Genomic DNA, 288,358 nt, shown 5'->3' on the forward strand with positions numbered 1-288,358 from the left:
CAGGTACAGTCTACAAAGCCAAAAAAAAAAAAAATCCCCCCAAAACCAACATTGCTAAAGCCTTGCTCCTCATATGGTCCCCTAAGACTGCAGGAAGGCTGTGAACATGGCAGGGGGCCCAGGACTGTGCTGGGCAGACTTCCTCCCCAAGCCAACCTCCCCCCAGCTTTTGGTGTGCTCCCCCAAATTCAATTCATCTCAGCCAAGTTTCAGGCCTGCCCGGATTCCGCTTGTATAATGGACATTATCAAATTGGTGGATGGAAGTGGCTTCCAGGACTCGTCCGCCCAGGGGGCTGCAGGCGGAAAATGTGCTGAGTTGTAGCGGTTGCTTGTTGCCATGGGATACCGTTGCCCACCTGGCTGATCTGAAGACACTCCAGGGGCTCAGTGACTGCCAGGAGAGAGGAGTGACAGCTGTTGACGGCTGGCTCTGGAGGGTCACAGGTCCTTGTCCTGGACGCAGACGCCTCCCCAGATATGTCGGAACCATCTCGCACGCCAACAACCCCCCCATTTCACTTGATGTTGGCTGCCATATTGGATCAGCCACGCCCCAGTGTGGTCTGGGGCCCTTACCTGGACGGAAATGGATGTGTTGTGGATGTTTACGCGTTACCTGGGTCTTTATCCCACTCGCAGCTGCTTATTTGGCACCCGCTGGCCCTGGCCTGTGAAGCATCTGTTCGTAGAGCACCCCCTGTGCAAAGGCTGCTGTTCTTTCTGGCAATGATTCTGTTGGGTTGGTGCCCTGTTCATGCGTTCCTGAGATTAGAGTTTCTGCAACAGGCCTCCCCCGGCCCCCACTTGGTGTCCCTGGTTCTTCTTTGTGTTTCGCTCTCAAGGGAACCGTAGGTATGTGTGAGAAGGAATGCGGGGCCTCCTCTGTTCTGGCAGGCTGGACCCCACAAACATTTGCTCCTTACGTGTTAACTAGTGTCCCTGGGTGGGGATGAAAATACAGGCAAAAGCTCACAGGTGGTCGGAGCTTGTAATAGATTTTAATCATCTCGAGCATCTTCAAAGGTCGGATTTCTCTATGGACCAGAATCCGAAGCCCGGTGGGGCTGCCACAGGGCTTTGAACATCTCTGTGCCAATGGGGCAACTCGAGGATGCTTCTGGCCCAGTTTAACTGAGAGGGACCAGAGAGACAGTTCGGTGACTAGGCACACATAGGAGGCCTGGGATGGGTCCCCAGTACCACATGGGCCCCCCCAGTTTCACCAGGAGTCACTGCCAAGCACTACCAGTTTAGTCCCAACCCCCAAAAGTGAGCAGAGTAATTTTTAAAGCTATATAATTTACAATAGGTGCATTTTCAATTTTTACAAAGTTTCACTAATGACACTCAATGGACTATTTGTTTGCATTTCTATAATCTTACTGTTAATATCTGTCTCATAGGTCAATTTAGATTAAGAGCAAATAAGGTTTTCGTTATGAAAAGGAAGATGAGGTTTTGTTCACATAAGATGTCAGAGTGTGTACATAACTATCTTGGGGGGCAGGAGGTAGGGGTTGAGCCCAGCACACCACAGCTAGGAGGCAGGAGGTTTATCGGAGTCCTATATGTAAATCCTTCATACATTTCTCAAGACCCCACCAGTGCAGGAAAATCCACTTTGGCAGTAACAAAAGTCAGCGTGCATCTGTTGCCTCAGCTGCTGTGCCCTCATGGCCAAGCACATGTGGTGCTCGAGCACATGTGTTACCCACATATCTCCTCTTGGGATGTGTATTGGGGCTCTCTCCAAGTGGCTGGCGGGGCTCTGGCATTAGTGCAGGGGCCCATCGAAGACTTGATCAGTTCTGGACTTCACAGCTGGTTACAGGGGCGGCAGGTGAACGTGGAAAGTCTCTCTCCTCTCTGCCTCAGATTTCCCCTGTGGGAGGCCACTGACTTAAAAGTTTCTTTTAAGCCCCCAATTCACAGCCCAGTTCAAGCGTCTGATAATTTAAATAGTTCTACTATGTGCTGAAGTTAAAATGTAATTCTTTCCTTTTCCCTGTGAAGACTTACACTCTCTAAATCCAAGACTACCCTATGACCTATTCCAGGGTCATTGGACTCCTGGAGTTAGAGGCCTGTGAGCACTTTCTGAGCTGCTCAGCAGGGATGCTAAGGGTCAGAGGTAAATTAGCAGCTTCTCCTGCAGAAACTTTAGAGAGAACAGGGGCGTGGGAGCGTGGGGGAGAGTTGAGGCCAATCTATTAGTGCAGCAATCAGGATGCTAGAGAAACAGCATCTTCAGAGAAGGAACAGCCGTGTAGACTCCGCTCGGGGAAATAACCTCTGGGGAGGCTTCCATTCTGCTGAGGGAAGGGATTTATGTACCTTATAAATGGAAATATTTTGGGGTGGGAGAGCACAACCAGGGATGCTCAGGGATCACTCCTGGCAGTGCTCTGAGGTCCACATGTGGTGCTGGAGACTGGGACCTGGGTTGGCTGCACACAAGGCTGTTGGGGACGGGCCTGGGCACCCTCTGCCTCTGTCCCTATAAACAGGGATTGGGTGAGGAGGGGGCCTAGGCACCCCCAACCTTAGTTCCTGTAAACAGGAATGAGTATGGAGAAACGTGGCATGAGGGCGTCATCCCCTGACAGCCGACCTTGACAGGCGGCCGAAGGGCCACCATGCTCTGGCGGCCAGCCTGGAAAGGGGGTCAAAGGGCCACCATGCTCTGGCAACCTGCCTCTTGAGAAAAGTTGAAGGGCCACCATGCTCTGGCAGCTGGACTCAAGAGGGACAGAAGGGAGGATTGGCTCGCGTCTGCCATGGCCATGCTCAAGGCCACATCTGCTTTCCCATGTTTCCCAAGGCTGAGAGAAGGAACCGAAAAACAAGTAGTATTGGCAAAAATAAAGTTGCCTGCACTGCTTGAATAATGTTTATGCCACTTATGTAATATAACCTGCTGATCGTTGCTAAAATAAGACTATATAAATCCGCTTGGATTTCAATAAACTGCTGTATGACGAATATTGCATGCAGTCCTCCCTAGCCCACTCAACTCTCATTCCCTCTCCGGCCGAGGTTCAAGTTGGCCGCGCTGGCCGCGGCACAAGGCGAGTACCTCAACCCCTGTACTATTTAACCCCACAAAAATGAGTCATGAAATGATGTGATGGCTCTCCCATTCTTTCTCCGTGTCTGCCTGCCTACTGGGAGGTTCTGTGGCACCCTGAGCAGAGAGGAGGGGAAGGTGGGCACAGATGGCCAAAGAGCAAGAAACCGGGTGTTCTGGCACCAGAGGGTGATAGAGTTGGTGGTTGTTGCTCAGAGAGGAAGGACGGGACCCTGGGGTCCCGCCCTGCTCCAGTGCTCACACAACCCAGGACACTCCAACAGTGGCCAGCACAAGCTGACCCACATCTCTGCTCCTCCTCGGGATTACTCTCTGTAGGATAACATAGCCTCAGTAGTTTAGGTTTATTTGGTTACTCCCGTTACAGTGCTCCTATTCCTCTTTGTTTATTTGTAGCTTCTTTCTTAGTGTTCTGTTGACTTGTAAATAATGTTTTTCTCTTCTCCTTGAGTCCTTTGCATAGTTTATTCAGAGCAAGTCCTTTTTGTATGGACACAGGAAGACTTAGCAAATGCTATGCTTTTGTAACCTGGGAGTCATTTGACTCTACATGATATTTTCCTCCTGGGCATCTGTTCTCTTGACCTAAGCCTCAGCTGCCCTTACTTCCTAGCACCCCCAAAGCACGGTCCCGACGTGGGACAAGAAGGACCCAGGGCAAGCGGTGAGTTGTGTGCTACCCTGGCATCGAGATGGGCCTGGCCAAAGTGCCTAATGCTTAACTATAAGTTAAGAGCTTGATCATGGACAAATGCTGTCATGATCCAAACAGTGATACTAGATTTGGACCCTGCTAGGGTGAGGAATGATTAATCTGGCCTGAGTGCTGTGGTCTGAGCCTGTGGCAAGATGTTGCCAGGAGAGCTGCCTTGCAAGCCTCAATGTATCCCTTGCTATGTCCATACAAAAATAACTAGTATTAAGATGTTAATAAGTTCCTGGACTAAGGAAAAGAAAAAAACCTTAAGAGTGAGGAAGGGCTTTGGAGTGCCCTGCCCTCAGGAAGGGCTTTCTTATGTTGATTTGGCTACCTGGCTGGTGGTAGCCTAGAGGGCAAGGTGGGAGAGACAAGTAGGAGGAGAGAGAGAAGCCAGGAAGAAGAGTTGAGCAGTAGATCCAGAGAGTGGCTGGAGCTGGGAGTGCGGGAGATGAGAAAGATTGAAGATTGAATAAACGGTAACTAATCAGCAACCAGCTTGGTCCTCGTTCTTCCTTCGCCTGTCCTTGACCACCGGCCGTCCCGATCCAGTCCACACACTGCGGTTCCAGAGCACCGAACGCGGGTGGTGAGACAGAGCCGCCCGGAGAGCCCGCGAGTGCACTCGCCCCTCGGCGAGCCTTAGTTTTTTACACTCTCACCCATTTCCAGTGGCTCTGCTGGGTTTTGAGAGTTGACAGATAGCCCTGGGGAAGTGGGGTGGGGGTACCTCAAAGCCCAGCCTTGGTCCTCCTGGTGCTCAAGTTCAGGACATTTCTTTGCCTCTTTGAACACTGCCACCTGGTGTATGACTCGAGAATTACAGGGGTTGCCCTGGGGGGAGGCCAGAGTGCTCCCCTTATTTCCTGCCGCCTTTTCCGAACAAATCAGGCCATCCAGAGATGGTGAAAGAGTCTTGGGGATGCCTCGGGAAGTATGTGAAGGGCCAAACTGGCCCGTAGGCCTGGGGTGAGGTGACAGGACTGGTGAGGAGCGCCCCCTGAGGGCCGGGAGGTAGAATAGCAGCTAGGGAAGTCCCCTTCCCTCTCTGTGCTGGCCAGGTAACAACCCTGGGATGATGTTACCATCCTCAACTCACCCTACTGTCATTGTCCACACAGCTGCTGCCTCTGGGATTATTTCCTCACGTCAATATCCCAAGTACAGGCTAGGGGAAAAGAAAGTCAATGAAAAGCTGAGTAGCCCCCAAGAGATTTAAGGCAAGGCAGAGGTGGGGGGCAGACAAGAGGCAGGAGCACCAGGCACTGGCCCCAGTCCTGGGAACATGACCCCCAAATTCCCTGAGTGTGGGAACCCCCAGAAAGATCAAGAACCCCAACATCTCAAATCCCCCGATCATAAGGAGCAGGATGGGGTGAGGCAGGGCTGGGGGCTTAGTCTGCTCCTCAGGGCCTCTGAGGGCTGGTTGATCTTGGATGAGGAAGAGCAGGGAGGCAACTGAGTCAAGTGTCTCTTCGGTAGTTAAACCAGGACTCTTGAGGGGATCCAGCTCCCAGGGGCGCCGGCTCGCAGGTGTGAGGGTTGGCCTCGAGGCTGTGGGGGCAGAGTGCGCCTAATCTGCCTGCAGCCTCAAGGGCACCCAATGCCTTTGGATACCTTCTGGGCCCCTGGGTCCCTCTAGAGGTTAGTCTGCTTCCCTTACCCCATTTCTCCTTCACACCCAGTGGGGGTTTCACCTAAGAAGCCCACCCACTTCACTGACTGCCCCTCGTGTGCACTGACTAACCCAGAGGAAGCGGCATCCTCAGCAGGGTTTGGAGCAATGACTAGAGCTTGCCTGGCCTACCACTGGCCCTTCTCTGTCTCCCCACAAAGGCCACCCCCAGGGCCAGACTGATCAGGCCAGTGATGGGGAGTTAGGTACGTGGTTGGGTACTGACCCCCAGGGGCCCAGTGTGACCTCACCAGAGATCGGCAGACCCCTCTGGGAATGCTTCAGTCAGACAGGGAGAGGGGTCTGACTCCACCTGCTGCCCTTCGCTGTCAACTCTCAGTGCTTCTAAACCTGGGAATGGAGAGGACCTTCAGGAAGCCCAAGTACTAATAAAAGTCTCGTGATCTTCTGCCCAGGGGCCTTGAGATGCAAAATCTGGGGGTTGGGATCAAATTAAACCAGAAACAGGATATGGATATTTGTGTGTGTGTGTAGTGGTGATTATTGCTATATGTATATATTTTTAGAGCTTCTATTTTATTTAGATCATCTCTCACGCTGTTGAATTTTAGGCCCACAGTAATTCAACACCAATCCCTCCACCAGTGTCAACTTTCCTCCACCAGTGTTCCCAGATTCCCTTTCCATCTCAACTCCCATTCCACCCCCACCTGTTAACTTGACAGGCACATTACAAAATTCCAGTGACTGCCACTTCGATTTGATGGTTTCAGTTCTGTTGAGTCTGTCTTGGGGATATGACTCTACCCTTCACTCATATCACTGATATAATTGAAACCCTGATGCCTATTCACCCATTACTTCTCGTTTCCATCTTTCCCCTTGATTTCTTTCCTTCTTCTCTCTAAACACGGGGCCCCCGGGTGATCTAGGCATTCCTCTTTTACCACAATACATTTCCTCATCCAGTAGTCTCTATTCCACAGACAAGTGAGATCATCTTGTGTTTGCCTTTATTCTTTTGACTTCACTCAACATATCTTCGAGTGCCAATCATGTTTCAGCAAATTGTGTGATTTCATTGTTCCTTGCAGCTGTATAGTACTCCACTAAATATACAGATTTGGGAGGAAGGGCCTGGGCTAGTCCTTTTGCCAGTCCCTGCTCAAGCCAAATGGAGGTTCAGACACATGGGTCTGACTGTTTTTAAGAAACTGCTTGCTCAACGCGGCCGGAGAATGCTCCGGACCCGAGACCGGGCCAGCAACACCGGGGATCCAGACGGAGGAGGTAAAGCCAGTACACCTTCTCCAGATGGAGCCCCAGCGACAATGAGCAGCAACTAACATGGCTCTGGGATGCGGGACTGGGACAGCTCCAAACCGCGCGGCCGTGCGACCTTTTCTAAAAAATGAAAACATACAATCTTTTATTGCCATCCAACATGTCTGCCTGCTGGAGGAAAACCTCCAAATAATGATAGTGAGATCCCTGTTGAAAATTGAATGTAATCAAAGTAAGGAAAGAGTAAAGTGAAAAATGTCTGCCACACAGGCAGAGGGGGAGTGGGAGGGGGGTATGCGGGGGTTTGGTGGTGGATCAAATATGAAAACTGTAACTGTATCTCAGTGATTCAATAAAAAAAAAATAAAAAAAAAAACTGCTTGCTCAGCCCATGTTCTCTCATGAACACACCTCTCTCCTTGCTTGTTCTTGCAAACTCATGTTCTCTTTTCCTTTTCTCCTATTCCTTTCCTTCCTCCCCCTCACATCTAAGTCAGTTTCATTCCGTAAAGAGTATCTTGCTTTCCTTTCTCGCCTCTTCCTGGAATCCTTTTCTGTGAGGGACAGGCCTTGGACTCAGTAGGACTGACTTCCCTTCCCGCATAGAACTATTCCTTGCTTGGGCCTGAGTTTATGACATTCTGAGAAATTAGGTGTTGGGAATCATCTCTCGAGCCAGAACAAGTGGGTTCTGGGTGCAGCTTCACGGCTGCCCATGGCTGTGAGCGCCATGCTCACAGGGGCTCAGAACAGACTGTACCAGTCCTGACCCAAGGCAGGCGCTTCCCCCTGCCCTGCTGGCCGACGTGGGTTGAGCAGAAAGAAGGAAACAAATTTTTCTTGAGCTCCTCCCTCGCTCCCTAATTTACTGAGCCACCTGCATCATAAATCATAAATGATTCTAATTTATGATTTTATAATTCTACAAATTTGGGACTTCTGAAGAGGCAAAGCTAACAGACAAAAAAGACTGATTGCCTTGGGGTGGGGGACAGGATTGAGGGGAGGGGTTCGAGACGATGGCTTAATGGGCATAGGATTTCTTCTGGGGGTGATGATTCTAAAATTGTGATCAAAAAATTCCATGAAAATCCTAAAGTCACTAAACTGTATACTTTAAGTGGGTGAATTGATGACTTGCATATTAAATTTCAGTTAAATTTGACCCTTTCTGTTTAATGAAAAAAAGAAATACTTAAAATGTGTGAAGTTCATCAATAGGTTCTATTCGGCATCAACAAATATGCACTCTTTCCAAGAAAACAAACTTCTCTTCTTACACATCGAAACATGGCTAGCCTGTGGCCGCAGCATAGATATACAGGATTAAATGTACTCACCTTTGATATTTTGTTGGCATTCCGTTAACCACTGTTACCTTAAAATGAAGGGAAAAAGTTACCTTCATTTTCTTAAGACATGCAAATGTTGGGGCTGGAGCAACAGCACAGCGGGTAAGGCGTTTGCCTTGCACGCAGCCGACCTGGGTTCGATTCCCAGCATCCCATATGGTCCCCTGAGCACTGCCAGGGGTAATTCCTGAGTGCAGAGCCAGGAGTGACCCCTGTGCATCGCCAGGTGTGATTCAAAAAGCAAAAAAAAAAAAAAAAAGACATGCAAATGTTTAAGTAACATTGCATATTACCTATCTTGCCTTCAACTCAGTTTAAATCACTTCAGTTTATTTTCACCTTGTTAGCATTCTGTTGATAAAGATGACGCAACTGTATTAAAATATACATTAAAAAACCTGACATTTTAGCTAAAATTTGACTATATTTTAGCCTTATTTAAAATGATCAGTTTTTATTACCCACACAACCAGATGAAAAAAGATTTACTAATATAGATGGGGCCTGAACAATAGTACAGTGGGTAGGGCATTTGCCTTGCACTCAGCCAACCCGGGTTCGACTCCCAGCATCCCATATGGTCCCTTGAGCACGCCAGGGGTGATTCCTGAGTGCAGAGCCAGGAGTAACCCTGTGCATCGCCAGGTGTGACCCAAAAAACAAAAAAAAAATTTACTAATATCAACCTTTAAAGTGTTATTTAAATGTAGGAAATTAAGTCTTTCTTCAAATAAAAGTGAACAGCATTTATTATCAGAACACACAACACAGAGCTGAAGAGATAGTTTGGCAGGGCGGGTGCTCGCCTTGCATGTGAGTCACCTGGGTTCGATCCCCGGCATCCCATATGGTCCCTTGAGCACTGCTAGAAGTGACTCCCTAAGTGTAGAACCAGTGTAAGCTCTGAGCCTCACTGTGAACCCCGAATCAAAATAATAAAAGTCCAACTATTGGTGGCTCCAGTAGCCCCGTCATTCATTCAGCAGAGCACAGAACGTGCTCACCACGTCAGTCGCCACACTCGAGAGCTGAGTGCAGCTTGTTGGAGGCTGGAGCTTCTCAGAGACCTCGAGTATCTGCAAACACCTCGTGTTCACTGGTGCTTGGGGTGCTGCCGGCTCGGAGCTGGCCCTCTGCCAGGGAAGAGTTGATGGCATGGCTTTGGACAGAATGCCCCAAAGCATGCTTTCTCCCTGAGCCCTGTCCCTGCCACCCTTAAGTTGTCTCTGAGGCACCCATGTCTCCCCTAAACTTTAGGGTGCTGGGACACCATCGTCTTAGGCTAGAATTTGAAGCAGGAGATGAGAAGGGTGAATGGAGGTTTAGGGTTCGGGGCTTGACCTGCCCAGAGCTGAGGTGCTGCTGTGTGCTTTGCAGTAAAGCCATGCATGATGAAATAAAGCTCTGTAAGGTGACAAGGCCAGGAAGGTCTGAGTGGGGGGATGCTTGGACCCAGATGAAGGGAGGCTGGGGTGGAGGCTGCTGGCGATGCTCATGAGATCCCTAAGTGCTAATGAGCCTTCACTGATCTCAGTCAAGCTGCCCCAGTGAGAGTCCCCGCAGACAGACTCTGGGCCCTTGGAGGGCCACAGGCAGCAGGTTGAGGAGAGCTCTTGTGTCTGCCCAGGCCCACTTGGGTGGGCCAGAGAACACGGCTCCACTTGTTCCCAGAGGCGCCTTCTGCTCTTGCTTCAAAGCCTCCCGTCCACCGGAGACTGCCTGGATCACACCTGACAGATTAGGGGAGACAAAGTGTACCCTGCACCCCTTTGGTTTTCCTCCCCCTCCCCAAATTCCCTCCCAGTATCAGCCCTCATCTCTTCTTCCCGCCTGTCCAGACCCCCACCCCACTTCCTGTACCCCCTCCTATCTCAAGGCCCTTCGCCTGGAGTGTGGTGTCTGTCCTCTTGGGCTGAGACCACACCCTCCTAGTGCCACTCCACTGGGCTCGGGAGGATCCCGCCTCACCAACCCCCAGGGCGTGGTCTGGAAGGGCCCATAATCCGGATCTGCCCTGGCCTACAGGCCCTGCGGAGCCCAGAGGGAGAACCTGTTTTTTTTTTTTGGGGGGGGAGGGGAGGATTGCAGTGACCTGCCTTGGCACCGCCCTCTGTCTCCACTGCCCCCTCTCTGTGTTTCTGGGAGTGCAGGGTGTGGCCGGGTGAAGGGACTGTGTGCTGGTCCCCTAGGTGGCTAGGTACCATCACTCAGACAAACTCCTGCAATGAGCTCACTGAGAGCGGGACCATTTGGTTTTATCTTGGGGTTCATTTTCCCCAGACCCCAGGAGCTGTGTTCAGAGGAGGCATCCCGGGGCGGTTTAAGCTCAGCTCCTCAAGGCTCAGTGTTTGTTACTGATGGTCCTTTGTCGAAAGCCTGCAGAGAAAATAAAGACTTGGAATAAAAGACCTGCCTTATCAGTTGCTGCTACTCTTCAAGATAGTTTCCCAGAACTAACTTTGATCTCCTTTGGGGCCCCACCCAGAAGTGCTCAGAGAGCATGTGTGATGCCAAGAACTTGAACTAGGGTCAAAACTAGGCTAACCTGATCTCCTGCACTGTCTCTCTGACCCCTAAAAAAGGTCTGTGTGTGTGTGTGTGTGAGAGAGAGAGTGTGTGCTCATGTGACAAAAGCTACCTATGCAGCTCACCATTGGGAGTAGAGCTGAATACCTTATTGGCAGCTGAGGGTGGCTGTTCTGAAATATTCTTCCTTATCCAGGTCTTTCTTACATCAGGGATTCTTAGCACAGGTGATCCAAGAGTAAGACCTGGAAATGCATGCATAGACTCTAAGATAAGGTGCTGCAAAGTCTTTGCTCAAGAATGAATTCATCCTCCAGGTTGGAGGTGGAATGCTCTCTGCTCTGTCTTAATCCCTTTCCACATCAATGATGTTTGACATGGACTTGGAAAACTGGAAGGCCAGGGCTCAAACAGGAAAGCCATCAAAGAGGCTTTTCTTTTCTCCATAGTCAGAACTTAGTCCTAAAATGTATGTCTGTGTGGGTTTAAGCACTAAATTCATTTTTTTAAACTTTAATTTTTTAAAGTTTTTAATTGAATCACCATGAGATAGATCATTGTATGACTGAAAATCATGAAAGCTTGGTAACTAACACCCATCTCTCCATACGTGTGCATTGCCCACAACTCACGTTCCCGGTATTCCTTCCACCAGCCCCTCTCCTGCATCTATGACAGACACCTTCCTTCTTAGTCTCTCTCTACTTTTGGGCATCATGGTTTGCAATACAGACACTGAGAGGTCATCATGTTTAGTCCTTCGTCTACTTCCAGCACACATCTCCATCCCTAGCGATCCCTCCAACCATCATTGACTTTGTGGTCCCTTCTCCACCCCAACTTAGGTGCTAGGTTCTTAATAAAGGTAAAGTCCGTTATCATCGTGCACTTCCCAGCCCATAGTCAGTGGATCTTGGAGGAAATACCCATATTTACGGGTGTGACCGAGGGAGATGTGAATAAAGGAGCCTGGGAAGGGGGAGAGGGATCCTAACCAGCTCCAGCTCACTGACTTGAGCCCGTCAGCCCTTTCGGAGAGCAGCATGCAGCACTCAGCCATGATCAGTGACTGTTTTTGTACCACATCCAGTGGTAGTCCCAACTTAATCCTGTCTCTGTGCTCAGGGGTCACTCCTGGTGGGCCCAGTGGACCGTCTGGGGGACTTTGAAGGAAGATCAGCCATGCACAAGCCTCTTGAGTTTTATTTAGAAATATGTTTTTTTATAAAAGAGAGCCTTTGGGCCCTACACCACATAGGGTCCCCTGAGCCCCTCCAGGAGTGACCCCCCCCCCCCAATGCAGAGCCCAGAATACGCCCTGAGCGCCATTGGGTGTGACACAAAAACCAAACAAAGAACCTTTAGGTGCTGCAGGGAGGGGCTCCCTCCGCTCTGCTAGGTCCTTTGTGTTCTTAAGTGCAGCCAGGCCTTTTAGCTGCTTTGTTCCAGTCTTCACAGCTAGCTCTCACCCAGGCTGGCCGGGATGGAATCCTTGGGATTTGTTTGCACTGGGAAACACGAGTGTCTCAAGCTTTGCATTTCCCTTCTAAGATGAAATTGTAGGGGACGCTGAGATGCCCCTGCCCGCCACCCACCTCGGAGACCCCCACAGCAGCTGGGAAGGCAGCCGAGGCGCTCGGGACTACAGCCCTGCCTCCCCCCCACCCCGCCCCTTTGGGACACTGTTTGCAATATATGTACTGAGAGGTAATCATGTTTATTCCTTTACCTGTTTTCAGCACGCAGTTCTTATCCCAGAGCGATCATTTCCAAATATCTTTGCCATGGAGGTTCCTTCTCTGTCCCTGCTACCTTATCCCTTGGCCCTTGAGGCTGGCTTCCAGCCGTGGACCAATTCTGGCCCTTGTTTCTACTGTCCTTGGATATTGGTCTCATATTCTGTTTTTCAATACCCTACAAATGTTGGTTCCTTGCATTTTAGGCCTGCAGGAGCAATGTCATGGTAACACCTAATCCCCAACCTGGAGACAGTGCGTGCGCGCGCGCGTGTGTGTGTGTGGAGAGGGGTGACGAAGCACAGTGTTGGCAGCAGGTGTCCATGAGAAAGCCCAGAATGAGCTGCAGGAAGGGGTGTCCCGGCTGTGCTCCTCAAGCTACCCCCCCGAGAGTTGCAGACAACATGGGCAAGACCCCAGAGCTCCCGGGCCCCTTCAACAGTGCTCAGCAGCTGCCACTGCCTAGCAGCCACACCGGAAGCGAGAGGGCCAGGATGGTGCCCAAGGTCTTCACTGTCCTCCAGAGCTCACGTGAGGCTGCGGCCAAAAAGAGGTTTCATAAGGTGGTGAGTAACTCCTCGCTCAGTGGCCCAGCTGGCCCCAAAGAAGCCAGGTCAGGCGCCAGCTTCACAGCACCTTTCCGCACCTTAACTGCTTGCGTTTGGGCAGCGAAATGGGGTCCAAGAAGCCATGGAGGCACAGGGAGCTGGCTCACTAGCTCTGGGCCATAGAGAAAACGTGGCAAGTTGCTGTTGGCCAAAATAGCCCACGTGCCTGGGGCTGGTTCCTGATCTCCCCCGAGCTGGTGGAATCCTCAGTAATAATTCCAGCCTGTGGGGGACAGGTGATGGCACATCCTGGCAGAGGCAGTAAGGAGCCAGCCCCCTCCTCCCCGTTTGTCTATTTGTTCCTCTGGCTCGGAAATGTGGCTTCACGGGAACGGGAGTGGGAAGACAGGGTCCTTCTGCCAGGAACCTAAATCGTGGTTGAGTGTTGTGTCAGATTCCTCTGCTTGTGGCTCTCTGCCCATTCTTTGCATAATGGGGTCTTTTTATTTGGGGTCCTTGATCCCCTAAAAGATGAGCACATGTCCCCAATTGGACATGCCACACACCAACTCAAGTGGCTGGTGGACTGTATGGCCTCGTTCAAGGGAGGGGGTGTACTCACAATGGCTTGTGGGTTTGTGTCTCACAATGAAATGACATTGACAGCACTGAATGGATGTACTGGGGCTGGTATTTTTCTAGGGACAAGGAATTGTAGTGGAGGAATTGGACAGAAGCTTGTGGGAAAGTCGATTCTGTAGAAATAGCAGCACCTGTATAGCCCAAATTGTTTTCCTTATCAATATGGTATTTATGTTTATCCTCTGTCAAATCCAGAGTGTTTCCCCCAGGTGGCCTGGGGAAGTCCAGGAAGATGAACAGACAGAGCAGAAGAGAGAGGAGGTGGAGACGGTCACATGGGGAAGAGGATGAGAGACGGTTCCACCACGCCAAGAACCCCATGGCCTCGAGAGGCAGAGCCCAGAGGGTGAAGGACGAGCTCTAGGTGCAGGGGGGTTCCAGGTATCAGCAACAAGACTACACGCAGTCCCCGTTCCTGCGCCACAGCCAGCCTCCCCTCCAGGGGCAGCCCCGCCCCGCCACCATGGCTGTTGTGTCCATGTCCCTGGGCTTGCTGGTTTGGGAGCTGCGGCTTGGGACAAATGAGGGCAGGGGACAGGAGGCTGCCCAGGCTCCTCTGGGCATCCCTGGTGGTTTCATCCCTGGTGTTCCTTCTTCCCTGGGGAGGTGCTCCGGACTAAGGCGGGGCGGAGACGGATTTGGCACAGGCAGGCATTTTCGGGGGCTGAGGGCATTTTCATTTCAGCCCCAAAAATGCCTGCCTGTGCCAACTCCGTCTCCATTTCAGGGGCTGAGGGCTATGGCAGAACAGCTGCTCCCAGGGCAGGGAAGACAGCGGGGCCACCACTAAATTCTTAGAGAAATCAAATGGGCTCAAATGGGCAGTGGAGACTTTCCAATGTTCTGTCCACCCATCCTGTTGGATAACATTGGTTTGTCCTTGCTCCAACCCTCCCACCCGCCACAAGGAGCTTAGGCTTATTGTATTACTCCCACCACAGTGCTCCCAAGGCACACCCAATTCCACCCGTCACTCCTAATCTTATATTGATTTTCTCTTTTGTCCTTTGCATGGTTTAGCAATGTCCTTTTTGTATAGACACAGGAAGACAGTTCGTGCTATGCTCTGTAACATGGAGTTAATTGATTCTGAATAATATTTACTCCTGGGCATCCATTATGTTTATTTGACTTAAGTCTCAGATGCCCTTACTTCCTCACATCCCCAAAAGGAGGGTCCCAAAGGACTTGATAGACCCAGGGCAAGCTGTAAGCAACCCTGGCATTGAAAAGAGACAGGCTGTCATAAGATAGTTAATGGGGCTGGAGCGATAGTACAGTGGGTAGGGCGTTTGCCTTGCATGCGGCTGACCCAGGTTTGATTCCCAGCATCCCATATGGTCCAGGAGTAATTCCTGAGTGCAAAGCCAGGAGTAACTCCTGTGCATTGCTGGGTGTGACCCAAAAGCCAAAAAAAAAAAAAAAAAAGAGGGTGGTCATGGAACAAGCTCTCTCATGACTCAAAAAGAAGTGACTGAATAAGGACCCTGCTGAGGTTAGGAAAGACTAACCTTGCCTGAGCACTGTATACTTAGTGAGATGTCTACAGGAAGAGCCACACTTTAAGCTTAATATATCTTACTGTGTTTATACAAAATGACCAGAAATATTAGAAGTAAATTTAATGATTGCTTAGTTTATTAGCTAAGAAAGAAGCAATATGCCCTTAGATGGAATCCCGCCCCTGAGCGGATCTCCAACTGGAGTGCTGAACCCTCAGATGAGATTTTGCCTGAATTAATCTCCTAGAAGAGTTTCCCCTGAAGGAGGGGATTTACATCTGTTTATTGTTATAATGTTCAATCACATCTATGTGTACCCCACCCTTCACAACTTCTGTATAACAACTAATGCTATGAGACAGGAAATAAACCATCACTGATTACCAACCAGCCTGTGGCCCCATTTCTCCATTCCCCAATCCTTTCTTCCATAAAGTGTCCATCATAGACGCAGGCTGTGGAGTGTGGGGGGGTTGGCAGGAGGGAAACTTGGGACATTGGTAGCTGGAAATGTATACTGGTGAACGGACGGGTGTTAGAACACTGTGACTGAAACCAAATCATGGTTAAATAACTTAGTAACTGCATGTCACGGTGATTGAATTAAAAAAAAAAAGTTGTGGCCTATATACCCAATAGAATACTATGCTGCAGTAACAGAAGATGCACTTATGCCATTCACTGCAACCTGGCTGGAACGGAGAGTGTTACGTGAAGTCAGGGAGAACAAGTACCAGGAGATCTCACTTATCGGTGATACAGGGAGATGAGGGAATGAGAGCTCAAACAGCAGCAAAACCTTAGTCCTGGATCACAGAGCTAAGAGAGGGGACTGGGAGGAAGGAAATGGGACAGACAGGTTACAGAGGGGCACGGATGCAGGGTCTTGGCACTTTGGTGAGGTAGGGTAACTGTATACATCAGAACTGAGGTGCTGGGCAGAGCAATAGCATTGCAGGGAGGGTGTTTACCTTGCACTTGACCAACTTGGTTCACTCTCCAGCATCAGATAGGGCAAGTGAACACTGCCAAGAGTTATTTACTAAATGCAGAGCTACAATAACCCCCAAACATCGCTGGGTGTGGCCCCCAAACCAACAAAACTAATTTAAAATTAGCTTTCCAGGGGACCTTGAAACACTGATGGAGCACCACTGACCTGATGATGGGCTGGGTGTAGGACCCCTGCATGCCTGAGACTCTATTAAGTATTGTAAATCATGGCATCTAAATAAAAATTTTTTTAAAATGGCATCCACAAGGAAATAGTTACTCAAACTATTCTATGAGAGTGTTAGATTTTGATGACATGCATAATGGACAGTATCACTTGCACAAAGAAAATTTACTTAAGTAAAGACATTAGTTCTAAAGTAGAAATTAATGCAAATGTTACATAAATTTTAAAAACATGGTTGTGGAAATAAGCAGTTTATGGAGGGATCTGATCAACTTGGAGCTATTTGCTATCTATAAAAAGCTAGCCTGTAACTATGGTTAAATGAAATGTTTAGGAATCATTTGCCTCTTTCAATATATACTTTGTTTCTAACATTAAAAATATAAGGTTATGTATTTTTATTTTTTGATTTCTATTATGAGCTAAGACACTTAATTGTTTATAGGAAGTGTGATAGATCTTGTACTAGAGTGGTTTCTATTTATAATGAAATTAATTTCGGCATCAGAATAGGAATGCAATACTTACTGAAAGCATAGCATTTGCACTTGATAATTTTGCCTAGCTCCTCTATTTGCCAGTGATGACCTACAATTCTTTACAGTAAAGTTAATTATGCTACCCATAGTTCTGTTATTAATAATGTCTTTTCCCTAAAATAAGAAACATTATTGCTTGAGCACGTTTGCTTTTCAAACCAGTATTTCCAATCCAGTTGAGAGTAGATGGTAGTAACAGGCTCTCAGCTGATCCAGTGTTCCTTGATGCATCTATAAATTTAATGCTCTTCCACTCCAACTCTCCACAGGGATTGGCAAGTTGATTTGAAAATGCAAATGGCAGAAGCAAACTCCAAGAATAGCTCAATTATTCCTTGCTGCGCTAGGACAGGTTTCCACTAACAGAAGGGTGTGCAGAGTGTGGACACTCTCCCGGCAGGTACTCCAGAGCAATAGCTTTGAAGACAATGACAGTCAACTGCCTAAATGCAGCAGAAGGACCCAGCTGCAGTCTGGAAGCTGATTCTGGGGCACAGGCCTTAGGCAGAGGAGTGGGTCAGCACCCTGAAACCAACTTTTGTGAGCATGGAAAACTAATGTGATCCTGGTGTCGTTAATAGGAAAAGGCGTTTGTCCACATTCTTTTGCCAAAAGTTTACAAAGGAATATGGGCCTGGAAAGAACCGTCACTTTGTTATGGGAGCTTGCTGTTCTATGGGAAGTTTTCTGGTTATTAAGTTTTTTGACCCCAGGACTGGGAAGGATTCCTACAAAAAAAGCAGCACCAGATGTAACTGAAAATTTATTTTCTTTGGGAATTTTTAAAGTATAGAGGAAGTTATCAAACACTATTTCCCTCGTGTGTGTGGTCTGCTGGGAGTCGTCATCTATTGTATGACTCAAAGGACTCAGAGAAGCCCCGTGCTGGGTTAGTGCACACTTGTGATTCCTAGTGGGAGACGTTCTTTTGCAGCTTAGGTGTCGCAAAGTCTCTACAGTTCCGGTCTGCACCTGTCCCAGCCCCCCAGGAGACTGTTGGCCTTTCTCCATATCGGAAGGCAGGCTTCTTTCTACATGGGCAACTGCTATTCCTCCTCCAGCGCGCAGCCCAGAGCCCACTGTGAACCGTCACTAGTGGCCAGTGCCCCCTTCTCTTCTCCACACACAGCAGGGCAGCGGGGAACGACCACCCTGTGGCTCCCTGTGCATTGGCACTGCACTCTTCCCATGAAGCAGCTCACAGGGTTGGTTCGCAGGGGACAGCTACCAGACGCCCCAATCAGCACCATCAAAGTCCCTGGGGACAAGCAGTGTGAGAACTCAAACTTGTCCTGGCTGTCCAACATGGCTGCCATGCAGATGGATCTCAGTCACCAGCAGGGCATGAATATGGCCAGGGGTCAGAACCTGTATCTCTGAAGAGGGAGTCCTTGTATGTCCACAACGGAATACACGGCTACAAGAAAAAAATGGAAATTATGCAATCTGCTGCCATGCGGATGGAACTGGAAGGTATCATGCCGAGTAAAGTCAGCAAGAAGCAGAGATACGAGAATTTGGTGGGGGATTAAACAGAGAGGAAAGCGGGGTCAGAGACAGAGCAGCTGGTCTGCGGAATTAAGCTGATGAAGGATGGGAAGTGTTTGTGGAACTTGATGGACATGAGACTCTATTAGACTGATCAAATAAATGAACCCAAGGAGGGGCTGTGTAACAAAGACTCGGTGGGAAAGCAAGTGGAGAGAATTTTTTCAGTTACTTTATTTAACAAAGTTGATGCCAACTTCTCTAACTACATACAAACGTGTTTCACAACCAGAGCAGCAGACACATCAGCCACTAGCGCAGGGAGAAGCGGACGCGTCAGCATGTCCTGCAGTGCACCCCCTGCTTCTGCAGGCATGGACAGGCTCACACAGGAACTCCGAGGCCCGGGGGCAGGCCTCTTCGTGGTGGGTAGGCTTGTCCGGAGTGTTCTGGAGAGAGACGCTTTCAAGGGTTAATACGCTGTGTTCAGGACTGTTGACAGCTCTAGGGCCCTGGGGGGCCTCATAAATATTTTGCACTCGGGATAGAAATCTGAGCAAAATAGAATCGATTAGTGTATACTTTGAGTCTTTTAAAAAAAATGTCCACTCTCTGTCATATCATAAATATAACAAGATCATCGACTTTCTGACCCCCAAAGGAAAAAAAATCTACTTTAGAAAATAAGCATAAAATAATTTTATTAGTAGTTTCTGTCGTTAATAAAACTTACTGAAGTCCTTCAAAACCAAGGTAAGACAAAGCACACACATTCAACACTGTGCCGTTCCCGCCTCTCCAAGCGTCAGAGGTGGGCTTCACTCCTAACACTGACCTACCTGCTAACAAAAGCTACTCTCGGGGGTCTTTGAAAGCCGGCTGTCCTTTGCTTAAAAAATAGTCTAAGTTCTGAGTATTCTTCAAAAGGTTAGCTACTTGGTCTACTCACAAAAGTTTGCTGCAGTAAGTACACAGGCTGAGTTTATATTTAATACTTGAGTAATGGTTGATGCTGCCAAATGTCAACTGTCCATGTTGGCAGGTAACACTCTGACCTGATTCATGGTCAAGGTCATCAGGGGGCCTCAAATCTCAGGACAGATGGTGCTAAGCAGTGAGGTATTGTGGAAGTGAATGCCCTAGCCTTCTCTCCAGAGAGGCCTGCTTTATGCAGGAGGGCCACGACACATGCCCTGGTAAGCTTCGGGCCCTCCTTGACCCGGGAAGTGGCATCAGACCTGGGTCTCACCAAGTGCCAAGCAGAAATGCCTGGAGGCCCAATACTCTAACAAAAATGCTCAGCGGGGCTTACCCTCTGGGTGCTTCCCCTAAGCCAGACCCTCGGCCGAACTGTGCTTTCATCTGCTAAGAATGAGATCAGACCATTATAAAAAAATCTACGTTCAAAATAAATTACTTCTAGAATATAAAAAATTGTGGGTTATTTTTCTCAGCCCGTGTAATTTCTTTATAAAATAGGAAACCAGAAAAATTAGCTAGTTTTCATGTGGTAAAAAAAAGTATACGTGTACACACACAGACACACAGTTTTTACAAAGCCAAGTTTCAAATTTTGATAAAAATCATAACCAGTTAATCACCCTGATGGTGTGCTGAAACAGACTAAGCGATGCGGAGAGCCAACTGAAAGAATTACAATCACTCCCACTAAGACTTCCCGTTAGATCCTCCAAGAACTCTCGTGTGTGAAAAATCTAGAGGGAAAAAATCTAGAAGTCTCCGACAACGCAACAGCAGATAAGTCTGACTGGCCAAGTGTTGATCACGGCACAGTCAGTCTTGTCTCCTGGTGCCCAGAATTCACTAAGGAGGGAGCAGCCCTGCAAGACGCAAGTGAGAGCTGGCTGCTCCCAGGTCGTGCGTGCGGCCCGTGGCCCGTCCGAGCCGCACTCACCACGCCATCCATCCGCCGTCGATGTACATGAGCCCCTGGCCCTGGTACCCATGGGGCCACAGAGACCAGCACCCAGCATACATCTACTGGCAGAGAGGGGTGGGGAGGGAACAGCTGGGAACCTTTCTCTGGTGGGGGGTGGGGGTGAGGGGAGGGCACTAGGAAAGACCAGACTTTGGCTAACTGAATTCAGAAGCGGGTCATCACTTCTGAATTCTGCCCCCCAGAATCCAGAAGGCTGGGGAGCATTCCCACAAGCTCAGCCGAGAAGAGGGGACACCGTAAGGAGGCCTCGAAGGCACAAAAGGACAGGGAAGCTGTCTAGAGGAGTCCGCTTGAAAAAGCGGATCGGGGAAGCAGGCCCAGGGTCCCCCATGTGATGAGGAGAGCACGCAGCTGTACCAGTCTACAGTTGCGTCGACGCCAGCAGCACCGCTTGCTCTGCCTCTATCCCTTGGACCACCGCTGCTCAGGGATGCTGAGAGAGAGGCCCGTGTCCCCTCTGAATAGAGTGAGGGCAAACACAAGACTGGATTAATCATGGGTCTCCTCCTGTGAGAAGGGGCGTTTCCCCACACCGGTGATCATCAATCAAGATATCTGGGGTGGGGGAAAAAACAAAAACCAAAGCGTTTCAATGCCTTCTTCCTTTCCCTCATACCCGATACTGAAGTAGTGAATTCAGGAAATGCCCTGAAGTCATTCTTCACAAGTGGGCACTGCGAGCCCGGTTCTGCATGAGAGAAAGACATGCGGACAGCATGAGCCTAGCCGTGGGACTGCAAGGCAGGCCCGTGACTTCAGGGCCAAATTTCAGACTCAGGATACAGAACATATCATCTCCATTCCACCCCCAATGAGCTAAAGCCAAGAAACAAAGGCAAGGTGCACCCGAAACTTGGGCTTAGGGAGCACACTGGGAAGCCAGGAGCCTGTGTATGGCATGCTCGAGGCCTGCCCCTCCAAGGGGGTCCCCAAAAGCCTGCATAGACTCAGCTCAAGGGGTGCCCAGCAAAGGGGGCTGAGTCCACTCACTGCTGAGAAATGCATCCTGCAGGCTTGTGTAGACAATTCAGGGGCTTTGATACCACCCAGGCGAGGTCTGCTACTCCTGGCTCTGACATCACCCTGGGGATGGAGAATGAATGGGCCCCCATTCCAACAGTCAACATTTCTCCTACCGAGTCTGGGAGGGGACTGGGATTTGGGGACAAAAATAAAAAACCCGCTCCAGAGGAAGCTGAAAGAGACCACTGGTTGGTTCTGAAGAGGGTGCCTCGGCCTATTTGCCCTTGGAGGAGAGGACATCCCAGTCCCTGGTGGCTTCGATCAGATGCCGCTGGCCGTGGCTCATCCACTCCTCCTGGTCCTCGTAGAGCCGCCCGCAGAACCAGCACTTGAACAGACACTGGGTCGAGTCGTCGGGCAGGGCGTCCACCACTTGGTAGTTGTTCTTGTGGACCTTCTTCAGCTTCATCTTCAGCATCATCTGCCTCTTGATCTGATTGGCCTCCTCCGCGTTCTGGTAGGTGAGCCGCACGTGGTGGCGGCGGATGCCCAGCTGACACCGCGTCCGCTCGGAGAGGACCACCTTGAGGACATTGCCTTTGTACTTGTTGATGACCTTCATCACGTTGGTCACTTCGGGCGAATCCACGTCAGGGTGGTTCAGTACGATCACGGGCTGGTTCCGGCGGGGACACTTGATCAGCTGGTCGGGCTTGGCGGCAACGAGGCGGAGCTGGCGGGCGACCTGGAAAATTGATGGGTCCTTGAGATAGCGGCCCAGCTCCGCCTGCCCCTGGCCCTTCTTCTTGCCGGCGTTTCCTTGTCGGCTTTTGCTCTTGCTCAACGGCAGACTCCTGGAGAGCAGCTTCCGGTGCCTCCCCGAGTCCCCCAGTCCCTGTGGCCCTTGGTACAGGGCCCCGTTTCTTCTAGGGGCGACGCCACACATGGCGCTCTCTTTTCTGGGCTTTGGTCGAAGAGCTGTGTCGGGAGTGGGGCCCAGGCCTCCTGATCTGCCTTCGCTCACTGGACACTGCAAGTCTGTGTCGGTCTGTCTTGCTGGGCGGGACGTCTCTGGCTGGCTGAGTTGGGCCTCGCTGTGGGGAACGGTGCCTGGGGTGTCACATGCGGCCTCTACGATGGGGACGTCCTTGGAGGAATTCAGGGCTCTCAATGCTGCTCCTTTAGAGACCAATGCTGGCGTGGCTGCATGAGCCCTCCTGCCCCCTCTGCCTTCGGCTTTCCCACCGCTGCCCATGGCTGTCTGGGGGTACGCCTGTGTGTGCGGAGGCGGTCCTTCCACAGCATGCTCCTCGCGGGGGCCTGGTGGAGAGGCCGAGGCGTAGCTGGGGCCTGCCACTGCCGCACTGATTTCTTGGATCTCTTTGGGGACAGCCTTGGAAAGGGCCTTGGATGCGGGCCCTGCTGGGTGGCCACGTGGGCCACTGCTGGCTAGAGACGACGGTCTGCCACAGGACTCGATCAGTTTGGCGATCTTGCGGCGCAGAAGCTCCACGGACTTGACCTTGGATGTTGAGCTGTTCCACCTGATGCCCTCTGGGACGTCCTCGGATCCCGAGCTCAGAGAAAAGACCGACGAGATGACTGGGCCCTCGAAACTCTCAGGCGTCCTCTCCGCTGTGGTCAGCTCCAAGGGCCCATCCCCAGGCTGCTGGGGCGCAGCTGTCCCTTCTTCCGCCTGGCTGATCTGTAGACACTCACTCTGGGACTGAGCAGGAGCCGGGCCCACGCTGCTGGGCTCGGGGGGGCTGTCCTGGAGCTTCCGGCCCGAAGGCGTGCCCTTTCCGGGGGCACTGAGCTTTCTTCTGCACTCCGGGTCACCCTTACCTCGGGGCAACAAGCACTGCTCGCCAGAGAAGGGCAAGGCCAGGGGAGGTGCGCTCAGAGGCAACAGTCGCTTGGAGTCACGTGCCAGGGGCGGCCTCTCCTCAGCCAAGGCGGCAGCAGCAGCAGCTTTATACGGGAAAGGGCCGGGGCCTGCGCCTAGCCCACAGAAAACACTGTTTTTCACCATGGAGGCCGGGGGGAAGGGGCCTTTGAAGGCCAGCGAGGGAAGGGAGGCTTGGTAGGGGCACAGGGCACCTCTCTCCTGCAGATCCTCAGTGGCCGCGGGGGGCTCGCTTGGGCCGTGAGCGCCGGGGTGGGACATGAGGAGGTCGTAGGAGCGCAGCCACTTCATGCTCCGGAGCTTCTGCAGGGCTGCAGGGAGGTGCCTCATGCCAGCCGCCAGCCGTTCCACACGGCCGTCTCCTGCCGGGGCTCTGGTCGGCTCCACAGAGCCCCCCTGCCCGGGCTCCCCGGGGCCCCTGTCCTTGGCGCCCTGCTCGCTGGCCACGCCATCGCAGGGCCTGGCCTCCAGGCCACTGTTCTCCTCCAGAGGGAAGAGTTTCAGGAGCACCTGCTGGGTCCCGTTGACCACCTTCACGTCCATGAGCTGGGCCAGGCAGTTGGCAGGGACCACGAGCTCGGAGGGCGCCACCACGGTCAGGGGCATGCCGGGCTGCAGGGGCTCGCGGGTGGGCGACAGCACCTCCACCTCCACGCTCTTGTTCTCGAACAGGGGCATCTCGCTGGGCTCAGCCGGGCTCAGCCTCTTGGGGATACACACCACGTCCTTCTGGAAGTCCTTAGGGTCTGGCAACCACGGGACCCCATGTGCCTTGTCCTTCCTGGCATGGGCGGGGTACTTGGAGAGCGGGTCAGACAGCCGGCCAGACAGTGCCTCCCTCCTCAGGCCCGGGGTCTTGCCCAGCTCCGGGTAGGGCTTGGCCGCGCCTGCTCGCTTGGCCTCCAGCTTGGCGGGGGGCCCGGGCGGACGTCGGCCGCCCGCCCGCTCGTGGACGCGCTTCCGGTGTTTGACGATATAGTCGTTGCGGACGGCGCCGTAGTCGCAGTACTCACACTGGTAGGGGAAGATGCCCGTGTGCTTGACCAGGTGCCGCTGGAACTCGCCCTTCGTGTAGGAGACGTAGCTGCAGTGGGAGCAGATGAAGCGGATCTCGTCGTGCTGTGTGATGTGCTTCTTGTACTGCAGCGGGTCCTTGGTGGAGAACCGGCACTTGTCACAGTAGTACTTGCCCGGCTTGAAGTTCCGCACCTTGAACTTGTTGCTGCCCGCACCGGGGCCCAGCTCTGCCGCCTTCCCTCGGAGGCCGCTGGGGCTGCCGCTGCCGAAGGGGAAAGGTGGGGGCGCCATGCTCAGGGTGCACTGGAAGCAGATGTACTTGTCTGCCCTCTGGGTCTTCTTCAACTCCTGGATGGGGATTTCCTGCACGCCCTTGCACTTGGCGCAGGTGGCCAGGGTGGTGAGGGTGGCCTCGGCCTCCGAGCCTGGGTACACGAGCCCGGGGGGCTCAGGCCTCAGGGCGCGGGCTGTGCGGTGGGCGCCTAGGGACTTGGGCGACATGGTGGCAGGGCCTCGTCCATCGCTGGCGTGTGCCGGGTACAGCTGCTGCCCCAGGTCCTTCATCTTTTTGATCTGCATCGCCCGAGAGTCCATGGGGAGTCCAGGAGGCCTCACATGGCCTGCGCCTGGGGTGGCGGCTTTCCAGACCTCATGTCTGGGAACACGTGTGGTAGCCCCACGCGAGGGTGACAGCTCCAGCTCAAGGATGCTTGGGGGGGCACTGCAGGAGAGAGCAGGAAGCACGGTCAGAACAGGACTGAATGACACAGATCCCCAAGCCTCGGTGGGACCCCAGGGCAAAAGGTCGCCACCCCTACAGCCCATCCTGTGACACTGTCTTCCTGCAGGGAGCACCCAAGGCCCCAGGGGGGTTGGGAGCTTGGAGTAGCTGCAGGTTCTGTTGGCTACTTATGGTAGGTTTCCAGTGGGCGCTAAGTCTTTTTGCTTGCTCTCTTCCCCTGCCGCCCCCCAAAAGAGGGGGGTGGCCAGACAAATGTGGGACCCTCTGCTTTGGATCAACTCTTCTCTACACACAGGGCAGGGGGCTGAGTAAACACCCAGAAGGTGTTTACTCTGCAGGGCTGCTGAGAACGTCTCAGCCCCGTCACCGCAATGGTGTCATTCCCGTTTCTGAACCGCACGCTTCCCACAGCTCCCGCAGTGCCCCGTATGCTCTGATAGGCAGTGTGGTGGGGCCGGGGGCCACACAAGCTCTCCTTGTGGCCCTCGAGCCTCACCAGTGCCAACTACCGCTTTTGCTCTGAGGGTGCAGAAGAGCAGACGCAGGGGTCCAGGCAGGGGTGAGGAGTGAAGGCGTGATGGGGGTGAGAGGAAAGGCCTCTGGCGCTTCCCATCGGAGCAGGCCCAGGGCAGTGGAGGGATGAGTGTCCTTCTGGATGAAGGCGAAGGTCAGTGGGGTGTGGTCCTGGGGCAATGAAGGAAGAACAAGGGTGTGGGGGTGGGGAGAGTCACAACATAGCCTGGGGATGCAAGGGCTGGCTCTGGGCTTGACGACTGTCACCTGTTGGAGACTATGGGGCAGCAGCGGGGCACCCAGTAGGGTGCGGGGAGGAGGGTAGAGGCAGCCTGGCCAGGACGGACATGGCCGGAGGCTTTTCTAGAGTGAGTAGCACAGGCTGGAACACAGACACTAGTTTGGGGAAGAAACCACTCATTATCTTTAAAAACACCTTTTTTCAGAACACACAGAATTAGGAACCCAACAAAGATCCTTCTGGTTTGGAAGCTGCAGCCCAATATCTGCACTGGGTTGAAGCAATAGTACAGTGACTAAGGCGCTTCCCTTATACCAACCCAAGGTCAATCCCCCCATCCCATATGGTCTCCAGCCCCCCACCCAGGAGTGATCCCCTAGGACAGAGCCAGGAGTAAGCCCCGAGCACCACCAGTGTGGTCCCTAAAACAAGCAAGCCCGCTGTCTCCCTTCTCATCAGGCCGTAAGTGCAGGTCACACCATGCTCCTGGGCAGAGAATATGGCTGAGCTCCAAGTGCTTCTCTGGTTTCAGAAAGGCTGCTGGGAGGGGCATAGAAGCTGTGGCTTCAGGAAGGGACAATGGGACATGGCCCCCAAACCCATCTGGCAGTGCTGCCTTTTGGACAGCATCACCAGGACAGTTCATCTGAGAACCAACTTGTCCCGGAAACACTCTTTCCCGGCCCGGCTTTCAGTGGGACAGTTTTACCTCTCTTTGAAAGCTGGTTCCGGCGAGCGGGCCAGTGCCGAGGTGCCTAGTCAGGCCTGGCCGGCACTGGGGGTCTCCACCAGAGCAGCAGCTGTGCTTAGTGGCAGGGCAGGGGGCTGTGGGTTCTCGCTCCATGCTTGATGCTTAGAGACTTACCTAGGAAAGGCACCGTGGGCAGGACAGGGCCCACAAAGGTCCTACAAGGCACACCTGTGCGGGCACTGAGGACTGTCCGTGGTGGCACTCTGGCTGTGGGTGACAGGTGCACTCAGGTCACTTTCGGACACTGAGACGGGCTTTGTTTCCCAGATGTGCAGGCTGGCTCTGATGGGAGAGAGAAATGACATAGAACCAGGCCACTGATCAAGGGCCCTCAAACCTGTCCCCCCAGCCCCCATGCCTCTGGGTTCGAGGCTGGGATCAAGGAGACGGCCTCCACGCCCAGTGCAGCACGGCTGGCCACCTGCAGACACAGGGTCCCGTGGCCGGACAGTGCTTGGCTGTGGGAGCCACGCTTTGTTCTCTTCTGCTGCCATCCCTGAAAGCACAGAACCTTAGACCGAGAGGGTATAGCGGGACTCCGCTCCCACAGTTGGAGGGGTCTCATGGTCACAGCAGAGGTGGACATTCCTGGGCGTCACCCCAAAGGCATCCTTCTGATGGAAAGTCGGCATTAGCCACCTCCTGGTTCAAACTGCCAGAGACACTCCAATTCCTTTTCCAACAGCTTCCTGAGCAGATGGTGCAACCCAGAGAGGCACCAATGCTGTCATCCTCAGGAAATGCTTTTTTTTGGTTGGTTTTGAGGTCCCACACAGTGATGCTCAGAGCTTATTCCTGGCGGTGCTCAGAGGACCATATGGGATGCCGGGGATCGAACCTAGGTCGGTCACTCTAAGGCAAACACTCAACCTTCTGTCCACTGCTCAGGCCCTGAGGGGAATGCTTCAGGGCTCTTTCTCACAGTGCCTGTCCTGCCGTGTGTCCGTGCCCTCCGAGCAGGCCTGCTGGGACTCTGCACACCCAGTCCCCTGTGCTTGGTTCTGATCCAAATCCCCGCATTCCACTCGGCAGCTACATCTCTGCTCTGACTCCCAGTCTCAGTGCAAGATGAGAGGAGGGAGAGCGGGAGGAGGGAGAGCAGGGGAGGGAGGCAGGCATGGGGGCGGGGGCGGGGTGAGCAGGGAGCCCAAAGGCATCTTTCCCCACTCGGCTGGGAAACCTGTGTGGCCCCTGAGAGCCGGGTGGCCATCTGAGACCACGGCAGCACCTCCAGGCGATGTCCCTAAGCCAGTTCCTCCCAGGCTCTCAGCCCATGGCCCACACCCGGGGGCAGATTCTCATGACACTTGACTTCGGGGGACAGGGGGAAGACGAGAGCTGATGACCAAGACCTGGACAGAGCAGTGGCAGTTAAGGGGCCTCTGTGTTGAACCCTTGAGGAAAAAAAAAAATCCATTCTTTGCAACTGTTGACGTGGTCTTCAAAAGCAGACAATCCTGCTACTAACGGACACGGCAAATCAGGTGGCCATGTGACAAGAAGTTGCCCAGTTGTCACGGCAAGTGACATGTGAAACACAGAATGCCAAGCTCTGCTGTGAACAACTGCCCAGATAACTTTGTGGCGCGGATACCCCCATCCCCCCCAACCCCAACCAGCTGGCCCTGTGCTTAAAGGATATGCTCAGAGAAACTAGTGAGCTTGTGGAAACTGGTCTAGTGACGCCAAGAGCTAGAAACCGTGAGTGCATGCGGGTGCCTCTGTTCAAAGGGAAGCAGCTGACTCCCAACACTGGAAGCTTCCACGATGCCATCACATTCCGTTCTAAATATTCTAACTCTGTGAACCCAGTTCCCTCCTGGTTCCAAGAATCAGAGTAGCATCAACAGCTGCAGATGCTAAGATGCCAATTTGGGGTTCCAGCACCACTTTCTGGGCTGGTGACCAGAGGGAGGGGGGGGCGCATTGAGAGGTCTGATTCCCCCGGTGGCAGACACAGGGAGCATGCCTAGCTCACAGAGTGGTCATGAGGATTGAATGTGCTCAAGTGACAATACGCTGCTCAATCTCTCCTCACGCACCACAAACAGCATCTGTTTTTTTCCCAAAGAAAAGGAAAGCAATGACTCAATCACCAAGTCCAATGGGCTACAAGGCCCTAGCTGCCTAGCTCCCAAGCTCCCTCTTTCTGAAACCCATACTGGATCTCACGGTCTTAACTGCATGGCAACCCACTGCCACGGTAACTTGGTCACTAAGATGGGTGGGTGGCTTGGCCCCGGGGCTAAGTGCTCATGGCATAACGGAAAGGTACTTCCACTAGCAGAACACTCATTCCACGGCAGTTTATGCAGAAGTTTATGCTCTCACCCTGCCAAGCCCAGCTGAGCTGTGAGCCCTCAGAGCACATCTGCACGCCCCTGTCACCTGCAGAAGGCCACAGCGAGGCACATCACCCCCCCCTTACAGAACCACCCAGCTGGCACGCGATCACCTGCCACGGCCCACGTGGTCAGAGAGCAAGTTCCAGAAACGCTGCGGTCTCAAGTGCCCAGCACCATGGGGGCAAAAACCAACATCAGACCTGGCCACTGCCACCTGCCCAGAGGGGCTGGTGGTGGTTCCCTCACTCTGCAGACCTGAGGTGAACAGACCTAAACCCAAGAGAGGCCTCTCGGGATGCCTGTCTGCCAAGTCTTCAAGATGGATGGGTTTGTGCGGCAGATATTTCTGGCCCCAGCTCATCACTTGGGCCACAGCCAGGGCATGAAGGCTGGACAAGATGGTTCTGCGTCTGCGGGCAGACAGGGAAGAGAGATGACACTTGGGGCGCCAAGGACGAGGTACTTAGCCCTGCTCTGGGGCCCCTTGGTGCGTGGCTTCTCGCAGGCCAGAGAGGAATGGCTATGGCCCCTCTGAGAGCTGAGCGTGGCCTGGCAAACAGCGCCAACAGTGCACAGGTTTCTGCAGAGAAGAAGCCATGAAGGGCCAGGGGCAGGAAAATGGCGTTTGTCTCCTCCAGCTCCTCTGCTAAAGGCCCGAGTGAGAACAGGAGTTGCTGAGGGAGCGGAGCGAGCTTTCCATCTGTCCCCAAGTGAGTTCCCCTCAAATCCTCTAAGCACGTCAACCAAGATCTGCCTCAGAAAACAAGAGTGTGGGCTTTCCTTTGAACAATCGAAAAGTTGAAAAACATTCAAAAGAAAGAATATCAGTACCGGAGTTCTTAAAGTCTTATTCGAGCTGTCCCCGTTGTAATGCTAGCAAGATCCTCTTGGCTGTATGTTTCCAAGATAAAAACTAAAATATGAGGGGCTGGAGCAATAGCACAGCGGGTAGGGCGTTTGCCTTGCACACGGCTGACCCGGGTTCGATTCCCAGCATCCCAGATGGTCCCCTGAGCACCGCCAGGGGTAATTCCTGAGTGCAGAGACAGGAGTGACCCCTGTGCATCATCGGGTGTGACCCAAAAAGAAAAAAAAATTAAAATATGAGTCTGTAACACCATAAAATATGGTTTCAAAACACACTGAGTGACTCCAGGTCTCCACAGGAGTTTCACAAACAAAACGATGGGCTTATTTTTCTGGTTTCCTTTTTCCCCCTCAAAGGAAAAACAAAATGTTGAGGAAGAAATGAATGAAGAACTTAGCAACATGGGGCATCAAACCCAAGAACCATCTCCCATGACCAGAAGCTCTTCACCCCCACTGCGGCTGGGAGGTGAGTGTGTCAGAACACAAGCCAAGCCCGGGGCTGACCAGTGTCCCCACTCAGTGATACTGGAAATACTGAACACCTGCACATTCAGAGCACGCGCGCGCACACACTCAAGAACACACGCACAAAAACGTGTGTGCGTGAGCAGACACACGTACAAGGTACTCTAGGAAACATAGAAGCTTCCAGCTGGTTGTACAGTGCTGCTGAGATGAGGACCTGCTTCGCCAATGTGCAGAGGAGCCCGTGGGAGCGGCAAGAACCCCAAATTCCCCCCACAGCCCTTCCCACATCTGTGCCCAGTGGAGGGTACCTGGAAGTGGGGCAAGCCTGAACCCACAGGCCAGGATGAGAGGAAGTGCAAGTGGACCGGGGTGCCCACCTGGGTCAGCTGACACTCTGTGGGCACAGCATGCAGCGACAACACAGAGTGGATTATTCCAGCATGGAGCCTGCATGGTGAGTACAAGGGGCGAAGGAGGGGGCTCTTCGGTCCCCAACACTGCCGGGGCTGCTTTTAGATGTGATGAAAGATGGAGAAGGAAGTGATGAGGGTGCATTCCCTCACTGACCCCTCTCTAGCACCTCGGCCACTGTCAGGCGGAAGGGGTGCCGGCAGCCCCAGGCTCCTCCTAGCATACCTTCAACCACCTGCTTCTCCCCAGACGCCTGGCCTGGGGCGGCGAGGTCAGCGTCAGCAGCCTCTATGCTAAAGCCTTTGTCTGCTGTGCCCACGCAGTGCAGGGCACCTGTGGCCACCAGGGCCTGCTGGCTGCGGCACCATCAGGCAGTCGCCTGGGCTCAGCACAGCGGGCACTGGTGGGGTCCCACGCTACCTACCTGGGAGGGCGGGGAGGGCGGCGCACTTGGGGCCGCAGGCTGGAGTCTGGGTCTGCAGCTCCGCTTCACTTGGTGCTTTTCTTCTGGCCAACCAGAACAAGCCCCCAAAGTGCTTTCTCTAGCAGGAGTCAGTGAATAGTTTCTCAAAAGGCGGGGGTGGGGGTGGGGGCAAGGATTCCCGGAACTCAGGTGACCTCAGGACTCAGATGGCTCCTTTCTTCTCCCCGGGAACTGAGAATTCTTTCGGCACAGCACACTGCTGCCTCCCCGCCCCATGTGGAGACTCCGGCCACTTCACTCCAAGGACGGATCCTGGCCGCGGACGCTGGCCAGTTTGTTGGGGGGAACAAAGACACTCGCCTGGGCCGGGCGGCCTGGGAACCGGCAGGCTGGGGTGGCCCCAGTAAGGCATCAATACAGAGCTGGCCGAATGAATGACCCTTGTAGAGCGACACTCAAAAAACTGCTCTTTGTTCTTCCTTTCACAGGAAAACTGGCCCAGGGGCCTCCCGAAAAGGCCAGGGGAGAGACGTGTTGTTCTCTTGCTTTTGTTTTAAAATTACTGTTGGATTTTTTAGAATATACTTTAGTCTGACCAAGCACATGGGGGAGGAGGGCCCCTCCCCCCAATAATCACGCCTTTCTTTACTCCCCCCCCTCAAATGGACTTGCAACTAATGTTAGCAGCCTAGGGTGGAAGGCCGCAAATCGTGCTTTTCCAAGGCTACTGCACCAATTCAAGAGAAGAATAATTTTCAAAAATGCACCCTAGGTTAAAGAAAACACGGGTGTTCCTACAATGTTAAAAAGCCAAACATCCTATGTAAAAGAGATAACAACTGGCTTTAAACCCACCACTGGCTGTCTTCCAGTACGCCAGGGCAAGGGGAGTCCTGCTGTGTAGACCCCTCGGCTGAACTCTGCCTGTGTACTCGGCGGGAGAGGGAGACGGGATTCCTGCTCTACCCGGTTCTCCACTGCCAGGACTGCAGGCTCCCGAGGCCCTGCCCTGGGCTAGTTCACCCCAAACCCTCAAGGCTGGCACTGCAGGGTTCTAACACGTTAGTTTAGCTTTGTGGACGTCTACATTTAAATAGGCCAGCGCGCTCCTAGGGTCTCGGCTGTGATGTCTGATGTTAGATCAACTGTTCCTCCTTTTCCGTGTTTTTTTTTTAAAGAGTCGGTTTCTTCTAAGGGATGATGTCGGACCCCCAGCAACTACGCAGACGCAGACGCGCCGGCTCGGGCGCGCGGCGGCGTCAACCTGTATCCTCGGCGATCCCTCTCGGGTAAGAACTCTTGATGCTCGATTCGCACCCTCGGCGTGGCTGTCCAGACCCCTCCAACGACCGCACCGCGGAGCCCGGACACAAGGGGCCGGGGCCGGTCCCACAAAGCGTGTGTCCCGGGCACCGCGCCCAGCCCGGCACCGGCCACGCGGCCTCCACGGCAGGCGCGCGGACCGTGCGGCGCGCTCGGGGGTCGGCCCACGCCTGGCCACGCACGCCCCCCACCGCCACCCCGACTCCCCAAGGAAAGACAATGCCAGGCTGGTTTGCAAGTTTATTGTTGGCGCGCTCGGCACGGCTGGCACAGGACACGCTGTCCAGGCGGCTCAGGCGGCGCGCGTGCACCGGGGGTCGTGCACGCGTGGCGGTGGCGGCGGGGGCCCCTTCTTCTTCTCACCCCGACAGACACGCAAATTCCATCCACGCTGACCTCGGAGGCCAGCAGGCGGCTTTAAAAATGGCCTCCTGACGACACTTCCTGCTCCCCCCGGCCGGTAGAGCCTCCGGGGACGCGGCATCCCAACGCCCGCGGCCCGCCGCCCCCCGCTGCCCCCCAGCCTTCGGCGCGTTCCCCCCCTCCCAGCCCGCTGGGGCCCACCGGGGCTGGCGCCCGCCCCTCCCCCACCCAGCCGGCCTGCAGCCCCCCACGCTCCCAGCCCCGGGCTGCTCCCCGGAGCCGACCCGCACCCCCGCAGCGAGTGCAGAGCCCCCCAGGGCACACAGCCACCCCCTGGTGGCGCAGGCCCGGCCGCCCGCCCCGTCCTGCCCGCCCTCACCCCCCGCCCGGCCTCCTTCCTCCCCCTCCCGGCGTGCGTGGCCCCCCATTCGCCTCTCGGAGCCCTCTGGCGTGCACCGAGCCTGCGACGGCCCGAGCTCCTGCTCAGCCACTCACCCCTGCGGGTGGGGTCCTGGATCGGGGGCGTCTACGCTGCGGGCCAGAGCTGCTGCCTCCGCCGCCGCTGCCACCGCCGCTGGTCGCCGCCGGTCGCGGCTTGTAGGTCCCTACTCGGGGGGCGGAGCCGCACGGCGCCTGCGCAGAGCCAGCCCGCCGCGGCCAGCCCGGCCGAGCGGGCCTCCAGCTCAGTCTCGCAGAGTGACCCCCGGCCCCCGGTGCCCCCCCGCCCCGCGCTACCCCCCCGCCCCACCCCCGCCGCTCCCGGGGCCAGGAGCCTCCCAGGCTGCAGCAGATCCCACTGCGCCTCCAGGAGTGAATCTGGAGACTGCCGAGGGGGCGAATCCTGGGGACCCCGGGGATGCCCCCCACCTTCCCACCCCTGGCGAGTGGAAGCCCAGCTCGGGTGAGCAACGGTGAGAAAAGGCGCAGGCGCGCAGCCTCCGCCTTCTTGCCCTTCGGAGAAGATGCGGTGAAGGCGATAGTCTGCGAGGCCCGGGTTCGAATCTTGCTCCCAGGAGTCGCTGCGGAGTTTTGTTTCCGGGGCGGCGCGGGGTGGGGGGGGCGGAGGCCAGGCACTAAGCCCCAAAGCCTCTGGTGCCAAGGAGGTGGCCTCGGTGCTTGTGGCCCTAATGCAGACACACGCTGGAGTGAGCCCCCCCCCCATACACACACTGATTTTGGGGATCCTCCCTCCGGACTTTCTGGAAGGAAGAGGAACCTGGACTAGATTCTCCCTTTCCAGGAAAGAAGGGGCCACCCTGCAAGAGACAGAGACAGCATCCAGATGCCCCCCCCCCCAACCTGCTACAAATTAAAATGTGCCCTTAAAGGCAGATGGAGCCACCAGACCTGACTTCAAAGCGCCAGAAGGGGCCAGGCTGGTCCCCAACACCTTCCTGTGGGAGGTCAGGGGTCAGCCCATGGGTGAGTAGGGCGGGGAGAGCAGGGTCCCAGGGGGTCTTTAGCACTGAGAAGTGGAATTCAAGAAGCCGTGTCAGCCAGGACCAGCCTGTCCAAACAGCCCCCTGAGGAAGGAGCAGAGCTGAGGCCATGCCCACCCCTTCGCCAGCAGCAAGGCCCTTCCGCTCCCCACCCCCACCTCGCTGTCAGTGTGGGAGCAGCCAGCTTCTTGGCCATCTACCGCCAAGGTGCCAAACGCTACTGACCTTTCTGCAGAGCACCTCTCTGCACCCGTGCAGCGACTGGTGGCAGGCAGCAAGTCCAAAGGCTCTGGCAAAACATGACCGGACATTCAGATAAACTGGCCCATGTTTGGTGGCCTCTATGGAGCCAAATCAGAGAAAGATACTGATTCTAAATCTTGGAGAATCCACCAGAAGTCTAAGTACCTGACCCTTAGTCCTTCCTGTGCCCGGGATGGAACCCACGCTCTTCCTCTCCGTTCCTCCCCCTGCATGGCACTACTCTTCTGTGAGCTGCACAGAAGTGAGGAGTCAGCATGTCTGGTCTCTGAGAAGTTTCTCTGGAGTGGGGGAGAGGGGTTATGACCCCCTAACCCCCCTGCTGGCCCACAGGAAGCCGCAAGTTTGCTCTCTAGCCCGTGGGAACCTCAGTTTTCCTGGACACATTCAGGGAACAAGGAACATGATTTCATCATGAAATCCACCAGCGAGTGGTCAGAGCAATTAAAGGAGAAAAGCGCAGGGACTGGAGCAATAGCACAGGTAGGGCATTTGCCTTGCACGAGGCTGATCCCATTCCCAGCATCCCATATGGTCCCCTGAGCACTGCCAGGATTAATTCCTGAGTGCATGAGCCAGGAGTAAACCCTGTGCATTGCCGGATGTGACCCAAAAAGCAAAACAAAAATAAATAATTAAAAAATAAAGGAGAAAAGCCCAGACTCAGCAGGTCCACGGTGGATTTGACTGTTATTCTTGTCAGCCCCCGTCACCGTGTCTCTGGTCCAGAGGCTAGTGCTTGCCTTGCATTCAGTCAACTTTGGTTCTAATCTGGGCACTACATACGGTCCCCCAAGCATGACCAGAAGTGATCCCTGAGCACAGAGTGGAGAGTAAGCCCTGAGCAGCACTGAGTGTGGCCCCCAAACAACAAACCAAATAAATCTCTAGAGCCCATTCAGTGGGCTAAGTGCATTGCAGGGGCTTTGAAAACGGGGGTGTCTGCAGCCTGAAAAAGCTGCAGAGAGATGGGGCCCCTTTAGGTGCAAGTGCTCTTCTTGGAAGTCTCCACGTTGAACCCTGTCCCCTCCAAAGAGAACTAAATTCTCATCCTCCGTGACCGTGACTTGGAATTTGCAGTTGTGAATGGGAAGGACATCGGAAGCAGAGTAGGGTCTTGGCTGACTGGGTTAAGATGAAGATCTAGGTGGGCCCTCATCTGGCGTGATGAATACGCTTCAGAGAGGAGCTGGGGGTGGGAGGGGGTGCAGGCACACACAGGGAGTACCCTAAGCAGACAGGCAGAGGTGGAAGTTGGGCACCCATAGTCAGGGACACTCCCTGCCCACCTCGGCCCCAGAGTCTGGCCAAAGTGAGCAAAGACCCTTTGCCGCAGCCTTCCTGACACCTGGATTTCAGAATTCTCACCCCGTGCTGGCTGACAACTCACTCGTTTGCCATAGCAGCCCCAGGAAATGAATCTTTGTCCACTGAGGAGGAGGAGGCAGCCCAGGAGAGTGGGCCACGAGACCCATGGACCCTGAGCAGTCAGCACGCGGGCTGGTGGGTGGCCTTCTTTGGCAGATCAACACACTTTTCTGGAGCAGCCCCTGGCTGGGCTGGGTGCCGGGGACAGGGAGGGCTGGGGAGGGCTCTGCATTTGGTTGGGGGTTGCAGACACTCTTATTCTGACGGAATCGACCATGAGATCAGGGAATACTGGAGGCCCGGGAGAAAGTGTGGCGAGGCATGGGAGGAGGGCAAGCCTTGAGAAAGGATCATCTGAGAGGCTCAGAGATGTTCTTTTTGGCATCCTGACTTACAATCATACCTCGAATGTATCAGAAATAAAGGCGACACGGCCGCCCGCAACAGGGGGTCAGCACAGCTCCAGCCTCTTTCTCTAGGACCCCTCGAGCTTCCCCCCACCACCACCACCACCCTTGAGCAAACTCAGTTTGATAGGCACAATCTCTTCTGTTACCCTTGGCCACTGTTTTGGCTTTTGAGCCACACCCAGCGCTGCTCAGGGCTCGCTCCTGACTGCTTGGGAGTCACTCCTGGCAGGGCTTGGAGAACCTAATAGCCCATGAAAGGCAAAGACCTTAACCTCTGTACTATCTCTGTAGACTCAATGGCTGATTTTTGTTCTTTAGACTCTACGTATGAGTGAGATTTGGCCTCAGGCCTCTCTTTGCCTCAGTTTACTCAACATAACCCCCCTGGCTCCAGCTTGTGGCCGACTGTAGGGTTTCCTTTTTTCCATCCACTTGAGTAGTAGTTTTCTAGCATGTGTGTAAACATGTATATGCCAGCATTTCTTTATCCACTTTCTGTTCTCGGATACTTGGGTTATTTTCTGGATTCAAGCTCTTTTGACTCATACAGCAGAACTCTTTTTTGAATGAATTTTTGGGTACCCTTGATAGATGCGGAGAATGGAATCACTGCATCATTCAGGGCTCCGTTCTTCAGTACTCTGGAGAAACCTCCATACTGTTTTCCAGAGGAGACCCTGAAGAAGGATTCTGAGCCTCCTGTAAGAGTAGGGAGCTGCTCCCGGAAGAGGGAAGGAGGTTCCTCTGCAGGGAAAGGCATGTGCCAAGGCCCTGGGACCAGCAAGACTGGGCCGAGTGCAGGAGATCCCGAAGACAGAAATCCCAAGGTCTTTCGGTTGTCCTGGCCGACTGACAAAGTGGGGCAAGTTTGGACACCCTTAAGCGGGGTCTCCCAGTGCAGCCCCTGCAGCAGGACGACCGGGGGCCTGCTGGAGCCCTGGGAAAGAGACAGGTCTCTAATAACCACGCTGCAACTCCACCCACTCCCAAAGGCATGTAAATCCCAGAGCTTTCAGACTAAAGGAAGCAGCTTTTGTTGTCATTCTTTAGAACATCAAGGACCTTTTGATAACCTCTTTGACCTTAATTTGCACATCTGTGAAAGGGATAAAGGCCTCTTAGTCCGAGAACCGCACTCCAGCCCCAATCCAGTTCTCTTAACCAAGGGAGCACTGCAGCGGGGGAGGGGGCTGCAGGGCCGCGGAGCTTCGGAGACGCCCTTCCCAAGTGGACGTCGGGCTGGACGCGCGGAGGAACGCCGAGAGGCGTTGGCCTCAGATCCCCGCGGCGCGGAGCCTGGAAAAGGCGCTGCTGCCTGCTCCGGGGTTCGAGCTGCTCGGTCATCACCGGCCCGAGCCGCGGTGGACCGGCGGCCGGGCGCATGCGCGGAGCCGTGGGCCGCCGCCTGGACCCCTTCGCGCCCGCACTGCAGTACCGCCAGTGGCCTGTGGCGTCGCTGCGCGCAAGCCCCGCAGCTCTACGCGAGTAGAGCTCTACCCTGCCGGGCGCCGCACCCCTGCGCCCCCGCCCGCCGCCGCCTCCCGCCCGCTCCGTTCTTTCGAGAACCCGGAGAGCTGCGCTGCTTTTGTTTGGCTTGTGTGGGACTCAAAGAGCTTTCCGCGGTGGGCGAGATTTGCATGGGGCCAACTGCAGCGTTGGCTTAAAGGATCAAACGCACGTTGGCACGTTTCCGTAGGCCGTGGACGCAGCGAGCCCTCCCAGCCAACACGCAGTTTCCCGCAGCGCCAGCACCCGCGAGACCAAAGTGATCCCAGGCGCCAGGACAGGGATTCCCGAGGGAGGGGCTCCTGGGAAGGGCACCCGGAGCTGTCCGCGCGACTGCCAGAGGAAGCTGATGGGCGCTCAAACAGGGGGTCTATTGAGACCCCCGGCAGGGGGGAGGTGAGGCTGTCTTTAGTCTGATGTCTGCAGACAGAGTCAGAAAGGGGGGGCAGCAGACCTGGCCCTGCTCCCCCTGTCCTGCCTTCCCTGCTCCCTCCCTTCCCCCTGCACTGCCCTGACGCCCCCTCCCCTGACCCCCCTGTTCTCCTGTCCTGCCCCCTCCTTCTGATCCCCCTCCCTGCTCCTCTGCCCAGCCCACCCCCCCTGCCCTGCCCCCCTCCTGATCCCCCTCTCTGATCCCCTGCCCTGCCCACTCTCTCCCTCCTGCCCCCCCTCCCTCCAAGTCTCGCACCATCCCGCTGACCCTTCCATCCAGAAATAACAGATGAGTCACTGCTCTCTTGGGCGTCCCTCCATGGTCTTTGGCCGCCTGGAGCATTTGTTCTCTAGGCAGTCTCGCCCCCCATCCCCCCACCACCTGTTGCTGTGGGCAACATCCCTCGAAGAGCTTCCCAGCACCTTCTCTCAGTGGCCCTTCTCACCATCTCACAGGGGCGCGGTCTCAGCTTTTCCCATAATGAACTGATCTTTGTCTTCTTGGATCTTTTCCCTCCTACAAATCACTTGATGTCCAGCCACTTCCCCTTCTTATACCCCCATTACCCAAGGCGGAGGGCCTTGCTCTTCCTAGCCACGCCGGATCACCGAGTTCTCATTTATTGATTCTAGGAGAGATGAGAGTATAAACTTTAGGAGAGGAAGGGACTTGTAATTCTTCACTCCTTTCTTCATTGGGCTTCAAGGGACGAAGGGGCAATGGCTGGAGACTGAGCAGCTAGTATGAGCCATGGAGTGACTATAACTTGCTGGGCATGGTCAGGCAGTACCTAGGGGAAACCTGTATCCTGGTTCTTCTCTACACCCATTACTCCCTACATATGCACCTACTTAATGACTAAGGCAGGGGAAAAACTGTTATTTTCAGTTTCTTGTCACCAAGCCCTTCAAAAGTTCCCAGCTACAAAGTGAGGGCTACTGTGTCTCCTACATGCAACAGATGCGCCCGCGGTTCCTGCTGGAGACTTAGAAAGAGAAAGGGTGCCTGTTCCCTGTCTCATTTTAAAGCAGGTGCTGTGGGAGTCCCAGGTCTAGGACATGGTTGTTGAGGGGTGGATGGGCACATTCAGAATCAACAATCAACTGTTTGTCATTCACCCTCTTGCCCCCCACCCCCAGTGGAAATGCTCTTTAGCATGATAGTGATCAGTAAAATGTTTTCTATAACTTTTTTTGGGGGGGCACCCCCAGCTGTGCTCAGGGCTTACTCATGGTTCTGCTCTCAGGGCTCACTCCTGGTGGTGCTCAGGGGACCATATATGGTGCCTGGGATGGAATCTGAGTCAGCCACATACAAGGCAAAATTACTATCTGTGGCCAGTAATGTGTTTTAAAAGAGAATTTTCAATGGGAAAAAAAATCAAGAATTTGGGGGATGGAGTGATAGCACAGTGGGTAGGGCGTTTACCTCGCACATGGCTGTCCTGGGTTTGATTACCAGTATCCCATATGGTCCCCCGAGCATCACCAGGAGTAATTTCTGAGTGCAGAGCCAGGAGTAACCTCTGTGCATTGCTGGATGTGACCCAAAAAGCAAAACAACAAAAAAAACCCCAAGAATTTCGAAGGTCCAGTCTTGAATGCTATATTTTCAATATTGTAGAATATTCTTTGTATTTTAACTTTTGAAATTATGTATTTGATGCAGGCCCATAATGACTGAAGACAAATAGAAGGCAAAGAAAATATTGATGCTGAAATGCGAGAAAATTAGGGGGAAAATTTATATATTTTTTTACTTTTTCTCAGGCTTCAAAATGAACTCTCCTACTACCAGATTTTCAATCATATGATCCAAACATATGTGCTATATAAAAATTTCCCATGTAATTATAATACAACTGTAAAATGATATTCATTAATAAAAATTTTTCTATTTGACTTTACATTTGTTGGAAATAAATACTATTCACACTAGTTATATGTTATTTACAGATAATGCTTGCAAATTCAAGCCTGAAATTCTTATCATTTATAAATAAAAATTTAAAAATTCTAGATAAGAAACCTACTACTCTTCAGTGAAAAATGCAAGAATTTCAAAAATCCAGTCATCACTACTAGATTTTGACTGCTGTAGAATACTTTGCAATTTGATCTATATTTTATTCTGTTACATATTTATTTTGATTTAAATTTTACATGCAAGTCAGAACTGTATGTTTTTATTGTTTTATTATTTATTTATTTATTTTTGCTTTTTATTTCACACCCAGCGATGCTCAGGGGTTAGTCCTGGCTTTGCACTCAGGAATTACTCCTGGCGGTGCTTGGGGGACCATATGGGATGCCGGGGATCGAACCCGGGTCAGCCGCGTGCAAGGCAAAAGCCCTATCCACTATGCTATCACTCCGGCCCCAGAACTGTATGTTTTTAAAAATATCATGAAGTACTTTAGTTTTCTTTGAGGGGCCATGGCTGCAAGATAAAAATCTTAATCCCTGTAATATCTCTCTAGCTCTGAATCTTTTAGATCAAAGAAAAAGAGAAAGTTCATAACAGGATGCATTATTTCAATTTACTATAAAGATCTTTAATACTCATTTGTTTTATACATAGACTTCAATTTTAGCTATTTTAAGCATGATGTTTTTGGAGCTGGGGGCACAACCAGTGGTGCTCAGAGCTCTGTGCTCAGGGATCACTCCTGACAGGGCTCAGGAACCACATGGGATGCCGGGGATTCAATCCGGAGTGGTTCCATGCAAGGCGAAGTGCTCTACCTGCTGTACTATCACTCCAGCTCTAAGTGTGACTTTTAGATACAAAAAATTGGGGTTATATGTTTCATATTCAAATAGAAATTGTATTTTTAAAATAACCACGCATTATTTTATTCCCCTTTCCTTCTATCTCATTGCTGTTGTTACGGTGATTAGTTGTACATAATCACCATAAGGGTGGAGCTTGCACACAATTTTGGGAGCAAGCTCTTCGCAGACTGCTCAGTGTGGGCTGTGGAGATAGAGCAGCAGGAAGCAGGAAGGGCTCCTGCCCAGCCGCAGCTGACCTGGCTTTGGTCCCCAGCCCCGCACAAGGAGTGATCCCTCAGCACAGAGTCTGAAGTGACCCTGAGCACTGCAGAGTGTGTGGCCCAAGAACCAAACTTAACAGCAACAACAAAATAACCATGTGAAGTATGGGGCAAACATTAAAAAAAATTTTTTTTTATTGAATCACAGTGAGGTAGTTATAAGGTTGTTCATGCTTGGGCTTCAATTATATAATGTTCCAACACCCATCCCTTTACCAGTTTGCATTTCCCACCACCAATGTCCCCAATTTACCTCCTGTGCGCTCTCTCTCTCTCTCTCTCTCTCTCTCTCTCTCTCTCTCTCTCTCTCTCTCTCTCTCTCTCTCTCTCTCTCCTTCCTTCCCTCCCTCCCATCCTCCTTTCCCCTCTCTCTTCCCTTTTGGGCATTATGGATTTTGCAATACAGACACTGAAAGGTTAGTATGTATATCCCTTTACCTACTTTCAACATTCAGTTCATGTCCAGAGTGATCATTTCTAACTATTGTCACACTGGCCCTTTATCTTAACTGGGCAAACATTTTAAGTATTATATTTTTCTTAAGATTAAATGTGTATATGTTTGAAAAGGAACTCAAGAGGTAAGCAAAGGTTTTAAATCAGGAGAAATTTCAGAGAAGTGGTGATTTAGTAAGCTGAGGTTAGAAGGATCTGTAAATGATGAGACTTGGCACCAAAGAGGCACATTTGCCCCCGTGTATAATCAACAAATTTCCCTTTTCTCTACATAAACTTCTAATTTGTCCAAATACCTATACATATTACACATTATATGTTAACAGAATTATATATATAAATATTAATATATATTAAAATGCATTGACTGCATATTAACAGAATTATATATGTTATACATTGGCTGTGTGTTAATAGCTTTCCTTTTTCACCCATGCCATGCCACAGTACTTTTCAAGTTAACCTCTCATCACCTGTATCAGAGCCGTCTCTGCTTACTCAAGCATGTCCCCCATCTTGCTTCTAGCACACTGTCATGTTAGTAATAGACAACTGCACACTGACTAAAGCATGATTGGATACATGTGTGGGGCACAGTTGCCTTTATGAAAGAATATTCAATGTGTTTTCCTGCTTGCTCCTTTTACAGTTTATAGGGAATATGCTAAGAAAAATGCCGCAGTTTTTTTGTTTTGTTTTTGGACCATGCACAGCAGTGCTCAGGGCTTTCTCCTGGCTCTGTGCTCAGGGATCACTTCCAGCCAGCATATGGAGTGTCTGGGACAGAACCCCAGTCAGTGTGTGCAAGGCAAGCGCCCTCCCCACTGTACTGTCTCTCCAGCACCTGCTGCAGCTACTGGAACATTCTCTTAAACTGCTGTGCAGTGTCCCACCGCCTGGATATCCTCCAGTTCATCTGGGTATCCTTTTATTAGCGAGTCTTTAATATTTTTGCTTTTTATCCAGCAAATAATGCTTCAGTAACTCTTCTTTGTAGATTTCCAACTTCTGTTTGGAATTTAAATTCTATAGGATAAATTTCCAGATGCAGAATTGATGAGCAGGATATGGAATACATCTATCATTTCAGTTAATCAATTACTTAATTTTTTAGTTAAATGCAAGGCAAGTGTGCCTTAGCCCCCATACTGTTTCTCTGGACCCTGCAATATTAATTTTAGCAGAGTTTGCCAAACTAATTTCCAGAGTCACAGAACTCTTGCACCCACTCTGACGTATGTCTCCCTCTCCCCCCACCCAGCCCTGGTCAACATTCTCCTGAACTCTTTGCCACCTGTTGAGTGAAAAACACATTAACTTATTGTTACTTTAATTGGTATTTCTCAGATCATTGGGAAATTGAGCTCCTTTTTTATGTATAGAAGCATTAGAATTTCCCTTTATAAAATTTTATTTTATTTTTTTTACTTGAACTACTTTTCAATGGCTTCTTTGTCATTATCAACTTATAAGAGTTTTTGACAACGTGCTTATAGGAACTGTTTCTCTGACGTGTGCTTCAAAGATTTCTTGAAGCCTATTGCTTGCTTTCTGACATTGCTTATTGTCTTTTAGTGGTATTTTAAATATTTACATCGTCAAATGCTTCCTCGCTTCCCGTGGCCAGCTAAAGCTTCCCGTCCTGCTTCAGAAGCTCCCAAACACACACCCTGAACACAAAGATCTTCACAGACCTTCCGCCCATAGGTTACTATTTTACACTCTCATCTCCCAACTCTTTAAGAAAACGTCTTTTTATACAGAAGAAAGGAAGCATCTTCTTTCCTGTTCAGATTTCTTGGTTTTCCTGCATATATGTGACCACAGGTGGCCCCCCACGCCAGTGAGTTCTGATGTTGTCCACCTGGAGAGATCCTGGATTCCACAGACTACAGGCTCATTGGCCCAGCACTGCCCTCGGCTCACCCCGGATGCTGCTCACAAGCCCAGTGCTCCCATGCTTCTGACCCACCAGCGGGCCCCCCCACGCCCTCCAGCTCAGTTTCATGAATTTGCCTGAATGGCTCAAGGAGCTCCAGAAACCTGTGTCATTCCTGATCACCCAATGATCATGATGGATATTAAAGGAAGGGAGCCACAGTCAAGAGACGCTTTGATTGAGTCTCAAGGAAAGAAGCTTTTGTCCTTGTGGAATGGAGTCTGACAAGGCGTCACCTGGAAATGCCTGTAAGCTCTGAAGTTCCTCCTCTTGGTGCTCTTAGGAAACCGTTACTTTCACAGAGAGCATGGATGAGCTCATGGGCAACTGGACTCAGCCTCTAGCCCTACCCTGCGCCCAGAAATCAAGGCTTCTTCTGGCTCTGCATTCATGTTGGTTTCCCTGACAACCAGGCTCCATCCACTGGCATTTCCCAACGGTTGTCTTCATTAAGCTATTAAGAATAACAAGACAGTCCTTTAAACTTTTACAGCCCTGAGGCCGGCTCAGAGCGGAGGACAAGAGACCAAATATTATGACGTTCCGTTTATCGCTGAGGAAATTCCAGGGCCTCAAAAGAGCTGAGAGACAAAAGGTGGTCTCTGCTCGTCACGGCTCAGGAAATTCCACGGGGTTTGGGAGTGGAGAGATATCGACAGTGATGATGAGGACCAGAATTCCACGAGAAACACACCTGGGCCATTTGAAGGATCAAATGCAGGTTTCTTACCAGTTACTATCTCATGCCTCACTCTTTGTTTGACGGGTGATATTGTCTCAGCAGTCGCTATGGAAGACAAGAACTGACTTGGAATTTGTACTACCACCTGATTTGTAATAGCACCTTTGTCACATTTCAAATGTCCTTTGTAGGGCTAGGAGGATTGGTCCACAGTTGGAAGCCTACCTCAAATGCTGGAGGGTAAGGCAGTTGGGATAGAGAAGGGATCGCCATGACAAAGACAGTTGGAAATGATCACTCTGGACAAGAACTGTATGCTGAAAGGACGTAAAGGATAATGAGAGAGAGGGAAAGAGGGGGAGGGAGAGGGAGGGAGGGAGAGAGAGTTCATTGTTTTCCCTTCATTTTTATTATAATAAAGGTATGAAACAAAATTTCTCTTAAACATGTAGGTAAGAGCATAAGAGTATTAACCCTTTGCCTCTCTTTGGTTTAACAGACTTCCAGAACATTTATATCTCACAGAACTGAGACTTTGCTTCAGTTTTCTTTATTCCTTCCTTCCTTCCTTCCTTCCTTCCTTCCTTCCTTCCTTCCTTCCTTCCTTCCTTCCTTCCTTCCTTCCTTCCTTTTTTCCTTTTTTGTTTCCTTCATTCCTTACTTCTTTCCTTCTTTCTTTCTGGTTTATTTTTTGGTTTGGGGGCCACAAAATGTGGGAACCTCCAATTTTGTTCTTTTTAAAGACCATTTCACCTTGAGATTCTGGGATTTTATAAGAATTAAAATTTATACTAGCTTAAGTAATTTTATAAGAATTTTAAGAGTTTATAAAATTTCATAAAATAATTAGGGGAAAAAGGAAATAAAAGATTTTAGAAATTTTCTTCTGTTTATGCGAAAGTAAAATTAATGGAATTTTGATAAGGACTAAATTCAGTCAGTAAATTGCCCTGATAGTATCAGCATTTTCCTACAATTTTAAGTCTTTCAACTCACAAATAGATAATGTCTTTCCATTATATGTATTTTCATTTCTTTTACCAATACTTTGTGATTTACTATGTAAACCTACACAGCAGTCTCCTGGTTAAGTGTTTTTCCTAAATATTTCATTCTTTTTGGTACTATTATAAATGGGGGTTGAAGAGACTGTATAGCAGGTAAGGCTCTTGCCTTGCTTGCGGCCTACCCAGGTTCTAACTGTGGCATCCCATATGGTCCCCTGAGCACTGCCAAGAGTGATTCCTGAGTGCAGAGGCAGGAGAAACCCCTGAGCATTGCCGGGTGTGGCCCCAAAAAAACTAAAATTATTTGCAATTTTAGTTTTTATAATAATAAACACAACAGATTTTACTTTTTGACTTTGCAGCCTGTGACTTTGCTAAAATTATGTTTTAGTTTTAACAGTGTTTTTGGTGCTATCTTTAATATTTTCTCCATAATGCTGCCATTCATCTGAGAACAGAGATAACATGCTTCTTTTCAGTTTGAATGATGCTCCAACACTTCTTTTTTAGTACTATGTTGAATTGTAGTGAGAGGGTCCTGGTGTTTTAACCCTTCATTATGTACTGTGGTGTATTACATTTATAATTTCACATGTTGGACAACACTTAGTTAAATGTTTACATACCACTTGTTTATGTTGTACAATCCACTTGGACTGTTGAACTAAACTTTCTACTGTTTGTTGAGGACTTTCGTATCAACATCATATCTGTCAGGGATATTAGTCTAGCTTTCTTGCTTTGTCTTTGTCAGAGCAATGCACACCTCATAGATAAATTTGAAAGTGCACCTACTTCAATCCTTTGGGAGAGCTTGAGGAGGTTTTATGCTAATTTTTTCTCTATTTGGTAGTTATCCAGTTAAGACAGCTGGTTATGGACTACTCTTTGCTGAGAGATTTTGATTATTGCTTTCATTTCCTTGCCAATTATAGGTTTCTTCCATTTTTTCATGACCTAACTCTTGTCTGTCCTAAGAAATTTTTTACATTTTTCCTAATTCATCTAATTTGTTAGTATATAGTAGTATATGATATAGTTATTTTGGTCTCATTACCTTTTATTTCTAATTAATCTAAAACTTAAAAATAAAAGTGATGTTATTAGAAATAAAATTTTAATGATTTAAGACTTCTTTTTTCCCTAGTTTTGCTAAGAGATGGCAAATTATCAGTGAATTTTTCTTTTGTTTTCTCTTTTCCTAATCTTTATTTATTTTTATTGCTGACATTTTTGGATATTAAGAAGCATTTCTTGATATTTAAACATTTTGATTTGTTTTGTTATTAATGAAAGTCAATAAACTTGAGAGAAAGGTACAGATACTTCCCACTGATCCCTCTACACGTGGGTCATCTCTGTTAATACCACCATTCATTAGCCAAAGTTTATAGTGTAGCACTTTGTCTTTTTATAGCTTTATTTTTAGCACTCGGTAATATCTCTCTGATGGACTAGAGTTCATTTATGCATTTACTTATGATGGGCATGTAGGTTGCTTACAAGTCTGGGCAGTTACAGATGATTCTCTAAGCATCCACCTGTGCAGATTTTAGTAGGAATAGGCATTTTCAACTTTGGGTAAGGTGCAATTTGAGCAATTTCTCAGTTATGCATTTAGAGTATGTTTAGGGTTTTTGTTCATTTTTGATTGTTGTTTTAATTGGGTTCATACTTTCAGGATAAGGGATAAGGGCCACTCCTGACAAAGCTACAGTGTGGGTCCGATGGCTCAGTGCTTGGGTGGACCACTCTGGTGGCGCTTACAAGCCACCATAGCAATTTGGGGCCACGTGGGGTCCTTATGGTAATGGGTTTGAACTGAGGGAGCCATGTAATAGATCAGGTACTCTACCATTTGAAAAATTTCTCAGTTCCCAAGTATGTTTTTGTTTGTTTGACTGGTTTGGGGGCCATACCCAATAGTGCTAAGGCCTGACTTCTGGCTCTGCACTTGAGGATCACTCCTCGGAGGACCGAGGGAACCATACAGAGTGCCCAGGATTGAACCTAGGTCTGCTGCATGCAAGGCAAGTGCCCTACCCATTGTACTATTGATCCATCTCATCAAAGATGTTTAGTTTTTAAAGAAATTGTTAAACTGACTTCCACAAATTTTCAGTGCCACCAACGTAAAAGCTTTTGTTGTTCTATAATCTTGCTAGAGTGGAGTGTTGCCAATATTTGTGATTTTGGACCATTTCAGTAGATGTGCAGTGGTAGCTCACTGATTTTTAATTAAATTCTCACAACATATAGTATGGAACATCTTTCTTTATACTTGTTTGCCATCTGCATATCTATGGTGTCTGTTAAGTCTTTGACCTACTTCCAGCTGGGTTGCTTATTCTCTTATCGAGAGTTCAAGAGCTCTTGTCGAATTTTGGATAAAGTCTTTATTAGATTTAGTCTAGTTATATTTAGATTTAGCTCCTAGTCTGTGACTTATCTTCCAGTTTTCTTAATATCATCTTTTCCTGCTTGCTTTTGATTTGCTCTCTAATTTCTTGAGGGGCACTGTTAAACTGTTTTCAGATTTTTAAAAAATATATCATTTATTGCTATCATCTCTCCTCACAGTGTTTCTGTAGCATCCTATATCTCCATATGCTTTCTTTTTCATACATATGTTTTATGCATATATGTATATTTTTATGTACTTCCTTTCCATATATACATAGTTTATTTCGGGGCCACATCTGGTGGTGCTTGGGGGCTACTCCAAACTGTGCTTCAGAGTTTCTTCTGTGGATATTCAGGGGACTGTGTGGTACAGGAGATTGAAATGGGGTCAATGGCATGCAAGGTAAGCACCCTTGTTCCTGTGCTCTTTCTCCAGGTCCAGTCTTGTTTGACACAGAGAGGGGTGGGTGAGGCCCCACCCTGCCCCAAGGGACCCAGCCCTGGAAGCCGAAATCCTCCAGAATCCAACCGCCTCTATGCTCATGGCAGTTCCCCGCACGCTTGGGCAGAGCCTCACCACGAGTAAACCCATTCCCGGACACCTCATACCTCACACCACTCATACTCCAAGAGTACAGCACCACATTATATGGGGTTTAAAGTAGAAGTCAACCAATCTTAGAGGTGTGGAGAGCCTCCACGGGACCATGCTTTGTAGCGTTCTTCGTAATCAACACCTGTGTGCTTCGAAAACAACTCCAAATAAGGAAACAGGATGTCTTGCCACGCCCATAAGCTGTAACTAACCTATCAGATGCAGACACGTGGGCGTAAGCAGGCAGTGAGAGGTATATAAGGGGGGGAAGCCCCCTAGCTAGGGGGTTCTCCCTCATGCGTCCCCTTTTCCTCCTTCCTCCTCGTCCCCGTTCCCGTTTTCTTCTCTAATGCATGAGAAAGTTCCTGAATAAATTGCAGCCAAAAGGATCTCCGAGTTGCATGTTTCTTCGCTGGATGAAGCGGCGCGCGACAGCTGGTGGCCCGTATGGGGAACCCGACCTCCAGTACCCCCTCCGGTGGATTCAGAGCTTGCTGCGATTTATTCAGGACTAAGGTTCACGAGAAATCGTGACGATGAGTTTCCTGTGGTAAGTCAGGACTAAGGTTCACGAGAAGTCGTGACGATGAAGTTCCTGTGGTGAGTCAGGACTATGGTATCCATGGATATGTATGTTTTTGTGGGTTGGATTTTTATCTGTCTTTCCTTTTGTTTTTTTGCTTTTGCTTTCTATGCTTACTCTAAGGATCAGAAGTGCGATAAGGCCGTACAACCAGGACAAGTAGCGTTAGGAGAGACAAAGAAGGAACTGTTGAACAGAGGCAGCCGTCATGGCATTGTAGCCTCTGAGCCAGAGGAGGGTTCGGACATGGAAAGGGAGGCCTCTAGGGGAACTCCGCTGATGGAGGGACGCGCCCCAAAAGGAAGGCCCCGAGAACATCTGTGACCCGTTCGTCTCTTTATCCCTCGATACATCAATTTCAGCAGGGACGGGCTAATGGGGATTCTGACCCTCCTATTGAGGAGGAAGCTGCGATAATTCCACTCAAATAGTTTCTTTGTGTAACTTACATGATGATTGGGCGATTCTCCTATTTTCTTTTCCCAATATTATTGATAATCATTATCCCAAACATCCACTAATGACCTTCTTTAAAACCCATCCGGTAATTTTCCCGAAAGTCACCTCTTATGTACCCCTTTCTGGAGAACGGTCCACAAATGTTATCTCTCATTGCCTTGAAGCATGGGCAGCCTGGGGCATCCCAGCCCAACTGAAAACAGATAACGGTCCAGCATACACCTCTGCAAAATTCACCGCATTTTGTGCCCAGATGGGAGTCTCTTTATCTCATGGCCTCCCGTATAACCCACAAGGACAGGGCATCGTTGAGCGTGCCCATTCCACCCTTAAAGCATGCCTAATAAAACAAAAAGGGGGAGTTGGCCTGGGACGGCCCCCTCGAGAAAGAACCTCTATTGCACTTTTTACTTTAAATTTTTTGATCATTGATGATAAGGGCACCTCCTCTGCAGATAGGCATTCTTCAAAGATCCCTGTGTGCCAAGGATATGTTAAATGGAAGGATATCCTTTCTGGTGAATGGCACGGCCCGGACCCCGTGTTAACCTGGGCCAGGGGTTCTGTTTGTGTTTTTCCACAGGACAGGGCAGAACCAGTGTGGATTCCTGAACGTCTGACACGGAAGACCGCGCCTCCAGTAGATCAAGAGGTGGAAACTGGTGCTCCTGTTCAGCCTGGTTCCTGTGATGATACGAGCTGAAGAAGCAGTTTTTGGGCCATTGCTACAACATGGCCTGCTTTAATCCCTTCCTTACCCACCTTAATAATAAGACCAGAGTAGAAGTCCCCTCCATTTCTTCAAAGAGTGGGCGGGGTGGGAGTAGTACTATCCTTATTGCTTCTCGCTGCTTTGGTTTTTTGCCTGGTGTCTATACAAAATGCAGCAAGAACAGCTATTTACAAAAGCGTGATATTTACAGGCATTCGAGGCCCTGGAGGCATAGCAATCCCCGCAGTTTTGGCTTGCAACTTTGAAACAATAATCTCGCTTAGAACAATAAGGTCTAGCTGGATGTAGCAAAGGTATTATGCAGCTGAGAGCCCTTAACTGCAGGGGACCTCCTGTAGTTGAGGAGTTTGAAAGGGTGCACTATACCCCACCTGACCCTTGGATCAACCTAAGACAGGGACCTACAAGCGAGAGGGCTCCCAATGACGGGTAAGGCCAAGGGGGCCGAGGTCGCTATGCAGACTTGCTGTTCTAAAACAAAAAGGGGGAACTGTGGAGAGCCTCCACGGGACCATGCTTTGTAGCGTTCTTCGTAATCAACACCTGTGTGCTTCGAAAACAACTCCTAATAAGGAAACAGGATGTCTTGCCACGCCCATAAGCTATAACTAACCTATCAGATGCAGACACATGGGCGTAAGCAGGCAGTGAGAGGTATATAAGGGGGGAAGTCACCTAGCTAGGGGGTTCTCCCTCATGCGTCCCCCTTTCCTCCTTCCTCCTCGTCCCCGTTCCCGTTTCTTCTCTAATGCATGAGAAAGTTCCTGAATAAATCGCAGCCAAAAGGATCTCCGAGTTGCATGTTTCTTCACTGGACGAAGCGGTGCGCGACATAGAGGGAAACATTTCTACACATATATGTATAAGCACACAAGGCTCAACCTTTAGTAACATATTAATGATCTCTTATAGAAGGGCTTAATGACCCCTGGGTGAAATACAACAATCTTCACACATTCTCTCCCAAGGAAAGTTTTTTGGAGCATTTTTAGTGGCTTATTCATAACAAACAATACAAAACAAATTATTTAGGTTCTGCTTTGGGACAGGGGTTGGGGTTTGGGATATGGTGGTGGGAAGGTGTTATGGTGGTGGGAAGGTGTAATGGTGGTGGGATTGGTGTTCAAATATTAAATGTAATCAAATATTGTGAACTACTTTATAAAAAAAATAAAGGGAGTTGTTTGAGTTCCACCTATTTGCACATTTTCCGTTTCTCCTGCACTATTTTTTTTCTTTTTGGGTCACACTTGGCGATGCACAGGGGTTACTCCTGGCTCTGCACTCAGGAATTACTCCTGGTGGTCCTCAGAGGACCATATGGGATGCTGGGATTTGAACCCAGGTCGGCAGCATGCAAGGCAAATGCCTTACCCGCTGTGCTATCGCTCCAGCTCCCTGCACTATTTCTTCATATCATTCCATTGTGTTGAAGATTATATTTGCATCACTGCAATCTCTTACATTTGCTAACTTCGTTTTCTGACGAGTATATTGTCTATTTTGGAGAACAGTAGGCACCTACACAATAATATTCTAACTTGTAGGTGAAAGTTCTCATTTCTATATGCCCTCACCTGCTTTTGATGTTATCTGAAACTTGTTTTGACCAATCTAGTGGATGAAAATTACTATCAACGGTTACTTTAGCTAGTGTTTCTCTGCCTAATCTTGTAGAGGCAGTTGTTAGAAAAGCATGAAGCCAGTATGTTGCTGGGGCAGGCTCTTAGATAATGAACCCTTGCTTCAACGAATCTCTCACTAGCAGCAAGGAATGGACAGGGGCTCCTGGGAGGACTGAGGGAACCATGCAGGGTGCCGTGTCCACTGTATTTTCATCTAGTGGGAAGTTGGAACGCCCACTTGTAATTCTTATGAGGTTGCCCACTTTCCTGGCCTCTCTCATGATTCTGGCTCACATTCCTCTTCTTAGGTGTGGTGGACGCTTTGCCTAGTCCTAAGGAAAAGCTGTTCTTATGCCTCCTGCTCACTCTCATTAGGCTCTCTGCCATTTGTCCTTAAAGTAGCCCCGTTTTGACTGTAAGTACTGGCCTCACACTGGCTTACTGGTATCACTGTCCAGTGATTAATCAAAGAAGTAACAGGCTTGTCTGACATGGAGTCATTCATGCCAAGTCCCACTCAGCCTTAAAACCTAGGCTAATTATAGTTTCAGTCTCTCCCAAAAGAGGAATTTAAACTCTGGTGTTTCTGGGTCAGCAAGAACTAAACTATGAGAAAAGATGAGCTTTTCTGCCTTTTCCTTGCCCTGACCCCGTCATCTTTTCATATAGAAGCATAGTATTTAATATTTTACTTGTTGCTCCATCTTTCTGACTACTTCTATTTGATACATGTAATTTCTATCACTTCTTACAAGGCTCTTTTCTTGCTAGATAAGATGCTGCCTGATTCAATCATTTAATAAAGCCAATTTGATCTTTGAATTTATTCAGATTAATCGTATTTTTTCAGTGCCAGTTATAATGGCAAGACTGGATATTTTACAAGGCAAAGAACTGTGTGTGTGCGCACATGTGTGCCTTTTAACTTCATCTAACTTTTGTGAACATCTAAAATTTTGACATAATGAGTCTATCAACCTTTCCTTTCTAATTAAGTTTTCGTCTTTATTTAGAATCCTCCCCCTACACCCAGTCAGAACAATTATTGGAGAAAAATAGAATTCAATTTAAAGTTTGCTTTTCATTTTGAGATATTTGATCCAGGGAGAATTTATTATTGTTTGTGATATAAAACAGAGGCCAAATAATTGTATATTTGTCCCCCCATAAGGTGAGACAATTTTCTAGAATCACCCTCTTGTCCTTCTAGATGACACCTCTGTTGTGGTCAGTCTCCAGTCCAGCTGTGGGTCACTGCCAAATCCCTTGGTTAGCACCTGAAGGACTCAGAAGAACGCTGAGTAATAGACTGGTAATGATTTGCACTGCCAGAACTTGTATTCCAGTGGCATCCTTCAGCTCTGATGGGAAGTCCCGCCTCCAGCCCCAGAGGGAAGCTTTCCAAGATTTTCCCAAATGCAGTTTCCTTGCGCTTCCTTTTCTGCCGTGTTGGCACAAGGGAAAGAATGGTCAGGTCTATTCTCCTGCACTGCATGTTTTAATGTGCATCTTGTTGGCCGGGCCTCTAGACCCCCATCACAGGCATTAGCTTCTTTTAATTTCTACCTGTAAAATTGAGCAGGTACTAATGCTCAAATGTCAAAAATTGTTCTATGTAGTATATTTTAAGTTTACCCAAACTATGGCTTCCAAGTGACTTTAAGGCTATTAGGACACAAGACCAAGAAAATTAGACATTATTTTGAATACTTTCTTTAATACTTAGTCACTGAGATGTTAGAATATTTAATTACAAATTTGCTTTCATTTGAGTTAATACAGGTGTGAATCATGATTATTAAAAATGCAAATGTGCTTAAATAGGATTCTGGGTTTAAAAATAGATACAGATAACGTTAATATACAATATAAATCATTCATGTACATACATGAGACAGTGGCCTAAATTTGTTAATTGGGATAAATTTTATTTGTCCCTGCTGATTGCAACAGAAAATTGAATTGATTTGAGCTGTGATAGGATTCCATACACATATATGCACACTCAAGAAATGGCTCTTCCTGATACAAATTTGAAATCATTAAAAATTTTCTAGTCTCCAATTTTGAGAGCCATTGCAAATAAGCTACATCAAAATATTTCCTATTAGTCACTCATATGTTCTGGGCGATGAGCCTTAGAGTGGAAATACAACAAACAGTGGAAAACTGACACAGATGACCTTTATTGTGGTTGTGGTACTTCGTTTTTCCCCTCTCACTGCTATTATTCCAACAGCTATGAGTACTTGGTCACAGAGACACAACACAGACACACACACACACACAGACACACACACACACTGCACTAATATCTGGTGATAGCAAGATGTCAAAGACAAAACGTTAATGATGCAGAATGGGAATTACTTAAAAAGCATCTTAGATGTGTACTAGGTACTATAATCTCATCAAGCAAAAATTCAATTGCACTATTGAGTAGTGTTGTTTTCAACTGAATATTAAATGTGAGTTGAAGAGTAATGAAATCCTTGAAAATCCTTGGGACTCTGGGCATGCCAAATTCAAGAAACTGAACAGGAGAATTGTGTATGAAGACTTTGGTTCCAGCTACAACTGTCACTGGAGGATTCAGATCTCCACGACAGTTTCCACAATTATTATTACCAATCTGATAATTTCCCCATTCTTTACAGATCTATTTTAATAATCAAGTACAATTAAAATGGTACATTCTTCTAATATAGTATAAACAATGCATTTTCATTAGAGTTCACTGACAACAGTGTCACATGGCAGGCATGGGCTGCTTGGTACTTGCTGGTCAGACACTTAGATGGCTGCCTTCTGCAAGTAAAGATCATCTGTGTTAGTTTCCCATTGTTTCCCACCCATCCTGAGAGTGACCCATCGCATTCAGACTTTCCTTGGCAGTCCCTGGCTTTGACTTAGCACAGTAGGGAACCCTGGCCCCATTTCCACTCAATATAGCTTCTCCGTTAGGGGAAATCTTTGCTCTAGATCTTACAAGATTTTAGATCCTTCCAGAGCCAGATCTTCATCTGTTGTCTTCTCTACTTCCTTCCTTCTCCCCTCACAACTGTCAGATGTACATCAAAGCTCAGAGGCTTGCCCTGTTTTCTTCCCTTTCTCAGACATTACCCAATAGATGTTTGCACTTTCAGCAGCATCTCAAAAAGGCAGTTCCCAAAGACTAGCCAACAAGCTTCCTCAAACCCCAGCCATAGGTAACCAACTTGTCAAGATTGAAATTTCTACCATTTCTAGGGATTTTCATATACATAAATATTATGTGCTTTATTAAAAGATTTTGGGCTGGAGCGATAGCACAGCAGTAGGACGTTCGTTTTTCACGTGGCTGACCCGTGTTTGATTCCTCCGCCCCTTTCAGAGAGCCCGGCAAGCTACCGAGAGTATAGCGCCTGCACGGCAGAGCCTGGCAAGTTACCTGTGGCATATTGGATATGCCAAAAACAGTAACAATAAGTCTCACAATGAAAGACGTTACTGGTGCCCACTCAAATTAAAAGATTTTAAGATTTTAAAGATTATTTTCTATGTTTTCTGTTAGAATCATATTACATTTACTGAGAAGAGCCGATAAAGCCTTTTTAATCATCTAAGTCTCACACGACACTAACGAACACTTGATGGACTCTTGAACCACCACAAAGCTTGAGGGGACTCAGATATATTTTTTTTTCTTTTTGGGTCACACCTGGCGATGCACAGGGGTTACTCCTGGCTCTGCACTCAGGAATTACCCCTGGCGGTGCTCAGGGGACCATATGGGATGCTGGGATTCGAACCCGGGTTGGCCGCGTGCAAGGCATACGCCCTACCCGCTGTGCTATCACTCCAGCCCCGGACTCAGATATTTTCTGAGGACACAGCAAGTGTCCTTCTGCAAGTAAAGATCATCTGTGTTAGTTGGTGTGTGGTACAGGCCCAGCGAATACATGAACTGGAGTTCTCGGCTTTTCAGGTGAGGATGAGAGCTGGTGGCCTCTCTGTAGCTGACTCCATGCTGGCCTGGGCTTGCTGATGACCAGCACACTGAGCTCTGAGCAGTCGGTGCCTTAGCAGCCAAGTTCCAATCTGGACACTCTTACTTTTTGGTTTTCAGGGTCTCCTATGCGGCGGGCGGGGGACTCCAGGAATTCCAGCTGCTGGATCTGCTTTATCAAAAGCTCTGAATTAACTGTAAGACCTTCCTTCTTCCCAACCTTGTGGAAGGAGAGTGCCTGCACTCTTGGGTTGGTTGATAAGAGGCTATTTTGGTTGTGTTTCAGTGCTCAAGTCACATGACCTAAACATCCCGTGGATTTCCCCTGTGGATTGTGGTAACACTGGAAGTCAGCAGATCTCAACCCGAACCGGTTCTTCTCTTTACCGCCCCCCCCCCCCCCACCGCCCAACTGGAGTCAACTTATTTAGAGATTTAGATGGGTAAATTTGGATATTCAAATATCCAACTCTTCCCCTCTCCCTGTAATCTAGTATTTCAACTAGGTGTCCAGTTCCTTAGGGACTTTGTACAGAGCTGGGAAGATGCGTTCGGATGGAGGCAGGTAAAACGGGTGCAATCAGGGCTTTCTTCTTAGACATTCAAAGAGATCATTGGTGTTACCCACCTGTTTCCTCATCCATAGTGGCAAAGAGAATAACGTGAAATCCTTTGAAAGCGGAGAATCCCCGGGTCTGCGAAGCTGCTGCCTCAGCACACCAGTTTGAGGCCTGCTCTCTCCTGAAGGAGAGCCCTGACTGGGGTTCAAAAGGGAAGGGCCTCATTCGACTTAGACTCCCTCTCTTTGAATTTGCTCCAATTGGCTCAATGCATCTCTAAACAGTATTTAAGATCGTGCCCTTTCATATTTATTTTTTGGAGGCCTCATCTCACTGTGCACAGGGCTTTCCCCTGGCCCCCTCGGGGACCACTCCTGATGGTGCTTAGGGGACCAGATATAGAGCAGGGATCAAATCTGGGTCCAGGCGACTGCTTTGATGACATTTTACCCACTGTGCTATTTCTCACACTCTTCTATGCCATTGTAAATGCAATTTTGATTCCTACCTTTAAAGGCATATTTCTAAGTCCTCTCACTATGAAAAACACCTCCTTTGAAGAGCTGAACTTTTTTCTTTTCTTTGTTTTTGGGCTACACTTGGTGATGTTTAGGGGCTACTCTGCACTCAAAAATCACTCCTAGTGATACCCGGGCCACTGATAAGGGCAAACATTTCAGCAATAGCTTCAGATATCCCATATGGTTCCCCAGGGCCGGGTCCGCTGCATGTGCAAATGCCCTCCCCACTGCACTAATCGCTCTGGCCCCAGAGTTGAACTTTGATATCAAGGGGGGCTCACATTCACTAGCATCTTCAGCATGACAGATTATGAAAATACTGTAAATTTACAAACCCAGGTGGCTCTGAACTTAAGAAGGGAAGCCCCAGTTCCCCCACAGGGATAGACTTAGCGAGTTTGTGCAATCCGGGCCACTGGGCCACTGATAAGGGCAAACATTTCAGCAATAGCTTCGGTCATGACCGTGTTAGCAGGTTTCTCCTTAAAAGACATTTTTGGTATGCTTCATGTTTTAGAGAGACAGGCACGCCCAGCTGGATGCCTCCAGGGGGCTCCGCAGCAGTGCTCAGGGTGCAGGAGGGGATTCAGCGTCTTATGTGCTAGGCATGCGCTTTACCTCTAGCACACCCTCCCCACCCTAAAGGAGACTTCTATGCTAGCTTTATTTTCATACCATGCTAATGTTTCTGCAGTGGCTTGGCCCTTCAAAACCAGGATTGATTTTCCAAATGTCCATTATAGAATGTTTCTCTCTTTTCTATGATGCTGAAGGAGAAATTCCTTCTGAAATAAATGAAGAAATGATGGAGGTGTGAGGTCCACTGAACTGAAGGTGTAACAGAGACCAGTTTACCAAGGCAAGAAGTGTCTCCTGAGAGGGAGGGGCTGGGTGAGGTAGCACTGTTCCCGGTGAACCCCAGTTTTATCCTTCCCATCAATGAGTATGATGGGGGAATGCTTGTAGTGTTCAATGATGTCCTCCACCGAATTGAACTTCTGAAAGACAGCAAAACAAGTTAGTAGGGTTGTCAATAACTTCGGTGTCAGTAAAAACAGTCCAAGATGCTTTGTTTCACTTAGGGAAGGCGTGAATTCATAGAAACACATTTGTGGAGGGTAGGGGAACTACATCATATATTTGTTTCTTCTGTGGTTTGGCCCTTCAAAACTAGAATTTATTTCCCAGTAGAAGTGACTTTAACCAAAAAAGGACAGGGTGAGCAAGCTTGGTAAGGAGAAGAAATAGGAATGAGATAACCTGGGAGGACGTTGGTGCTTGGGGAGGTGGAGGGGAAGCCCGACTACTGCTCTCTCACCACCCCCCACCCCTGTATTCTGTGACAATTCTGGAAAAAAATGGTGAAGAATTCAATGAGTTAGTCATAGGGGGCAACCTTGGGAAAGTGCATCTGTTTCACCTTGAACAAAATGGTGACAACATAAAATGTAGAAGGGTCAAGCCGTGACCTCTACTTGGCAAAGGGGTGGAAACTGACCGTAGGGAACTAACTTGATGGCCTGCAAAGCCCTCTCATCCCCAGGGGTCCTAGCACAAAAGGGGGTGCCCAGAAAGGGCTGGTAGTTGTGAGCAAATGTCACAACTTCCTTTCCTGGACTTCTTGTGAAGTGCCAAGACGACGACAGTCCATGATTACAGGACTCGTTCCCCCCTGCACACAGGGCCTTGCTATGGAAAACGGAGTCCTCTCAAGGCTAGGGAGGCCAGGAAGAGCTGGGTTGCAGCTATAGATTTGGTATCGGCTGTCCGTGCTGGGTGTTCTCCGTGGGTGTAGAGGAACGGGGGCAGAGGAAGAAGGAAGCGGGCCCTGAGAACACCTGGGTGCGGACCGAGGCTCTGCGGAGGCGAGTTTGGGAGCCTCCTGGAGGGCAGCACCAGGAGGGCCCGGCACAGCACCCACTCTATGAAGGCCAGCTGGGCTCTATGCCGGGGCAATGACCTTTGCCACCAGCCCAGGATACTGCCACAGCTCAGCTCCGAGCAGTAGTAGGGGGACTCACTTCTGGTCCCAAGCTAGAGGGCCAGGACCAGGAACAGAGGCTGTTTCTCTGGATACCATTTTCTCTTGCTGGACAAGAGCATGTATAGATGCTGGGCGTGATCTTCCGACAGACCTCGCTCCACACGACACATCTGAAGGGAGATGCTTGCCATTTGGCCCAACCCTGTTGCATCACTGGAAACCAGAGTCACATGACCTCTTCAGCCCAAGGGCGCCAGTGCTGACATGCACCCAACGCTGCTGGGGTCCAGCATTTGGGCGAGGCCCCTGCTCTTCCTCTGAGAGAGGGAGGCCACGCACACGCTTCTGGGAAGACACAGCCGGCAGACAGGGAATCTGCCAATTCCATTTGGCTTAAAGCTTCTCTAAAGAGCATTTCGGGGCCATTAACCCAGGCACGCAGTGGAGCGAAACCTTTCTGATTTCCTTCTCATCAGTGGGGTTTGTCTTCCTACACAGTGCCCTGATGGGAGGGTCCACGCTGGTCCTGCCTGCTTCTGCGGTTCCGGGCCAGAGCTCAGGAGATGGACTACCCCAGTCCCTGGCAGGTGGACTCAAAGTTCCTAGTTGGTTGCTCTGCTCCATGTCCTGAGCCCAGGGCCTGCAGGGCCAAGGACCAGAGTTCCAGTCATGTCTCTCACCACTTGCTGTGTGGCCTCGGGGCACTAACTTGCCCTGTCTCTGATTCTCTCAGCACCTTGTGAAGAGAACAGCAAGACCTAACCCTGAGGGTTGCAAGTGCTCTTGAAGTTAATCCTTACTATTGCCTACTCACTTCGAGGATGATAACAGGTAAAGATGGGTTTAGGACCTTCCCATAAATATTTTTTTGCTTTTGTTTCTGTTTTGTTTTTGTTTTTATTGGTGGTGGAATAGGGGCACTGGTGAAGGGATGGGTGTTTGATCATTGTGTAACTGAGATATAAGCCTGAGAACTTTGTAACTTTCCACTTGGTAATTCAATAAAATAAATTTAAAAAAAAAAAGAAATTGTTAAAACAAAGATTTAAGAGACAGAGATTCAGTAGATCTGAGACCTTCATATTGTGTGTATATACAAAATAAATGGTTTGGATTAAGAAAAAATAAAATTTTCATAGTGCATTGTGGTTCTCTTTCTCTCCGTTGTTGACTAAAGGTGATGTATGAGAAGCCTTTCCAGGGAACTGGAGAGATAGTACAACAGAGTGGTCACTTGTCTTGCATGTGGCTGACCTTGGTTCAATCCCCGGCATCCCACATAATCCTTGGAGCACTGTCAGGAGTGATCATTGAGCATCACCAGAAGTGACCCAAAAACTTAAAAAATAAAACAAACCTTAGTTTTCAGGGGGCCAAAGAGATAGTATAGCAGGCAAGGCAGTTGCCTTGCATGTGACTGACCCGGGTTCATTCCCCAGCAACCCATCTGGTTCCCTGAGTACCTCCAGGAGTGATCCCTGAGTGCAGAGCCAGGAGTAAGCCCTGAGCACCGCCAGGTGGGGCATCCCTTCAAAAAAAGGAAAGAAGGGAAAATAAAAAAAGAAGCAAAGCGGAGGCCTTTCTGTGCAGACCTGCTCCCCCTCACTGGCTGTGCTCCTACCTGCTCGGCCCCTTACAGGGGCAAACGCCCTACCCGCTGTGCTATCGCTCTTCCTTCCTTCCTTCCTTCCTTCCTTCCTTCCTTCCTTCCTTCCTTCCTTCCTTCCTTCCTTCCTTCCTTCCTTCCTTCCTTCCTTCCTTCCTTCCTTCCTTCCTTCCTTCCTTCCTTCCTTCCTTCCTTCCTTCCTTCCTTCCTTCCTTCCTTCCTTCCTTCCTTCCTTCCTTCCTTCCTTCCTTCCTCTTTTCTTCCGAACCCGGGCTGGCCTCGTACAAATCAAATAAATGCCCTAACCTCTGTACTATCGCTCCAGCCCCTGTGCCTGCACTTTTACATCATCTCATCTTTCACTCGAGATAACGCCCTCAAGATCTGGGTGGCTGCGCCTGGGTTCTGTTCTAAACCTGGCAAAACGGTCCAAAAATCGACACAGAATCAAAATGATCCTGAAGAGCCTCAGTTTCTATTAGCTGCGTCCTGCAGGGAGGACTCAGATGCTGTTTCAAGTCCCCAACGAAGCAGGCAGTCCTAGTTCTCTCAGATTCTTTTCTCTTTGAAAGATCTTGCTCAGCAAGACAAAGGACTCCCACTGAGAAAAGCACGAAGGAAATGAGAACAATCCAGATGTCTGGCTTCACCGGGAACTGCTGCTCCCAGGAGAGGCAGGGAGAGACACCTGAAACTGCCCTTTTCTCTGTGCTCCCAACTCCTTGGAGCATCAACTCGCCTCAGCCACAGGGCGAGCTGCTTGCAGGGGGAGTCGGTGGTCACAGAGCACTCTCGGAGACCATTAGAAGTCAGTCATTGCGCAGCCTGCCTCGCTTGAATTCCAGTTTTGCCAACTGTATTAGCTGGAAGTGCTGCCTGTTCACGGAGCCTTTTTGCGTTTTGGCCCGTTTCCCCCTCAGTTAAATGAATACACTGGCAGTTCCTCTTCACGGGAGGCTGTGAGAATTAAGTCCATAAAGGCGTCTGGCAACTGCTGAATTCCCTGAATAGTGCCTGCACCTGGCCCAAGGGCGGGATTGCTCTCAAAAGCCTCTGAAAGAAAACGCCCTGGGATGCATAGGAGAATGCTCTGCAATAATACAAAAGGGACCTTTTGGTGGCAAGAGCAATAGTAGAGTGGGTATGGCACTAGCCTTGAGCACGGCTGACTTGGGTTCGATTCCTGGCACCCCATGTAGTCCCCCCTAACATCGCCAGGAGTGACCCCTGAGCACAGGACCAGGAGTCAGCTCTGAGCACCTCAAGGGGAGGCCCTCTCCCATCTCATCTAGAGCTTAATTATTATTGCTATTATTCCTGTCACATGCCGTTTCAGATTTTAAGTTCTCTTGAGGCATTTATTAAAGTACTCTGCCAAGATTGTGTATTAGTTTATTTATGGGGGGCCCCGTGGGGTTCCACTCAGTGGGGCTCAGGGGTAACGCCTAGCTCTGTGCTCAGGAGTGACAGCTGGCAGTGCTCAGGAAACCATACACGGTGCCGGGGGTCAAAATTTGGGGTAGGTCACACATCAGGCAGGGGCCTTGGCCCCCTTCATTAGCACTCCAGGCTCTTGATTTCAGAACAGCTTGAAAGTCCCATCCAGTCTCCCCATTTTTCTCCCGTTTCCCTGAAGCAGCCTTACGACAAGGAGTCACTCTCTCTTGCAAGCAGCGCCACCAGCCCTTTTTGTCCCCGGAGGGAACCACCAGATGTTAGACTGCTCAGTTCCAAGGCCAAAGCTCCAAGTCCAGCCCACTGGACGTGGGGAGGCCAGGGGGTGAAACCAGGTCACATGCGCTTGAAGAAGAGGCACCTTTGGCGGCTGAACAGAACCGGTGAGTCTCCTGAGAATAACCAAGGGCGTGTCTGTACCGCTACTGCAAAATCAGGAGGGGTAGGTGGGGTGGTGCCCTGCTGGCCACTTCTTGTCCTTGCCGGCGCCCGCATCACTGGCCCTCACCAAGTCTTTCCAGAGAAGCATCTAGAACACCCACGCTCCTCCCTTGCTCCTGCAGAGCAATTGGCTGTTCCTTGGAGAGCTCCCCATGGAGAGCTCTTTCCCAGAATCCCACAGGAAGTGTCCCCACTCAGCCTGGGAGGCGTGGTCTCTGCCACGCGGCGGGCAGAAACCTTCCTTGAGTTTGCTCAGAGTTGGGGTGACAAGTGGGGTCACTGCTGCCGGGTTCTGCACTTGTCCAGCGGCCGCAGCCTCAGAACCTTCTCCATCATAGTCCGCAACAAAGAACGTTTCCAACCCCTGAATGAATTCCAAACCATCCTGACGCTTCCTTTACTAATGTGCCCGCGGGGACTGGCCCGTCCGCACCCCTCCCTTCCTCTCACAGCCGGCTTGCAGCTTTTGGGAGTCCTGGGTGGATGTTCTAGCTGAGTGTGAGTTGGTTCCCAGCAGTGGGAGGGGGCCAGGAAACAGCACGTCTAGGAGCAGACAAGCCACCGGGCACAGCGCGGTTGCATCTGGGAGTCACCCTTAGAGATGCCTCCATCCAGACACGCAGGCCATGTCCATGGTCACAGTCACTGACGTTGGATGTACCCTCGTGACCCTCACAGAGACACCCAAGTTTCCATCTTCATCTTATTCAGAGACTTTATTTGTTGTTAATTTTGGTTACTCCTGATTCTGTGCTCAGGGATCACTCCTGGCAGTGCTCAGGGAACCCTGTGTGGTGTCGGGAATTGAACCTGGGTTGGCCACATGGAAGGCAGGTGCCTAACGCTGTCCCTTCTCTTCAACCCTAGGCTCTATTATATTGAAATGAGAAATTGTCTGAGGCGGGAGAAGAAAAGGATGAAGGGAGATGGAGATGGAAGGTCCACTCACCACAGGGCAGGGGAGGGGAGCTCACTGAGGGGCCTCATCCTTAGAATCACTTGGAAAGAGCAATGAAAGTCGCATACTGTCCCCTCAGGGCTGTCTGAGGCCAAGGGTCCTGATAGTGAATGGCATGACTTCACACAGGGAAAGCTCCGCTTCCTGCCTAACTCTGACTTGAAACTTTGGTAATGTGAAGGGAGAGTTTGGTCTCTTCCTTCTGACTGATTCACTCGTGCTCAGGTTCCTGCCCAGACCTCCCTCCCTCCCTCCCTCCCTCTCTCCCTCCCTCTCTTCCTCCCTCCCTCCCTTCCTCCCTTCCTTCTTCCCTCCCTTCCTCCCTCCCTTCCTTCCTTCCTCCTTCCTTCCTTCCTTCCTTCCTTCCTTCCTTCCTTCCTTCCTTCCTTCCTTCCTTCCTTCCTTCCTTCCTTCCTTCCTTCGTTCCTTCCTCCCTTCCGCCCTCCCTCCCTCCCTCTCTTCCTTCCTTTCTTCCTTCCTTCCTTCCTTCCTTCCTTCCTTCCTTCCTTCCTTCCTTCCTTCCTTCCTTCCTTCCTTCCTTCCTTCCTTCCTTCCCTTCCCTTCCTCCCGTCCTCCCTTCCTTCCTTCCTTCCCTTCCCTTCCCTTCCCTTCCCTTCCCTTCCCTTCCCTTCCCTTCCCTTCCCTTCCCTTCCCTTCCCTTCCCTTCCCTTCCCTTCCCTTCCCTCCTTTCCCTCCCTCCCTCCCTCTCTTCCTTCCTTCCTTCCTTCCTTCCTTCCTTCCTTCCTTCCTTCCTTCCTTCCTTCCTTCCTTCCTTCCTTCCTTCCTTCCTTCCTTCCTTCCTTCCTTCCTTCCTTCCTTCCTACTTCCCTCCCTTCCTCCCTTCCTTTCTACTTCCCTCCCTCTCTCCCTCCCTCCCTTCCTCTCTCCCTTCCTCCCTCCCTCCCTCCTTCCCTCCCTCCATCCATCCATCCATCCATCCATCCATCCATCCATCCATCCCTCTCTTCCTGGCCTCTTACTAATGCAATATTCTAGCCACTTAATTTTCTTGGCCTCAGTTTCCCTACATTAAAATAACAGCCATTACACCAGAAAGTTGTTGGAGATTAAAACCGGATCATATGGAGATGGGGGTCATATGGAGGACATATAGCATTGACATGTTGGTGAAGATTGGTAGAATGTTCTCGTGGCTCGTTCTTCCTGTCACTAACCAGCAGATCTGCACCGAGGATAAAATTGTTTATTGTAGCACAGAATGACTGAGCTTTTGTCTGCCTTGGAGTCACACACTTCCCAAGTCCTTCCTAACCAGATGTGTCAGAAGTACCTGCAATGGGAGTTCAGCATGGGGCTTGGGAGACTCCTGGGAGACAGAACTTTAGTCTTGGAGCAATTTTCTAGTCAAGCAGCTCGAGGGCCTGGGGGTCCTGCTTGGCTGCTTGGCTGCTTGTGGAAGGAGCTGGAAGCATTAGGTTGCCTTCTCCACCTGCAGGCCGATGCTCCTCACTCATGCATGGGGGCACGGAGAGACCTTGGCAGCACCTTGCAAGCCCTCTGCCTGGAAAAGGGACGCAGTGAAGCGACACTCACCTCCTCTCCCCAGAGTCCTGTCCCCAGCGCAAACTGCTGGCTCAGCTCCAGGAAGCGGATCTTGACGTTGTAGACTTTGTTCCCATAAAACACCGCCAGCACGTACGGCTCGGCCCGGGACTTCGCAGAACAGTCTCGTACCAAGAAAGTGCCATCCTGAAGCCAAAGAGAGATGGATCAGCTTAGGGGGTCCAGGCAGGGGAGTGCGCGGAAAGATGGAAGGGTCTGAGAGGCAGAAGGAACCCAGACAGTCTCCAGCTGCAGAAGTCGAGGCCCGAGCGCTTGGGCTGCCACGCATGGGTGCCACGCTCAGGTGAGCGGTGCGGGTGGTCTGCGGCGAGGACTGCGCCTGGGGCGGGCGGGCATTCGGAGGCCTGGCTGGCAAACTGGGCAAACTGGGCAGACCCGGCCTAGCAGGAGGAGGCTGAGGAATGAGCCGCCCTGGCTCCAGGCAGTCACTGGGAAGAGTCCTGGAGTTACAAGGTCGTGTAGAATGCAAATGCTGAAACAGATGGTTGTGTAGATCTCATGAAGGATAGATCACTAAGGGGTATGGGTGGGTGGGGTGCAGAAACTCTGTGTATCAATAATCCAAATTAAAGCACTATTAGTCTTATTACCTAAACGATAACAATAGTGGTCTGTCACTGTCACCCCATTGCTCATCGATTTGCTCGAGTGGGCACCAGTAACATCTCCATTGTGAGACTCATCAAACAACAGTAATAAAAGAAAAAAAATCTCTGAAAATATATTTAAAAGGAATAGTCTACTTTATTCTTTAACTATTATATATTGTAATATATATTTTAATAATTTTTAGAAAATGGTCTATAATTATAAAATTATTTATCTACCTATATTTAATATGTTCAGAGAAAATATTTCATAGATGTTTGAAGATTAATGCATATAAATCTAACATTGAATTCTAGAACACAGCAGCATTTACACTTGTGGATATATACTAATGGTTTTGATATTGTCATGTTATAAATAAATAAAATTTGTAAATTACTCTATCAAACTATATTTCTATTATTATCCTATATAAAACATGAGCAGAGGGATGCTGGCAGCGACGGTTTACTGAGAATTGCCCGCCTCATACCCAGCACGTTACACTTCCTTCCCTTGCTCTCTCCCCAGGATTAGGGAGGGCATCTGCTCCCCGTTTCCTGCGTGTGAGATTAGGGGAGAAGCCCGTAAAGCCTCCCTAGACGAGGCCCAGCTGGCTGATGACTTCTCTGAGCGCAGATCCAAGTTCTCACGCCCTCCAGAGCCTTTGAGCTCAGTGAGAAGGACTAAGGGACTGAGTTGTTGGCAGTTGCTTCACTGCGTGGTACAGCGAGGGTCAAAGACTTAAGGCTCAAGGACAGAAGGTGGCCCATGGTCTTGAAGGGAAACACACGGACACAAAACTGACGAAGACCCACAAGACAGGAAAAATAGGAATTTACTCAGTTTTCCTCCTGGGGTTTTGGGAAGAGCCAGAAGCAGACTCGGGGATGGGACAAGACCCTGGCTGGGAAGCTGACACTGTGTGTGTGTGTGTGTGTGTGTGTGTGTGTGTGTGTGTGTGTGTGTGTGTGTGTGTGTGTGTGTGTGTGTGTGTTACTCAGGAGCCAGGAAGAGGAGCAGAGTTGTGTGGGGTCCGTGTGAAGTTAGCGCCAGGAAGAGGAGCAGAGTTGTGTGGGGTCAGTGTGAAGTTAGCGCCCCTGCACCATTCTTCCACCTAGCAGAGGTCAGCGTGGTGGGGTGCCCTGGGGACAGCTGAGGGGTGTCCCCTGGAGGCAGGCCTGTGGCAGCTGCTGGAGGCAGTGGAGACCGTGGCAAGAGCTGGGAGCTCCACACCCTAGTGTGCGCCCTCCCCACCTAGTGACCGTGGTTCCAACTTCACCGCCCCTTTCTCAGCAACACTCACTGGAGAGACTTTCCTGGCAACTGTTAACTTCTGTCGCTGCTACAGCTCTGCGGGTTCAATTCTGGCACCGCACTCTGGGCTAAAGGCCAGGGATCGGTACAGCTGTGTTCCTTCAAGAGATTCTAGGAGTAATCTCTGTTTCCTTTCCTTCCAGCTCCTGGTGTTCTTTCCTCCCTCTTCTCTCAATCCCCATGACGGTCCTTAACACATCCAGCTTATCCAGGAGAATCTCCTCAGGTTTCTTATCCCAAATGTGTGCTCACACATTTGTGAAATTAGGATGTCTTTTGAGGGGGACATCATTCTCTTTACTGTTGCATTATACATATATTTATCTTGTTTAATTTTATAACACAACTTTGAGAGCTACGCTTTATTGGGATATTCGAGGTTCCTATCCACTCACTAATTCATTAACTAATTACAAACAATTCGGGGAGTTACTCTCAGGGGTACTCAGGACCTACCCTGGCTCTGCACTTAGCAACCACTCCTAGTGGTGCTCGGCATACCATATGGTATGTCTGGGATCAAACCCAGTGAGCCACATGCAGGGTAAGTGCCCGCACCACTGTGCTATAGCTCTAGCCCTCAAGTTTAGTATCCCCTCACTCAACAACGACCACTATATTGTCTCATTAGTTGAGGACAAGATTTGATGCCACCTCAGTGTTGAGAAACTGTCTCTGGGTTATAAGCCACCTTAGTCTAGTTCTGACCACGGTGGGGTGGGGTCATTTGGGAATGACTCCATCTTGGGGATGATGGTGGCAGGAGTCCTTGGGCTCAATCACATAGGAGGTTTGAACTACCCGCCCCTGCTTGAAGGTCTGTTTGTAGGTTTTTGTTGATGAGATGGGATGAGAGTGAAGTATGCCACTATTCTTCTGAGGGGGAGGGTAGCTCCCAAGCAGTGCTCAGGAGATAGAAGGGCTTTACCTGGTGATGCTTAGCCAACTGGGCTAGATGGTTCAATGTTCAGGGCTGAGCACAGGTGACTTTGGGGACTCTGTGGTGTGGGGGACTCCCAGGGCCACGTCTGGTGGTACTGAGGGACAGGTAGTCCTAGGGGTCAAACTAGGGTCCTGGCATATGCAATATATGCCCCCAGCCTGAATTGCTTGGAGAGAATGCATTGCGGATCAGTATGTACTCGGTAAGAGCACATGTGGTGCGACATCTTTTAGCCTAGTTCTCCCTCTGGGAGAACCTGGCAAGCTACCAAGAGTTTCCTGCCCATATGGGAGAGCCTTGCAAACTCTCCATGGCATATTTATATGCCAAAACCAGTAACAATGCTGGGTCTCATTCCCCTGACCCTGAAAGAGTCTCCAATGTGGCACCACTGGAAAAGATGAGTAAAGAGAGGCTTCTAAAATCTTGGGGCTAGGAGACTTTACTGAGACCGCTCGAGAAATTCGATGATCAACAGGATGATGATGATGATGATGATGATGATGATGATGATGATGATGATGAGGAGGAGGAGGAGGAGGAGGAGGAGGAGGAGGAGGAGCACATGTGAGGCCGGGCCGCCAGCGTGCGAACAGGTCTTGAGTAAACAGACAAGAAGCTGGCTGGCACACTAAGCAGCCAAGCTCCTGTTAAATTTTGTTCCTACAGTCTTGCAGGTCTTCCCTATCAGTGGTAGTCTGTCCCAAAGGGTGAGACCCACAGGCCTCTGTCCCAAGGTGTCCCAAAGGTGAGAGAGGAAAGCAGAGGACACTTTCCCTGCTGACCTGCATTTAGATCCTAGCATACACTCATGATTTCAAAATAGCTCCCGAGGCCAGATTCCAGTCTTCACTTAAGCAAATGTTAACTGACCTGAAATGTTTAGGAACTTGAGAAAATTACCCCCTGAAATTCCCCTTAGATTTACAACTGTCTGGGTACTGTGAAATAGAAGACAATGCAGGAACCATGACCTCAAAGCACAGAACATGTTCTGTCCGCTGGCCAGTGGGCAGAAGACAGTGAGATGGTCATACCTTATTCTCTTTCATCAGTGCCTCTTCGACTGCCTGGCGACTGTGTTCCCCAATGTACCACTCGCTGTGCAGGGCATCCTGAAATCCGGGTGAAAGGATGAATATTTTGGGGTGAAAGGGAAATAGCCTAAGTTAATGTGTTGGCTGCAATTTACTTCTATTCCATGGCTATGGATTTTCAGTAGATATTCTACACAAAAATATCACCACTGCGTTCTAGAGAAACCCCCAGTTTCTTGGGGAAATATGGATACAGATGAAAGAACTGTAAGCTAAGTGAATGATGCTTGGAGGGCTCGCTCGGGATGGGCCATGCGTGCTGCAAGTAGACTGTAGACCAAACATGATGGCCACTTACTACCTGTACTGCAAATCGTAACACCCAAAAGGACAGAGAGAGTAAAAGGGAATGTGCCTGCCACAGAGGCAGGGGCGGAGATGGGGTACGGGTGACGGGAGGGATACTGGGAACATTGGTGGTGGAGAATGGGCACTGGTGGAGGGATGGGTACTTGATCATTATATGATTGAAACATAATCACGAAAGTTTGTAAGACTGTAACTGTCTCACAGTGATTCATTAAAAATATTAAAAAACAAAACAAAACTGCAGGGTAGGATTAATGAAATCGTCACGAGTGTCTGCCTGCCACGGAAAGGGTCAGCGTTGCTCTCCAGCACCGGGAAAGGCCCTGCAGGCCAGCACAAGGGGCCTCTATCTGCTGGGCTTCCGGGACAGCACTCGGGCATGGACTGAGGTTGGTGCTGCAGGCTGGTGAGGCCTGTCCCAGCCGAGAGGATAGCGGGAGAGAAGAGGCGCACAGGAAGGCTCCTCCTCATTTATTCTTGAAGTCACATACAGTGGCACAGGAAGGCTCCTCCTCATTTATTCCTGAAGTCACATGCAGTGGCACAGGAAGCAGAGCCCTCGTCTCTGTCTCCCTGCACCATTGCTGCCTTCTTCCATCAATGGATTTCTTTGATAGCCAAAGACCCATAACAGAGAAGGAAGGGCAGGGAGGGACAGGGACAAGCGCTTTCCTGGCTCCCAAGGCTCATCCCCCTAAACCCCAGCATCGGCGGGAGCGCTTCATCTTTCTTCCCGAGCATCTTGGTCCTCCTGCAATGCCCCTGTCAGCCAGGCTTGCCAGGACAGTGAGAACACGCTCCATGGGTGGTGAGATTAAGGGGCTGGACATCAGGTCTTTGGTCAGTCTGCAGCTTTGGTTTGCCCTGCAAAAACCTCACCCTCCTATGATGGGCTCACCAAAGGCTGGTGAGCACTGCTGGGAGAGTTGAGTTGAATACCGCAGCCTCAGGGCCTCTCAGGCTGAGGATATGGGTCAGGCCAACGGGATGTGCCTGCTGTTCTTGGGACAGACTTCAGGGCTTGCCAGGAGCACCCTGAGGCCTGGAATCCCTCCTTTCTTCACCCACCGGGTCTTCGGTCTACCCGAGGGAAATGTGTGGCAAAAGGTTAAACAGCTGACTTAAAAGAAAAAACCAAACCAACAACTAGGGCCAGAGAGATAGTCCAGTGGGTAAGGTGCTTGCCAGGCACACAGCCGACTTAGGTTCAGTGCTTGGCACCCCAAGCCCTGCCAGGAGTGGTTCTTAAGCACAGAGTCAGGAGAAAGCCCTGAGCACCAGTGGCGATGGGCCCCCTCAAAAAACTCCCATTTGGGGTGGAGAGATAGTACAGTGGGTAAGACGCTTGCCCGGCACGCAGCAGGAACCCCGTGTAACCTGAGCACCAGGCAGAGTGATCTGGGAGTGCAGAGCCAGGAGTAAGCCCTGTGCACTGCCAGGTGTGGCCCCAAATAGACAAATACCCCTGACCCCATTTTAAAACAGAAAACCTTAAAACCCGGTGACAAGAGGAGAAAATGTTCACGCTCATCACGGAGATTTCCTCCTTGCTCCAGAGAGCGACGCTGCTGAGGGACAGCTTTACCTTTCCGTCAGCCCGGCGGGGCCCGGGCTTCCTCCAGCTCAGCGGGCCTTCCGGAGGGCGAAGGCTGCCTGGAGGCTGGCATCTCGGAGGAGGCAGCGGCTGCGCGGGTTCTCTGGGAGCTGGGTAAGCACATTCCGTTAGACCAGCTGTCGTGAGGGCCTCAGATGGCCTCCCTCCTGCCGGAGCGGGCTCGCCACTGCCTCCTTGGCACAGTTGCCTCCTTTGTCCCTTCCTTTCCCTAGGGCCTCCAGAGTCCTCTTTGGAAAACTTCACTTTGCCTCCCTGCCCACTCAGAAGCCCTCCGTGATTGCCCTGCCACCTGGAAGAGCATCCACACACCTCACTTCTGTCCAAGAAAGATGAGCCTGGTGCATCCTTCTCTTAGTCCTTTTTTTTTTTTTTTACTGATACACGCCCCAGTCCCCTCAGTCCTGGTTTTTGTGAATTCTGTTATGTTTATTGAAGGAGCAAAGATATTTTCCAGCTCAGGACACACCATTTGAAAATCTCTCCACAAAATAACAACTTTTTGTTTTCCTGGAACATCACTTTTTTTTTCTTTTTAACCTGAAAGAGGGAAAGCCAGATCATCCATACTCAGAGTTGGGTGTTGGTTAGGTATTGTACCAGAAATGAGCCCAGCAGTCTGTCACTTCATGGGAAAAAAACTGGCAGTGCTTATTGCCAGATGTAAAATAGACTTTTCATGTGAAATTTTGAAAAAAATGTGTATCTGTTACTGTGAAGTAATAGTAACCCAACACTTAACCATTAAAAAAAAATGATGTTTGTCATGTTACTTGCAAATGTGATTTCAAAAAAGGATGTAACAGAATATCAGCACTAAAAATAGCTCCTTGGGCTGTAAACCATGATTCTCCAAGTGCCTATTCATGACGGTACAAAATGACGGCCGAGGAACAGATTTTTCAGAGGATGAGAGAGCAATGGAATCTAAAGCCATGGGACACAAAAAGCTAATTGAATGTTTTCACTTAGCACCTAAGCTTTAAAATACTACAAAATGTTCCATTTTGATGTTGCTATTTTCCCTGTAAATGTCCCCCAAAATAACATTTCTAATGCAAGTCATTCCAGAAAACAGAGTAAAAGATAAATTCTAGGAAATTAAGTCCTCAAAGAAGGAGTCTAGGAGAAATTTCCAATAGAGGTAATTGTAAGTGTGCTAGCAATTTAAGCAAAGATTAACCTCGTAACAATCATAAAGTTAGAGTGATACAATATGCAATAAAGTGCTGGGCAGTAATGCCGTACAACATGGAAGAGAAGTGCCTCCCCATGTGGTAGAATGTTGTCATAATTCAGGTTTGAAAAGAGCACTGAAGTGAAGAATCTAGATTAGCAGCTTCAGAACTTCAGAAAACAAGATGTTTCTGACACTGTGATTTTGAGATAAAATGCTAAGTAAAACAAGCAAATAATTACAAGCTTGTCATCATGACATTTAGCTTATATGTACTTCCACTTATTCTGCTGCTTGTCTTAAAAAGCTGAGTTTCTCTCAGACTTATCAGAAGAACAAAATGTGTGCCTGAAACATAGAAAGTTTCAACAGTTCCCAGGTCAGTGAGCCTGAGATTGTTTGTTCTAGGCAATTTCATGTATCAAAATCAAAATTCATGTGTCAAAACCTTCACTGTAATCTGTATTGCAAACTACAATGCCCAAAAATAGAGAGGGGGGAGAGGCAGAGAGAGAGGAGAGAAAGAGAGCGAGCGAGCAAAGTGCCTGCCATTGAGGCAGGTGAGGGGGGGTACGGGGGACTTGGGACACTGGTGCAGGGAAATGTACCACATGTGGGGGCTGGGTATTGTATACTGTGTACTGAAACCTAACCATAAACAGCTTTGTAAGGATCTATCTCATAGTGATTCAATAAAAAAATTAAAAAAAAAACTCCTTCATTGTAGACAAATATCTATTACTTAGTTTACCTTACATTCATCTACGTTAATTTGACTCACCAATTTACGATGTTTAAAATAGGGAGTAGGGCATTTGTCTCAGGGTATCTGACCGGCCTCGGTCTCTGGCACCCTGGATGGTCCCCTGAGCCTACCAGGAGTAACCCCTATCACAGAGCCAGGAATCCCACTGGCTCTGATGCTAAAACAGAAAAATAAAATAAAATAAGAGTAAAGGTAGACATATCTCTTCTTTAAATTAACTTAAAGGGGCCAAAGATAGTACAGCGGGTGTGGTGCCTGCCTTGCATGCTGCAAACCTGGGTTCAATTCCCTTCCACTATAAGGTGTCCGGAGCACAGGCCGAATGATCCCTGAGCACAGAGCCAGGACTAAGCCCTGAGTTCAGCCAGGTGTGACCCCCAAACCCAAAAATAATTGAAAAATAATGACTTAATTTTTAAACAGTGTAGATTAGAGAGCATCAGAATAAAAGCATTCTATGCTTCTTATTTGGGGAGATGATATGAACTGCAGAGTTTTTAAGGTTCAAGCATCCTTTTATGAAAAAAAAAGCTCAAACTCAGTAGTGGAAGAACAGATTTGGAACATGCAACATGCAAAGAAAGAAAAAGGGGGAAAATAAAGAGTGGATCTAATACATGACAAAGAGAAAACACCCAAACAAAAGTAACAATAGCAGGGAAAACAAGCTGCACAAAATATTAAGACAAGGGGTCCCCAGTGTTATCATGACATTAGCACAAAGGTGTAAAGACGGGATTTAAAAATCAAATGCAGATTGATTGAACTGATTTTAAAATCAATTTTCAAAATGTCATTTGTGTTTAAAATTATATTGAAAAATGTGTTATGTGTTAAGTCGGCCCCCACAACATCATGCCATAGAGAGCAGGGAGAGGATAGAGAACCATGTCCCAGCCGAGTTGGAACCAAGAGGAAGTGAAAAGACCGGCTGTGATATAAAAATTGTCTTAAACTCTTTAAATAGGGGCCGGAGTGATAGTACATCAGGGAGGGCATTTGCCTTGCACACGACCGACCGGGGGCGGCATCCCATATGGTTCCCCAAGCACTGCCAAGAGTGATTCCTGAGTTCAGAGCCAGAAATAACCCCTGAGCATTGCCGGGTATGACCCAAAAAGCCAAAAAAAAAAAAAAAAAGATTGAATATAAAAAAAAAACCTCTTTAAATACGTGACACACAATGCAGAAAGTTATGGAAAAGGCTACAACTTTCTTCCAGCATGAACTAAAGCAGTAAGAACATTTGAGAAAGAAAGAGCGATGATCAGCATCTCCTATGACTTAGGGTGGCAGCACGTAAGACTCATTATGAATTTTTCATGGTATTGTGGGAATTGATTTATTATATTTCAACTTTTACTGCTTTTCCTGAATATTTAAAAAGTCGTCCTTGAAAAAAGAGCTTTTGGAAACAGTTATGTGCATTTGGAGTCTATTCAGAGAATGAGTTAAATAAAACAAAATAAGCAAATAAAATAACTTGCTACACAACATGCCCTGAAAGGGCTGGTGGATTTTTGTTTCGCATGGATGAATGTATAATGAACGAGCATGTAATCTTAGCACAAAATCCATTCCAAGTATTTTAACTGATTTTTAGCTAAGCTAATGACAGCTAAACTCTGGTCCTTTTCAACTTTTTTTTTTTTTTTTTTTTAGATAGAACACTGCATTTAAGTTTTATAACTCAATGACCGATAGCACAGTGGGTAGGCCATTTGCCTCGACGTGACCGACCCGGGTTGATTCCTCCGTGAAATTAGACTCTTCCTCTTGGAGAATGGAGAGCCACAAATGAAATGATCGACAAAGAGTAGGTGGCAGGACATCGGGGAGGTAGAGTACAGGCCGCCAATGCAATTTGTAGCAACTTAATAAACAAGCATGGGTTGTAAAATCATACTGATTACAATAAATCTTCATACCTCAAAATTCTTTTGTATATATAGCTCTTTGTGTATATTGATACATACTCATTACTCAATAAATACTGCTTAATGTTGGTGTTATGGGAGAAATACAACTGTAAACTTTTATTTATAACTTAAAAGAAAAGCAATTTTTATGTCAGCAGGTATCCATATATATATATCTTTTATCACTGTCATCCCGTTGCTCATCGATTTGTTCGAGCGGGTACCAGTAACGTCTCTCATTGAGAGACTTATTGTTTTTGGCATATCCAATACGCCACAGGTAGCTTGCCAGGCTCTGCCACACGGGCTCGATACTCTTGGTAGCTTGCTGGGCTCTCCGAGAGGGGCGGAGGAATCGAACTTAGCAAATTTTAATTTTCTCTTACACAATTTAAAAGATAATTATATTTGAAAAGACATATATTTAAAGAATATTTTATTTTACTTTATTTTGCTTCTTTGGGTCATACCTGGTGGTGCACAGGGGTCACTCCTGGTTTTGCACTCAGGAATTACCCCTGGCGGTGCTCAGGGTATGCTAGGATGCTGGGAATTGAACCCGGGTCGGCTGTGTGCAAGGCAAACGCCCTACCCACTGTGTTATCGATCCAGCCCCAGGAATATTTTAAACTTCAGATAAAAAAAGCATTAGTGAGGGAAATCCCCAAACAAGCAAAGAATCATGCACTACCCCAACTTGGTAATTTACTATTTTAGAGTATAGTCAAACCTTTCTGGATCCTTCCCCAATATGTCAAAATAATAATTTTGGAACCACAAAGTCCCCTGACTAACTGAAGCAATCCTGAGAAAAAAGACGGAAGGCATTGGAGACCTTAAACTGTGCTATAAGGATATTGTAATAAAAAATGGTGCTGTATTGGAATAAAAGCAGACACTCAGATCAATGGAACAGAAACGAGTGCCCAGAAATTGTTCCTTACAAGGACAGTTAATTTATGACAAAAGAGCCACAGGCATGGGAAAGGAAAGCCTCTTTAATAAACGACACTGGGTAAACTAGTTAACCATGTGCAAAAGAATGAAACTGGGAATAGTATCTGGCATTGTGCTTGAAAGTGAACTCAAAGTGAATTAGAGACTTAAATATTAGGCCTTGACCCATAACATGTAGAAAACTGGCCAACACACCCAATGATATTAGTTTCAGTGGTATTTCTGGTGATTCTGCTCCATTGGGAAGGAAAACAAAAAATCGCTACCAAATGGCATCACAGCAAACTAAAACACTTCTGCACTGTGAAATTAAACTAGCACTAAGCCAAAAGCATCCTCCTGAATGGGAGAAAATATTCACAGCCCACATCTGGGAGAAAGAACTAATATCCAAGATGAGAAGGCACTCACAAAAAAGCAAAGGACTCCATCAAAGAACAGGGAGAAGAGCCCAATGACAGGTAGGTAGATAAAGGAGAAGGAGAATGTGTCCACAACAAAATACTGTGCACTTACTTGTAAGAAAAGATAAGATTTTGCCTTTTGGAGTACCATTGATGGGACTTGAGGGTATTATGTTAAATGAAGTAAATCAGAAGGAGAAAGAAAAGCACACAATGATATCACAGGTGGGACATAAATGGAGCAAGGAAATAGCTAATGTCCAATGAAAACAAATCCTTAGTCTCTACAGAATGAGACTCTCTAAAAGGGCTTTTTGGAAGGTGGGGAAGTATTCATGGCACTAGGGTGGTGGGCATGGTACGGTAATATTGTACCCCTAAAACATGTCAACTCTACGGTAATATTGTACTCCTAAAACATATTGACTCTTGTAAACTAATGCTATTGCAAAATATTTTTTTCTTTTTTTCTTTTTAGCCACACCCTGCAAAGCTCGGGGGTTACTCCTGGCTCTTCACTCAGAAATTCCTCCTGACAGTGCTTGGGGGACCATATGGGATCTGGGTCAGCTATGTGCAAGGCCAGCCCCCTACCTGCTGTACTATCGCTCCAGCCCCTCAACAAAATAATTTTTTTAAAAAGGAAAAAAAATGCTGCTCTGATATCCATTCAGTTAATCTCCTCAAAGCTTGAATTCATTGATCAGAGGACTGAGGCAAGTTTGCTTATCAGATAGCAATCAAACTATCCCATCTCATGGAACATTCCAAAACGCTTCTCTGGCTTGTGAAATAAAGATCATGATATCTACACTAAAAGACATCAGGAGTCTACAGGGAAGAGTCCTGCCTCTCTCACTGGCACTACTCAAGAGGAAGCTGTAGGTTTGGAATGCCCACTAGGCGTGGTTTTCTGTGTCCCTAATTTTTGATACGAAGGCTTACCTGTTTATGGCGTGATTCTTACCTGCAGTACTTCTGCCCCTGTTCTGCACCGTCTGGTTACACATCATCAACGAGGAACTGAAGGAGATGTCGGAATGAAAAGAATGTCAGGACTTCCCATGTGGAGTCTATTTCCATGGAAGGCAAGTCAATAACCATGCCTTGAGTTTCTTATGAAGTACTTGATATTTTACTGGCCGTGTTAGGAGCCATCTGTTTTAAAAGCCAGCAGGAAACTCTTTCGTTTCTCAAGATGGGCAAACATTAGAGATGGAGCAAATTGACTAGCTCATCTAAGTTCTTTAATAGTTGTTTCAGTGAGAATAAATCAAGACTTTTGTGTGAGTCTTGAATTCAAACCTGCTTTGCCTCTGAAATACCTCTAGAAAAGCGTAGGTGGCTAGTTGAGGTTCAGATTTGAGAAAAATTATTTACTAATTATTTACTAACAAGAAAAAAAAGGTGTAGAAGTTATTTCACCCCCACCCTTGCTGTGAAATGTGAGTTATGTGAGAAATAGTGTGTGTGTGATTATAGAAAAAAATCATTAAGCAAGGAGATTATAGCAGATACAATGAAAAGACATTCAAATAGATAATCTGATTTCTAAACAACATAATGATCTCACAAGGCTAAGAATGGCTTTACCTGTATTTTACTTAGTGTTAAGCTTTACTTAACACCAATCTCTACTTTTCTGGTTTGTTTTATAATGTGGTCAGCATCGTTGGCATAAGCTTCAATGGCCACACTTAAATCTACTATATGGAACAAAATTGCTCTCGCCAGGGTTGTGCTATTGGCTAAATCCTCTGAGTTAATTAAATGAAACGCAGGCTTTATTAGAACTGATTAATACAACTGTATATATATGCATATATATATAGAGAGAGAAGAAAGAAATATCTATCTATCTATCTATCTATCTATCTATCTATCTATCTATCTATCTATCTATCTATCTATCTATCTGGGTTTAATTACCTCCAAGGAACCCTTACGGCATTCTTGTGCTTAAACATGCAGGCAGCTCATTCCGCTACCATTACCCTGAGATGTTTTTACTGTTTTTACTGCTTAGACTCAGACTGGCAGTTGAGATGGCAACGCTTTAAACAAGGATCTTGTACCAGGAGCCAGTGTAATTTTGTTAAACGTCTGGGAAAAAGAAATTTATAAACAGCAGAATTTCTGGATACTTTAACGTATTCTGGATACAAAATGTTGAGAGAACAATAATATCCTCTGAGGATACTCTAGGTCTCATGTATAGAGTTAAAAAATACACAATAAACCAAAATAAAATGAGTATACTTTCATGTCTACAAATACTTGCTTAGTGGGTGGCATAATTTTAGCAGAGGAATAAAGTGACTAAGACCTGCCTTTGCCCTAAAGCAGCAGCTTAATTTATAAAAAACATGACTACGATGAGCATAGTGTGGGAGAGATGCAAGAGATTCCAGGACAAAGGGATGAACAATGATATTCTTGCATTAGCAGATGCTAGTTCCTTAAATTCCACAAGAGACATTCTGGGAGATGCCCAACTGAGCTCCCCCTTGCAGGATGTGTAGGAAATGGTTAAGTAGTGAACAGGGATTCCAGGTGGAGAGAAGAGCAAGTGGAAAGAGCTTTTCTTCAGGAGACTATCCTGGACGCAGCAATTGCAATTGACAGCAATTGCAATGGGTCGAGCCAGAGTTGATAGCATCACTAGTTTATGTTTTTGAGCTGGAGAAATGAATAGATTCAAGACATATTTTAGAGAGAGAATTTGGCGAGTTGGATTGGGTGGGAATGGTGAAGATGGGAAAGAAAAAACTTATCATTTATTGCAGAATAAAAGTTTGAAGGAGGGTGGTGTTGCTTTATGAATGAATGTAGAAATGAATAGGTCAATTTTCAACATTATGAACTTGAGATGTCTGTATCTAAGAAAAATTTCACATGGCTTACTGGATATAGAGATTGGGTGCTGAGAAGGGAGTTGGAGCAGAAGATAGATTTTGAAATGATCAACTTAAGGTTGACATTCAGTACTATGGGGATGAATGAAATTGCCTGGGATTTTAGGGATATAAAAAGACCTCAGATGTGTCCGGAGCAATACTAAAATTTTGAGGTCAATTAAGGAGAAAGTTCAAGAAAGTAACTAAGAAGAAGCAGCCAGTGAAAAAGGGAAGAAAAATCTGAAGACTTTATTCACTGAGCTAAAGGGACAAACAATAGGACCACATCATACTGCATGCAGATAATGCCCCCCAAAATCTCATTATCTTCCACAACAATGTGATGATGTAGAAAATTTTTCTGTGTAGAAAATTGCATTAAATATGGGTATTATGCTGTGTCAAGGGTAAGGATGTTGCTCCCAATGACCCTTAAATAGAAAACAGCCACATTAGAAATGATGAAGTCCTAGTTTTGGTACCAACTTGCTAAAGAGTGGGGGCAAAGTCACTTGAAATGTGGTACAGGAAAAGGTAAGAGGTAAGAGGGAGAGGAGGGACAAGAGATGATGCTCCCTCACTGCAGGGTGCAGTGATGGCTGTGATAAGGGCTGTGATTAGGCTCTTCTTCTTCTTCTTTTTTTTTTTTTGTTTTTGTTTTTGAGTTACACCCGGCTATGCACAGGGGTTACTTCGGGCTCATGCACTCAGGAATTACTCCTAGCCATGCTCAGAGGACCATATGGGATGCTGGGAATTGAACCTGGGTCTGCCACGTGCAAGGCAAACGCCCTACCCGCTATGCTATTGCCCCAGTCCTAGGCTCTTCTTAATGTAAGGCGAGGTCATATCAAGCTCACATTGATCCCTGTGGATCCCTTCTAACAACTGAGTTCCCCCACCACAAAAAAATGTCCAGTCTCTGTAAATACTTATAGAACTCATGGCGCCTGCACCCTGGGCAGGACCGGGCAAGTCAGGGTTTGTAGGCTGCATTGTTGAACTTGACTTAAATGGAGAAGGATTAAGATTCTCTGGTCTTAAAATACAGAAAGATTCCACAGAATGGTAAAGAATATTTACCCAATACCCATCTGATAAGGGATTAATATCAAGGATATACAAGACACTAGTAGAGTTGTATAAGAAAAAAACCTCCAACCCCATCAAAAAATGGGGAGAAGAAATGAACAGACGTTTCCTCAAAAAAAAAAAAAAAAAACAAATGGCCAATAGGCACATGAAAAAATGCTCCATATTGCTAGTCATCAGGGAGATGCAAATCAAAACAACAATGAGATATCATCTCACACCACAGAGACTGGCACACATTCAAAAGAACAAAAGCAACCAGTGCTGGCCTGGATGTGGGGAAAAAGGGACGCTCCTTCACTGTTGGTGGGAATGCCGACTGGTCCAGCCTTTCTGGAAAATAATATGGACAGTCCTTCAAAAACTAGAAATTAAGCTTCCATATGACCCCACAATACCACTTCTGGGAATATATCCCGAGGATGCAAAAAAGCACAGTAGAAATGACATCTGCATCTATATATTCATTGCAGCACTGTTCACAATAGCCAAAATATGGAAACAAACCGAGTGCCCTAAAACAGATGACTGTTTAAAGAAACTTTGGTCATCTACACAATGGAATACTATGCAGCTGTTAGGAGAGATGAAGTCATGAAATTTGCTTATAAATGAATAGACATGGAGAGTGTCATGCTAAGTGAAATGAGTCAGAAAGAGAGGGACAGACATAGAGGGACTGCATTCATTTGTGGTGTTTAAAATAACATCACATGAGACTGACATCCAAGGACAGTAGATACAAGGGCCAGGGGGATTGCCCCATAGCTGGAAGTCAGAGCAAAGGAGAGAAGGCAGATGGAATTGAGAAAGGATCACTAAGAAAATGATGGCTGGAGGAATCAGTTGGGATGGGAGATGCATGCTGAAAGTAGATAATGGACCAAACATGATGACCTCTCAATGTCTGTTGCAAGCCATAATGCCCAAAAGTAGAGAGAGAGTATGGGGAATATTGTTTGCCATAGAGGCAGGGGGAGGGTGGGAAAGGGGGGGTATACACGGGATATCGGTGGTGGGGAATACACACTGGTGGAGGGATGGGTAATCATTGTGAGATTGTAACCCAAACATGAAAGCTTGTAACTATCTCACGGTGATTCAATAAAATTTAAAAAATTAAAGAAAAAATTCTCTGGTCTTCATTTATTTCTCTGAACCATCTCCTGGGATTCGTGTGCCTTTAGTCTGGGATGAATAAAAGGGAGGGTTTGAAGCAGGGAGGTAAAGGGGGTTGGGGGAGAAGCTCAGGCAGAGAAAAATACATGCCGAAATCCTGCATTTCGGTGACCAGGGAGAACGGGGACAGCAGGGACAGCAGAACAGAGGTGGAAACACTGACCGGGACCTTGAGAACTGCTTTAGGGGAGGGTGGAGTCTTGGGTTTGTCTCAAGGAGGCCCATGCTCAGCGACGGTGGCCTTAGTTCACGAATCACTGGCCAGAGGTTTCCTTGACTGTCAGTTGGGCGGGCAACTGTCACCATAATCTGATCAGGCCGCCAAAGGAGCAGAAAGCAGCACTTATCCCCCTCACCCCGTCATCAATACAGAAGTGCTCAGTAACTGTGTGTTCCTCGCTTGAGAATAATTAGAGCTGGCCCACGTTGTTTCCAGATTGTTCAGTACCCATTCTGGTTAATACTATCTAGTTAATATTCAGATCTTCCCATTTTCTCTACCGATCACTTACAAAATGTGGGAACAACTTTCTTAGCTTCAAAAATAACTGTCATCCAGGAGATTCGCCTACTTCTCGGGGGCCCCATCCCTCCAAGGCCAAAGATGGCTTCTCCAGACCTCTGTGGCTCATTATTCCAGACATGATGTGGCCCACTTCCCAACGGGGGCCCAGCCCGGGTTCTGGCTCCTTACCTGGCAGCCAAAAGAGGAATCTCTTGAGCATATTGGTTTTGTGAGGGGTGAGGTGATTCAGACTTCATCTGGAGCTGAGGAACTGCATAAAGAAGCCACATAGCGATCATATTGCGAAAGAAAAAGGATGCGGGATAGCTTGGGGCTTACTGAACCTTGTATAATTCTATCCAAGTAACTCTGATAAGTAAAAGTGGGTTGCTGGTGGTCAGTGGAAACTGTCACCCATAGATTCTTGTGAGTCCCCTGCCTCCTGCATATGGATTTTCCTCAAGGCTATTAAAGTTGTTTGAAATATTGAATATTCGGCAATATGGTTAAGAATATTGAATCTTTCATTGAACTTTCCAGAAATTCAGAATAGTAACTTGAATAATTCAGATTTTATTATAGACCATTTAATTTAAGATTTTTAGTTTTATTCACATCCACTTATTTATTCACCTGTAATTAAACATGTGTTAAACATATAATATATATGAATTAAGCATATAGGAATTATCTTATATCCTGTAGGATAGTGCCCTGCTAGTATCCAGAGATACAATGGAAAACAAGAGAGATGAGGTCTGAATGAAGAAAGAGAAAATAAGCACAAAAGCAGAACAATGATAACATATCAGACAACGGAGGTGATGAGGAGACAGTAAAACACTGCCTGGAATAGACAGTAGCTGTATGGTATGCGCGCACGCGCATTTGTGTGTATATGTGTGTGTGTGTGTGTGTGTGAGTGTGTGTGTGTGTGTGTGTGTGTGTGTGTGTGTGTGTGTGTGAAATAGATGATGTCCTTACGAGAAGGAGTCTTTTCTGAGGGAAGTCACTCTGGCTGAAGAAACTAAGTACACAGAGTCAGAAGTAAAGTGGACAGGGGTTGAACTCATTTAAGAGAAAACTTACATAGAAATAACAAACAAAAAATGGTCAAACCTAAGAATTGTTGTTCTAATGGAGGGGAAGGAGACACTCTCTTTTGGTCTCTACACACTTCTGAATTTGCTATCTGTTCTGGAGGGGATAGCATAGTGAATTTTTTTTTTTTTTTGGGTCACACCTGGCAATGCACAGGGGTTACTCCTGGCTTTGCACTCAGGAATTACTCCTGGTGGTGCTCAGGGGACCATATGGGATGCTAGGAATTGAACCCGGGTCGGCTGCATGCAAGGCAAATACCCTACCCACTGTGCTATTGCTCCAGCCCCAGCATAGTGAATCTTATTGGGTTACCACCAGGCATGCATTTCCTCAACTTCCCTCCTTTGCTCTTTGGGTCACACCCGGAGATGCACAGGGGTTATTCCTGGCTCTGCACTCAGGACTTACTCAGGGGACCATATGAGATGCTGGGATTCGAATCTGGGTTGGCTGTGTGCAAGGCAAATGCCCTACCCGCTGTGCTATTGCTTCAGCCCCATCAACTTCCCTCCTTTGATCTCACTTTGAAGTTAGAAAAGTCCTGCCAACCATGTGAACTGGAGTTATTTAATAATTACATACATATGCCAATGGTGATACTACATTCCACATGGATAGACTGAAATCATTCATCCACCCATCCATTCGAAACTACCAAGGGCACAGAAGATCTTAGGCTATGAGATGCCATAAATTACTCTCCCACTTCCAGCTGTAAATATCAATAATGGTAAGGAAGTATGTCAGCACCAATATGTCTTAATTTTGGTGGTCACTGGGTCCAAGGCTGATCATAAACCTGACCCCATTTGGTTGAAGGATGTTGATTAGCTGAAATGTGATTGGAGTCAAGAAGGGCTAGTATCCACACAGGCACAAAACCATTGCCTGTTATCAGCAGTCCCAGGGAACCACTGTGTCTTGTGAGCCACAGACATCGTGCACTTTGTCCTGTGGTTATCAAACCACTGAAGCCGAAGGCAGCAACAGGGAGGGTGCTGAGCTCTCTGGAGGAGAAGCACATGGTTTGCCTTGGGTTTTAGACATTAGTTAGAATTGCCAATAGACTCCCATTTCTTCATCAGCTTCATTGGGATACAAAAAGCCAAGCAAGATTCTGGTCCAGTCTAACCTCCTCGCTGTAGACACAAGGCAATGTGAGGAGCAGCTGAGTGAGGCTGAAGCAAGAGTAATGTGGGTAGGGTAGGGGCCTTGCACCCAGCCAACGTGGGTTCAAATTGCCAGCAGCCCAGATAGTTTCCTGAACCCTACAAGGAATGATTCCCAAGTGAGAGCCAGGTACACCCCCCTCACCCTGAGAACTGTCAGATGTAGCTCCAAAACAAAACAAACATCCCCACCCCTCTCCCACCAACAAAACCCCAACACACGGTGGTGACAGACCACTGAAATCCTAACCTCATCTTGCTAGTCCAGCGAGATGATCTGTGTTAAACTTATGGACTAGGCCTCAGCCTTCTGATGGGACAGAACTTGTCATTCTAAGTCCATGAACAGTCTTCCAAAGTTTGACCTGAAGGGATGACTTGGCTTCTGGCCAACCGTGGAGTGTGGACTACATCTTCATAGCAAGGACAATGGTGTGGTGGTAGTGGTGGTAATTGGTGGTGGTGGTGGTGGTGGTGTGTGTGTGTGTGTGTGTGTGTGTGTGTGTGTGTGTGTGTGTGTGTGTGTGTGCACATGTCCATATGAATGAGAGTATTTACATGTGTGTTTATGTGGAGGTCACTGTCACTGTTATCCTGTTGTTCGTCAGTTTCCTCTAGCAGGCACCAGTAACGTCTCTATTCCTCCCAGCCCTGAGATTTTAGCAGCATCTCCTTACACGTCTTTCCCAATGATTGGAGACTCTGAAAGAGCCACCAATCATTGGGAAAGACTTCGTGCCAGGCTGTTTTCACTTGGGGTACCCCAGAGGGGACCGGGTGAGAACCCTCCCCACCCCAAGGAACCCATCCCCAGCAGCCAACTTCTACTACCCAACCGCCGTCAGGCTACAGGCTGCTTTCCGGACACATTATAAGATACTCCCTACCCATTTTCCATAATTACCATACCATATTTGATGGAGTTCAGACAGAAGGCAACAAATCATAGAAAGTAGTATATATATATGTGTATATATATATATATATATATATATATATATATATATATATATATATATATTCTCGGAGAGCCTGGCAAGCTATGGAGAATATCCCGCCTGCATGGGCAGAGCCTGGCAAGCTACCCGTGGCCTATTTGATATGCCAGAAATAGTAACGATAGGTCTCATGCGGAGGTAGGGCATAAAAAATGGAGAGACCAAAAGCTTATTCAGAGCAATGGGCCAAGATATATTTCCCTAATGACAGGGGGTGAAAAATGTTCCTACTCAGTAGTTTGTGACTGAAGAAAGACCTATTTGGTGCTCTCCCCCAGTTGAAGTCCTCTGGAATCTTGGGTCTTGGACTGACTATGAGTTTCTGGGTCCATCTGCATCACATCATTACGTGCACTCACACAGACTTACAAACATCCCAACTTCCTGGGGCACCAAACAGTTCTTTTAGGAAGAGTGACTCATGCTCTAAATCTGGAACAGGAGCCCAACCTAATGGTATTAGTGTAAGAAAATAAATAAAAGCAACTTACCTTTGTCTGGTCCAAGAACCTGAATTGAAACAAAAAAATAAATCAAGTTGGATGTCTTGGTGATAGAGAAGTTCACCTTATCCAATGTGTGTTTGGAGCTATTGGGTTGTAGATCGGGAAAACTTTATTTTTTCCCACGGAGGGAAAACCTTTTGTTGATACAGATTTTTAAAAAATTACAAAGAGTTCCCAAAGCATTAAGCAACCCCCCACCACCCTGATTTTCTATTTTTAGTTAGGCAATAGGCAACTACACAGTCTGTGGTAGGAGCTAAATTACTTTAACTCTTTTGCATTTGGTTGGCTTGTTTTTCATGCCAAGATTTGAACCCAAATCCTTATGTGCAAAGGATGTTCAGGAAATTTTATTGTAAAAAACAATCATGAAGATATTCACATTATTATGCTTAAATGTGCCTATTTATTTCCCTAAATATCTACTTTCTAATTTACTTATTATAAAGAATAGGATAATGCTATTTAGTATAAAAATGCTTTGCAGATAGTATATAAAAAGGTATATTATAAAGGAAAGAAGAAAAGACGGAAGGAGAAAGGAATGTAAAGAAAAATAAAAACATAGTCTGTGGTCTTAATGTAAGAATATAAGCCAAATAGCAAAAGAACCAAATCTTTTAGGAATCAGGTGGGGAACAAGGTGACGGGGGCCTTATTTTCTTTTTTTTTATGTTTGTTTTGTTTTGATTTTGGTTACACCTGGTGATACTCAGGACTTACTCATGGCTCTGTAATCAGGAATTACTCCTGGTGGTATTTGGGGAACCATGTGGGGTGCTGGGGTTTGGACCTGGGTTGGCCACATGCAAGGCAAACACCCTTCCCACTGCACTATCATTTCTTCCTCAGGTGTCCCTTTTAAAAAAATTCTTCTTTTTTTTTAAAATGAATCACCATGAGATACACAGTTACAAAGTCGTTCATGATTGGGTTTCAGTCATACAATGTTCCAACACCTCCTTCAGGTGTGTGTATTTCCCACCATCAATGTCCCCAGTGTCCCTCCCGCCTGCCTCTATAGAAGGCACTTCTCTCTCTCTCTCTCTCTCTCTCTCTCTCTCCGTCCCTCCCTCTCTCTCTCTCTCCTCTCTCTCTCTCCCTCCCTCTCTCTCTCTCTCCTCTCTCTCTCTCCCTCCCTCTCTCTCTCTCTCTCCTCCTCTCTCTCTCTCCCTCTCTCTCTCTCTCCTCTCTCTCTCCTCTCTCTCTCTCCTCTCTCTCTCCTCTCTCTCTCTCTCTCTCTCTCTCTCTCTCTCTCTCTCTCTCTCTCTCTCCCCCCCCCCCCCCACCTTTTGGGCACTATAGTTTGCAATACAGGTACTGAGAGGTGATCATCTTTGTCCTTTTACCTACTTCAGCTCTCAGTTTTTGTCCAGAGTGATCATTCCCAACTATCATGGTCATAGCGGTCCCTTCCCTGTCCTAACTGCCCTCCTCTCTCACCACTTGTGGCGAGCTTCCAACTGTGGACCAGCCTCCTGGCCCTTGTTTTAATCAAATACCTCCCATGGGTCCTGGGGACCAACCACCAACCAGCTTCCTTCTGGGGGGATTTAAGGAAGTGGAGAGCTTGGGGGTGCTCTGATCGCTTCATCTCCCCTGACTTTCGTGCCCTTTGTTGACACTCCCTTGAACTGTGTCATCAGCTCTGCAAAGATGAGTAGCCCAGTCTCTGTGTCATGGCTGGGAGAGGCATGAGGGGAAGGGACACTTGCCAAAGTTCCCTAAAGTAGCAGGCGGCAGAGTAGGATTTAATCACGCCAGTTTGACTCTGTCTCATGGTTCTCCTCCTCCGCTGACTGTCTTTCTGGTGCAGAAGAGACCGAAAAGGCCATGTGCAACCCATCCTCTCTTCGGTGTCGTGCTGGAGACTTCACCTTCCTTGGAACCAGTCGTCTTCACAGCACCAGAACTCGGTAGTAGTGATGGCACAACGGAGCCCTGCCTTAAAACCTACGCCTTATCTTGTTTTGCTCTAGTTGTTCTCAGCTTCAGACTAGGGATAATAATATATTTTGAGCAGAGCTATTACAATAATTAAGGGCGATAAAATATCCGAAGCAAGTCAGATCTTGCCCATTTCAAACAATTCAATGTGCAAAAACTCCCTTGTTTATTTTTTAGGACAAAATTGCCACTTACCTCACTTAAGTTCTTTAAGTTTATCTGACTGTAGGGAAAAGAAAAAAATGATGTTAAGCATCATGTGTAACCCAGTACTTAGAGCCCTTTGAAACCTTGGGCTACAGTTTTCCTTTTTTGCCAAATTAACTGCCCACAGTTCGGTGTGATATTTAGCACTGCTCTGAAAAACGACACAGCTTGGTTTTTTCTTATAATTTTCTAGCAAAAGAAGGGACGAGCCAGTATAAAAGATGTTGGCAGGAAGGAAGTGAATAAGCCTCTTCTCATCCGGGGAGAACTGTAACAGCCTCACAATCTCCTGACATTTGCCTTTTTCCTTGTCAAGGCCACAGGCGCCCAAGGCTCTGGGGCTGCTTCCTTGACTTTTAAAATCTGGGCATTCTGCTTGCGGGCACGGAAAGAGTTTTAGATAATGAAGCAGTCAGGTCCAGTGGGGTTCCTGGAAGGTCCATGTGAGAGAAAGGGCACTGATTCGAATGTCATAACTGAAACCCCAGGTGGGGAAAAGTGTCCACCTGGAATGAGAAAAAGTGGCCACTTGGAGAGGTCCCCCAAGAAAGCCAAGCTAGTGGGGCAAGGGAAGGATGCAGAAACACGGAGAGGGGGGATGAGGTGGGACCACAGTGCTGGTTTGTGGGCATTCGTCTGAGCATGGGCCAGGTCCTTTCGATGTAGGCAGGCAGGTAGGGAAGGCCCTTCCCAAGCAACGGCAGTAAATCTCCTGGGAAGTAACAGCCCTGACCTCATGGAGAACTGGTGCCAGTCCGTAACAGACCCTGAGGGGGCTGGGGGCCCCACCCCCTCCAACAGAAGCTCCTGCAGAAACAAGTCAGAAAAGGAATTTCAAAGAAGACCCTCACCCCACTCCCCAAGCCCCCTGGCAACCTCCCTAGCAACGGACTTTGACCTAGGTAGAAGCCCCACATGGGGACAGGTTGGAGAAACCCTACAAAGGCCACCTTGAACAAAGAAGGGTACGCATGCATATGCTGCCTGAACCCATGTGCTGCCTGCGGCCACTCGTGCCCGAGCACATGTGTCGCCCAAGCACATGTGTCGCCCGCATCTCCCCCACTTGAGATGTGTACTTTCATGCTCTCCTGTGTAATGCTGGGACGTGTGTAGGGTCTCTTGGCCCTTGGAGAAGCCTGGGCTCTCTCTTGAGCAGGTTACTCTCCACTCTCTCTCCCACTTTCCCTCCCTCCTTCCCTTCAAAACCTCCAAATGAAAACTGTGAAATTTCACTGCTCGTCTACTCCTGAAATTTCTTTCTGCGCGGCGAGACAAGAATCCAGTAACCTTGGGTTCCGGGTGGCAGAGGTGGATCTGGAGAAAGTGACCGTGTTTCTCCTCCCCCACTTCACATGAGCCACCTGTGGGGTCCACCGACATCACTTTGTGGGACAAGAAGTCCTCGAGCTGCCTGAGCTCCCTCATCTGGAATATGGGTACAAGGCGTATGTCTTAGAGGGTCATTGTGAAATTTGATAGAGATAAGGATGAACATAGGCGCATATCCAGAGGGTCCAAGGCGGAAAGGCCGTCCAGATCAGAGGAACTCTCAAGTAAATGGGAGTACCAGGCCACGCACCCCCTGCCCTGTCTGTTGGTCAAAGACTGTGCTGAAAGGAATGCAGGGAAACTGAGGCAGCAGCACCTCACTGCTGATTTACTTATACACCAGAGAAGATGACTGCAGCCGTTCGTCCATCCAGGCTCAGATCCCAGTCCACAGCCAGTTCTAGAGGGCCCCTAGAGTCCCAACAGCCTATAGGAGGCAAAACGGCCTGCTAACGGGGCATGGGAAGGGGTGGAGAGAGGCGGGAGGGGGAATAGGGTGGGACACACAGTGCATACATCTGAGGCTGAGCTCGCGCTCTCCATGTGGAAGGGATTCTGGCACTTAGGAGTAGCAAGAGATTGCTGACACGACTTCAATAACGCGCAGTCGTTGGTATGGAGTCCGTCTTCGGGTGTACCTGGCCACTGCCCCTTCCTGTAGCACGGCCCTTCTTTTGCTTCCCTTTGGGCTCAGTTTCAGGCCAATTTGATTGGCATCCTTGCTTTCTCATCTTCGAGCTCCAGAAGCCCCCAGCAGTGAACCCTTCTGAAGGAGATCCCCCCGCCCCGCCCCCCCCCCCGGTCATCAGCCGGCTCAGGGACATTCTCTGAAAATAGTAAGTGGGAAAGCCATTTGGAATGAAATACTGCCTTGCCCCTCGGAACACTGCTCAAGTCCACTGGCTTCTGAATGAGCCTCTTTATTCTGACGTGCCCAGTGCCCTCATGCAGCTGTCAGTGATAACGCAGGAGCAAACTGGGCACCCCTTATCCTGCTTCCCCCAAGGCCAGAGTCTTGCAAAACTATTGCAACAATCAAGCCTCACGCTAGAAAACAAATATTCCCAGTCCGCAATGAGAATCCGTCTCTCTCCTTGATTCCTGTCTTCCGAAGGACAACAGTGCCTCGTTGCTGAGAGAGTGAGGGTTAAGGCGCAGCTCAAACTGGTTCCATCCTGGCACGCAGGGTCCCTGGGGCACTTGGGTTCTTCCTGGCCCTGGGCAGCCTTGCAGCCTTAGGCTCTTGCATTGACCCACAGATCAGTTTGGCTGAAGTTACTGGGAGAACATGTAGGGCCCTATACACACCTCTGTTGGTGTCACCCTACGAAACCGTCTCCCTTACCCCCAAACAGCAAGGAGGAGGGCATTGTCTTGACATTTCTAAAACTCTTTTTTGGGGGGAGGCACCGCCCAAGTCATTAGCGCAGATATTTTGTCGTGGTGGTTGCTTGAAGCTACAGAGTTCATTCCAGCAGGACAGATGCGAGAGAGACAGTTTGGCAAAGGGCATTTCGTCTGTTCATCGAGTGGTTTCTGCAGGTCACATTAGGGTTGAATTCTGCACCGAGCACTGAGCCTGGGGTTTGCTGAGGCTTTGGCGGAGCATGAAGGTAGCGAGAATGCGGAGAGGCCAGAACAGGCACCCGGGGACCCGGGCGTGTGGAGTGAGGGGTCAGAAGCGGGAGATTACTTTGGGGATGAGTTAGAATGATTTTGTCCCATATCTGAGCCTTGTGGATAAAATTGCCATGGAGACCGGGTGGGAAAGGTTGTCCTTGAAGCAGGGAAGCTCATGGGGGAGGCCAGAACATACTAATCTCCCATGACAGTCTGTGCACCTCCTTAAGCAGAGAAGAAAAAGCCCCCAGGGTCAAAAGTTTGGACTGAACATGTAGCAGTTACTTGCAATGATAAAAAGGTTCCTTTAAAAATAAATGTACTTAGTACTTAAAAAAAAATAGAATCTCTTCGAACTGAAAGTAGACTATAGCCCGAACATGAAGGCCACTCAATACCTCCATTGCAAACAACAACACCCAAAAGGAGAGAGAACAAAAAGGGAATGCCCCCGCCGCAGAGGCAGGGTGGGGTGGGGTTGGGGGTGGTGAGAGGGATACTGGGATCCTGGTGGAGGGGAATGGGCACTGGTGGAGGGACGGGTAAACGATCACCGTATGAGTGAAATGCAAACACAAAAGTTCCTAAGTTTGTAACTGTCTCAAGTCTGAATCACATCAGGCATTTTCTGAGCTAAGGGCTGCCGGGAGCCAATTGTTTCTGGGTTTAGACTGATGCAGCCAAGGCAGCCTCCAGACCCAGGCCTGGAACAATAGGAGCGGCCCCCTGCCCCCACGCTGGGAGGGGCAGGTTCCCCTGGAGCAATAGTCTTGACCCTTGCAGTAGATTGGGCCTCACCTGCCTGGACCCTGCACTCTGACCCCTGCCAGCCCCCAAGCTTTGCTCCGCGAGGCACTGCCACTCCCTCCAGCTCCTTCTCCGGCAGGAGCTTGGAAAGGGCTTTGGGACACTCATCCGGATTTGATCCGGGCACCTCACATGATCCCAGAACACTGCCAGGAGACAGCTCTGAGTGCAGAACCAGGGGTAAGCCCCGAGTACAGAGCTGGGAGTAAGCCTTGAGCACAGAGCTAGGAGTAAACTCTGAACACAGAGCCAGGGTGTGGCCCAAAACACCAAAACAAAACAAGGCTTGCGGAAGCTCGCCCTTCCTTCAAGCAAAACTCAGCTTCACTCCCGGGCGCTGGGGCCGCCCCGGGGGCGGAGGCACTCTCCCCAAAGCTGTCCCGCCCGGTGCTGCAGCCCTGACCTTAGAGCAGGGAGCTGCGGGAGCTCAGCGCGCCCAGGCCGGGCCTCAGAGTCCTGATGCACAAGCCGAGAAACCCAGAGGCGCCAAGGCCCCGCGGGACCACCTGCGCCCTTGAAGTGGGTGGCCGGGCTGGACCCGCTGCCCCTGGCCCTTAGCTGGTCCGCCCCTCACGAACGCAGCGGGTGTCAGAAAGAGGGGCCAGTCCCCCAAAGCAGAGCGCTGAATACAGACCGGCAAGGCCAAACCTTCATTGTCATGCAAAGGAACTGCGGTCGTTGGGGCGGGGATGGAGGTGGGGGGTCGGTCGTTGGGGCGGGGATGGGGGTGGGAGGGTCGCTCCAGCTTCCGCCCTCCCTCCCCTCTACGCTAGGGCTCTCCTCTCCTGCACTGGGTGGTGAACAGAGTCTCTGGAAACGTGCCTTCCCAGGTCAGACAGCCGCATCCCCAAGGGGCCCCTTTGCTGCGCTCCTCTTCTCTGGCCCCTGCACCCTCTGGACCCCTCAGGAGGGCTGCTGGGGAGACAGGGCGTGGACCGCTCATCTGTCCACCCCGCGGGCACTGGACGTCCAGGCTGGGCCCTCGCCTGCCCGGATCCAAAGGTTGGGCATGGAGCTAACGCAGAACCGACGGCCACTGTCCCAGAATCGGTCACCTCCTGCCTGTGTCCCCTGCAGCCCTGCCCAAAGGAGGGGCCTCTTTCTGTGCGTCTGCCCGTTCCTGTCTGTCCCTCCGCATTGGTTTCTGTGGCTCCAGGCCCGGGATCGGATGGGGGACGCACGGGGTGGAAAAGGGCGGGTCTGAGGCAGGGGGCTGGCTCCAGGTTCTCAGCTGCCAACTGTCCTGGGACGCTTTCAGATTCGCACTAACTTTTTTTTTATTTTTTTGCTTTTCAGGTCACACCCGGTGATGCACAGGGGTTACTCCTGGCTCTGCACCCAGGAATTACTCCTGGCGGTGCTCAGGGGACCATATGGGATGCTGGGAATCGAACCCGGGTCAGCCATGTGCAAGGCAAACGCCCTTCCCACTGTGCTACCGCTCCAGCTCCCAAGCGCTCTAGGCTTACTCCTGGCTCTGAGCGCGGGGACCGCTCCCAGTGGGGCTCTGTGGAGGCCATCAGATCCAGGTGGGCCAGGCAAGCACCCCCGTCCTATCTCCAGCCCCCACTTCAGTATTAAGCAGCTGCATTTTTCTGCTAAAATTTTGAAGCCACAGATTTCTGAGACCAGGCTTCCGAGGAAACGGGGACTTGGGGCCCAGTTAGTGCAGAGGTGACAGGCCCGTCCTTGTCCCATCCCTCTCCCCCAGGCCACAGCTGTCTCTCACCTGGACCCTTGGCGGCCTTCAGGAATACTGTGTCTCAGAGGGAAGGGGGGCCCGCTGCTGTCCGGCTCCGGGGGAAGGGGCTGGTACCTCTTGGAAAGGGTGACAGGCGGCCTGTGGGGACAGTCAAGAGGAGTCTTCGCACGGGGGCGTCAGGCCCAGAATTCACCGGGCCTGGCTTCCGTCCACAGGGTGTGTGTGAGAGCCCTCTGTTGGGGGGTCTCACACACACGCATGCGCACACACACACACACACACACACACACACACACACACACACACTCACGCACGCACTGTAGGGAGCTTGGCACCTGCTTGAGGGTTAGGAGCCCCAGAATAGGGTACCAGCCTTGCATCCCCCAGTTTCTCAGACTCCCCAAAGATACACAACTAAGGAATGTCACACACATTCACTCACTCATTCATTCAGTCACTCATTCACTCACTCATTCACTCAGTCACCCTTCTGCTCACTCACTCATCCATTGACCCATTTGCTCACTCACTTCCTCACTGTCTCAGACGTGACTGTGGATGCCGGAGGTGCTGAGAGAGAAACAGGACCCAGCCCTTGGTGGCAGATGCTGCCCTTGAGGAGGGCAGGAAGGAGTGTGGAGATTACCAGGAAGGGGGCGGGGTATTCAGTGCTATGGTGCGGGGGCTCATGGCCCAAGAGGGACAGCAGAAGTGATCAGTCACTCACCCAAGAGTCTAGTCTATTTCTCTCATCTCCATGGACAAACCTAGAACGTCTGTGTTCTGGGTGTTCGATGTGAGCGGACCATGATTAGTCCCCTGCAGGCATTGTCTAGTGCCAGGGCTATGGTATAGGTCTGTCCTAAGGAGCGGGGACAGGAAGGACAGGGCATCACTGCTGATGACTGAGAATGAACCGGGGTGGAGGGTGGGGGTGGTGAAGGGGATGAACTAACACTTGTTTATTTTGCTCATTGGTTCACTCATTGATTTTTCAGCCTCAAACGTTTGTGTTTCTCTTCACCAAATTCTGGGCCTTTTCAGCCTCTGTAACTAATCATTCAAGTCTGCAGCAAAACAAACACCACTTTACGTGTCTTACCGAGGAGGTGGCAAAGGAGTCCTTTCCTGCAAAAGGCAAAGCAATCAGAACTTAAATTTTGGATTCTTTGCTCAGAGCTAATGGCTACAGATGTTTGGGTTTGCAAATAGGGATTACAAATCCTGACAGCTTCTAGGATTTATGTTTCAAGTAACATCCAAGCCTTTATGCAGCCCACAGTGCTCGTCTGTAAAATTAGAGAGTGGGTGACCGATGCGATTTTATTATTTTCTCTTACCTTGATTCCTCTCATGGGTTTGTTTCCTAAAATATAAGGGAACAGCAGTAAGTTTCTGGGAAATATCAACAAGTTATGTTTATATGCATTATATAGAAACCGTTCCATTAAATTATCTTTTCTGTTTGGTTTTTTAGACCACCCCGAGGTTTGGTGCTTGGGGGCCCAGGCAGTGCCAGAGATGGACCCTGGGGCAGCTTTGAGCTGCCTCCCAGCTTCACACTGGAATAATTAATTTTTTAAAAATTTTATTGAATCGACATATGACAGGGCATTACAAATATGTTCATGAATAGGTTTCAGTCATACAATGTCCCAATACCCATCCCTCACCAGTGTATAATTTCCCAGCACTGGTGTCCCCAGTTTCCCTCCCGTCTCCCCAAACCTTCCCCTCTCCCCTGCCTGCCTCTATGGCAGGCACCCTCTCTCTCTCTCTCTCTCTCTCTCTCTCTCTCTCTCTCTCTCTCTCTCCTCTTTCTCACTCTCTTTTTCTCCCCCCTCCTCCCTTTCTAGGCATCATGGTTTGCAAAGCAGATGCTGAAAGGTCATCATGTATACCCCTTCATGTTGGAGTCATTTTGATGATGTCGTGAACCCTGGTTGAAATTTTATCAGGTACCCAGCCCCAGGGCCATACTCTTGCACTCTCACAGCAATTCCTCACTTGCCGTCCAACCCATCTCCCACAGGTTCTTGAAAACGGCAACTTTAGAATCACCTGTCCCAAAGGCATGTCCTTCACCGAGTCCCTTTTATTCAGGAGCCAGGCTGCATATTATGGTCATGTCACAACAGCACGGCGGCGAGTGAAGTGATGTTCTCAGAGGCCTTGCTGTCCAACTGAACCTCGTGGGATGTGGGGGTGAAGAGTACTGATCCCTCAAAAACCTACACATGACTTATAGTGGGCTCTTTTACTTTCTTAGTAAAAAAAAAAAAATTGGGGAGTCACCCTGAGGCGCTCAGGGTCTAATTCCTGGCTCTGTGCTCAGGAGTGACTCTTGGTGGTGCTTGGGGACCAAATGTGCTGGTGCTGGGGCTGCCACAGGGATGGGCCTCCACAAGCTCCCCCTTCCTGTACTTGCCCTCCGGCCTAAAACTGGGTTCTTTGCATACGTGGACCCGGGGATCCAGCCCCTCGACACCCACAGCAGCGTGAGTGTGTGAGTAAGAACTGAGGGTAGAGAAAACCAATGTAAAAGTGGGTCCTGGGGGTCACAGTGCGCTCACGTTCCAGCACTGGCTTTATTCCCATAGTTCGGGCCATCTCAGCTGTCAGTTGCTGTGGCAGCTGCCCATCGCAGGCGGCTGGGGTGGGGGGGGGAGACTGGGAACAATAAGGAGGGCAGACATACACCCCAAGGGACTCATAACTGTCCTAGCCACAGGCCAAGTTCTTACAACACAACACCACAACACACTGGACAACAGCAGAATAAAATATGTTTCCACACAACACTACAATGTGCCACAGCACCACCACACAACACTACAGACAACATTCCATACCATCACCGCACAACGCCACCGCAGAACATACAACGCAACACCACAGAGCAGTGTCTCACGACAGCTCGCTGCGGGTCATCACAACGTCACTTAGTACACACTGGTGGGGGTGGTTTGAAGGAATCCTACAGGTCTAAAATCACCGCTTCATGAACAAATCACCTTTCTCCCCATTCTGATTTTGGTTTTGGAAAAGACCTTCCCAATGACAGGCTAGATTTCTGCTCATGACGATATGCTATAGTGACAGATGTCACCAGCCCTTGATAAGCACAGAACGGAACCCAGAGGTATTTCCCCAAACTTGACCTGGATGGACTTCCCCAAGAACAGAGACCAGCTGTGATAGCTCTACAGCGCTCATAACCTGACAACAAGCAGGAGCACTGCTGTGCGTCAGGCACCAGGGCAGGTGGAAGCCACCAGACCTGTTCACCCTGTCCTTTGTGGTCTTCCCCTCAGAGCTCGGTCACATGATCTCTTGCTGTTCATGTCCACAGATGTCTTGGTGAAGTCATGGAGAGCTTTCCAAGACTCCTCTCCTGCCTACCACACTCTCTCTTGGAGTCCATTCAATCCACTGGGAAAAACTCAGCAGAGGCTGCACCTTTGGAGTTCAGCAGGAACAAGCCCGGCATGTTTGGAAGGTGTCACCTTGGTCCCTTTTACCCTGCTGCCTGTGACCTTGCTTTATTCCCGGCTGAAGGCTGAGTGGGTGTGTGAAGTATGGATTCACCTGAACACGTTCTCTGATTTTCACATTGGGAACTAGAATGTCCCAAGAGAGGTCGCCGTTACCTCACGGCTCTCATTCCGGGGGCAGGACCCAGGGAGCAAACGAACAGAAGTATTTGGTGAGAAGTGGTGATAGGACATGGAGCAAAATCCAGCAGACTAAGGGACCCCGCATGAGGGATGGGGTTGGCCTGGCTCTTTCTTTCTTTCTTTTCTTTCTTTCTTTCTTTCTTTCTTTCTTTCTTTCTTTCTTTCTTTCTTTCTTTCTTTCTTTCTTTCTTTCTTTCTTTCTTTCTTTCTTTCTTTCTTTCTTTCTTTCTTTCTTTCTTTCTTTCTTTCTTTCTTTCCTTCTTTCTTTTTCTCTCTCTCTCTTTCCCTCCCTCCCTCCTTCCCTCCCTCCCTCTCTCCCTCCCTCTCTTTCTCCTTCCTTCCCTCCCTCCCTCCCTCCCTCCCTCCCTTCCTTCCTTCCTTCCTTCCTTCCTTCCTTCCTTCCTTCCTTCCTTCCTTCCTTCCTTCCTTCCTTCCTTCCTTCCTTCCTTCCTTCCTTCCTTCCCTCCCTCCCTCCTTCCTTCCTTCCTTCCCTCCCTCCTTCCTTCCTTCCTTCCTTCCCTCCCTCCCTCCCTCCCTCCCTCCCTCCCTCCTTCCCTCCCTCCCTCCCTTCTTCCTTCCTTCCTTCCTTCCTTCCTTCCTTCCTTCCTTCCTTCCTTCCTTCCTTCCTTCCTTCCTTCCTTCCTTCCTTCCTTCCTTCCTTCCTTCCTGTAATGCTCAGGGTTTACTCTTGGATCTGTGCTCAGGGGCTTGGGGTCTATATGTGGTGCTGAGAATTTAAAACAAGGATCAGCCACATGCCAAGTGCCAGTTTCTTATTTTAAATATTGATTTTGCTAGTATTACAGACAAGAATATACATAGCGGCTACAAAATCAACAGTTACTAAATAACTCCCTGTCCTGAGGTGTGACTGAGTTTATCCATCCTGGGAGGAGCGGGATGGTGAGTCAGAGACCCCTGTCCTGGGCATGCTGGTGACGCTGATGCAAGTCCCTGTTACTGCATCGCAAAATGGGAAGCCAGAGGGGGAAAGTCTCCTCTTGCTGAGTAACCGTGAAGCCCGCGGTTATTTGGAAGGTCTGAAGAATTCCCTGTCACACAAGGGACCACACCTTTGTTCTTGGCCATTTTGAAATTCCCTGAAGCCGTTTTCACCCCGGGCTGGCGCCCTGCTCGCCACCTGGTGGCCATCGGGGCACCAAGCACGTCTGCCCGGAGCAGGCTCAGAGCTCTCGGCCCCCGGAGCCGGCAGGTGGGCTTCAGCGATGAGCAGAGCATGGCTTTGGGGTCTGATGGACCTGGGCAGATGCTGATCCCTGAAGACCCCTCGCTCTTATGAGGGTGGGCCGGGAAGCGCCCAGACCCTTAGGGTTTCTGTGGTCACGGCAAAACTCGCTCTGCAAAACAAGTACCATCTTTGTTGTTTTTTGTTTTTTTTTTTGGTTTTTGGGTCACACCCAGCGATGCACAGGGGATACTCCTGGCTCTGCACTCAGAAATCACTCCTGGCGGTGCTCAGGGGTTGCTGAGATTTGAACCGAGCATATGGGATGCTGGGATTTGAACCCGGGTCGGCCGAGTGCAAGGTAAACACCCTACCCACTGTGCTATCACTCCAGCCCCAGAACAAGTACCATCTTTGGACTCCAGCTTAGTGTAGGAGCAGCTGGCACCAGTTTATGAGAATTGGTTGCTAACTTTTCCAAGATTTTTAATCAGTCATTATTTGGAATTCGAAGTTAGGTGAACAATGTCGGTGACAAATGCTCAAAATGTGTAACTTTTTTAATGGTGACCCACTCAAATTCACCATTGTCTGTGGTGGCGATGCAGCTGGTGGGAGTATCAGGGAAAGTCATCTTTCCCCGGGAATTTGTTTTTTGTAGGGCAGTAACACCGCCAAGCAGTCATACACAGGGTCTTTTGTTTTGTTTTGGGGGCTACACCCTAAAGTGCTCAGGGATTACTCCTGGTTTTTCACTCAGGGATCAGATTACTCCTCGTGACTATGATAGTGGGGTTGTAAGGCAAATGACTTCCCACTGTGATAGTCCCTCAGCCCAAAAGATGCTGAAGAGAGCCAGTCAGGAGATGGAATAGTATTTGAAGTCATTTGAGTGTGTTCTAATCCCACTTCTGTCCCTTGAGTAACCTGGGGAAAATTATTTCCCTCTCTAGGATTGAATTTCTGTGACTTGAAAATGCAGAGAATGAAATGAAGTTTCTTGGATCAAATAATATAATTTTTGTTTTCCACTTAGTTACTCAATTTGTGCTAAGTATATGCAATTCCCTTTATAAAGTAGGATCATAAAAATCAATAATTTCCAAAGTAGACCATTAGAGTAATGTTCTATAATTAAAGGAATAGATTCTGAAAAAAAATTAGATAAAACTTGGCCTCGATTGCAGCATTTATTATCTCTAAGAGCTTTATGATATATGAAAGTGAACCATTAGGAGTCCGTGTGCTGGTGACTAAGGAAGAATCCGAAGAAGCCACTTATGATCCAAGTGGTTAATGCGTATTTGACAAGGCCTGTTGGAGAAAACATTTGAAGTCTTGGGAATCTTTCAGAAATCAAATCCAGCAGAGTTACTGAAATAATTCTGTATATTGAAGGAAGAGGTATTGACAACGCTTTGACAAAGTATTGACAAAGGTATTCACAAAGTGAAGGAGGGACCCTCCCGCTTTGACAGCCAGGGAGAAGGGGGCATTTCTTAGGACCATGTTCTGATTGGACACTTCCTTCAGCATATAATGCTGGGGTATAAGGGAGGTGAGGTGGCAACACCTTTATAAAGCCAACGTGGGGAGAGGATTCTTCTGCTGAGTTGTATGCCCAGGGACAGGGGAATGGGTGGGAAGTGGGATGCCGGGAAGAAACAAGACAACAAAAAAAAACAGGAGAGAGGGGCCAGTCATAGAACAGGATCGTTTTCCTGGCAAGTGGTCAACCTAGGTTGGATCCCTGGCATCCCACATGGTGCCCTGAGCACTGCCAGGAGCAATTCTGGAGCACAGATCCTGGAGCAAGTCCTGAGCTTAGACAAAAACCCAAAAATGAAACACAATAGACTGAGCACTGCCGTCGGAGGTGGTACTGCCCCCAGTGTTTAGGCATGTGGAGACAGAAACTCGACGGAGGGGTGGGATGAAGAGACCCTTGAGAATTGTTGGGTTCTGGGTAACCTAAACAGAGGACCAGGCCCTTGGTGCCTGCTCAGCTTGCCCACTTTCTCAGCTCCCACAGACCACCTGGGATGGACACCCAGCCAGTGACTGACTTCATCTGTGCAGGTCCCCGTTTGCAGGGCAGACCAGTGAGAGGCCCCCAAGGGGATGAGGAGAAAACCTGGAGCAGTGTCGTCGCTGGTAGAACTCTGGCTCCGACTCCTCCCGGGTCACTGATCAAACCACTTCTCTCGCTAAGCTTGTGGGGGTTGGCTTGTTTTGTATTTGAGCCATACCTGGAGGTGCTCAGAGGCTGCTCCTGGCTCAGTGCTCAGGAGAGACTTCTGAGGTGCTCAGGGGGCCATATGGTGCCCTGAGGATTCTTCCTGGAGCACTCGAAAGAGGTGACTGTCCTCGTACGCCTTAAAAAATATCAAATGATGCAGCTTGACCAGATGAATTTTTTTTTCTTTTTGGGCCACACCTGGCAATACACAGGGGTTACTCCTGGCTCTGCACTCAGGAATTACTCCTGGCGGTGCTCAGGGGACCATATGGGATGCTGGGAATTGAACCCAGGTCGGCCACGTACAAGGCAAATGCCCTACCCACTGTGCTATTGCTCCAGCCCCTCAACTAGATGAACTCTTAACTCATTTGTCATTCTTTCTCCCTGCCTCAAGGAAATCTTGAACACTTGGAACTGTCTTCAGGGCTGCATTTCTATTTTTGTTTTGCTTTTTGGGGTCACACCTGGCGATGCACAGGGGTTACTCCTGGTTCATGCATTCAGGAATTACTCCTGGTGGTGCTTGGGGGACCACATGGGATGCTGGGAATCGAACCCGGGTCAGCCATGTGCAAGGCAAACGCCCTACCCGCTGTGCTATCACCCCAGCCCATGGGCTGCATTTGTAAATAACCCCCACATATACACAGATATCTGCCTTCAACCAGGTCCTGTTCCTTTGGGGTCAACATACAACTTTTCTGCTAGCTGGTAAAGCTGGGGTTCGCGCCCCGGGCCCCTTGCCCTCAAATACAAGTCTCCACTGCTGCGAGGATCAAAAAGTTCTGTCAAGAACTTCCCTCGAGGGCATTATCCTCCCCCTCAGTCCAGCATCTCTTCCTGGGAGAGACAGTTGTGCTGAATTTAACATGCACCTGCATCCCCAGCTCCCTTTAACTTAGTACATGGGCTACCCATGGCTTGAGACATTGTGCCCCAGTGCTTTGTTACCACCATATTATAAACGAACTAAGTTCTGTCACGTGTTCGCTGCCTGGCTGTTTATTCCTCCTCTGCTGGCGACTCTGTATTTCCCAATGGAAATTATATACCTGACACCAAATAGTCATGGGATGCCTGTCTTCTGAGCCTATCCTCTCCCCACGCCCTTTTTTTTGGGTGGGGGGAGGAGTCACACTTGGCTGCATTCAGTGCTTCCTCTTGTGCTCTTGATTCTGTGCTAGGGATCACTGCAGGTGTGGCTGCTGGAGACTGAACCCAGGTCAGCGGTGTGCGAGGCCTTGACCTCACTGCCTCTCCAGCCCCTCACTTTGAACCAAATATTGTAACTCTCTTTGCTCCAAGAGGAGCCACGGATTGTGGCTGAAGCCCATGCACACTGAAAATGGCAAGATGACAATTTTTTTTTCATTTTCTTGCTTTTGGGGTCCTATCTGTTGGTGCTCAGGGCTGACTCCCGGCTGTGTGTCTTGTGGGGGACAGAACAGGTTGGCTGCCTACAAGGCCTGCGCCTTACCTGCTGTACTACTTCTCTGACCCAGAAATAGTCTTTTTTATTTATTTATTTATTTATTTTTTGCTTTTTGGGTCACATCTAGCGATGCTCAGGTTACTCCTGGCTCTGCACTCAGGAATTACTCCTGGCGGTGCTTGGAGTGACCATACGGGATTCTGGAATCGAACCCCTGTTGGCCGCGTGCAAAGCAAACACCCTACCCACTGTGCTATCACTCCAGCCCCCAGGAATAGTCTTGAGCGAATTTCTCCCCCACTCAGTGGCTGGCTGTTTTTGTTCAGGATGCAGTCTACAACTCTCGCTACTTAAACTGGGGGTCAGGATGCTGGATGAGTCGGGTAGCTGCGAAACATTTGTTTTAAAATAAATGTATTATGTAGGATCTGCAAATGTTTGATTTGTGTTCCTATGGTATACGCCCTGGGCTTGTGTAAAAGTTTCTCCAGCACAAAGGGGTCTTAATTGGGGAAAGTTTCAGAAGTCACTGGTTGTTGGAGGGCGTCTGAGGCCATCTCGTTGCTAAGGTGTGTTCTGCTATTATTTGCCACTAGGTGTCAGTATCATCCATCATTTGCTCTCGGGCACTAAACCTGGCAGAGTTTAGGCAAGTGGCTTATCAGTGAGGAAACAGGAAGAGAAGTTTGCGGAATGAATTTAGATAGGAGAGAACAGAATAAAATCCTGGAAACATCCATATAGCAGGCAAAACACTGGGTTCTGGCTGACTCTGACTAATTGCCAGATAACTGATCTCACTGCTTTTCTTGCTGGGATTCCTTGCATGAAACCTGGGAGTTTGATCAGATTAGCTTTTTTTTTTTTTGACCACAGCCTGCGGTGCTCAGGTTTTCTGGTGATGCTCAGGGGACCATCTGCAGTGCCAAGGATAAAATTTGAGAGATCTGTGTGCAAGGAGAGCATCCTCCTTGCTGTAGTATTCTGCTCCAGATAATCTCTTCTTTGATTGCAATTTCTCTGGCACTCACATTCATTAAAATCAGCCTGGGCAGAAAGGTCTTTTAAGAGCAACGTGTGGAATTTTATTTTGCTAACTTTTCATGTTTCTGGTTATCCATGTTCAGTCACCTATACATAATTCTCTCTTTTCTTGGATAGTTTATTGCATTTCTTTATACAGTCACTCTTGAATACGGTATGCCTGTCACCTCAAAGGAAATTGCTTTAGCGCTTGTGCTTGGTTCACATTCAAGGCAAAGAGAAATTCATTTCAGCCCTCTTTATTCTAAGCATTAAGAATCTAAGCAACAGCAGATATGAATAGTACAGTATTCTAATCTAAAAAGAAAATGATTTCTTCTGGATCCAGATTCATAGTTCAGGTTCATTACAAACAACTATTTGATGGCTTTGCTCCCAAATAAACTTTCACCCATTTTACAGGAATGGAAAAAAAAAAATCAAACGTCAAAGAAGATAAGTTCTTGAAATCTGATGATTTGCAGATAATGTCAGAATATTATTGAGGAAAAATGACATGAAATATACATTAACATAAATCTATAACTGCTCAAGTTGATGAAAAATATCACCATAACATCCTGCCATTACTGAGCTAACCAATATGCTTTTTCTATGACACTTTGTGAGAATGAATAAATTATCTGAGAATGGTTTCGCATCAGAAATACAGAAATTTGTAATAAACACATAAATCATTCAAGCATTTTTCAGAAAAATGTTGATTCTAAAAAACGGGGGCATTTATATTAATTTCCTGCCTTCAGCTTCCTTTTCTGTATAGTGTCTCAGTTCTCAGTGGTAATGGAGAACCATCAATTATGGAAGGATCAGGAGGGATGTAAGGAAAAGGGAAATGAAGAGAAGAACGCTTTGGAAGGAGTTTTACACATTACGTCACCTTCTGAGACTCAACTTTGTTTTTTGGGCCACGCTTGGCAGTGCTCAGGGCTTACTCCTGGCTCTGTGCTCAGGAATTAACACCTGCCATGCTCTTTATAGGGTTCCGGGATTGAATCCTGGTGGCCTTGTGCAAGGCAAACACTCTACCCACCGTACTATCGCTCCTGCCCCTGAGACTCAACCTTGGTGAGTCTTGATTTCACCGACGGTCTCATCTCAGTTTTGATCTCATTTTACAATGGTGTCTGCTTTAAAAATAGTTGTATTTTTGTAGCCACAGTACCCAGATATGGGCCAGCTTTCTTTATAAAACTGACAGCATCTTCTTGATTCTAAATAATATTTCTTATTGCTTTCCCTAAAGAATGGGATTGCTTTTTTTGACTGAGGGAATAGTACATAAAGAAGCATGAATCCCACCCCCCTTTTCCACAGAATATCAGGAAGCTCAGAAAAATTAGTTTAATTTTCATAGTCTGTAAGGATTAAGGCCAGAAGATCCTGAATTTTGTCTTTAACTTAATTACATGTCTGTTTAGATATTCCCTATGACTGTCATCTTTAATTTCTTTTTTCATTTTTTTGGCTTTTTGGGTCACATCCGGCAATGCTCAGGGGTTATTCCTGGCTCTGCACTCAGGAATTACTCCTGACATTGCATGGGGAGGACCATACAATGCTGGGGATTGAACTGAGGTCGGTCGTATGCAAGGCAAATGCCCTCCCCGCTGTACTATCACTCCACCATCTTTTATTTCTTCTATTTGACTATGGCAGGTTTTGTTAACCATGCCAATAGCTTTGTGAGCTGAAGTCTAAATAAATATGTGCATGGATATACATTTCATTTTTGCCTGGTGCAGAGGTCCTGCATTTCTTGACATTTCCTACTTGTGGAGAGGGAGCCTTTTGTGTTTTGTTAATGAGATGACTTTTGGACCACATCAATGGGTGCGTGCTGCTAGACAAAGGAATCTCTTTGGCGGTGAGGGTGATTAGTAGTTGGAAATTTCAGTCTGTCAAGAGGAGAGAGCCCAGAGGTTGAATTCTAGGCCTGACTGTCTAGGTGTTGAGTCCCCGTGGGTGATCTCTGACTGTCCCCTCATCATTTTGGTTTGAGGGGGTCTGACAGTGCTCACCCCCATTAGCTTCAGTTTTTGCACACCCGCCCCCCGTGCTTTGCCAGCACCCCACTCACTTAAGTAAAAAAGTTAACTTGTCAATGAATTTCCTTAAATTATCCTAATTTGGACGAGCCATCTGTTTTCTATTAGGATTCTAACTTAGACTTCCCTTCAAAGACAATATAGAATTATTAGTAGGTCATAGATAATAGCATTAGACACGTTAAGGGTGGGTTCGAGATGTTTTGATTATTGGGAAATGTAAATCATGGTACTGTCATCTTTCCCATTTGGACATCGTGAGAGAAGACGCGGCACAGAAGGAATGAGGAAGGCAGCCATGATGGATGTGATCCAATTAAGTTTCCTTGGCTGTCCTCCACTCCTGCTCCCGGCACTACTGAAATGCATTATTTCCTTTCAGTCTCGTTCTTGTGTCTTCAACTCCAAATTGAGTTGCTCTGCCTGGAGCTTTAAAATCTGTTTTCCTATTAATTAATCAACATTTTAAAATTAGATTCCTACCTTGTTGCGCTCTTACTGGGGGTATGCTTAGAGAAATAACATAGTTATATTTTTATGCAACCCATATGTTTCAAAGCAATTGCTTTCTGGAGTTGCAGAAAATTCATGCACATCTTCACCATCAATTTCTTCATCGATAAGGTGAGGTGATGAAAAGGCACCAGAGGTGCAGGAGTCTAAAGTTAGTTATTTAATGAGGGATAGTTTGAGAGGTCACCATGTTTGGGAAAATCCAAGGCTGCCAACAGGATGGAGAAGATCTTGAAAGACAAGAAGTGCACATTTCTCTTAGCCTTTCAGCTTGTCCTTTGTCCTTACCTTTCACATGCTGTCCTCCGAAGTCCTGGGAAATGGGTTTGTTCATCTGCAGAAAACAAGAGGGCCCGATTATCCCTTGATGTATGACGAGGAAACCACCCCAGGTCCTACCACTCTGCTTCTAGCCTGAGACTTAAGTGATCCTGATCCTGTTCATTCTCAGTGGTCACCGTGTGAGTGTGTGTGTGCGTGTGTGTGGGCAGTTACATGCACAGCTCATGGAAACATAGCACCCCCATGTCAGGGTTGAGAGCAGGAACCCTGGATGGTGATGCAAAAGTTCTCATGTTTGAGACCCAGGCTGGCCTCTTTGTCCTGTGAAACCTTGGAGTGGCCTTGAGGATATGACAGGCCTTAGATAGTTTTTTTCATGTTATACTATTTTTATGTATGTGCATGTATACGTGTCAATTAAAATCTATCAATCATCTGTCACACACCCATCCAGGCCTCTATCTATCTTTCTGTCTATACATACATCATCTACCAATCTCTTTCTCTGCTCCGTGTTTCTGGAGACATTTGGCTAGTACGGGGTCTTAGGATTACTCTTCACTGGCGCCCAGCTGTGGGTGCCAAACAGGGATGCAGGTGGCGCCATTAACCCTTGTCACCGCTTGTCTTCTGATGCTCAGAGACCATCTCTTTGCGTCTGTGGAAACACATGATTTCGCCTGGGAATGTCCTGGTTCCCCTTCTGCTGGGTGGGCCAGCCCAGAGCTGACCACTGCTCACCACTGCTAGTCACCTCAGCTTCCAGTTCCCCGGCATCCCCGGGGGCACGGGGAGCCGGAGCACTGAGGGGTGTTTCCAGAGTGCTCCTCACTCCCGGGAGCCCCCAGTGTGCCCAGGGGCTTCCCCTCTGTGCCCGGAGCAGGAGCCCTCCTTTGGGGCAGGCCTTGTGGAGGGGGCAGCTGCCACTTCTGCTCTTCCCTCTGATAACCAAACTCCACAGTTTCTTCTTGATGATATATATATATATATGTATATATATATTATTTTATTTTATTTTTTTTGTGGAAAGTTACAAAGCTTTCAGGTTTAAGTCTCAGTAATATATATATTATATATATATATATATATATATATATATATATATATATAAAATCATTGAGGAGGTTTCTTTGCTCTTCCCCACCCAGGAGTCGCCATTGTGTGGCACTGATATTTGGTCTCAGGCCTAGGGATATTTCCTGCCCTTGCCCCGGGTGATTATTTATTGGCACCTGGAACAATGCTAGACTCGAGGAGACAAAGGGAAATCACCCAAGAAACTGGGGAGAAAGGGCTGCGTGTGACCCAAAGCACAGCTTGGGTTAGAAGGAAGCCTGAGTCTCTTCCTGCTAAGCAAATGCTATTAGTGTCCACAAGATCCACCTCAAATGATTGAGTGTATTCTTTGTCCTTAACACCCTCCCTCATGTGATTACAGTCCACCTTGAGTCTCCTGTAGAGTGGGACTGCGGTGGGGTGGGGCCAACCTGTCCCCCTGGACATGTCATGGACCCAGAGGCCCATCTTGTCTTCTGAGAGCTGAGTTCTTATACCTAAACAGGAAAGGCTCAGAGAGGGTGCCCTGTGCACTCAAAGACACAGAGCTTATACAAATAATGTTCATATTGCATGGTTATTCGACTTTTATATTCCCATGTCTTCTCAGAAAGACACCCCTCGAGTAACCTTTACTCTGGGTTAGCTTTTCAAAATTCTTATCATGTAACATATCATTTCTCTATTACTTATTGCTTGATTACAACTCCCTTCCCACTAGTATCTATCCACAGTTTCCTGATCCATTCCTGGGTATCCATGGTGAGCATTCAACACAAACTTTTTGGGTGGGGGCGACGGGCACTCAATACTTTTTTCAGGGTTTGGGTTGACACCCAGCGATGCTTGGGATCATGTGGGGGACCGAATGGGGTGCTGGGGATGACACTGTGGTCAGCCACATCAAAAACACCATAAGCCCTGTGTTCTCTCTCTCTCCAGAGCCTTCAGCTCTGCAGGAATTGTTTACCGAGGGAGTGATGCAAGCGTTTATCTTGGTGCCTGTGTAAACGGAAGGGGTTCAATATTTTATTCCATCTAGTGGATGTGTTCTGAGCGAATGACATTGTATGGTCAAAAATTTGTAGTCATTTTTTCTGGTCAATATTAACAGAAGCTGTCAAGTTAAATATATTAAAAGGTGAACAGATAATGCATGAGAAAGAACGTGCTATAAATATTCAATAGCATGTTCACACTCACTAACAAATATGCCTAAAAAGAACTGCAAAGTATCTTTTAAAAATTATGCATTTCTTTTAAATTGGAGCCAGTCCTGGTTCAGTGTTGGAGGTCCACAGGGTGCTGGGGACTGAACCTGCATCTCTCACAGGCAAGACCTACCCTCTGGCTCACTCAGCGCTTCTCTGGCCTTTAAAACATCATGGTGCAAACACAAAAGCCTATTTTAGTAAGAGTCTGTGAAGGGAATCCCCTCCTAGGGACTCTAGCAGGATAAACAGAAAGGATTTTCCAGAAAATTCCACAGTCTATACCAAAAGTCTTTAGAGAACACACAATGGTTAAGCAACAGAATTAAAAAATTCTAAGGGGCTGGAGCAATAGCACAGCAGGTAGGGAGTTTGCCTTGCATGTGGCTGACCTGGGTTCGATTCCCAGCATCCCATATGGTCCCCCACGCACAGGCAGGAGTAATTCCTTAGTTCATGAGCCAGGAGTAACCTCTGAGCATTGCTGGGTGTGACCCCAAAAGCAATTAAAAATAAGAATTAAAAAATTCCACCCCAGGGCATGACATGACTATGAATATTATACTTATTAATGCTTAATAAGTTGGGGGTTTATTTTGTAATTTTATGTGAAGAAAACTCAGGTATAGCAAACTATACCGCCTTGTATGAGATGCAGCTGCATAGAAAAAATTGACCTGAAATGCACCAAAACATTATGATTGATAACCATGTAGCTCCAAAGGCGATTATATTTTATGCATTAGAATTAGGAAAATTAACCATCAGCAAATTTTTATTAAAAATAAAATTTGAAGGGCTGGAGAGTGTAAGGAGCTTGCCTTGCATGCTGCCCAACTGGCACCTCCAAGCGCGGCCAGGGCGCATTCCTGAGCACCCTCACCCGTCCGCACAACTGTGCTTAGTGCATTTGCACCCATAAGATATTTTCATAATTTATACTTTTTTTGGGGGGGGGTGTCCACACCCAGCGGTGCTCAGGGCTTACTCCTGTATCTGTGCTCAAAGATTATTTCTGGCACTGCTCAGGGGGCCATGTGGGATGTGGGGAATCAGCTCAAGGAGAAGCAAGAGCCAGGAAAGCATCTTAACCCTAATACTATCTCTTCAGCTGGAGCTCAACTCCTGCAACTTCCAAATAACCTTTTAAAACAAATACAGAAGGGATTTTTATTCCCGTTTTAGAGATGAGGTTACAAAGTGGCTCAGTGAGAATGTGGGGCTTTTGGCTGCCCCTTTATTGGTTGGCCACATTGCGCTGAGAATCAAGGCAAATGTTTTGTGTTATAGTTAAAAAAGCTTTGAGTTCAAATTCTGCTTCTGGAGAACAGAGTAAGCCAAAGATGAGGTGCTGGTGGAAGTGGAAGCTGGGCTCACATCTTTGCCAATGTTCCTTCTGCCTTGTTAAGGTATTGCCAGGATTAGAACACAACAGGGGACCCAACGAGTTGGACCCAGTGATTACCAAGGGGACCACCCTATAAGAGGGGGCAGGGTGCTCCCGGCTGCCAGGAACACCCCCACACGTGTTGGTTCACAGGTGGTCTTTACTCACTTCTTCCAGCCTCATCTGGCTCTTCCAGGCTTGCCCCTCCATGGAGATAGAGGTCTTGGTGTAGAAAGAAAAGGGTGTTTCTATGATACCCTCGAAATAGCGCGTATCTGTGAAAATACAGAGAAAAATGTGAAGTCCCTATGGTATAAAATTAGGTCTGAATCTCTCTCTCTCTCTCTCTCTCTCTCTCTCTCTCTCTCTCTTTTGTTTTGAGGTTAGGGTTTGACTTCACATTTATCTTTTTTTGATGTTAGGACTTGGCATATGACAATTCACACACGATTCACTTGATGATGAATCCTCTGACTCATTCTACCGTGGGCACGAGGCAAGGGATTGTACCTTCGCTAACAGACGAGATGGAGCCGGGAGGATGAGAAATGATGCTTCCCAGCTCATCCGCATAAATAAAGCTGGATTTTTACTGCCACCTGGGAAATTCTACTCATACTCAAGGCGTGGGCTGTCTTGTTCTTAAAAAATCTGCCAGGCTCTTACCCAGCCCCCTGCCACGCAAATATAGAAAACTCCCCTTTCCATATTATTCACCCAACATTCTCTATCGCATTGATGATCTGTTTCTGCCATTACATCGGAAACTTCCCAAGAACAAGGATTGTGCTTCATTTTGTGTCATTTTCTTGGTCCTCACTGACTTGGTGAGTGACACAGAGACTCTAGCTTGTTGAATAAATGAACAAAGGAACGTCATCATTCACAAGCTGTTCCTTTCAAAGATAAGCCTTCGATTCATCTCAGACCATTAGGGCCACAAAACCACAAATGCTTTTTTCTTTAAAGCAGCGGACTTGACCTGAGATCAGGGCACTTGCTGGGGCTGTGAACAGACTCGTGAGACAGAGACAGAGACAGAGGTGGGTAGGAAATTAGGTCTTTATTACTCTTTTTTTTTTGGTTTTTGATGTTAGGGGTTGAACCCAGGATCTCACCCATGCGAGCAAAGTGCTCTACTGTTGAGCTACTCCCAGGAGCCCTAGATCTTTCTCATGCTCAAAACAGTTAGGTTGGCTGCCGTTTCAATCACCCCTCACTTCTCTCCAGAAAAAAGAAACAGCAGTTTTGTCTTAAGAGGTGCTGGAAAGGTAATCCAGGAGCTGAGGCACTCAGCTGGCATGTCGTGTCGGTGAGGGCCTTGATCTGGCTTCAAATCCCTGACCACACTTACTCTAGCTCCCAGGGGTCACCTTTGAGCACAGAGTCAGGAAAAGGCCCTGAGCACTGCCAGGTATCCCTCCCCACCCTCAAACCAATAACATCACATCACATCACATCACATTACATCCCCTTGCTCATCAATTTGTTTGAGCAGGCACCAGTAACGTCTCTCACTGACAGACTTGTTGTTACTCTTTTTGGCATATCCAATACACACGGGTAGCTTGCCAGGCTCTCTGAGAGGGATGGAGGAATCGAACTTGGGTTGGCCGCGTGAAAGACGAACACCCAACCGCTGTGCTCTCGCTCCAGCCCCAAACCAATAACCAAAACAAAAATAACACATAAACCCCAACACCTCCCCAAACACCAAATATCCCCCCAATATATAATGCATTGCATCAACTTACTAACTGATTCATTAACTATCTACTCTCAGCCTCAGGGGTTCTTAGCTTAAGCCTGGTATTACCTACCTGCAAAGGCATGCACGTTTAGCATCCTTCCTGTCACTGCCCCCGTGCAGAATGCATCTCCACAGTCCCAAGTGCCCACATGCTCCCTGTCCGCCTTCATGGGCACTTTTATATGCTCAGGGCTGGTCCCTGGGACCCCGCTAGACACCACAACAATAAGAACCCACGGCCGGGAGCTCAGACTGTCCCGGAAGCTCCAGGAAGAGAGAAACATGTGTCTTACATGTTATCTTCAAAGGAACTCTTGGAGGGGGGGGCATGTTTTACGACAACCAAGAAAATGAGTTTTAGCTCATTGCTCAGGATCATGCAGCAACCCTGCAGGCAGGGCTGGAGCCCGATGCTGTGAACCTTGGGGTGTGCTTGCTGGAGCACTTCTACCGTTCAGACTGAAGCAGACCTCAGGCGTTACCTGCATATTCAGACTCCTTCACCGGCCGTGCTGCTGAGAGCTTCCCCGACCACCACGACTGGACCGTGTGCAGCTCGGGGTCTTCGTAGTCTTCGTTCCTGCAGCCTTTGTTGTCATCCAGAACTGTGGCTAAGTTCCTTTCCTAGGCCAGAGGGGACATCTTAATAAATGTCAGGGCAGTATAAGGATGACAGAAATGGTCAAGTTGGGCTGGAGCGATAGCACAGCGGGTAGGGTGTTTGCCTTGCATGCGGCCGACCCGGGTTCGATTCCCAGCATTCCATATGGTCGCCTGAGCACTGCCAGGAATAATTCCTGAGTGCAGAGCCAGGAGTAACCCCTGAGCATCGCCAGGTGTGACCCAAAAAGAAAAAAAAAAAAAAGAAATGGTCAGGCAGACACTCAGCTGGGCAGGGAGGATGTAAGATTCTCATTGAAGCGCATTAATGATTTTAGAGTCTGAGGTCTGGACCATGGAATTCTTGTGGGAGGCAGATTTCTTTCTTTCTTTCTTTCTTTCTTTCTTTCTTTCTTTCTTTCTTTCTTTCTTTCTTTCTTTCTTTCTTTCTTTCTTTCTTTCTTTCTTTCTTTCTTCCTTCCTTCCTTCCTTCCTTCCTTCCTTCCTTCCTGCCTTCCTTTTTCTTTCTTTCTTTCTTTCTTTCTTTCTTTCTTTCTTTCTTTCTTTCTTTCTTTCTTTCTTTCTTTCTTTCTTTCTTTCTTTCTTTCTTTCTTTCTTTCTTTCTTTCTTTCTTTCTTTCTTTCTTTCCTTCCTTCCTTCCTTCCTTCCTTCCTTCCTTCCTTCCTTCCTTCCTTCCTTCCTTCCTTCCTTCCTTCCTTCCTTCCTTCCTTCTTTCTTTCTTTCTTTCTTTCTTTCTTTCTTTCTTTCTTTCTTTCTTTCTTTCTTTCTTTCTTTCTTTCTTTCTTTCTTTCTTTCTTTCTTTCTGCCATACCTGAGGTATTCAAGGCTTAATCCTGACCCTGCATTCAGGGATCACTCCTGGGGACCATTTATGGTGCTGGGGACCAAACCCTGGTTGTCTGAGGCAAACACCCTCTGTACTGTTTCTCTACCCCTAACATGATGTTGTATATGGAAAATCCCAATCCGTTGAGCTGATAAATGATTTAGCAAAGTTTTGGGATGCCTGATCAATAGAAAACTTTCAGCTCTATTTCTCCATGCCAGGAATCATCACTAATTCTGAACATTGGGAATGATAGGGATGGATTCTATGATCCTTACCATAAGAATTCTGGACAGGGCACCCATGCATTGGGATCTGGTCAGCACTGGGCTATATTGGGTTTTCAATGACTTTTTTTGGTTGTTGTTTATTTTTGGGCTATACCCGGTGATGCTCAGGGGTTACTCCTGTCTCTGAACTCAGCAATTACTGACAGCAGTGCTCAGGAGACCATACATATGGGCTGCTGGGGATGGAACCTGAGTCATCCACAAGCAAGGCAAGCTCCTTACCCTCTGTCCTAGCCCTCTAGCACCTCAATGACCTTTTATGGAGACAGAATCCTTGTCCATCACATAGAAATTATATTATCTTCCCTAAGTCTCCAAATGCTCACCTCTTTCCTAACTTACAAGAGGGCTTGGGTCTTCATTTGTGTCACAGAGGGTATTCAATGACCAAGAAGTGGTTTGGTCGATGAGTATTGAAGATTTGCAAGAGTTAAACTGTGTCATATGATATTAAATACTCAAAAGAAGATAGTGGGAGAGAAATGTCTTCAAATGAAAAGTGAAGGCATCCCTGAAACACAGGTTTAGTCCTTGGGTTCTGTCCAATCTTCTTTGCACACGTGCCATGAGATGGGGAGTCCTTTGCACTCATGCAGGCTGTGAAACAGGTTGGGGAAATCTTTTAACATCTTAAAATTTCCACCAAGACTCCAAGTGACCGGGAGGTAAATAACAGATGCAATTAAAAGAAATTTTAATGCCTGTTTCCAATTTTTGCCCTTGAATTTATAGTTTTCTTTAATATGGAAACTAGAATGATATCACTGGTCTGAGAAAACAGGCATAGGGAGAAACAGGCCTTCCCGCCTTAGCACAACACAGTCTGGCATCAGATTGTTTAAGTTGTTCTGTGCCCAGTAGAACCTCAAGGCAGGGAATCGGGGATTCTGGCATCCAATAATTTGACTTGTCATCTTGAGTGCAACAGTAAGCTGTGTGAGCCTGACTTGGACCCTAAACCTGTTAGTTCCCTGTTGCTCTGCAGAGAACTGGTGGTTTTTTCACCCATCATACCTACTCTCGGTGTTTTGGGAAGCGCACGAATTCTTTCTTCAGTCTCCCAATTAAAAAAAAATAGTTAAAACCTGAGAAGTTCAAGTCAAAGGTTTTTACTTTATAAACTGAAACATCTCCCCTACCCGCCTTCCCGCATCCATATATCTCTATAGTTTGCACACAGTCTGTTCTGGGTCTACCTATGACCTCGGGAGGTCACTCACTCTCTCTGACTCAGATGCTCAGTCTATAACTTGGAGACAGTCAAACCTACCTCCTCATGAGGTTATTGCCAGAGATTAAGTGAGCAAAAGGCCGTAACGGCTCCACTTTGGCCTCTGCCCATGACGCTGACCATGTGATAGACATCATTGCCCCTTCCTTGTTGACATGTTGAGTGGCCATAGAGCTGAGGGCACAGCCAAGGGAGGCTTTCTGGGGTGAGTTCTGGGGGTAAGGGGCGGATGGGCACAGGACCCTCATGGGTCAGGTAGATGGACACTGTTGCCAGTGCTGAGTATGTGCTGTGACAGTGACAACTAGATGCCCACAACAGAGTTTTCTTGTGAAAGTCTTATACTTCCTCGAGGAAAAGGGGGTGTGAGACTCAGTGCCCCTCCCCATGGTCACTTGCCAGTTATCTTGGGACGTGAGGGGCAGCAGGAGGGGAATTGGCACTTCTCCGGGTCTGAAGAGAGACCCCAGACTGGATATGCATGTTTTCATGTTTTGGTTTATTTCTTTGCAGAAAGAGCGGGGAAAGGTTCATTTGAAATGGAATGTGGTACATATCAACTTATTCTGTCAGCTCAGGGGGTCTTAACTAAAGATTCTTTACCCATAATCCACAATAAAATATGTTGTCATTAACAGATTGTGTGCATGTGTCCTGAGAGAGGGTCCATAGCTTTTAATACCCCCCATCCCCCAGTTTTAGTGAAGAATAGTAGACATACATTCCTGTCAAAGCATGAAGTGTTTGAAACTTGGCTTGGTTGTATAGATTGACAAATAATTATCATACATAATATGTCTAATTGACATCTAACATATTCTCAAGTAGCTGCAATAAAAAGGCAAGGAAAAGATAGAACCAAATGCTTCTCTCTAGGATGAGAACTTCTGAGAACTCTCTTACCAAGTTCTCACAGCAATGGGAAGCGCGGTGCGGGGGTCATCATTTGCCTCACACCAGTGGACTGGTCCCCTTATAACCAGGAGCTTATCTGTCTGTGTTACCTTCTTCCAACCTACCACCCCTGTAATACAATCTAATCTCTTTTTCTTTGAGATTTTCCATAAGTATGATCATAGAGTCTATCATTTTCTGACTTATTTCACTCAGCTGAACGCCTTTCAGGTTGTTCCAAATAATTAGATTCCAAATAGCAAAGAACTATTTATCTATCTGTTTATCTCATAGTGTACTTTGTAAATATGTAAAAACTAAACACATATAATCTAACAATAAAATTATTTATCACATTAGATATGTTATACATAACAACAGACATGTTATACATTTTTCTTAGTCATCAATTTTATTACAAATATGATCAATCCTTCATAATATGATTATATCATCATATATTATCTTTTTATTATGGCATGTTTCACATGATTCCAGGATATTTCTACTTAAAATCATTGTATCACTGTCATCCTGTTTCTCATCGATTTGTTCGAGCGGGCACCAGTAACGTCTCTCATTGAGAGACTTATTGTTACTGTTTTTGGCATATCCAATACGCTCGGGTAGCATGCCAGGCTCTGCCTCACAGGCTCAATACTCTTGGTAGCTTGCCGGGCTACTTAAAATGTTATCGTAAAAATGAATAATTGTATTTAAATATTAATCCACATTTTAGTTTGCTTTCATAGTTGAAATTCCTAGCCCTAAAACTATGGACCCACAGAAAATGGACATTTTCTAGTTCATATTAATGTAGTCAAGTTCCGAACTTGACTTTCAGGAAACTTGTTCCAATTGAAGATGTCACAAGTGTGAGTATATGCTTTTATCACAAACTTGCCAGCACCGTATTATGCATTTTCACCTGATTCAAGCTTTGCAATGGCCGTGGGACATTTTTTTTTTTTTGGTCCTCATTTTACAACTGAAGAATTGGAAAGTGATTTGTATCTACGAATTGAAACAGTGTTTTCCCACTTGGATAGTGATGCCATTTGGAATTGAAGTTTTAATTTAATTTAATTAATTAATTTTTTTTTTTTACAAAAACACTGTGATTTACAAAGTTATTTATGGATATAAAAAGAAATCCACAGTCCCTTGAAAAAAGCCCATGCTCTGTACATATCAAAGACTAAGAACATAGCTGACTTACGCATTCCAGAAGAGGCTCACTGATGGTCTGGTACTGACCTGCCAACAAAACAACACACCGCCACATGACTGGGGCCCCATGCAGGGACCCACCAGGCCCGCAGAGACAGATGGGACCTGCACTGGCCCAGAGATGGGCCCGCACGCACTTCCGCTGTACTGATGCGTTGCCAGAAGCAGAAAGAGAAGCCAGGGCCCAGTTCAGAAGGCTCTTTCTTCCGGAGCAGGGTGCTCTCGCTGGAGGGCAGCGCGGCGCTGGGTGGGAGCCCGCCTGGTCCCGGCACAGACAGGAGCATTAGCGGCAAAAATGGTTTTTGCCATTTTCTCTCTTCCTCGGGGCCTCCCAAGCAGTGCTCATGGGGGTCTTGGGGCCACTTCCTGCAGCCCACAGGCTCCTAGCCGGCAGCTGACTCCAGAGTCTGTGGATCTGGTGCGTGTGGGTTCTTTGGTGTTGGGGGGCTCTACGGTCACACTCAGAAATGCCGGGGAGGGGTACCCTGTGGTGTCAGGGGGTTGAATTTGGGCCAGGTTCTTGCAAGACAAATTCTCTAACCCCCTGTACACACTCTCTCTCTCTCTCTCTCTCTCTCTCTCTCTCTCTCTCTCTCTCTCTCTCTCTCTCTCTCTCCCTCCCCTCTCTGTCTCTTCCCCCCCTTTCTCTTTCTCTGGTCCCTCTTTTTTTTTGTGGCTTTTTGGGTCACACCCGGCGAAGTTCAGGGGTTACTCCTGGCTCTGCACTCAGGAATTACTTCTGGCGGTCCTCAGGAAACCATATGGGCTGCTGGGAATCGAACCCAGGTTGGCCTCGTGCAAGGCAAACCCCTACCCGCTGTGCTATTGCTTAACCTACACAGAGGTTTCTAGCAACCTTAGGACCAGTGCCATGAACTTAGTACCTGGTGTGCTTTGCTGAAACAGCAAACACCACACCAATAAGAGACCATTTCCCACCCACTTTTGGCTTCTAAGGCCCTGATAGCAGCTGTGTGCCCGTGTCCAGGAAGTGTGCAGGAGGTAACGCACTTTTACCTCTTGGGCAAACTCTGTGACTCCCTTTAGTATTTGTCCTTTTCCTCTACAGTCCCTGGTTGGACCAAACTACAGGATAAACAGCTGCGAACTGTGTCAGCGCCCTGGAGTCTTGTGTCGGGGAGCGTGTGACTGGGTGAGAGCTGGACTTAGCGGAAACCCAGCAACTGCCAGGAGCCAGCACGCGGGCGCAGACAGTGAGGCTGAGTGGGCCAGTGCAGCTGCCCCACCTGGGCTCCTCCCCTACTGCGCTCCCATCTGAGGCCCCCAGGACGTCCAGCCCTCACTCAGAGCAGCCCTTTGTGCTTCCTCCTGAGCTGGGTGAAGGACTGTGGCCCAGCTCTCAAGACCAGCTGGCTCGGAAGGAGCAAGGGCACAGGCTCTGGCCCTGCCCGCGCTGTCTTAGAGCAGCCCCAGTGGCACATCATTTTATGGCAGGAGGGTGTAGCGACACAGAGCCGCAACAGAGGCGGGCCTGTCAGCTGGCATGCTCCTGCTCCCTCAGGGGTATGGCGGGGCACTCGTGAGGGTCCCTGGCCCTCCAAGCTGCTTTTCTCAATGCCATGGGTTAGGCTTCTTGTGTGTGTGTGTGTGTGTGTGTGTGTGTATGTGTATTTGTCTCTCTGTATGTGTGTGTGAGAGAGAGGAGAGAGGAGAGGGAGGTTGAGAGAGAGCGAGAGCGAGAGAGAGAGAGAGAGAGAGAGAGAGAGAGAGTGAGAGAGAGAGAGGAGAGAGAGAGAGCAAGAGAGAGAGCGAGAGCGAGAGAGAGAGAGAGAGAGAGAGAGAGAGAGAGAGAGAGAGAGAGAGAGAAAGAGAGAGAGGTGAGAGAGAGAGAGAGAGAGTGGGGGGCGGCGCTCTCTCTCCCACCTCACTCACAAGGCACTTGCATAAAAATAAGCACAGCTGAGGGCTTTGTCCTTCGGGCTCTCCCCTGGCCTCCCCTCCCCAGGGCAGGACTGTCCTTCACCCTCAGGCTCCTAAGTGCAGTCCCTGTTTGTGGTTAATCACTTCAAGTTTGGGGAAGTTTCAAAAGCAGTTTTGCAGCTGTCAGCCAGCTCCTTTGTCCTGGCCCTGCCGCCCAGCCAGGCCTGCCCCTCCCCGCCCCCCTCCCCCCCCCCCCTGATTCACCCACAGGAACCTTGTGCAAGTCCTTCCCGGCCCAGGTCCCAGCCCGCTGCAGAACCTGCAGTTCCCACCTAGTCCAGAAGGTTCTTTCCCAGCTCTGCCCAACACGGTCCTTTCCAGTGCCGGCGTGTGTGTGTGTGTGGGGGGGGGGAGGGGGGGTGTCTCCAGGGCCGTTGGCCCGGAGCTGGGGGCTCTAGTTTCTCTGGCCCAGGGACTCCCTCCCTTAACTCCTGGCCTGGGGGTGGCTGGCTGTGTGGATTCTTGCCCCAGGACGCTGCAGGCGAGCGGCAGGAGGATGCACCCAGAGGAGCGTGTGGGAAGAGCCTCCTTCCACCGCGAAGGACTGGAGATGAGGAAGGAGCAAGCTGTCATTGATGAAACCACGGGTGGCTACAGACAGGGCCCGCCCCGAGTGACAGGCCCTGTCTATAGCGGAGCTCGTTAGGCAGGCAGGTCCCCCAAGCCCAGTGCTCACACCGCCCTCCGCCCCGCCCCGGTCACGCCCGCCGGGAGGCTGCAGCTGCCTTCTCAGGAGGGGCGAGATTTCCAGGTGGGTGGAGGCGACTTCTGTCATCCCTTCCCGGCCCGCAGCCCCTGGAGTCCAGGGTGGCCCGTGACAGGCGCGGGCGCCATGGCAGGATCCCTCCCCAGGAAACCACGAGAAAAACAGTTCCCAGCAGGACCCTCGAAGGAAGAGCGTGCTTCTCCGGCTGAGAGGAGCGAAGCAAAAGTGGCAGCCTGCAGAGTTCTAGAACTTTCTTCCTCTCTAGGAAGCGAAGTTGGAGAGCGGACTTCAAGAGAGTTTTCCCGAGGCAGATGGGCTCCTTTCACAGTTCAGTCTGGAGATTTCCAGGGGGTGGGGGCACGGGCTGGGGGGGTCCTGGTGAACCCCCAGCAGCCACTGAGCACTCGAGACGGAGCCAGCCCTGGGTCTCCCGGAGTCTCTCCTCCATCCTGCACCCCTGAGGGAGGCTCAGGTCAGTGTCCCTCAAGTGTGGGTGCTGTCGGCCCTCACCCAGCCTGGCAGGGGAGCGCGGAGGGGCCCCTCACGGGCGCAGGAGGCTTGTCAAGGGACACGGTTACACATTTGACTTCCTTCCTCCCCCCTTCCTCCTCCCTGCCTCCCGGAACACAGGCCCTCACAGACCTCGGGACAGAGCCCATAGAGGGAGAGAGCACAGAAACAGGAGCAACCCAAGGCCTTGGGCCGTGGCCCTTGGGACTGGCTGGCACTAGAAAAGAGGAAACTTAATTAATTTTTTTGGCTTTTTGGGTCACACCCGGCGAAGCTCAGGGGTTCCTCCTGGCTCTGCACTCAGCAGTTACTCCTGGCGGTGCTCGGGGGACCCTCTGGGATGCTGGGAGCCGCGCCTGGTTGGCCGAGTGCAAAGCAAGTGCCCTACCCGCTGTGCTATCGCTCCAGCCCAGAAAAGGAAAACTCGCCGTGGTTGAGTTCCAAAGATTTTTGTTCTTAACTAGAAAAACAGTTTTTTAGTTTTTGATGATCTCTGCAGCTTCTTATTTGTTTTGTGTCTTGGCCACAGCCCGCGGAGCTCAGGGCTGACTCCTGGCTCTGTGCTCAGGGATCACTCCTGGAGGGCTCGGGGGACCCTCTGGGGAGCTGGGGACTGAGCCCTCTTGGCTGGTCGCCCGTGTGCAAGGCTGGCGCCCTGCCCTTGCTGTGGCTCCAGCCTCGCAGGTCTGTGGTTTGCCCCCTGAGGGGAGTCGGCATCGCCTCCGCTCACCAGCGCCCCGCGCCCGGAGCACTGGCTCATTTCATGGAGGTGGGTGAGGCGCAGGGCTCAGGTCCACTTCCCGCGGGGCCTCGGGCCAGCCTTGACAAAGGAGCAATAGCCAGTGCAAAGGGGAACTGCTGGTTGTGAGGCATTTTCAGAAGCCGCCCCCAGTGCCAGCGTGTCCCGGGGTCCATGTTTCCTGCTCCGCGGCCGCCCCGGCCACCCGGCTGTGCAGCAGCTCAGCGCACACCTTTTCAGCATGCACTCCGGCGAGATTTTCGGCTGGGCCCCTTGGCTGGGAGAAATGCTCAGCAGGGAGACCAAGAGCACAGGAGGCCGTCAAAGGCCCGTGGGCACTGGGGTGGCGCCCAGTCTCCCCGCAGGGAGGGCGCAGGGGTGTCTAACTTAGCGGGGCTTTGGTTTACCAGCCTGTGTGTGAGAATGACATGGGCCTGCAGCTAGGGACGAAGCAGAGAAAGGGGCTCGGGGAATGGGCCTTTCCTCCACCGCTGTCTTGCGGGGGGTGTTGTGAACCCCCAGCGGGCTCTGGTGCTTCCTCCACACTGGGCTGCTCCTGTCAGCCTTGGTCTTCCGGGAGTCAGAGATAAAGGGAATGGAGGGCACGAAGCAGATCGCCCTCGCAGCGTGACGAGGACCAGGGCAGCAACGCACCACAGAGCCTGTTCCCTCGGATGGCAGTCCCAGCTGCCCAGAGGGGCAGGGACGAATTGGCCTGAATTTTCCTAATTTGCCCAATTTTCACCCCCTCTGAGTAAGGGATCCAATTCCCAGGAGTCTTGGAGCATGGATTATAGTTGGGAGAAAGGAAAGAGGGAGAGAAGAAGGGGAGGGAGAGATGAAAGAGCCAGAGACGGGGCCGGCTTAGACGCAGACCTATACTGAGGATGTGCTGTCCATGTAGAACCGCCCACCCGCTGCCTCCATCTGGGGCCAGCTTGGCCGCGGCCGTTTCAGGCCATCAGACTCGCTCCGGCCTCCCCACCCGCAGCCCGAGAGCTGAGGACTCCAGGCCACCACAGTCCAGGCTCGCAGAAGGAGAGGCCCCGGGAGCGTTTACTGGGCACTTGGAGGATATGCTCACCCTTCTGCCCGGCGACCTGGGGGTGTCCCTTGGGAGTCCTCTGTTTACCCCTGGAGCAGGGCACGGGATCGAGGCAGGCTGAGTCTCTGGGTCTTTCACTCTTTTCTTTAAAGACCGAAAAATCACTGGCCAAATTGACTGCAGAGGCTACTGCAGGCAGGACACACCCCCAGCTGGTCGAATCAACAGATGTGGACAGACAAGTGACCAACGGACACAGTCAGGCAGTGACCCTGCGTCCATCTCGGGGTGGGACTCCCAACATTGAGTGAAAAGTCCTGACACAATTTTGTCCTGAGAATTGGCAGCAGCTACTGAATTTTTTTTTTTTTTGGGGGGGGGCGTGGGAATAGCCTGAACGGGACTCGTAAGCCCCTCGTTGCTCTTGGCCTGCCAGAGCAGAAACCTGAAGAGACTTGAAAAAAGGTGTTTTTGACTTTGTAATTCTGAGACACATTACATTTTGAGGATTGTGATTTTTTCCACCTACTATTAATTAGATTATTTAAAATCCTGACACACAGAGAGAGAGAGAGAGAGAGAGAGAGAGAGAGATGAGAGAGAGAGAGCCATCGGGATGAGGGTGGGGGTGGCAGGAGGGAAACTGGGACCATTGGTGGTGGGAAATGTGCAGGGACGGGTATTGGAACATTATGACTGAAACCCAATCATGAACAACTTTGCAAATGTGTTTATTGCTGTGACTAAAAAAATAAATAAATAGATAAATAAATAAATAAATAAATAAATAAATAAAATCCTGACCCATGCCTTGGAGAACTGGCTGAACACCTTTCCATGATGATGCAGCTGCCAAATTTTTAGTTTGTGTCTGTCTGACAGTTCCTTCCACATTGGGTAAACCAGGCCCTGCATTATTATTTTGTTATTATTATTTAAAAAATGTATTTATTAAAATATTTTTAAATTAGTGAATCACTGTGGGGTACAGTTACAGATTTGCAAACTTTCGTGCTTGCGGTTCAGTCATACAATGACGGAGCACCCATCCCTCCTGGGAGGTGTGAGCTGAATGCAGGCCCTGCATTGCTAACCGAGGTACTGCATTCTCCAGCTGGGCCAGCTGGGGGCGTTGCATGTTCACTTATATCCGCCTTGACAACTGTCAAGCTATGAAATCCGTATTTAGAGCTCTTTTAAAAGTGAGGGGGGAAGAAAAATCAACCTTCAAGACCACTTTCCTTAGAAAGCTGAAAAAACAAAACAGAACAAGTTTTCCTGGGCAAATGCAATTTCTTGCCTTTTTAATTGAAACCGGCACTAGATATCTTTATCAAGGTTCTTGCTGTGAAGGGCGAGAAGGACCCACTTTCTAAATAGAGCTATCTACCCTAGTTTTATTCTTTATTCAGTGGGAGGCCAAAAAAAAAAAACTGGCTTTATTTTATGGAAAAATATGGCAGTATTCTGTGTGTCTGGGCCTCATAGCACGGATGGGTGTGCACAGACTATCTGCATTTCAATATGGGGAAATAGTGTCTGTCTTCCCCAGGCCTGCTCTAGGTGTTTCCAGAGATTGTTTCCGTATACAAAAATATCAGGCATTGTAGAAAAATGAGACAGATATGCAAAAGAGAAAATCCACGATTATGTTCCTAGACCAAGACCACCACTATCCACACTTCATCCTCGTGGAAATTCTCTGCCTTCACGTCTCTCTCACACACACAACTATGAAACATCTCGCCAAGCTTCATGTCTAATGGCTCGGACGCGTTCTGTCACGGGGTGTCCCACTATAGCTTCAACTAATCCCAGGCTAAAAACCTGCAAGCAAATTAACCGTGTTTCGGAATGTTGTGCATGTTCTCCCGATGAGCCGTTTGCTCAGTCATCCTGTGAATCCTAAATTCTTTTGGTTCTGTAGCGTTTAATAATCAGCGTTAGAAGCGTGCGAGGCCAGGCGGTATAGCTAATGCTGAGTGTCTTGGGCAGCGTCTAGATTCAAGAGCGCTGGGCAGGCCCGGGTGGCTGTACCCCCATGGGCTTCAGGTGGTTGTGGTTTATTCTCCTGTCCTTGCTGGTGCCTCGAGAACGTTCATCTAGAATACCCACCTCAGCTCTGTACCTTAGAGTGACGGGGACAAGCAAGGCTCAGAGGAGGGCACGTGGGAAGTGACATTCCCAGGGATCAGCGCCCTTGCTGGGGTGACCTGGAGCCCCCAGACTCACCTGTGGCAGTGCTTATACGAGGCCACGACCTAGGGCAGAAGAGAGAAGCGAGGTCAGTGCCAGCTGCTTGCCATTCACCTCCTCCGGGAAGGCCAGGCAGGCAGGCACAGCCTGTCGCCTGTGCGCCGGTTCCCGTGGGCCGTGTTGGTGGAGACCCGAAGGGACGCGATCGTGTTGTTTAAGACAGAGGGGGACTGGGGCTAGAGTGATAGCATAGCTGGTAAGGCATTTGCCTTGCACGCGGCCGACCCGGGTTCAAATCCCAGCATCCCATATGGTCCCCTGAGCACCGCCAGGAGTAATTCCTGAGTGCAGAGCCAGGAGTAACCCCTGTGCATCGCCAGGTGTGACCCAAAAACCAAAAAAAAAATTGTAAGACAGAGGGGCACTAAAGAGAGGGGGGCAAGCAGGGAGAGGAAAATGGGCGGGGGCACAGACACGCTGTTGGGGAATGCCCTGTAGAAGCGCACGAGGAGGGCACGTACACTCACTTAAAAATGGTGTTAAAAATGATGTTAAAGGAACATCAAGGAGCGTGTTGAGTCCTAGTGTTGAAACACATTGAGACGCTCCCTCACAAGCATATTTACCAGCTCTATAGTTTTTAAACTTTTGCTCTGCCAGGACTCCTCCATGCACACTCACACTTGCAGTTTTTAACCAAGCTGTTGACTATTTCCACGTAGAGACACCATCAAATGAGTTGAGGGAGCTGGGTGGGCCATCGCGTGCCCTGGGCCATATTCTGGGTGGGTTGACGAGTGTGAAGAATTTATTCATGGATGGACGCTCCTGGATGGGAACTTCCTTCGGCTTTAATTTCCTTGCACATGCTTATATTTGTGGCGGTTCCCATGTATTTGTATTTCGCTTGACACAGTTAGAGGACTCAGGTGAATCATCCCCGTGCAAAGCCTTCGGCGATGAAGTCTCGGCTTTGAAACCGTTTTGCCTCCTTGGCCCTGGAAGCCTTTATTTTGTCTCACTTCCTTGGGGCGGCGGGAGCTGCACCCAGGCTTCACTTCCCCTCCTGTGGGAATCTCCCTCCTGTGGGAAGTGATCTGCCCAACCTGGGAGGTTTTCCAAGGCCTCTGCGTGGACCTCCGCCTCCCGACAGGCCAGGGCGCTGCTGGCAGCCGGGGAGGCTTGTTTGTGCTTCCACAGTGCCCGCCTCTCAGATTACACCTTCCCTCCAAGGCCCTGGAAGACGTCACAGGCGCAATTAGCTGAGCGTCGCCACACACACCCGGAGTAAATATTTATGCGGCCTGGGTGGCGCTGGGACACCGGTCAGAGCATCCCTGAGCCCTGAGCTGCTGGTAACCAGGGGCCCTCTGGAAACCCCAGCCCAGAGTCCGGTTCCGGCTCCCTGCGATGCACCCCCCCCCCCATTTCCTGAGGACCAACCGCTGTTGTCCAGAGTGGAAGGGTTGGGAGATGGAGTGTTGACGCAGAGGGTGCCAGGCGGGGCCCGCCTGAGTGCCACACTGTCCCCCACCGCGACCCACGGCCTGTGCCATGTCCCTTGGTCCCGCTCGGGGAGGGGGTACTCTCAGCTTGGAGGCCTCTGGCCCCCAGGACCCTCAGGATGTTCTCCTGCATCCTTCCCGGCTGCCCCTGATTCTGCAGAGACTACAGTCAGTGGGGTGTGCAGAGCTGACCGCGTGTGGCCAGAGATCTTGGCAACCGCCAGCACAGTCCCCTTCCTGGTATCCTGTCTTTGAGGGGGCCCCCAAGGCTGCCCAGGGGTCTCCCCGCTTCGGCAACGGCACAGAAGTTGTGTCCTGGACTGCAGGAGAAACCAGGCCTCGGGGGCGAGGGGCAGAAGCACTGGCCTGGCTGGCGCATTAGCCTTTGCCCGGGAGTCTGAAGGCAGGACTTGGTCCCTGGGGACCCTTGACCAACTGTGGCCTTTAAATTAGCAGCCGACCTTCGTCTCACCTTGCCCTTGCCTGCTGCTGAGCACCAGAACCTGGAATCGCCAGCAGGCCCCTTGTCGGGGAGGCCTCACCCCTGCGCCCGCACTTCAGGCTCTTGAGTGGCGAGGCCTTTTGACACTCGAAAGCAAGAGTTTCTTGACTTTCGCTCATGACTCGGCCTGCAGCGGGATGCGGGTGCAGATCTAGACAGGTCAGCTCGGGCCCCTCCTTACCCACCAGCTCCAGCTGCAGGGAGCTGAGGGGCTTGGGGGAGGCTCTGCGGCGGGCAGCTCTCTCCCTCCCGCAGGCCCCGGCTGTCTGCAAGTGGCTGACCCTGCCCTCTGCGCCAGCGGGCCTGGGCCTGGAGCTCATTCACCGGCCTCCACTCTGGGAATTTGCACCCTGGGGCTCTCCGTGCGTCAGTGCCAGCCAAGTGAATTAGCAGCGGAAGCACGGGGAATTATGTTGTTATTCCAGCGGAGGCCTCGGAGGGGGACGAGAAGGGAAGGGGCCCCTCCCCCGGGTGATAGCGTGCCAGGCCCACCCTCACGTCCAGCTGAGCGCGGTGCTGTGGGGATCTGAAGAGTCTCCGCACGCAGCCTGGCAGCCCCAGGTGATGAACGTGAGGGGCGGCTGCCGGCAACTGCTGGGAAATCTCACAAGCCTTTCGCTTTGTCTCTCACCCGCCAGTGGCAAGGAAGCAATCAGGCTCCTGTCAACAGCACCAGGACGGCCATGCTGCCCCGTCCATCCTGACCAAGCAGCCACAGCTGGACCGTGCAAGGCGGGGGCGTGGCAGCTGCCCCCACACCCTCACTTTTTTTTTAAAAAATCGAATCACTGTGAGATACAGTTACAAAGCTCTCATGATTGAGTTTCAGTCATACAATGCTCTAACACCCACCCCCCACTTGTGCACATTTCCCACCACCAATGTCTCCAGTATCCCTCCCCCCACCCCCACCCAGCCCCTCCCCCTGCCTCTATGACAGACACCTTCCTTCTTAGTCTCTCTCTACTTTGGAGCATTACAGTTTGCAATAAAGGACCAAATATGAGAGGCCATCATGTTTGGTCCTTTCTCTACTATCAGCACACCACATCTCCCATCCCGAGCGATCCCTCCCGCCATCATTGACTTAGTGGTCCCTTCTCCATCCCAGTTGCCTTCTCCCCCGTTCATGAGGCAGGCTGCCAACCATGGAGCAATCCTCCTGGCCCTTATCTCTTGGGTGTTAGTCTCAGACTATGTTATTTTATATTCCACAAATGAGTCATTCCTTGCTCTTCCTCCTTCTTCTGCTTTCCCTACTTTTCGGCCTCTTTTAAGATCTCACAGCGTGCAAATGTGTGCATGGGGTGGTGGCGGTGGTGAGGGGGGAGAGTCTGGAAAGCACCAGAGGTCTGTGGTTTTCAATATTCGAAGCTCGTTGCAATTTTTTTTTTAATTTGTGAATTATTTAAAAATTTTAATGCTTCTTAAAAGTTTAGTAGGTTTAACATAAAAAAAATTTTTTACAGGCTCCTCCCCCCAATGAAAGCCCCACTCCTTGGCTGCCCCCTCCCCTGTGTCCCAAGACTCATATGCCAACCCTCAGCCATGGGAACCGAGTGTGGATGTGTGTTATTCCTGTACCCGGGAGAAGGGGCCCCAGCCTGTCCCCTGGGCCGAGATCCTGGCATGGATACTCCCTCCAACAGGAGTTAGGGGCCTGTGCTCCCCGGTATTTCCCAGCCACCTGCTCATGAGGGTCCAGAGTAGGGCAGCCCCCCACACCCCGGGAATGTCGGGATGAGTTCACCAGCCAGCATCCTCCTAAAACTCTGAGATGAACAGACCCAGCCCTGCATGTCCTGCTTGGCTCTGTCCCTGAGCTTTCAAAAGTATTTTGGAATAAAATTCTTTTCCCCCCATCTTGTCTGAGGGTTATATTGCTATAATTTTATCAAATGACTACTTTTAAGCAGCACCACACTCCTCTTGAATAAAATCTTGAACAAAATGAGGGCTAACGGGTCAGTGTCCATGAGGGTCTGTGTCGCCTCGGGGTCCTCTGCCCTGTCTTGGAATGCCCTTTTCTAAGCCATTCCACCCAAAGCTCCCAACGCTTATTCCTTTTTTTTAAAAAGTAGACTTTAGTGGTCTTAATTTTTTAATTTTTCATAAAATCACCGTGAGATACAGTTACAAACTTTCATGATTACATTTCAGTCATACAATGATTGAGCACCCAGCCCTCCACCAGTGCACATTTTCCACCACCAATATCCCCAGTATCCCTCCCACCTCCCCTGCTCCATTCCAGCCCTGCCTCTGTGCCAGGTATATTCCTTCTTACTCTCTTCTACTTTTGGGCATTATGGTTTGCAATACAGATACTAAGAGGCCATCATGGTTGGTCCTTAGTCTACTGCCAGCATGCATCTCCCGTCCCGAGTGATCCCTCCAACCATCCTTTACTTAGTGATCCCTTCTCCATCCCAACTGCTTTTTCCCCAAGGACGAGAGCAAGACTTCCAAACCATGGAGTGATTCTCCTGGTGCTTATTTCTACTGTCCTTAAGTGTTAGTCTCATGTTACGTAACTTTATATTCCACAAATAAGTGCAATCATTCTATGTCTGTCCCTCTCTTTCTGACTAATTTCACTTAACTTGATACTCTGCATGTCCGTCCACTTATATGCAAATTTCATGGTTTCATCTTTTCTAACAGCTGCATAGTATTCCATTGTGTAGATATACCAGAGTTTCTCTAACCAGTCATCTATTCTTGCTCCCAACACTTCTGAGTGGACAGAACCTTTATCTCGGCATTGGCTCTTCAGGAACGTTTGTGTCAATGGACCACGGGCCCTTTCACTTTGACAAAGGGTGGATTGAGACCCCGGGGGATTCTCCTGGGGAAATCCACTCCTTTCCTGTCTGATGGCAGTGATACCATGTCCTGAGAGGGAGACAGAGGCTCGTTCAGGAGCTGACAGAGCTAAGGTTTGGTTCCAGAGAGTAGGGGAGCCAGTGGGTGAGCTCTGAGACCAAGTGGTTCTGCACATGGTGTTGGCTGCCTGATGCTCAGAGCTGGGGCTGAGGGGGGACAGAGGATGCCCTGGAGAGGGCAGTAGGGACGGTGACCATCTAAGTGAGATGTTATTTGGCCTTGACAATGAAGAAGAAGATTTTCTTCCCCATGTACTGAGGAAAACCCTCCTCTGGTGGCCTGGCACCTGGCCAGGGGGAGTCAGGTCAGACCACCTGTGGGTGTGCCCTCCCCGGTCTGTGCATTGCACCCTGAACCCCTGAAAGGAGACCAGGCACCTGAAGGGGTCCCTGGCACTTGGCTTGTGAGCAGAGATGAGTTATTCAGTGATCCTGTTTGAGAATGGACAAGTAATAGGAATCAAAGTATTGAAATAAAAGGGGGGCAGAGGGGCTGGAGTGGTCTCTAAGGTAAAGGGGAAGTCAGTAGGGGAGACAGTCTGGACTGTCCTTAAAACACCATAATGGAAGGCACACTAACAAATCTCACACCCGAGCAACTTGCTGCAGGGATGGCTCTGGACTTTGTAGTAGGTAACTTTTGCTGGGCCGCTCCAGCTGGGGGCAGGTGCCGTCCCTCCACCTGCCCTCTGGGAACCCCAGCAGCCGCCATCTTCTAGAACTCAGCGAAAGGCTCCAGGTATGGGTATTGGGAAACACCAGGCCTTACAGGACAGGGGAGGAGGCGATCCTACTACTCCCCCCACCCCTGCCCCACTCCAATGAGACTCTGAGAATCTGTCCACACCTGGCCACTATCTCCTTCAGCTCCCACATGGCCATGATACAGAGACACACTAATGAATCTCGGACTGAGTAACTTGCTGTAGCGATCTCTCTAGACCCTGTCATCCCATTGCTCATTGATTTGCTCGAGTGGGCACCAGTGACGTCTCCACTGTTACTGAGACTTGTTGTTATTGTTTTTGGCATATCGAATATGCCACGGTAGCTTGCCAGGCTTTGCTATGTGGGCAGGATACTCTTTGCAGCTTGCTGGGCTCTCCGAGAGGGGCGGAGGAATTGAACCCGGGTCGGCCACGTGCAAGGCAAACGCCCTACCTACTGTGCTATCACTCCGGGCCCTCTAGCCCTAATTATTAAAATTTTAGAATTCCTAGAGCTCTTGTGGCTATGCAAGGTTATATTGTATCTTTAAGAAGCAATACAAAACACATTGTCTAGCATTGCATTCCCGGCAGGTATGAGTGGTGGTGGGACTGGACCAAATACTGAAGGTAACCAAAGTAGAGAAAGAGTATTGTTCAAATTGTCTGACACACAGGCAAGGGTAGGTGTGGAATTGGGGGTGGGGTAGGATACTGGAGACTTGGGGACTTTGGTGGTGGAAAACGTGTACTGGTGAAAGGATGGTGTTTGATGATTGTATGATCGAAGCTCAAACATGAAAGCTTTGTTACTGTATGTCACAGTGAATCAATTAAAAAAAAAACAACCACCAACATGGAGCTGAAAAGTAGACAAAGAACCGAACATGATAGTCTCTCAGTGTCTGTATTGCAAACCATAATGCTCCAAAGTAGAGAGAGAGAGAGTAAGAGGGAAAGTGACTGTCATAGAACCAGGGGGTGGGTTGGGATGGGGGTAGTGGGAGAGACATTGGGGACATTGGTGATGGGAAATGTGCACTGGCGGAGGGATGGGTGTTCAATCCTTGTATGACTGAAACTCAGTCATGAAAGCTTTGTAACTGTATCTTGTGGTGATTCAATAAGAAAAATGAAAATAAAGCTCCACTAGCAAAAATAAATTAAGACAAATTAATTAAGAAAAACAAAACAACAATTCTATATGCTGCAGCACTAGCTCTCTCAGGCATTTCTCCGAAGGTCGTGAGGACACTAGTTTGAGAGGCTTGAGAGGCTGTTTGCACCCCTGTGCTCCTAGGGGCGTTATTCACAGCAGCTGAAGCAGGGTGCCATCCTGAATGCTCGTCAGTGGATGGCGGACAGAGAGACTGGGCCCACATGCTTGACGGATACTACTCTGCCCTTATCAAGGAAGGAATTATGTTCTTGGGACAAAAATTGTATGGATGTACCATGACTGTGCGAAGTGCCCTGATCATTAATCCATCAGTCAATGAGAGAGGGGCCACCCAGGGGTTGGACAAACAGCCGAGACACTCTGCGGGCCACGTCTGGGTCCCACATGCAGCATGTCTCCAGGGCTCAGCAATGCCATCTGCATGCACTCACACCACACATGGCCCGGTGCATGCTCTGTGGGTCCAGCAGGTGCCCTGCTGAGAGCTCCTCCTGGCTCACGTGACTATCGAGGCAGGTGTAGTTCACACAGTGGAATCAGTGGAGAGCTCATATTTTATAACGGAACTCCCACCTTTGTTTCAGGAATCCTTGATTTGTTTCAAAAATTTTCTCTTTCCAGGGCTGGCAAGATAGTACAGAGGGTAGGGCGCCAGCCTTGCACGTGGCTCACCTGGGTTCGATCCCAGGCACCCCGTGGGGCCCCCTGAGCACTGCAGAGCCATGAGAACCCCCTGAGCATTACCGGGTGTGGTACCCCAACAAAACCCCCAAAGAATTTCCTCTTTCCTGTTTTATTTTCATAAAAGAGATATTTGGGGGTGTGCTATAAAAATATTTGGTATTTTGGGAATATTTGATATGACTTGGAGCTGTAAGAAGCTTGGACAGGGAGAGAGCACCTCTCTCACTTCCTCTATCACCTCCCCTGGGTCACCTCCTCCTCCTCCTCCCGCCCCTGCGGTCTTTCTGCTCCAATAGCAGGCTCAGTACTACTCAAAGCAGCCGATCACAATTCCTTTCTCACTTAAGTCTCCTATTGTTCAATCTTGCTTGTGTTTTTCTTCCCTCAACTAGATGCTAAGCTCTTTGGAGACTGAAAGCTGCAATTCCTCTTAGGGAGAAACACCCAGTTCCCTGCCGCATACTGAACGACAGAGACGGGGTCACTTGGTGTCTTGGTGGACCCTAGGGTGGACACGGGGACAGGGCAGGTTGCTCTGCTACCAGCTGGGCTGGGCTGGTGCTCCAGCGGGCAGATCAGCCCTGAACCCTCAGCCTCTTCCCTCTCTCGGACCCTCCCCTGCGTCTTCTCCCCGTCCCTCCGCCCGCTCACTGAGCGTGGCCAGCGCTTCTTCCCTCATCTCCCCCTGCATCCGGATGGGAAGTTTTCTTAGGGACCCGACTTTCTCCTTTTCCTGCCCATCTCCCCTTCATGCCTTGGCAGCGCCAACTGAGCATCTCTGAGTGGGAGCTCAGGGGTCATGCAGGGAACTGGGGGGTCTGCTTCTGAAACTCTTGCAGCCCTTTAGCTCTCAGCAGCGTCTGAAGCCCGATGGGCTCCCCAGAAGCTGGAGACAGGGGCGGGGGTGGGGTGTGTGTGCACAGGTGCATAGCAGCGAGAGCAGACACGTGGCAGGGCCCTGGGTGGTGTCCGGGGGCCAGACACTGGTCTGACAGGGGGCCTACTGGTGCTGGGAGAGACGTTGCTTCCCAAAGGATGGGGACTGTGGCCGAGGGGCCCTGAGGAAACCCTCATCCTCGGCTCCCTGCCGGAGCATCACCGCAGGTGTGAGTGGGGAGGGTGAAGCCGACGAGGGTGTGCAGGGGGCGGGGCCTTCAAAGTGGAAACATACTGCCTTTCCCGTCAGGGCAGGAAAGGCCCTTCTTCCCACACCCCTTCCTGGGCTCTCCTTTCCCACACACACCTGTTAATTTCTGATCATCAAACATGTGTGTCAGTTGGAAACTGGCCTCAAATGCTGTGGGAGAAGGCAGTGGGGACAGAAAAGGGACCACCATGATGAAGATAGTTGGAAATGATCACTTGATCCAAACTGTGCGCTGAAAACAAGTAAAGGAACAAGCAGGATAACCTCTCAGTGCCTGTATTGCAAACCCTAATGTGAGGGAGAGAGGGAGAGGGAAGGGGAGAGGGAGAGGGAGAGGGAGAAGGAGAGAGGAGAGAGGAGAGAGGAGAGAGGAGAGAGGGAGAAAGGGAGAGAGGAGAGAGGCAGAGAGGAGAGAGGGAGAGAGGAGAGGAGAGGGGGAGAGAGGGAGAGAGGGAGAGGGAGTGGGAGAGGGAGGAGAGAGGAGAGAGGAGAGGGGGAGAGAGGGAGAGAGAGAGAGGAGAGAGGGAGAGAGGAGAGGAGAGGGGGAGAGAGGGAGAGAGGGAGAGAGAGTTCCTGCCTGCCATAGACATGGGCTGGGGGAGGGTGTGACTGGAGGGAAACTGGGTTCATTGGTGGTGGAAAATGTACACTGGAGCAGGGATGGTGTTGGAACACTATACTGAAACCTGACCACAATCAGCTTTGCAACTGCGTCTCACGGTGACTCAATAAAAAATAAAAGACAAATAAACCCCCAAACCATGTGTGTGTCTGTGTGTGTCTGTGTCTGTGTGTGTCTATGTCTGTGTGTGTGTCTGTGTGTGTCTGTGTCTGCGTGGGTGGGGGTGCTTTTCCCACAGTGAGCAACTCTCTGTACTGGCCAGGTGTGCCACGGTTGGACTCGGTTTTGAGTCTGTCTTCCGGGAGAGCGCTGAGCCCCTTTGACAGGCCCAGGTTGACCAGCCTGACCCACCCCCTTCCCGTGCCGCCTGCATCAGACAGGAGGCCTGGGGGCGGTGCACGGGAGCCTCTGCCCTGGCAGCTGGGAGCACTATGCCTGGTGCCAAGCACTATCCCTTGCCCTCTGATCCCACCCCCCGGTCTCCTTTTGTGAACACTTCCTCGTAGCCCTGACCTGGACCCACTTCTCGGCTGCCCTGTGTCCTCTCTGCAGCAGGGCACATGGCCAAAGTTTCCCAGCGTCTCACCTGGTGTGGCCTGTCCTGTGGGGCCAGACCCCAGGCCAAAGCCCTCTTGGGACCTCAGCAGAACAAGCGAAATTCCAGCTACTGCGCTGCCGGGTAATACTAGGGCTTAGAAATTTGGGCTGGGTAGGTGGCGGGGAAGCTCTTTCCTGTTTTCCCAACTCAACACTGAATGGAAGGTGTGAGTCAGCTCAGGACAGCGCCACCAAGGACGGGAAACGGGCATGTCTGGGAGTGACTGGGCCCGCCTGGACCCTGGACCTTCTGGCCGCCCCGAAAGTGGACATAGCCTGAAACTCCACCCTGTTGCCTGAGTTCCCCAGGGTCCACCATTCACTCCTGCCTGGTCCTGTGTCCTCAGATCTGTCCCACGTCTTGCTGTTTCTCCTTCGCCTGAGAAAAGCATCTAGCGGGCAGGGGCTGTGTCCACCCCTCTGCTCCTTGATTTCTCACTTGCGAGGTGAGAAGAGCGATGCCCGCTGTGCCTTCCGTCCTCTTCTCTGACCTTCTCCAGCCTCCCCGCCTCTACCCCCTGACCTTCTCCAGCCTCCCCACCTCTACCCCCCGCCCCCTGCCCCCCACTCCACTCACTGGGACTTATTAGGAGGCGTTGAGTAAGTGCTGAGCTCGGAGCCTTCTTGCTCCAGCTGCAAAGCTCATTCTCCAAACAGTGCTTGAAGCCGAGGCTCCCAAACTTGAAAGAGCCACCGAGTTCCTGGGGGATCTGCCAGGCCCCCAGGCTCAGCACTCGGGTTTCAGATTCCAGACGGAGAGGTCTGAGAATCTGCATTTATGGGACACTTTCAGCCAGTGTTGCAAGCTCAGGGGCCCCATGCGAAGCCCCCTGCTCCGAGGCTTGGTTATTAGGAGTGGAGCTGTCCTTCCCTGGACAGTCACACATGTGACCCTTCCGCACGATGTCCTGCCTCCATCCTCCTGGATACACGAGTAAGATACTCACGTCCCGGGTGCCTGCTGGCAGAGGAGCGTGTTGGGGCCTTGCAGAACCCCGTAGGCCCTGGGCTGGACGCTCGATTCAGAATGCGAATGTAGCTGGGGCCCGGCGCCGCTCTCTGGCTGGGGCGCAAACACCCCGTCTCTCTCGGGCGCCCCGTATCACTACTGAGCCCTTCAGTGCCAAGGCTCCTTGCGGTGCCCGGTGCATGGCAGGTGTCTAAGCTTGGCAGGACAAAACCAATCAGCACGTTTCTGCTTCTGTGCATGTAAGGGAGAAGAGAAATAGGCCCTGGAGACTGAGTCAGCCCGAGGAAGCCCACGCGCTGCTCTCAGCCAGAAAGGCAAGGGCGCCGATGGCACACTGCGGTTCTTTCCGTCTCTTCCCACCTCTCTCTTCCCTCAGTAGTTTCCTCACACGCACTTGCTGTAGTGTGTGGGGGACGTCACACTCGGTCATTTGGTCCCGTGGACGCCTCCCAGTGGCCACCAGGCTCGCACTCCGTGCGCAGGGCCAAGCTCAGGGCCTCATGCTCGCCAGGCGGCTAGCTGCTCCACTGCCGGGTTGTCTCTGGGCCGGGAGCCTGTCTTCGAGGGATTTGATCTGGGTGGGGCCCCAGCATTCGGCTTCTCGTTTCTCTCGTGTGTTCCTCAGGTCTGGCCATGCCTGGGTTTGTTGGTGGCTGAAAGCAGACAGTTCAATGTGCATGTTGGGAGAATTGGTGGCTTTGTCTCGGGGGGGATGGTGATGGTCAGGCAGCCCCTTGGTCTTACTCTTTCTAGCTACGTCTGCTGCAATTGCCTCAGCCTAGGAAGCTCTGCAGACTGGAGGCAGCTTAGCTCTTCATCCATCCCGAATCCTTCTCTCTCTCGTGGAGCGTGGTCCTCAGGCTCTGTGCCCGCTAACCCTGTTCTTTGGCGGCACCTTCCTGGCCTTCCCCCTAATCACAGGCAGATCACTGACTTGTGTGGAAAAATGAATAATCCATTCAATACTTACTAAGGGTAGATAGTAGACCCAAAGATGCAGTTTTCAGACATTTTGATTTGATTTATATGTTTCAAATACTAATATATTCATATGATACTTTCATTATAAAATATGCAGTGATAGAGATTTGTATGTATATGGGATTAAAAAATTTGGATTTATAAATGGTTCAAAACAGGTTGCAGAAATATCGTCTGTTGCTCTTTTTAATTTATCTTGAGCATGCTATGACACATCCTGAAATAATTTGCTTTGGAAAAAAAATCATGCACGTTCTCTCTCTTCTTTTCCAAATGTAACTGTAAATATTACTTTGATGTATGTAATTGCTTCAGCCATCTCCACTGGAAGGAAATCCCGCAACCCTTCCATCTCCGATATCTTGCTATTGTCAAGAAATAAGAAAAACGGACTGAAAATGCATTATTCAAATGTATTTAATGTAAACATTAAAGAGGTCTGAGAACAGACACAAATTTTCTTTTGCTTTAATGTGGTCTTGAAAATATTTCAAGTATTTTGCTTTACAGGCATTCATTCACTCTGCTTAGGAAAAATATGTCTTCGAACAAATTTTCGGAGTCTGGAAACGCCTTGAGTGCTGCTGAGTGGGGGCAAACCAATGCTTTGTAGCCGAGTTGAGTTGAACTTGACTACGGGTCTGCTGGGGTCCGAGGCTGCTGGGGAGGAGCTCGGGGGCGGGCCTTCCTTCCGGTGGGGTGAAGAGGCACTCAGTCCCTCTGGACCCGGGATTTGGTCACGGCCAGCTGGATTGCCTTCAGGTTTCGTCCTTCTTAGAAGCAAGTTGGCTCTGCTCTGAGCAGCCTGAATGGCCTGGAGGCACAGCTCTTACCCTGTCCCTTGTCTGTGCACGAGGTCGGATTGCTCAGGAAATGCTTTTCTGGGTTGAGGGTCCGAGGCAAGAAACCGCCTGGGCTCAAGCCTTTGTCTAGCCTCCTTGCTGGGCAGACCCTGGCGCACCTGGGCCTGCCACCTGGCCCAGGTGCTGGCAGTCGCTTGTCCCTCGGGCACTGCCTTCTCATGACTCAGAGAGCTGGTGGTGGCAGTAACCACCGGGGCTTAGCAGCTGCCCCTCCTCACACACGCCTGAGGGTTCAATCCACTCAATGTCTCTTTTCCTTCTGAGTTCGGGGCTCGTGTGACAGCTAGAGGCACCCCCGGCAGTGTGATTCAACACTGCACGTGTGTGTATGTGCATACACATGCTCTCATGCATGCATGTGTGTATGTGTGTGTGTGTGTGTGAATGTGTGTGAACTGATGTGTCACAGGATGAAACATTTCACTCCACTCCGAATAAACAAGCAAATATTCTGACCTATTTTTCGGCAGACTGAAGTTCTGGAATTTCAAATCACTGGATCCTTCTTTTGTTGTCCTTCTATTGCCCCTGGGGATAAAAAAAATAGATTATAGTCAGGAAATAGCAAGAAGCTAGGGGAAAAATTAATTAAGTGCATTCATTCATAGAAACAACCGCTCAGTCAGATTTAAGTAATTAATGTCTCACACATAATTCTAAATCTCTCTTTGCATTTCCATTGGGGTTAAAAAAATCTTTTTAGAGTAATTCAATTAATTTTTTAAAATGTCAGCTTTATTTCACAAGGGCGGGTGTGTGGGGAAGGGAGGGAGAGTCAGGCTGGGGTGAGGCTCTGTTGTTCTCCCCCACCGGTGGGGTCACCCCGGCACGTGTGTCCTCTGACCTCTATTTCCCTTGACTTCATCCCTCCACCACATGCAGGAGAGTGACTGTGAGCCAGGGAATGTTCCAGATGCTTCCTAGAGACACTGAACTGGATCTCAAAGGAACCAATATCACCCAGCCTAGGAGACCAGAGAGTCTCACAATTGGAGCTCGGACTCAAGGCTTAGGGAGCGACCTGGCATTTCTAGGAAGGGTGATTCGGATGGAGATGCCAGAACCATGTCTCTTACTCACGCTCCTGCATTTACAAGCCGTGGGGGGAACAATTCTTTTAGCATGCGAGCAGTAGGTGGCCTTTCTGTCCTCTGCCGAGGCTCCCACATGAACTCCGGGGGGGGGGGCGGGGGGGCTGCAGGGGCCTCCTGGGCCCTCCCACCTCAGTGCCCTCAGCATCTCTCACTGGACCACGCTCACCTCCTGGGCTCTGGACTTGCTCTTCCCCCCAGGGCTGGTTCTTCTCTCTCCAGAGTACGCGAGTTCTGCATGGGGCCTGTTTCCTCAGGGTCCTTCTGCTGTCCTGTTTCCTGCCTTGGCTTTGCACCCACCCTGTGAGGCTTGAGGAATGCCCCTCTGTGGTCCTGCCCTGGGTCCCTGGGGTGAGTTCATGTCCTGGCACTAAGTGCCCAGTGATTCTTTAGACAGATGTCACCGTGATGGACAGCACGCCGTGGGCTACTGGACTAGCTTTCCTCATGGTGCACGTGCCATCTGGAAAGATGGTGGCATGACTGCAGGGTGGAGTTTGCCTTTTTTTTTCCTTTTTGGGTCACACCCGGTGATGCACAGGGGTTACTCCTGGCTCTGAACTCAGGAATTACTCCTGGTGGTGTTCAGGGGACCCTATGGGATGCTGGGAATCGAACCCGGGTCTTCCGCATGCAAGGCAAACGCCCTCCCTGCTGTGCTATCGCTCCAGCCCCCAGAGTTTGCCTTTGAGGTCGTTTCATCATCATCTCACTTACTCTCAGCGCTTCTTTGTCCAGAAGCCAAGGGGTCCATGCTGGAACTCCCTGGCCTTTCTCAGGGTTCCTGCTCCCGCCTGCAGGCCTGTCACCCGGGAGGGTCGGCTCCAGCACCTCCTTCCTCCCGCCTCACCTCCACCCCGGAGTCCTGCAGCACCAGCTTCCCATCCGCAGTGCTGCTCCTGGGCCTCCTCAGCTCCCAGAAGCCACGCGCAGTGTGGACACTGCTCTGCAGTGCTCAGGGATCTGTGTGCAGTGCTCAGGGGGCTCTGTGCAGTGCTCAGGGCTCTCTGTGCAGTGCTCAGGGGTCTGTGTGCAGTGCTCAGGGATCTCTGTGCAGTGCTCAGGGCTCTCTCTGTGTAGTGCCCAGGGCTCTCTGTGTAGTGCTCAGGGGTCTGTGTGCAGTGCTCAGGGGTCTCTATGCAGTGCTCAGGGGCCTCTGTGTGCAGTGCTTGGGGCCTCTGTGTGCAGTGCTTGGGGCCTCTGTGTGCAGTGCTCGGGGCCTCTGTGTGCAGTGCTCAGGGGTCTGTGTGTAGGACCCTCTGGCATCAGTCCCTCACTGTTTTCCTGCCTCCGCCCTGCTCCTGACGCATCTTTGCCTGGAGTAAATGAAGCTGCCCGTTGCATTGCTCCTGGGGCCTGGCTGCTGGCTGGTCATTCCGTGGACGCTTGGCCAGCTCTGCACGCGGCACCAGCTGCACCCCACTGCCCAGCGTTTCCCATGGGCAATCTCTGAGGCAGAGCTCGGCCCTTGGCCCTCCCGGCACTTCCTGCGCCTTACCCCCAGCCCCTGGGCCCTGCGGCCGGCTTCCCTCCCCTCAGCGGGGCGGGGCTCGGCTGCTCCAGCCCCTTCCATGGACTCCAGCAGGTCAGAGCAGGCCACGGCTCTCCCCGCCCCCATCCCTTTGCTCAGGCCAGTCTCTCCGCATTGTCTCCACCGAGAAAGTCTCTCGGTCCCGAGAGCTCTGCAAGCACAGGCCGAGCGCTCCCCGCGTGCCTCCGCAGGCGCCGCCTCTCACTCCTTCCCTCGGCTGCCCCAGGAGCAGCGCCTGGGCCTTGCAGCCCGTGCAGGGAGGCGGCACAGATGCCTCCGGGCCTGGGCACCCGCGGGGTCGGCCTCCCGGCACGGTCCTCAAGCCCAGCTCCCCTGGCCCTGCCACCGCGCTGCCTCCTCTGCAGGCGTCGGCACCCCTCGAACTGGGCGTCCCGAGAATTCCTTCCTCTCCCGCGGCCCGCGCCCTTTCTTCTCTCTTAGACAGTTTCCACGGTTTACCAATTCTTCTCTGATCTTCCATTCTGTTTCCTCGGTTTCTGTTAGCGTGGTCTCAGCAGGCCCAGAGCCCGCTGCCGTTCTGGCGGCTTCAAAGATAACACTTGGCTTTTTGTTTCCTTGGTATCTCGTCTCCCCTCTCCCGGCCTCCTGCTGCCGCTCTGATCTTGACCCGTCCTGGTTTTCTGCTCCCCTAGCAGACATCATCTTTCCCAGTAACCCTCCTGTCGGGGCTTTGCAGATGCCCCTGTTGCTCTGTGAAGCTGTCTCCTGGGGTGGGCACATCCCTGTCCTCAACCCTGTCACTCCCATCCCAACCACGTAGACACCTGAGTCCTCCTCTCTGTGCTGACAGGTGCCCACTGGCTCTGCTCTGCCACAGGAACCACCTCCTCATGAGACTCTTGACAGACCATGGTCAGAATCAAGGAGTAGAACCCGGTGTCTTCAAGTGAATATTTATTGAGCAACTACTATGCACATGGTACGGGATGAGGCTTGGGGGTGCTAGAGGACAAGACGTCCAAATGCATGCCCCAGAAGAGCATAGCCTGGAGCCAATGAGCTCGTCTCTCTTTCTCTGCCACTTACCCCACTTTACTCCCAATTTGAAATAATCTTTTGGGGTGGGGGGGGTCACATCTTGTGGTGTGCAAGGCCTACTCCTGGCTCTGTGTCCAGGGGCAGCTTCTGGTGGTGCCTGGGGGGCCATATGCAGTGATGGGGGCTGAAGTGGGGTTACCCCCACTCTAGGCGAGTGCTCTGTTTGTCCCCTCTACTCTGCGTTCAGGGTCAGCCAGGATGTGGGGGCTGCTGGTGCAGTCAGAGAGTCTGGACTCTTTCCTTGAGAGTTCGCACCCCACAGCGGGGCTGGAATGTGGCTTCCTGGAGAGACAGAACCTGCTCCCACCTGTTCATGTTGCACGAGGGATTCCTGGAGCCAGCGGGAGGCTTCACCTGCCAGGGCGAGTGCCACTGACAGAAGTTTCCGGCACAACTTCTGTGCACCTCCCAGGGACATTTTCTCCCTCCCTCCCTCCCTCCCTCCCTCCCTCCCTCCCTCCTTCCCTCCCTCCCTCCCTCCCTCCTTCCCTCCCTCCCTCCCTCCCTCCCTCCCTCCCTCCCTCCCTCCCTTCCTTCCTTCCTTCCTTCCTTCCTTCCTTCCTTCCTTCCTTCCTTCCTTCCTTCCTTCCTTCCTTCCTTCCTTCCTTCCTTCCTTCCTTCCTTCCTTCCTTCCTTCCTTCCTGTGTTTGCTTTGTTTCATTTTTGCTTTGGCCCACACCCGTGATGCTCAGGGCTTACTCCTGGCTCTACCCTCAGGCTCACTCCTTGCAGCCTTGGGGGCCATATGAGGCCCTGGGGACTGAGCTGAGTTGACTGCATGCTAGGCAGGAGCCCTCCCTCTCTACACTCTCTTGGCTCCTTCTTTCTTTTGCTTTTTAATTTTTCTGAGTGGGGAAGACACGATAAAAGGAAGAACATCTAAGCTAAACCCTCCTTCCTGGATTCAGTTCTGTTTAACTCTCGGTTCAGCAAAAGGGAACACGCGTGCCAAGCCCCTCGAGGAGGAACCTGACAGCTCGCGTCTCCGTGACGCTCCCATGGAGCTTCCTGCAGACTGTGCACGCGGCAATGCACAGACTGTGGACACTGCGTGTGGCTGCACAGGCCTGCAGAGGTGCCATTGGGGGGAGTCACTGGGAGACAGTCATGCCTGGAAGATCTGGCGTGAGTGACAGAATCACGCCAAGGAAGCAGTGTGCGGCTTTCTAAAAACCGTCACAAGGAGAACTTGCCTCGTGCTGGGTTGATTCCTGCTGACGTGGACGCAGGGAGAGACCTTTAGGGCGCAGCAGGAGCTGGGCTGGAGTGGCGGGGTCCCCTGTCTCCGAACACTAACTGAGACTCGAGGGCATCTCCTGGTGCACTTCTCCAAGGTCCACTCGCAAACTTGGTCCCTTTTAAATGTTGCTTCCCTGGAAACCACCAAAAGAACTAGCCCCCCCGCCCCCCTGCCATTTCCCCTTACCCCTGTTTATCTAAAGACTCTGCATTGTTTATGATGGTCAGCGAGGAGTTTTCTGTCCTTCGGGGGCACAGACCAAGAGGGGCTGAAGATTCCAGATGGCACCCCCTCCCCGACAGCTGGAGAATAAGAGGACAACTTGTACCCGGGTCCCTGATTCCTCCTCAGCTCAAGCCCACGGCGCTTGCACCCTGCCCCTCACTCCCCCAGTTCTAAAGTCAGGGTTCAGATTAGTTGAGCCCTGAAGTTCTTCTGACTCAAACTCCAGTGGTTTTCAGGATTATATTTCTTCCCCAGCAGCTAGCTGGGGGAGATTTCTGCATACTCTGGGGTCACCTGGCTGGTTTAGTTTCTTTTTTGTGTGTGTGTCTAGACATGTCAGGTTATTATATTTTTTCTTTTTGGGGTCACACCAGACAATGCACAGGGGTTACTCCTGGCTCTGTGCTCAGGAATCACTCCTGGTGGTGCTCGGGGGACCAAATGGGATGCTGGGAATCGAACCTGGGTCAGCTGTGTGCAAGCCAAATGCTCTACCCACTGTGCTATCCGCTCCAACCCCAACATGTCAGGTTATTAATGACTCAAATCATGGAAAAAGCTAGAAAGAAACCAGAGGGTCTGAGTGTGGTGCTTATCTCCTGGGAATCAGAGTTGAGCCTCTTCCTTCCCTTAGTCTGCAGCTACTCCTAACTTCCTGCGGCCCTTGGGACGCCCTCTGCTGACTCCTGTGAGGCACCTGTCTCTTATTTTCCAGAAGGAGGAACACCATGGCACATCAGGGGTTTGGGACTAACCAAGCAGCCTTGTCTGGATCTCTGCTTTGGCAGACACGAGAGAGCCATGTCTGGTGGGTCGCTCTGCATCACTGCTCGCATTGAGCCCAGCTCAGGACCAGATTATGCTTCTAGAACTGTCCCTGCAGATAAGTGGGCACCGATGGCCCCCGACACTGTAATTCATCTGGACAATCCTCCGTGATCTCCAAAGCCAATCACTGGAGCCTCCTCACGCTAAATTAGACTTCAGTGGAGTCATCACAGGTTGGGGAAAAACACCTCTGACTTTGTAAGCTTTGTGGTTCTCATGCCGGACAGGGTCCTGGAGCTGCAGCCGGTGAAGGGAGACAGATGGCCTCTCTGGGTACAGTGACGTGGTGGAGTGGTCTTTCTTGGAAAAGCAACAACATGCTATCAGCTCCCTCCCTGCTCAGGGCTTCCTGGCTGCTCACTAGAGGACCTCGCACATCCATAACCCTGAGTGAGGTCCACTTTTGCTGGAGACACAGCACATGGGGTGCATGGAGGGTAACAGGAAAAGAAAGGGCGAGGGAATAAAAACCAAAGAAAGGATCTTAGCATGGTAAATAAGTGAAACCCACCTCTCATCTTCACAAAGTCCGAAATCAAACCCCACACAGACAGAAAGGTGTGTAATACCAAGAGCTTCCCTATGGCCTCACCAGTCACCACAAAGTCAGTCGCCCTGAGAGCCTGCAGTTTTCCTACCCATCATGCAGTTGAGTAAACTGAGGCCAAGGGAGCAGAAGACTCTTCCCTGTCCTGAAATGGGGGCAGAACCTATGCCCCTTGGCCAAACCTGCTGGCCAAACCTATGCCTCTTGGGCTCAGAGCCCAGGATTGTCTCGTGTCACTAAGGGACTCTAAGGGAGTCCCCCAGTGGGGCCCTGCCTGAGTCCCGATTTTCTTTTCACATAAGAATGTGAGTACTGGGGTTGGAGTGATAGTCCAGCAGGTAGGGCGTCTGCCTTGCATGCAGCCGATCCGGGTTTGATTCCCCCGAGCACCACTAGGAGTAATTCCTGTGTGCAAAGCCAGGAGTAACCCCTGTGCACATGCATTGCCAGGTATGACCCAAAAAGCAAAGAAAAAAAAAAAAGAATTGTGAGTGCGGGAGCCAGATGCCCCCCTGAGGCCTGGTCTTCACTGCCACGGGGCGCGCTTTGCCTGCACGTCCTGAGAAGGGAAGAGAGCAGAGTGTGTCCTCCCTGTCCCCACCAGCCTCCTTCTCTCAGGGCTTAGAGCTCACGGCTGCTCACTGTGAAGCTGGGAGTCTTTAAGCTGCAAAGGGAAACTCAGGCCACAGAGTCGGGTGGTCTCCAGAGCAACCTGCGTGGAACAGCCCGAGGGGACCCTGCAAGGAGGAGTCGGCGCTTCTGCAGAGGACCGAGGGTTGGAGCCATGTTGGTGTGGACTTTTGCCCCCTCTGTGTCCACTGGGGCTGGGGTGTCGCCTCATTCACACACTGACGTAACAGTCCAAGAAGGCCATTGCTCACGCAGGAGCTGCTCAGCGGGGCTCCCTGAGACCCTGAAGGGCGTTCCTTCCTCTTCCCCCACAGGCGCCATCCATGCCGCCCACAGTGCTTGTATCGCATCCCTGCAGACTCCAGAGCGTCTGCACTCTGGCCTCGCCCAGTCAATGCTCTGCATCTTCCTAGAATGGCTCTCGCCCTGCCTCCGGGTGCATCTGCAGTCTGCGGGCACCCCTGGTGCTTCTTACCTCTCTAGACTGGTTCCCTGACTGGGCTATAACTCCCCGTGGACTGGCCCTCTGCCCCTTCATATGAAGCAGAACCTCCCTTTGGAGAGAGCAGAAGAGGGAGCGGTGCATCTGGAGAGGGGAGGTTCTTGAGGGTGGGGCTTTTCATTCTTATCCCCAGGTTCTCCTGGCAGGGAGAACTTCAAGTCAGAGAATCTACCTCCATAGGAAGGTGCCCTTGGGGAGGGGGTCTTCCTGGTTTTGAGGATCCTTGGAAGCCACGGGAATAATCTTTGCTGGCATTGCTGCCAGCCTGGCATGCCCCTGAGATAGAAGGGGCACTTCCCTGTCATGAGCTCGCCTCTTGGAATTCCTTTGTGTAGGGACTGACTCCTTCATGCCCCCAGACCCTGCCTTATGCATACTTGTCCCTGCCAGGAGCCAGAGGAAGAGAGGTGACGGGGAGAAGATGCCCTCCCCTCCCGTCATTGACGAGGAACTCCCCAAGTCCACCTCCTCTCTGGGGCTCTGAGAAGCCCATGAAAATAGTGTCTGTAGACAGTGGGCCGTGCAGCCCTGCACCCCGGGGTTGCAGGAGACCCATGACCCATTACAGCCGGAAGAAGCTGTACCTGTTGGAAGGTCCAAGATGCCCATGAGAGAAGGAGCCCTGTTGGTGGACAGCTGAGCCTGTCCACATCCTCCTTCAAGTCTCCAGCCCTCAAGAACCTTGTTCTGACCCTACTCAGGCTGTCACCCCCATCACACATTGTCACACGTTGCCCCTGCCCTTCAGCACAAACCTCTAAACTTTGTCTGGGAGAAGAATGTTGGCTTCTTTTAATTTTCTGTTGCTCAAGAGCCAAGGAACCTGGGGTCAGTGGCGTTTCTAAAGCCAGCCACATTCACTTAAGAGCCACAAGTTAACCACTAGAATCTCCAGTTCCCGAGTTCACTCATTTGTGGAGCCCCGAAACCAGTGTCGGCAGCCCAGCTATTATTATGCCCTTCCAGGAAGATGTTCAAGACAAAATCCTGAGGGAAGGGAGATATTTTTGTTAGAAAGTGAAGGACAGCTCCCCTTTCCACTGGGGTTTGGCTTAAGGCTTTTCAGCAACTCGCCCTGTGTGCAAATTTCTGCAAATCTCCCGACCTCCATTATCATGCCAAGATTGAAAGCTAAGACCCCCAGGTAAGAGAGGAACAAGAGTAATGGACCTTGCCCAGATTTGAGAGCAGGTTGGCACGGAGCCCCGGGCCCCAGATGTTTTGAGAGGGTGTGAACTGTCTTGTGGTCTTACAATCCCTCCTTCATGTGGGCCAAATGGCACTTGGTCTTTGCAGTCCATGTTATTAAAGCAAGTGGTTAAGGGGATAATAACTGCTTTGAGACTAGGGGAGAGAGTTATGTTTGGAAATCCGAGTCAGTTTCTAGAGCATTGAAAGACTTCAAGGAATGGAAAACCCACCCATATCTTTGGGCACTGTCCCTTTTTGTGACATCTGGCACACAGATTGTTAGGGACATGGCCATCCTGGAACCCAGGCCGAGAGCAAGCACTTTCCCCCACTTTACTGACGGGGAAGAGAGGGATGGAGGCACCAGATTAAGCAACATGGATTAGACTTTGGGTGATGCTGGCAGATCTTAAGTTCTACTTTCTCTCCAGATTCTTATGTCACCTAGTTCATGCTCGGGTTCCCTTGTGAATTTGTCATCAAAACCTCAGTTATAGTATGGTGGCCGGAACTACAGCACACAAAATCTATGCTCTAAAATCAATCTATTTTTGACCAGAATTTTGATCTTTCCCTTTTATTCCTTTATCTAGGCACCGTAACTTCTAATACTATTGATATTTACACTTGGGAAATATGGTGTTGGTGTGTCAAATCCACCACCAGCAAATCAGTGTGTCCCAACCTCTTTCTGGGTCATTCTCATGGCCTGTATAACAGCTCAGTTTTTAAAATGGTCTTTTAGCTGACATGGCTATAGTAGAGATGCCTTTAATGGTTTTTTGTACAAGATTATCATCCCTTTACCACCACCAAAGTGAACACCACCAAAGTGATCACTCACTTTAAGTCTACAGATCAATGATTTTCATTACATAGTTTTACATATATACCATATGTAGTAGGCACATATGCCACATACATGATATACTATATATGCATGGCATACATAATAAATGTGTACTATTTATACATGTCATATATACTATATACTATATACATTTACATAACATACACATATACCATACTTAGTATATGCATGCACTATCTACCGGCATTTCTCATTTGGGGGCCTCATGGTCCCCATGGGCACTGCATGTGGATCACAGTGAAAATCATTCAAGTGGGAGGTCATGGCATGAGACCAGGGAGCCTGATGGCAGGGAGAGAGACACAGGAAAGATGCAGGTTGGAAGGGGGCCCGGGGTAAAATAAGAACTGGGCCCAGTGCTCTAGACTCCACAATTTTTTTTTTTTATTCCAGAGGATGGGTCCTTCCAGGAACTGTGTGATTGGTTTAACGAACTCCTGATATCACACACCCATCTTTGGGGCTCTCCTGAGAGATATCTGAATTGAACATTCCATTCGGCATCCAGAGTGTGCAGAAACAGAGAGCTAGCTGCCTTCTGGAATGTTCCCTTGATAAAGCTTTGCTCATTTCTTCTCTCATCAGATATCTGTGAGCACCTTGTCAGGGCCTCTGACACTCCATAGCCGTCAGAGTAAGCGGCCTTCTGATGCTCAGAGTCAGCCCTCGCCGGCTGAGCGTGTGGGTTTGGGGAGGTCAGTACATTCCTAGGCCAGGGCTCCTCAGCCATAGATCCAGTGTCAAGCCGATATTCACTGGTACTTGAAAGAACTAAGTTGGTACCTTTATAATATTAGGCCCTTAATGAACTTCAGGTGTTAGCATTTTTTAGTGTTAGGTACAAAGTAATTTATTCTTCTCTAAAGAATAGCATCGTGATACTGAGAGTGGGAAAGAGACCTGGTCATATCCCGCCTATGATTTGCCAGCGAAATCACCTAATTTGTTCTCCTGTAGAAGGAAACGGTCTATGGAGGGGAAGGGCTGTTTCAGCCAGTCTCCCGTCCTGCCTCACTCACCGAGGTGGGATTCTGGGCTGTCTTTCTTGGTAATTTCCAAGAAGAATGAATTGCAGTAGATTTACTGGGCAGTAGAATAATAACCGTCATAATATTGTGAATGCGAATGAGTCTTTCTCCCGGAAGCCTCGGGCAGACCGAATACACAGCAGCGTTATGCTCCAAGTTGCCTCTGACATAAAGATCTCCTGAGTGCCGGGCCATAAAACCACTGAAGTCTTTTAACAGGCCAATCAAACAGGCCCTGGGGAGGCTCCAGGGGCTTTGAGGATTGCTCTCAGAGTGAAACATTAACTAGTGTAATTGAAAGCAGAGCATGGTCCCCACAACGGCGAGGGAGGCGTCCTGGGCAGGGGCGGCACAGCAAGCAGGCACCTCCACAGGTGGCCTGGATAACCGTGCTCGCTTTCCTCGCTGCCACCCTGAGCTGGGCTCCCTGGAATCTTGCCTCTCCTTTCACCGCTCCCCTTACACCCAGCGAAACTACCTAGGGACGTAGGAAATGAAGAGCCTTGCATTTCTTGTAGTGAAGGCTTGTGTGAGTGTGTGTGTGTGTGTGTGTTTGAGAGAGACAGACAGACAGAGACAGAGACAAAAAGAGTAACGCCGATAAAGAGATAAAGAGAAACAGGAGAGACAGAGACTGTGAGGCAGCAAGTGAAGCTTTTCCTTATTGGTGACCCTTCCCAGTTCCATGGTGTGTCTGAGGCCAGTGCGGTGGAGGGTCCAGGGTTTGCGTCTGGGTTGGGAGCATCACCTAATGAGCCCAGGGTTCGAGTCTGGGTTGAGAGCATCACCTAATGAGCCCAGGGTTCGCGTCTAGGTTGAGAGCATCACCTTGCAAGCCCAGAGTTCGCGACTGGGTTGGGAGCATCACCTTGCAAGCCCACTCTTGCGACCTGCTCTGAACCGGGCCCATTCATTCCCACTGCTTGTTTGGCAGGACTGTCAGAGCGGGGTGTGCCCCTGGGGGAGGATTGTCACTCACAGAACGACGGGCACACAAGGATGACTGTCACACGAAGGTCACGTGTGGATGGGTGACTCAGAAGGCGCCCGTTTCAGCAGCCTGGAGCAGTGGGTGAGCCGGAGCTGCCGTGAGATTGTGGAGGCCTGAGGCGGACGCGTCCCTCAGCAGCCCCTCCCGCAGCGTGGCTGTGCCCCCACCCTCCGTCCCTCACCCCGTGGGAGGACACAGTGCCGGCTGCTCCCGCGGGCGTGTGTGAAGGGCTTTACCCCACCGCTGTGGTTCTTCCTAGATTCCTGTGGGCCTGGCGTCCAGGAAGAGGGCGGCGACAGCAGTGTCTCTGCTGAGGAGCCAGGCCTCTGTGGCGGGCGCACAAAACCAGGGCTCAGGGAGGCGCCCAGGACTCACTGCTGCCGTCCTTTCGGAAATGTTTATTTATTTATTTATTTTTGTGAAACATCATAGTTTTTTTTTTTTTTTTTTGCTTTTTGGGTCACACCTGGTGATGCACAGGGGTTACTCCTGGCTCTGCACTCAGGAATTACCCCTGGCGGTGCTCAGGGGACCATATGAGATGCTGGGATTTGAACCCGGGTCGGCCGCGTGCAAGGCAAACGCCCTACCTGCTGTGCTATCTCTCCAGCCCCCATGAAACATCATAGTTTTTTAAAGTTGAAACTTATTTAGAAAGAGGTGAAGGAGGGAGGGAGAAGCACAGACTCAAGAGACAAGGCAGGCTTCTCCAGAGCGGAAATAGGCGAGCAAAGAAACAGAGAAAAGTGAGCGAGATCGGTCCTTCAAGGCAGAACCCGGGCTGGAAGAGCAAGTCCCTTCTGAAATATCTATCAAAACATTTTTGTTGTGGTCATTGTTTTGTCTTTGGGCCACACCCAGGAATGCTCACCCTGCTGACTCCTGGCTCTACTCTCAGGAACCGCTCCTGGCGGTGCTCGGGGGGACCATCGGGGATGACGGGGCTCGAGCCTGGGTTGGCTGTGTGCAGGGTGAACGCACGACTCAGTGGACTATCGCTCTGGTGCCATAAATTATTTAATATTTAATAAAAAATTTGGAAATAAGATAAAGCCCTACACTCGCCTCTGATGCTCCTGGCTAACCCTGGGCAGAGACGTATTTATTTTTATTTGTTTATTTATTGAATCACCGGGAGATACAGTTACGAAACTTTCATGTTTCAGTTTCAGTCATACAATGATTGAACACTCATCCCTCCACCAGTGCACATTTTCCACCACCAATATTCCTAGTATCCCCCCCCACGCTCCCACCCCATCCCCACCCTACCCTGCCTCCATGGCAGACACTTTCCCTCTTACTCTCTCTTTACTTTTGGGCATTACAGTTTGCAATACAGATACTGAGAGGCTATCACGTTTGGTCCTTTGGGCTATCACATTTGGTCCTTTGTCTATATCCCATCTCAAATGATCCTTCCAACCATCACTGACTTAGTGATCCCTTCTCTACCCCAGCTGCCTTCTCCCCCAGCACATGAGGCAGGCTTCAGACATGCTGTTTAAGTGTGGAGGCATGTGACTTCACAGGGCAAGGGTCAGAGAGCCTGAAATGCCGAAAGTGAGTACCTGACACCCAGCACCCAGGACTTCAGCCTCTACATCCTCTGGGGATCAGGGATCAGTACATTTTCTCTGAAACATCCGCCTCCCCACTCCCCCCCATGCCACTCGCCAATCTTGTGGACCCTGAAAAAATATTGATCTGAGTTGAATCAGATTTTCGCTGGAACCTACTGGTTTCCTTTCAACAAGCTTTCCTTTCATTAGTGTGGGATGTTTGACAACCTCCTGGGATGCACATCTGTCCCTCTGGAGACTCTGTGACCCTCTGTGTGACAAGGAGAGAGAACATGGGGACTGTCATTGCTCAGGGCTGAGGCCCAAGAGCGGAGGCTGCAGGGAGCAGCTCCTGTGACCCCAGAAGTGTGGAGCAGAGCTGGGCCTTCTTTAGTTTCTCCTTCCTTCTCACGCCAGGCTGAGCCCAAGGTATGTGTGGGAGAGTCAGACATTTGAAACGCTCCCTCCGGTTAGACGGGAGCTCTCGGCCAGGGGGCAGGCAGGAAAACATTACGAGGCCCAGCAGAAGTGAAGCAGCTTCTCTTTCTTTTCCCCACTCATGCCGCTTTGGGTGGACGGAGCACTCCTCCTCCTCATCCTTCTGTCCATCCATCCTTCCCTACATCTATCTTTTTGCTCACTCAGAAATTCAAGCACTTCTTCGGTAAAGGCACTGATTAAATTGGGGTGCTGATGTTAGGCCAGGCAGGCACTGCTGTGGAGAACCCCAGGAAATTAGTCACTAGAGCTGAGGCATGTGGCTTCCTCTAACCACATTTTTCTCCACGTCCCTTTGTTGAATTATTGAATAATGAGAGTGACAAATGAGTAAGGGAATGAAGGTATTTATCGAAATGTAGCACTGTCGTCCCGTTATTCATTGATTTGCTCGAGCGGGCACCAGTAATGTCTTCATTGTGAGACTTGTTGTTACTGTTTTTAGCATATCAAATATGCCATGGGGTAGCTTGCCAGGCTCTGCCATGTGGGCAGGATACTGTTGGTAGCTTGCCAGACTCTCCTAGAGGGATGAAGGAATCAAACCCAGGTTGGCTACGTGCAAGGCAAATGTCCTACCTGCAGTGCTATCGATCCAGTCTTTATCGAAATGTACAGAGAGAAATACTCCCTATAATGATGCCAAATGCCAGAGCCACTCCAGGAGAAACACTTTTTCCTAATATGCTTCACTGCCCTTCAGAGCTTAATAAAAGCCATCTCGGCGCGCCACACCCCCCATTCCCCTCCTACTTCTCTCCAATTAGATGGTTGTCTTTGGGTCAACATGATGAGGTCAGACTCCGAAGGACTCTTTTGGATGTAAGAACCATCAGCGTGGCCTCTGGCCGGAGCATATTGATTGAAAAGCATTTCCAAGCTGCCCCAGGCCTGCATCCTCCTCTATCAGGCTGAGTGCTCCAGCGGCCGGCCAGGAGCTGATTGAATCATGCTCTATTTGGGAGCGTGGTGGTGGGGAAGGCAGAAGGCTGGAAACCAGACACAAGTGGGACCAGGGGAAAGTACACAGCTAGTGCCCATGGCTTGAGGCTCAAAGATAAAGACTTTAAATGACTGGAGGGAAGAGATCACAATTATAGGGAGCTGAGATTGCTTTTAGATCATTGTCTGAAAATAGGATGAGAAAACTGGTCTATCTTTATGCTTCTATATAAAAATATGTATAAACATACATATATTATAGAGCAGCTATTATATGCATGTATATATATATAAGCATATATCTCTGAATTTATAAAGCCAAGTTTTACCTAGAGATTTTTATATGAAGATATCTCTCTGAACTAGGAATTTGGGGCAAAGTAAAGATTTTTTTTTTGTTTGATGTTTGGGCTACACCTGATGCTGCTCTTGGCTCTGTGCTCAGTGATCATTCCTTGCAGGGGGCTCGTGGGACCACATAGGGTGCTAGGGACCAAACCTGGGTCTGCTGTGTGCAAGGCAAATGCTGTCTCTGTTGCACCATCTCTCTGGTCCCAAAACAAAGTACTTTAAACATTATATAACAATCTCAGTGATCTGTAATTACAACCCTAACATTAAATTATTTTGCCTCTCACCAAATAGCAGGGGACAGTGGAGAGAGGATGGAGGGAAAGTGAAGGGGAAGCAGCTCAGTGAGAGACAGTATCTGGCAATTAGAATGTCCTCCAGCTCTTTTCATTTTCAAAGCCCCTCTGTGACATGGGAATTATTTCTACTTTCTGGTGAGACTCAAATTGCAAAAGGATTTTCCCCGTGGTCCTTTAGATGTCACACAGCTAATGGACAATGGAGCATAGATTCACTGGGCCTGCTTCTGAGGTCTTTTTGAACCCTTTGCCTCTTGCTTTGAAAAAGGCTCCCTCGTTATGTGTGCCATCTGATCTCCCAGGCTGCAATACTGAATGGTGGTTGGAGGGCTGAATGGCCCGCAATAGGGGAAGCGCTTGCTACCTCATATTGGGTGCCTGATAAACCTCTAGAAATAAAATTATTCCAAGCGAATTCCAAGGGATCTTTCAGTCCCTGTCTCCTCATCATTCTTGCCTCAGTGAACAGCGCTTTCTCTCCCCAGTTCTGCGGTAGAATTGTTCAGGATCAACATGCCTTGTTGGATGTCTGCGTGTCCAAAGATAAATGATTCTGCCAGCTCCCTGCTTTACACCATTCCAAACAGCAGGTGTGAAGTGGGCACCCAGATGTATGTCCAAGAAGCAGATAGGATCAACCTCATATAATGGAAATCGGATTGGCAGTCCATTGTTTTCCAGAAACTTCCGGGCACCATGTCACTTAGTTCCTGAGTAAGCCCTTGTGGTTGGCTCTTGTGTCATGTGTCCAGCAAGGCTGGTGATCACTTTCTGATGTGGCCACACCATCCTGTCCATGCTTAGGACAACCACTGGGAATAGAATTTGGAATCTGCTTTTGCAGAGAGGCTAATTCTCCTGCTAAGATCAGGTGAGGTAGCATTGGGTCCCGACACAGGGACTGCCAACCCTCACCCTGGTTTCAACCCTGGTGCTACCCTGCTTATTCTTGGCCAGCACTAGCTGTCTGAATGTGCCAGCAAGGGGGCCTGAGGCCATCAGGGCCTTCAGGGAAGTGCTCCAGGAAGAGAGGAGAGAGGAAGGGAAGGGAGGAAGACAGAATCTCTGTCCTGAAAAGGGCACCATGCATATGAAAGGAAGCTTCTAATATAGAAAAAAATCCCTGGGCAGTCACTTTGAGAGATGTTTAACAGACTATCCATGGTCAGCTGGCAAGCCCAAGGACCCTCCTGGCCAGCTCATGGTGCCCTTTGTAATCTGTGGAATAATGGCGAGCTAATTGCTTCTATTTATTGCATTGCAGGTTATTTTCCTGCAAGGAAGCTTCATGCTCTCTACTTCCCTACCTGAAAAAAAAAAAAAAGAAACTCACAGTGGGGGGCCCCTGCCTAGAGCACTCAGACCATCTTGCAGTCAAGGTGCATTTGAATATGAATTATGCCAAGTGCTTCTCTTTAACCTGCTATTGTTGGAAGGTACCCACACTTTCAACTTCCCCAGTCAGACTTGGTTCTAGAAATACCCACCCCTGCTCAGCCTTTGGAGGGTTTTGCTTCCTTCCAGTGCAGAGACTGGTAGGAGAATTTGGGTGTACACTTTAGGTTTACTTAGAGGAGTAAATGTCATTAAGTGATAAGGAGGGGGAGGGACTTTATGACAGAAAGAACTTTAATAAAATACTTGAATGGGCAAGGGTACTCTGAAGCATAGAATACGCTCTTTTTGTGGCCTTCACTGGTTTCGTTGATCATTATTCTCATCTTAAACGTGAAGATTTCATGTGCTAAAGCACATACACAAAGTCAGACAGCTAGGAGGTGACAGGATTGGAGTTCAAAGTAATACCTCTTGCTAAACCAACAATTATTTTTACTAGAGTGGCCTGGCGTGGACAGCAGCAGACATAAAAGTCCCTAAGATAGGATTCCCCGGTGAGGGGTGCAAGCCAGTGAATCCACCTGGGCAAACACTGCCTTGCAGGTTCACACATGCGATCTAAGAGCACACAGAAGAGAGGGAAGAATTCTGCCCAAGAGCCTCTGGGGAGACTGCTAAGGGAGTGAGAAGGTTGAACTGTGTGTGTCCTGCAAAAAGGAATGTGGGAACCGTCCCCTGGTACCTGTGGACATAACCTCATAGGGATGTGGACATATCATCTAAGATATGTCCACATAATGAAGCTAATCTTGGTGACAGGGTGAACTTCTACCCCTCCATGACGGGTATTCTTAGAAGAGAAGGTGAGACATGGAGAGAGGAAAAGCCAGGTGGAGACCTGGATGCAGCAGAAGCACCGGGCGCGTAGGGACAGAGACTCGAGTGAGGCCTCAGCAAGCCTGCCCCAGGCCTGGCCGTCACCCGGGGATAGTGTGACTGTGATTACAGCCTTCAGCTCCCAGCTCCAGTCTCTGGAAAGGAACGAGAAGGCCTTCCTGTGTCTTTCAACCAGCCCAATAGGGTCACACAGCCCTAGAAACGGATATAAGCAGGTGTCCACTTCAGTCGGCCTTGGGGTTGGGTAGCGTGGAGGGAGGAGAGGAGGGGGCGGGGAGACAGTGGATCCCAGTGTGGGGCAGCTTCCTGTCACGCACTGCCTGTGCACCTGCACTTAGTTGAATGAACTTGTGAGAATGCCAGATGGGGGTGTGGTTTTGAAGGGCGGGGCTAGCAAATAAACTTGCAGGTGGGTTCTGGACACGGGACCAGGAGGCCGGTGTATTCTCAGCCCTAGCCTCAGACACCTGCTCCCGGTGGTCTGGCGTCAGATCTGAGGCGGAATCCTTGGGTCCCGTGTGGCTGGGATCTGTGCGGGAAACACCAGCAAGCCGAGTGAGCAGACCCTCAGCTTTGACGCTCTGTCCGAGGCCCTGGATTTGTTTCACTTTAATTTACTAACTGCCTGCTTCCCCCAATCTCTGCTGACCCAGGGGTCACACCCATAAGCCACTTCCTGCCTGTGCCAGATAATCTCCTCATCGGCCACCCTCCAGAACTCACGGCTGCTTCTCCCGGAAGGGAGCATAAAATGAGGCCCTCATAACTGTGCCACCGGATTCTGCACCCGTGGTGCCCCAGAGGGGGTGGGTGAGAGCCCTCCCCGCCCCAAGGGACCTAGCCCGGCAGCTAACCTCCACTACCCCACCGCCGACACACTCCAGGCTGCTTTCCACATGCTCGGGAAGAGCCTCACGCATGAGTAAACATATTCCTGGGCTGCATGGCCACTTTACGGCTGTGTGACATATCATCATAAAGGGAAATATGATTAGATATTTTAAGAGTATATGATGAGAAATCTGAGAGCCTGGCAAGCTACCGAGAGTAACCAACCCACACGGAAGAGCCTGGCAAGCTCCCCATGGCGTATCCGATATGCCAAATACAGTAACAATAACAGGTCTCATTCCCCTGACCCTGAAAGGTACCTCCAATCATTGGGAAAAATGAGTAAGGAGAGGCTGCTAAAATCTCAGGGCTGGGATGAATGGAGACGTTACTGGCTCCAGGTCGAGTAAATCGATGAACAATGGGATGACAATGATATAGTGAATTTACTAACAAATACAGTAAATCCTTCAAGAATATAATTTTGTTCAACTGAATGATGATGAGAAAAACGAATTCTGTGACCTGAGGGCCTGCTTTGAGTAGGCATGGTCTAGTTTAGAGCATCTGTTTCCAAGATCCTGGGGACGATGTTCAGAGAGCTTTGTGGTCTGAGAGGCTCTGAGGCTGGGAACCCCATGTTCAGTGGCTGCCCCACACCATGAGACCCCTCAGAGCAGTGCACAGGAAACAGCCTCAGCACCAGCAAGAAAATAAAGGACGTTATTTCTATATGTATTTAACTTGGGGGGAAAAACATCAGAATTGCCTACTGCCTTATCTCTCCCACAGACCTTGGAACTCATCTTCCTCTTTTATGTTCACTCTTGTCCGTGGGTCCTGCAACATTTGAAGCACTTATCAGATTAACTGGTGAATTAAAGCTGGAGTGAGCTTGAGGCCCTCCAGCCCAGTGCCCTAATTTTATTTAAACTTCTACTGCGAGCCAGACAGGGCACTTTCCTGAAAGGAGAGCCCCTGTGAACAGTCCACAATGCAACTCAGCCTTCAGAAAACCTGGGTTTGGTCCCAATGCTACACCCCTGAGAAGTCAGCTTGCACAAAGACGTTTCCTAACCTTACTGACAATCACTATCTCTTGTCGGATTTCTACCCTCCTGGGAAAGCCATTACTAGTAAATGTGGCTTCTCCGTAAGCTGATTGGGTAGTAAGTCCTAGGCACCAAAAGGCTTTTGAGAATGGAAGGGAGACTGCTCTGGAGGACAGAGCAAACGGGGATGGTCTTTGGCATATTGGGACTGGGGCCCCCTTCTAAGAGGAGGTTATGGTAGAAAGCGGGGAATATAATGAAATGGATCTTAGGATGAAGGAGCGCCAGAAGTTGAATATGCGACCTGCCTTTATTAGTACAGAATCTGGGAACCGCCTTCCACTCCCAAGGTTGCAGCTGCTTGCCTACAAACAGGAAGAAGGATGAATCCTCGTGACAGCTTTGTGGAGATTTATGTGAACATGTCACTTTCATTGTGAAAAGCTCTAATACTTAATTTATTATTGTCATCTTTGATCCCAACATTCGAGCTATCAGTGTTGGCTGTTCTTTGATGATTTAAATTTCTCCACCTATTCTGCTCCCTAGGATCACTGGGTGTGTGTCGGGGGTGTTTATCAAATAAACACAGCCTTCATCTGCTCGGGTTGTGAGAACCAAGGAGCACAGACCAGGGAGCTTAAGGAATACTAGCTCGTTTTCCTACACTTCTGGAGGCTGGACATTCCCAGGAAGTTGTGGGCCAGCACATCCTTCCTAAGCTTCTCTCCTTGACATCACATGTCAATGGCTCTTCCTCTGCCCTTTTCCTCAAGGGGTCCTCCCTTTCCCCCTCCATCACAGTTCAAATCTCCCTGTTTCATAAGGCCACCGCCATTTTGGCCCGTTATTTTACCCTAGTTCCCTCAAGCACCTTATTTCCAAATATAGTGACTTTTGGAGGTATTGGAGGTTAGGACTTTGACATAGGATATTTTTTTTTTGTTGGGTGCATAATGCAGTCCACATTAGGTTGTCTCCTACCCCCAGAAATGCTGGTCTATTTCAAGATCAAACTCAGAAGTATGGACAAAATTTCCAGAATACTCTGTCATGCCAGTTAGGGAGAGTTCTATTATTTCAGGCCCATTTAATCACAGCTCATTGAGGCTGTGTGAAATGGGGTGAGGTCTGAGTCTTTTACCCAGCCAGCCTCTCTTGTGGGTGATGGGAAATGGATTAGACAGAATGCCTTAGCGCTGACACAGTGAATAATGCTTTGTCAGTGGCTTTTGCTCATTGTCCAGAGCGTTTTTTCCTGCTCAAACACTGCTTGGCTGGCTTGAGTGCCCGAGTGAGCGACTGGGGTGGCTAGACCCTCATGACTCCCTAGCGAAGGCCCTTTCTGATGACACTAGGGACCTGTGTGAGACCCTAGCATAATTTCTTGAGACTTAGTTTCTTCATCAAGAAAGTGAGAAAATATGTTCAGAGGTATATGCCACAAAATTGTCCTGGAGAACAACTCCATGGATTTAGTTTCTAAGCTTCCATGGCCTGATATGGGAGTCACATGCATAGACTGCTCTTGAAGTGTATTATTATTATTAATTTGAACACATTCAAATTAACCTATAATTAATATAAACTCATTCAAATATAAACACATAGATCTTCAGTTGTACTGAGTCACTGTTGATGCCTCATAAGCACATCCATGTTGGAATGGTGCCCGGATATGTCCTTTGTCCCGGAAGGAAATTCCTGAGGAGTGGCTTGGTAAGAATCTCCCTTCACTCCACAGGAGAAATACTAGAGGCACAACAGCACTACGTTATTTCATGTCACACAGGATAGATAGTGATAGGTAGATGTAGGATAGTGATACTTAACTCCAGAACCACAGTCCTTAGGTTCTGCATTATTACCCGACAGTACCCCCTACCTTCAGCTTAAGGAATTGTCTTTCTTGAGTCATTTAGTCATTCCCATCAACGGCCCTGTAGTTTAACTCTCAAGGCAATGAGCAAGCGTTGAGTTCTGAAATATCTCCCAAGGAGATGATTCCAGGCATCGTTGCACTGTGCAGGAAACAGACTGAAATTGTAAGGTCTCTTTCTTGTTTGTCTGTCATCATCTCTCTCTTCCTGCTCTCTCTCTCTCTCTCCCTTGTACATACACATCAACCCCATCTCATGTATCATAACTCAACCTTTATTGCTAATTGTTATGCAAATGTAAGTGAGCTACATGAACATTATTTGCTTTCACCCCTTTAATAAAATGGGATCCATCCTTTGCGCTGAGCTTTTAGTTTATTTCAGAGACTGAGATGAGATGCCACACCCTGTCCCAAGCTGTGCACGGATGCACAGTTACTGTTGATCTTATTCTTCCGTCATTGTACTCTGCCTTCTCTCCAGTGCTACAGGCATCTTCTACCACCCTAGCACTGTCCTGGTGGCAAGAACTATAAACAGCAACGCGAAACCTACTTAGAGGCAGATAAAAGGCAGATGCTGGAAGCCATTGGGGAGCGAGCGCCCGGCAGCCAGCCTGCAAGTCTCAGAGCAGACCTTTGCTCCGCAGAAGGGAATCCATAGCTAAGAGGGGCCCATGGCAGCTGCTCTGAACGCCTGATCACCCACCCCCATCTCTCATGATGCAAGGGCTATTTTTTCATATTAAACATTGAGTATTTGATCAAAATGGATGATTTTTACATTGGGTATCTTAAAGCCATGGAGTAAGAATGTTCTAGCTGGATTTAGACCCCTAAGTATAGAGGAATTTGCCACTTGAGGGATAACTGGGACAGGACCTGGGAAGAATGGTTGAAGGGGTGTGGCCGGGCCCACTGCTGGAGTTCCACCAGCCCTCCAGGAGAAGGATGATGGTTGGGGACATCGGTCACTGAAAGGGTATCTCTAGTTAGCTGAGATTCAGGGTAGGCAGAGGCAGCTGACCGGCTTCCACAGACAGGGTCACCCAGTAAACCCAGAGTTTTTTCCCCCCTCTAAGAGCTCAGCATGACTTCAACAGAAAGCAGGAATTTACCTGGAGAGGGAGTTATGCTAGAGACAATAGTTCCGCCCCAGTGTACCCCACCCTGCCCTCCTAAAAGAATCTAAAGGGGCCCACATCTCTGCGGTGGTTCCTGCGCTATGCTAATCCACCCCTGTATTCTCTCAGATGTATTTTTGTTCCCCCAGACGTGGGGAAATTCTGCTTGTAGACAGTGTGAGTTCTCCTCACTCAGTCAATGGGTGAAGGAAGGACTGTGTGGCCTTCCATTAATTTGGCTTGTTCAAAATGCATCTCTAAAATGAATACCTGGGAAACAAACATAATAAGTCCATTTCAAAAAAGGTCTAAATAAGATTAAAACCAGGTAAAAGTAAATCTGGGCCAGAGGGCAAGGTGGTTACCTTGCACTTTGTCAAGTGGGATCAATCCCTGGGATCCCGTATGGTTCCAAGCCCTGCCAGTAGGGATTCCTGAGGGCCCAGTGGGAGTAACCACTGAACACTGCCAGTGTGGCTCAAACAAAACAAAGGTACATAAACAAACAAACAAAATAAACCAAACTAAATGACTCAACCAATACTGGGCCATACTGTCATTTAATATCTGGGGTCATTTTCTATCACCCCCAATAATTTTATCTCTGTAATGGGAAGAACTAGATTTGCCTGAATATTCATAGTGAGTTTCTGGAGAAGGCTGAGTAAATAATGGGTCCTGAAGGACATGCAAGTGTTACGTGAAAAACTATAGCTAAGTCACAATTTAGCATTTTATTTTAGTCGCTGTCTTGGAAATCTCTATTGACAAATGATGGATCGCTCTTATACAGACAGATTTGATGCATTCAGAGGGACACACAGGCATACATGATGTCTGAACCAGACTGGCTCAAGTAAAGGGATTCATTGTCTAGATCTTGGTCAGTAGATGACTCTTGTCTCTGCTCTTTTTTTGCCAATCATACTTCTAATTCTTGTATGCTGGGAAGCATGAATCTTAAACCCATAGAGTAAGAATGTTCCTCAAAGAGTACCACACCACATTTGATAGGGTTCAAATAGTAGGCAACCAATCATAGAGGGAAATATATGTATATATATTTATATATACATATATATATTTTCTGACATATATACGAAAGCTCACATCACTCAACTTTTAACAACATGTTAGTGATATCCTAAAGAATGTCTCAATGACCCCTGCCAAAATAGAACAATATTCACACTGTTTCCCCTTTTCCCCTGGATACTTTTTTGTAGCATTTTCAGCTGTTTTCCATAACAGACAGTACAAAAGATGTTATTTTGGTTGTGCTTTGGGACAGGGCGTTGGGCTTGGGATGGAAACATTCCAAATATGGTGGTGGGAAGGTATAATGGTGGTAGGATTGGTGTTTAAATATTAAATGTAATCAAATATTGTGAAGTACCTTATAAAATAAAAAATAAAAAATTATTAAGGATGTTATTCTAGTTGAATTTAGACCCCTAAGTACAGAGGAATTGGCCCCTTGTGAAACAAGTGGAACGACTTTCTGTTCTCTTCCTGGACTGACAGCACAGTGAGGAGCATGGGTCACTTCCCAGTCCTGAGATTCCACCTTTAGCTTCTGTCCTCTCTCAATTGCCCTAGCAATGACTGTGTGGACAATGTCCAGGGGATGTTTGCTCTCAGACAAGAGCTCTGAAAAGATACTTAAGAGATTGGGAATACTCCAAAGGAAGGTTGAAACTTCCACAAAGCATAAAAATACCAACCTTACTAGAATGCTAGGTTAGAAGATCTCAGCTGAGTGCTGGGGTCACCGTCACCTGTATTCCAGCATCCTGTTAATCCTATATGTTATGCCTTGGGTGCCTGGATTGAACACTTAAAAAAGTTATTTAATTGTGGTAAAAATATGAGATCTACTTTCTTGTAAGTTTTTTTTTTTAAGAGCTCAAGGCAGTGCTGAGCACAGTTTCTATGCTATATTACAGATCTCTGGAACTTTCTCATCTTCACTAGAACTTTATGCCTGTGACTAGCAATTTCTCATTTTCCTCTCCTCAGCCCCTTTTCAATCACTTGGATTCTATGAATTTGACTGTTTTTAGGTCCCTAAAACAAGTGTATATCTTTCTGTGATTGGTTTATTTCACCTAAGTGTAATGTCCTTCATTAATCATGTTTTACATAATGCAGAAGTTTACTATAAAGGCTAAATAACATTCTGCTGAATGCCACTTATTTTTGGGTTTGTTTTGTATTATTTTTGGTGACACCCAGCAGTGCTTGGGAGATATTGCTGGCTAAGTGCTTTGGGGACTATTCCAGTGTTGGGCTTAAGGCTAGTGCATGAGAAACACCCACTTCACATGCAAAGAACACACCCCAGCCCTTTGATCTAGCTCCCCAGTCCCTACACCACATTTTCCTTCCCCACTCACTCATTGATGGACTTTTAGACTTTCCCATGTATTGCCCATTGAGAATAGCACTGCCGGGCCTCAGGACACAAAAGAGTTGGATGCCTGGTAGGAAGAAAAAAATTCCCTTCAAAGGATTTTCTTTGGCCTTGCTCCTCTCAGGAGCCTGCCTTGGCTTGAGAAAAATGGTGTTTTACACCACACCTGTACCATTCTTTGTCATAAAGCTTGTGGTGTCTAAAAGCTGGTGGTGTGGTATAAAGAGACGATGGAAGAGATGATGGGCAATACATTCATGGCAGGCTCCCGGTGTCTGGACTCAGGCCTCTAACTGAGAACCCATCACACACCTGAGAAGAGCATAAATGTGCTTCAAGGCAACTTTTAATCATTTTGTTCTAATATCCTCAATGCCATTGAAATATAGATTCCTTTCCTTTCAGAGGATAAAGACCTTATACATCAGCATGGTTAAGTTGGTGGACACCAGTATGTAAGTCAGAAATACTACAATATTTACATATTTATCTAAGTTCAGAGATAACATATGTAATCCTCATCTTGTGCCTTGGATGGTCCATGACATGGTGGTTATACCAGGTGCTTCCTGGATGAAAGCGCTACCCATGTGCGCACACACCATTACAGTTGTGGAGCTAGCTCTGTGTTTTCAGGTCCTCAAGTTCTAATTGCATCGTCTCTAACTTTAATGCTTCTTTCTTTCAAAGAAAACCACACAGCCCAGACTGAATTCCAGACTGCGCCTTGCAAGGTTAAGGCTTATTTTTCAGACCAGAGAGCTTTGGAAGAAAAGACAAACTGTCACTTAGGTGTCAGCTCGGGAAAGAGACCCGAGACTTGAGGTGCACAGTAAAACGGTCTGGTGATGAGTTTCCAGGACATGTTATCAGCTTTGGCGCAGATGGGCCCAAGTAAATGCAATTTTGTCAGGAAGAAGCTCTTAGCAGCCCACAAAGCCAGCCTGCGAAAGAGTGAGGGAGACAGTTTTCCTCTGAGCTGTGTGTGCCCGGTGGGGAGCGTGGCTTCCTCCGAGCTCTCAGGGGAACGAGGCCTGTTTTGCCACGTCAGGCCAATGTGATGGACGAAAGCACTTTCCTTTCCTCTAATCTCTTTTTCTTGGATATGAAACTTCGGATATTTTCTTGGGCAATTGGAACTTTCTGTGACTCCCAGGGACCCAAGTCACCTGAATTCAGCCTCGTATTTTTATCTCTTCTCTCTCTCTCTCTCTCTCTCTCTCTCTCTCTCTCTCTCTCTCTCTCTCTCTCTGTCTCTCTCTCTCCTAGAATCGACTTTCTGCTGCCACTTCTCTAGTAACCCAGTGGATCCCAGAATGGTTTTTGAGACTATAGGTTTGAAAACAGGAGGAAACTGTTGAACTCAGATTCTTGTTGTTAAGACTACATTGAAGAAAATTTAAGGCAGAACCCCTGGGCCTTCTTCTTTATCCTTGGGCAGATTTCTCCACACTTCTTTAAAATTTTTTTAAAAAAAAATTTAATTTTTTTAAATTTTATTTTTATAAAGTTGTTCATAATAATTTATTACATTCAATATTTCAATACCAACCCCACAACCATTTAGAATTTGCCCACCACCATCCAAGCCTGCCCCAAAGGCAGACCCTAAATAATTTATTTTGTATTGCTCATTATGAATAATCCAATAAAAATGATCCAAAAAGTTTTCCTTAGAGGAAAAGTGTGTGAAAGTTGTTGTATCTCACCGGGAGCCATTAAGCCCCTGTATAAGAGATTACTAACATATTGCTACAGGTTGAGCCTTGTGTGCTAATAAATATATAATGTAAACATATCACTGTATCACAGTATCACCGTCATCCCTTTGCTCGAGTGGGCACCAATAATGTCCTCATTGTGAGACTTGTTACTGTTTTTGGCATATCAAATACGCCACGGCTAGCTTGTCAGGCTCTACTGCGCAGGCGAGATACTCTTGGTAGCTTGTTGGGCTCTCGGAGAGGGGCGGAGGAATGGAACATGGGTCAGCCACGTGCAAAGCAAACGCCCTACCGCTGTGCTATTGCTCCAGCCCATAAATATATATTTATGTATATTTCATATAAATATATATTTCAAACAAAGATCAGTTGCCTTGGGCTGGAGCGATAGCACAGTGGTAGGGTGTTTGTCTCGAATGCAGGAATGCAGCCGACCCGGGTTCGATTCCTCCGCTTCTCTCAGAGAGCCCGGCAAGCTACTGTGAGAATTTCGCCTGCACGGCAGATCCTGGCAAGCTACCCGTGGCTTATTCGATATGCCAAAAACAGTAACAAAAGTCTCACAGTAGAGACGCTACTGATGCCCGCTCGAGAAAATCAATGAGCAATGGGATGACAGTGACAGTGATCAGTTGCCTTCTACTTCACACCCCACCAAGTGTGGTGTGCTACTCTTTCTCCACACTTCTTTTGTTGCAATCACTCAATGTTGTCTGCCTTTGGATGCAGTATTTTCATTTAATTCACTTTCTAGGCTTGCTACAGGTAGTCAGAAATTCAGAGCAGGAGCAGGTCAGAGATACACAGGAGTGTCAGTTCCTCCTCACAAGCTCCGGAGCTACAACCCCAATCTTGCATGAGAATCCTTTCCGCCCAGACTTCCCTCTGTGATTCTTGGATCCAGAAAGGGGGAGAGAACCGAGCCACGGTGTCTGCTCCTTCTCTTATTTGATTCTTTTATATGAAGCATCTGAACTGGTGGGCTCTTAATGTGAATATTTGTTTAGGACTGGAAAAAGAAGTTGAATATTTATCTCCTTTGGATCTTGAGTGTTTCTAGTATTAATAATGTTCTTATGTTTGTTCTTACTAATTCCAGAGCAGCATCAGCAGGAGATTTGAGACAGAACTTTCAGAATTTGGAAGAGTTCTCAGTTTCATGGAATAGGCCTGAACTTTTTGGTAGGAAGCACAGGAACAAGTCAGATTAAATTGATTTACAAGATAGAGGTGAGCTTCTTAGTATTAGTTATAAACACTTAGAGAGAAGAGAAATATTCTATACTTAGTACCTATTTTGTTGGAGGTTAGGAGGCTTAAAGACATTGAAACTGTTTATTCTATGCATTTCCAGTCGCTTAAATATAGCCACCAGGATCCTTGAAAGTGGAAGAAAGAGGCAAAGGGAAATCTAGAGTGACGCAGTGTGAGAAGTTCTTAACCACCATTGCCAACTTTAAAGTTGGAGGGTAAGAACTATAAGCCAAAAAAATGCAGGCAGATTTTCAAAGTAGGGAAAGCCAAAAGCAAGGAAATAGAATCTCTCTAGAGTCTCCTAAAAGAAGGTAACTTTCCGGTACCTTGGGTAAAAAAATTGAATTTAGTCCAGTGGAAACTGTGTTGGATTTGTATAATAATTAGTGTGTGTGTGTGTGTGTGTGTGTATGTGAGAGAGAGAGACAGAGAGAGAGAGAAAGAGAGAGAAGGGAGAGAGAGATTGAAGGGCAGCATGGTCAGATTCTGCAAAGAGTCCTTGATTTTGCTCTTTCTATTTTTTTTAATCTCACTTGCATCCTGAGATTACAGGATAGGCTATTTACCTTGTCACTGATCATCTCAATAATCCATTGCATTATAAAAATTATTTGTCATGCTATCTACAGAATGGGAAAGGATATTTACACAATACCCATCAGATAAGGGGTTGATATCAATGGTATATAAAGCACTGGTTGAACTCTACAAGAAGAAAACATCCAACCCCATCAAAAAATGGGGCGAAGAAATGAACAGAAACTTTACCAAAGAAGAAATACGAATGGCCAAAAGGCACATGAAAAAGTGCTCTACATCACTAATCATCAGAGAGATGCAGATCAAAACAACCACAAGATACCACCTCACACCACAGAGACTAGCGCACATCCAAAAGAACAAAAGCAACTGCTGTTGGAGAGGATGTGGCGAGAAAGGGACCCTTCTACACTGCTGGTGGGAATGCCGACTGGTTCAGCCCTTCTGGAAAACAATATGGACGATTCTCAAAAAATTAGAAATTGAGCTCCCATTTGACCCAGCAATACCACTGCTGGGAATATATCCCAGAGAGGCAAAAAAGTATAATCGAAATGGCATCTGCACATGTATGTTCATCGCAGCACTGTTTACAATAGCCAGAATCTGGAAAAAACCCGAATGCCCTAGAACGGATGACTGGTTGAGGAAACTGTGGTACATCTATACAATGGAATACTATGCAGCTGTTAGAAAAAAGGAGGTCACAAATTTTTTATTTAAGTGGATCGGCATGAAAAGTTTCATGCTAAGTGAAATGAGTCAGAAAGAGAGAGACAGACATAGAAAGATTGCACTCATCTATGACATATAGAATAACAGAGTGGGAGACTAACACCCAAGAATTGTAGAAACAACTACTAGGAGGTTGACTCCATGGCTAGGAGGCTGGCCTCACATTCTGGGGAAAGGGCAACTCAGAGAAGGGATCACCAACTATAATGTAGTCGAAGGCCATGTGGGAGAAGGGAGTTGCGGGCTGAATGAGGGCTAGAGACTGAGCACAGTGGCCACTCAACACCTTTATTGCAAACCACAATAGCTAATTAGAGGGAGAGAACAGAAGGGAATGCCCTGCCACAGTGACAGGGTGGGGGTGGGGGGGAGATGGGATTGGGGAGGATGGGAGGGATGCTGAGTTTACTGGTGGTGGAATATGGGCACTGGTGAAGGGATGGGTTCCCGAACTTTGTATGGGGGAAGCATAAGCACAGATGTGTATAAATCCGTAACTGTACCCTCATGGTGATTCATTAATTAAAAATAAATAAATTTATTTAAAAAAATTATTTGTCATGTAATCATATATTTTTTTTTATCATTTAATTTCGTTGCTCATAGATTTGCTCGAGTGGGCACCAGTAACGTCTTCATTGTGAGACTTGTTCAATATGCCAAAAACAGTAACAACAAGTCTCACAATCATTCAGTCATATACTTTTTAATCCATTGAATTAATTAAGACTTTCCCTGTGTATGGTGCCATCTTGGGATCACAATCTCATGAGATATTTCTGCTGTAGAGATGAAGAAACTAGCAATTTATCTGAGTTTCATGTATCAGTAAATGTGAGACTTGTGTTAGGACTCCAAGATCAAAGAGCTAACATTAAGAGGGCCTTCCAGTGTGCCTTACAGATATTATATCACATAACCATCATCAATCAAGTGATGGAGCAAAGTTTGGCTCTGTGTTCTGGTTGATTGCGAGGCTCAGATCTCTTATCTAAGGAGCTATGATCATCTATTGTCATGATCCAACATGCTTTGTGACAAATATCCAACATGTTAAAATGAAAGAAAAATGGGTATTTTCACTTTCCCTTTAAGATAAGAGAGTCCATGACATGTAGCAGTAAGATCAGGGTTCAAAGAGTTTGTTAATGACAGAGAGAGACAAAGGACTCAAGTATTCTGGTTCTGAGTCATAGCTGCCCAATGGCTCCAGTATCTCATACCTTGGAATGCCCAAATACTGAGAAAATAAGTTAATTCACCAAGAGTACAACTACTCTCAAACATATTTAAGCATCCAATAGGTTCTGTCCACTTCAGAAACTTTGACCTTGAGGTATCAGGGAGATCAGTTTCTCTAAGAATGAGAGGAGTCATTGCTTATATTCACCACTCTCTGCTCACACCCTTACTGTACTCCCTCAAGCAAGCTAGATTAGCTTTTCTTGAGAGGACAGAATCACTATCTCTGTCATTGGCAAGAAGGAATCATGATTTCCAGATACCACCAACTGTTCTTATGCTAATAATAGTGTTCATTCCGTTTAGATAGAAAACTCCTTCTGTTTTCAATGAAGAAAAGCCTCTCTGCCTGCTCACCCTCTCCTACCTGGGATAGTATAGGTGTCCTGCATTGCCCTTCACTGTCCTCTAGGCACACGACTTAAACGCGTCATTGCTTTGAAATACTGCTTCCAGCTTCATTGGGTTGGTAAGACTGGGAGTGAGAAATCCCCATCTATCTGTCCCTAGCAGACAACACAGGGCTTTGTGTTTAGGAAAGAAAAAGGATGAGTGGATACACAATTGAATAGATGTTGGATTGAATTAACACACAAATGAACAAAGAAGAGAATTAAAGAGTGAAACAAATAGAGTCTTAATTTAGACACTGTTACCTATGCCTATTTTGATTACTAAATTAGAAAGAGAAAGTCAATTGGATATGTCTAGACTCATATATAACTTGAATATACTGTTTCTATAAATTACTTAGTATTTTTTACACTTAAAAAATCATTGATCCCACAAATAGTGACGACTACTAACTTTTGAGCGTATACCTTTATAGTTTTTTTCTGTGTTCCACATGACACATGTGCCATTTTGAGATGCTTTAATTTTTTTACCACACCTTTCTGATTTATCTTTCTATGTAGCATAAATAATAACAATTTTATAATAAGAGAAAAAAATGCTTAATTTTATTTCTTCTATCCTCCCAAGTAGTATCTTTCAGTTTTTTTCCCCCTAAAATTGATGGTAACTACAGAAATAGCTAAAATCCACAAGGGATTACTGAGATAATGGAAACTACTGAAACAGCTAGAATCCACAAGGGATTACTATGGTCAAGACAATGTCCTATGTGATTGTCCATGTTGTCCTTCAACAACCAGACCACAAAACGAGATTAGGCTCATCATTATTTGCCTTGTGAAGATGAAGAGTCTGACTCACATCCACAGCCATACAGCTGATGCATTCTACTGAAGAGGAATGGATTAAGAGGGAGACATCTAACATTGATGACTTATGCACAAATTATTTTTTTATGCCTTCTTTTTATTCCATGAGGTGGAATATCTTTTTGCTTTTTGTTTTTGGGCCGCACCTATAGATGCTCAGGGGTTACTCCTGCTTCTACACTCTGGAATAATTCCTATTAGTGCTTGGGAGACCTTCTGGGATGCTGGGGGTTGAACTCACGTTGGCCACATGTAAGGCTTACCTTACCTGATGTGCTCTCTCAGGCTTGAAATATCTCTTGGTGATCAAAAAATCCTGCCCAGAGATATGGATTTAGTTGTCTTCCAGTTTTAGTCACTAATACAATCAATTTCATAGAGTGTCTGTGAGTGTTCGGCTATTTCAGATTTATTAATCGATGTGTTTGTTGTTCTTTTGCTCATTTGTGAATATAAAACTAATTGTCAGGACATACATAGCACTGTAGCACTGTAGTCCCATTGTTCATTGATTTTTGCTTGAGCGGGCACCAGTAATGTCTCCATTGTGAGACTTGTTGTTACTGTTTTTGGTATATCGAATATGCCATGGGTAGCTTGCCAGGCTCTGCCATGCGGGCGAGATACTCTCAGTAGCTTGCCGGACTCTGAGAGGGGCAGAGGAATCGAACGTGGGTCAGCCACATGCAAGGCAAATGCCCTACCTGCTGTGCTATTGCTCCAGCCCAGGACATATATAATCTTATTAAAACCTATCAAGCTAAGCACCTCACGGATTGCTATTTTTTTCTAATTGTTGTATTTGGTATCCCATAGATTCTTCATCTCTGAAGATTTAATCTAATAAGATAACATATACAAATACAACAACACAGAACATGGCACGTAGCAAGGATTCAATTCATGCTCTTCAAAAAACTTGATGAATCATTTTGAACAAAGAGCATATTAACCCAAAAGAAGTGTTACATTTTTAAAACATAAAAATAAGAGTATCATGATAAAATGAAAATGCGAAATCCTATTTCCTTCTATTTTAACTAAAATTTCATGAAATCAATTAAAATATTATATATAGAAAATGCCTTACTTCTTGTAGTATAATGAACTTATACTTGAACTGAAACTTTTTTTGTGTGTGTGGTTTCTGGGCCATGTCTAGCTGTGTTCTGGGCATACTCCTGACTTTGTGCTTAGGGATCACTCCTGATGAGGCTCTGGGTACCATATGCTGTGTTGGGATTGATAAAGCACCTTACTTTCTATGTCATCTCTTTGGACCCTTGAACTCAGACTTTCATAGAAAATAATTAAAAAAAACAATTTTCATCAAGCCAAATTTCATCTACTTGGGATGCCAATCTCTGTGTACTTCTTGGGACGGACGTGGACAGGTTTCCTTTCCTTCCAAATAGGCCAGCAACCCCCATCTAAGACATCCAGTCCTCAGCACCTGCAACACTGTATTGCCATACTGCACCTCTAAATTTCAGAATACTGAGAGCCCAATAGGAGCACAGCAAATTTGATGGGGAAGTTCTGCAGAAGCCCACCAAGCTCAGTGAGGGAAAACAGTAACAGAAGGCTCAACTAGCACCCAATAACTCAGTAAGTCTCCAGACAATGACTTTATTAGCACCTCTGTTAACAGATATCAGTTAACTGTTAACATGTAACAATGATCACAAATGGACTTTTATTGATCTAATAATTTTCTGATTGGACTTTTATTGAACTAATAGTTTTCTAAGAATTTTCTGATAATCCTATTTGCCATTTTGTTGTAACAAGCAATATGAAGTAAATTTGTTTTTGTCTGCTAAACAGGAAGGCTTGGGGGTGGGTGGGAAACTGTGAACGTTGGTGGAGGGGACGTCATGCTGGTGCTTGGTGTAGGAACATTAAATGCCTGAAACAACTGTACTGTGAACAGCTTTGTAAATCATGAGTTTTAAATGAAATATACACATGACTTTTATAAAAAAAGAAAATAATTAAAAAATTGTTCAATAATTTATCTGTAATGAATTTCTGGCTCATGTGAGGCCTTCTTAGAGAGGGCTCCATCTAAAAGCTGGGAAGTGAAGGTGAGGACCCACCATTTGTGTTCTAAAACTTTAGAGTACAGAGACTGGGAGAATTTTTCTTCCTCTGGGGATTTATAAACACACAGAGTTTTAGCTGAGCAGTACAAAAACATTCAACCTGAGAATTTAGTGCAAATAAGTCCTGTTGCTTGTGGTTCTTTTAAGCACCTGACAAAAAAGCAAGCATGAATTCTTTCTGTAGGAGTTCACCTTTAACCCAGGCTCTAAGAAATCCCCACATATTAATTTATAAGAAAAATGAGTGTACAGGCTGAGTCAGAAAATGCTCAAGATGGCAAAGAACTAAAACAGATGTGAAAAGGACTAAGAGCTAACAGAGAGATGCTTGATCTTTAGATTTAAAAATTAGCAGACCAAGTGTTTTAAGCCATGCATGCATACCATGTTTAAATAAAAAGAGGGATCTTTAATATAGGAGAAAAAAAGAAAGATGTATAAAATGATTACATATTACTCATATTAAAAAGATAAAAAATTTCATTTGCAACAAAATAGAAATTCAAGGGAATGAGGGAAGGTGAAAGAAGTTAGAAGATGATTTCACCTGTGTGAGCAATGTAGGCCTGTACCAAAACAAATAACAAGAAAAAACAAAATAAAATGACAATCAAGGGACACTGAGAATAGAACTCAGGTTATCTTGATATAACTTGTTTTCAACAGTCACTGCTTGTGAATGAATGATCAGAAATAAATACTTGCAATTATTCTAAAAGAGGGTAAATAATGTTTTGAAAATTTAATTATAAATTAAAAATATGTAAAGAAATAAGAAAAATCTAGATTGAAAATTCAACCCATAGTCCAGTGAAGTAAAACAGAGTGAGAGTAAATCCCTGGGCACTCATATAAATATACAGGTCTCAAACCAGGGGAAGGAAAATAAGACACTAGCAGAAGACATCACAAAGCAGGGACAAAGAGAAAGCACAAAATAATATGTAGAGATGAATGTGAATTTTAAAATAATTATAATAATTATTATGGATTTAAATAATTATAATAAATTACTTGCTTTAAGGACCATTTCATTTCAGTGTATTCAAAAACTTCACAATTTAGCTGTACACTTTCTACAAGAGCATGTTTGTGAAAAACAAAAGGATAGGAAAATTTGAATAACAATGATATAAAAGAGAAACCATTAAAATACCAAGAAAAGCTAGTTTGGCTATGTTAGTACTAGACAAAATATACACCGTAGGAAAAGATAATTTTTCCTCAAGAAGATTACTGTATAATGGCAAAAGAATTACCTCACCAGGATGTATAGTAATTTGAAAGTTCTGTGTTCCAAATAACAGATACATTTGCAACAACTTTTAGGAAAAGAGCAAATTCACCTTAATTTGAAAAAAATTTTTAAGTCTTGTAATTGATAATATAAAAAGACAAATGATCTATTAGAAGTAATGAGATTTAAACCCTGTAATTAATATGAGTAATGTTATGGGTATTTCTAAAACATGGAATCCAATTGTGATATCATATGCATATACTTTTTATTAAAAATACAGGGAACTTGGCAAATATTTTCTCCTATTTTGGACCAATATCAAGTCTCTCTCACTCACTTTCTTTCTCTCTCTCTCTCTCTCTCACACACACACGCAACACAATATCACTAGACTGTTTTCTCTGTCTACTTAGAAATAAGCACAAAAAATAATAGGGAATTAAAATTTATTTGTACCTTAGAAAAAATCATGAGTCCAAGAATAACTTATAGTAGGAATCAAACATTTATATGTGAGCAAAAATGTAAAATACATAGCTGAAAAAGTTGCATTAGAGAAAGGACAAAAGCTAAGCTTTGATGACGACCAAACAGTACATCAGAGAAGGAAAACCGATGCCAAGAACATAGAAGGGAACAGTGAAGATGAGAGCAGAAGTTAGTAAGATGGGATGTGAAATTGTAGCCCAGAGGACTAATGAAATTGATTGTCTTTGGCAAGGCTTATTAGGGTAAGAGAAGAGTCAACAAACAACATAAAAGAAGAAAAAGGGAGGATGGAGGTTCATAGTGAAGGTTGAAATGATATGAGATTATCAGCAAACAATAAAATACTTAGAAAAAATACAGAACAAAAATCTCATAAAAGAGTAGTAAACCTCAGTAATTTTCTCTCTCTCTTTCTTTCTTTCTTTCTTTCTTTCTTTCTTTCTTTCTTTCTTTCTTTCTTTCTTTCTTTCTTTCTTTCTTTCTTTCTTTCTTTCTTTCATTTTTTTGCTTTTTGGGTCATACCTGGTGGTGCACAGGGCTTACTCCTGGCTCTGCACTCAGGAATTACTCCTGGCAGTGCTTGGAGGACCATATTGGATGCTGGGAATAGAACCCAGGTTGGCCTCGTGCAAGGCAAATGCACTACCCTCTATGTTATCACTCCAGCCCCAAGTTCAGTATTTTTTACAATCAACATTAATACTGAATCAGTGATCAAAAATATCCCCTGATGGAAAAACTAGTATTAGAGAGTGTTATTGGTAAAGGAACAAAATGTTCCCCATTACATCTTCTCTTACAGAGAATGGAAATTTGGGAATTACTTCCTAACTCATTTGGTGAAGCTAGAATATGGGTGGAGCTATTATCTATAAATACTGTCACTGTCACTGTCATCCCATTGCTCATCAATTTATTTTTGGCATATAGAATATGCCATGGGTAGCTTGCCAGGTTCTGCTGTGCGGGCGAGATACTCTCAGTAGCTTGCCGGGCTCTCCAAGAGGGACTGAGGGATCGAACCCAGGTCGGCCACGTGCAAAGCGAATGCCCTACCCACTGCGCTATAGTACTTTACCACTAATATTAGTTAATGAAGCATGAGCAATGAGCTAAAATATGAAAACTTATGTCATGACTTAGCTGTATTTATCCCAGAAATTTTAATTTTAACATTAGAAATTCCATTTATAATAATTACTACATTGACAGGAGGTAGAGAAAATAAAAGTATATATATGTCTACATCAATAAATAGAAAAATTACAGTTCATATGTACTTGAAATTTGCCTTTAGTAATATAGAATTTTTAACCTGACAATTGAAACCTACCAACAAGCTTCATTCTTTATGATGAAACTTTGAAAGTATTCTCTTTAGAGTAGAAAACAAGAGAGCTTGATTCCATCACTTTGATTTGCATTATTTTGGAGATTCTAACCCATACTACTGTACAGAAAGGAAGAATAAAGACATGAGAAGAAATAGATGAATTAACTTTTTTATAGGTGGTATTATCTACGTAGCAAATCCAAAAAAACCCAGACAATTTTAGTTGATAAAACTTCAGTAAGCCCACTGCCTATGCCATATATAAAAACATGTACCTCAAACGTAAAGCCAGACATTTTGATATCTTACCATTTATAATATCATTAAAGTATATGAATACGTAGAAATAAATTTCCATAAGATGTTAAAGTCCAGTCCTTTTGGGAGAAAGTTATAAGGCATAAAATTATGTTGAGGAAAATTCTCTCTCTAGCAATATGTTTAATTTTTATGAACCCAAAAGCTCAATAGTCTGAAGATGTCATCTCTATTCGAAGCTAACCATTATTCAAGGTAATTCTTATTAAAATACCGAAAGGCTTGTGTGTGTGAATATGTGGATTGGCAAGCTAATTTTAGTATTTACACTAAAGAGTAAACAGTTAAGAGTAAATTCACTGATGAAGTATTAGTCAGGGATGTAAATTCACCAATGTTGTGAATAACAACAAAGCTATTCTAATTAGGGTTTATGTCATTAGCATGGGTAGATATTTAATCATGGCACATGAGAGAAAGCCGAGGAAAAGAGCCCCCTACATAAGAAAGTTTGGTTTATGGCAGATTTGCTTTAGCAGATCAGTGTAGGGGATAGACTTTTTAATATATGTGCTGAATAAATTGTCTGAGTGGAGAAATTGATCCCCTACTTCATACCATATACAAATTAATCAGCTCTAGGTTGATTAAAACTCTAAATGTGAAAGGGAAATTTTATGATGTTTGAAATTCAATACAGGAAGACATCTTAATGATTTCAGGGTAAGGAAGCTTTTCTAAACAAAACACAATGAACAAATCATAAAGAAAAGTTTGATATGCTCAACTGTCTCAAAATTATGGTTACTGAGAGAAAACATCAAAAGAGAATAAAATCCAAGTTGTAAACAAGAAAGGTATGCAGAATAAATAAGCAGTTCAAGCAAATCCATGTGAAAAAAAGAACCAAAACCAAAATAAAAACCTGATAGGAAATTGCAAAAGGTTTGGACAGCGACCCTGTGTATATGAGAAAGATTAACTGGCTGATAAGTCTCTGCAAAGATAGTTAACCATATCCACAATGAACACAAGGTAGTTAAAACTGCTCACCAATGTGCAAAAAGTTGCAATGGCCAGCATTCAGAGCTGAGTGGTCATAAAGCAGGAGATCACTTACTATGGGGGTGGAGGCACCCCAAATGGTCTGGTGACTCTGGGAACCATGACATTGGCTAGAAATGTTGGAGGAAGCACATCCTGTTTTCCAGAAACTTCAATTCCTGAGACAATGTGCTTTCGCACAAATACTCTTTGAATCTATGTCTTAAGACACAGAGTGTTCTTTGCAGCCCTGATTATAGAAGATCTGAAAAATGACCCAAACATCTATGTTATTAAGTCAATATTATTATATATACACAAGGAATTGTGAAATGTAGAGAATTTCAGTTATCCACAATAGCATGGATTGCTTCTGGAATCTAAATTGGAGCGTTCATCCTACAGGTTGAAGAGCTATAATAGCTAATATTATTTATTCTTGTGTAGCCCACACTATGTTCAGGCACTAAGATTGCATGTATTAATTAAAAGGGATTATTAAATATCCACACAAAATAGGTAGTAGGCATTAGTGTGACTTTTATTTTTGTAGATACTATCTTGCTTAAGAGCTGTTACCGACTGGATTCTTTCCACGGGACATCAAAATACCGCGTGACCGCCCACCTATGAGATAGTCAGACTTCTTTGTAAAGACCCTAAATGAACGGTTTGAGGCTCTTCGTGTTCCTGGAGTGAGCAGACACCATTGGGCTACAATAGCACGCAACAGGGATAAATGGAGACATTACTGGCACCTGATCGAGCAAATCGATGAACAATGGGATGACAAGTGATACAAGTGATACAAGTGATCTTGCTCAAGATCTCAGACCTCATAACAATAGAATCAGTTGTCAAATTCCAGGTACTTTAGGAACAAAATGTGCTCTGTAATGTGATTCTTTTGGCTTGAAGTTCAAAAACAAGTAGAACCCAACAAATTATTATTTTTTTATGATCAAACATATGTGGTACATAAAAAAGTCTAGCAAATGATGGACCCACAAAAGCAGGACACTTATCCCTCGGGGACTAAGATGTAGTCACAGAAGTATATAAAAACCCTTCAAAAATAATGCTGTTTTTTAAAAATGGCAGAGTACTCATTTCTGAGCTGTTTTTTTATTATTCTTTATCCCTTATACATATTTTATGAAAATTCTTTTGTTTCTAATCAATATTTAAAGCGATTGAGGAAAATAAAGGGAGAAAAATCAAAGATTTCATGTTTCTTCCTCATACAGTTTCTTAGATCTTTGCAGATAGAATCCCTAGAAAAGTCCACTGTAGCTATGTACACAAGACTTCATAATTTGTAGAATTTTGATTGCAAGAAACAACCATGATAACAAATAACAGCACATCCTCTGACTGCAGCCCCTCTGGAAGGCAACATTCATCCCACCAAGCCTAGGATTTTAAGTATTGCAACCCCAATTCGGGTTCTCACTCTTCCTCTGATTATGGGTCACAGCTTCTTCATTTCTCCAGTGACAGAGATATGGGAGCTAACGTCCTATCATCCATCATAAGTAGTCAAGAAATTATCACTCCATTCACTTAGCGTCAGTGTTTAAGCAACAAAATTTGAATTATCAGTCAATTTAATGTTGCCCTTTCTATTAAATCCTGATGGAGCGCTTCCAGCTGCTATAATTACTTAAGAAAATCTATTCCTGCTCTCCCCTCCATCCGCCCCATAGTGACATCCCATAATTTCCCATGCTCAGCTCAACTGTCACCTCCACCCTTCCCTGCAATCTGCTCTGAGCCTGCGTCACCACACACAACTGTGTCCCTGAGCTCTGAGCATGAGCATGGAATAAGAGAAGCTTGAGTTGGTCTATCACAGGTGCCCCCAAATTGTCCCTGGGCTATCTGACACCAAAAGGGTCTCACACGAGGAAGTAATTATAATGATGATAAACACAAAGGAGTACCCGTTCTGGTTCTGTCTTGCTGCATTCAGAACTTTGAACGAGTGACTCATAACTTATTTTTATCTCTCCATCATTTCCCATTGGCTAAGACTGTTGCTGGCCCACTCATGTTACGGGAGGTGGAGACACACAGCGGGGCTCTTGGGGTGGGAGCTGATGTGTGGGTCTGCGTAGAGTTCACTCTGCTCTGATATCTATGGCAGCTTGTGCCCTGTGCTAGACAGAGTGACACCCTTCTCCCAGGGGAAGCTGTGCACCTTTTCGGCAACCCTTGGACACAGTAACTCCTCCAAGAAGAGCTGCCTATTTTGATGGAGATAGTTGATGAGTCCCAGAAAGGCTAAATAGTAACCTGCAATGACTGAGCTGGGGAGTGACTGAGTTTATATCCCATTTGATCACTCCACAACCCACCATAGATTTTTGGCTCCCTCACTCTGGGTGCTGGATAAACATGTGACTTTATTATCTCATTTCTTGGATTCACTGAAATATATTTTAGCCTCTGAAAAAAATGGGTCTTAAAAAAATCCCTTCTCCCCCGCAATAATAGAGAAGAGCAGAAGGCCAAGATGGAGAGAACCAAACCAGAGACTCATATGTTTCCACTTGATTTTTCAGCTGGCAGTTTGTATGAGAACTTGTATATTGTATATTTCTGCTCTTGTCGGCGACTGAATCCTGAATCCCAGGCCGCCAGGCTGCCAGGTAATCTCATTTTCTCTTTGCAATGGTTCATTTCCTAGGACTTTGTGCTACTGACACCCAAACAGAGTCTGCAGAGCTTTAGGAAATCTTCCTACTGCTTTGCTATACAGCACATGTGGACATGCTCTGAGTTTTCCATGAGGTCAGCTTTCCTCTATTCCCGCGTGTCTTACCTGCAGGGCACTATTTGGTATATCTGAGATTCAACACAGCCAGTGGTTTGACCTTTCTGGACCTAATCAATAGCACTGGCCTTGTTTCCCACTATTCTGCATCTTTGCATCATCAAATATTTGATGAACATTATGAATTGTTGCTGTGGTTGGTTTCTCTGAACACTGGCCTAGCTCCTAATATTCCCTGAGGCAGCTGATTTTCCTTATTACTAGTCATACAACCACAGTGTTCTTAACATTTGGGCCTAGTTACATTGATAGAAGTTTCCAAATTAGTTCATATGTTGTGCTATTTTCTACCAGGAGAATATAAAATGGTATATACCTAAATGATAAATATTGTGTCACTCTAAAAATGACGTTGGTTACCACTAGAAAATACAGCATATGAAAGTAGAAAAATAAAATAGGATAGATCATTGTAGAAAAAAGCCTCCAAGAAACTGTCCATCATGCTGACCACATTTTAGAGGCTTAATGAACGGCGATTAGTTTTCTTTCTCTTGATATATGATGTCTAAATATTTATGTATCTAAATTTTTATATTTTGTATTTTAAAATTTTTTATAAGAAACATACATTACTCGTGTGATAAATGCAATCATTAAAGTAAGCCACAGTATTCTATATTCTTATTGATGTCTTTAAAGGTACAATCTAACCCTGTGGATCATTAAGAGGAGACTTTATTCTCCTAGATGTGTACCCAGTGGGCATGAGTTATGTCAGCCAGCTCCATCTTCAGATGGGATTTTTGCCATTAAGAAGAAGGCAGGTGATCGTAAACTCCTGTTTCCCACTACGGCCATCATCATGAATCGCAGGACCAACCACACCTCTGGCTCTGGCAAATGTACCTCTGTCCATGTCTGCAACCTCTGGCAAGCTCTCATCCTGTATCTCATTGATGTTCTCTCTCAGCTTGTAGCTTTTTAATTACCAGCCAACACCAAGCTGAGTCCTAGCTATGCAGCTTTGATAGCACCAGAGGAACAGTCAGGCTGGCCCGAGAGGCGGTTCATAATTACTTCTGGGTAACGAGGAAGACAGCCACACCGACTGCTCAGTTGGGTGCAAGTCACTGATCTCAGGATGCCAAAATTGCTGCTTCCCATTTCCCCAAGATTCAGTGGGATTTACACTTATTAATTCCTGCAAATCAAAACGAACTCACTCCCTGAGGTTGTGGGCCCGGGTTGTTCACACAGATCATGAAAGAAGAGAAATGGCCCGGAGTTTACAAGGAGGGCGATCGTGGGTCCAGATGGAGAGAAGTAGAATTGGTTGAGTATCTCCCGTGTACCAGACCTTGAGCTGGAGCTCTGAGAAGAGCCGATGGCTGGCCTCACCCAGTGATGAACTGAATTTTATCAGCAAGATTTCAAAGAGAAATATGCCTCTCCTGAGTAAAACAGTCCTTCAGCGGGAAGTGTCCCTGAAAAGCAATGCAGGATGGTGTTCTTAACAACCGTGGGACAGTTATGCAAGGCACAGGACCATAGTGGGGGGTTGTTTGGAGTCAGAATGACTTCCACTCCTCCTTCTGGGAAAGCTGTGGTCCCCATCCTGAGAGGCAGGGGAAGAGTGTTTTTATACTGACACAGATTCTCACGCAAAATACCTAGCACTGGTCTGGTTTGGAGGAGATGGTCAACATTTTAAATAATTCTCTTCGCCCTTTCATTCTCATAATGAGACATTGAAGTCAAGTAAAAATTGTAGTAAGGAAGTACTGCTACTTTGCTTCGCAAAGTACAGAGCGATAACATTTTCTTGAAGCTGGCTCTGTTGATGTCAGTATAAAGAGATACTTTCATGCAAGAGTTAATAAATTCTATATTTTAAGAATATTCAAGAAGAAATATTGAATGTAACCAAAGTAAACAGAAAGTAAAGTGAAACTTATCAGTTACAATGTGACAATGCGAGGGGGGATTGGGGGGGGCGGGATGGGAAGTGTACTGTGTTTTTTTTTTTTTGGCAGTGGAATATGGGCACTGGTGAAGGGAAGGTTGTTTCAGCATTGTATAACTGAGACTTAAGCCTGAAAGCATTGTAATTTTCCACATGGTGATTAAATAAAATAAAATTCTTATTAAAAAAATAAAATACATGAAATTAAAAAAAAAGAATATTCAAGAAGAATCTCAATTCTCTTCCACAGAGCCATGTGGGGAATTCATAGGGCCCCTGATTTGACTTTCTAACTCCATTTTTCTTATTTTGCTTTGTCTATCATCAAAATACAATTTTCAAAATACAAAAAATATAAAAGTCAAGTTCCCTGACACGAGAAAGGAAATACTGGGTCATTTCCAGATAACTTGATGGAGACTCTGCTTGTATTGAACAGTTGACGGTCCCAGTAAAATTGTGCTACATGTGAGGGTACATGTGACGCAGCCAACTCTACTCCGAGAGAATAAAGCATTAAGTTTAATCTTGGCAATAAAACTGCCTCGTAAAGCTTTATAGGTAACAACTGAAATGTCCAACAACAAGGTCAAGATAAAATAAACCTCCAGATAAAATACAGAGCTACCATTCTTTATCCAAATTCCTGAGGGAGTGGGTCTTGGAGTGCTTTGGATTTAGGCAGTGATTCTGGGATATTCTCTATCCGGTGAACAGACTGTAATACCCTCAGTAAGTTTTGTGGCATGGCTGGTGAGCACAGATTGATATTTCTACCCTGAAATGTGAAATATGTTGCTATTCAGCAGGTTAAAAGGGATAAACAAAGAACTGACATCACCTCACCTCACTGCAGGTCCTGCTGTTAAATCAATTAGGAAAATCCTCCATTTTTTGGAGCCTATAAAGGGAATTATAGATAAGGTGTTGGTTGTGAACTGTATTTAGACAGGAGCTTTTTAAAACACTGTGATATTGAGGATTTAATAATGTGGGACTATTAATAAACAGAATAAGCAGAAATGTTAGCAGATAAATGAGAACAAGAAGAATTTTAGAGTCTTCCTAAAGTTTCAAAATATTACATGAAGATTTCACTGTCACTGTCACTGTCATCCCTTTGCTCATCGATTTGCTCGAGTGGGCACCAGTAACATCTCCATTTTTGAGACTTGTTACTGTTTTTGGCATATTGAATATGCCACGAGTAGCTTGCCAGGCTCTGCCATGCGGGCAAGATACTCTCAGTAGCTTGCCAGGCTCTCCGAGAGGGGCAGAGGAATTGAACCCAGGTCAGTCACATGCAAGGCAAATGCCCTACTGCTGTGCTATCATAGAAATAGTATTTCTAAAAACCACAATAAAATAACATTAGTGTCCATGCTTTAGGAGAATATAATAAGAGGGTCCCAGTGTGAAATATATGAGGGTTCCCAGTTGGGATACATGAGGACCCCCAATGTGAAGTGCATGAGGGTCCCCAGAGTGGGAAATAGGAGAGTCACTGTGCTTGATGCGTAAAAGCATCATGCATTGCTGAGCTTCCCGGCCAGTGTGTTTTTATCATTATGTGTTTGTCTCATTCTCTGTGACCGGTCCCTACTGGATGGAGGTCAAAGATGCAATCCAGGTTACTTTAGTGTGGGAAATATCCACACTGATGTAATTATATGCATATATATGTATGCATATATATACACATGTATACTTTATGTCTATGTAATCTTTCAGTTCCTGTCTATTCGTTACTTCATTGTGGTTCTGCTTACTTGAAAGGCTTTTGTAGCTATCTTTCTCCTGACTGCCTCTTGCACTGCACTCGCATCCTCAGCACCAGAGTTCTTATCAGTTCTGTCCAGAATGATGAAGAGATACTGGAAACCAAACCTCCGTGTCTATCCATGATGTGTGGTGGGGCAATGTGGGAAGCTTAGACTGCTCTTTCCCTACAGCCTGAGCTCAGAGGCTTTCTGCAGTTTAATTGATTTGTAGGGAAGCTTCAAGTCTTGCTGCAGAGAAAGTTAATGCGAAACAGCTAATTTCAAAAGCAATTTAGAACAATGGCATCCGGACTTCTTAGCATTTGTGCTGCTTTCCCGTTACTTTCCACACATCACTAAAGATTTGCTTTACTTACAGCTTGGCTGTTCTGAGGACAGACTGGATTGTGCATCCTCATAGCAGAGCTGCCCAGCTCATTGCTCCTCACCGGCTATTGTTTAGTTCTTTGGACAGAACTGTTAGATTATAGGCAAACACTTATGTACAACTTATACTATGTGTGTGTATGAATATATGTGTGTCTGTGTGTGGGAGATCACCCCCTAACAAAAGCTTCCATGTCTCCTGGGCAAAACAGTTTAGTTTTAGAATATATCAGGCAGCAAAAGTGCACCCAGGAATAAATACAATAGATGACAGGTAGCAAAGGATAGAATAAAAGAGTTAAGTGTGATTTAGATGTAGAGGGCAACATAGGCAAAAATAAAATAGGAAATTGTTATGGGTTTGCTCTATACTTTAGGTGTGCCTGCTGATCAGCTGTATGAAATATCCTGGTCTCTTGCTCTTAAGGCACCTTTTGAATTTTGATGTGCTCACTGACTATTCTTAACATCTTGCTGTCAGCTTCAATAATAAGTAACGCGTTGGGAACCAGGATTGTATTGAATCAATTGACATTGTATATATGTTTCACTGAACCAAAGGCCAGTCTGTGAGCTCAGTTAGAGCTACCCAGGAGACCCTAAAACTTGGACAGTCCTTTTACGTGATATTATGTGTTTCTGTGACCCATCATTCTCTGTGACCGATCCCTACTGGATCCCTACTGGAGGTCAAAGGTGCAATCCAGTTGACTTTAGTGTGGTAAATATCCACAGTGATGTAATGATATGCATATATATATATACATACATACACACATGTGTATGCTTTATATCTATGTAATCTTTTAATTTATATCTACTTATTACTTCATTGTAAAACACAGTAAGGAATTAATCATAGCTACAAAGACCATTTACAATTTCATGTCATGCAATTATTAGAAATCTTAGCTCTGCATTTTGTAATCTTAGCTTCTGATTATACTGAGCAGAGCATTAAAAGATTACACCACTGACTAGGCAATCTGATTTTTTCGGTCTGGGAAAGGGCACTGGATTTATTTATTTATTTTTCTGGTTTAGGGTTTCACTTGATGATTCTAATGTTCATCCAGGTTTAAAATCTATCACTTTGAGTTAACCGGGCTAATGGCTTTCACAGAGTAAGTCTCCCTCCTACCCAAGACACAAGACATAGCAGAAGAAAAAATCAAAGTGAGTGTGTATATGTGTGTGTGTGTGTGTGTGTATGTTTGAGTGTGGAGAGGGCCTGTTGTAGATATTCAGAGTCAACAATACTCATGCACCTTATGATACATGATTACCTTATCTGAACCTTAGCTTGTTGACTATTATAGATAATTCTACATGTTTCTTCTACCTAGAAGAGAATTCTGGGAAGGGAATGCCATTGAGAATCACTGTGATCGTTCAGGGCTTTTCAAACTTTAATCTGGTTAGCAAACCACTCACTATCTTATGAAGATGCAGATCATGCAGAGACCTGATGCTCGTGAAGCTCCTCTGAGCTGGTCTGTGCCCTGGCCTACATACTGACCAGCAGCCAAGCTGGTGTGTCTCTAAAGCTGAACTCATCAACTACCCTTGAACAACTGAATGAGAAGCCAGTCATCTAGCTGATAAACAAAACTAAAATTCCCAGGAAAAGGAAGTCACTCTCTTCGTGAAAGAGGAGACCATTGGCCTAGGATAGAATTACATATAAGGGCTCTGGACCGTAAAGGCAAATGGAAAATCACAACACATCTTACTGGGATAGTTAAAGAAACTCCACATTACCTCCAAAGGTTGGGGCAGGGGAAGGGAATAAAAAAAATCACCCAGGTTGAATGGTGGCATTGAAATATACCCATGTCTAAATCCCTACCCTGGGGATGCAACTTTATTTGGAAAAAGGGTTTTTGCAGAGGTGATTAAGGAAGGACCTTGAAGTGAGATTTTTCTGGGGAGGATCCTCAAGTCTGACATTAGCTGTAAGGGAAAGGAGAGGGGGATGAGCAGAGGAGGAAGTGTAGAAGGGACAGGCCTGAGGAAAGTGGAGGCAGGGGTGGGCGCTGCTTCTGTGTGTCCCAGGCTGGAGGTAGAATCTGGAGGAGGAGAGAGAGGCTTCAGAGAGAAGGGAGGAAGGGAAGGGAGGACAGGCTGTCCTTTCCTCTGGAATGCTGGATTCAGACTTCCAGAACCCATAAGGTGACAGAACCCCGAACCATGAGAGTAGATAGATTTTTTTGGCCTGAGACTTCCGATTCTGGGTAGTTTGTAATGTACCTGCCCCGCTGTTAATTCCACACCCACAAACCAGTGGCCTATTTGTCTAGAAATGAACGAAGCTGCCGCATTCTATTCTGGGACTCTGTATCTGCCAGTCCTCTGAGCCCAGCTTTCCTCAGTTTCCCCAAAGAAGTGTGATACTAAAAGAGAAGTAGGTTTGCAGTGTCAGCCCCAGCTCTGTCACCATGTTTTGTCATTTCAGACAAGTAACCTGGACCAGTGGCTGGTGCCTAGAGAAGCCAGTAGTGTCCTCCCTTCCGGCCGAAAAGAGACGAGGCATGGGCGCCTTGTGCAGGGACTGCTCTGAGGCTCTGCTCTGCGGCAGGCTGGCACTGCCAGCCTCCCTATCCCCATTCCGTCAGGGGGCTGCATAGAGATGCTGTCTGCTGATGCTGGGATGCTGCCCCTGCCACTGGCCAGCAGCCCTGCTCCCCGTGCTCCCTGGGTATCATCGGGAATATCCCTCAGCCTCCATCCCAGACCAGTTCTCCCCCAGAAAAACAGGTCCTCCCCCCAGCCCCCAGCCAGGACTAAAGCTCTTCTTGAACATCTAGAAGGTTCGAAGCTAAATGACAAGTGGGAGGGGGTGTTTGACCCTCTCCCCTGTCTGTGAAACTCAAGTTCCTTCTTGCATGAACTGAACTGCCTCTCATTCTGCACAAAGCAGGGGACCGCGTGGCCTTCCAGCAGTGCCACGGAGCAAACGGATAGAGCCGAAGGTGTATTTCAAAGTGAGCGCACCCAATTTTTTTAATCGATGTCTTTTCCCATTGATAAGGCTTCTTGCAGTGTGGATTCCTGATTTGCCTTCTATTCTGATAAATCAGGAACATTGTGTGTGTGTGTGTGTGTGTGTGTGTGTGTGTGTGTGTGTGTGTGTGTGTGTGTGTGTGTGTGGTATGTTCCAAAGCAGGTATGTACATCTGGAAGTCTGAGATCCCTTCATCACCCGCCCCACCGGGTATTCCCCAGAGAGAAAGCTTCGCCCATGTTCTCTGTTGTGGGGGCGTGTATGAGATTGCATCTCTGCGCCTTTCCCTCACGCCCTGACTGGGAAATGACCAATGCTGTATCTAAGGGGGACCTCCAGCTTCTCAGTACTGGGGTATCCTTTCCTCTTGTCCCTGTTTCAACCTGACACCCTCGCTGGGGGAGAACAAGTTTTGCACCCCCACAAATCAGACACTTTTTGGGAAAGGGGTTCTCTCAACCATTGCTACACACAGCTCCACACCCCGCCTTTGGGCTTGGCCTTGAAACTGGAAATGCCCTTCCCAGGAAGAGGCACTGGCAGGATTGTAGAACCAGACCCCAGTGCCTTCTGGGGGTCCCAGTACTTACTGCCTGTTCATAGCTCTTGGCACCCGGCCAATCAGAGGGATCTTCAGCTCAGCCTGTGGAAACAAAAGCAAATGTGTTACTGGGTCTTACACCCGTGTTTTAATTCCGGTGAACACGCTATGTCGCTTCTTGTTAAAGTGGGATTCAGGTATCGGTGAAGAGGAAACGACGGGAGGAGAATCATTTTGGGTGGATAATTGGCTTATTTCTGGAGCGGGTGGGGGGAGGGGGCTTTCCCTGACAGGCTGTCCTCTTTCTGTCAGCATCCATCCCAGCCCCCTGGGAGCTGAGCAAACACCGCCCCAGCCTGCTTTTCCCCAGTGTGCAATTCTGAGCTCCCCGCCGGGCACCCTGGCCACACTAGCCCAGGCTTGGCCTGGTCTGCCTGGGGGAATCTCTACGGCATTCCGGCAAGGGATGCTTTTCCCTTCCTGCTGGGACTGCCAGGAAAAATGCACTGGAAGTCACACTTATAGACCACACCACACAGGGTGCAGTGTTTTATTGAGGCTTGAGCTCACCCACAGAGGAGCTGTCATTAGCCCCATTAGCCAGATGAATTAGCAACAGACACCCGGCCATATTCCATCAGGTCTTTACATCAGTGATGGGGTTTGGGCTATACACAGGCCCTCGGAGATACGAGATAGAGAGGCTATTACTTGCAATGCCTGGTGGTATTCAGCAAGAAACAGATGACATAGATCACTAAAACAATGTGGTACAGGGTAGAGGGACTCCCCTGGGACAGCGAGGTATCTGGGGGTAGTGACAGAGGGGACACTGATGCCTTGTCTGGGTTTGGAGCAGGTGAGGGAGTCAATGATCACTGGGAGGAGAAGGAGTTGGTGGAATAAATCTGTGGCTTTCCTATGGAGGTGACCTTTGGAGGGAGCTCTGGGGGGTGGAGTGAACACCCCCCTTCATGCTCTTTCTGACCCAAATTTCCAGCTGCTGTATCCCGCTGACAAAATTCAATTGGAAGTTAAGGGTGAATATCCCTGACATGGTTCTTCTTTAAGACATTTAAAAAAATATTTTAATTGAATCACCATGAGATAGAGAATTCCAAAGCTTTCCCAGGTCAAGAGTCATATTAACATTTATATATGCAAAATTCCAGAAAAATCCATTCGGCAGAATTGAATAAAGGCTCCTTCCCAAAGCCATCTGGGGCTGGCTCAAGCCCACGCTCTTTCTCCCTTGAACATGCACCTCATATGCTTGTCTCCGTGTTTCTTTGCTGCCAATGTTCTCTCTTGAACACATTTTCCCTCTTTCTCTCCTTGCACATCTTTCTAAGCAAGCTTCAATAGTGATGATGATGATGATGATGATACTAATAATAAAACCCTTGCTTCATTATGTTGCCTCCTCCTGGAATTCTTATCTGTGAGGGAAAGGAACAAGCCCAGAATACCTGTGTGGAGGTGAGGCTGACATGATGAGCCAGGCGTTTCTTCAGGCACCGCTGGCTGAATGAGAGCGGAAGGACTCTTTTCTGGGGTCCTCCCTTGCTCCTCACGTTACTGAGTGCCTGACACTCTCTTTACCTCTGAAGAGAGTGCAGGTGAGACCACAGGCTGGGCCATGGGGAACATCTCAGCTCTGCACATCCACTATCTCTTCAGGAACTGGGGCATTGATTTTCATTTCTCCTCCCTAGTTAGCACGGATCTGAAGCCTACATATGCCTTTTACTGTCAAAGAGAGTGAAAAGCAAATGCCACCTGTCACAGTGGGGTGCTGGGTGCAAGAGGTGCTCTGAGGAGCAGAGTTTGCATGTCAGCTCTGCCATGCAGACACTGGCAGAAACACTCTGGGGTCTCCCACTTAGGCTGTGGGGTGTGACTCACCATCAGGGGAGGGTCAGGCAGGAGGAGCCCTGGGTCCTTGGGGTGCAGAAGAGGATTTGGAGGAGGGGAGATGCTGACAATGTCCCAGGATAGCTGCAGTATGGACGGAGGCATCTAACCGCCAGCATGCCCAGCACTCATTTCCTACCCCAGCTCCACAGCACGGGCGACAGAGGTGCACAGGTCATTTATTCATCGCAGATCAAGTTCCCATAGGACTTAGAGGACAGCCCTCCCACACGCACACACCCAAGCATCTGAACTCCTTAGGGTTCCAAAAAGGACCATAATTTGCAAAACTCTGCTCTATCCTAACTCCCTTAGAGAGCTCACTTCACTCCCCTCAAGGTAGAAAGAGAACCATGTCAGAGAAGGGAGCGAAGTATAGAAGATATGGGTCTGAGAAGAAAGGGGTTCCTGCCCCCTCTCCCTTTTGGCCAAATAATACCCCAGCTTGGGGGATTACCCAGTGATTCTATTTGATGGGTGCATGCATTAAGTACTTTGTGGGTTAAAGAGCATTTTGTAAAGAAATGAATTGGACAGTGCAAGCACCCTGGAATCTGAAAAAGGGTAGCAAGGTTCGAAGGATGGGAGAAAGCTTAAGATTTACAAAGGACAAACGCTCAGCTTGGGCATTAAAGGCAGGATGATGGCTGCTGAGCTCGTAACCCACCTGGGTTCTTGGGGATTGTATTAGGAAGGAGAACGTGTCTTATAAATAGATTGTATTTTAGCGCAGATCTTAATCCGAAAATAATTAATACCCTTATGGCATCATAAGCAGTTTAAACAATTGGAAATATGTAAAGCTACAAATCACATTTCTTGTTATCCCAAAGAACTCTTGTTCTCCACTGGGATTCTGCCGATGCTATCCAACTGAGCTTGCAAAGAGACATTTTATCATAAATATTTCGGCTGCATTCCACCTGATCTGAAATTAATATTTCATGGAGGAAAAACAATGCTCTTAGAGTAGGATTTTTTTCTATCACTCTCACAAAGTTCTCATTTCTTTCTTGAAGTAAAAGCTTACAAAAATACTATCTTGCTTGCTTCAGAGTTTAAGAAACCTCATTCTAATAATGACAACATAGCTGACGAGGCTTAGGAAATGACCATAAGCAAACTACACATTGTTGAGGAGCATGAGACACGTGAAGGGGTGATGTGGTCGCACAGCTCAAGCTGGTCAGGGCTCAGGAAAAGGGTCCAAACTAAAGCTCGATGCTTCTGCTCATTAACACGGGAAAACAAGAACAGAACTGAGTGTAAAGTACATCGAACAGACAGCTGAGTCTCGACACAATCACATGCAGCACATCCAAAATAATGGCTGTGAAGGTGTGTGCATTTGGGAAAGAGGGCTGAAAAGTGTGTGTATGTGTGTGTGTGTGTGTGTGTGTGTGTGTGTGTGTGTGTGTGCGCGCGCGCGCTCATGCGCTCGTGTGCGCACAGGTACAGGCATAAACTTTGAGCAAATGTTAAGATCAAGATTTCTCAGCTACAGATGGTGCAGATATATATTAGCTTGGTCCTAATGCTCTGCAATTGTCTTCCACTTTCATGTCAGAAATGAGAAAGTTGCACTTTTGAGATGCTCACACATAGTAGAGGACATACACTGGGATTTTCGATTCTATATCCTGCTCAGGACAGCAGCTCAATTTAATTAATTATAACATTTAATTTTATTGGCTTCTAACAAGTGGAAATATTTGAAGGCAAATAGACTTTATTATATATATTTTTGAGGGACAATGGAGATTGCTCTCCTTTTTTCCCCCTTCTATTAAACATGAGTATATTTTTAAAAAAGGTTTTGCAACTGTCTTGGTGAGAAGTTACTTCCCCTGAATATGTCAAGGCAGCCTGCATGTGCATTCTTTATGTTAAATGACTTTGAAAACACCCATAAAAACACCACAGAATTTGTTCCTTCTGGTAGAACAAAGGAAAATTTGTTGCTTCTTATTTTCAAAGCCACATTTTCTTCTGCTAGTGGCTCTGTGGAAAGTGTTCCTTTGCTTCCTTTAGGGAAAGGGCAGGTCTTATTTTCTCTCCCATTTACTCTCCCATTTACAAGTAGTAAATACTCTCTTCTCTTTTCTCCATGTCACTATGTTTTCTTATATTCCCTTTTTCATTTTGTTCTCCCTCTTTTGAGAACTTTCTTCCTCCCTCCCATTGCCTCCATCTCTTCCCCTAACTTTCCTTCCTTCTAATCTATTATCATTGGTTATTTTACAGGTTAGATGTAATGAGACAAAAGCAAAAGAACATGGTTGCTGGGGTCTAGCTGAATGCTTCCATTTTGACTACTTCACTGATTTTGTTTCCATGATTCCTTCCTTCCTTCCTTCCTTCCTTCCTTCCTTCCTTCCTTCCTTCCTTCCTTCCTTCCTTCCTTCCTTCCTTCCTTCCTTCCTTCCTTCCTTCCTTCCTTCCTTCCTTCCTTCCTTCCTTCCTTCCTTCCTTCCTTCCTTCCTTCCTTCCTTCCTTGAGTTTTGAGCCTTACCTGGTAGTGTTCAGGGATTAATTCTAGTTCTGTGTTCAGGGATAGCTCCTGGCAATGCTTGGGGGAGCCATATACGATGCCGGAGATTGAACCCCAGTTGACTGCATGCATGTGCATGGTGTGCACCTCACCTGCTGTACTATCTCTTCAGTTCCATAGACACTTATTTTTTAATGATGCACACCTAAACTAAATATTTCCATAATGCAATATTGCTTCAGTTTAAAAAATAGTAACATAAGTTACAATAGCAACCACAACATTAATCACAGCACTCACTGGCATGCCAGAACCCTATGTAGGGCATACTGTTTAATTTAGATTCCATTGTAAGGCAACACTCCAAGTGACCCAGATTTTTCAATATTGAGCATTTCTGTCATTTTATTCAGTGCGAGGCCCCTTGAGCCGGATCTGTCAGTCAACAAATGCACAGTCGGGCTAAGATGAGCTCCTCATCTCAGGGGAACAAACTCTGGCACTGAACTTCCTCCCTACAATTAGCTGTTCTAATCAGGACTACTCACTTGGCAAGGATGAGACAGGTCTTTTGCAATATTGTGTTGTGTACTGTGCATCTCAGTGTCTCTTGCCTGAAAAACGGACCATAGCTCACCATCCCCGGTTCAGAGGCAGAGTTCAAAGGTTAAATGAGACTATGAAGGGGAAGTGTTTCATAGATCATAAATTCTTACATAAGTATATTCAACTCATAGTAATTAGTGAACAATTTCTCTGTGTTGGTACCGCGAAGGCCACTGAGGATTTGAAGTTGGCAGGTACGTGATCTAAAGGAATTTCTATCACTGTTCTGAGAATCTTAACATTTTCAGAGGATTAGTACATGTAGAGACTTGAAAAATACTACCGAGATGTTGACAGATGAGTGATTAAAATAAAAACATTAGATTATCTTTCTGTAGAAATCACCTGAAAGTTTTTTTTTTTAGGTCAAAGATTTAAAAAAAGGACAGAAATGGCTGGAAAAATTGCACAGGGGTTAGAATGCATACACGCGCCTGCCCAGGTTCCCTAAAGAATCACCAGTCAGAGTGATTCTACACTACAGGCCTCTGAGCATCTCTGGATATAGCCTTCAGCCTCTGAGTGCTAGTGTGGGATCTACTGGTCCCTGGCTCTGCAGGGCCTGAGCAGCACCCCCACCCCCACGTACTCCCCTCCCCTGCACCTCACTCCGGCTCTAACATTGATCCACCAGCCTTGTTGACTGACATGGGGAAGAAGATCAAATACATAAACTCTGATAAATGTGCTGAAATAAGATGGTCACTCCAATTTGCTTTGCTCCTAAGAATTGCTAGGTACTATATTTTACATCATGTACCTCATTTCTCAGTACAACGCCAGGAGGTAGGTCTTGCCATGCCACTGGATCTAAAGCTGTAAGCTTTTTGGTAGAGGTATTAGTCTTTCTTCTACACTGAGCGCAGTTAGACCCTCGGCTGGAAGGAGCTATGGCTGAGAACACGTCTTGGGAGCTTGACACAGGAATGAGTCCTTAAGTCTATGTGACAGCCCATGTGTATTTTGATGGACCCAGGAAAGCGATGAGTCCTTGGTTTGGGGAAAACAGTGGGACCTTGGGGATGAACATACCTGAAGGTTTACAGGATGGCCCTGGCTTTGCACCAGCTTCACTTCCTCCCCTTGGCTAAGGGTCCCAAAGAGACTGAGACAAGAGGAGTCCCCACGTGAGCAAGCTGGGGTGCACTTAGCTAATGTTACTGTCATGCCCAGCCCCTGGCATGAGCCCAGAGAGCTTGGGGAGGAGAAGGAGGAGGAGGGGGAGAAAGAGGATATGGAGAAGGAGGAGGATGGGGGAAGAAGAGGAGGAGGAGAAGGAGGAGGAGGAGGGAAAAGAAGAGGGTGAGGAGAAGGAGTAGGACAAGGACAAGGAGAAGTCTGCTCCTAATCCTTGAGGGAGAGTGAATGCAGAGAACAAAGCAGGAGAGATGCAGCTGTGTAACTGTGAACAACTAGAGAGAGACTGGGAGAGCGTGTATAGATTAGGCAGAGAAAGAGAGAGAGGGAGAGAGAGAGAGGGAGAGAGAGACAGGGATAGAGATAGGGAGAGAGAGAGGGAGAGAAAGAGGGAGAGACACAGGGAGAGATACAGGGATAGAGACAGGGAGAGAGAGGGGGAGAGAGAGGGAGAGAGGGAGAGACAGGGAGAGAGAGCCAGTGAGGGGGGGAGGAGTGAGGAAGACAGAGGGGGAGAGTGAGGGAGAGAGGAGGACAGAAAGAGGGAGGGAGGGAGGAGAGAGACAGTGAGAGAGAGAGGGAGAGAGAGAGAGGGGCAGAGAGGGAGAGAGAGACAGGGAGAGAGAGAGAAGAGCGCCGAGCTGCAACTGAGAAGCAGAACAGAAGCACAGAGAGATCTGGTCAGTCTACTGCTAGAGGAGAGAGGCCGTGAGGAGCAGTTGCCCAGTGAGATAGCCTCAGAGCAAGCAGGAAGTATGGAGGATCCGCCACTGTGGTTAGCGAAGGCCACTGCTGTCGGGGACCCCGGGAGCCAGAGGCTGCCCCTACCTGCGAGAGAGCAGAGGGGACTCTGAAGCTGCCAGGAAGCAAAGGCACAGCTTCCAAGAGGCATTTGGTCCATGTATGAGAGCGTTAGAATCCAGGCCGAGCGCTGGTGCAGTTGATAGGGCTCTTAGCTTGCATGTGATAACCCACCTTTGATCCCCGCACCGCATATGGTCCCCCAGTCTTAGCCAGGATGATCCCTGAGCTTAGGGCACCACCAGGTGTGGCCCCCAAACAAAACAAACACACTAAAGTTAAATTCCTCCCTGGCAGCTGACTCCTTTGGCTGTTCAACTCCTAGAGAAGGACCTGCTGGCTCACAAGTGGTCCCGGGAGGGAAGAAGCCACAAACTCTTGGCCTTTTACATGCCGAGACATATAATGCAGATACATGTTGACTTCCGGTGATGGAACACGACTTCAAAAGAATGAACAGAGATGGGGAGAGAGTCCTGGGGTGGGGTTCTTGCTGTGTGTGAGGGGCTCCTTGAGCTTTGCAGTGGCAGCCCAGGGTGGGGGGGGGGCGAGCACTCTGGTGGCCCCAAGAACTGCCAGGAGGTTCTGGTGATTTCTGACTTTGCAGGGCCTGAGCTCTTGGGCCTCGGGACTGAACTCTGCAGTCCAGTTGCCAGAGAATGGTCCCCAGACCCCTCGTCACTGCTTGTGAGGCCACTCAGCCGAAGAGTTGCATTAATATAAAAAACACACAAGTAAATAGAAGGGGTAACTCAAGGTCCTGAGAGGTTACAAAACTGACCTAAACTTATCTCCTGGGAAATACTAGTCTGATGTCAGCCCCAGGTCATTTCTCGAAGTCTGGGTAGAACCAAAGAGCTCAGGGCTAGGAGGAAGAGTTGAGCCTGGAGAATGGAAGTGTAGGTGGGGATGCCTGGGGAGGGGAGCTTAGGAAGAGGGTTTGACAAGGGTCAGGTCAAGCCCGGCTGTAAGCAGTTACCTGCAGATGCCCCTTGATGCCTGGGGCACTGGGCTATCAGTAGCAATTATGTGACAAAAAGCCCCTAATAGATGGTGATGGGAATGGGGGGTTGCCTATGGGAATTGTGGGTTGGCTGGTGAAGACTCTGAAGAAGGTTTCGGGAATGGTGGGCTTAATTAGAAGGGCATACACATGGTATATATTTTTGTCAAAATTTAATTGAATTATACATCCCAGATCTGTGCATTGTACTATATTTTTGCCTTAATGCCACCACTGATGATGATGATGATGATGATGGTGATCGTGATGATGGTGTTGTTGATGTAACCACCAAACTTGGAGAGGAAACAATGAAGCTTAGTAAATTTGGCTATTGTGAGGACATAGGTATGACTTTGAGCTCACTACTTTGCCTGCCAACAGTTATATGGTTCCTCTGTATGCTTGCCTCCTGGAGCTGGGTGGGGGGTGTATTTAGAGCTTGACTACACTTGAACACTTGAACGAAGACACAGAAGATGCATATCAGGGTTAGAATGCCAGAATGAGGTGACACCAGAGTCCCACCAAACTTCAAGTGCTTGGAATGAAATTGGCCCTTGGAAACTGCAAAGTGGATGGCTGAGTGGGGGTCCTTGTGGACACCACAAAATCTCAGCCCTCTTAGACCTGGGCCTGGACTATTAGCTCCCCTTCATCTTTATCTTGCAGCTGACTCCAGCAGAGAGCCCATCCCCATTGAAGCTTGTACACTTAAATACACACACATACTGAATTTTTGTGTTGTCTCTTACTCTTTTGTCACAAGCAACTATGCATGCCACCATTTAAACAGATGAAACTCCATTTCTCATTTTCAGGAGTTTGGAAAACAATGTTTTAATTAGCATCACCAATGAAGCACACGCAAAAATCAAATTTTCAGATCTCTTCTATTGTCACTACTGTTGTTTTGGGTTCTGGGTCACACTTGGTGGGGTCAGGATTACTTCCAGATTAGGGCTCAGGGATACTTCTGCCAGCACTCAGGGAATTACACATGGTGTCACACGTTGAACTTCAATCTTTTGTATGTAAAGAAAGTGCTCCAATCCATTAAACCTGACCCACTCTAATATCTTTTTCGTGACAAATCTGGGAGTTCTACAATGCTGTTGGCTAGTTTGAAGGAAAATGCTGATTATGACCCTAAGTACACTTCACAAGGCACAAATGGAGTGCAGGTGCCTTGGATTCAGAGACCAGGTTCCCATTCCTGATTCTCTTCTGATTCACCTTGGGAAGTGGATGGTATTCCTGTATCTGTGTCCTCTTCTCTGAAGTGAACAAAAGTACACCTACTTGAAAGGTGAACTGATGAGTGATGTTGGCCAGTACACAGGAAGCCACAAATGGAAACCTCCCAGTCATTACTTCTGAGTTATATGATAACATTAAGGTGAAGGATTAAGATGATAATTTATGATGGTTTCTAAGCACAGAAATAACAAAAAAGCAAGAACCACAAAAGAAAATTTCCCCATGGTAGTTGTTTTCCACAATTCTATCTCTCATGGTTATTTTTCTGAGTTATTTTTTTTTTTGGTTTGGTTTGGTTTTGAATCACATCAGCTCAGGGATTATTTCTGGTGGGCCTCAGGGAACCATATAGAGTGCTGGGGATTGAGCCCAGGTCAACTGTGTGCAAAGCAAGGGCTTTATCTCTGGCCATTTTTTTAAATAAGAATTTTATTTTATTGAATCACCATGTGGAAAATTACAATGCTTTCAGGCTTAAGTCTCAGTTATACAATGCTGAAACAACCATCCCTTCACCAGTGCCCATATCCCACCACCAAAAAAAAAACCCACAAAAACCCACACAGTACACCTGCCATCCCGCCCCCCACCCCTGTAACTGATAAGTGTCACTGTACTTTCTGTTTACTTTGGTTACATTCAATATTTCAACACAAACCTCACTACTATTGTTAGGAGTACCCCACTAGAGTCAGACCTGTTGTGAAGAGAAATGAGGTCTCAGTAGCGCGTGGCTACTGTGGCCGTGCGGTTTTAGATTTCTGTACTTTAACAACTAAGTCCAGGGAGATTTCTTCCAGATATTGGATCATTGCAAGCTTGTAAACCCCATCTGTGGTCGTCATAATATGGCGGTCACCATGCCCTTCATCCCCGGAAAGAAAGGGGCGCGAGAGAGAAATACCTTTCCCCTCCTGGGCGGGCATGGGGTCTCGGCTTAGTTCTCAGGCTGGAGACATTCTTCGAGGAGATGCCCATGCCGAAAGTGGTTTAGCTGGGTCTGGATTCATGCTCGTGCAGTGGCGGAGAGGCCGCACAAGCGTGCGTCTCTGGCCATTTTTAAGTAAGCTATGCACTATGTCTCTAACCTTTCGTTTACCCAGGATTACTGATAACTTATTTCACAAAATCATTGGAAATTTCAGCTCGATGGACTAATTTGGATTCAAGTACTTATCTCTGTTTAATAATTTACTTCCCCTGAACCTTCTGTTGCTCCCAGGCTAGCCAGGAGCCAGCAGAGCCTGGAGCAATTCTCCAGAACTCAGGTCTTACATGTGACTAAGACCTTGGTAATTTCCTTGCATGGTGGGTGTAACTTCTTTATGGCATTCATAAAACGGTATTTCAAGATCTAACTGGACACTTGGAGTGTGACAGTGGCTGCATCACCACACAGCTGCTCTTTATCCATTGACCGAGTATCTTTTCTATGTCTACTTCGCTGTATGTGCATTTGCTCTGAAGCTCAGAGCAACACCAAAATGGATCATTCTTTGCAGTTTCCAATTACAAAACACCAACAAAAGCTCACTGAAGCTCAAAGGGGTTAAGCTGTTTACCCGAAGACACACACAATTAAGTCCTGCAAGACGTTAATCAGTTTGTGCTCAGGGACCTTCTCTCTCTATTTCACCAGACTGTCCATCTTCATCAAGTTCTCCAAGCCTCAGTTTTGGCAACCTGCAGATAATCTAATATTGCCCTGCTTGTTCCATGAAATCATTAAACTCACTAATAAGATGTGTCCTAGGTCTCTATAGATTGTGTAAAATCATACAGTGGTGGCACATAACCATTCTCCAATAAATTATTAAAAGAAGCGTTCATTAATTTATCTATATTAATGTATTTCATGGTCACTATGCTCCTGTTCTAGGAATAAAAGCAGAGTTTAGTTGGAGTGAGAAAAGGTAAGTTACAGGAAAAAAAGTTGATATTTTGTCCACATACTAAGTGGTAAATATATGTCATTTTTCATGTTATATAAATGTTCTGTTATTGAGGCCAAATTATTGCTAAGACCATGTTACATGATCTTGCTCCATTTTCAGGATGAAGGAATCAAGGAACAGAGGAGATAAGGTGTGAGCCAATGACCAGGCTGGGATTCCACCCAACTTGGTCAGACGCTAAATCCTATAGTCTTTCCAAGAGAACACCTGATTCACGGAAAAATGAGCTAGAAATAGGGTCCCCCTCCCCCCATATTAATGTTAGAGTGGCCAGATGGTCCAGAAAACCATACGCTTTGGTCTTAGAGTGGTTTAGCTTATAAAGCCATCTGAGATAAGAAAGAAACATCACTGCTCAGAGGCTGGTGTTCAGAGGGATGTATTCAGGGACCAACTCTGCAGAGCAGCAGAGGAACACGGGCCTCCACCCAGGTGATGAGTCTCAGCCGCCTGTCGGTACAGCTGTGAATTCTCTTGCTGACCTCGGGGACTGCACAGTTGAACCCATACCCCACCCTCAAACTCTTCATCCGTAACAGGGAAAATGAGACCCGATTCCCAAGCAGAGATGGAAGGACCAAGTGAGTTTTAATATTGGTAAGATGAAATGAAACGCATGCCAGTTCCCTTCCTGCTTCTCTAGGGCATCGCCCCACTCCTTTTCTTGTTTTTATTTTTGGCCACATCTAGCAGTGCTCAGGGCTTACTCCTGTCTCTGTGCTCAGGGACTGATCCTGGAGGGCCCTGGGGGAGCATATGGGATTCTGGGGATCTAACACGGGTCAGCTGTGTGCAAGGCAAGTACTCTACCTTCTGTACTAACTTCCAGACGCCCTCTACCCTTGGTTTAAAAAAAAATTCATCAGAGAATTTCTGAAGTTTGTCATTTCTCTGGTAGACCTGTGATTAGCCGAACTGTCGTGTCTTCCTAGTTTTTGAAATTACTGTTCCTTGTGGCTTGGTTGCCCCTGGAAATCAAAGGGACAATGCTCTGGAGAGGCTGTGCCACAGGGGAGACAAAGAAACATTATCTGGAAGCAATATCTACACCAAAAACCAACAATGGATGCTGGTGAGTTCAGCAGGTTTAGTTTCTTTGAAGTGTAGCCGCATTGAGAACGGCTCTGGGCTTCTTGGTCTCACACCAGCTTATTGTTTGTCTGTTCCCCCCAAGGAAACCTGACAGAGATATATCCTGGTTCCCCAAAAGGTAAGTATTTCACCCCAGGTCTCCTTTCTCAGGAAACTCCCCCTGTGAGTGGAAGCCTCATTTGCCTGATTCTAAAGCGCACAATCCTTTACAACAAAGAGAAAACCACTTCAAGTTAGAAAATTAAATGTATATTTTTATCTCCACAGGGGCTCCAGGAATTAACTTTACCTCTCAATGGCCTATTAGGAACTAAAATTGCCTTTTGGGGGCCGTTGGGGGTGCTGTTCTAATGAAGGTCAACCCTGAAAGACAGGGCTCAGCCTGATCTTAGACTTGTAGAAGCAACAGTCAGGGACCCAGACTCTAGGAAGAGAGATGAAAAACCTTTTGTCCCTTCAAATAAATCTAGAGAGAGATCACCTCAGTGCAAAACTCTCTTGGATACCCACTTCCACCTAACACTTCTGGGGTGCTCTCGGAGTGGGGTGGGCCAGCTCCTGTGCAAAGCCCCAGCATTCCCACACCCTGAAGCCACCCCCATGCCTCTGGCCAAACTCCATCACCTCAGGACTGACCCTCACGGAGAACCTAATATGCTAAAAACTTCAGGTACCTGGTCCTTGTGGCTGAAAACTCCAGGCCTTCTTGGACTCGGCATGGGCAGCTGCCCCCCCACGCCCTCTACTTCCACAAGTCCCAGCAGCCATGCCACGTCCCCCCACTGTCGTCCTGAAGCTCATCTACCAGCCTTGTTCCAGAGACACAAAATCTTGAAAGAGATCACCTAGCAGAGATTTCAAGATTTTGGAAGAGATCACTTAGCAGCAAAAATTTCTCAGACACCCATTCCTGGTTGAGACCCCCAGGATGCTTCGAGTGGGGTGGCCAGCTCCTGCTCAAAGCCCTGGCAGTTGCTCCCATGCTCCAAAGCTGCCACCCAATTAAAATTTTAACTCTAGTTGAACTTCCCAGGTAAGAACTCTGGATTTTCTGTGGCATTCGACATCTGTAGCACTGTGGCACTGTCGTCCCATTGGTCATCGATTTGCTCGAGTGGGCACCAGTAACGTCTCTATTGTGAGACTTGTTACTGGTTTTGGCATATTGAATACGCCACAGGTAGCTTGCCAGGCTCTGCCGTGCGGGTGGGATCTCCGAGAGGAATGGAGGAATCGAACCCAGGTCGACCGCGTGTAAGGCAAACTGCCTACCTGCTGTGCTATCACTCCAGTCCTGGAGCGATTTGACATCAGCAATATCTAATACAATACTCACATCATAGATGGATGGAATGTAACGCAGAGACCAACCAATTTCTACTAACAAAAAGATTAACGCAGAAAGTTAACTTGCAACAACAGTTTAGTAACCCTCCAGACAAAGATTCAACGTCCTCGTGGTGAGACACAACACATTTCACAAATTTTCTTTTATGAGAACATTTTATCTTAGAGTGGGGTGGACCAAGCTCTCACTCAAATAAAGCCCCAGCAGTTGCTCCCGTACCCCAATGTGTTAGCCATTTAGGGGTAATAAGCAATATAACATAAATGATCTCCAGCCTGCGACGGGGGCAGGGTTGAAGGATGGTTGGGAAAATGGAGACAGTGGAGGAAGGAAGGTGACTGGTAGTGGACTGGTGTTGGAATATTGAACGCCTGTAACAAGTGATCACAAACAACTCTGTAAGCCACTGTGCTTAAATAAAATGGGAGGGAACCAAACTGTTGTCTTTTACTTGTGAGGAGTGGGATCTTGGTTCCTTTTCCCAGTAGAATGAAGAGACCATTAGACACAGTTAAGGAAGCAGCAGCCACAGCTCAGTGTGAGCAGGGAGGGAGTTTGCCTTGCATGCAGCTGGCCTGGATTTGATCCCTGGCACCCCATATGGCCTCCTGGGCACCACCAGGAGTGATCCTTAAGCATAGAGTTAGGAGTACACCCTGAGCACCTCTGGTTGTGACCTCCACCCCCCAGCCCACCCTCCCCCCACACCAAAACCAACAACCAACCAAATAAAAACAGAGTTAAAGGAGCTGGCTTTCCTCATACCCATTTAAAATTTTACAAAAGGTTGAAAACTCCATGTTAGACGTCCCCTTTTCTGCTTGGTACCAGCCATCTCTCCTGGCTAGACTCAGTAGGGTGATGACGGTGGCTCAGATGGAGCAGCAGGTTCCCCAGGTTTACCTGCAGTGTCGGGCACAGAGAGACGTGGGCTGGCGAGTCAGTGTCCTGGGCGATGGGCAGGCAGCTGCATGGTGGAGTTCTCTGGGGCGGGAAGGAAGGCAGTGGGTTGAATTTTTCTTGCTGCTAAACGTCCTTGAGTGGAAAGCTCCTCCCTACTTGGCTTGGTTTCCTGTGAAATGCGGCCACAGACCTGGGTTGATGTGACCTGTGTGCAGCAGGACTTCCTCTTCTAGAGGTGATGTGTGACAAGGCCTCGTGGGAGATCAGTTTCCTAACCAGAGGGTGACCTTAGAGACATGCAGAGACTCAGCTGACCCTCACTGTTGGCATCCACATGAAAAAAGATAGCTGAATGGCTCCCAAGCATTAAGGGTGGATTTTGCTTGCCTTGCTTTGCTTATGGACCCAGCACTAACTTCCTGGTGGTTTCCTGAGCCCACACAAGTCATGTGAACCAAATCTCTCAGATGCTGTGGGAGATCCCTGGGGGTGGGAAGCAAAGCACCTGGGTCTTCCTCTTGCTGTATTAGTTGTTGACCCTGTCATCGTGGGCAATTGCAATTGATTTCTCAACTAGTTTCCAAGTCTATGATGAGAAATACTGGTATTTAGGTTCTATTTATTGTTTTAAAGAGGCACCATACCCAGTGATCCAGGAGGGGCTGGTGCCATTCTCGGCAGATTAATGCTGGAGACAAGTGGAATTATGGGGAGAGGGGGGTACATGGATTCTAGGGGTCAAATTCAGGTCTTGCAGATGGTAGGGATGTACTTTACCACTGGATTGATCTCCTCAACCCCAGTACTTATATTTTAGAAATGATCAAAATGATTTAAATAGCAATAGTAAATAAAAAATAATGCAAATGGAGGCATGGTGTAAGGTTTGAGACACAACTCAGAGCTCACTGTATCTCAGTTTCTTTCTGTCTTAGGCCCGGTTCACTATAGCAAGTCCTTGCCAAGTGTTTGGTACTTGTCATTTGAAATGCTAATTTTACAAAGTTTATGTTTGGGCTAGCATTAGTATTTGGAATGCTAATTTAATAAAATTTATGTTGGGTTCCATAATAATCCTTGATATCACTTAAAATAAATTCAATGTAGAAGTTCATATTTTACCAGGTAAAAGGCTGCTTCTGTCTTACCACGCACCCTGGGGTGATGTGGGCTCAAACCCTCACTCACTGTGAACTATGAGCCAGGCGCTGTCCTGAAAAATCTGTGGACAGACAGGATCTACTAAGTTTTCCGGATAATCATGTGAGAAATTCTGTTTATTTTTAATTTGTTATTTAAAAAACGTTTTTGATGTTAAAATTTAAGTAACATGGTTACAATGGTATTCAAGTTTATGTTATTGATATACAAAGTCCCCACATTTCTCCCCTCCTCTCCAAAGTGGCCAGGGTCATCCACAACTGTCCCTATGTCACCTCTGTTTGATTTTTATCCTCCCTCCACCACTTGGTAATCTGAGTTTGGGTATTAAAAGGCCAAGGATTTGTCATTGTTGGATACTGTTCTCTTGCGTTTATTTTTTTATATTCCAAAGATAAGTGAAATTGTCTGGCATCTTTCCTTTTCTCTGTGACATATTTTACTTAACATGATATCTTCCAATTCTATTCTCAAGTTGCAGCAAACTGAATTCTCCTCCTCCTCCTCTTCCTCCATCTCCTCCTCATCCACCACCACCTTCTCCTTCTCCTCCTCCTCCTTCTCCTCCACCTCCTTCTGCACCACCACCTCTTCCTTCTTCTCCTCCTCTTCCTCCTCCTCTCTTTTCCTTCCTCCTCCCCCTTTCCCATCCCCAAATATTCAGGGATTGCTTTTGTCTCTGTACTCAGGGATCAATATTGGTGTCTGGTGCTGAAGATACAGCAGGAGTTGACCTTATGCAAGGCAAGCACCCAAGCCCATGTATTATCTCTCTAAGCAGATTTCATCTTTTCTTACAGTTAAATAGTACTCCATTGTGTCTATAAATCACATTTCATCCATTCATCTATTGTTGGATGTTTAAAACAGTCCTGGCCATGTATTAAGCACTGCCATGAACATAGGTGTGCATATATCTTTTAAAATTAATGTTCTTGCAGGAGACCATGATTGAAACTCATCTTGATGTTGTGAAACAGAAGAAATCTACCCTCCTTACCAAAGCGCCCTTAGTGCACCAGCACATCCCTTCTGTTTGGGGCCCCATAGTGTGGGTTATTGTGTGGTCAGCTCTTCTGCTTTAACCTGTGTGGGTTTCCTTTGTCTTGGGGCTGCATGGCAAAGTTTCCCGAGGCAGACAGCAGAAATGTGTTAGTGGTCACAAATCTGCGTATAGGTGTTGGGAGAGTCGCTTTTTCCCAGGGAAGTGAGGAAAGGTCTCCTCTGGGGCCACAGATGGCTATAGTTAGCATCCCACAAACTCTTCCCGGGTCTGTGTCCAAACATCCTGTGAGGACACAAATTGTTGGATTAGAGTTCACCCTGATGGCCTCATTTTACCTCAAAAGAACAAAGCAAAAACCAGACTTTTAGGGTCCAAGCATGTTCAGTGAGACCTTGATTTCTGGGATGAGAGGGAAAAAAGATATCTTGACCTCCCAAGGCCTGTCCCATTACTGGGGGTGGGACCCACCATGGCCAGACTGTGGGTTACACGTTACACTCAAATCCCGCTCAGCTCTGTGATTTAATAACCTTTCAGCAAGTTATCCAGTTTCACAGGTTGTCTTTTCCTCACCTTACAAAAGGAGGTACCATGATGAACTTCTGAATTTTTCAGTGCAGAAGTGAAGACATTTTCTGGTAACTAGAAGTAGGTTATAAGATTTGGGTGTAACCTCATGTCACAACCTGAGATCGACTCACAGAGATCTTTAAATATATTTTCAACTCCCATGAATTAAGTAAGCAGGCGAAGAGACTAAAGTCCTTATCTGTGCTTTAAAATTTGTTTATTTTTAAACTTTTACTTTGAAGTAATTGTTGACTCTCAAAGAACTGCTAAGAGAGTGGCACCCACCCTCCACTTCACTTTCCCCCAGAGAAACTGGCTTCTTATGAATAAACATGCAGAAACAGATTTGATTCCGAATGCACTTCCTCTCTCTCTCCAGCTGAGAAAATGTGTTGGAAGGAAAAAATGATGGTACAAGTTGACCTGACCTAACCTCACTGCTTTCTTGCTGTTCTTGCTTTCCTTCAGCTTTCTTTTGCAATTGTTTTGTACAAGAGAAATTTAAGTGATTAACAGAAACTTGCTCATCCTGGAAAAACGTTTTGATATCACTTGGTGCTTGGTGACAGACAAGTTCAGACTGCCATCTCAGCTGATCTCAGGATGGGGGTCAAGTATGTGGTTGCTCCAGGCAAATTACACATACATGCACCCCAAAGAAAGAGATGATTTACCCCTGTTGCACAGTGTTGTTTTTAAAAATTCCTAATTGAGGGTTTGCCTGTACTATCTACTGCAGTGGAGTAAAACCCACTTTTTTTGGTTTAGCTATTTATTTTTATTTGTTTAATGAATCACTGTGAGTTACAGACTTACAAATTTTATGATTATGTTTCAGTCATACGATGGTCAAATACCCATCCCTCCACCAGTGCCCATTCTACACCACCAATGTTCCCAGTATCCCTCCCGCCACCCCCACCTTTTTCTACCCCCGTCTCTGTGGCAGGCACCTTCCCTCTTACTCTCTCATACACTTTGGGTGCTATGGTTTGCAATACAGATAATAAACAGCCATCATGTTTGGTCCATAGTCTACTTTCAGCACGCAACTACCATCCTGAGCGAGCCCTCCAAGCATCATTTACTTAGTGGTCCCTTCTTTATCATAGCTGCCCTTTCCCCCAGCACGTGGAGTGATCCTCTTGGCCCTTATCTCTACTATCCTTAGGTAGTAAAACACACTTTTTAAAACATTCTTTGAGAGATCTTATGTGGACATTTGGGTTAATTAACAACAGTATTTCTGATTTTAATTTAGCACCTACTTGTACTGGTTCCTTGGGCCATTCGACTGGGAAGTGGGGATGGTGCTTGAGACACGTTCCTCTTGTTGGAAGACTTTCCCTTCTCATTTCATTCCTTTAGGATACTTATGATGAGTCTTCCCCTATTAGCTGGGTCTCTCTTTTGCATAAAATGAGCATTTTTGAGAGTCTTGTGAGCTGCAAGTGTGTCCTCTCCTAGAATTCAGATGTGTTCAACTCATCTGGTTTGTTCACATCATTTGTGCAGTTTTTCTAATTTCCAAGAAGTATAACTCCAGGAGAAAATCTCAAGGTGCAAACAGTTGATATTCAGACCATGCGGGCTTGTCTGGGTAGCTGTGGTGGTGGCTATTGCCTTGCCTTGAAAGTCTGCCTTGGATGGAACTTTCAGGTGTTTCAGCCTCCTAATACAACAACTCAAGCATCCTATTGGAAGGCTAAGTCAACATAGGTAAAACCAGGGCATAATATAAAGGCTCAAAGAAAGGTCAGAGGTGAAGGGATCTTCTAAGAACCACATCATTCCCAACCTTTGGCATTTAGGTCTTGTTTCATTTTTTTGCTTTCATTTGTGTCTAAGTTCTTTGGAATTCATGGGAGTAGAGGTAATGAATAAATGCAGAAAGTTATTTTCTCTAAAATCCCTGCTTAGGTTTCCAAATCTGCTCTAATTCCCTTTTTGAAGAAGTGATAGGTGATTAATCAGTACATGGATATTCATTAAGTATAAGTGCATTGCCTAGAATTACATCACTTTTTCTCAGTAGGACACCATGAGGCTGATATTCATTCAGACCTAAGTATAGGCCAAATTTTGTTCTAGGTATGCATGTGTTTTGAATCATCACAACTCTGCTTCTGTATTTGTATCATTATTGCCATGACTGGCTTAAAACACCAGAATCTCAGAATCACAAAGTTTTTACTTCTCTGATGAGAGATTCATTTGCCACTTCTGTTTCTACAAGTGGGTATCTGAGCTGGGAATTTCTTTCTTTCTTTCTTTTTTTTTTTACACAAGACAGTATAGGATTAAGTCTCTGCAACAGTGGTATTTGTTCTGAGGTCTGAGTGAAGAAAAGTTCCCAACAGGGGTAGGTCAGAAGGGGTGAGAACCTGAGCAGTGTTAACCTCAAAGGCTTTCTTGAGGAGAGGATGAGCTGTGTGGTGTAGATGTCTTCATACACTATGGATTCCTGGACGGTGACTGTTCTTGCTTCTCATCTCGAAATCCACTGCAGCACCAAGAGGTCAGAGTTCACATCCTGCAGCAGTGGAACCAAATTACAGCCAGGGCCTGTCATATTCAATGAGGTCATGTGATCCTACTGGGAGGGGAGTGACCACCAGCTAGGTGAATTGGCGAAATCAACAGCTTTCTCCCAGCCACTAGGCCATTTCTTTCCAGACCCAGTGTCTCCTAATGCTTCATTACGATGGTTGCAGGCAGCCATTTTACTGGAGCAGAGCCTTGTTTAGACAAATATGGTCAGGAAAATGACATCATCCCCACATGCACAGAAACACAGAGACACACACACACAGATACACACAGAGACACACACGCACACTTGCTCTGACTTGTTTGCCAGCTACTTTTCTGGGGGGTTAAAAACACTGCAGTATTTTTAAACCATGTGGCCCCAATCACTCCTTCTCCATGGGGGCCTGAATCTGTGCCAGGGTCAGACACTTGGCAGGGCCAAGGCCCCAACCATCTGCCCTTATAACAGTTGAGTCAGGTCTTGAAGTACGACTCAGATTAAGAGAAAGGAAAACAGCACGATCACCACTGAGGAATCCCAGATAGGCGCCACTGAGCACTGGCACAGGGGACACTGCAGGGGAGATGGGGGGCCAGGAGGGACAGAGGATGGCAGGAAGAAAGTCAAGATGACATTTAGCTCTTAAATGGGGCACTGCTTGGAATTTCTCTCCTTCACTTTCTCTCTGCTTCTTGGTTTTTTTTCCCCAGGAGGGAAGAGAGGGAAACCTAAATGACATCCTCTCTTTAAGGCAAAGAGGAATAACAATAGAAGGTACAAATATATTACAGACCCTTCTCCTGAACTTTGGGGCTTGTCATTACACCTTCTGCTCAGTATAATTCTTGAGACTCAACAAAGTTAGATGACAAATCTCGCTTGGATGCCACAGTGGGTAAACCACTGAAGAAGGGCAAGCCTGGGTGTCTAAATTCGTCTCTCTAGCCACGATGTTTCTTTCCATCTGTAGCAGGGGAGATCCATCACCTTGAAACGCAAGGTCGGGAGGATCTCCCAGGTAGTTGTGAGGCGTGGGTGGTGGGGTCTGTGGCTTAGATTTCAAGTCTGGGGCTCACCTCTTAACTCTTGCTGCTGTCCATCGAGCGGAAACGTTGTTTATCTCTGAGGTTTTCTAAAAGACAGCGAGATGTGGACTCTGCAATGATCACGTGTGGGGAATCCCAAAGAGATCTTGGAGCAGCCAGGGAAGACCAGTCAGTAGGAAAGGGCCCTAGGCGGGCCACACAGAGACCCCAGACCTTCTTTTCTTACAGTTCGGAAGGCTGGAAGCCTGGGCCAGGGTGCTGGCATGTTTGGTTTCTGCTGGAGCCCCCTTCTCTGCTGACTGTGCCCTCACAGGCTGGACTACAGAGGAAGAGCACACCCATCGGAGGGCACTGATCACTCATCAGGACTCTGACTTCTGATCCCAAGTGAGTCCCTTGATCCTCATCTACTAGTCCCGTCACATCACAGGAAGGGACAGGGCTGTGGAGTCTGTGGCCTCTGCGTCCTTAATAAGAGGCCATGCAAAGGCTAGCTGTGGAGGAAAGGATTCAGTTTTCAGACTATGATTTAATTATGCCACAGGTTAGGCAACATGATTACAATAGTGACAAGGTTTGGGTATTGCACCTCCCTACCCTGCCCCCCAAGTGTCCAAGACCATCCAGAGTGAGGTGAGAGGTGAAGGGTAACTCTAAGAACCACACAATTCCTAACCTTTAGTATTAAGGTCTTGTTTCACTGTGTTGCTTTTGCTCATGGTGAGTAAATGGAGCTATGGAAGACAAGCACAAGCACAAGAGTAGTGAAGATAAAGCTACAGAATGGATGACTTTGTAGGGGAGAAATAAATGATCACCTCTTTCCCCCCAAATATGCTGTTGAAGCTCAAAGGTCTAACAGTCTGGACTCTAGACTTATACCCTAGAACATTCTTCATGTGGTTAGTGGAGTCACTGTGTGTGTGTGTGTGTGTGTGTGTGTGTGTGTGAGTGATTTTTAAAAAAAATTTACCTCTAATCCTTTAAAAAAAAACAGAGGTAGGACATTTGATAGGTGGAGAAGGATAAGGGGGTCACACAGAAATGGTTTCAAAATTCAACTTGACTCTTACTATCTTGGGGACATTCAGCAAGTGTCTTAGTTGTTGTCTACTCATGTTGACCATGCACACCTTGTTTCAGATTTTCTGGATTATAAGGCCAAGATGAGTTTAGTTATAATAGAGTGGCTGCATATAATAGACATGTAAGAAGCTGTAGTTAAATGTCCTTCAGTGAAGTATTCATCTCAGCTTCTTGGTCATCATTCTGGGCCAGGAAAAGTGAATGAGAGTTTGGATCTATGAAAGTGTGGATTTCTTTCATATAAATGGGAGTGTGGGAGTCAAAAATGACAGAGGCAGATTTCAGTGCTCAGAATGCAAACCTTTTGGTCTGGAAAGGTAGTACAGTGGGCAGGGCACTTGCAAAGTTCTAATCTGATGCCCTGTATGATTTCCCCGAACTCTGCCAGGGTGATCTCTAAGGACAGCTAAGTGCAGCCCCAAAACAAACAAGAAAAAAAATCAGAGTATAAACCTTTGTAGGAACCTAGTAATAATAGAATGTTAACTTTAGTGTGTGTGTGTGGGGGGGAGGAGGGAGTATAAAACACCCACCTCTGTAAATAGGACTCTAAATGGGAAGGTTGTTTGGTGGTTGTGGTGGTAGTTGAATTTGGACTAGATAACACAGTTTGTAAACCCCCATTCCAGGGAAATTTAAAACATATTTCAGTTTCTAAGTGTGCTCAGAGGGCAAGGTCTCTGAAAATTAGTTGAACTTTTGGTGCTTCCACATGACCATTAGACCATGTGCTGCTCTCAATCAATGCTAGTCCAAACATGCCTAGATAAATGAACGAGAGGCTGACTAATAAAAAAGTGGCACTATATTGGACAAGTTTGGTCATCATCTGAAAGTCTGTGAAAGCTAATTTTGCTTAGGTGTTCTCTGTTGCTGCTTTGTCAGTTAGGTCTTCCTGGAACTTTCCCAAATCTTCATGTTTCTGAGCTATTTCTACCTCCTAAGTGTATAAAAAAATGTCAGCAGAGATCTCTTCAACTTAACCTGAGTTGGACCGTTCCTGGACTCTTCTTGCTGGTAGTTAATTTTTTTCATCTACTTCTCTGGGCCAGGGGGTGATGGGACACTTGGCTGAACATGACTCTGGGAGTTCCTGGAAGAGACACTTGAATTGGGTGACCGAGTAATGCAGAGTGGTCTTTCCAAAGTGGGTGGACCCCACCTCATTTGTTGACTATATTGGACTGAATTTAAAAAAATCAACTCTTGCTCTGAGTTATTGAGCAAGATGAGACATTGGATGTTTCTGGCTTTTGGACTCTGAAATCTAAGTACCTCTTAGATCTTATCTCTCCAGCTTTCAAACTGTAACTTCCTGCATATACTCTCCTTGTTTGCAGAGTGCCCCCTTTCCCCGTGGAATCTGCCTGAAACACCCACACACAAAGTATTGGAATTAGAGTGGAAATGCAAAGAGATCTGAAAGGGAAGAAGATCTACTTAAGGAGTTGGAGGCAAGAAATGAAGAGGGGGGGGCAATGTGTAGACTTACCTGAGGGTAAAGGAAATGTGAGCTGCAATGGGATTAAATGAGATTGTCTAAATAATGCCTCCAGCATCAGAGTTATTAGTAAATGTTATGAGACGGAGATGAATTCCTCATTGGTAAAGAAGATATATGGTATGTGGAATCTAAAAAGAACTCCAGCCTACCTTCAGTCTAATTGCAGGGTCAAATAAACGTGTCTGATGACTTTTATAGGGATTCTGGAATTACCACCACTCGTTTGATGAACTTAGTTGAGCTCCTATTCTATATTCACAGTATTTCACAGCCTCCAAAAAATTAGCACTCATTACCTCATTCAAACCTAAGAACCGACTTGTGAGGCAGCTATTTAAAATTTTACAGATAAGGAAGCTTGAGACTTTGAGGAGTGAAGAGAGTTGTTAATCATGCCCCTTAAATGCAGTGTTTATGCTGATGCTTAGACCTCCTGACTCCAGGCCACGTGCTCTGTCGTGCTCTGTCCCTTTCTGGTAAAGTTGATGCTTAAAAGTTCTCAAGCAAACTGGAAAGACAACCAGCATGGGCGGGGGAGATGATCTATGCAAATCTCCATGTCCTTTATGAAGCAAAAAAAAAATGCCTTTGTGTAAAAAAATATGGCAGAAAGGAATAGGCAAATGCCATTGCAGAATATATACAATCCTTCACACATATTTATAGAGGCTTTGCACGCAAGTCATTCAGCTGTCTTACGGCCGAAATGTTACAGCAAATTGTGATCATTTCAACTTCCTGGAAAATGCTAATCACTCCTAACACCTGTGAAAGTTTTCACCAGGTTTAACCTTTATCTAGTTAAAATTACTCTAACCTCACAAGTAATTCTTTCATCTCTTCTATAAATACGTCCACGCGGCTATTACCATCCACTTTCCTGTCCCTGCTCAAGATATATTTGTTTTCTTTCTTAATATTTTGTCAAGAAAATGCAGAGAATCACGCCACAGATTTTTCAAGCAGATCTTGTTTATTTTAAGCTTGGTTGCGTGGATTGCCTTGTGGACACACAGCAAATCCTTTCCTTAAATACATTCCTTTCCTTGCCTCTCTCCTAAGCAGTGGGGTTGAGTGCTGTTCTGTCCACAGGAATGCCTTGACCCCTCTGTCCAGGCTGGCTCTGGGAGATCACAATTGTGGAAGTGCTACATTTGCCTCCCTGGGAACCCTGGACTTCTGGCCTTGGTGTGTTCTGTGCTGGATGCAGGCTGAGCAGCAGCTGTGCCCTGCCCTTAGGGAAGCTGCTGTAGGGGGAAGACCAAACTCAAGTGGCCCTATTGTTAAGTGAATTATTAGAGAGATGAATAAGGGGTATGAGAGAGAACGTGGCAAAACATGTGGGTTGATTATTATAAAAAGTCACGTGGTATGTGTGCGTGTTGCTTGGCCACTATAACTAAGCAAGATTAAAGGAAAAGCTTCCTCGCTTGGTGGGGAACTGAGTTTCTCCTGCCCTGCCTATTGATCTTGGGCAGGAGGATAGACAGAGGAGCCCAGGAACATTGGCATCTCAGGAAGGGACTGGGGAGTAGGACTACAGGGTGTGTCAGGGGTGAAGAGGACCTTGGGGGCTGGGGCAGTTCTGAAGTCTCAACCTCCTTCCTTCAGGAAGATAGAGGGCGGGAGTCAAGGGGGCGGGAGTCAGTCCAGAGACCCAGGAAGGGAGAGATGGAAAAGAATCCATCAGGGTGGGGATCCCCGTCCAGGATAAGAATCAATTGAGTTTTGTGGGATCATTGTTGATAATGAGACTTGCGAAGGTTGGGTCACGAGACCTGGAGTGTCCGGCTTTCATTTGTGGTGCCAGCAGGGGCTGTAGTATCACCATTAACCCAACTGGAAGAAAAGGACTTCAGTTGTCATTTATTGAGCAGCTCACGTATGCCCAACACTGGGTCCATGGACTAGGGGGAGGGTACTGCAGGTTCTGTGTCGCATGAGCAAAATAGATGGTGGAGGCAGTGGAGACTTTGGGTGACGCTAAAGCCAGTTTACCTGGGTCCCCTTCTACTTACTCTTGTGAAGTTTGTCTTTGGTCCATTTGTTGCCTGGAATTCTGCAGTTTTGAGCATAACTGATTGGGGGTTGGGGAGAGAGAGAGAGGGATGGAGAGAGAGAGAGAGAAAGAGAGAGAGCTCTATTAGGTGGTGTCTGGGTCTCTACCTCATGCCTGAAGAAACAGAACCATGTTCTTCAGGATCTATGGCAGACAGAGATGGGGTGTCTTTTTCAAAATGAGAGACGGTCAGAGAAAAGCCAAGGAAGTAAGTTTAAATCAGATTTTTAGGAAGAATAGGCATATAGCTGGAGAAGAGAAGAGAGAAAAGTTGTGGAGGGAATTGGGGGGAGGGAGAGAGAGAGATCAAGAGAGAGAGAGAGACAGACAGACAGACACATGCACTCAGAGAAAGGGGCCCCTAGTGAGCAGTTAATTGCCTTTCATTTTTCTTTTGTCAGATAGTGGTTTCTTTTATGCTTCTGTAAAATACCATTTCAGGAAATCGTGTTTTCTCTTTTGTAAAATGACTCATGTAAAAGAGCTATTTTGTTGTTGTTGGCATTAAAAATAAATTCAGAATAAAATAACTTGGAACCGTTTTTATTTTCATTCTTGTTTTTTTGCATGAAATGATGTAATTTTAATTTTTCTTGTGCTGTTTTAAAACTGGATTTTTTTTTCCTTCTGGCTGATGTCTGGGCTCCTGGGGGACAGCACTGACTCTGCACCTTGGTCACTGCAAGTTAGAGGAGGAGCATTCCTGTCCCCGGCCCCACCCCATCCCTGGTTGGTTAGGTTGGTGCTGCTGGTTGGTATTTCTGTCCCTGGTTCCAGGACATGACACCTATGCCCAGGGCAGCTGGGCCAGGGGGAGTGTCTGACTCAGCAGGGAGGAGCAGCTGGCTCTGGTGAGCCCCACAGTGCAGGCACAATGCTTCCTGTAGGACGCACTCAAGTTCACAACCCTGGACTGGGAAAAATTTATGACAGTTATATAAAGTGTCTGGTATGATGCCTGGCACAAGTAGGTTGACAGCACATACAGTCAAAGCAGACCTTCCGGCTTTTGGGGGGAATGGTGGGAGGATGGCTGGGCCACAACCACTGGCGTTTGGGGCTACTTATGGCTCTGTTATTGGGGTTATTCTTGGTGCCATTAGGGGGATCTTGTGGTATTGGAGAGTGAACCCTGGCCATCGAACATGGAAAGACTCTTTCCTTATCTCTTTGTGCCCCTTATGAATTTCTTATATTTATGAAATTGAGTCCCAAATGTACCATCTAAATGTGCCAGGATCTCTAGTTCCATGAAGAATGGAGCAGACTCTAAGTAAACTATCCATATGGTGGTGGTGGTGGTGGTGTTGGGGGCTCCAGCATCTAATCTTGAACTGCAGAAATATTTCTCTGTGTGTGAGTGTGTGTGTGTGTGTGTGTGTGTGTGTGTGTGTGTGTGTGAGGAACAGGGAATTCTGAACCAGATTATTTGCCTTGCAGGTTTGTTCTTGCATGTGATCCCATAGCAGGGCTGTGGGAGATGATTAGAGGGTAAAATTATTGTAATAGCCTCTGCTTGGATCCATCAAGGGTTCCAATACCTCAGTGGGACCAACTGACGTGGTCAGGGTGGTCTCTAAGCCCAGAAACAGCAGGTTGAGTCAGCCTCTGGGTGCACAGAGACTGGGTGCAAAGGAAGAAGATCCCTCATGCCTTTCCAAAGAAATGGATGAAAAATCCAGTGGCAGGAGGATTGTTCAGTGGCTGAAGCTCCTTCCACAGTAAATGGGGAGAAAATAGACCAAGCTCAGGCTCACACTGCGAGGACCCCTTGGGGCGAGTTACATTTACACTCTTCACTACTTTATTTGCTGCTATAACAAATGGCCAGAAACTTTGGGGTCAGTTAATATATATACATATACATATATGTGTATATATATGTGTGTGTGTATACACACACACACATATGCTTTTTTTTCTTTTTGGGTCACATCCAGCGATGTACAGGGGTTATTCCTGGCTCATGCATTCAGGAATTACTCCTGGTGGTGTTCGGGGGACCATATGGGATGCTGGGAATTGAACCCTGGTTGGCCGCATGCAAGGCAAATGCCCTACATGCTGTGCTATCACTCCAGCCCCTGGGGCCAGTTAATCTTGAGCAGATTAATTTCTTCATTTTAGAGAGCTGGAGGCCAGATGTCCAACCTGGGCTAAAAGGCAGGTGTGGGAAGGGCAGTGCTTTCTTCTGCAGATTTGTTGCATCTACTTTTTGTATATATTTTTTAGCTTCTAGAGGCAACGACCTTCTTCCACCTTTGTGGACTCATGAGCTGCCCAGTGTCCTCAAATCCAACAGCAGTAGCTTGAGTTTTTTCTATGTTACACCACACTGACTTTTTCTGGTGCCTCTCTCTTCCTCATTTCAGGACGTTGGTGATAACTTTGTGTCCATCCAAGACATCCAGGATAAGCTCTATATTTTAAGGTTGATTCTATCTGAACCCTTGACCCTCCTTGACCAGTGAGAGTATGCACTTTTATGTTTAGGAAACTTGGACATCAATATCTTTGGAGGTTGTTATGACTCCTGAGGGCATTGATCAGAGCCCTAAATCCCATGTGCTGCTTACATTGGATGTTGAGCCCATAAAAGGACAAAGTACTGGACTAATTTTGGAAACCATGGCTTCCAGCTTCAGAGTCACTCTGAGCTCTGCAACTCTGGAATGGCACTTTAGTGGATGGTTACCTTTGGTCCAGAAGCTCAGATTGGGGACAGAACAATTAAGGGGGAAGAGGAAGGAGGAACAGGTGTGCATGTGTAAATGCCTCACTCACTTCTCTAGCTGGGTCTCATACGGAGTGCTTACAAAGGTATTCCAGACATTATCCTAAAAGGAAGGAAGTAGGGACAGGTAGAATGGAAAGTCCAACTTCCTGTCTCAGTCTTCCACTTATCCCAGTGTGACTTTGAGCAAGTCACTCACTTTTTGCTTCTCCATTTGATCCTCCATAGGAGGGGGAGGAGCTACTGGACCTACCGTGTCCTCCCAAGAGCTCTGTGCTATCACTCTGAAGTCAGAGAGAATAGAGTCACTGGGGGAAATGGAAAGACCACCCTGGCATTTGTTTCTGACCAGTAACAAGTTTGCTTAACTTCACAAGGCATCTCCCAGCCAAGGTCCACATACCAGGGCTTTCTGGTACTTAAGCAGAGAAAACACAAACAACCAGGGTTTCTCTAGGCTAGGGACAGACATAATTTCAACACCCGCCTGAGGCTCTATGAAAACACGTGGAGTTTGATACTGGCAATGAAGACCTTGGGGGAAGGGTAATGAAGGCCACCTGTGTGCATCTATGGTTGTGACGGTCGTTCAGTTTTAATCACTGCATCCTCTAAATCTTCAGGTGTGTACAGGAGAAGTTTAATGATTTCTTTTGTACAGGTCAAGGTGAACCCTGAGCTCCCCAGTTGGCCATTGACTAGGCCCTACATGATGTTTCTGAGCTATTCCATCTTGTTCCAGACAACATTAGGTTTGTGAGGATCACGTACTTATTCATTCATGGATGTGTTAGGGATGGTTTCTACTCTCAAGTCTCTTATAGATGGAGATGGAGAATCAGTAGAGATCAATACAGAGTGGGTCAGGGTGGAGGGAACTGTAGGGCACTTTTAGACCTAAGCAACTCATGTGAACTAGCGTGAAGAGGGTTTTAAACCTCCCAGGGTGGGCCAATATGGGGTAAGAGTTGCAGGTGATGAAATGGAGAGGAGTTACTCCTGGCACCTTCAGGGTGGTGTAGGGGGTTCCTCTTACAGGAGGGTGTGGCTGCAGGAAACCTGGTGTAGGAGACAGAATTCAAGGCTAATGCCAGGAGACCTGGACTCAAATCCCACTGTGTCACTTCCTGCTGCTGTTAATCCTACTGTGCTCTGGGTTTTTGTGTCTGGAAGTAGAAATGGAACTCGGTATCATTTCATGATTATTATATTAGAAGTAAGATAGTGGACCAGATGTTATTTCTTGATATCATTCTAAATAATATTAAGTAATCTAGATATTACTTTTTGGCTGCATCCAATGGTGCTCAGGGATTTCTGCCCACTCTGCCTGTAGGTCATCCCTGGAGGTGTTCAGAGCACCATGTGTCACCAGAGATCAAATGTGGACTTCGGGCCTGCCAAGTGTTCTGTCATCCTGTTGAGTTATCTCTCTGTTCTCTATTCTAGGTCTATGTACCTATAATTTCTTTAAACTTTTAAATATGTTTAATATACTGTGATTTTTCTCTGTTCAATAGATAAGAACATAAACACAGAAAAATTAGCAACTTGCCAATCTCATGCTCCTTATGGCATAATTGGAATTCTGAGGCACACACAGTCAATCACATGCACAAATGGCACACACATTGGCACACAGTAGGAGCACCAGCATGTGGCGTTGCATGGTGGGGCAGAGTCTCTGATGGATGACAGAGACAGGCAGCTCAACCAGGCTCTACTTATTTATCTCTGAGGCCATTGAATTCCGAATGGAGGTTGGGCAGAACATAGTCAGACTTGAGTTTGACTAGTGGGTATGGAAAGGTCTGAAGTGGCCAAATCTTTTTTTTTTTTGTTTTTAAATGGTTTATTTATTTAATATCTGTGAGATAAAGCAATACAAAGCTATTCATGGTTTCAGTTATACAATGTCCCAACACTGATCCCTCCACCAATGTAATTTTGCAGCACCAGTGTCCCCAGTTTCCCTCTCACCCCCATTCAAACCACCCCCTATACCCGCCTGCCTCTATGGCAGGTGCCTCTCTCTTCTCTCTTTCTCTTCCTCTTTCTCTCTCTAATTTTAGTCATGGCCAAATCTTGACCTTGCTTGACCACAGAGAATATTTTAAGTTTCCTGTAAAAGATTCAAGAGACTACATCTTTACAGTGTCTCAGAAAGAGGACAGTTTGTAAAGAAAGAGGGACTAATATTCTCCTTGGGATAACATCATGGCATGGAACTACTCCTGTGATTATGTTGTGAAGCTTGATTTTTAGATTTTTTTTAGAAAATGGACAGTTTAACAGAAAGCCTTATTAATCAATTGGGTGAATGTACAAACCAGCAATAAAGTACTCTAGTGTCACTGCCCATAACTTAAGTCCCTGCATTTTCCTGAGTTATAGTTACCAAAACTATAACTATAGGGGCAACTCCTTACCTCTATAACTCAGTATTCTTTTACATCAGCCACTTTTCCCTTCCAGAAACCAAGGATTAGCAATGGTTTTAGTAAGCAAGCTTTAGATTAGCATGACTCCATAATTGTGAATATGTGAAATAGTGTCAGAAATCAGGAGTTATGAATTTCAGTCTTATTCAGTACTGACTTTGGGTTTCCATCTGTAAACTATAGACTTGAAAGACTCAAGATATTTTCTCTGAAAGGGCCTTGAATGCTGATGTTTTTGGTGATATTTGTGGAGCACCCACCAAGATATTTGGGCAGGTAACAACAGCCACAGAGCGTTCTTTGTTTAATTTGTAGAATTATAATGACTATTTTATGGGGAAAATAAATAGGGAGACTAAATAATTTTTGGCACCTCACAGATCAGTTTCAAACTTGGAGCATTTTTGCTCTAACGCTCTCATTTCTGATTCTTTGAGTTTTGTCACACTGATAGACTGATAGCACAAGTCCCTAATTCTCATACCTCCATGCAATATAATCTTTAGTAATTCTCATGAATAGCTGAAATATGCCCCCTCCCCCTCCTGAGTTTAGGGTGCCTGGTAACTTTCCAAGACTGATGGAATATGCTGGAAGGAAGCTTAGACCTCAAGCAACCTGATATTTCTTAGAACTTTCCTTGAACCCTGCCAAGTAATTCATGACCTCAGTTAACTGGGGCTGCTCTAACAAAAGACTGAAGTTTGGGCAGCTAACACCATCCTGTTTATTTCTCACTGTTCTGGACACTAAGAATGCAGCATCAAAGTGCTGGCTGACGGCTCTCGGTGAGAGAATACCTGGCTTGCAGGTGGTTTGTGTGTCCTCACAAGCTAAGAAAGTTCTTGTCTTCTCTTTATGGAGCCACTACTGCCAATGGGTTTCCACCATCAAGATCATTTCAAAAATCTAGATCCTAATATCATAATGTTGGGGAGTAGTTAAGGATACAACATAAAGATTTGAGGAAAACACAAAATTTCAGTCCCAAACATCACCAAGTAAACACTGGCAGCCTAAGTTATGGAAGATGAGAGAAATGTATCCCATGTGCCCCATTACAACCGACTGACAACGGAAGAAACTTGAGGTCATCCTAGATAAGCTGTCACTCCTGCTGACGTCGCTAACGAAGGCACCAAGCCAGTTTCGATGAGTTGAGCCTGAACCAGACCAGAAGACCAAGCTGTCTAGCCTGCAACCACAAACTCAACAAATGTCATTGAAGTGGTTGAGACATGGGTCTGCATGACAGCATTACCCACAGCTGACACAATAAGCGCTGGTCTTGTTGACCGGGATACTTGTGGAAGGAAGGGAGGCTCTGTGAAACATGGGGTAGTAAGTCCAAAGAGAGCTGCTTCGGGTCTCCCTCTCTTTGGAAATTGTAACTCAGAAAAATCCCTGGAGGGGCCGGAGTGACAGCACAGCGGGTAGGGCGTTTGCTTTGCACGCGGCCGACCTGGGTTCGATCCCCGGCATCCCATATGGCTCCCCAAGTACCGCCAGGAGTAATTCCTGAGTGCAAAGCCAGGAGTAACCCCTGAGCATCGCTGGGTGTGACCCAAAAAGCAAAAAAAAAAAAAAAATCCCTGGAGATAATTTTTTTCTATTGTATTTTTGGGCCATACCCAATAATTGTCCGGGGTAACTTCTGGCTTTGCACTCAGGAATTATTCCTGGTGGTACTTGGGGGACCATATGGGATGCTGGGGAATCGAACTGGGGTCAGTCAGGTGCAAGGCACCACCTTACCCATTGTACTATCGCTCCCACGCTGGGAGCTAATTTCTGCAAAGCAACTTTCCCCATGGATTCCTGAGCAGAGGAACAAAGCAATGTGCATGGTTATCTCACTGTGCTAATTCTGAGGGTATAAAGTAGAGTGCCAAGATCTCGGGAGATTGGCCAGAACTGTGGTGGAGGAGCACGTGTAGAGGAAAAACAATTGAACTGGGAAGTTGTCCTAAATAAACAAAAGAACCCCAGCCTTTTCTGTGCGTTTGATTTTTGGTGCATGTTCGCTCACATAGTCCTTTTCAGTAATAAGAGGTGATGTGTATCAGGAACTGATTAAGTGCTGGACATTGATCATTCGAACCCAAGAGTATTAGCTCAGTTCCCCCCAGGACTCCTGCAGACAGGCGTCGTCCTTGTCCCTGCTTTATGGCTGGAGAGACAGCTTTGCAAGAAGCAATAAATCCTGACTGAGGAATTGAAGTTGCTGCATCTTGGGAAACAGAAATGTAATGCTTCTAACCGCCAAACCAGAAGCTTGTCTCCAGACACTTGAGTGATTTTCTAAGAGAAGGATGTGCGCTGTCCTTCCCATGGCAGGGGCTCTCTGCCTTGGTCCCTCCTCATGCCCAGGACCTGTTTTGTGCTCCCTCCCTCCCTCCCTCCCTCCCTCCCTCCCTCCCTCCCTCCCTCCCTCCCTCCCTCCCTCCCTCCCTTCCTTCCTTCCTTCCTTCCTTCCTTCCTTCCTTCCTTCCTTCCTTCCTTCCTTCCTCCCTCCCTCCCTCCCTCCCTCCCTCCCTCCCTCCCTCCCTCCCTCCCTCCCTCCCTTCCTTCCTTCCTTCCTTCCTTCCTTCCTTCCTTCCTTCCTTCCTTCCTTCCTTCCTTCCTTCCTTCCTTCCTTCCTTGCTCTCTTTCTGTTTTCATTTTTTGGTCACTTCCAGCAATGCTCAGGGGTTACTCCTGCCTCTGCACTCAGGAATCATGCCTGGCATTGCTTGGGGGACCATATGGGATGCCTGGGTTCGAACCCTGGTCGGCCATGTGCAAGGCAAACACCCTACCTGCTGTACTATCGCTCCGGCCCCTTGTGCATTTCTTGTGTGCTCCTGCTCAGTCAACATTAGACGCAGGATTAGAAGAGAGCATCCTGGACAAGAAGTACAGGAGAGCCTTTTTTCTTTGAAAGCAAATTGAGATGCTATTGTGGTACGGGTGGTGGAAAGATGAAGCCTTTCTCCCACACTGAACAGTTCAGCCTTTTTTGGCCTTAGAGGCATCCATACCTGACAGCACATCTTGGGAATGGGAATGAGTCCTTGTTATAGGCAAATAATGGGACCTTGGGATGTGACCCAGGGTAAACAGTGAGACATCGGATACTTGTGTGCATGCCTAGGCATTAGAACAGTGCTACGTTTGCTCTGTTCCTTGCAAAAGAGTTTCTCAAGACTGGGAGGGGCTTGAGAGAACAGACACTATGGGGTTCAGTTACCTAAAGGTTAATACTTCAGTTAGTGCTACCTTGACACGAAGATGAGGCCAGAGAGCCCGGGGAGAGAGAAGAGCAGCAGAGCTGCAGTGAAGAGATAGGGCGGCGAGCGGCTGAGGCCACTACAGCCAGTGAGGACTGAAACAGGGTGTGTGTGCATGTATGCATGGACACTGTGCAACTCTGGGCCTGGACACACCTAAGAAGGGCCAAGTTCTCTACAAGTGGTAAAGAAAAGACAGAGGCCACAAGCCCATAACAGGCCATCTAGGCTGCAGGCCTGGGCTAGGCAGTAGGGGTCGAGCTGGCGGGAACACAGTGCTGAATGGCGATAGCGATGTTTTTCTTGTGGACTTGAAATTCTTGAATAATAAAGTCAGAAGAACATTATTCTTTAGCTCTAGGGCCTGGGTGGGACTTCCGAGTGATTTGTCACTCAAGGTGTGAAGATGCAAGCGTCCCAGCAGAGAAAAAGGTGAATCAACAGGTATGTCCTTTGTACAACGGGTGGGCTACTTACTCTTATGCCCACAAAGGTGTGAGCTGTTGCAAACCTTTGTCTGCTCATGACTGCTTCCTGGTTCTCATATCTTTGTCTGTGGTGCCAGTGAGGCCGTTGCTTGAACACCACAGGGTCTCTGTTCAGCACAAGTCTAAGAACAATGGGGTTCGCCAGTGAAAGCAAGCACTCTCTGATTCAGGTCTGAATCTCAGAAGATACTCTGGCCTAATACTGCTGAGCCTTTGAGAATTCTTTCCCCAAGAGTAACTGCCGAGCTACTCTATTCTAAAGTCAAAGGAGTATACATTCATCTCAGAAACAAAGGGAATACTAGTTTCAAGAAATACTACAACAGAAGGTCTTAGAAACATGGTCTTCTTCTATTTTCTTCTTCAAATATTTTTTTCTTTAAAAACTAAGTTTAGTTCTACTAAAAAATGAAGGGTATTTTCACTCTCCTACATTGATAAAAGTTTTGCAGATAAAAACTTTCATCTCTTTCCTGGCATTAGAAAGAAAGACAAATTTCTGGTCAGGGAAGCAGATCCCCTTCCAGGTGTCTTTCTTAAAATGCGGGGACTTTTCTTTATCAATGGGAACTTTCAGGCCCCAGATTGAGAATCTTTTCCACTAAGGGAATAAGTCTAAATAGGATTTCTCAAACCCTTTCGCATACCAGCATGCTACTGAAGTATTTATAAGAAGCTATTCAAATGAGTCCATTGATCTACCCATAAAATCAGACTTGAAGTTGGGAAAGAATTTCAGATACACTCTTGGGGATTCTAGAAGTCCATTAACATACTTAAGAGGAAAAGAACATGGTAGAGATATTGGCTGAAGCACCAGGATATGGTGATATTTCATTTCAAAGGATCATCTCCTATGCAGAAAGTTCAAAGTAGATGATCAAAAGCTAGTTAGATGTCTCACTCACATCCAAGTATCAGAGAGTGGCAGAGTGGAAAGGGAGGTGACACTTCTTTGAAGTTGTAGCTTTGGAAAATATATAGCTGGGCCGGAGGCCCTTCTGCTCTATATAGAAGGAAGACAATAAATGTCCAAACCTCACCTCCAGAATTCAGGAGAATGGTCTTCAACAGGACTCGTAGAGGGTCTTGTGTAAGTCTCCTGCATGGCCTATGGGAAAGGGTTCCAGTGTTAAGACTTCTGACAACTCTGAGTAGGAGGTGGACTTACTGCTGATGGGCCAGATCAGGGAGCATTGGCTCTGTCACATATCCTGCTTTTTAGAGATTTTGCTATGGAAAATATATGTTTTTCACAGACAGCATGAATGCCATAAGCAAGATATCACCGGTTGTAGTCTTAGCTCCTGGCTAAGATGGACCCCTGGGAGGAAAAATCTTTTGCCAAAAGAAGGTAGAAGATCAAGGTTGATGAAGAAGGAAGACGTGGGCTTCACCCACATCTGATGGTTGCAGGAAGAGACGGTCAATAATGTAGGTTAGGGAAATAGGACCTTGGAAGCTGACCCAGTTTGAGATTTTCTCATGGCTCTTTCTAACAGGTGCCAAGCCCAACCCCCACCACAGCCAAGCCAGGGCTCTCCCACCACGCTTTCCTTTCCTGCCCTTTCCACATCTCCCCAAGCGTGGGCTATGGTAGAAGAAGCTTCTTAGGAGGGGAAAGGGCAAAAAGCAGTGAGTGGCCCTTCCTTGACTGTAGTTGTCACAAACTCATGGCTCCATAGAGGAAGAAGGAGAAGATGAGGCTATAAATCAAAGCTAAAATTGTGCTTTATTACATGGAAGTATTCTTTTTTTTTATGGGAGAGCAAGATGGTGCCTGTGACTAAAACCATCTGGAATAGTTGTTGCTTAAGAGCAACTAGAAGCAAGACCATGGAAAACTGAATCATTTGGAAGATACTCAGGTATATGCTATTCAGATGGTTAAATATTATCTTTTGATGATATGAAATTTCATCCCTCCCTCCCTCCCTCCCTCCCTCCCTCCCTCCCTCCCTCCCTCCCTCCCTCCCTCCCTCCCTCCCTCCCTCCCTCCCTCCCTCCATCCCTCCCACCTTCCCTCCTTCCCTCCTTCCCTCCCACCTTCCTTCCTTCCTTCCTCCCCTCCCGCCCTCCTCCCTCCCCTCCCTCCCTCCCTCCCTCCCTCCCTCCCTCCCTCCCTCCCTTCCTTCCTTCCTTCCTTCCTTCCTTCCTTCCTTCCTTCCTTCCTTCCTTCCTTCCTTCCTTCCTTCCTTCCTTCCTTCCTTCCTTTATTCATTTCCTCATATTTTTCTTTATTTTCTGCTTTTTTGATCACTAGGAATATCGAACAGTTTCCATGATGTTATTGGCACAAAGATTATCACCAAAGCCACCGGAAATCAGATCCTCTACCTATTGCAAGTGGGGAAACCCAGTATCCTCAGCTTGAGCATTTGACTCAGTCTTCTCACAGCTCTGTCAGTCACAATGTTCTTATTTCCAACCTGCCGGAAACATGATTGTAGAAAGTGAGCAGAAATTAAGGGTGCAGAAGAGAAAAGGGAATTACAAACTTGCAAGTTCCTGACAGGGAAAGCAAGAGTTTAGCCAGCAGCATAGCAGTAGGGTCTGAGTCATCAGGAAGAAGGGAAGTCTTTTCCTGAGTCTCCACTATTTGAAAAGATAGGGAAGTTTTTAATGATATCTCACCAAAAGTTGAGTATGCAAGATTATTTTTAAAATTGGGATTTCTGAGTGAATGCCGTAGAACTGAGGGTTCAGCAATATTAAATAAAAAATAAGCAGTTTCTATCTGAATTAATTCTCAAGAGGTTTCTTCTGAATAAGTGGCAATATTAATACTATCCTGGCTCAGGAAAATTTTATGACCTTGTTTTTCCTCCTTTTCATGTTTTATTAGTTTTAAGGTTTAGAAATCTGGTAAAACCAAGTAAATAGGTTAATAAATACATAAACGTCACAGTGGAGATGGTGTACGTGCAATTTAGTATTTCTACAGGAAAACCAAGAACCCATCAAGACTTCTGTTTCTGGGGAGATGGACAGATACATATTGACCTACTCTTTTGACTAAGTACAACTGAGCACCTAGAAGCTGTATTAAGGATAGCATAAGAAACATTGCAAATGTGGGGAGAAGGTGGCATACTGCCTGTGGACCTCTAGATCCAAAAACCAAGGGATTTAATGACACCCACATAGTTTATTTGCAACTCTGCCTTTCTTAAACAGGAAACCAAAGTAGTTGGCAAGCCATAAATGCCAGTAGTCCCAGCAGTAAAAAGTCTCCACCAAATTCGTTTTTGCTCAAAGGGAAAGAAAAGAAGGAAGTCTAGAAAAAAATAAGGCTTCGAGAAAAGAAGTACTTTACTATAGGCAAACACCACACATACGAACACTTAAATTATGGCCCATGATGCCGGCACAGTTCCGGTTAACGTGCAGAGTTGGGTGCGGTGCTAGACACTTACCATCCCAGGATGCAATGATGGACTCCCTTCCCCCGCAGCTATGAGAAATCACTCTCCTAATATAAACCTCAAGGTCAGAACAGTATCTCCGGGGAAACACAAATTTAGCTAAGTTTAGATTATGGGGCTGCAGATCTGCAGCCAAGCAGGGCAGTCCCACTAGCGTGTGGTAGGAGGCTCCCATAACTTCAGTGCTATACATTAAAGGTACTTGGTAATTGCTCATCACCCTAGGACCACAGCTATGTAAATATCTCAGGTTTTATTTCTAACATTTATACTAACTCATAAAGAATGGTCATCATGAAAGGAGTGAGCCGGGGTTGGTGATGCCAAACTAAATAAATAAGTCAAGCTGCCTCTGGAGGCTAGCTTGCTGCCTGGATGGCTATTGTGTCAGCCTCAATTTTGGGGACCAACTCCATAGGAAGGAGTTGAAGGGAGTGGACTGAACAGTTTATAGTGGTACTGAGGAGTTATAAGTGACAACCTGGGGAGTTGTCAATGGAGCCAAATAGAGACCTGGATGCTGGCATTTGTCCCACAGCCAGGAGTGAGCATTTTCCTATTCAGAGTGTCTGTGTAGACCACACTGTGTCCTGGACATCTAATCTCGGCAGTCAGGAGGTGTTTTTTCACTCCCAGAAGGAGGAGGTTGGAGATAGGAAGTTGTAATGTAGCTTCCTGGCAACCGCCCTAACCCCAAATAAGGAGGTAGGAGTGAGGCCCTGTTGGCAGGCGAACTCCCAGCATCTCTCCATAGGGGCAGCTTCCACTGGGCACACAGAACTCGCCTGAAGAAACCAGATTTCTTTATTGACAGTGTGCCTGGGAGTCATGATGCTGGGTCTTCCTCTCCTATGTCAGAGTGGTCTTAGAAGAGCTATATAAGACCTAAGACAAATATTATCTAGAGCATTATAATACCTAAAATGCATTGCCACTGACAGTCACTTATCATACTACGATTCAGAAATTTCTAGTTGATAAGAAAAAGACTAAAATAAATAAATAAAATGTATTCTTAAATCTTCTGAGAGAGAGAAAGAGAGTGAGAGAGAGAGAGACTGACATGGGGCTGGGCAGAGAAAGACTGACATGACTGCCAGCAGTAGGATGACTGAGATTATAATTCTCTGGCAAAGATTTTAAAGAGTCATCACAAAAATGTTTAGATGAGCAGTAAAGAATGTATTTGAAAGAAATGGAAATAAAAGACTCTTGGCAAAGAAAAGCAAAGTCTCATGGCAGACAACACAAAGAAGAGTTGGATGGAAATTGTAGAAGTGAAAATACAGTAAGCATAAACTAAATAATACATAATACATAATTCGACAACCTGGGTGGATGGAATCAATAGCAGAATGAAAAGGGAAGAAGAAAGAATCCATGGTCTGTAACGGAGATTTTCCTATATGAACAGTAGGAATAAAATACAATTGGAGGAAATATATAAAGGGAGTTTCAGAGACTAGGAAATATATAAAGGGATCATAACAAGAGCTCAAATACTATGCCACGAGTGGAGTGTCCCCCGAAAAAGAGGAAGAAGATGGGATTGAAAAAACTCCTGTCATTGTTACTGTCATCCTTTTGCTCATCAATTTGCTCGAGCAGGCACCAGTAACATCTCCATTGTGAGACTTGTTACTGTTTTTGGCATAGCGAATAAGCCACGGGTAGCTTGCCAGGCTCTGCCATGCGGATGAGATACTATCGGTAGCTTGCCAGGGGAATCAAACCCGGGTCTGCGGCATGCAAGGCAAATGCCCAACCTGTTGCACTATCGCACCAGCCAAAATCCTAAGAAAAAATTATATGCAGATTCCCAATTATATAACAAACATAAATCTATATAGTTAAGAAACTGAGTGTATCCTAAACAGAAGAAACTCAGCAAAATCCAAATGAAGACACATCATAGTCCAACTTTTGAAAACTATAGACAAAGAAGATATCTTGAAAATATCAATAAATTGGAGCTAGAGCAATGGTTCAGTGGGTAGGGTATTTGATTGGTACCTAGCTGACCCAGGTTTGGTCCCTAGGACCCCATATGGTCCTCTGAGTGCAGAGCCAGGAGTAAGCCCTGATTACACCTGGGTATTCTCCACCACCCCCTGCCTCCCAGCCCTAAGAAGAAAGTATCAAAAGGTGTTCCTTATGACTTTAGTCATAGAGGAAAAACAAATGTAAAGGGAGTGGGTTTCTCATTACAAAATCACAGAGAACAGAAGTGGAATAGCATTTTATTAAGTGTAGAAAAAAAAGTAAAAAAGCAGAGTATTACTTATAGTAGAGCTATCTCTTAAGAATGCAGAGGACATTGGTGAATTCTTAGATTAAAAAATTAGTTTGTTGCTATCTTACTTATTTTGAAAAATGGCTAAAAGAGTTTTTCTAAGCAGAAAGGAAATTGTACAGGAAGGAAGCTCACAACACCAGGGAGTAAACAGCACAGTGAGCTGGAATATGGATAATAAACACAGTATTCCCATATCTTGTGAATCCTCTCAGTTATGTGAGGTGGCTAAAACAAGAATTATAACACGATGTATTTATAAATTCATAAAAAGAAAATATTTAAGGCTATATATGGAAGGGGAGATCAAATGGCTATACTTGCCCTTGAATAGGTACAATTGTGATTGTAATAAGTTTCATGTTTATAATGTAATTACCTAGAGAAACCTACAAAAATATTAAAAATTTATCAATACACTATAAATAAATCAAAATGTAATTCTGGGCTCTGAAAAAATAGTACATTGTGTAAAACACTTGCCTTGCATGTGGCTGATCTGGCTCAATCTGATCCCTGGCATCCAATCTGGTCCCCTGAGCCTTGTTGGGAGTGATCTCTAAACACAGTCGGGAGCAAGCCTGAGCATAATTGGGTGCGACCCCAAAACAAAAAAATCATAATTCTGAAAATATGTTCAAAAGAAGATAATAGGAAAAAGAAAGCAGAAGTGAAAATGGAACAAATAGCAAAAAACAAAATGGCAGTTTAAGCCTATCATGTAAGTCATTTCATTAGACATGAACAGCCAGATTTACATTTTAGCTGGATAGATGTTTTCTGAGTGGGTTGAGAACATGGCTTAAGTTTATTCAGTCTAGAGGAAACTCACTTCAAACATAATGGCATAGGCAGGTTGAAAGTAAAAGAATGGAAAACACACTAGTTTACAAATATCAGTCGAAAGAACGTGGGAGTGACTATATTAAGATCAAATAATGTGGTCTTCAGAGAAAGGGAAATTTCCAGAGAGGGTATTATATGATAAAGCGGCCAACCTGCCAAGATAAGGTACCAATTTTAAATGCTTATGTACCAATAACTACAACAACAAAACCCACTGATGGCCGCAAAATAATGTGAGCTAAAAAAGGACTCAAAAGTAGAAATAGGCACATCCACAATTATAGTTAGAATCTTTAACATTGCTCTCTTAACAATTAATGGACCAACCAGAAGGAAAACCATCAAGAATATGGAACTTGACAGTTTCATCAATGAAGTGAATCGAATTCACACTTATAGAAGTCTCGACCAAACAGGAGCAGAAAACACATTCTTTCAAGTGTCCATGGAACATATGTTAAGATAGACCACATCCTGGGCCATGAAAGGAGGCTTGACAAGTTCAGAAGAATTTTAATGATCTAGTGTATTAGCGTGTGTTCCCTGACCAATGCAGAATTAACTGGAGATCACTAACAGAGATAACAAGGACATCTCCAACACTCAAAATCGAAGCAACATGCTTCTAAACAATCCACATATCAAAGAGAACATCTCAAGGGAAATAAGAAAATGCATGGAACTGAACCAAAATGACAGCACAGTGTATAAAAGTTGGAGGATAGAGCTGAAATGATGCTCAGAGAGACATTTACAGCATTAATATTAGAATAAACTTTCTAATCAATAGTCTAAGACTCTCACCATAGGAATTTAGGTAAAAACCAAAATAAACTTAAAAGAAGCAGTTTGAAGGAAATAATAAAGATGAGAGCTAAAATCAATTAAATTTAAAAAATTAAAAACATCAGAGAAAACTAAAACACCAAAGGCATTTATTTAAAGGATCAATGGAATTTATAAACATTTGTTATGAAACTAAGGAAGAACACATATGTTACCCTTCTTGGGGGAGGAGAAGGTGTATCTTTACAGAGTCTGAAAATATCAAGAGAATAAATAGGGGATACTATGAACAACTCTATAAAGATAGACTGGTAAATCAAGATAAATACATTATTTACTCAATAAAATAAAACAAAATACCATTACTTACCTAAAATGAAATAGGTAATTTGATTTATTCTATAAATATTAAAATTTAATTTATTTCCCAAAGAGCAATGTCTTAGGTCGAGATGACTTCTCTGAATAATATCATCAAACTTCAATTAGTGATAATTGAAGATAAATTAGCACTAATTCCACAAATCTCTTTTAGAAAGTAGAAGAGAGAAAATTTTCTAATTCATTTTGTGAAGTTACTTTGACCCTGTGCCAAAAAGAGGCACAAAAAACAGAGAAAGACAATAGAACTATAGACAAATATCCCTTATGAATGCAGATGTAAAAGTTTTTTTCTTAGTAATTTTTTATTATGGAAGTAAAATTCTGAAAACTTAATAAATTTTTTCTTACAGTTTCTAGAATTTTAAAAATAGTCTTTTTTAAAACAGATGTCAAAGTTTTTAATAGAATCCAACCATTATGAATAATTAATTCCATTGCCAAGTAGAATTTGTTCCATGATTCCAAGGTGGTCAATATTTAAAAATCAATCTTTCCAATCCACTTTATAATTAAGCTAAAGAAGAAAAATCCTACTATCTTATTAGTTGATTCAGAAAAAAATTGACATCAATTTCTGAAAAACTACACTGAAAAAATAGGAATCTGGGGTAATTCTCAACTTTGTAAGAAACATGTACAAAAACCAAACAAAATTACAGCTGGTGTCATATTTGCTTGTGGAAGTCTGAATGTTTTCTCCTTAGGCTCAGGAACAAAGCAAAGGTGACCACACACAACAGTCCTGTTCACTATAGAGCTGGGGTTTCTACCCAGTTCAATAAGGCAAGAAAATGAGATCAAACCCAGACAGATCCGAGGAAAAGTTAAATTTGTCTCTTCATGTAAATGACATGAGTTTCCTTGGAGAAAACCCAAGGAATATTAAAAAAAAAGCCTAGAACTAGCAAGTAAACTTGGCAAATCTTGGCATAGCAGATACATAGCAAACGGGATGAGGACACTGAATTTAAGATACCATTTATAACTGTTATGAAAAATACAGCAAACAGAGAAGTGTAAAGGACACAGTACATAATTTACATGCCAGAAGTCATGAAACACATGAAATGATAAAAATTCTCAAAGATAATTTAAATAATTGTAGACACACCTTGTTCATGGACTGTAAATTAATATAGTGAAGACTTCAGTGCCCTTCAATTTGGCATAAGGATAGAACACAATTAGTTCCAAAATCCAAGTAAGAATTATTTTACAGATATCTATCAAGTTATCAAAAAACATATGGAAATACTGGGGCTGGAGTGATAGCACAGCGGGTAGGGCGTTTGCCTTGCACGCGGCAGACCCGGGTTCAAATCCCAGCATCCCATATGGTCCCCTGAGCACCGCCAGGGGTGATTCCTGAGTGCATGAGCCAGGAGTGACCCCTGTGCATTGCTGGGTGTGACCCAAAAAGCAAAAAAAAAAAAAAAAAAAAAAAAAACATATGGAAATACAAAAGAACTAGAATAGCAAAAATAATTTTGGATAAAAGACAATAAGATGTAAGATTTTTTGACCAATTAATGTTTATATAAGTAATCAAGACTGTGGTTCTGGGTTGATAGGCACATACTTAATGGAACAAAATTGGGAACTCAGAAATAGCCCAACACAAATACATCTCACTGGCTTTTGACACAAATGAAAAGCTAATCGAGGAAGAAGGATGAATTTATTTTAAGCAGTAGTATTAGAGTACATGGACACCCAGAGTCAAGAAAAAATGATTCTTGATCTAAGTTTCACACTTTCTACAGATGTTACCACAAAGTGGGTCATAGGTGTAAGTGCAAATTATAAAAATAAATATAAAAAAACCCAAGGAAAGATTATTGAATCAGAGTTCTTAGACTTAAAGCCAAAAGCATAATTTGTAAGGAAAAATGTTGATACATTTTACTTCATCAAAAAAAAAAACAATTAGTTCTCTGAGAAATTTCTTGAAAAGGATAAAGGATAAACTTCAGATTGGGGGGAAACCACACACCTGATGAAGATCTGATATCTTGACTAAGGAACTCTCAATGAACATGATTTTAAAAAGCAATTAGAAAATGGGTAAAAGGTATGAACAAATATTTCACAGATGAGGATGTCAGAGGGAAAATAAGTACAAGAAAATAATGTTCAACATTATTATTTGTTACAAAAATGCAAATTTAAACGTATTTACCATAGCATACCTGTTAGAATGACTAAATTAAAACATAGCTGTTTTCTAGAGTACTCTTCCCATTTTATTAACTAATTTATTTTTGCTTATTTTGTTTTGGGGCCACATCTGGCAGTGCTGACTCCTGGCTAGGTATTCAGGGATCATTCCTTGTGGGATTTGGGGTACGATATGGGCTGCCAGGGATGTAACCCCGGCCAGCACCGTGTAAGACATACATCCAACCACTCCAGGTCTCTAGCTGGTGAATTCCCACCAGCAATGTATGAGTGATCCAGTTTCTTCATCTGATTATTCATACATCACTGAATTTAAAATGGTACAGATACTATGGAAATAGTGCCACGATTTCTTAAAGGACTAACACCTAGCATTTATTCTCCTGGGCATTTATCCAAGAGAAATAAAAAATTATGTTCATACAGGCAAGAATATATGAAAACAGGTTATTATTTATAATAGCAAAAATAAAACTGGAAGCAACACAAGTATTTTTCAAAGGGTGGACGATTAAGCAATCTGTAGTCCATTTATACCATCAAGCCCTAATCAGCAATTATTGACATGCAGAAGTACTCAGATGAATCCCTGGAGAATTATCTTGAGTGAAAAAAGTCAATTCCCAAAGGTTACTTATTGTATCATTCCATTTACTTAATGTTCTTGAAATGAGAAAATTATAGAAATGAATAAAGGGTAAGTAGGTATCAGAGGATGACAAGAGTTGGGGGTCCAAAGGAAGGTGGTGTTTGTAAAAGGGCGAGTAGGGGAATCCTGTGGTGCTAGATGTGTTTCTGTATCTTGAGTATCAATGCCCATATCCTGAATGCAGGTTGTACTATAATTGTGTAAGGTATCACCACTGGGAAAACTGAGTAAAAAGCACACCAGAGCTCTTTGACATTTTATAATGGTTTGAGATTTGTAGTAATCTCAAATTAAAATGTTCAATTAAGTAAAAAAAATACATTGATGTAGTCTTCTCCCTAAAGATTTGGGCTACTTCTGGATTGTATTATGGGGGACAGAAGTTAAGTATAAATAAAACAGGGTTATGTTCAGCAAAATATCCTGCTTCTTAAAGAGAAACACATAGATAGGATGGAGCAATGATATATTTGTTCATTTGTTCGTTCATGAACTCAGCTCATCCAATCATATAAAGTCATACATTTCATTCATTTATTAACTATGTTCCTTTGCTCATCTTATCTTCTATTCTGGAATTGTTGAATTATAATATACTACATAGTTGAAACCAACTATATATGAGGCATGGTACTAAATGCAAAGGGAACTGAAGAATGAATAGCACATTATTTTACATTTAGGAAATTCACTATAATTAATTTATAAATTTCATCAACCGTACCAGTTCAACTAACCCAACCAACCTACACAATCGATTTACCCAATAACAAGCCAGCCCAATCCAATTAATCAACCCAATGTAACCAGCCAATCAACCACCCAAACAATCAACTCAACAACCAACTGAACTACCAACGCTGACAAGTTATCCTTGTATCCCCAAGTCTAGCATATTGCCTGATATAGAAATATAAAAATATGTCATTCATTTACTGTTACCTTTTTAATTCTGATTTTTATAGGAATCACATTCTGTGCTGCTCAAGCCCGGAAATGCTGGGTGTCACCAGGGCTATACTTGTGTTGCATCAATTCAGGACATTGCTTTTGCTAGGCTTGTTCACGACCACTTGAGTTATCTCTCTCTCCCTGTCATTAATTTTATAGCTTCTCATTAAGCAACTAAAGGATACATGATTTGGAGGTGAGTATACTAAATTCACAGCCTCCTAACAGTATAGGAACTAAGATATGATAGATAATAGCTACAGAATGGGAAAGGAGAATAATTGTTCAATTATACATAGAGAGGTGAGTCAAATCATACATGCAGTGGGATAAGACTTAGTTAGCTCCAGTATAAAACCCCACTCCTAAGGGGTTATAACTAGCATCACGATACAGCTCCACCTTCTTTCTCTTCTCATGTTCTTCTTGGTCAGTTGGAGCTCTTATGCCTTCCAGTTTGTTTGTATAGGTTTCTGTTACTAAAATGCCCTCTCCCAACGTGTAAAGCTAACACCCCTCTCTTCTGCGGCTTTGGGGAATCCCTTACTCCTTTCTCTTCTCCCAGCATTATGAGCCTGTACTTTTCTGTTCTATTCAAATGTTAGTAGAGTGTGTTAGGAGGCTCAGGGATCAAACAGATAGCAATTGAATTCACCGTTCCCACTTACTGATTGTTTTAACTCAGTGAGCTAGTTGACCTCTCTGAATCCTGCTTCTTATGACTTTATAGGGGCAAATAGGATCAAGTCTCAAAACTAATATGAGAGTAAAGAGAAATGACGTGTGAGAAGCACTCAGAAAACTGACTTGAATGTAAGTGCACCAAGGAAATGCTTGCTCTTATTACATGATGGGAACTATATAGATTTTTTTAAAAAAATTGCTGTCCATCTTCTCTATCACCATTTAATGTTAATTTTAGTATTCCCAAGTTATGAGCTCTCACAGATGCATTTGCTACTACTAATAAGCATGCTTGACATTCACTATATCCTTACTATAGATGATAAAAGTTTGTGGGCACAGCTTGCTTGCGAATCTCTATATTGCAGGAGTGCTCGTGTTTCTCCCAGTTATAACACATTAATCTATGTTTAATGACATTCTAGAGCCCTCTGAAGTGTCAGAGGATCACAAGGATCAGAAAAAGAGAGAGAGAGAAGAGAGAGGCGGTAAGAAGGTAAGAAGAGATGCTGCTTTGGTTATTTTTATGTGTGGATAGGATATATAATTTTGTCCAAGAAATGTGGCATATTTTGTTTTGGGATATATTTCAAAACAGGGCTATGGGGTTGAAGGATCACTAAGAGTACTCTGTCTAAAGGTGTGCTTGAATATGTGAATTTCTGATGCAGACCATATAGACTCCCTCTTCTTCTTGACCTACCACACACTGGTTTTTTGCTATGCATTAGACAGACCAAACATGGTTCTGTGTTTTATCTTGTACCCACAGTTCTCTCTACCAAGAACGCTCTTGTCTCAGATATCTGCATAGATAATTCCATCACCTCACTTTTTCTAGTCTTGGTTTACACATCATCTTCTTGAAGAGGATCATTCTACCATGTTCTCCCCAACCTCAGAATTCCTTTTGCCTCTTTCTTTACAACTTCTTCTTGTTCTGATATCTTAAATTGTTTTACAGAATACTATTTCCTTTCTTGATTGTATGGTTACTTAAAAAAATTGTCACCATTAGAACATATGCTATGCTAGAACAAAGGATTATCTTTTTCATTTGTCACTCTATGCTGAATTCCTAGGACAGTGCCTCCTGCATAGAGTGTGCTCAATAAATCAAAAGAAATAACCATGCCACCAGATCCTGTGCCAGGCTGTTTCATTCAGGGCGCCCCAGTGGAGGGGGGGGTGAGACCCCTTCCCGCCCCAAGGGACCCAGCCCTGACAGCCAAAAACCTCTATAACTCAACCAAGCCTGCTCACGGCCACTCTCCACACGCTCAGGGCGAGCCTCACCCACAAATCAACTTAATCCTGGACCTTGTGGTCTCTACACTTCATATGACACACCCTACCCACACCTCAAGAGTACTGCACCACATTCCATGGGGTTCAAAGGAGGAGGCAACAAATCTTAGAGGGAATATATATATATATATATATATATATATATGTATATATGTATATATCACGCTCTCCTGAACCCAGCTTGTCTTAGGCTACGTGCGGCTTGGCATGCCAGGCATGGAACTCTACATGTGATTCCTGCTGGACATCGAAGGTTTTGCAAGATTTGGACAGAATGGCATTGGTGGGGCATGGAGAAACTGTGGTAGCAGCCACAGTGCTGCCACCTACCCGAGCCGGGCTGAGTTGCAGTGCCATTGGACATAGAGCTGTGGTGGCAGTGTGTGCTGTGGGGTGCTGTCAGCCAACCACCAGGTGAGCTGGGACTCGGCGCAGGTGTTTGACCTGGCACAGAGCATCCATGATAGAGTCCTGCTCTGCCAGCTTCTCAACAACCTCCAGGTGCACTCCATTACTTCAAGGAGATCAACCTGGGACTGCAGATGTCCCAGGTGCTGCCCAGAGACGCAGGAAGGTGTGTGTCAGTGTGCAGATCATTATAACGCGCCAGTTGACCAAAAGCTTACATTCGGTAGACTGGGAACACCTACAAAGGTGATTAGAGTCTGCCCCAAAAGCCTCCGTCTCTCTTGGAGAGCCCGGCAAGCTTCCAAGAGTATCCCGCCCACACGGCAGAGCCTGGCAAGCTACCCGTGGTGTACTTGATATGCCCAAAACAGTAACAACAACAATCCTCATTCCCCTGACTCTGAAAGAGCCCCCAATCCACCATAGAGCTACACTAGCATGTGACAGGGACAAATGGAGACGTTACCGGCGCCCGCTCAAGCAAATCAATGAACAAATATATATATGTGTATATATATATATATATATATATATATCAGCACACAAGATTCAACCTTTAACAACATGTTAGTAATCTCTTATAGAAGGGCTTTAATGGCCCCTGGGTGAAATACAATAATCTTCACACTTTTTTCTAAGGAAACTTTTTTGTAGCATTTTCAGTGGTTTTTAATAACAACACAAAATATATTATTTCGGTTTTGCTTTGGGGCAGGGATTGGAGTTCAGGGTGAAAACATCCAAAATATGACTGTGGAAAGGTGTAATGGTGGTGAGATTGGTGTTTGAATATTAAATGTAATCAAATATTGTGAACTACTTCATAAAATAAAAAATAAAAAAAATCAAAAGGTCTTTGGGGCCCACCTCCCATAGCTGCTGCCAAGTTGACTCAATGCCATCCCTGCTTTGCCAACTAAATCTCTCAGGACATGCAAGCCAACCAGGTAAGATTCATTGGAAACACTGGTTCCCATGGCTGAGAACTTTGGGGTGCCCTTGGGAGGTGGGCAGGCTGAGTACCCACTCTGACAAAGTCCTGGCAGACGTACCCAGACCCCACTGTTGCAGCCACACCAAAGGCTTATTTTTAGCGCTTCACCTAGTATTCTCTGCAGAGATGTTAGAAATGTGAATAATTTCAGGTACCCTGATGCCCAGGTTAGAACTCTGAGGTCTACTTGGAGGTGGAGTGAACAGCCTTCCCCCTGCTGCCACACTTCTGGAAGCCCCAGCAATCTCTGCCATGTCAGATCATTGGCCCAGACTCTAGGTGTCCTGAAGTCTTTGGAAACCTCCTAACTCTTCAATACCACGATTGCAATAGGAGCAAACCAAATGAGATGGGAAGGTGAAAGTAACACAGAAGCCAACTAAGCTCAACAAACAAAAATGATAACACAGAAGGGCCAACTAGCAGCAAACAGCTTAATAAATTCTTAGATAAGGACCCTGTGATCAGATATGACAATTTCCACATAACAATGATTTTTTGTACTTACTGATTTTAATATTTGGGCTCTGTTTGTCTCAACAGTTGTGATTTTTTGGGTTCACATTAAAATAAATTAAAAAAAATTAAAAAAGTAGGTCTTTGGGAAGAAAGTAGTCCTGATGATGAAGTGAATAGATGGATTTGTTGGAGATGCTTGAGGCCTGAACAGACACAGCCCAGTGCTCGTCTTCCTGTTTTCTTTCCCATACAGCCTCCAGTACTTCTGGATAGGAGGGAATCTCACTTTTCTTGATAACCCAGCTGATCTCATGCACAGAACCCAAGCTTCAGTAAAGCAGAAAAGAGAAAAATCACTCAATGAACAGAAACAGAAAAGTCCTGAAATCCGAGAGAGTGGCAGTGGGAGAATTGACATTGATTCTTTCCATAGTTGGTCTAAGTGTTTGCGGATGAAGAGGGAAAAGGACAGGGTGGTAATGAGGATCCCTGCAGAGAGAGTGGGGTGACACTGCATGTGGAATCTGAGGCAGACACAGGGCGACTGATCACAAGGGCGTGTCTCTCTGATCTGCCTGAGGAGCTCAGAGCTTATTTCACCCCGGTGAACAGAAGACCTGAAGGAATTTGGCAAGGAGCCTAACTCCCTTCCAGGTCCGGTAACACCTTGGAAATAGAGACATTCTTCAGATAAAGAAGCATCTAACTCAGGGCTGGACAATTGTAGTGTGTGCCCAATTTTGTACTACACTAAGTGCAAAGGCACCCCACTTTGCAAATATTGTTCAATTCTGATGCCTTTGTGAGACATAAAATATACTTTTTTCCCTCAAACTTTCCACACTCCAAATTTTATACCATGCAAAGGGATTATAGGCTCACATCATCATTTGGGACATGTTTCAACTTGCCTGGGCTCTTCCAGGTGGTGCAGAGGGAAGTTAGAGGTGGGAGAGTGTCTATAGCGGGCAGGAGAGGGTGTTTCTCTCCCCAGCCGCTGGTCAGATAGTACCCACACTCAGGGGCTGGACTGAGACATTGACATCAGGGTGAGCCCATGTAGAGACCCATGAAAATGGGCGAGATTTCTTGTGTGTCCTGACTGGTTTGGATGAAGCTGAACATTTTCCCCCTTCAAACTGCCTTCAGTAAATGATTTCATAAATTTCAGTATATTGAAAGAGTCAGTTTTTCCTTTTCTCACAGAAGCCCAGCCTGACATGTAGATTCTGGGCTCTGGCCCAGCCTAGCCTTTGGGATGCAAATTTCAAATGCTTGCCCAGTTTGTAGATTTCATGTGCCCTCCCAGTTTGTCTTTGGGATGCAAACTCAAATACTTGAAGCCCAAGAAAGGTTTAGGTTTGGGTTGTGCTTTTCTTTCCTTAGGCCAAAATGTACTGGCTGGGAGACCAGGAAACAACACATGTTTTGCTGCCTCAATGTTCTTTCTGTAACTTCTTTTGATGCTTTTGATGACACCACTATATTGCGCCTTTTGGAGGTACCATGATCAATAAAAGGAGATTTCAGGGCTCTCTACCTTTGTCACAGGTCTGAGAGAACCTGGGCCCTCCATGACCTAAATTTCTTTCTTGTTCTTTATCTCAGTGCCTCCAACTGAACGAATATTCACGCAGCAGCCCACAATGACACCTTCTCTGCTCCTCAGCCAGGAGGCTGCTAGCAGTTGAGAGAGAAAGTGCTACCTTCTCTCACCTTGCTACCCTCACCTTCCTAACTGAAACGAGGATGTAGGAACTAGGATTCAAAGGAAGAAACTACCCGTTGGAGAATTGTGAATACATTCGGTGAGTTTCACTTTCCTAGGGCAAAACCAAATACCAGTGACCATGTGACTTAGGAGCAATGGAACTGCTGGCCCTTCTCTCTCAGAAGCCTGAGACCAAGGTATTGGCAGGTTGGCTCCTTAGGGCCGCTATAAAAGTCCTGTGTATTAACTTTGCGTGGTTTGCTCTCAACCCTTGTCAAACCTTGCCTTCTCTCTCCTGTGTGTGACTGTGCCAAATTTTTCTTTTCTATAAGCACTGACATTGCACTGGAGTGGAATACTTCCTGCTCTACTATTACCTCACCCACCCTGCTCTATTGTCACCTCATCAGAACTAACTGCATCTGAGAAGATCTGATTTCTAAGTCTGATTTCACACTCTGAGATAATTAGAACTTCACTGTAACAGTTTTTTCAAAGGGGACACAAGTTACTCTATGCATGTCATAACTAAGATTTTCATGGCAAATCATTAACTATAAAAACCGCACAAATTCTTCAACTATCTCATTAATTTTTGGTTTGGGGGACACACCTGGCAGTGCTTAAGGTGTACTCCTGGTTCTCTGCTCAGAGATGTCCTGAGCTCGGGGGATGGGAGCTGGGGAATGCAACCCAAATTGCTGCATGCAAAGCAAGCGCCCTACCCCCACACTCTCTCTCTAGCCCAGCAACCATTTAATCTTATCCATAAAAAAGTAAATGTTTTGGACTCATGTGGGAAGTGGGGAGATATGTCCATTTTTGAAATTTAGCTTCACTTATTAGACTGAGAAATCATGTGACTTAGAAATCACCCTCCTTTCCATGGGTGTCACGCTGCCTACCTGGCATGGCCTAATGCAGGGAACAGATGTTGGAATAGAAGAGCTACTGCCATGGAGATAGTTCAACAGCTCTCATGGCCAGGTGAGACGTGAAAGCAAAGCTCAGTGTCTTACGGTCATGTGCAGTTGGAATCAATGGATCATTGTCCAGAGTCTGGGTTTCTTTCCTGAGAGGCAATGCTGTCTTAGCTGTATCTATCAGGGAGGTCAAGGCCGAAGTTAGGTTCTGATGACCATGGGGTGGGGGGGAGACATGGCACAGGATTGTGCCCTCAGAACATCAAATTTCACAAACATTAATCATGCTGGGAGACCCCAGAAAACTCTTTGGGGAGCTCATACAGACTACTAGGTACCCTTAAATTTTTTCAATTTATTTAATAATATATATTTATCAATTTGTTTAATAATATATATTTATCATTTTTAATCAAATCTCTGTGATGGACTCTTACAATCTGTTTATGATTAGTTTTCAGTCATACTGTGTTCCAACACCCATCCCTCCACGAGTGTACATTTCCCAGCACCAGTGTCCCCAGTTTCTCTTCCATCACCCCACCCTATGCCCAGCCTGCCTCCAAATACTGATGGGCTGTTGTTGCTGTTAGTTAAAGACTATGAGGACCAGGACAAGTAAACAATCACACTTCATGCGGGAAGTGAGTAATAAAGGTCAGTCTGAGAGCTCTGACAGTTTTGTGGTACAACTGAAAACCACTGCACAATGGTTTTGTAAATAATCAGAGGGTGGGATCAGGTCCCGGTATGCACAGCAGTCACCAGCTGTGCTCAGGTTAGGAGCGAAGGAGGCCAGCTGAATTAGCTTCCCAATTCTTAGTTTCTCCTCTGAAGCTAAATTTCTAATGATTCGGGTCTAGTGCACATCCATGCTGGTGTGATTAGGTCATGGTTATGATATAGGACGTGTGTTTGTGATGTTCTTTCAGAGCATAAGCCTAGAGAAAGTCACTCCCAGTGTGTGAGTGGACAGGCAAACATAAAGCTGACCACAGCCTTGGTGCTGAGGTCAGCGCAGTGGACACATGCCCATCGTCAGAGGAACGTGTGAGACAGATACCGAGGACGGAGGCAGTGAAGGACCAGGTAGCAGTAAGGAAGAAATGCATGAGAATCTGAAATGGTGGAACCAGAATCAGCAGTAGCATCTGGAAACTTGTTAGACATGCAGATCCATGGGCCAGTTTTATGAGTCAGAAAATCAGATGGTGTTCTTGCAATCTGTTTGAACAAGCCCTCCAGGAAATTCTGATGATGCTCCAGATTGGGGAACATTGATTTGAAGTACACATGGAATAATAACGAAATAGTCTGAGGTTCATGCAGAGGAAAGAACTCGAGGTTCACTGCTCAGCAGAATTTATTTATATTTAAAGCACACACACCGTGATGATATGTAATGATAGAAAGATGCTCCTGCCCCTGCTGTTTAATGAGTTGCCCTCATTACAGGAGAAACATGAGAAGGAATGTGGGATAAAGAAAAGGAATTAAGCTGCAACATTGATCTGGCATGAAGAGTGGGTTTCCTTCCACTTGTGTAGACACTCAAGAGTCTATACAAATGAACCAAAAGAAGATGACCATTAATGATGACATAACAGAGGCCATCACCTCTCCAGATACTAGATTTGGTTCTTGAGTTTTCATGCACATCCACTCATCTGATTCTCCCCAGAATTCCAGGCACAGCTTCTCAAATCACATCTGTCTCAGCAACAAGAGTACCAAAGCTACAAGGACAGAGAAGCTTGTCTTCCAGTTAGAAACTTGTGGAACCATCTCTTAAATCTTGTGGACTTACCTCAATGATTCAAAACAGATTTTGCCTCCCATGGGGCATTTGTAAATGTTGGAAGCCATGCTGGCTGATCATGGCTGGGGAAAACCTTCAGCATCCTATGAGCAATGGCCGGGAGCCTTCAAAACATTCTACACAGCCCACACAGAAGTTTTCCAGACAAGCTGTCGGGTGACGGGATTGAGAAACCCTGATGCCTCTCCCTCACAGAACCTCTCATCTCTTCCGAACCTGCACATGCTGCATTATTTTTGGGTTTAGGTGACTGAATGCATGCTGAGTTAAATTAGGCAGGCCTTAAGAGAAGAAACGATTATATTCTAATCATAAAATATTAAAGATGCGTGTATGCATACTTTAATATGTGAGTGCATTATATACATGATAAATTACATGTGTATGAATGGGAAATACTATATATACATGTTAATCATGTGTGCATACTATATAATTATGTATTTATGTTAGCTGATTTTAATATTGATAAATGATCTGCCTACAGCAGGAAGTAAAGTGCTCATATTGGTTAACAGGCACTTGTACCAACTAGCTGCAGATATATCATAGACTTGGTGGTGCCCGGCCCATGCTATACTCTTATAATTTCAATTTATATATGTGATCCTATTCTTTATAAAATATGTACTAAGCATAGCAAAGTGTGATCACTTCATAGCAGTCATTCTTCTGTGGTGTTGTTTTGTCACATGAATATTATGTATTTTTATTTCTGTTAGTTTCCTGACAGTACAGAATCACTGTACTGTCTCAGATGCAACTCTCTGGATCATTGCTAATGATTAAAAATGATTTGCCATTGTTATGAATTTGTCTACTTGAATCCCACTTGATGCCTTGCAAGGATGTGTGTGTCTCTGAGTCTTCTTGATAATGTGAGATCTCTGAGGTCACATCTGAATTCTTTATTCTGGAGACTATACTTTGCTCTTGATGTTGAACTATTACAACAATGCTAACATTTTGGAAAGGTATTTTTAGACAATTATCTGATCTTTCTCTCCCTTTTCCTACCTGATGCTTACTTGATCACATTTCATTCTGTTCATTGTGAAGTTCTTGCAAGTAAGGAAGATTAAACTGTGAAAGAAACACAGTTGGAATGTCCTGGAAGAATGATTTCTACTTGCAGTGAAGCTAATACTGTTTTACTGTAATTTTTATTTAAAAATGTATTTAGAGGATGGGGAGATAGTTCAGTGTGGCGCAGCCCATGCACCAGACTCCAGCTATATCCCTGGCACCACATATCCCCCTTATCACTACAGGTGTTGCACTAGTAAGCCCCAATACTGCTGGTCAAGAGAAGTACCACATCACCAGACCTGAAAATGTCAGATCTGCACAGCGGGGCACAGAGTGATCCCCGAGCATCTTCAACTTTGCTGGGAAGACCCCAAATATACATTGAGATGTAGAGTAACATATGACTCAGGCCTCCAAGTTTACCCCAGGAAACCAGTAAGATGTAAGTCAGCACTAGAATTAAGAATAATTCTTGGGGCCAGAGAGTCAGTACAGCAGGTAGGGCACTTGCTTTGTGTGAAGCTGACTTGGGTTCAATCCCTGTAGCCCCAAATAGCCCCCCATACCCACTAGGAGTGATCCCTGAGTGCAGAGCTAAGAGTAATTCCTGAGTACCCCAGAAACTGGGGACACTGGTGATGGGAAACATACACTGGTAAAGAGACAGGAATTGGAACACTGTGAAGGGACAGGTGTTAGAACATTGTATGACTGAAACCCAATCATGAACAACTTTGTAACTGTGTATCTCACAGTGATGAAGGGAAGAAAGAAAGAAAGGAAGGAAGGAAGGAAGGAAGGAAGGAAGGTAGGAAGAAAGAAAGAACTGAAAGAAAGAAAGAAAGAAAGAAAGAAAGAAAGAAAGAAAGAAAGAAAGAAAGAAAGAAAGAAAGAAAGAAAGAAAGAAAGAAAGAAAGAAAGAGGGGCCGGAGCTATAGCACAGTGAGTAGGGCGTTTGCCTTGCACGCCGCCGACCCGGGTTCGATCCCCGGCATCCCATATGGTCCCCCAAGCACCGCTAGGAGTGGTTCCTGAGTGCAAAGCCAGGAGTAACCCCTGAGCATCACTGGGTGTGACCCAAAAAGCAAAAAAAAAAAGAAAGAAAGAAATGAAGGAAAGAAGAAGGGAGGGGGGAGGGAGGGAAGAAGGAAGGAAGGAAGGAAGGAAGGAAGGAAGGAAGGAAGGAAGGAAGGAAGGAAGGAAGGAAGGAAGAAGGTAGGGAGGGAGGTGGGAGGGAGGGAAGAAGGAAGGAAGGAAGGAAGGAAGGAAGGAAGGAAGGAAGGAAGGAAGGAAGGAAGGAAGGAAGGAAGGGCGAGCGAGCATGTTTAATGTTTCATTTAAAGTTTTATTTTTGGAGGGGAGAACCCTCAAGCAGTGCTGAGAAAGCTTTGGGGCTCCCTTGGTGACACTCAGCCGATAGGGCTGGGTTACAATGTGGTGCTTCTTGGGACCAGGAATGCTGGGGCCACCATGGAGTCAGGAACCTCCAGGACAACAGACGGGACTGGAGCCTGGGGAGTGTCTCTACATGCAAGGCATGTGCTCTGGCCCTCTGCACGATCTCCCTACCGGTCAGTTAAATTTTTTGTTTTGATATCAATACTGTTTCCTATTGGATCCTCCCTATACTCAGTTCTTGTCCAGAGTGATCATTTCCAACTATCATTGTCAAAATGGTCTCTTCTCTGTCCTAACTGCCCTCTTCCTGCCATTTTGGCAAGTTTCCAACAGTTGACCAGTCCTCCTGGCTCTTGTTTCTACTGCTCTTGGGTAATAGTCTCATACTATAGACATACTTTTTTCTTTAGCACTCTCTGGCCATTCAGCCACATGAGACTTTTTACTGAGTTCTCAGAGCTCTTAGTCCCCAGGCTCATGCTGTGCGGACACCCATTCCTCTCCTCTGTGCAGGGAGTTAAACCACATCCTCTGTCCTCAGATTGCGTTTTTAGTATTCCCTTCCACCATAAATGCTCATCAGTAGGTTTTAAAAGAAGAATTTCTGGGCTGGAGCGATAGCACAGCGGATAGGGCATTTGCCTTGCACGCGGTCGACCTGAGTTCAATTCCCAGCATCCCATATGGTCCCCTGAGCACGGCCAGGAGTAATTCCTGAGTGCATGAGCCAGGAGTAACTCCTGTGCATTCCTGGGTGTGACCCAAAAAGAAAAAAAAATTTTTTTCCAAAAGAGAACTGTCATTCATGTGTCAAATATAAATGGATAGAAAATATTTTCGTCTCTTAAAAGAGGCTGAATATTTTAACTGAGCTAAGCATTTTTAATAATTCAAATTTATATTTACTCTTTAGTTATTTATTGATATGTCCTAGATTGGACTATTTTTTTTTAATGGGCAACAGAATGTTCCTGGTAAAGCACTATTGGTTGTAGAATGTAGAATATACACCTTTAAGAGTATCATCTGTTATTAATGTATAATTATTAAAAAAGCTTTTTAAAAAAGTTATTCATATTCTGCAGCTAGGGATCAGGAAGGGTGTGCACAGGGTGTGGGGGTGGGGAGGTGACTCTGAAGCCGTATGGGTTGCCAAGAGTTTTACAGGACTTTGGGTGTGAGAAGCCCTACTGTGTATTATGAATCTGTTTCATGGTATAATTGGTTCCTGGTGTGTGAGTCTTGGTTATCAGTATGGTGTCTGGAGATGGAGTTGGAAAATCAGGTATAGTAACAACCATTACACAGAATTTCTACAATCCAGAAATGACCCAGATAGTATATTTTCTGCATGCTCTCACATCTGTGTGGAATCTATAAACATTAACTTCATGAAAACAGACTGTTTAGTGCTAGTTCCCAGGATCTGGATGGGGAGTGGGGAAAATGGGGAGATATTGTCAAAGAGAATAAATTCCGCTACCATAAGGAGTAAACTATGGAGAGTCAAATGTACAGCACGGTGATTTTTGTTAATGAGATTGTGTTATATACTTAAAAGTTTTTGGGAATAAATCTAAAATGTTCTTAGTGCGAAACAGAAATGGTAATTGTGTGATTTGAGGAAGACATTAGCTAAGATTCTGGTGCTGATCATTTAGCAGTATGCAAGTGTTTCAAATCAAGGTGTATACCTTGAACATATACATTATACATTGATTATTGCTCGGTCAATAGGAGAGGGAAAATAAGATACTACATAGATGTATAATGCAATTAGGAAGTGATGAATTTTGAGTGTCACCTTTGTTTCACTGCGATTTATCTGCATATTGATGTAACTTCATTGTAGAGCCCCAGCCCTGCTTAATCATCAGCATATAGCATTCGAGGTATATCAGTCTTTTCTTGGGAGCCCAGGTAAACCGAGTCCCATAAAATTGAGTATATTTACCTGGTCTGGGGAAACACACAGAGGAGCAGTGTGTAGATTCCCAGGGTGAGAGACAGCTTGATAAAGTCAAGGCCTTTTGGTCATTCTGACAACTAGTGAAGCCCCTTGTAGATCTATATGGAAGGATCAGAGATGTTTTTGGGAAAGATCTGCTGGGAAGGAGGGTTTCCAAATGTCACCAAGCAGTTTTGTTTGCATTTGGGCAAACAGGAGGAATGGTCACATCTCTAGTGAGGAGAGCATACTTTTTAAAATTCCTTTCAAACTGAAGCTCTAGCTGAATGGGATGAGAGTTTACCTTGCTTGCAGGCCCAGGCTTGATCCTAGCCTCACATGGTCCCCTGAGCACTGTCAGGAGTGACCCTTGATGTATCACAAGGTATCACCACACACACAACAAATATATAAGCAAATAAACCAATCCTTCTCAAATGACTTTATGACCATCAAAGCCTGAAATTTTCAAGCCTAGACAGAAGAGGTGAGAAATGATGAATTAAGAACCTAGAAGTGGTGTCTTGCACATTAAAGATAGATATATAAATATACCACCAATGTGAGGCCCAGAGTCTCTTTACAATAAATAGCCAAAGGAAGCAAAGTGAGTTATTTGTTTTCTCTCTCTCTCTTCCTCCCTCTTCTTGGGTTCCTATTTTCGAAACCCCATTTCCTCAAAGTGTCAGACAATTATATATACGAAGGAACTTTGCCAACATGATCCCCCCCGAAAGGATAATGTGAATTATTTAGTCTCCTGACTCTTGGGGAAAGTGAACAGACCAGTAAATGGGCTGACATTAGTTAGGAGATTCCTTATGCGAGAGCTTTCAGCGAGCACCACCAAGACTCTACGCCCAATGAATAGCCTTAACTAGTGAGGAAATACTTAGCCAGAGGACACCCCACCTTCGCTTTGTGCTGTGCCCATGGCCTTGGCTTCTATGCCACTTCTGTTCTCCAAGTTTTTGGCTTTGTTTTAGGGCCATACCTGGTGGTTCTCAGGAGCTACTTCAATCTCGGTGCTTAGGGGTCATGCCTGGTGGTGTTTGGGGACCATATAGTGCCAGAGATCAAACCTGGACCTCTAGGATCAAACCTAGAGCCTGCACTCAACCCACTGGGCTATCTCATGGACCCTTACACTCCAGGTGGTTTTCATTATTTTTAATTTTTTTTTGGGAGGACACACCTAGCCGTGACTTACTTCTGGCTCTGTGCTCCAGTATCATACCTGGTGCTGCTGGAGGGTCAATATGGGCTGCTGGGTTTGAATCCAGGTTGGCTGCTAATTAGGCAAGCCCCTTACTCTGGTACTCTCTCTCCAGCCTCTATGCTCCAGGTTTTAACCAGTTTCTTGGTTTTATAACTGATGACCTCAGGGGTACAGATGTTGAACTCTACCATTCCTGCTGCCCCCAAGGCAGAAACTTCTAGCACAGCCCCATTTGTGCTAGAAAATGGGTTCTGTGAAACACCATTTTCAACTTCTGTGAAAATGGTGTTTCACAGAACCCCATGCGCCAGCTAACTCCCAGGCACCATCCCAACCAGTGCCACCGGGGACAGGTCTGACATTGGCACACATCTTCCCTTCACTACCATTCAGAGTAGATCCTCATCAGTCCTGGCTGGGGACAGCCTACAGAAAATGCAAATACACAGGGACAGTGAATTGCATAACAATTATGTGGGACTTCTCAGAACTTGAACTTTCTTATCTCTAAAATGGGGATGAGACTGCTAATATGTTTTCCAGGTCAGGTGCTGGGAAAGTGAGTCTAAGTTCCCAGTTAAATCAGTAGTCTAGAACACGTTTCCTTCTGTTTTGTTATTTTTATCTGCTAGCTGCATCAAATCTCTGTCCTTCCAAAACTATTGATTTAGTCATTCTCTTGGAAGATGGTTATGTGCCAGGAATGGTGCTATCTATTTTCTCTTGCAGCTCTGTCATTCACAGGAGTAATTGATCCAGTGCCTGTTCTGTTTTGTTGAGCAATGCTTTTACCACCTGTCAGAGACATGTAGCCCTGTAGTGCTGAGGATCTAAGTGTTGGAGAGTTACAGAGAAGGGACAGAGATACCCTGACAACATGTTTCCACATGCACAACATGCATTGCTGCTGTTCTCCAAAAGAGTCCTGTCTCATGCTTACTTCCTAAGAAGGCATTTAAAATTTAGCATCTGGTTCTTACTCTGAGCACATTAGATAAGCATACTTTTATTCTTTTCTTGAGGAGTGCTAGTAAGAGGAGAAAGATAACTAGTCATTTTGCATCTACTATGTGCCCACACTAAGTGGGGTTTTACAAGACCACACCATACTAGGAAGAGCCACCCTTTATTTGGGTTATAAAAGTTTAGAGATTAACCCACTTGCACAGCCCCAGTCCCCACATCCCAGAAATGCACCTGGACCTGGATGATATCAAAGCTGCTTGAACTGTTGCCAATCAATAATCTTAGAGATCTACTTTTCTGATTTGGAGCCAGTGTACATTAGTTTATCAGAAAAGTAATAGCATTGAACCCTCAGGGGAGGGAATCCGCACACCCTCAGCCCAATACTTTCCTTCTCTTTCTTGGGGAATTTAGATCCTCTTTTATGGAGGCAGCTCTTTGATAACATGTTCCTTTTCACAAAGGAGAAAAGTTTAAACAACAACAAAAATGTTGAATGGACTTACCATTGAAGGCATGGGACTTCAGCTGGAAATATGGCTCAGCGCCTTGAAACAGTATTTACCACGTGTCTTCTAGGCTGTGACCAAATCTTTGAGGCTGTACCAACAGGATTCTTGGATTTTTTTAATTGCCAAAAGCTTATGTCAGTTCTTGCTTAGAAAGTTCATCCCTTTCTGGGTCCCCTGAAAGAATCTTGGTCTGTCAATATCTTGATTTCTTTGAACAATCCGATGCTTCAGGGAGAGCTAAGTCAGGCTGAACTCATGGCCAGCTCTTTACAGGGACACAGAGTTGCTAGCAGGAGGAGGAAGTGCCTGGCACTGGGACAAACAGGTAACCAGAGCCATCGTAGAGTCACCAGCCCGACCCACACCTGCTGTTGACATCAAATAGTTGCGTGTTCCTGCAGGATTTGTCCCTTAGATCATCAAAGCTAACCTTGGGGAACTCGAGCCTCCCCTTTACCCGAACAAACCAGGAATCTTCTTAGGCAGCAAGAATGCTGTTTCTTTTCTTTCTTTGTTAGAATTCTGGAGGCTGAGCCTTTATGTACATTGCAAATATCTTATCCCAGGGTGAGGCTTGCCTTCTCACTGCTCTCATGGAATCTTTTGATGAACAGCAGTTCATCTTTCATTTTCTATTGATTGGTGGTGGCTGCCTGGAGCATTACTGTACAAAGGGTTCTGAGACTGTGGGCCGGCTCAGTAGGAAAGAGCGCCATGATCTATTAGAGATGTCTGACAACCAGGAGGGCCCCTGGGATTGTCGTTTTATAGTCCTGGAAGAAGCTAGCTAAATAGCAAATGGATTTCAGTTCACATTTCTACCAATGCATCCACTGGATAGAACTCTGGGGACAAGCATATGGAATGAGAGAAATTCATAAAGAGCAAGGATAACATAAAATATTGATAGATATTAATAGACTATCAATAGAAATACACAATTCTCTCTCTCTCTCTCATCTTCTCTCAGAGATAGCAGATGTTACCTTCTTAAAGAGAAGGTGAATTCTCTAGATTTAAAAAATGGTTAGGAGTTTTCCAAGTTGGAAAAAGAATAAGTTAGGACCTGCAAGTGGGGAATGAGATGAGTAGGATGGGATGTTTAGGACAGTCCAAGTGTCTTGATGGAAGTGGACCACAGTAAGAGAGATGTACCAGGTCTATGTTGTCATAGTCACGTGCTCTTTGCCATAGATTGAGACTTGATTCAGCAACCTGTGGAGTCTCACATCCTGGTCCTGCCACTTGTTTCAAATCAGGGTTAATGTGGACAAAGCATAAGGTTTGGGGAAAAGACAGACAAATAGGAACAGGAAGTCATGAGTCTATGCATAAAAATTGGTATGAGAGAAGGTAATGACATCCACTAGGTCATATTCCAGGTTCTGGGCCCAAGCTGCAAGTCTGACTTCTTACTGGGACTAGAAGGCAAAGTCTGGGAAATCAGTTCTTGACACACTGGGAAGAATTTGAGTAAGAGTAATTAGCAGGGCCTCAGTTCCAGGATTTGGGGTTTCTGTTGGTAATATTATAATTCTTAAAGCACAAAGAGACCTAGAAGTGGGGTCATTACTGGGCCATCATGTGGACTGATGGCTTTGAAGAGGACAAGGATGTTCTGTTCCAGAAACAGTGCAGATGAGCAGATTTACAGGACAAAAATGATCCAACACTCAGAACTTTGATCAAATGTGTTCCCTGTCACCTTGACAGAGGGAAGGGGCATAGATTGTATCACTTGGGAGGCCTAGGTTTAAATTTCTATTGGATCCTTTGAGTACATAAGGTCTAGAATAAAATTTGCTCTTCTATGAGAGACTAAACAGCTCACCCTCTCAGATGGGACTAGTGTAGCCCGGGAAACCTTAAGAGGACAGGAAAACTCTCCTATCCTGGGGATGCAAACTCAGTGTTATCTTGCAGCTCCACCTACTTCCTGTCTATCCTCTCTTTTCATCATCCTCCTCACAACCAAGATTCTTAGAATGGAGCTAGGGAGGTGGGATTTAAACTGCTGTAGAGTCATACTCTTAGAATCTTCAATCTTGTGAGTTGGACTTTGTCTCCATTTTCTTTCCCTGTATCCTCCCCACATTCCCAACTTATGTCTCATTTCTTAAGGTTCAGGTAGTTTCCGGCTGATTGTCTGCAGTCAAGTGCTGGTCCTCTCTGAGCACCCACTTCTTCAACTGCAAAACAAAGACTATGATGCCAAGGTCATATGGGTGATAGGACAGTTTCCTGAGGATACTACTGAATTATATCTATTACAAAATCCACAACGTGCTCCATAAACGGGCTGGTTGCTCTGATAAGTGGTGATCATACTGAAAAGTGGCCACTTCTTTAGGTGCTATGGGCTGATGGTCTTACCAGCTCATTTGTTCCAGGGACAGAATAGCAGGTATGAGGAATGTATCGAAGAAGAGTACAAAGCAAATCAAGAAGAGAAATCCAGTTAGTGAAGAAGATCATAGTCAAGTGGAGCAGGTCCTAAGTTAAATATTTGATGGATTTTAGGGTAAAAGTCTTATTATTAGAACAAAATTTTGATATTTTATTATATATGATCATTATATAATGGTAGTAGCAATAAAGGACTTAAAATATTAGAGATCATCTGTTTTCTTTGAGAAAGTTCCTATTCATCTCTTCTCCTCAACCATGAACAGTGTTGTGTAATACTAAATTTTATCATGATTTTCAGTTTGTCTTGTTTACCAGATACTAAACTTTTTGGAGTAAAGACTATTTGTATTTATTTCTTTAGTTTCTAGGCAAAGGCAGTCCAGGTGAATCTTTGTGAAAATAACCATCAACTGCAGTTGAAACCTTAGGAGGGATTTAGAAACAGTTCTCAAAGGGCAAACATTAAAATATAGTTTCTTAGAAAAAGGTGTAAACAGAATTGAGTCAAACAAACTGAGATTTGCATGCAACAAGGAGAAATACGCAGTGCATGATCCCCAGTGTTAGCTGGGTGAATGAGAAGGCTTTCTAACCAACAATATCTGAGCAGAACAATAGAAGCAGGAGTGAAAGAGATTCATCTGGGAATAATTGAGACTACCAGAGAGACAAGACTGCCAAAGGCTAAGTTATTGAGCTGCTATTTTAAAACTGCCTTTGAAAAGAAGCTTGAATAAAAGAAAAGAATTTGTGCAATTAGAATATATTTTTCTTTTGTGTTCTTATCTGCTTCTCACACAAGCTATTTTTAGTACATTTGCATTAACTTTCTAACAAAATGCCAATTAAGGCCACTTTTAATAGGTTGTATTTAAAAGACCGAGTCCAAAGAGGCATGGGTGTTAGATTGGCACATCTGTGTGGAAACACTCTTAATCCTGCTTGGATAATAATGGAAATTCTCTGCTCTTTCCTCCTGGGTTAGCAACATATTAAATGGAAGTGCAAACTCTCCAAGGGACAATAAGGAATATACTCGTCTTGGCCTGGAATGACTTTCTTTGCTTTCCCTCAGGTCCCTTTTCTTTTCTCCCCTCCCTTTTCTTTTCTTCTCTGAACAGTAGCTTGTTTTGGTCAATAAAGTCAAAGGACACCCTAGCACTCATGTTTACAATGGAAACTGACAATGAACTCTAGGCTGTTGACAGTCTGAGTGTTTTTTATGACATCAGCATTCCCCTTTTTCCAGAAGATGAATTCAACTAGAAGGAAGTGTTTACACTTGGAGAGCAGGTGATCTGGCAGAGGTCACATTCATGGCACTGGAGGAAGAAAATCTTCAAGGTGGAACTCAGGATGCAACTTGGTTCTACACAGCTTTTCCAGACAGAACAGACTCATGACTTCTCTTTCCTGTAGACACCTCTTAGCCCACCAATCTCCCTGCACTTACTTTCCCTCTCATCTTTGCGTAATTCGTATCCATCCAGTCTCCAACAGAGGTTGTGCTAACCTTGTTCATAGAATTGGTTCCACTTCACTGTGACTGCACAAAAATAACACAAAAGACAAGAGTCAAGAAATATACAGATAAAACATCACATACAGTTTAGAGGCAAATGTTGGTGATAGAAAGCTAGATGGGAATTAATAGCACAATGAATAGAAGGATAGTCAGCAAGGGTGGACAATGGTTGGAGTGGATATAGGCAGATACCAGAGGGGCAAAAGAGGAGGAAGGATGAAACGATAGCGGACCAACTGTGCTCTTTATGTCAAAGAACTTTCCATGCAAGTCTTTGAACATTTCCAAAGCACTGCTTATATTATTTATATTGACTTGGTTTCCTTCTGGATTCTTTATATAAAAAATACAGAAGCTGGCACGTCCTTCTCTCCTGGAAAGGAGCATTACATGACGCTCACCATAACCATGTCGCAGAACCTGTGCAGGCTTTTTCACTCGGGGAGCCCCGGAGGGGGATGGTCGAGAGCCCTCCCCACCCCAAGGGACCCAGCCCCGGCAGCCGAAAACCTCCAGAACCCAACCGCCGCCGTGCTTACGTCTGCTCTCCACACGCTCGGGTCGAGCTTCAAACAACAGGTGAACCTATTCCTGGACACTTAATACCACACACCCCACCCTACTCCAAGAGCACCGCACCACATTTGATGGGCTTCAAAGTAGGAGGCAACCAGTCTTAGAGGGGAATATTTTACACACACACACACACACACACACACACACACAAGCACACAAGGTTCAACATTTAACAATATGTTAGTGATCTCTTATAGAAGGGCTTAATGGCCCCTGGGTGAAATACAATAATCTTCACACTCTTTTCCCTAAGGAAACATTTAAAAAAATTTTTATTAGTGAATCACCGTGAGGTACAGTTACAGACTTACAAACTTTTGTGCTCACATTTCCCATTTTCCACCAATATGTCCCAGTATCCCTCCCACCACCCCTACCCGGTCCCCTTCACCAACCCCGCCTCTGTGGCAGGGCATTCCCTTTTGCTCTCTCACTCCTTCTGGGTGTTGCAGTTTGCAGTAGAGGTATTAAGTGGCCCTTAAGGAAACGTTTTTGTAGCATTTTCAGCGGTTTTTCATAACAAACAATACAGAATATAATATTTCAGTTTCGCTTTGGGGCAGGGATTGGGGTTCAGGATGGAAACATCTGAAATATGATGGTGGAAGTTGTAATGGTGGTGGGATTGGTGTTTGAATATTAAATGTAATCAAATATTGTGAACTACTTTATAAAATTAAAAATTTATAAAAAAATTTTAAAAAAGGAAAAGGAAAAGAAAAATACAGGATGTTGTCACTGTTGAATTTATCAACATTCGATTTTATAAAATTACTTATAAGTGGCTTAGTTCCTTTTTGAATTAATCGAGTAAAATAAATTATTTCCAAAATTTTATATAATATGTACTATTTAGATTGTAGGAGCCTATTCCAAATAAGAAAGCTAAAATGAGCTGTATCAGTACAATTCATGGTAAGGCTAGAAGGATGACTGGAAACTTCCCTGAAGTCTTCTAAAGGAAATCAAATGGAGGATGAAAGACATTGTTGATAGAAAATTCTCTGATAACCTCTATGGTTTGTATGGTCTGACTACGGGGAGGACATTTCTCATAATTCTGATTCTGTGGGGAAATCTGGGTTAATTACAGTTGACAAGAAAAACCTTCAACAGCAAATTTGAACTCAACACCCTAAGGGAGAGGAAATCCTGTCTTCTTTAGGAGTAAAACGCAGACTTTTGACAGAGGTTGGTATGAGGAATCTATCCCCTCTGACAGTACCCACACTGGCATTCAAATATGGAATTCAGACTAGGGAAATGAGTGAATATGAAGATGGAAGAAGAGTAAGTACCAGAGGTTATAACTCACACCAGGTATAGGACCTTGGAAAGTCATTCTAGGCTCCTGAAAAATGAATGAAATGAGATTCCCACCAAATTTCCTCCTGCATCATTGTTTGGATTCCGATAAGGATACTGTAAAATAATCTATATCTTTAACATTTTTTTCTTATCTTAAAAACCTAGAATTTGATTTTGTGATTAATTATTATTGTTACTTTTGGTTGACCTGGAGCAATAGCACAGTGGGTAGGGTATTTGCCTTGCACGCAGCTGACCTGGGTTCAATTCCTCTGTCTCTCTTGGAGAGCCCAGCAAGCTACCGAGAGGATTCTGCCCCAACGGCAGAGTCTGGCAAGCTTCCTGTGGAGTATTCCATATGCCAAAAACAAAAAGTCTCACAATGGAGATGTTACTGGTGCCAGCTCGAACAAATAGATAAAAATGGAACGACAGTGCTACAGTGCTACTTTTGGCTGAATAGCACCAAAACCAGACTGAGGCATGTAGGTCCCATAATCTCCTATATTTCAAATAATTAACCACTTCTACACTTTTCCAATTGAAAACTCAGTATTTTAGCTTGCATGTTACAGATAAATTATTCATCCTTTACAATCTCTTTTAATAGCAAACAATTCTTAGAAGTTTCTAGGAATTGTTCATAAAGCACAGGTTCAGTAATGTGGCTGCAAATATTTATACGAGGGTATGGTGATATTTAAAAAGGACTATAAAATATTAATCAAAACACCCTCAGACTTTACCTTTCTTAACTTTTATCCAACATTTCTGTAATCAGATTACTTAAATCAAGATCCAAATGATTGCTTGAGATTTTGGAAAGATACAACGAGAGACTCCAAGGGAAAGGTGCCTCAATGCGGGCATACAGGAAATGCTCATAAGATTGTTGCAATGGTGAAATAAAAATGTGTGGGCACATTTTGTTGATACAGGATTGAGAGAAGCTCTATACCCTTGCTAGGTTTTTCTTTCCATTTGTTTCATCTAGTCAAATATTCTTTTGAAAAAATTCTGAGCATCTTAAGTGCTCACCTTAATTCTAGAATAGGAAGACATTTGAATTGGGAACAATGAATATTGTGTCATGTGTTTGGGTAGAGTCCCCTTGTCACACTTTGTGTAATGGTCAGAGCTCCAAGTCGGTAGCATGATCACCACAACCAATTCCCAGCTATTTTGTTCAGCTTCCATTCTCAAGGCTTCTGTGCCAAATTTCATGGTATGAGGATTTCTCCTTTGTTTTTCTTGATTCAAAGTCATTTTACTCCTTGGCTCAAGGACCTACCACCAGAATGACACTGGTGAAATGAAAGACCCCTCTATTTCCCTGTGAGTCTGACGGGGAACTATTGGACAGCGTAGAAGATAACCCAAGCCCTGTGGATGGGCATCAGGATTCTAGAGAACTGGCTTTACTGAGTGGCGCTTCCCACCTCTTCCATCTTCACTTGCCCCACTCAAGTCACACTGACACCCTGACTTCTCTCAAACTTGATACAAGAACACTATGTCCAGGCTTTTGAATTTTTTAGTTGATCTTGTTGGAAAGGTCTTACTTAGCTCCCAACGTTCCACATGACTCTCTCTTGCCTTTCTGCTGCTGACTTGACACCTACTCCTGAGTAGACCCTAGTGTATAGTGATCATCTATTCCCCTATATTGCCAGAGAAATGAAAAGTATTAAGTACCAGTCATCATCCATGGTCCTGTGTGCATTGAGGGACTATAGAAAGATGTCAGCTTGCTTGGAATCAAATTCTGGCTCAATTAGTAATAAATTATATGACCTGGTGCAAGTGAACTCACTCACCTGTGTGTCTTTCCCTTACCTGTTGAAGAAGATAATGCTTTCCTCAAGAGTTTTTGGCAAAGGATTCATTTCAATGAGTTGATTCCATCAAAGCTCCATGCTTGGCACACAGAACTACTTGGTCAATGTTTGCAATTATTTTTATCACCCAAGTAAATTGTGTCACCAGTTACTTCAAAAGCTCCTTGCTTTGTAGGCCCCATAACATATGGCAGAAGCTTCACACAGCAGGTGCTTAATAACTCTGTTGACTTTTGGTAAAATGATTTCCCTAAAGAAATGTCAGAAAAGATGCCTATAAAATTTATGCCGAAACAGTTGTGTCTGTAAAGCTGTTTGGGGACTCAGAGATGGTAAAGAAAAGTCTCAAATGTAAGTTTCCTTGCACACTTATTGGGAAAACATTTTCTAAGCATTTATCATGGGTTTGTCTGAGAACACAATGCTCTAGGCATGCAGCAACAAAACGCTCTTCTTTTTCTCCAGGGATGAGGGGCAGTGCTGGAGACATGGCTTAAGCGGTAGAGAACATTTCTCGCATGTCAGAGGTCCTGAATGCAATCCCTAACAGGACAGTCCCTTGCCTCCAGTACTGCTGGGCATAGTTCTGGTGGTCCCCAAGTATTGTCAGCAGCCACTGGAAAGAGCACCATAGGAAGTGTGAGCTCTGCTGGGATATGTCCCTGCAGATTAGGTCCATTAAAGAAGAAATAACTCATGGTAGGACTATGGTCACAAAGAGTCTGTGTGTATCAGGAGAATTTCTCTATCTTTGCAGCTGCCACGAGGCAGGAATGAGGAAGGAGACCCAGCACTAAACTTATTTAAAAGAAGGGAAATCCTAGGACAGATATGGGAGCCACTAGCTGGAGTATGTGTGACAAGAGCTGCTTGGGGTGAGGGGTGCAGAGGTCTAGTGTCACAGGGGTCAGTTATGGATGGGGTGCGCTGGGTGGCTTTGTTTTCTGGTTGACTCAGGGAGCCGGCAATTCTATTTCTATGTGCCACACGAGTGATTTTGAAAACGAAAATGGTGTTAAAATTGAAAATGGAATGAGGTTTCAGGGGAACAGGAGGAGAAGTGGTTTGGGGAGACTACACTGAAAGGGAAAAAACAAGAAGCACAGGTTGAACAAAACTGTCGATTCACTTTCACCGTAGCCTAAACACATTGTCTTGAGAACACCATGTTGAGTATGAGCTAGAGTTTTCTCTTCTCTCTCAAGCTTGTTGTGAATAGAGAAAAATGCTTCTACATTATCAGAATGTAAAGGTGGCGTGAGTGGCTGGCAGGGCCATGCCAGCAAACCCCAATTTGCCTCCAGGCTGTGGTCCAGCAGTTTCGCTTATCTGTCTACTTCAACGGACACATCCAGCATTCACGTCCTCTCTCTCCTCTGGCCATGCCTTTCTTTCAGAGAAAAATGCAAAGTTAAAATAATTTTCTGATAAAGACAGGCTTCCAATATAATTCTAACCAAGCCTTTTAGGAGAGAAAAGGATGCTGAATTTTGTTAGTCGGGAATTTACTAGACTACATACCCAGTTTTCTATTTTTCTCTGTCTGTGTATGACCGAACAGTTCCTTGTAAGTAAAAAATCAATGAAGCACCAAAACTAAAAATCAGCTATGGTTTTATACACAAGCTAGGCATAACTTAAATAGAAAATTAAAGGCAGTTTATTTATAATAGCATTAGTAATGAAAATAGTGAATTTAAAAAATATTGAAAGACTTATGAAATCATGCAACATTGTCAAAAAATAAAGTTAAATAAATACAAAAGTTATTCTTTTTTTTTTAATTTATTTATTTTTAATTAGAGAATCACCGTGAGGGTACAGTTACAGATTTATACACTTTTGTGCTTATACTTCCCTCATACAAAGTTTGGGAACCCATCCCTTCACCAGTGCCCATTCTCCACCACCCGTAAACCCAGTGTCCCTCCCACCCTCCCCAATCCCATCTCCCCCCCACCCCACCCTGCCACTGTGGCAAGGCATTCCCTTCTGTTTTCTCTCTCTAATTAGCTGTTGTGGTTTGCAATAAAGGTGTTGAGTGGCCGCTGTGCTCAGTTTCTAGCCCTCATTCAGCCCGCAACTCCCTTCCCCCACATGGCCTTCGACTACAATGTAGTTGGTGATCGCTTCTCTGAGTTGACCTTTCCCCGGAACGTGAGGCCAGCCTCGAAGCCATGGAGTCAACCTCCTGGTACTTATTTCTACAGTTCTTGGGTGTTAGTCTCCCACTCTGTTATTCTATATACCATAGATGAGTGCAATCTTTCTATGTCTGTCTCTCTCTTTCTGACTCATTTCACTCAGCATGAAACTTTTCATGCCCATCCACTTAACTACAAAATTCTTGACCTCCTTTTTTCTAACAGCTGCATAGTATTCCATTGTATAGATGTACCAAAGTTTCCTCAACCAGTCATCCGTTCTGGGGCATTCGGGTTTTTTCCAGATTCTGGCTATTGTAAACAGTGCTGCGATGAACATACATGTGCAGATGTTGTTTCGATTGTACTTTTTTGCCTCTCTGGGATATATTCCCAGCAGTGGTATTGCTGGGTCAAATGGGAATTCAATATCTAATTTTTTGAGAGTCGTCCAAATTGTTTTCCAGAAGGGCTGAACCAGTCGGCATTCCCACCAGCAGTGAAGAAGGGTCCCTTTCTCCCCACATCCTCTCCAACAGCGGTTGCTTTTGTTCTTTTGGATGTGTGCTAGTCTCTGTGGTGTGAGGTGGTATCTCAAAGTTGTTTTGATCTGCATCTCTCTGATGATTAGTGATGTAGAGCACTTTTTCATGTGCCTTTTGGCCATTCGTATTTCTTCCTTGGTAGTTTCTGTTCATTTCTTTGCCCCATTTTTTGATGGGGTTGGATGTTTTCTTCTTGTAGAGCTCAACCAGTGCTTTATATACCATTGATATCAACCCCTTATCTGATGGGTATTGTGTAAATATCCTTTCCCATTCTGTGGATAGTCTTTGGATTCTGGTCACTGTATCTCTTGCGGTGCAGAAGCTTTTTAGTTTAATGTAGTCCCATTTGTTGATCTCTGTTTTTACTAGATTGCTTAGTTCCGTGTCACCTTTGAAGATACCTTTATCTTCAATATCGTGGAGGGTTTTGCCGACCTTGTCTTCAATGTACCTTATGGTTTGTGGTCTAATGTTGAGGTCTTTAATCCATTTTGATCTGACTTTTGTGCATGGTGTCAGGTCAAGGTCTAAACCCATTTTTTTGCATGTGGTTGTCCAGTTGTGCCAGCACCATTTGTTAAAGAGGCTTTCCTTGCTCCACTTCACATCTCTTGCTCCCTTATCAAAGATTAGATGGTCATACATTTGGGGTTGTGTGTAGGGATATTCCACCCTGTTCCATTGGTCTACGGCTCTGCCTTTGTTCCAGTACCATGCTGTTTTAATTGTTACTGCTTAATACAAAAGTTATTCTATGTTCCTGTATTAAGTTATTCAATATATTTTAAGATGACAGAAATCTCATTATTGAGCTAAGATTCAGCACAATCTTTGCAAATATACTAGTAGACATTATTGTTATTTTTTTTATTTTTGGTTTTTGGGCCACACCTTATAATATACTCAGAGAGTACTCCTGGCTCTGCACTCAGGAATTGCTCCTGGTGATGCTTACAGGACCATTGGGATGCTGGGATTAAACCCTGGTTTGCCTTATACAAAGCAAGTGCCTTACCCACTATCTCTCCAGCCCCATTTACAGACATTATGTTTAGAAGGAACTGGTAAACTGATAATGAATCCCCATGAAAATGCAAAGTACTAAGTTAGCCAAAACTATACTGAAAATGGAACTAATTTGGAGAAGTCACATGTTTTTATTTAAAAATTACTTCAAATTGTAGTAATAAATATATTAAAGACACTTGATTCAGAATGGACATATAGAAACTTGTAATAGAGTCAGAGTACAAAAATAAGCCTTTAATTTGTCACCAGCTTCTTTTTTCACAACAAAAGGCAATGAAGAAAAAAAATTTTCAGCAATATTCTGTCATCATTAAACATGAAGAAAAATGATGTTTGATTTCCTACATTGTACCAAACATATAAATTAAGCCTTAACTTAAATGTAACTATGGGACTATCAAGTCTTTAGAAGGAAACTTAAGAGTGAATCTCTGGGGGCTGGAGCGATAGCACAGCGGGTAGGGCGTTTGCCTTGCACGCGGCCGACCCGGGTTCGAATCCCAGCATCCCATATGGTCCCCTGAGCATGGCCAGGGGTGATTCCTGAGTGCAGAGCCAGGAGTAACCCCTGTGCATCGCCAGGTGTGACCCAAAAAGCAAAAAAAAAAAAAAAAAAAAAAAAAGAGTGAATCTCTGAGACCTTGCATTGCTAGATGGTTGTTTTTAAATGTAGATGGTTGTTTCTACATTTTTAAAGATATCAAATGTAGAAATAACAGCCATAACAGATCACTGGACTTTTTTCATGTTAATAACATATGAAACTATCATTTAACAGTATTATAAATCATGGTATCTTAATTAAAATGGGAAATATAAACAAATAAATTTCTTTGTGTGTAATAAAAAGCACCAGTAAGAATGAGAACAAAATACAAATGGGAAAAATTATAAAACATATTCACTAAGGGATTTGTATCTAGAATCTAAGGAAAATGTTCTTAAAGCTCAACAACAGACAAATAGCCCAATCAATAGTGGGCAAAGCGTCTCACTAGACCTTTCTCTAAAGAAGTACAGAATGTTTTCTGAAGAAGACATACATATGATCAATAATCAATAAGTGAAATGAACACTCAATATCATTAGTCGTCAGAGAAAGGAAATCACAATGAGCTACCACTTCACACTTGCTGGGAAGGTTTAAAAAATAAAAAAGACCATGAATGTGGTTAAATATATGGAGAATTTATTAAGCAGGATTACCAGAAATTCCATTTCCCCAATAAAATCTGAGACAAATTTTAAGACAAGTATCTAAGATAAATATTTAAAAAAAAAAACCTACATTTGCTCAAGGCCTGCGTGCTGAGGTTGACTACAGCGCTACTCATGGTAGTGCCCAAATGTTCATCCAGTGGGCAGAAAGGAAACAAATTAGGCCAAACAACAGAATAATGTTGTCATCAGGAGAGCAACTCTGAGCCATGCTGTGACCTGGATGAAATTAGAAATGCTAAGCTAAGCAACTGAACCAGCCACAGAGAAAACAATGTGTCCCCTTACCTGAAAACTGTGAGCAGGCAAATCCAGAGGTACAGGACGTCATTCCTGACAACCACCAGTCTAAGGAGACAGAAAACAGACCGGTGGTTGTCAGCAATGACCGCCCCAGGGCAAGGAGCTGTAAGTGGTGGGTGAGGAAATTATTCTAAAGCAAGTGGGTGAGGAAATTATTCTAAAGAAACCCCCGGGTTACCCTAATCCCTAGGGAACTGTACACTTTAACTGGGAATTTCATGAGATGTGAATTACATCTCAATGGAGCTACTCATCAGGGGGCTAGAGCAGTAGTACAACTGTTAGGGCACTTGTCTTGCATGCAGCTGATGCAGGCTTGAGTTCCGGCACCGCATATGGTCCCCCGAGCCTGCCAGGAGTGATACCTGAGCACAGAGTCTAGATTCTGCCCTGAGCGCCACCAGGTATGGGCTCCAAACAAAAAGAATTAATAAAGCAGTTGTTAAAATAAACCTGCAATTTGAAAAATGAAAATAGCACTAATGTTTTTCAGATAATGGTCACACTCGGATCTGAGATTCCTGAGGTCTCAATGGCTCTTGAAGGTCTCTCGAGCAGTGACAATGGCTTGCTTCAATATCCTCCTGGAGAAAGCTTCATCTGTAGTAAAGTACCTCACATCAATGATCATGAGACATTACTATTGCCTTCTCTGATAGTTCTTTTATGCACGATAAGTGTCCAGCCTGCACAGCAGAGCCTGGCAAGCTCCCCACAGCATATATGATATGCCAAATACAGTAACAATAACAGGTCTCATTCCCCTGAAAAGAGCCTCCAATTGTTTAGGAAAACGAGTAAAGAGAGGCTGCTAAAATCTCAGGGCTGGGACAAATGGACATGTTACTGGCACCTGCTTGAGTAAATCGATGAACAACGGGATGGCAGTTATATAGTGATACAGTGAAGAAACTATGACAGCTGTTATTATTATCACTATTCTATTACTTTATTTTTATATTGCTTTCTTCACATTACATTCTAGTTTATTATGGTTTTATAACCCAGGCACAGAGTGGCTTATATCATCAAGCATCTAACATCTATCATAAAGTGGTTATGAAGTTTATGATTGGTTCCATTTTTCAGAAATAAAACTGAGACCCAGGAAATGAAGAGATTCCACTAATATCATCGAACTCGTGTGCCCAGAGCTCTGCCTGACCTTGCAACTTGCCCTGAATTAGTATTCCATGTCATCTCTATTCTCAAGTAAAGCGCATGTTCCATAATGGGTAATTCTTGCTTTTTATTTTTCCTTCCTGTCTTTTATTCAAGATTAGCTCTCTCCTACCTACTTGCCACCTACTCACTTGAAGATGGTTTTTGTAGCCCTTAAGTCTTCTCCATGCTAAGAACCTGATTCCCATCACTTCTATCTAAGGTTGTCAAGTTATGGTCCTTGGCCTCTTTCTGTGTGATGTCCTGAGATCCCAGAACAGGACAGAATTACTCCAGACCACAACTTTCCAGGCTCTTTGACAACAGCTGATGGGCTGGAGAGTTAGTAGAGAGGGTAAGACTCTGGCTTCACCTCCGGGTTTCATGAAACCCATGAAGCGGATCCCTGAGCTCAGAGCAGGAGTAATCCCTGTGCACAGCTGTGTGTGGCCAAAGAAGCCAAACACACAACAAAACAATTCACTACTTTTCTCAATCAGCCTTCCAGGTAGACCAGATGTCATCCATCTTGCACATAACCAAGTAGAGATCCTGGAGGCACTGCTTCTGCCGCAGTCACACAGCCATGAATAACAAACAGGCTGTGAAAGCTTGTCTGCTTCCATTCAGCACTGCTGACCTGAACTAATTAATAGACTGGGACCCTCCCTCCCATTTCCTCAACATTGTCGACCAATAAGAACCGGCTCTATTAGCTGGAAGAATCCGACTTAAGAACTCAAATTCTCCAAGCAGCTGGAGGTAGTAAATCTATGGATGGAAGTGAGTCCGAAGCCAAGTTTATTTGTCATAATTAGAAGTCCTTAAAGTTTCAGAAGGGCTCTTTGTTTGCCGAGCCGGCCACTCTTTCTCAAAAGCGCAAAGCAAATCCTTCATTTCATTTCATTCTGTTTTCAGGCACAGTGAGGTAGTGTCTGGGAGAGAACATTCCTCCGCTCCTGGTCCCCTCTCCCGGGGTACCCTTTTCAAAGAATGCCTTTTCATGCCACTTAAAAAAACACAGCAACAAAACTTGGCAGCTATTTTCATCACAGCATAAAATTTGCCTTTTATGCGGAAAGATACTTTCCACACACCCAGACTTCCAGAGAGATTGTTGCGTTTGGCAGTGGGCTGAGAGGGGAATGTGGCCCTGCCCTTGCTTTGGAGGCCTGCTGCTTGTCGGTGAGGGGGGTCATATGCGGGATGGGGGGTGGGGGTGAGCAGTGCCCAGAGAGAAGCGGTTGGAGGTGGCTGTGAGGAGAGGCTTCCACCATCCAGGCCCCATCAACCTCATGCTCATCATGGACATCTACTAAACTCCCAATGGGACTCTTGGGAATACCCAAACACTGCATATAAGCTGAAATCGTTTTTATAGAAGGGCCAACTATCTTCCTTCAAAATAATGGGGTTTTGGGGATCACTCCTGGCTGGTTTGGGAGACCATATGGGGTGCCTGGCATTGAACCCTGGTTGGCCGCATGCAAAACAAGCCCCCTACTCGCTGTACTATTGTTCCGACTCCTCCAAAATAATTCTTTATGGTAACAAACCATAGCACATTTTAGTTTTATTCATGTGCACCATGCTTCATACATATATTCATAGATTTTATATAAATATATAAAATATTTGAACATATTTATTTGTGAATGCATGTGTAGCATACATAATATATTGCTACCATAAAATTGTAGACTCAAGTATGTTCAAATACAATTTCTCATACTTATGAATATATCCTATATACATGTGCATGTAACTTTAAGTGTTTGTTTATAAAAAGTCAAATGTTAAGCAACAGGTCCAGAATTGAGCCCAGCCCCCTTCATCCGTGATGCTGCCAGTCTTGTAATGTCTCCATGAAACACAAGAATTCTTTCTTTCATGATCTCATCAGACTTCTTTGTATATTGCAGAGTTTGAAAAATCCAAACTATATTAATATAGAATTGCTTTAAAAGTTTTATTAATGGTGGTGAAGACATGATTATTACCGTAATGAGATATAAGTATAAAATTTAATGTAATATACTTTAGATTCAGGGCTGAATATATATAAATGAGAATAGGCATTTTATTTTATTGTATTCAATGGTGTAAAATTTTCTTATACATAGGTCAAAATCACATAGTAATCACAAATTGGCTCTTACTGATTTAGTAAGAACTGATCGTTCTCTTTGTCATTTCTTATAAAGTTTTATTGGAATAAGCAATATAAAGTAAATTTGTTATGTGCCTAAGGGGGCAGGGTGGGGTTGGGAGGGCAACTGGGGATATTGGTGGAGAGAAGGTCACATGGGGGGGTGTTGGAACAGTAAGTACAACTGTATAATGAACAACTTTGTTAATCTCAGTGTCAGCCTGGGTGCTCTGCAGTCTTTATTTGCATTTTTTTCCATTTCTCTCAGCTCTTTTGAAGACCTCAGGATTCTAGGTAAAGTCAACGAGATGGAAATGTAGAATGAAAACCCAAAGAATGAGATCCTGGACTTGAAATAGCAATCACACTTTTTTTTTTAAGGCACAGATGGATTTTTAGAACAAAAGCAAATACAAGAGTAAATGAATCACTCTCCTGGCTTTGTTGGCTCTTCAAAAGTTTTAAAAGTTTTATTAAGGACAGCGGAGACACATGATTAGTACATATTATTACATTATTATCACATAGATCTCATTATGGCTCCTGGCTAACATCCTGAGACACTAGACCATGAATACACAGGAGAATTGGTGTGAGGATGATGCTTCCATGGCAGGGTCCCTGGGTGCTCTCTGCAGTGATCTTTGGTGTCACATAGAACAATGAGGCTACCACACTGTTCAACCCTGGAGGGGCCCAGTGACAACCTGGTGACCCTGGAAGGTATGGTACCTGGAAGTCAGGATTGAGCAGCTCCATGACCATTTGCAAGGAACAACAGCTGCACTCCAGCTTACTCTCGATGGAAGGGGACACTAACTTTGGAGGAATTTGGGAGAAGTGAAATGAAGTCTGAAAAAATGCCTATGGACTGCAGAGATAGCCCAGTGGTAATGCGTTTTGCCTGGTATGTGGCTGACTTGGATTTGATCTCTGGGGGCAGCCCATGTGGTTCTCTGACCCTATTTGGATGATCTCTTCATGTAGAGCCAAGAGGAAGTCCTGAACACAACTGTTTGTTTGGTGTGGCTCCAAAACAAACAAAGAAAAACCAACCAAACAAACAAAAACACAAAAAGGGAAAGCAAAGAAAATGTTTACCACGCCTGATACATCAAAGTTTCTCAACAAATGCTATTTGCTTCCATTCAATGAGTGAACAGATGAATGAAGACAAAGAAATCACAGCAACTCCTTTTCGAAAATATTTAAATCACAGAAAGTGGGGAAAATTAAACTGGAAACTTCTCCCATGATCAAGCTAGAAGCAGTGGGGTTGGTTCTGTCTTTCAGTCTCCCACAGATATTTGTTTGCTGCTGTTTGCTGATAGCTGCTCTCGTGCCCAGCAGAGGCCCTTGTCCCCGAGCAGTCCTGCTTTGACACTGGACTTACATAGCTTTGCAATCTAGGACCTTCCCAATACCTGGGATATTTACAGATAACGAGATCATGCTGTGAAGTTATGGAAAATCACAATGGCACTACTTAGACATGGAAGGCTTCAGCATGGTGAATATTACATTTCTAAAACACAAGTCTGGTTATTTCACCAAATCCCTTCCAGGCTGAGAACTCGGAGACTCTCAGGCCCTATCCTGACGCTGTGCCCGCTTCCTTTCAGGCAAGCCCCTCTGATAATATGCACATTCTCCTAGCAGGGCTCAGAGGCAGGCCTCTTAACTCAGGACCCTCCTTGCTGCTCCCCAAGTCTGCTTTCTCACTGCACTGGGAAGAAAGGTCATTAAACATGAGGGGCATCATTGTCCCTGCATCCGACTACTGCCTCTCAGATCACAGACAGGAGGCCCCGCTGCAGAGCCAGAGTGGACGCCGTGGAGCCCTGAGCTGTGACCAGGATCCAACAGGCAAAGCGCATACGTTTGCTAAGTGGAGGCGAATGTTTTCTTGGAGAGGAGGCAAACTGTTGAGTGTGCTCAAGTCACTCTTCCACGGAATCCTTGTTTGTCCTAGATATGTTTTAAAATACATTTTTTGGAATTTTCTTCGTTTGTTTTAATTAACTTTGTTGATTAAATTTTCTTGTATAATTAAGGCAAATTTAGCTATATTTTTCCCTCAATTCATGGAGATTGAAAGATATATCAGAGAAGGGGAGAAAACCAGACACTTCAGCACAGAAAACTTAATCATGAAGGTTTGTCTTTGGGACCCGTAAAGGGTAGAAGGAAGAAGGGGACGGGGAGGTAGAAGAGCCTGAGGACTCTTTTTAAAAACTTTTAAAAAATGTTAGTTTTCATAAAATAATTCACAATAATTGATTACGTTCAATATTTGAACACCAACCCCCCCACCAATTCACCTTCCCACCACTATTATTTCTGATTTTCTCACCACCGCTCAAGCCTGCCCACAGGCAGATGCTAGATAATTTATTTCGTATTGCTGGTTATGAATAGCATGAGATGTCTCCTGGGGACTCTCGATCCCATGTGACCTGCAGGCACTGTGCCTGGTGATTGGGGCAGCCTACTGTGCGCTAAGGTGACTTTTCCATGAGGACACAAAAGCGGGAATTCCTGACCGTGGGTTACCCAGCTCACCCATGACAGAGCTGAGACTCTATGCTATAACAAAGAACACAGAGAAAAGTGAAAACGAGACAGATATTTCTGAGACCAGAGAATCATTTCTGACGTAATTTTGTATAAAAACCTAAACTAAAATAAAATATTTGGTAGGGCCAGTGGGCGAGGGGCTTGCCTTGTGCCGACCTGGGTTCGATCCCTGGTGTCCTATATGGTCCCCTAAGCCCTGCCAGAAGTGATCCCTGAGCACAGAGCCAGGAGTAAGCTCTGATCACTTTCAGGTGTGGCCCCAAATGAAAAATAAAAGCAACAACGACAAATATATTTGAGGGTTCCCAGGGAAATTTTGTTATCAGAGTAAGCCATAGATCGGATCACTTTCTGAGCCTAAGTAGTCCATTTGACCTGCTACTTAGGAAACTAGACGTCTCTGCCATGTACTTTGCGCTTGATGTGGGTCACAGGGTTGATGGGTCGCGTCAGAAGCCCCGAAAGAAAGCCAAGAACAGGACTTTGCCCGGCTCAAAGCTCTCACTTTTGGCTTCTTTGCCACTGAAAGGAGGAGAAAACATTCTCCACTGTGACAAACTCCCAGGGCGGCACCCGGGTTCAGGGGGTGGCCCTGGGCCGCTCACCCACCCAGGGCGGCCCAGGCCGTGGGGCAAACAGAAGAGGAAACGAGGCCCAAGCCAATTGATTGATCAGCTGCCTCTATTCCATTCTCCCTGTGCGCCTGTTCCAGTCTCTCTGAGCTCCCCATTCCCGTCTCACGCTGCCCCTCATTCCCGGCTCCTCCTGTTTCTCCTGCTCACCTCTCTGCGGTCCACCTCGCAGTCTGAGCTCTCTCTCTCCTCTCTGGACTCTTACTCCAACTGCTTCTCTTCCAATGACTCCCTGACTCCCCTTTTCTGCCTCTGCCCCCCACTCTTCTCTCCACCCATGCCCTCTGGGCCCAGGCTACACCCAGTGTGGTAGCAAAGTCAACATAAGAAAGCTCTTCCTGACTGCCCAATGGGCCCAGGCGTGGAAACACCACCTGAGGGTATATCTCTCCTCCCAGCGTCTTAAATAACATCTTAATATTAGTTATTTTTGTATGGGCACAGTAAGAGATACAATGAGGCTTTTAGGGCAGCTCTCCTGGGAACATCTCGCCACAGACTCAGACTACAGTTCCCAGGCCAGATTAATCATTCCTAACCCTAGCAGCATCTGAATCTAGTTATTACTTTTTGGATCATATTTGTCCATGACCAAGCTCTTGGCTTATAGTTAAGCATTAGGCACTTTGGCCAGGCCCATCTCGATGCTGGGGTAGCACATAGCTCACCACTTGCCCTGGGTCCATCCAGTCCCTCGTTGGCACCCTGATTTTGGGGGTGCTAAGAAGTAAGGGCAACTGAGGCTTAGGTCAAGAGAACAGATGCCCAGGAGGAAAATATCATTTAGAGTCAGTTGACTCCCACGTTACAAAAGCATAGCATTTACTGTCTTCCTGAGCCCATACAAAAAGGACATTGTTCTGAACAAACTATGCAAAGGACTTAAGGAGAAGAGATAAACAATATTTACAAGTCAACAGAGCACAAAGAATGAAGTTACACATAAACACAGAGGAATGGGAGCACTGTGATGGGAGTAACCCAAATAAACCTAAGCTACCTATGGCAGTGCTATCCTACACTCCACAGCTTAGCCAGTTCATTAAGACCATATCTAATGCTATTTCATTTCTATTCCTAATATCAATGGCATTAATTAAAGCATAAACCTTTAAATTCCCAAGCTAGAAAATTGAGTTTTCTACCATTTCTTTCAGCTGGCATTTAGTAGCTGCACTAAGCATATTGCCAATGTATGACTGAATTCACTCTCCTATTGACAAATTGAAGGTATAATCACCTTGGCAAGTTAAAGAGGAGAGAGAGATTTGGTGTTCATTGTGTAGTGACTTCACTTTCCCTGAAAGAGGCTGGTTGGGGGTTGCACTCAGGTGGCAGTGCTGGGTTTTAACACTGTATATGTCAAGATGAGTGTGGTACAGGGAACCAAGTATCATCCTAAGGATGAAAACCTGTCCAGGCAGGGAGATAAACATGTCTACACAAATGCCAGACATTATCACACATGCAAATATGGTTGTTTGAGGGGTTGAAATGATCCAAGGAGCCTTGTAAGTTCTGAATAGAAGATTCCCAGGCGGTTTTGCCAAGAAGAGCACGCCTCAGAGAGGTGTTGACTGACGTGTCAATATCCACCAGGTTTGGAGAGGCACAGAGAAGGTTCCAGCAGAGGACTCAGGAGCTGGCCAGGCAGGCACCTGTGCAAGCAGGGCCTGGTGTGTGAGGAAAGGGAAAAGCAATTGAGCAGGGCTGCAGTTTGGTGTTGGAGGAGGAGAGGTGTGATGCAGGACTGTGAAGGGAGTGTGGGACAGCGAGAAATGAGTTAATGAAAACTGAGATGGGAAAAAGAACAGACACATAAACACTCAAATACCTACGCCTTCTATTAAAGCTTGGCTTATGCTAGTTCATTACTGCAGTGTGATTTAACTAAATAACCCATTAAGGAATCTTTAAACATTTTTAATTAATTTCAAAAGGCACAGTGAATGCACTCCCATATTCCCTATCCAAATATTAATCCCCGCTCATTGTTGTTAAGCCCCAGAATAAATATAGATACTTTAAATCCTGGATGGTTGAAGTGAACATTCTTTGCTAGGAGAGGGAGAAGGAAAAAAAAAGGGACTCAACACTATTAAATCCTACTTCTAATTAAAATTAGGTGCGGATTTAAATTAATATCTAGAAATAAGCCAGCGGCTCAATGAAACGAATACAAATGTTAGAAAATGATTATATTTTCCAGTAAAATATCACTAATACTTTCTAAACACATCTGTGCCAGCCTTGAATTGATGAAGCGAAAATTGACTCTGTAAGGACTTATAAGAGACTTATTGAAGATGTGGAAATTCTAGGGAATTTAGCTCAAAATCTAGTTTTGACATTGGTAGGAGATAATTGGGCACTTTGGTGGTGGGGCTGCAATAATTTGGTACTTCAAAACCAGACACTTTAACACTTTTATAGCCATGTTATCTAAGCTACAATGAAAAAGTTTGGGAAGGGGTTGGGCCATACATAAGCAGTGCTCAGGGCTTGCTCCTAACCCTGTGCTCATGAATCAGCCCCAGGAGTGCTCAGACAACCATATTCCACACTGGGATTGAATTGGAATCTGTTGCATGGGAGGCAAGTAACCCTATGCTGTCTCTCCTGTACAAACATTAACCCTGCACTATCTCTTCAGCCCCTATAATAAGGATTTAAAAAAAATCTACCTTGAGGGACTAGAGTGATAGTACAGTGGGTAGGGCGTTTGCCTTGCTTGTGGCAAACCTGGGTTCGATTCCTCCGTCCCTCTAAGAGAGCCCGGCAAGCTACCTAGAGTATCCTGCGTGCATGGCAGAGCCTGGCAAATTACCTGTGGTGTATTTGATATGCCAAAAATAGTAACAAGATGTTAGTGGTGCCTGCTCGAGCAAATCGATCAACAATGGGACAACAGTGCTACAGTGCCACAGTGCTAACTTTGAGACTCCTCCAGTGGTTTTTGCTTGTCTTTGAGCCACACCCAGTGGTGGTCATCAAGGGTTACTTCTGGCAATACTCGGGGACTAAATGTAGTGTGGGGGCAAGTGCCTTACCCACGGTACCATCTCTCTGATGCCAAGGTTCATGCAAATGAAGAAAGATGAACTGCAGGGCCCCAGCTGCATCTCTAAAACACAGCTTTTAAAGATTTTTCAAGATATTCATCAGCTGGCAGGCTCTGAGGTGGCCCTTAGGATTTCTAACGGGCAAAATCAGCTTCACTCACAGAGTCCACAAACTATGCCGAGTGATATATTGGGGTTCTGCATGTACCCTCAGATAAGACCCTTTCCTCTCTTGGGATCACAGTCTGCTCATCTGTGAAATGGAAACAGAAATGTCACAGGTCCCACGTGGCTGTGGCTTCTGTGCACACATCTGCTGTGTCACCTGCTCTCCATCCAGGCTGCCCAGAGATGATCTACACGGTCCCTTTCCATTTCTCGGGGCCACTTTGCATTATTAGTCATCCTCGTCCCCCTGGCTCTACTCTGCTAACCCTGAACATGCATATCTAGGCACGCCTTCCCTTGCTTGCCATCTTTTCTGCATTTCCTGTGAAGTATAGAATAAACAGTCGGGCCCTTTAGTTCTGTGTTCCTGATGGAACCATCAGATTTTTCCAAACATGGGCTTTCATGCCTGCGGTTTCTACCTGCTAGAAGACACCCCAGCTCTGTGTCTCCCCACGGCCACGGAGCGCTCTCACTCCCGCCTCCTATATTGTTCCGTGACTCTTCACTCCACCCTAAACAAACAGCAGCTAAACAAAACACTGCACAGAGCCCCCTGGGGTCCTTAGGTCCTCACTGGTTTTCTCTTCTATTCCAAGTGACCCTTCCCCCTCAGTGGAGGCTTCCCTGAGTGAGGGCCCACGCTTTATAATTTTGAATGGGCCCAAGCTCTGTTATTCTTTGTTTTCAGAACTCAGCTAAGAGCCTGGCGTGAAGCCTGCATTTGGGAAACGATTGTTGGATTTGACTGCCTGCCCCGGCCAGACGCCAGCCACCCTGAGAGAGATGTGAGTGGCCTCTCTTATTCCCCCTGGAAGCAGTGAGCAGCTTAACCAGGCTCAGGAGGGGGCCAGAGGCAGCTAATTTTGTTTCTGTGTCTGCAGGCATGTGATAGGGGAGGTCGAGGCCACAGTTGTTGAGAGAAAGCGCCTGAGATCACAGCACGAAGCAGAAAGCATGCAGGGGGGCTGTCCCCTCCTGCCCCCCAGCCAGCACAACGCTGGGGGATTCTCTCCACAGATGTCGTGAGTCACTGTGGTAACTGCCTTTCCCAAAGCTCCTCTCAGGGGAGAGAGGCTATTTTAGGTAATGTCAACTTTGGTCACGCATCCAGCATCTCACCTCAGGGGAGCTGAACATCACGGGCCTCCTCCTCAAGGCCTCCCTCACCTGCCTCTCCTTCCCAGAGCCCAAACCCTCATTTCTCTGTGATGGAGGATGCTGGGATCAGGGGAGATCTGTGGTCCCTGATTTCCTGTGGAGTATAAAGCACCCCTTCCCTCCACCCGCAACACCAGGCACATTTTGTCTACAGGTCCTAGTGGCCCCCTAAACCTCCTCCGTGCCCAGTCAAAACATGCTGCTCAGGGCAATATTCTACCTGGCAGCTAAGCAATAACACAATGGTAGGAGCATAGGAAGGAGGGGATGCACCCAGGTTAAAATAAAATTATCTGAACCAGAATTATTCTGAAAACTTTTAAGGACTCTAAAGTGCATATACTGACCAGATTTTGCTCAGGAGGAAAAAGAGTCAGAAAATCTAAGGTCTTGCCTCATTTCTCAGGACTAGTGACCATATAGGCCTGACCTGAATGTTAATCTCTCCACTCTAATGCAAAATCATTATTGTTTTCTTAAAATGACCCCAAACGCATCTGCTTTGGGAAGATAAATCCAGTTCCAAGTATAAGTCAAAGTCCAGAAAAAAGAATTTGTGGTAAAGAAGCAATTTAAAGCTCAGTGATGAGTTGTTTCCTCTTCTTTTGCTATTTATTATGCTTTGAGCTTTTCTTGGGTTATTTCTGCTTAGTGAGACATCAATATTTTTATGCTCCACTATTTTATTAAGTATATTAAACAGGGGAATTGAATTCACAAAATGTACTTTGAAAAGTACAAATGTTCTGCAAACAGGCAGTGTTAGAATTATTATCATTGTTATGAGTTTTTCTCTTGCTCTAGGTTGTTGGTTTGTGGCTTGTGTAATCTGACTACTTTATTATACCCATGGATTTGGTGCAGCCTGCTAATTGCTTTCCCAATACCTATTTCCCTTTCTTCCTTATTAATGGAACTTTGGGTGTTTGTTCAATGGCACTGTTTGCCATTAACTTAAAATATACATTTCCCATTTTCCTGTGATTGATTGGGACCCCATGGCACAATGGAGGGCAAATCCACATAAGCAAAAAGTCATTATTGGACGAGCTCTCTGCTACCGAGTTGATGTGGTGTTTGGTGAGTCATTTTCCCTTTTCCCACTCTCCGCACCCTCCTTGCTCCTTGTTTGCTTGTCTGGAATGCTAACATTATGGTTGGTTTGGAACATGAGAACAATAGCAAGATGCCCTCAAAGAATTCGTCCTGACATCCTTGAGTCAATAGACCAAAATGAAGAGAAATGCTTTTGAGTTTCTTGTTGTACCAGGAAACAGACTTAAAGTCCTAACTCATTTAATCCACCATTCTATGACATTTTTGTTGTGTGCTGCTAAACTCCATCCCAACTGATCAAAAGGACATCATGAAAAGGAAGAAAATTATATTGTAAAAGTCTTATAAGATCGCTTATATAGGATAATAAAGGATCGCTTAATTGCTCCTTCTCCAACCTTTCTCCCTTATCATCCACATTTTCACCAGAGTAATCTTTCCACTGTCTTGCTTAAAATCCTTTAGCGGAGTTTCATTGCCCTGAGGATAAAGTCCCAAACCTTTGTGAAAATGAAGTCTCTCCTCCCTTGCACCTTCCCTCCCTCCACATTCTATGTCTTTTTTTTTGGGGGGGGTCATACTTGGCAATGCTCTAGGGATACTCCTGGCTCTTCACTCAGGAATTACTCCTGGTAGTGCTCAGGGGGACCATATGGGATGCTGGGAATCAAACCCGGGTCAGCCGTGTGCAAGGCAAACACCCTACCCGCTGTGCTATCACTCCAGCTCCCCTCCCCATTCTCTTCACTCATGTCAAGCCACTCTCCTCGGCCACCATGTGGAATCCTTACCTCTCCAATGTGCCACAGGACTCTTTGGTTGTCCCTTTTGAAGTTATGTTTTTTCTGCCCACACCATTCTACTCATCATATTTACGGCTTCATATATCAAAATAAATAGATTCCTATTCACATATCCTAGCTAGCGTTTTTCTTTTATGCCTCAGCGATCATTTCTTGTGATAAGCTACAATTATTTTCTCTTTATCTTGCCTTCTAGACTACAGACTCAGTGAGACTCTGGGCCTCTTCTGTTTTTATTTGTTATTATTATTTTTTAATCACCATAGCCCTAACACTTTATCTAGTGCCTGGCATCAAGAAAACAGTCAGCTTCTGATTTGAGTGTAAAGTGGGGCAAGCCATCTGTCTTGTGCAGGTCTTCTGAAACACATCTCAATGAAGGTTTCAAGTGTAGTAAATATGATGAGTAGAATGGTGTGGGCAGAAGGAACATAACTTCAAAAGGAACAACCAAAGAGTCCTGTGGCACACTGGAGCTGTAAGGATTCCACATGGTGGCCGAGGAGAGTTGGCTTGAGGAGTGAAGAGAATGGGGAGGGAGGGAAGGTGCGAGAAGGAGAGACTTTTCATTTTCACAGAGGTTTGGGACTTTATCCTCAGGGCAATAAAACTCCAATAAAGGATTTTAAGCAAGACAGTGGAAAGATTACTTTGGTATAAGTGTGGATGCTTGATAAGAGAGAATGGTTGGAGAAGGAGCAATTAAGCAATCCTAAGACTTTTACAATATACTTTTCTTCCTTTTCATGATGTCCTTTTGATCAGTTGGGATGGAGTTTAGCAGCACACAACAAACCTTTATTTGGTGAGTGACCCCAAGAAAAACCACTGGAGTGTGGAAGGGAAGGAGGGTGAGAGAGAAAAGGCAGCAAATAAGGAGGGTTTTATTGAACAAATTTAGATGATGGGTACTGTGGACAGCAGTTTAGTCTGTGGAAAAATACTAAGACACCCACACCAGAGTTACCTTTCTGATGGGATAAAGGAACTGAGATATCAAGCCATCACATCCCACTAAGCACTGTCTGCAGGATGGAGGGGAGAGTGGTGACCACTCCCCGGCACTGTGCTCCTTTCTGGTATGTAGCTAAAGAAAGCCAAGCCTTCGGGGAAAGCTAGGATGTTCTCCACTCTTAGCATCCAAAGATGTGGTATACAGGGATAATTTAAGTGCTGAGGACTAAGAATGGGTATCTACAGGATTTGTCATATCCCCATACCGCTCTTGCTAAGGAGGGGCATGTTAGTATAGAAATAAAGGTTTTGATCAGATAACCTGGATTTTTAATTCCTATTATTCCACACCCAGAATGTCTCTTAATCTAACTTCAATGTTCTCATCTGTTTAAATAAGCATAGTGATTCTATTGCCTTATTATTTTGTTTTAGGGATAAATAAGATGCATAAAAATTTTAACTAGCACTAAAAAATACTCAATAAAGGAGAGTTGGAAGATTTATTTTACTTTATAGATAGCAAAACTTTACTAACAGTTTATGCATAGTTTTCATAGTTTCCCCCAGCCTTCGGATTTATTCTTGCTCCTTATCTAAAGTGAATAGCTCTTCTGATGGTCAAATTTGCCTTAAATTGTTTTATTTAAATTTGAAGATCACCATTCAAGTACTTTGGGGGTTTTTAATTGTTTGGAGAGTTCAGTTAACAAGGGGTTTTAGGATTCCCAAGATCTGCACACAGAAGCTTCATGATAGTTAGATGATAACTCGATGTTCAATCCTAAACATTTATCTGCCATTTTTCTGAGATCTTCCCCTTATGCCCACCCATTACTGTCTTGCTGATGGCTGGTTCTGAGCCCAGCATTGGTCTGAATTATACCAGATAATCGGAAATCTTCAGTTGTCTATCGAGGGTCAAGTCACTAAGTGGTACAATGGATAACCATCTTTTAGCCTCATCCAAATTACCTCTCAAACTCCAATAAGTATTGGTCTAGCACATTTGCATATTTACCTGAGACCCCTCTGCGTTCCTTTAGCCCTAAGGTGTGGAACTGACATGTTAACAAGATGCTTTTACATCTGAGAGTCATCAGACGTCTCCTTTCAACCATGACTTTAATTGCTGACTACAGATGGAAGCCAAGTTTACAGGGAGCAGAATGTTCATGCATTAGGAGGGCTAAAAGTTGAACATGTAGTCTATGAGTATCACAGACTTCTAGAGAAATCCTAGAAATCTCTTCAGATTTGTCAGGACATTTTAGAACTTGAACGGAAATGACATCAAACTCAGAGAGGTTAATTAATTGCCCCAGGTCACACAGGATTGTGAGAATAGCAATCACTTGCTTGTTCCAGTGCAGACTCTGATTCAGCAGTTTGGGTAGCACCTGAGAGGCTGCATTTGTACAGACTTTCAGGAATGCAACTGCCTTTATTTTGTAGACCACTCAGAATTATAAACATAATATATGAGGGAAATAGAAGTCAGAATTTCTTGGATATATGATTGTTTTATGTTGACAACCTGGATTATCTCTGGTTGCTGAAGGTCCTAAGGACTTAGAGTGAAGATGGTCTCTTATTAACTCGGGGAAGATTGATCTACTTTCAATTATCCCTAACCTGAACTTGCAGGATGCTCAAGTATATTATTAACAGAAACCTCAGTCAATAGACGTGCTGTTGAGGTGCCCAGGCATTATTTGGTGGGTGGATGTTAGGATGTGTCGCAAAGAAGAATCACATTTAGAAAGAAAAAACAAAATCCTCCGGTTACACGACAATTGCTGACAGATCTCCACATCTAGATCCCTTTAAAACTAGCTTTGACTCAACAAAGTGCCTTTACCCCAAATTATGTCCTTTTCCCAGGCTGCTCTACATCCGACCACTGATGAGTCAAAAGACTGGATATTATTGTTCTTATCACTTTCCTGGGCTGGAGCGATAGTGCAGCAGGTAGGGAGTTCGCCTTGCATGAGGCTGACGGGGGTTCGATTCCTCCTCGAGCCCAGCAAGCTACCGAGAGTATCTCTCCTGCACGGCAAAGCCTGGCAAGCTACCCGTGGCGTATTCGATATGCCAAAAACAGTAACAACAAGTTTCACACTGGAGACATTACTGGTGCCCGCTTGAGTAAATCGATGAATAATGGAATCACTTTTCTGGTCCTATATTGCAACAGATTCTTGTTTTTGTTTGCTTGTTTGTTTCTATTTTTCCATTTTGGGGTCAAATCGAGCAGTGCTCAGGGATCACTCCTGGTGGTACTCAAAGGATCATATATGATTCCAGGAATTGAACCTGAGTTACTTCATACAAGGTATGTACCTTTACCCCTGTACTCTCTCTCTGGTTCTGACATATTCCTGTTAAGGATTTAATTGTGTTCTCTTTGTATTCCTCTGTGGAAGCCCCAACTTCTAGTGCCTCTGTTGTGACTGTATTTGGGGTCAGAGTTTGAAAGATATAATTAAGGCTAAGTGGCATCCTTAGGGTGGTCCATAATTGAATAGGTGTGATGTTTCTATGAGAAGAGAGATTTAGGGCTGGGGAGATGGATAGCTTAAAGGACTGGTGTACATGCTTTCATAAATATGCAGATACATGCTTTGCTCTCGGGTTCAATTCCTAGCACCACATGGTCCTTTGAGCTGCTCAGGCTGTGGGCTGAGATATCCTCACAGCACAGGAAGAGCATTGTCTGGGAACTAAGCATTGTGTCAGACACAATCTGGTAGACCACTTGATCTCAGTCTTGTCTCCATAGCGGTGAGAAAACATTATCTCTTGTTGAAGTCATCCACTGAGTGACATCTCATCATGGAGACTGACCCAACAGGAACAGCATCCAGTCTTGCTGTTTTTGTTTTGTGACAAAACTTGTCACAACTTTTGCATCAATACTCCTCCCCCCCACTTTTTTGACTTGTGAATGAAAGTTTGTGGACTGCTACTCGCTCTGTGCCTGAAACAGTTCATCCAGAGCAATGTCACATTCCAGGGGCATCTCACCCTTCAGTATCTGAAAGCTGCAGGGATGGCGTGCCTCATTATTTTGTCATTTAATTGCCCAGACTCGTGCCTGCAAAATGCAGACAGATCCTAAAGAGTCTTGGCAGGAAACTCACTCAACAGTACCTTGGATCACAGGTGCAGCTTCCATGTGAGAGCTTCCAAGAGCAGGCCAACATGCTTCCAGGTACATGGCATATGATCATCAGCTGGCAAACACATTCCTTCATAAAATTAAAAAAATTAATTTTGTGTTTTAGTCATGCAGTAGAGTTCTGGGGCTACTTCTGACTTAGTCTTCCAGGGATGTTCTTGGTATTTCTCAGTGAACCATGGAGTTCTGGGGATTGAACCCAGAGCTCCTGTAAGCAAAGAAGTGCTTGGCCCTCCAAACTATCTCTCCAGTCCCAACCAATCCATTCTTCTTATCAGAAAGAGGATCTGAAGAAAGGAATGCTTTCTCTCTGTTGTTATGTGTGATCTTTGTCAGAAGCATCCAGGTAAGTCTGGATCTCCGGTCACTCCAGATCAGCAGCCATGCTGCAAACCAACTGATGACGCCATCCTAATGATACCAAATGAGTGTGACGTGGCGAGAACATTGCGAACTTTGATGAGAGCCCTGGTAAGAACTCAGTAAGCTGTGTCATCCAATGGGAAAGCACATGTTTTTCAGTGGCCACTTCTTAGACTCTTTCCATCAAGGCATGGAGGCAAAAGAACCTACTTTTACATTTAGAATTCTTAACCCACAAGATTTTTCTTAATGTAGAAAGGAAAAATAAATTTTCATTTTGCTGTTCGTCTTCCAAAAAGCTTTGAGCCATCAAAGGTGAACCAACCAACCATGAGTAGGTTGGACACTTGTCTTTTCTTCCTCTTATAGGCACAATTATTTTTAATTAAGTAATATTGATTTACAATGCTGGAAGAGTTTTAGACATACAATTTCACACTCCTTCAAATGTATGATACTATACCATGCCTATAACCAAGTATCAATATCCTTAATGCTGGAAGAGTTTTAGACATACAATTTCACACCCCTTCAAATGTATGATACCTACCATGCCTATAACCAAGTACCAGTATCCTTGTACTTGGTCCAGTGGTCACCCCACTCTCCAACACACACCCTTGCATTCATTTTGCATTCTGGGAACCTTGGAGCTGTGGTCAGAATACAAGGGTTTTTTTTTTTTATTTTGCTCATTCTTATCCCTTGCTTTGTGTCTTTATGTCCCATATATGAGTGAAATCATTTGCTGACAAATGCTTATTTTTAGTATGAAAAGAACTAATACACAATTCTCTGATATTAGGAAGTAGAACATTTGAAATTGGTATGATCTGGTAGACTCTTTGGTGGGGGAGTGGTCTTTGAAGACTCAATTTGTTTTCTGTATAAATTAATGGCAATAGCATTTTCAAGCTCCCCAAATAACCCACAAAAGCATATCCAATAGAAATGTTTTCTATTTTCAGGTTCCAGGCTGAATTTGTGCATGTGAGCAGTACCTCTTGTATAACAAGAAAGAAATTTTATTTATTTATATTTTAATCTAGTTACCATGAAATCACAAAGTTATTCACAATTTGGTTTCAGGAAGACAATGTTTTGATACTGAGCCCTTCACCAGCATCTACTTTCCTCGACCGTGGCTCCTACTTCCTCACCCCCTTTGCCTCCCACCCACCAGTCTCACTCCTAGGAGAGGCACTTTTTTTTTTTTATAAGTTTTGCACTGTGCTCTGCAGTCCTGTTGTGATAGGGTTTCATTCATAAAACGTTACCAGTTACCACCTTTCAGCACCTCCCCCTCCTCCTGGTTAATCTTCCCTCACCATGGACACAGCCCTTTCCCTGTTGTGGTCTCCAGCCCCTCACGTGGCTATTCCAACTGCAAACCTGTTCTTTGTTTACATTGTCTTTGGGTATCATTTATCATTTCCCTGTTATGCTTCTTTATATCCGCATATGAGAGAAATCATTTGGAGTCAGTCCCCCTCCCTCTGACTAAATTCTCTCAGTATGATGCTTTCCAGATCTCTCCTAGAGAATTTCATGACTTTGTCTTTTCTTATGTCTGAGTAATAGTCCACCATATATATATACACCAGAGTTTCTTTATCGAGTCAGCTACTCTTGGACAAATCTGGGCTATTTCCAGATTTTGCTTACTGTGGACAGTGCTGCAAAGAACACAGGGGTGTAAACATCTTTCCTCCATCTTGGTTTTAGGCTCTTGGGGTATAGTCCAAGCAGTGGGCTTGATGGGTCAAATAGAAGCTCAATTCCAAGATTTTTTGGGAATTTTCATGTTGCTTCCCAGAAAGGCTGGGCCAGTCTGCCAGAGAGCAAAGGAAGGAGATGAGATGCTCCTAAGCTGGCACCATTTGAGTCAGAGACCATTTTGGTACCCAGAGAAGCTGTATTGTAGCATGTTTAATGACATCTATTCTCTCCAGTTGCCATTGTCCAGTTGCCTCAACCAAAATTGTCACAGACATGGCAAAATGTGCTCTGGAAGGCAAAATTGTCTCCACTGAGAACGCTTGCCACCAAAGAGGAAATGAGATGGGACAGTGATCGAGGGCCTGGGTGTAAAGACACTGCAGGGATTGGTGAAATGGATAAGTTAATTCAAAAGAGACAAAAGAAAAACAAATCTAAGATACCTTTGAAGCAAGGAACATGAAAATTGATATTCAGCAGGAAGCTGGCCACTTGGGGAGGAGGGGGAGAGGACAGGGAAGGGAGCACTAATGCAACGGTGGAAAGTGTTATGCATGAAACTCTATTGGCAACAGTACCATAAACCACAGTGCCAAAGGCTATTAAAAAGTACCTCTCCTAGGGAGAGGCTGGTGGGTGGGACGGAATACGGGGAGTGGACGTTGGCGAAATGGCTGGTATTGAAACATTAGATGCATTAGATGCCTGAAACTTAGAGTTTGTAATTCATGGTGACTAAATTAAAAAAAAGCTATAATTCCTAGCTTTATGTTGCTGGAATTCTTTTTAAAAATTTAATTTTATTGAATCACCATGAGATACAGTTATAAGCTTTCATGTTTGAATTACAATCATACATATTCAAACACCCATCCCTCAACCAGTGCACATTCCCCACCACCAATCTCCCCAGTATACCCCCACCCCCCTTTTCCCATCTTCCCCTGCCTCCCTGGCAGACAATTTCCCACATACTCTCTCTCTCTCCTTTTGGGCATTATGGTTTGCAACACAGATACCGAGAGGCCATTACTTTTGGTCCTTTATCTACTTTCAGCACACATCTCCCATCCTGACCGATTTTTTTCAAGCATCCCTTAGTGATCCCTTCTCTATTCCAGCTGCCTTCTCCCCAGCTCATGAGGCAAGTTTCAAACTATGGAGTAATCTTCCTGGACCTTGTGTCTATTGTCCTTGGGTGTCAGTCTCATGTTATTTTATACTCCACAAATGAGTGCAGTCCTTCTATGTCTGTCCCTCTTTTTCTGACTCATTTCACTTATATGTTGCTGGAATTCTGATGGTACTGTTGCTAGTGTAGATGGAAAGAAGTTTGTGAAAGAAATAGGTGAGCTTTGGTTTGGGTTTTTCCTGTATACAGTCTTTAGGTTAATAAATACCTTTATCTCATTTACTATCCAGAACTGTTTGGCAAGGGAAGGCACATTTCTTGCTCTGTATACATGACAAGACTCCGAGTCCACATGACCTCTGAAGGGCACGGGACTTAGAAGAGGTAGAGGATTTTTTGAGTCTACTTGCCCTGAGTTTATAATCCAGGTATTTCCCTTTACTCTCCTTTGTTTTCTTGGGTGTACAGATGTGGGCTCTGGGGAAAGGTGATTTGGAAAGTTCCAGTGTAAAGGATGTAAGAGCTCCATCTCTCTGGCAGCTATGACCTTGGGCTTGTCTACGATCAGCAAAAATGGTGCCATGCCATGTGCACGCTGCAGTCCCAGAGAGACCCTCTCTTACATCTGGTCTTGTTCAGCTAGCTGACAACTCGGCTTACTGTTGGAATCTGACATCCGAAGCATAGACTTACACCACCAGTGAATCACGCGCTGGTGTTTTCTCGCCTTAAAACAGAAGGCGGATTTTGGCAGCTGGATGCCAACTCCCCCTCTGAGGAGCTATTACTCATGTGCTCTCTTCAAGAGCTGATTTCTTTTTAGTACTGTGAAAAATACTTTGCCCCTGTCTCAGTGCAGGTGAATCAGGCGGGCGGGAGGGATCCGGGATGGACATTAATTGGGCCAGTGGACAAGGCGAAGAGGGCATCTCAGCTGCAACTGTGAGGTCATTTTTCTTGAGACCTGCATATGAGAACTTTCAAAATGCTTAACATTAGTTTTTCTGCTCATAACAAAAGTCAAAGGCAGCAGTGACCTCCAAAGAGCAATTTTTGGCAAAAGGTGATTCAAAAGCCATACGGCTATGCTGACACATATAAGATAAAAGTCTTAGGAAGGATTGTGAGAAAGAATTAACAATGATAATCTCCAAAAGAATGACAGGACAAGATCAAAGCAACTTACTTTATGTATTCATATTCCCTATCTACATGTGCTAGTTACATTATACAGGAGATCCATTAGTATATGTGTCTTAGTATATAAATATTATATATACATGTACATTTGGATCGTTTCCACATTAGAATATGATTCAAAGAAATATTTTGGTAGATATTTCTAGAGTGGTACCCTTTGAAGGGTGTGGATAGCTAGCAGATGATTCACAAAAGGAGCTCGTGGAGGTTTTGTGACTGTCTTGTTTCTTGATGTGGGTTTTCCAGGTATGATCACTGTGAAAATCCGTCTAGCTATGCACTGACAATACAGGTGCTTCTTGTACACTTATGGTACATTTTAATAAAACACCCCAATTCGTTTTTTAATTTATTTTATTGAATCACCATGTGGAAAGTTACAAAGCTTTCAGACTTAAGTCTCAGTTATACAATGCTCAAACACCCATCCCTTCACCAGTGCACATATTCCACCACCAAGAACCACAGTAAACCTCCCCCCCACCTCCACCCCAGCCCCCAGCCCCCTACTCCGCCTGTGTAGCTGATAAATTTCACTTTACTTTCTCTTTACTTTGATTACATTCAATATTTCAACAAAAAACTCACTATTATTGTTTGGAGTCCCCCCGCCCCAAAGTCAGACCTGCTGGAAAAGAAGCATTTGATAATTTGTTTTCCATTGCTGAGAATGAAGAGATATGAGGTTGTGTGGCAACAATATCGGCCGCGAGATTTTGTATTTTTGTATTTTAGTATTTAGTAACTAAGTTCAGAGGAATTTCTGCCAGAAGTTGCATCATTGCAAGCTTGTACCTCTCTGCTACTTTATATTCCACATTTGAGTGCAATCTTTCTATGTCTGTCTCTTTCTTTCTGACTCATTTCACTCAACATGATACTTTCCATGTTGATCCACATATATGCAAATTTCATGACTTCATCTTTTCTAACAGCTGCATAGTATTCCATTGTGTACATGTACCAAATTTTCTTTAACCAGTCATCTGGTTTTGGGCACTCCGTTTTTTTCCAGATTGTGGCTATTGTAAACAGTGCTGCAATGAGCATAGAAATGCAGATGTCATTTCTACTATACCTTTTTGCCTCTCCGGGATATATTCCCAGGAGTGGTATTGCTGGGTCAAGTGGGAGCTCAATTTCTAATTTTTTGAGAATCGTATATAACCCAAATTTTGTCGAAAGCTAAGAATCGTCCATATAACCCATATTTTATCAAAAGCTAAGCAGCCAATCACTCATTGTGGAAAGTAAATTGGGTGGACTGAGTGATTCGCTCCTCTGTGTAGTTGCTAACAAACACCAAGTGCCTTTCCTGTGCTTCCTCTGTGACCAGAGCTGAGAATGCAGAAATGCCTGGCCAGTCTCCCTCTCCCTGCAATACAGAAGGAAAATGACTTGGAGGAAGTAGTTTGCTCATTTCTGGTCTCTGATGCAGCTCATTGGTGCCCACCACCAAGATGCATATACTTAAGGAGCTTGGAAGTGCTGCCTGGGGATCTTGGTTTGGAATTGAACTGCGCCTCTGGTGACTGGAGGATGTGCTTCCTCATCTCTGTGGTGCATGGTCCCTGCCTTCATATGCAATCACGGCACCAGTCTCTGTTTCTTCGCCATGTCACTTCCCAACTGTGTGATATTTACTGACTGCTTGGCCTTCTTTCCCTGGAGGGTGATCTAGAGAAATTCTGAGTTCTTTCTCTATGTCAATATCTTTAAGCTGATCACATCTTGCCAGTCCTTTGAGACATGTTGGTGGCACATTCAGAGAGGTTCTGGGGCTTTAGGAAAGGAGGTGTCAGTGCTCTGTTGCTGGACACTGATGTTTGGGTGTGTCTAGACATAGAAGTTGATACCTATTCATTCAATGTGGGATGTTTGCAGTTAATTACATTGCTCAGGTATAACCCTCGTGAATAAGCTTAGTGTGCTTGTAAATGAAACCAGAGAGGGCTTTCTGGCCCTTCCATCCTGAGAACACAGCTCCAAGAGTTGACAACTGGGTTTTTCTAGTTCATGAGCATCCAGTTTAGAGCTTTCTAACTAGATAAAGACATCTCCTAACACATAGTGGAGGATATAACTGACTAAAAAATAAGACTCAAATATACAAACTAAGTGACTGTATATTTATATAAATGTATCACTTGTCATCCGTTGATCTTCAATTTGCTCAAGCAGGCGCCAGTAATGTCTCCGTTTCCCCCTGCTGCATGCTAGGGTAGCCCAATGATATCTTCTCGTTCCAGGAACACGAAGAGCCTCAAATTGTTCATTCAGGATTTTGACGAAGAAGTCTGACCATCTCATTGGTGGGTGGCCACGTGGTCTTTTGATGTCTCGTGGAATCCAGTCAGCAACAGCTCTAGTCCAGTGGTCATCTCTAAATTGCATTACGTGTCTGGCCCATCTGATTTTTGACGCCTTGGCAAATGAGACAGCGTCCCTGATTCTTGACCGTCGATGGAGGTTGGAACTCTGGATTCCTTCTCTCACTAGAGTGAAACGTGATAGCTCTATCCAAGCATAGCTTTTTCGATTCCTCTTCGGGATACCCAAATAGCATTCCCATCCTATTTTTGTAGGGCCCAGGTCTCTGAGGCATATGTTAGTGAAGGAAGAATGTTGGAGTCGAAAAGCTATGCCCGGAGCCAGAGGTTCTTTGTCCTCTTAGCCACTTCTTTGACGCTCTTGAAGGCATTCCATGCTGCTCTCTTCCTCCTGTACAGTTCTGGCACCAAGTCGTTCCTCATGTTGAGTTCTCGACCCAGGTACACATAGCTGCTGCATTCGGGATGTTCGTTCCATTGAGAGCAAATGGAACGTCAGGAACTATTTGTTTTTCATGAACATCATCTTGCTGAGATTCAGCTGCAGTCTGACCTTTCCACACTCGCGGTGGGAGTGGGTCAGCATTTGTACCGCTTGGCTAATGTTTGGCATTATGAGAACAATGTCATCAGCGAAGTGGAGGTGGTGTAGTTGTTGATCATCTATCTTTACTCTCATTCCTTCCCATTCCAGTTGTCACATGATGTTCTCGAAGGTGGCACTGAAGAGTTTCGGTGAAATGCTATCACCCTGCCGAACCCCTCTCTTTATGTCAATGATCACGTCCTTGTAGAATGGTGAGATCCTGGTGGTGAATCTGTAATACAGCTTGGGGGGGATCTTGATATACTGAGTTTGAACGCCTGTTTGGCTAGGGCTTCGATGGCCGCTTCAGTCTCAACAGAATCGAAGGCCTTCTTTAAATCAATGAACATTAGACAGAGCGGCATCTTGAACTCTTGTGAAACTTCAATAAGTTTGGTCACTGTGTGGATATGGTCGATCACGCTGAATACTTTTTAGAACTCGTCTTTCTCACATGGTTGTCCTTCATCTGGTGTTCTGCCTATTCTATTCAGGATGACTTGAGTGAACAACTTGTAGATGATGGATAATAGGCAGATTGGGCTATAGTTGCTGATGTTGTGGATGTCTCCCTTCTTGTACAACAGAATGGTCCTGCTGGTTTTTTATTGGTATGGAACCTTTCATTTGGATAGGTAGCGTGTGAAGAGCCGAGCCAGTGTATTGACGAGTCCTGGTGGCAGATTCTTTAGGTCTGACCTTGTCTGGACCGGATGCTCTATGCATCTTTACCGACAAAATGGCTTGTCTGATTTCAGAAGGGAGGACATTGAGAACCACATATCCATCCTGTGGAATTTGGTATGTGGGCAGGTGGACATGGCTGTCAAAGAGATCCGAGTAGAAGTCGTGAATAATCCTCTCCATTGCCCCTCTGGAAGATCTGATAGATCCATCAGGATGTCGAAGGGCAGTCATCTTGGTCTTGTAGTTGGCGAAGAGCAGGTGAGCATTGCAAATACTTTTCATGGCTTCTGCTGCATTGGCCAACACTGCTGCTTTTCTCTCTCTGAGGTCTTCCTTTATCGCATCTCTGCACAGCTTTGTGAGCTCAGACGTTAGCTGGTAGTTGCCTGAGGCTCGCGCCAAATTATGTTGGTGAATGAGCTCAAGAATTTCCGAAGACAGGCATCTGTTTGTGGCTTTCCCACTCTCGGCATTTTTCGCACAATCATGGAGGTGCTGAACCAGTTGATCATATTCCTCGTCGATGTTGTCAACAACAGCATCTTCCCACATTGCTGCAACAGTGCCAAAGAGCTCCTAGTTGGTGGTCATTCTGGAAATTCCCTTCTTCAACTTAAACTTTGCAGACCTTTCTCCCCACTCTGTGAAGTAGAATTTTGTATGAAGGAGATGGTGGTCCAATCCTGTTTGGAATTTTGGGACAACAGCGACATCAGTCAGGCAAAACCTTCGATTGAATATGATGTGGTCAATTTCATTGTGGAACTGTCCACCGGGAGACTCCCATATCCAATGTTTAGATTCGGCCTTTGGGAACTGTGAGTTACCATGATGTTCTTGGTCTACATGATAAATTCAGTCTCTCATCCTGTTCGTTCCATTCTAGGCCATGGTACCCAATGTGGAGTTCTTCGAGCGACCTTCTCCATCCTATCTTGGCATTAAAATCACCAACAATGATCTTGTAGAAGGTGTGGTCTTCTTTATAAAACTTCTCCAGCTCCATGTAGAACTTCTCAATTTCTTCTTCATCGTAGTTGGATGTTGGTGCATAGACAATGAAGATAGAAACTGACGGCAGTGAGCCACATCTATTCAAACGTAATTGTCTGATTCGGGTTGTTAGGCATTCGAATGAATCAATGCTCATGGCCAAGTTCGTGTTGACAAGGACACCGACACCACCGATGCCTCTGTTGTTGCATGTTCTGAGGAACAGTTCTTCTCCAGTGTCGAAAATGGCGTGATTATGATTGATGCCTTCTTATTTTGGTCAGACCAATTATATCCTACTTGATCTTCTGCTCTTGCACCATCAGGTCCTTGATGGATGCTTCTGATGCCAGAGTACGTGTGTTGAAAGTACAGACAGTCATTTTAGTCTTTCTTCATTTTGGCAGTCTAGTTTGTCCCTGAGATTTTATCAGCCTCTCCTTGCTCAATCTTTCTTAACGCTGCCCTATTAGGGGCTCTTTGGGTGTCAGACGAATGAGACCCATTGTTGTTACTGTTTTTGGCATATCGAATACACCACGGGTAGCTTGCCAGACTCTGCCGTGCAGGCAGGGCACTCTCGGTAGCTTGCTGAGCTCTCCGAGAGGAATGGAGGCTTTTAGGGCGGCCTCCAATTGCCTTTACAGATGTTCCCATGGTTCATACCATATTTGAGGCCCATCAAATATGGTGCGAAAATAATGGAAAATGGGTATTCAGTGTCCTGTCCTGTTCTGGACTGTGGCGGTGGCTGGGTAGTGGAGGTAGTGGAGGTCTGCTGATGAGGTATTTATCTGGCTCTGGTAGGGTGGGTTGTCTGGGTTTGATCCCTGGGGCGGGGTGCCGGTGATTGTAGGAGTTTTCAGGTCTCATTTAGCCTGGAGTCCAAGTTCGCAAAGTTCTGCTTTACCTGGTTCTGTGGGCTTCACTCAGGCGTGAGGTTCGGCCTGAGTGTCCGGAAAGTGGCCTGGAGCATGGCGGTGGCTGGGTAGTGGAGGTCATATATAAATGTATAAATATATTTATAAATTTAAAAAAATGACTAAAATTAAAAAAAAACAATAGGATTCAGAGAGATAGTACAGCAGGTGGGGCATTTACCTTGCATGTGGAGGACTTGAATTGGATCCCCAATATCCCATATGATCCCCTTCCAGGAGTGCATTCTTGAGGGCAGAGCCAGGAAGAATACCTGAGCATCTCCATGTGTGGCCTCACAACCAAAAGTAAAAATTTTAAGTAACAGAAAATGGAAATTCCATGTGATCCAACAATGCTGATTCTTGGCATTTAGTCAAAGGACATGAGGCCACCGATTTGAAAGCATATGAGCACCCCATCTCCTGAACAGCATTATTTACAATTGGAAGCGCCCTAGTTGTCTACCAATAGGAGACAGGATAAAGAAGCTGAGGTCTATATGCCCAACGGAATATTATTCTGCCAGTCAATAGAACAAATTGTGCCCTTTGGGACAAAGTGGATAGACCTTGAGGTAGCTGAGTGATGTTAAGTGAAATAAGTCAGGAAGCAAAAACTAATTATTAGGTGGATGTACTCATCTTCTGAAATATGAATAACTAAAGCAAAAAAACCAGCAAAACCCTGCTGGCTCCTAGAATCAGGGCAGTAAAGGTGACTGCTGGAAGGAAGGGTTAGAGTAGGAGGAATGAACAGGGCATCCTTTCGGTAATGGGAGTACTGACAATCAACACACAGAGAAGTATTAAACAGAACCCTTCCCAATTTGATAATATTATAAAGCAATGGCAAATCAACAAAACTTAAAACACAACATAAAGAGATCACAAAGGGAAGCAGCCGGAGTACAGAGTGTGGGTGTGGGTGGAGATGGGGGGCAGCAGGCAGCAGTTCTGGTAGCTGAAGGAAACACTGGAAGTCAGGTGGAGAGGGGGGTGCTTGAGGGACCTGGTGATGCCAGAGATAGAAGTTAAACCTTCCAACCATGTCCAGAGAATTACACAGCATCTTGGCATCTACCTTGCGCTATGGGTTTTCCTGGAGGAGCAAACTTCTAATCAGGTCTCAGTGATGAGCAGGGAATGGGGAGAGTGTGGCAGAGCGAGTGAGCAGAGGAATGAGTCGGTGACAGGAAGTGAGGATAGGAGAGAGAGGGGGGTGAGTACACAGGAGAAACTGATGGACAACAAGGAGACCTGGATCAAGAGGAGGGTCAGGATGGAAGGTATCAGGATGGAAAGTGACGATGCTTTTTCCCAGGCCCTGCACCTCCTGGACATTTGTCTCACCCATTTGTCTCATCATCTGAAAGCACCAGGAAGCCATCAAGGACCCTCAGAGAGGAAGAGACCCCCGGATCAGAGCTCCAGGCTTATGGCAGCCACTGCAGTGTGGGGTTCCAGAAAGCAGCTGCAGGAGGGAGCAAATTCAGGCCCACAGAACCCGGGAAATCACACCTATTTCTAGGCAGTTTCTCCTCGGGAGCATCTTCATGACGACAGTAACACATCTGTACTGAGTCTTTTTTTCTTTTTTTGTGAAGCTCGAGAGAAAAACAATTTAACTTTGCCAAGTTTCTTTCACATTCTAAAAATGACCTTCAAGTTGATATGCTTTGCAGGTTACTTAATATGCCAGAGGGGCTGCAAATTATGAATTATGTCTTTGTCATCATTTTCACTTTGGTGCAGAGAAGGCTCTTCATTTCATTTCTCCGAGGTAGTGCCACAGTTAGGGTCCTGTGACACCAGACACAGTGGCTCAAAGATGGGACTATTATTACTATCTGGGTTAATTTATTATCCAGGTATTCATGTTTTTCAATCACCCATTCCACATTTTCTGACTATCCTAATGTCATTCCCCAAGCGACCTCTATTCCATCCAGATTTATTGCTTTTGAATCTTCCCTAAAAAGCCTCTTTCCACACCTCACTTCCTTTCCAATGCCACATTCCACCCACCACCACTCAAAAGGACAGCCCAACTATTGGGGTTCCACAGTCTGTACCTTTCCTTGACATTTCTCTGAATGAACTGAGCTGAACATTGTTTCTTGATTCTCTGACATTCTAGGAATAGTATTTTCTGTGATAGAAAGAAACACACTTGGATATTTAGGAGTCCATACTGACCATTTAGTAGCTCAAAGCAAACAACCCCATCTCCCTGCTGTTCATTTTCTCCACTTTACAAATCAACAAACAAACAAAAGTAGAACTAAACACTATTCAAGAGAGAAAATGCACTTCAATAGCCATCTGCCTATGGTTCGTTCTGTTCTCTTAGGGATTAGAAAATTATCTTTTGAGTTTGTTGGCTTTGTTTGCTAATATGCCTGGATAGGCCCGATCGGATATAAGAGATGGTGCCCCTCCTGCCCCCAGGGTAATTCCAAGAAAGGAGAGGAAATACAAAGAGGTTTATTAGTCAAGGTTCTTCAAGGAAAGAGAAATAGGGCACACACATACAGAAAGACACAAAGAGATTTGTTTGAACTAATTGACTCATGTGATTTTAGGAGTTGAAGAACTAACATTTTCAGGGAGACAGACAAGAAATTCTGGCAAGAGTTGATGTTTTAGTTTGGAATCTAAAGGAAATCTGAAAAAAAAAATCCCTTCCTCAATGGAGGATGTCAGTCTTCTGAGTCTTTGACTAATTACTTGAGACCCACCCACGTTATGGAAGACAATCTGATTTATTTAAAGACCATTGTATTGTCAGTCACATTTAAAATATACCTTTATGGCCACTTTTAGACTTGATGCTTGTTCAAAGAGTGCACAGCCCAAATAGTTTAGACAGATAAAATTAACCATGGCCGTAAGGAATATTCTGTGCTGTTTTGAACAAGATAGGAATTAGACCTTCTTGAAGACAGTTATATTGGAAGAAGACACAAAGTTCTTCTAAGTATTTGAGGCAATCTTAAGGAAGATGGATCCATGGTGCTCGGCAGAGAATTATTAAGGAAGTGAGGAATCCAGGGAGATTTCTCAGTACTGTGCAAGGGGAAGAGGTGCGAAGAAAAGCATGTCTGAATATTCTTTTAAGGATCTTGTTCTATGATGCGTTTGGTGAAAACCTTACTTGTAAACTCTGAAAAGTATTGATTTTCCGGTCACTTTAGGGAACCAGAGGAGAAGGGGCTGTCTTGATATTTGAGTTGTATGAGAATAAATCAATGTGGGTAATGAGACTCAAGTGTGAGTCAGACTTCGGCAAAGGCAAGAAATTGAAGCAGAATTTGAATAGGCAGTGAAATCATTGTGTTCTGTTGCTATGTGGTGGGTCATCTC

At 46.3% G+C, this 288,358-nt stretch overlaps 2 protein-coding genes and 1 pseudogene across 2 annotated transcripts; all 3 read right to left on the bottom strand.

Annotated features, from left to right (window-relative positions):
• Window positions 1–18,430: 18,430 nt before the first annotated feature.
• On the bottom strand, window positions 18,431–33,199 carry ZNF518B (zinc finger protein 518B). The gene is made up of 3 exons (XM_004617424.2): window positions 33,013–33,199; window positions 26,428–26,595; window positions 18,431–24,787 (listed from the first exon to the last, which is right to left on the bottom strand). The coding sequence occupies exon 3, from the start codon at window positions 24,658–24,660 to the stop codon at window positions 21,418–21,420; it is 3,243 nt and encodes a 1,080-aa protein (XP_004617481.2). The 5' UTR covers window positions 24,661–24,787; window positions 26,428–26,595; window positions 33,013–33,199; the 3' UTR covers window positions 18,431–21,417.
• A 24,192-nt stretch (window positions 33,200–57,391) lies between these two features.
• On the bottom strand, window positions 57,392–185,985 carry CLNK (cytokine dependent hematopoietic cell linker). The gene is made up of 19 exons (XM_055139979.1): window positions 185,872–185,985; window positions 184,016–184,068; window positions 135,879–135,950; window positions 122,816–122,844; window positions 115,632–115,669; window positions 111,033–111,174; window positions 108,969–109,075; window positions 105,153–105,198; window positions 94,063–94,088; window positions 93,825–93,850; window positions 92,750–92,860; window positions 87,250–87,277; window positions 85,093–85,111; window positions 81,520–81,601; window positions 76,625–76,680; window positions 70,408–70,526; window positions 68,454–68,531; window positions 64,539–64,694; window positions 57,392–57,538 (listed from the first exon to the last, which is right to left on the bottom strand). Exons 1-19 carry the CDS (start codon window positions 185,983–185,985, stop codon window positions 57,392–57,394), a joined length of 1,449 nt encoding a protein of 482 aa, XP_054995954.1.
• Window positions 185,986–283,148: 97,163 nt separating this feature from the next.
• Window positions 283,149–284,581, bottom strand: LOC129404927 (uncharacterized; annotated as a pseudogene).
• Between the last annotated feature and the right edge of the window lie 3,777 nt (window positions 284,582–288,358).

The sequence above is a fragment of the Sorex araneus genome, chromosome 5 (genome assembly GCF_027595985.1).
Source record: "Sorex araneus isolate mSorAra2 chromosome 5, mSorAra2.pri, whole genome shotgun sequence".
In the NCBI taxonomy this organism is placed as follows: Eukaryota; Metazoa; Chordata; class Mammalia; order Eulipotyphla; family Soricidae; genus Sorex; species Sorex araneus.

Bases quoted from the DNA above. Each gene is read 5' to 3' on its own strand.
- ZNF518B (XM_004617424.2), bottom strand. From the start codon at position 24,660: ATGGACTCTCGGGCGATGCAGATCAAAAAGATGAAGGACCTGGGGCAG.
- CLNK (XM_055139979.1), bottom strand. From the start codon at position 185,985: ATGCCTCCGTCCATACTGCAGCTATCCTGGGACATTGTCAGCATCTCC. The intron at 135,951-184,015 runs GTAAGTACTGGG...TTTTATCCCCAG, and splicing joins CCAAGAGCTATGAACAGGCA to GGGCAATAGAAGGACAACAA. The intron at 70,527-76,624 runs GTAAGAATCACG...GTGCTTACCCAG, and splicing joins CAGGGGCAGAAGTACTGCAG to CTCCCAGAGAACCCGCGCAG.